The 268,796-nt window shown below is 61.2% G+C and overlaps 16 protein-coding genes, 1 long non-coding RNA gene and 1 pseudogene across 26 annotated transcripts; 10 read left to right on the plus strand and 8 right to left on the minus strand.

Annotated features, from left to right (window-relative positions):
- Positions 1–17,649: 17,649 nt before the first annotated feature.
- Ubl7 (ubiquitin like 7) lies at positions 17,650–31,456 on the minus strand. The gene is made up of 11 exons (XM_048329545.1): positions 31,378–31,456; positions 29,063–29,275; positions 26,757–26,876; positions 25,535–25,617; positions 23,679–23,763; positions 23,299–23,356; positions 22,202–22,335; positions 21,953–22,002; positions 21,560–21,727; positions 21,152–21,274; positions 17,650–17,867 (listed from the first exon to the last, which is right to left on the minus strand). The coding sequence occupies exons 2-11, from the start codon at positions 29,244–29,246 to the stop codon at positions 17,730–17,732; spliced, it is 1,143 nt and encodes a 380-aa protein (XP_048185502.1). The 5' UTR covers positions 29,247–29,275; positions 31,378–31,456; the 3' UTR covers positions 17,650–17,729.
- Positions 31,457–52,960: 21,504 nt separating this feature from the next.
- On the plus strand, positions 52,961–93,455 carry Arid3b (AT-rich interaction domain 3B). Of its 2 annotated transcripts, none has more exons than XM_048369488.1 (9): positions 52,961–53,083; positions 55,524–56,168; positions 75,338–75,409; positions 75,617–75,689; positions 88,505–88,688; positions 89,578–89,834; positions 89,932–90,186; positions 91,935–92,033; positions 92,749–93,455. In XM_048369488.1, the coding sequence occupies exons 2-9, from the start codon at positions 55,620–55,622 to the stop codon at positions 92,919–92,921; spliced, it is 1,662 nt and encodes a 553-aa protein (XP_048225445.1). In that variant the 5' UTR covers positions 52,961–53,083; positions 55,524–55,619; the 3' UTR covers positions 92,922–93,455. The 2 variants fall into 2 exon arrangements, with proteins under 2 accessions (XP_048225445.1, XP_048225444.1); XM_048369487.1 differs by having other exon boundaries at positions 52,980–53,168.
- A 3,691-nt stretch (positions 93,456–97,146) lies between these two features.
- On the plus strand, positions 97,147–108,457 carry Clk3 (CDC like kinase 3). Of its 3 annotated transcripts, none has more exons than XM_048369494.1 (13): positions 97,147–97,155; positions 102,259–102,410; positions 102,663–102,879; positions 104,796–104,892; positions 105,158–105,224; positions 106,444–106,560; positions 106,675–106,841; positions 106,937–107,031; positions 107,099–107,228; positions 107,342–107,424; positions 107,524–107,603; positions 107,677–107,767; positions 108,088–108,457. In XM_048369494.1, exons 2-13 carry the CDS (start codon positions 102,259–102,261, stop codon positions 108,262–108,264), a joined length of 1,473 nt encoding a protein of 490 aa, XP_048225451.1. In that variant the 5' UTR covers positions 97,147–97,155; the 3' UTR covers positions 108,265–108,457. The 3 variants fall into 3 exon arrangements, with proteins under 3 accessions (XP_048225451.1, XP_048225449.1, XP_048225450.1); XM_048369492.1 differs by lacking the exon at positions 97,147–97,155 and adding an exon at positions 98,217–98,397; XM_048369493.1 differs by lacking the exon at positions 97,147–97,155 and adding an exon at positions 98,430–98,445.
- Positions 108,458–108,590: 133 nt separating this feature from the next.
- On the minus strand, positions 108,591–117,877 carry Edc3 (enhancer of mRNA decapping 3). Of its 3 annotated transcripts, none has more exons than XM_048369490.1 (7): positions 117,840–117,877; positions 114,898–115,126; positions 113,245–113,537; positions 111,542–111,874; positions 110,777–110,930; positions 109,799–110,016; positions 108,591–109,636 (listed from the first exon to the last, which is right to left on the minus strand). In XM_048369490.1, the coding sequence occupies exons 2-7, from the start codon at positions 115,122–115,124 to the stop codon at positions 109,302–109,304; spliced, it is 1,560 nt and encodes a 519-aa protein (XP_048225447.1). In that variant the 5' UTR covers positions 115,125–115,126; positions 117,840–117,877; the 3' UTR covers positions 108,591–109,301. The 3 variants fall into 3 exon arrangements, with proteins under 3 accessions (XP_048225447.1, XP_048225448.1, XP_048225446.1); XM_048369491.1 differs by lacking the exon at positions 117,840–117,877 and adding an exon at positions 116,829–116,896 and having other exon boundaries at positions 114,898–115,107; XM_048369489.1 differs by lacking the exon at positions 117,840–117,877 and adding an exon at positions 116,829–116,887.
- Positions 117,412–119,756, plus strand: LOC125368229 (proline-rich protein HaeIII subfamily 1-like). Its single transcript, XM_048369072.1, has 2 exons — positions 117,412–117,903; positions 119,649–119,756. The coding sequence occupies exons 1-2, from the start codon at positions 117,412–117,414 to the stop codon at positions 119,754–119,756; spliced, it is 600 nt and encodes a 199-aa protein (XP_048225029.1).
- Positions 119,757–120,860: 1,104 nt separating this feature from the next.
- On the minus strand, positions 120,861–130,341 carry LOC125368230 (annotated as a pseudogene).
- On the plus strand, positions 130,340–134,800 carry LOC125368231 (cytochrome P450 1A2-like). Its single transcript, XM_048369073.1, has 6 exons — positions 130,340–131,164; positions 131,658–131,778; positions 132,459–132,548; positions 133,255–133,378; positions 134,032–134,118; positions 134,506–134,800. The coding sequence occupies exons 1-6, from the start codon at positions 130,340–130,342 to the stop codon at positions 134,798–134,800; spliced, it is 1,542 nt and encodes a 513-aa protein (XP_048225030.1).
- Positions 134,801–141,996: 7,196 nt separating this feature from the next.
- Positions 141,997–155,205, plus strand: Csk (C-terminal Src kinase). The gene is given in 14 exon segments (XM_048369496.1): positions 141,997–142,052; positions 151,816–151,894; positions 152,613–152,726; positions 152,813–152,925; positions 153,019–153,238; positions 153,594–153,687; positions 153,771–153,836; positions 153,917–154,016; positions 154,095–154,185; positions 154,369–154,442; positions 154,539–154,557; positions 154,559–154,735; positions 154,816–154,902; positions 154,992–155,205. Coding segments are annotated over 13 exon segments (1,353 nt in total). The 5' UTR covers positions 141,997–142,052; positions 151,816–151,879; the 3' UTR covers positions 155,175–155,205.
- A 126-nt stretch (positions 155,206–155,331) lies between these two features.
- On the plus strand, positions 155,332–166,173 carry LOC125368503. Its single transcript, XR_007214240.1, has 3 exons — positions 155,332–155,536; positions 156,619–156,624; positions 166,164–166,173. It is a non-coding gene; the product is annotated as an uncharacterized LOC125368503 (long non-coding RNA).
- A 478-nt stretch (positions 166,174–166,651) lies between these two features.
- On the plus strand, positions 166,652–169,000 carry Cplx3 (complexin 3). The gene is made up of 3 exons (XM_048369509.1): positions 166,652–166,815; positions 168,123–168,210; positions 168,763–169,000. The coding sequence occupies exons 1-3, from the start codon at positions 166,652–166,654 to the stop codon at positions 168,982–168,984; spliced, it is 474 nt and encodes a 157-aa protein (XP_048225466.1). The 3' UTR covers positions 168,985–169,000.
- Positions 169,001–173,397: 4,397 nt separating this feature from the next.
- Ulk3 (unc-51 like kinase 3) lies at positions 173,398–179,437 on the minus strand. Its single transcript, XM_048369511.1, is given in 17 exon segments — positions 173,398–173,551; positions 173,996–174,062; positions 174,209–174,256; positions 174,367–174,407; positions 174,794–174,872; positions 174,965–175,029; positions 175,118–175,216; positions 175,333–175,377; positions 175,785–175,836; positions 175,839–175,888; positions 176,181–176,337; positions 176,609–176,691; positions 177,014–177,157; positions 177,606–177,710; positions 178,245–178,365; positions 178,820–178,960; positions 179,270–179,437. Coding segments are annotated over 17 exon segments (1,416 nt in total). The 5' UTR covers positions 179,372–179,437; the 3' UTR covers positions 173,398–173,534.
- A 633-nt stretch (positions 179,438–180,070) lies between these two features.
- Scamp2 (secretory carrier membrane protein 2) lies at positions 180,071–198,076 on the minus strand. The gene is given in 10 exon segments (XM_048369498.1): positions 180,071–181,272; positions 181,359–181,479; positions 182,656–182,757; positions 184,064–184,232; positions 184,902–184,992; positions 184,994–185,031; positions 186,157–186,274; positions 188,260–188,367; positions 188,506–188,574; positions 197,895–198,076. Coding segments are annotated over 10 exon segments (1,008 nt in total). The 5' UTR covers positions 197,952–198,076; the 3' UTR covers positions 180,071–181,137.
- Positions 198,077–201,670: 3,594 nt separating this feature from the next.
- On the plus strand, positions 201,671–205,654 carry Mpi (mannose phosphate isomerase). Its single transcript, XM_048369497.1, is given in 10 exon segments — positions 201,671–201,707; positions 201,953–202,080; positions 202,616–202,816; positions 203,285–203,426; positions 203,816–203,886; positions 203,888–203,999; positions 204,637–204,810; positions 204,916–205,124; positions 205,386–205,475; positions 205,477–205,654. Coding segments are annotated over 10 exon segments (1,272 nt in total). The 5' UTR covers positions 201,671–201,691; the 3' UTR covers positions 205,606–205,654.
- Positions 205,655–206,213: 559 nt separating this feature from the next.
- Fam219b (family with sequence similarity 219 member B) lies at positions 206,214–208,938 on the minus strand. 3 transcript variants are annotated; one of them, XM_048369508.1, is made up of 6 exons: positions 208,919–208,938; positions 208,773–208,849; positions 208,564–208,651; positions 207,889–207,966; positions 207,597–207,642; positions 206,214–206,850 (listed from the first exon to the last, which is right to left on the minus strand). In XM_048369508.1, exons 1-6 carry the CDS (start codon positions 208,927–208,929, stop codon positions 206,692–206,694), a joined length of 459 nt encoding a protein of 152 aa, XP_048225465.1. In that variant the 5' UTR covers positions 208,930–208,938; the 3' UTR covers positions 206,214–206,691. The 3 variants fall into 3 exon arrangements, with proteins under 3 accessions (XP_048225465.1, XP_048225463.1, XP_048225462.1); XM_048369506.1 differs by having other exon boundaries at positions 206,214–206,847; positions 208,773–208,929; XM_048369505.1 differs by having other exon boundaries at positions 208,773–208,929.
- A 2,536-nt stretch (positions 208,939–211,474) lies between these two features.
- LOC125368501 (cytochrome c oxidase subunit 5A, mitochondrial) lies at positions 211,475–222,830 on the minus strand. The gene is made up of 5 exons (XM_048369510.1): positions 222,637–222,830; positions 216,477–216,593; positions 215,089–215,210; positions 213,257–213,380; positions 211,475–211,641 (listed from the first exon to the last, which is right to left on the minus strand). The coding sequence occupies exons 1-4, from the start codon at positions 222,743–222,745 to the stop codon at positions 213,267–213,269; spliced, it is 462 nt and encodes a 153-aa protein (XP_048225467.1). The 5' UTR covers positions 222,746–222,830; the 3' UTR covers positions 211,475–211,641; positions 213,257–213,266.
- A 3,444-nt stretch (positions 222,831–226,274) lies between these two features.
- Positions 226,275–227,262, minus strand: Rpp25 (ribonuclease P and MRP subunit p25). The gene has a single exon (XM_048369504.1). It carries the CDS (start codon positions 227,139–227,141, stop codon positions 226,530–226,532), a length of 612 nt encoding a protein of 203 aa, XP_048225461.1. The 5' UTR covers positions 227,142–227,262; the 3' UTR covers positions 226,275–226,529.
- A 27,441-nt stretch (positions 227,263–254,703) lies between these two features.
- Positions 254,704–255,766, plus strand: LOC125368494 (deoxyribonuclease TATDN1-like). Of its 2 annotated transcripts, none has more exons than XM_048369500.1 (2): positions 254,704–254,920; positions 254,986–255,766. In XM_048369500.1, the coding sequence occupies exons 1-2, from the start codon at positions 254,719–254,721 to the stop codon at positions 255,678–255,680; spliced, it is 897 nt and encodes a 298-aa protein (XP_048225457.1). In that variant the 5' UTR covers positions 254,704–254,718; the 3' UTR covers positions 255,681–255,766. The 2 variants fall into 2 exon arrangements, with proteins under 2 accessions (XP_048225457.1, XP_048225456.1); XM_048369499.1 differs by having other exon boundaries at positions 254,997–255,766.
- Positions 255,767–257,974: 2,208 nt separating this feature from the next.
- Positions 257,975–263,925, plus strand: Scamp5 (secretory carrier membrane protein 5). Of its 2 annotated transcripts, XM_048369501.1 has the most exons (6): positions 257,975–258,027; positions 258,506–258,634; positions 261,271–261,427; positions 262,550–262,651; positions 263,166–263,283; positions 263,548–263,836. In XM_048369501.1, exons 1-6 carry the CDS (start codon positions 258,021–258,023, stop codon positions 263,740–263,742), a joined length of 708 nt encoding a protein of 235 aa, XP_048225458.1. In that variant the 5' UTR covers positions 257,975–258,020; the 3' UTR covers positions 263,743–263,836. The 2 variants fall into 2 exon arrangements, with proteins under 2 accessions (XP_048225458.1, XP_048225459.1); XM_048369502.1 differs by lacking the exon at positions 261,271–261,427 and having other exon boundaries at positions 263,548–263,925.
- Positions 263,926–268,796: the final 4,871 nt, after the last annotated feature.

A 268,796-nucleotide genomic window follows, 5' to 3' on the forward strand; every position in this document is an offset into this window, starting at 1 on the left:
ATGGGGGGGGGGTGCTGCTCAGGGGAGGGGGGCCCCACACACGGCCCCCCAGCTCCTCCCCTGCTTCCTATCCTGCATATCTAAAAGGAGCACCGTCTGGCACCGGTCCCCCCCCACCCCAGCCTGACACATTAGTGGCTGACTAAGTGGTAGCTAAAAGCTCCCAGAATAACCGGGAGTTTGGGCCGGGGAGGGGGCGCGGGGCAGGGAGGACGAGGCCCCGAGGCAGAGCTCGCTCCACCGGACGGACGGGAAACACAACCAGGCCGCCCCTCGCCACCCCATCTCAACCCGGCGGCCCAAGACCGACCCCAGGGCCCAGCTTTCGCCCCAGCCAGGCCCGAGGTCGGGGAGACAGCGGGCCCAGGACCGCGAGATCGGGTGTGATTGCTTGGGGGTGGGGGGGGGACCGGGGACGGGCCGCCATCGTGCCCTCGGGACCAGGGACAAGTGGGCCCGGCCTCTCTGCGGGGTGGGGGTTCCCCGAAGCAGGCTGGGCAGAGCCTCCCCCCCCCCCCCCGTTGTTCTGCATTCACTTGGGTCTGGGCGTCCCCCGCGATCTGGCGCGGCGGGGCCTCCTTGCTTGCGAGCGAGCGAGGAAGGCGGGGCGATCTCCCCTCTGACCCAGTCACCCCGCAGGCTTCGGGTGCCAACGCGGAGCCCTCGGCGAGTGGGGGCGACAATGGCAGGAATGCGGGCCAGCCTGGCAGCCAAGACTGGGGCGGCCCGGGACGGGGGTGGGGGACCAGCCATGTCGGCAAGGAGCCCTGGCCCACGGTGTGGTGCCACGGGGCCACGCAGCCAGGCCCTGGCGCGACAGGTCACACGCTGGCAGGAAGGGCCAAGAAGGCCCCACGCAATGCCTGCAGACGCCCGCCCGCCCCTCCAGGGGTGAGCAAGGCAGAGGGGAGGAAACCCAAGCAGCCACCAGGCCCACGAGGCCCAGAGAGCAGAGGGGCTGTGACACTGGAGCCAAGACGCACAGCGTCATTCAACTGTGATTCCCCGGGGCCACTCTGTGTGTGTGTGTGTGTGTGTGTACGTGCGTGTGTGCACACAACACCAGTACCGGGGCTTGAACTCAGGGCCTGCAGCTCTTGTTAAGCTTTTTCACACTCAAGACTAGCTCACCCCTGTCATCCTAGCCACTCAGAAGGCTGAGATCGGAGGATCAAGGTTCAAATCCAGCCAAGGCAGGGAAGTCTGTGAGACTCTCATTTCCAACGAGCCAGCAAAAAGCCGGAAGTAGGGGTGTAGCTCAAGTGACAGGGCACCAGTTTCGTTGTTGTCATTGTTGTGCCAGTCCTGGGGCTTGAACTCAGGGCCTTGGCACTGTCCTTTAGCTTGTTTTTGCTCAAGGCTGGCCCGTCTGCCTCATTACGGCTTTCCTGCCCGGGCTGCTTTCACTCGGAAGACCTTCAGCTCTCAGCCTCCCGAGGAGCTGGGACTACAGGTGTGAGCCACTGGCGCCTGACCGGGAATGCCAGCTGGGAAGAGCCGAGCCGAGCAGGCTTCTGGGCCTCAGTGGGAAGACAAGCCTGGCACGGAGCCCGGCGGGAGGGAGGAGGCACCGCGCCAGAGACCAACACCACGACTTTATCTTCCACCACCAAGCGGGGGGGCCAAGGTCAGCAGGCCGGCCCTTCAGACGGCGTGGGCAGAGGGGCCGGGCCCGCTCGGCGGCCCCAGGGCGAGGGTGGGGAGCAGGCAGAGGGAAGGGGGGGCAGGACCCACAGCCCGGGACCCCGCCTGCCAGCCCCGCTGCTCAGGAGGCTGAGATCCGACAACCCCCCCCCCGCCGTAGTGTCGGCCCCCCAAGAGCCCCCACCACCTCCCCAGCCTCCCGGGGCCTGATCGCACGTCCAGGCGCGGGCGGGATGGGGGGGGAGGGTCCCCCGAGAGGCTGGCTCAAAGCCCAAGGCCCAAGGCAGGGTGGTGCGGGAGGCACTGCGGGCTCCGCTTAATCCCAGGCTGCTGTGGTGGTTAAACCCAGATTAGCCTGAGCCATGACACGGATCAGCCTGCCCCGGAGACCCGCAGGCGGCCAACCCGGGGAGGCCCGCGGGGCTGGCTCAGCCCAGCAGCTTTGCAGACGGGACAGAGAGCTCAGGGCAGGGGGAATCGGGGCCTTGCTGGGCGCCGGTGCCTCAGGCCCGTCATCCCAGCTACTCGGGAGGCCGAGGTCTGAGGATCGCAGTTCAAAGCCAGCGCGGGCAGCCGGGTCCATGAGACTCTCATCCCCAACGAGCCACCAGAAAACCAGCAGTGGCGCTGCGGTTCAAAGGGGTGGAGCTGCCAGCCTTGAGCAAAAAGGGGTCGGGGCAGCGCCCAGGCCGGGAGTTCAAGCCCCACCACCAACAAAAAAATAAAATAAAGAACCTGGGGGCTGGGAAGGTGGCTTCGCGGTGGAGCGCTTGCATTGCACGCATGAAGCCCTGGGTTCGATTCCTCAGCACCACACATGTATAGAAAAAGCCAGAAGGGGCGCTGTGGCTCAAGTGGCAGAGCAAAAAGAAGCCAGGGACAGTGCTCAGGCCCTGAGTTCAAGGCCCAGGACTGGCAAAAAAAAAACAACCCACAAAAAAACCTGGGCTTAGCTGAGGGCTGGCTATGAAAAAGGCCTCTAGGAACCCCACTTTTCAGACAGGCCCAAAGGCAGCCAGAGAGCCTCTCCAAGGTCCAAGAGCGGGGCCAGCCGCAGACGCAGGCAGAGGTGCGGGCCTGACTGTAGTCTTCGCCATCTCCAGGCCTCGGTCCCGTCCCCCCCCATCTGGGGACGGTGTGGCTGAACCAGGTGGCGGGTGACATTTCTCTCCTGACGCCACGAGCTCTGCACCCTCAGGCCTGCGGCTTGAGGTCGCCGAGAGACCGCTGGGGGAACTGAGAAAGAACACAGTGCTCCGGCCGGCGGAACGGAGGGGGAGGAGGGGGGTGGATGGGGTGCGCAGGGGGGGCGCCCCAGGCCGTGCTGGGGGCCGGGAAGTCCAGGATGGCTGGGCGCCCCCATCTTCCAGCCCCCCCTTTCTTTCCAGGGTGGGGTACACCTGACAGCCAGCCCCCCACCCCCGTGCCAGGGCCAGAGAAGGGGGCCCTGTGCTCAGCGGGGGGGGGGGGTGCGGGGGAGGCCACGGGCCGCCAGGGACAGCCGGGCCTGGCCAAAAAAGGAAAAGCCGAAGCGGAAGGGGAAGTGGTGTCAGCCGCTAGTGACACACCAGCCACCTGGGGGGGGGGAAGCAGGAGGAGGGGGACGGGGGCCGGGGGCCAGGGGGCCAAACGCTCCCGCTACCCTGCCCCCCCCACAAAGAGGGGCCCAGGGCTGCCCCCACGGGGGTGGGGGGAGGGACCCAGGTTCTAGGATGGGGGAGGTGGGCGTGGCCAAAGCGCCTCCCCCCTCCCCTCCCCCACGTCAGAGGGGAGGGCGGGGGCTAGAGCACCTCTCCAGGGAACGCCCGGGGCTCCCATCAGGAGAGCAGCCCTGGTCCCTGCCACAGGCCCGCCTGTCACCCCAGCTACTCCGGAGGCCGGGACCCAACCCAGGCCAACGAAGCCAGAAGAGTGACTGGGGCGGGGGGGGGGGGGGGAGCTCTAGCCTGGGGTGAAAAGGCTCAGGGCCGCACCTAGACCTGAGTTCAAGTTTCAGTCCAAGAAGAAGAAAACTCGTTTCCAGACCCGAGTTGACGCAACACCTGTGTGTCTGTCCCTCTCTCTGTCTTTCTTTCCAGCCTCTGTCTTTCTGAGACCTCATCTCCTCTCTAGAGTCCTCAACACAAGTTTGTTTGGTTTGGGGGTTTCTGTGTGTTTTTGTCAGTCACGGGGCTTGAACTCGGGGCTGGGCTCTTTCCACTCAAGGCTAGGCCTCGACCCCTTGAAGCCATAGCTGCCCTTCCAGTTCTCTGGTTGTTGACTGGAGGTAAGAGTCTCACGGCCTTTCCTGCCCAGGCTGGCTTTGAACCGAGGTCCTCAGATCTCAGCCCCCTGAGTAGCGAGGATGACGGGCGCTTGGCTTGGCCACAAGTTTTGGGGTCTGAAATCCTGTCCTTCCTCCCATCCCCTCCCTTCCCCCGGCCCATCCATCCCCCTGTCCTCCTAGCTTTTCAGCCCCGCCATACTGTCCAAGTTTATCTGCTCAGCCCCCCCCCGCCCCCCCCCCCGGCACAAGGGGCACCCACGTATCTGGTTTTCCATCCAAGAAAGCCCAGACCCAGAGCACAAACTTGGCCCCAGAAAACACAACGCCTACCCTCAGGCCACAAGCCAATGCACTTCCCCAAGTGACGCCCAGCCATTATGACTCAAAGATTTTCCCTGACCTCCCAGGTGCCAATTACTCAGAAACTGGTGCTGTGTGTGTGTGTGCGCGCGTGCACGCACGCGTGAGTGTGCCCGTGCCCAGGCTCAAACTCAGGGCCTGGACGCTGTTCCGTAGCGCTGTTCCACTCCAGACTGACGCTCTACCCCTCGGTCCCCGGCTCCGCTGCCCGCGCCTGGGCGATTCCTCGTAGCTGAGAGTCTCGCTGACTTGGGAAAGTCCCCCTGCACCGGCTTTGAACCCAGATCCTCAGATCTCGGCCTCCTGACTCACCGGGGTGACGGGCGGGAGCCCCCAGCTCATGAGCTTAGAATCTGCTGAGATCTGAACAGGCCACTGGGTCTCCGGCCCCGCCCGGCTCGCTCCACAGAAGCGGAGATCCTGAGCCTCATCGCGGTCTCTTCAGGCATTTGGGGGAAACTGAGGCTCGGAGTCACACACAGCCCAAGCAGGCCAGAACCCGGTGGTTTCCCATCATCACCCGTTTGTGTCTACCCTCCACCCGGGGTCATCTTAGACCTCTAGGGCAGCACCCGACAGGCCAAACGCAGAGCCGTGGCACCGGTGGTGGAGTGCCAACCTCGAGCAGAAATGATGTGGGGGGGGGGTTAGTGCGCAGGCCCCGAGTTCAAGCCCCACGACTGGCCTCCCCCCCCCCGCCCCCGGGAAAGAAATAACGTTTCTGGGGCCATCACCCAACCTTCCCCAAAGCTTAGGAAATTCCCCCTTTCCTCCTGGGGACCGCCCGCCCCCCCCCCGCCCGCCCGCCCCACTCTTCCAGGGGGAAGTTCACCTTAAAGGTGATAAATACGAAGTCCCCCCACGGGGCCAAGGATTTCCACTGGAAAGGCTGATGCTTGGGGAGCCCAGCGGTGACCTCATCCCCAGGAGGAGGTGACACCCCCCCCCCAGGGAGTGGCCTCCCCAGCAGCGGCCAAAACAATAACATCCTGTTGTTTAATTGGACCAGGGAGGGCAGAACCGGCTGGGCAGGTAAGGGCTGGAGACTGCTTTTCCTCTGAGGGGAGGGGGGAGGGCTGCTTTAGCTTCTGACCTCTGACCTCTGACCTGAGGAGGGGGTCAGGACCTGCCTGTGACCACAGCCATCAGGCTGGGGGACCCCAGACCTCCGGATTCCGGCAAGCTCCGAGAGGCAAAGACGCAGGGCAGAGCTCAAGGACACCGGGCGGCTCTACGCCGACACGACCTTTGTCAGACGGCAGAGAACAGCGATCACCCCAACAAAGACAGGAGGGGACTCCCCCCCCCAGACCCCCAGCTCGAAATCTTCCCCCTAAAGCTCAGGGGTCCAAGTGGCAGAAAATAAAGAACTCTGCCAGGCGCGGGGGGCTCATGTCTGTCACCCCAGGTACTCGGGAGAGGCGGAGATCCAAGGATCAAAGGTTCAAAGCCAGCCGGGGACAGCAAAGTCCTTGAGACTCTTTATCTCCGATAAAAACGACTTGGGAAAAAGCCGGAAGTGGCGCTGCGGCGCAAGCGATAGAGCACTAGCTTTGAGTTAAAAAAAGAGAACACCCCGAAACTCAGGGGCAGCGCCCAGGCCCCAAGTTCGAGTCCCAGGACCACACGCGCACACGCACGCGGGCACACACACACACACACACACAGAACTTTCTATATGTATTCCGTGACGATACTTGTCCTGATTCCCAAGTAAAGTTGCAGCCTCCACCTTGCAGAGAGAGAACCGGCGTGGGAGGCCCGGTGGGGCCCCCGCCCCCCCCCCCCCCCCCCCGCCCAACTCCTGGCTTCACCCTTCCCAAGCTCGGCCCTGCCCCATGCCATGTGCCACCCCGCAGGGGATGGGCGACAGCTGTCAACCGGGCACACGGTCACCAGCTGGGGGGGGGGGCAGGTGCGTGGCGGAGCCTGTCTGGTCGGTGGGGACACCTGGCTCTCCCTCACAGACTATCCTTAACTGGGACCCTCCCCCCCCCCGTGGGGTGGGCGTGGGTCAACAGTCAATACCAGGGTGGGCAGTGCGGGCGGGCGGCCAAGATGGGGGGGCGGAGGGGAGGCGGGGAAAGTGGGCAGGAAGGCTGGGGAGCAGCTGGAAGTGGCCTCAGGGTGGAGACTAAGTGCCCGCGCTGCGGCGGCATGCATTAAACACTCGCCGAGGGTGTGCATTAAGTGTGTGGGAGGGAGGGGTCACGGGGAGGGGTTCAGGGTGAGGTGAGCGCACACCCCAAGGTGGGGGGGGGGAGGTGATTCCAGAGCGCTGATAAGGACCATGTGTTCCCTTCTGGGGCAGCTCGTGTTTGCAATGTGGCGCGGGGATAATAGCCGGGGACTGAGGCAACTTGCGAGGCTCGGGGAGGGGCTGGCACGACTCGGGGCAGTGCGGAGTCCGCGGAGAATCGGGGCTGGGGGGGACCCGGGCCCCCCTGCCCCCCCCCCGCCCCCCCCGCCCCGCCCGCGCGGGGGCGGCCGCTGCCCGGTGACCTTGGGCGAGTGGCGCGGGCTGGCGCTGCGGCAGCCCCGGTGGGGCCGCCCGGTGGCCGGCGCGCGGCTCCCCGCGTCCCCTCGGCTAAGAATACCTGCCCCAGATTCGGCCGCGGGCCCGCGCCGCGGCCCCCGGGCCCCCGCCGCGCCCCGCCGAGGGGACCCCGGGCGCGGGGACGGCGGGCGGGCGGGCGGGCGGGGCGGGGCGGGGCGCCGGGGTGCAATGCAGCTTCCCGTCCCGCGCACCGGCCCCGGCGCGGGGCCCCCGGGCGCCCCGATCCGCCGGGGACGCACGGGCTGCGCGCCCGCCGCGGCCTCGCCCCGCCCGGGGGCTCGGACCCCCCCCCCGCGCCCGCCCGCCCGCCCGCCGCCCGCGCCCACCTCGGGGGCCCGCGCCACGTGCGGGCCGGGGGTGCGGCCGGGCGGCCCGGCCCTGCGGGACGGCGTGTGCCCGGCGCCCGCGCGCCCCCCTCCCGCCCGGCCGCGCTCCGGGCCGGGGCGGGCGGCGGGGTCTTTGTTCCCGCAGCCCCGAGCGCCGCGGCGGCGGCGGGTCCGCCCCGCACCCCCAGCCCGGCCTGGAGCGCGGCCCGCGCCGCGGAGGGCGCGAGCCCGGGTCCCGCGTGGAGGACCCCGCAGGGGAGGCCCGAGGGGGCGGCCCGCGCCCGCCCGCCCGCCCCGCCCGCCCCGCCCGGCCCCGGGCGCTGCGGCTCCGCACTTGGCGCGACTCTGAGCCGGGGGAGGGCGGGGGGGGGGGGCGCGGGCCGCCCCGACCGGCCGCGCGCTGCGGCGCCGCACCCCGCGCCGCACAGGTGCGCGCGCACTCACCCCGCACACGCGCGCGCGCTCCCCGCGCCCACGTGCACACGCACCCCCCGCGCGCGCACACGCGCCGTCCCGCACCCCCCGCGCGCGCACACGCGCACCCACACACACGTGCATACTCACACGCGCGCACCCCGGCCCGGGGCCCGCGACCCCCGCCGCCGCCGCCGCGCCGCGCGCTCCCCGGGCGGCACCGCACACCGCCCGCCCGCCCGCCCCGCCTACCTCTCCAGACCGTGGCGATGCGGGGTCCGCTCCGCGGGTGGCTCCGCGCGGGGGTCCCCCCGAGCAGCAGCAGCAGCAGCAGCGGCGGCAGCAGCGGCCCCGGCCCCGGCCCCGAGCGAGGCACCGGGCTGGGGACGCGGGCGCGCGGCGCGCCGGGGGCGGCTCGTCCCGGAGGCGGCGGCGGCGGCGGCGGCGGCGTCATCCCGCGGCCCCGGAGCCACCGCGGCCGGCGAGCAGCCGAGACTGAGCCGGCGCCCGGCCGCGGGCTGAACCAGGCGCCGGGGGGCGGAGCGAGCGAGGCCTGGCCCCGCCCTCCCGCCCGCCCCGCCCCGCCCCGCCTCCCCAGCTCCGGGGCGCGGGGAGGGGGGAGGGGGGGACCCCGGGGCCGCCCGCCGCCCAGCCCGCCGCCGGCCGCGATCCCGCTCCTCCCCGGGTGCCCCCACCCCAGCTCCCCAGCCCGCTCCCGGCGGGGGGGGGGGGTGGCGATCCTCCACCCGCACCCCGGAGGGCGGCCCGGCCCGCCCGGCCCAACTCCCGCCAAGTGATCTGTGTCTCAGAACTTCCCGGGTGGGGGGGCCACCCCCCCTCCCCACCTGGAGCAGGGGGCGGGCCCGCACAGCACCCCAAGATTGCGTCCCTGTGTGTGTGAGAACACGGGGATTTTCTCTCCCTCCCTCCCCCCCCCCCCATCTTGGCCTGGCTCCTTCCCCTCCCTCTCCTTTCTCCTCCTTCCCCCAGCCAGCAGCCTTCTGGGCCGCCTCCCCAGCCAGCTGGTGTACGCTCGGGAAAAAAAAACCCTAAACTCATTTCCATGTGAGCCCAGGGGGATATAATTAGGAAGGCCCCTTCCCCAAGTGGAGAGGGAAAACATCCTGCACCCCCTCCACCCCCCCCATACCCTCCCTGTCCAGGAGAGCTGGGCCGAGCCCCTGGAGGGCTTGGCTGGTCCTCCCGCAGGGCCTGGTGGAGACCTAGCCCCCGCCAGGCCGCTTGGAGAGGAGGCCGAGCCAAGGGGAGGCAGCAGCTCGCTACCGCTGCCGGGAGGTTTGACCTTCAGAGCCCACAGATCGAGCCTTGATGTGCGCACTGCAGACATCAGCAAAGACGCCGGGCACCGTGCCCTGGCCCCGGCGCAGTGTCTGCCCGGCCCCACAGCCAAGGAAGTGCTGCTTCCAGGAATTTTAGCTTCCTCCCCATTCCACATTTTGCTTCTAACTGTCCTCTCCTGTTTTCCTGAGGGTCCCCCCCCCAGCTCCCCCCCTCCCCACAAGGTACCCTAGAAAGCTGAGAAAGTGGAATTCAATATTCCCAGAATTCCAGAGAGAGAGCGCGAGCGTTCGCCCGCGCCCACAGGGCTTTCCCAGGTTCCTGATGGGGGTGGGCAAAGCGGGCAGCCCCCCCCCCCCCGCTCCAGGCCTGCGCTTGAGTCTGAGGCCTGAAGCCAGCAGCAGCGTAATGGGGCACTAGCACACTCAGACAAGGTTAGCATGGCCTGGCCTCACAATCCCGTTTGGGGTCCGCGAATCCCCCGACTGGACAAGCACAGCCCCCAGTGTCTTCCCTGTGTTTGGAACGTTAAGACGAATTAAGAACTGCTGGCTCAAACCAGTCATCCTAACTACTCAGGAGACCGAGATGTGAGGATCGCAGTTCAAAGCCAGCCTGGGCGGGAGAGTCTGTGAGACTCATCTCCAATGAACCTCCAGAAAACTGCACGTGGCTCTATGGCTTAAATGATAGCCTTGAGAGAAAAAAGAAAAAGCTCAGGGACAGCACCCAGGCCCCCGGTTCAAGCCCTGCGACTGACCCAATAAAAAAAACACACACACAAAACAAAACCAAAACCGAAGAAGCAAACATATTCATAATAAAAATGTTACCCACATGCACAGACTCAGCGCAACCCACACACACACCCGCACACCCTCCCTACATTCCCACATTTTCTTCTCTTCTCCCAGAGAGAAGCAGAGCTCTGGATCAGAGGAGAAACTGAGACACAAGGGGCGAGAGGGATCCCGACCCCCGGGTCAGATGGAAAAGGCTGGAACCCACCTGCCAAGCCTGGCTTTCTGCCTCTGAGCACGGTTGCCAGCCCCGCTCATTGCCACAGGCCACATTTCCTCACCTGACTCCTCCTGCGTTCTCACAACCACCAGGAGAGACGGGCGCTGCACTTGGCTCCCACGTGCAACGCCCTTTGCAAACTGGGAAACTGAGGCACGGAAAGATGGCTGCACCCGCATCACGGGCTGCTCAGAGGCTGTGGGGGACCCTCCCTCGGGGGCGGCCCCTCGACCTGCTGTCCTCCATCTGTGGCTTCAGTCCGGGTCCATTTGACCCTCGGGGGGACGCGGACAGGGCCCAGGCCGCCAGGGCCCAGGCTCAGCCTTCCCAGCAACAGAACAATGAATGCAAAGGAGGAGGGGACAAGGCCAAGGAATGTCGTTTTCTGAGCTTGGTGTTGGGGGGGGGCGGGGAGCACCATCCTTTCCTCAAGCCCGCCAACCTGGGCACAAAGGGCCCGGGGCAGATGGGAGTCTGCTCCCAGATGGCCGTAGGCAGCAGCTCTGTTGGAGAAAGGCAGCTCGACTATCGGGCCAGACAAGGGACCAGGGACGGGCGGCGAATGTCGGGGCGCCAACTTTTCTGCCCTAGGCAGAGACGCTGGTACCTTTCTCTAGGTGAATTTTCATTTGATTGGCCGTGGCCTAAATTGCTAAGAGCTAAGTGCGTGCAACCATGTGAAACTATAACACCACTCCGCTTCCACAGGGCAAGCCGGGCTCTGGTGGCGGCTCCCGCCTATCATCCCAGCTGCTCAGGAGGCTGAGATCTGAGGATCATGGTTCAAAGCCAGCCCAGGCGGGAAAGTCCATGAGACTCTGATCTCCAATGAAGCCCCCCCCCCCCCCCGCAAAAAAAAAGCAAGAAGTGGAGCTATGGCTCAGAAAGTTCCAGGATGGCTGGGTGCCGGTGCTCACGCCTCTCATCCTATTTGCTCAGGAGGCTGAGATCTGAGGATCAAGGTTCGAAGCCAGCCTGGGCAGAGGGAAGAGATTCTTATCCCCAAGTAACTAGTCAGACAAAGCCACAAGTAGCACTGTGGCTCAAGAGTGCTAGCCTTGAGCACAGAAAGCTTAGAGACAGCACCCAGGCCCTGAGTTCAAGCCCCTGGACTAGCAAAAAAAAAAAAATCCACAGGGGATTGACAGAGAGAGAGAGAGAGAGAGAGAGAGAGAGAGAGAGAGAGAGAGAGAGAGAGAGAGGGATAGAGAGAGGCACTGGTGTACTCTCTCGGGGTCCCGGGCTCACCTGGCTTGGGCTTGTGGCGAAAGCGCCACCTAGCGTCCAATCCCGAGCAGCCGAGTCTAACAGACTAGACACTGACGATTCCTAAAGCGTTCTGGAGCTTTAAAACGCCTCCCTCCCCGCCCCCCCGTCCAAGCCCCAGGTCCTTCTCCAAGCTTCCATGCTCAGAGCCCGAGGCCTGGGGCCGAGCCTCTGCATCCCGTGGAAGTCACAAGGAGCCTGCCGTGCTCAGCAAGAGCCTCTGACTAGAGGAGGCTGGTCCCCGGCAGGTCCCGGGTTGGACAGTACGTTCCCTTAGCCAGTGCTGCGCCCCGGGGCCAGGCCTCAGTTCTCCAGATGACAGTGAGAGAGAGAGAGGGGGGGGGAGAGGGAGAGGGAGGAGAGAGAGAGAGAGGAGCCAAAGATCTCCTGGTGCATCTAGAACAAACAGTCCTACCTTCTGCATTTCCTGGGACCTTGAAACGGGGGTGGGGTGGGGTGGGGTTTGTTCTCACCCAGAGCCGGGCCCTGGTGGCTCCCACCTGTCATTCTGCCTACTCAGAAGGCTGAGATCTGAGAATCGTGGCTCAACTCCAAGCCAGCCGTGGCAGAAAAGCCCATGAGACTCCTATCTCCAATTAACCAGCAAAAACAACAACTAAAGCGAAACAGAAAGTGGAGCTGTGGCACAAGCAGTAGAGTACCAAGGGACAGACCTTGAGTTCAAGCCCCAGGCGTTGGTGGCTCAGGCCTGTTGTCCCAGCTACTCTGGAGGCTGAGATCTGAGGGTTGCAGTTTTTTTGTTTTGTTTTGTTTTGCCAGTCCTGGGCCTTGGACTCAGGGCCTGAGCACTGTCCCTGGCTTCTTCTTGCTCAAGGCTTGCACTCTGCCACTTGAGCCACAGCGCCACTTCTGGCCATTTTCTATCTATGTGGTGCTGGGGAATCGAACCCAGGGCTTCATGTATGCGAGGCGAGCACTCTACCCCTAGGCCATATCCCCAGCCCCGAGGGTTGCAGTTTGAAATCAGACCAGACAGGAAAGTCCATGAGACTCTTATCTACAATAAATTATCCAAAAATCCAGAAGAGGAGCTGTGGCTCAAGTGGTAGAGCCCCAGACACACACACACACACACACACACACACACACACACACACACACACAGAGTCCAGCCTGGGAACCAGGGCACACTGCCCACCTTGCTGAGTTCTGACACAGCCTCTTCCCCTAGACAGATGCCCTAATCACTCAGGAATCTCCAAATCGCACCGTGTCTAACTTTTCTTTCATAAATACAACCTGTCATGGACCTAGAGTTCAACTCCTTTTTTTGTTTTGCTTTGCCAGTCCTGGGGTTTGAACTCAGGGCCTGAGCACCGTCACTCTGCCACTTGAGCCACAGCGCCACTTCTGGCCTTTTCTATCTACATATGTGGTGCTGAGGAATCGAACCCAGGGCTTCACATATACGAGGCAAACACTCTACCACCACGCCATATTCCCAGCCCAGTTCAACTCCTTTGAAATCTCGTTTGTCAGGACAAATAGCCCTACTTCTAAATGGGATTCTCCACAGGCTTTCACGGAAGTCTCTCTAATCTCATGTTGACTTCTAAAATATGATCATTCACTCAGTTAACATACGGGTCTGTGTGCACTAGTATGAGAGCGTGAACTCAGGCTGTGGGAACTGTCCCTTAGCTTTTTGACTCTATCACCTGAGCCACAGCTCCACGTCTGGCATCTTGATGGCTGACTGGAGATAAGACTGTCATGGATTTTCCTGCCCTGGCTTTGAACCCTGATACTCAGATCTCAGCCTCAGGTCCTGAGCAGCTAGGATGACAGGCGTGAGCCACCAGTGCCTGGCCTGGGTTCCTGTGTCTCTTGATAGGCTTCATCTAGAATGTTCCCCAGCCCAGCTGCGAGGGCCTGGCATCTGAGGAACACATTGTCAATCCTCACTTATATAAATAGCAAAGTTAAAAAAAAGAAAAAAAAGCCCAAGCAGGACACGTCTGGGGCTCCCTGAAGTTGGGTGGTATGAGGGAAAGTGACGGAAACCTCTAGGCCGACTTCAGGGCCTGCTGACCAAGCTGCCGCTTCCAGAATGAGGACTTAGTGACCTCCACGGCCCAGGTGGCTAGCACAGTGCCCAGGCCCCACGGTGAGAGCATCAGGGGTCTTGTGGCTGGTACCCTCACCGGGCTTGCGAAAGGCTGGATGCTCTGATGGTCTCTACCAGCCGGTCATTCGCCCAGGTTGTCATGAAGAACCCCTGACCACTGACATTGATTTTATATAGTCTTTTTTTTTTCTTTTTTTGCCAGTCCTAGGGCTTGGACTCAGGGCCTGAGTGCTGTCTGTCCCTGGCTTCCCCCCCCCCACCCCGCCCCCTCAAGGCTAGCACAGTCGAGCCACAGTGCCCACGTCTGGCTTCTTCTGCGTATGTGGTGCTGAGGAATCGAACCCAGGGCTTCATGCATGTGAGGCGAGCGCGCGACCGCGAAGCCACACTCCCAGGCCTGAGATGGTTCTTGTGGGTATTGAGTTCATTGCCTGGCGCAGAAGGTACCTGGTAAATGAAAGCCTTGTTGTGATTTTGCCAAGGTGGAGGGGTCGTTGAGGAAGGCATTTCAAGCGTGCAGGGAGTCGAACTCCATCACTAGTGATGGCACAGTCTTCTGGAGAAAGATAAGGCTGGGTCTAAGGAAGCCAGGGCACAGCTGAGCTGACCTGAACCCAGACCGAGCTCTCAGCTGGGGGGGGGGGGGAGGGGGGGACCCCAAACTGTTGGAAACTCCGAAAAAAGCCAGCAGAGAAGAAGCCTTGGATAAAAGCCCCCAACAGCTTTGCCAAACGTCAGGCTCGCCAGACGGGAGCTGCCAAGGCCTGCGGCAGAGGAAACCAAAAGCCACCCGAGGGCAGGCATGGAGGGGCGGAGGGGGCCCGGCCCGCGGGCCCTGCGAGCGGCCCAGCCCAGCCCGGGCAGCCCAGCCAAGTTCCCAGTTATATCAGGAGAGAGGATCTGTGCTGAAAACTCGCCCATCTCGGCATATTTGCATATTCTATTTCGGGGTCTCTCTCCTTTTTTTCTTCTTCTTCCCTTCCTCCCCTTTAGCTTCCTAGGCAAGTTCTCGTGATCCATTCCAAGTTCACCTCTGCTGAACTTGAGAGCTTCTCGCACCCCGTCTCCCCCTCAAACCGCCGCCTTCTGCCCGGCCGGCCGGCGTCTGCAGAGCTCTGCCCTCCCTCCGCCCCCCCCCCCCCCAGGGCAGGCTTTTGACCTCTGCCTCCAAGGTCAAGGAGGCACCCGTCAAGGTCAAGGCAAGCCCTTCCCTTACTAGGTTCACCTGTCCTCGCCACCACTGACCTCGCCCTCCTTTCCAGATCCTTCCATCCCTCCACTTCGGTGACATCTTTTCCAGAAGTAGGCTCCTCATCTCCCCCGCCCCCCCATCTGTCTCTCCCCCGTCATGCCTTCCTGTAGCCTTAACTCCTTGGTGGGTATCCTCTTTCCTCCATTTCCCTGAAAAGCTAGAATTACCTTAGCCAAGGAAACAGGGCGAGCCTTGAGTACAGAACTTCCTGGCGGCGGCGGTCTCTACTGGAGGACCCCAAGTCTCCCCTCCCCCGCCCCCATCGGGTCCATCCTTCTTCACACTTCTCTTCCTCCGCCCCCCCACACCCCCCCTCCAGCTCCGGAGGTCCCCGCCATCTGGAGACGGAGAACCTTCTAAGTGGCGGCCTACGGGCCTCACCTCCCACCGCTCGGCCTCCACACAGCTGCCAGCTCGAATCTCACACGCCCAGCAGGCCCCACCCTGCCCACAGCCATTCCAGGGGTGCTTGGGGTGTGTGTGTGTGTGTGTGTGTGTGTGTGTGTGTGTGTGTGTGTGCACGCACGCATGTGTTGATCCTAGGCCTTGGACTCTGGGCCTGGGCTGGGTGCTGTCCTTAAGTTCCTTTTGCTCAAGGCTAGCGCTCTACCACTGGCGCCACAGCACCACTTTTTTGGGGTGGGGGGGGGAGGAGAGGAGATTCGAAGGACTTTCCTGCCCCAGGGGCTGACTCTGAACCTCAGCCCTTTAGCCTCCTGAGTGGCTGGGATTACGCCTGTGAGCCTCCGGGGCCAGTCCAGTGACCTTCCTAAAACACACTCTCTTCCGTGGGTGAAATTCTGACTCCCTAGCCGCCACCCCTTCCCCCACCCCCCGCGGCCTTTGGGGGGGTGCCCCCTTTTCTTACATGATGCCCGTCAGTGAATGGAACGTCCCTCCCCGACTCCCTCCGCACTCGGGACACCACCCCTGCACCCCATTCTTCTCCACCTTCCACATCGCTCCCTTTCCCAGGAGCCCCCTGGGGGCCCCGCCCCAGCCCAGCCCTGGCCTCGCCTCGCGCCATCCGGGGGCTCTGAGAGCCTGCTGCCATCGCACCCACCTGGCCGAGCCCCGGGGTGCTTGCTGAGAGGCTGGGAGGGGCCCCTCGGCCCCTGGGGGAGCTTGCGTCACGCACGGCCACGGAGCCAGGCGCCGGCGCCTCCCGCAGTCATGCTAGCCCCTCCGGAGGCTGAGATCTCAGGACTGAGGTTCGCAGCCAGACCCGGGCAGGTAAGTCTATGACACGCCTCTCCAATTAAACACCAACAAAGCAAGAAGCAGTTCAAGTAGGAGAGCACTAACCTTGAGCAAAAGAAAGCTCAGCAACAGTGCCCAGGCCCCAAGTTCAAGCCCCGGTACTGGCACAAAAGGAGGTGGGGGAGGGGGGGAGAAGCGACTATGGCCGCAGGAAACAAAGCCAATGTGCCGAACCTCCAGAGAAAGAGCTGACAGAAGAGGGAAACTGGGGGTTCGGCTCGGTTCTGGGAAGCCACGTAACTGGCATCAGAGATTGGCTTCACTGGGAGGCTAAGGGGGGGCACAGAAATGGGGGCGAGCCAATGCCGCCGTGGTGCTCCACGGACACTGTGTGGAAAATGAACCATACATTTTCTCGGTGGGGACGGGAAGACTGGGAGAGGGCAAGGGAAAAGAGAAACGCGCTCGTGACCTGATTTATGTGACTGTCGCCTCTCTGCCCATCACCTTTGTAATTAAAATGCATGCCAGAAAGAAGTTGCTATCAGCAAAAAAGTGAGGCCGATGTTCCAGAGCAGCGGGCGGGGCGGGGGAGGGGGGCAAAGAGCCGTGGCCAGCTCCGGGCGGGCCACGCCACGAGGGGGGGAAAGAGCTGGCCCACGGGGACGCCACGCACGGGCCACCAAAAACCAGGTGGCATCACGTTAGAGGACAGAGCCTCCTGGACTTTGCGATGGGCCATGGAGGCCCCGGGGAGCTGGGAAAGTTCTGGGTCTTCTCTGTCACTGCACACCGCTTTCCATGTGAACCCGAGGACTGTGAAGCAAGTGCAGACTTTGCAGATTCTGCAGAGGGGGTGAAGAACTGAGCTGCTGGGTCCCAGCTGGCTCAGTGCCTTCTTCAAGGTCGCTGAAGGTCACCCACAGGACAGGACAGGAGGCGCTGGGGCCGGCTTCGGCAGGCCAAAAGGCTCAGGAATCAATGCGGACTGAAATCCTGCTGACACTCAAAAAAAAAAAAAAGACCCAGGCCGGTTCTGCGTGGCTCCTCAGAGCAGAAGGATGATCAAGACGTCAGTTAAGGCCTGTGGTCCTGGCTACTCAGGAGGCTGAGATCTGAGGATCACAGTTCAAGGCCAACCCAGGCAGGAAAGTCAGGGAGGAGCTCATCTCCAACAAACCACCAAAAAGCCAGAAGTGGCTCTGTGGCTCAAGTGGTAGGGCATCAGCCTCGAGTGAAAAAGCTCAGGGACAGCTCCCAGGGCCTGAGTTCAAGCCCCGGGATGGGCACGCACGCACGCATGCATGCACGCACACACACGCACACACACACACACACAAATAAGCATCAAAAAACGTTCCACGGGGGCTGGGGATGTGGCCTAGTGGCAAGAGTGCTCGCCTCGTGTACATGAAGCCCTGGGTTCGATTCCTCAGCATCACATATATAGAAAACGGCCAGAGGTGGCGCTGTGGCTCAAGTGGCAGAGTGCTAGCCTTGAGCAAAAAGAAGCCAGGGACAGTGCTCAGGCCCTGAGTCCAAGGCCCACAAATGGCAAAAAAACAAACATTCCACGAGAGATCAGGGCCAAGACCAAGACCCTGGAGGAGGCGTGGAGGAGGGGGGTCACATGCAGGGTTAGCTCCCCTGGCCGCCTCGGGCGGGGGGCATCTCAGAAGCATGAGCCCCTTTTGGCCACAGCTGCGACAGAGCAGACACCCTGCGGAACGGCAGCAGCTGGGCGGGTCCCCCCAAACCGCCAGCATTTGGGGGGTGAGGGGGCTACTGGTAGAACCTGTCCCAAAGGCCCCCATGGCTACCACCCAGCGTGCCACGATCGTGTTGTCTGCCTAGACCCGGGGGTGGGCCCTGCGCCGAGGGCCCACGCCCACCCGCCCGCCCGCCCGCCCGCCCGCCCGCCGGCCCCCCTCTGTCTGCTCGCGCTGGCAGGACGGCCAAGCACTGGACAAAGCGGGAGAGCTGAGCATCAGGTGTATTTTGGGGGGGGGGGGGTTCGGGCCGGGCGCGCGCGGGGTTCACGGGGCTCCTCCCGCGAAGATGAGCTCCAGGGCCGCCTGGATGTCGCCCCCGGTGGCCTGCAGGGCGCGCAGGCTCAGCTCGTCGTCCTGGATGCCCATGTCACGCAGCTGCTGCAGCTGAGGCCGCCACTGGCTCTGTGGGAGGAGCGAGAAGGCAGAGGGGGGTTGGCCGCGACGGGGGTGGGGGGCCCAGGAGCGGGGCAGGCTGAAAAGACAGGCTCGAGGCTTAAGAGAGCACACTCGGTGCTTTTCAGTGAAAGAACTCAAGGGAGGGATGTGGCTCAAGGGGTGGAGTGCCTGCTCAAGGTTCTGAGTTCAAATCCCAGGACTACAAAACAAAAAACAAAGAAGGCGCCTATTACTCTATGTGTGCGCATGTCCGCACGCACACAAACGAGAGGGATCAACTTTAGGACAGGTTTTGGGCCAGCTAAGCCGGTGCCCACCTGTAAGCTCAGCGCGTGGGAAGCTGAGGCAGGGGGATAAAATTAAGGCCAACTCGGCCCACACAGTAAAACACGACAACAAAAACCCCTCAGAGGCTGGAGGCGTGGCTCAGTCGGTAGAGTGCTAGTCAGTGAATCAAGGAGCCCGGTGTTGATTTCAAGTTCTGGTCTCAGACTGAGAAAAAAAAAAAAAAGCCAGGCGTGTGCGGCTTGCGCCCGTCATCCCAGCTGCTCAGGAGGCTGAGATGTGAGGACCGTGGTTCGAAGCCAGCCTGGGCAGGAAAGTCCACAAGACTCTCATCTCCAACTCAGAAAAAGATGGAAGTGGCCCTGTGGCTCAAGTGGTAAGAGTGCGAGCCTTGGGGACAGAGTTCAGGCCCTGAGTTCAAGCCCCACAAATGGCAAAGAAAAAAAGAAAAGAAAGAAGCTGCGGACATGCTCCAAGTGGTAGCGCACCTGCCTAGCAAGCTTAAGACCTAGAGTTCAAACCCCAGTAGGGACAAAAACAAAACCACTCCCCGCACCAAAACCTTGAAGACATAAATAACTAGTTTTTATTTTTTATTTTTATTTTTTGCCAGTCCTGGGCTTGAACTCAGGGCCTGAGCACTGTCCCTGGCTTCTTTTTGCTCAAAACTAGCACTCTGGGGCTGGGGATATGGCCTAGTGGCAAGAGTGCCTGCCTCGGATACACGAGGCCCTAGGTTCGATTCCCCAGCACCACATATACAGAAAACGGCCAGAAGCGGTGCTGTGGCTCAAGCGGCAGAGTGCTAGCCTTGAGCGGGAAGAAGCCAGGGACAGTGCTCAGGCCCTGAGTCCAAGGCCCAGGACTGGCCAAAAAAAAAAAAAAAAAAAAAAAAACTAGCACTCTGCCACTTGAGCCACAGCGCCCCTTCTAGCCATTTTCTATATATGTGGTGCCGGGGAATCGAACCCAGGGCTTCATGTATACAAGGGAGGTAAGCACTCTTGCCACTAGGCCACGTTCCCAGCCCTAGTTTTGATTTTTAACATTATAAAAAGTCTTACCCGCTCCTACCTCAAGACAGCAAATTTTATTTCTTTGGAGAAAATACAAATACTTATTCCTATGTTTATCCATTTCTTATCCTGTTATACGTCCTCCCTTACCCCTTAGGTTTTGTTTTTGCTTTTCCTCTTTCATGTAATCAGTTTATCCCGGAGAACTTCCTAGGTGGGTACAGCCTCGCCCTGGCTAGGCAGGCGTTCTACTGCTGGGCCACGCCTCCAGCCTCGGTTTGCTTCTTGTTATTGTGGGGGGATTCACAGGCACGGACCACCACACACAGCTTCGGTTGACAAGGAGGGTCGGGAGAGCGGAGCCGGGGGTGGAGGGGTGGGGGTGGGGGTCTCCTGAGCTTTTCTCCCAGGCTGCCTGCAACGGAAATTCTCCCAATATCTTAGCCGCCCCAGTACTTGAGGGCTACAGGCATGAGCCAAACATCCGGCCAAAGTTTTGGTTTTCTTTTCTTTTTCTTTTAGACAGGTTCTTACTACGAAGCTCAGATGGGCCTTGAACTTAGCTGACTCAACTTCCCAGGTACTGAGATTAAAGGTACCTATGCCTCCATTCCCAGAACAAGGAACTGTCTTACTAACCACACAATGATCCCACCGGATCTTTTGGCATTATAAGTCATGCCCCAGAGACAGTGCGGCTGCGTTTTTCTGTGCACACACTTCTGGGTCAGCTTCTGAGAACCGGGCCGCCGGGAAGCACCCTGCTGTCTGGGCCGCCGGGACGGCCCTCAGGCAACGGCTGGCTGCCCAGATCCTCTGCTCACTTTTCACTGGCGTTCGTGGGCTGAAATTTCTAGACCTCCACACACCAGGAAGACTGCCCTGGAGCAAGGAAGTGTGAACACGCCTTACTGTTGGCCTCTAGACTTGGCTGGTGGGAGTTGGTTTTGTTTTCTGTCTCTTTTTAGATGTGTGTGTGTGTGTGTGTGTGTGTGTGCATGCACGCACACACATGCGTCAGTCCTGGGCCTGGAACTCAAGGCCTAGGCACTGTCCCTGAGCTCTGCTGCTCAAGGCTAGCGCTCTCACTTCCCGCTTGAGCCTTTTGGTGGTTAAGTGGAGCTAAGAGTCTCGTGGACTGTCCTGGCCGGGGCTAGGATCCTCAGCTCTCAGCCTCCCGAGTTGCTAGGACTACAGGCGGGAGCCACCAGGGCCTGGCGCGGTCTCTGGTGTTGCTCTGTCAGGCAGTTTTCACACCCACAAACTCCAAGTGTATTCACTTTTACTTGCTGGCTCCAGATTCTAGGTTTCAGCCACGAAAGGCCTTCTCTACGGGAAGGATTTCAAGAAGCCCACGTTTCCTTCCCGTGCCTTCCTGGCTTCAGCGACAGCGCCTCATTAGCAGAAGGAGATGCACGCGCGGGGGAGAGAGGAGGCAGGGAGGGGCTGGGGCGCGGCAGGAGAGCAGGCGTCCGGCTCCCTCCGGGCCCCGGAACCCCAATCCAGGCCGGGTGCACGAGTGCAATGCGCACAGTGGGTGCTCGTGGGAGTGAACGAACGCATCAGTGGGTGAGCGCAGGACTCACTGTGACCCCCGTGATCACTCAAGCCAAGGAGTGAAGGGCCGGGGGTGGGGGCTCACACCTGTCACCCAGCTACTCAGGAGATGGAGAGCTGAGGGTCTCGGTTCAAAGCCAGCCCGGGTAGGACACTGTGGAAACGCTTATTCCTCATCAGACAGCAAGAAGATAGAGGTGGAGCGAAGGCTCAGGCAGTAGAGTGCCGGCCAGCCCTGAACAGAAAAGGAACCCCACCACGGCTGAGCTCAACCCCTAAGACTGCACAAGAAACAAAACAGGGAGCGGAGGCGTGGGTCAGATGGTGGAGCGCCAGTGAACGCACAGCGCGCTGAGTTCGAGCCCGGCCTTGGGTGGGGAAACAGAGCCAAAGGGGCTTCCCGGAAGCTGGGAGGGAGGGCGGAGCACTGACCTGGAGGCTGGGCTGCCCCGAGGCCTGCAGGGCATGCTGGAGCGCCTGGCTGAAGAGGTCGTTGGTGATGGGGGTTCCGGACTGGACGCCGGAGGACATCGGGGAGGTCCCCGAGGAATGGCCCTGCGGACAAGCGAGCAGTCGGTGCGGCCCTCGGAGCCAGCCCGGCCCCCCCAGACGCCACTGACGCCACGCTACCCACAATGCCCCTGGGGTACCTCACGCCCGTGGGGCCGTGGCGAGACGGAGGGGCCCGGGACTGGGGGAGACGGCTCTGGCCAGCGACGCCTCAGCTACTGAGGATGACGGAGGGGCTGGCCAGGCTGGGGCTGAACCCTGGGGTTGCCCCGGCTGCGGGGGGGGGTGGGGGGTGGGAGGGAGCCCCGCCAGGCCCGGCCTCTCTCCTACCTGGGTGCCGGGCGTCGGCGTGTGGGAGCTGCTCTCCGGCGTGCTGGCCAGGGCTAGCGCGGTGGCCAGCTCGCTTTGGGTGATGGGCCGGGGCCCGGCTGCCCCGCTGTACCCCAGAGAGGCTGGACGGGAGCTGGGTGTGCTGCTAGAGGGCGTGGATCGGGTGCTCTGCGAAAGACGGGGCCCGGAATCAGGGGAGGCACAGGAAGGTCCCAAGGGAACCGCACGCTGTGCCCACACAGCCTGAGGGGACCCCCCGAGCTCCCAGAGCCATCTCAGAATGGATGAACGCGACCCCCCGGCCCCCCGCCGGAGTGCCAGATCTCAGGGAGGGCCCCGTGCCCGGCCCCTCCCCCCCCCCCGCCCCAAAGGGCCGGCAGCCAGGCCACTCACCGGGTGGAAGTCATCCTCCTCGTCCGAGAGCCCCTCGAACAGGAAGCCACCTGGGGGAGAGGGAGCGGACTCCAGGAGGGAGCACGGAGAGGCCCAGGCGCCGCTCCAGATCGCAGCTCGAGCTCCTCTCCCCCCGTGGAAAATTCCAGGACAGATGCACTTCCTGACTCAAGCCCAGCGCTCCCGGGGAACGCCCTCTGCCAGCGCTATACATAGCCGGCGGGGGGGGGGGGACGCCCGGGGCCTCACCTGGCATCTCCCGGTACGAGCCGGACGGCACGCTCCGGGAGGAGGAGTCCGCGCCCGGCATGGGCGTGCTGCCTGCCACCGAGTGCAGGACCAGGATGATGGCGTTGACCAGCGCCGGGTGAGCGGGCACCAGCCTGGCGAGGGGGCGAGAGGAGGGCGCGGGTCACGGGGTCGCCTGCCACCCCCGCCACGCACTCGGGAGGCTGAGCTCTGAGGATCGTGCCTTAAGACCAGCCCTGGCAGGAAAGCCCCTGAGTCTCGTAGTTTTATAAAGCCGGGAGGGGAGGGGCCGGAGCTCCAGCCTGGAGTGAAAAAGCTGAAGGACGGGGCTGAGGCCGTGAGTTCAAGCCCCAGGGTCAGCACCAAAAAATAAAGAAATAAAAAAAAACAAACAACACCCTCGTCCAGGCTTGTCCGGCTGCACACAGCAAGGACGGGCCTCCCGCTGGCTCCTGAGATCTGCTGTCCACCTGGCACCTTTGTCTCAAGCAAGGTGTGATGGGAAACAGGCCGGCCGGCCCAGGGGGCAGTGCCCAGGCCGGACGCCGGCCCTACTGCACGGGGCGACCTTTCCATCCAGACCGAACGCGGTCGGGACCCAAACACCAATTTCTTTCCCTAGCTTGAAATCCATCAAAGCTGCCTGTTAGTCGGGTGTGGTCGCTCACGCCTCTAATCCTGGCTACTCAAGAGGCTGGGAGAGCCCAGGACACTCTCATCTCCACTGAACCACCGAGAAGCCATGAGGCGGCGCTGTGGCTCAAGGGGGGCAGTGCGAGCCTGGAGCACCAAAGCTCAGCGACAGCGGCCAGGCCGGGTTCAAGCTGCAGGTTCCCATTAGCGCGTACAGAGTGTACAGAGGATGTGGAGACCACAATGCACCGGGTCTCCGAATCCACGGCTAGGCAAGGATGAACTGGGAGCTCCAGAGGGGACTGGCCGCGCCGGGCACAGGGAGCCCTCCCGGGGAACGGGCGTGGCTCTGTCCTGACCCTCCCCAGGGCTCTGCCGCCTCCAGACTCGGAAGGCAGACCCGGCGCGGACCGGTGAGCACTGGCTCCCGGAGCCCGTGAGGAGGAAGGGACGCGGGTACTCACGTGTCTAGCATGCTGGGGTCTGCGAAGACAGAGAAGAGGTCTTTGTCCTGGAGGACTCCTGGAAATGAGCAGAGAGCCCCTCAGACAGGGGAAGGGTCTGGTGCAGGTCCCGGGCTGGCTTTGAACTGCGATCCTCAGGTCTCAGCCTCCTGAGGGGCTGGGATGACGGGCGCGAGCCCCTGGCGCCTGGCTGCGCACTTGGCTTTGTACACCATGTACACTGACTAGAATGACTGCGGCTGCACCCCCTCCTGCCTTCCCCCGTACATGGTGAAGCGCATCTTTCTCTAACACCGCTGAGGTCCCCGGCCCGGCACAGGATCGTCGGGCTCTCTCCGGCTTTCTCCCCTTCTGGTCCTCGGCGCCTCGCCAGCACTTACCCAGAGCGATGGGGTCACTGCTGAGGCCCGGGGTGGCCACGATGATCTGATCCAGCGACTCCTTGTTGCTGAGCATCTTAAAGACCTGCAGGAGAACGGGGGGTGGGGGGGTGGGGGGAGCGGCTTAGGGTGCCAGCCGTTCCCACCCTTCGTCAAGTGCCCACTGCTGCAGAACATCCCCACGCCAGGCACGGGCGCACACCTGCCGTCCTAGCTACTCGCGAGGCTGCGATCGGACAATGGAAGTCTGAAGCCAACGGGGCAAAAAGGTCCATGAGAATTTTTTTTTTTTCCCCAGTCCTGGGCTTGGACTCGGCCTGAGCACTGTCCCTGGCTTCCTTTTGCTCAAGGCTAGCACTCTGCCACTTGAGCCACAGCGCCCCCTCTGGCTTTTTCTATATGTGTGGTGCTGGGGAATCGAACCCAGGGCTTCATGTAGAAGGGGCGAGCGCTCTTGCCACTAGGCCACGTTCCCAGCCCCCTCCACGACACTTTCACTTCCAATTAACTACCCCAAAAGCCAGCTATGGAGCTGCGACTCCGTAAGGTCCACCCCCAGGGAGGCTCCACGCAGACGACCCCGCCTGTCTAAGTCTGGGCCCAGTCCCTGAGTTGCCTGGGTACTGGCACACCTGGAGGCCGTTACCTCCCACTTCTCTGAGGTCACCTCCGATCCACCGGGCCACCCCGCCCGCCTTTCCCTAGATAATCCGGGCTCAGCGCGGTCCCCACGCTCTTTCCTCTTCTCTTTCTCTTGCTTTTCTATCTTTTTCTCTTCTTCCTTCCCCGCTATCGCCTCACGCCTCCATCTTGTGTGGGCTGGAAGTTTGCTTTCCCCCCATAAACTCCTTTCTGTCAGAACCATGTGGTGGGCTTCCTTTCTGGCAAACGTTACAGGCTCAAAATGATAGACCACTAGCCTTGGGCACAAAAGCACAGGGACAGCACCCAGGCCCTGAGTTCAAGCCTCAGAATTGGCACAAAAAGAAAGAAAAAAAGAGGGCTGGGAATGTGGCTCAGTGGTAGAGTGCTCGCCTAGCATGCATAAAGTCCTGGGTTCGATTCCTCAGCACCACATCAACAGAAAAAGCCACAAGTGGCGCTGTGGCTCAAGTGACAGAGTGCTAGCCTTGAGCAAAAGGAAGTCAGAGACAGTGCTCAGGCCCTGAGTTCAAACCCCAGGACTGGCACAAAAGGAAAGGGGGGAGAGAGGAAGGGAGAGGGATAGAGAAAGTAGGAGGGAGAAAGAGGGAAGGAAGGCAAAGGAAGGAAGAGAGAAAGAGGGTGAGAAAGGAGGGAAAGAAGGGCGGGAAAGGAGGAAGGGAGGGAAGAAAAACCCACCATAAACCTCCATACTTTCCTCTTCTTATACTTTCCTCCTGGAATACTTTCGAAATAAAAGCTTGCGTGAGAAGGCCAATAACAAAAGCTCCCCCAAATCCTCCCCAATGTGCACGCAGGTCTATGAGTTGGTGGGAAGTTCCCGCTGCACTAATGCTGGGTTAATTCGGCCTGCCACTTCTCCCACAGAGAGCCGGCGGCCCGTTTCCCCAGGGGGGAATTCCACACGAAGGAGCCACGGGCGGCAGTCACAGAACCCACGGACCCGGGCTTCCAGAAACCATGCAGGACCCTCGGCACCACAGTTGGAGGAGGCGGGGGGGGGGGGGGGGGTGGGGCGGGGTGGGGGGGGACCATTATCATTGGAGAATGAACAGCCACCGCCTGGCTGGGGCGGGCTCTTTTGGGGGAAGGCGGGGTAGACGGGGCTCCAAGGAGGCCCACAGCCCTGGGTTGCCATGGAGACGGGCTGCCGGCACCCCCTCCCACTCCCGGGCCGTCCCGCTCGCACTCACCGCCTCCCGGTAGGAGGAGCTGCTGTGCAGGGCCGTGTGCAGGACCCGGAACTCCCTCTGGGCGGCGACTTTGTCCACGGGCTCTGGAGAAGACGACATTCAGTGACCCCACAGGCCCAGGCCTGGGCCCCCCGGGAATGGAGAAGCACGTCAGCCTAGATCTAGACGCAGCCTGGCCCACACAATCCCTTCCCCCCTCGCAGCGGCTCTGGAGGCCGAGCGCGGAGGATCGTGGTTCAAAGCCAGCTCGGGCGGGAAAGGCCTTGAGACGCTTCTCTGCGGTTACAAAGCCACACGCGGAGCTGTGGCTCAAGTGGTAGAGCATCAGCTTGGAATGAAAAAAGCTCTGGGACCGAGTTCAAGTCCCAGTACCACCTACCAGCACCAAGAAAGAAAAGGAAAAAAAAAAGAAAAAGGAAAAACTTCATTGGTGACAGTGATGTGAAAAATACATTTTTTTTTAGAGGCAGCCAGTAGATAAACAAATGCAAGTTCCAGCAGCGAGGAGTCTTGTCACTCCCGGCTTACACGTGAAGAAAGGAAGAATATATAATCAACTCAGAATACTTTATGCAGAGACTTGAAAAAAAAGTGTACTGCAATCTTGACAACATAGCACTCTGCTGACACAATATGTTAAGAGAAAGAAATAGAAGGCAAAGCGGCGTGCGCATTCTCGGAGCTATAAAATGTCTTAGCGTGCATATGGTCCAGGCGGCTGAGGACAAGGCGCGCGGAGCCGGCAAGCGTGAAGACGGGAAGCCAGGGGCCTGCGGCTCACCCTGTCACCCGCTACTCCGGAGACTGAGATCGGAGGATCAAGGGTCCAAGCCAGCCCGGGCAGGAAAGTCCTCCTGACACTCTTACATCCAATGAAACACTCAAAAAGCTACAAGTGGCGCTGTGGCTCAAGTGGTGGAGCATTAGCCTTGAGCACAAAGAGGTTCAGGGACAGCGCCCAGGCCCTGAGTTCAAGCCCCAGGATTGACAAAAAGAAATAAAATGAGAGAGAGAGAGAGAGAGAGAGAGAGAGAGAGAGAGAGAGAGAGAAGAGTCCAACAACTGCACTGTTGATAATTCAGTAATTTAAGTATCACCCAATACCATCTCAATACATCACCTCTTTGTTTTACCCAGGCTTGAGCTGTAAGAACACACACCCCCTTCCCTTTGGAGATATTCTAGAAGCTCTGCCCTCTGGCTCAGGGCAGCCCCGACTCACCTGGCTTCTGATCGGGCTCTGGCCAGGACTTGCGCAGAACGTGCACAGTGGACCCCGGCTGAATGCCGTAGAAGTCAAGCGTCTGGTCATCTTTCAGCTTCCGGCCACAGTAGATCAGGTCTAAAGGCAAAAAGAGATGTCTGCTTCCCTTTTGCTTCTCAAAATGATCTAGCAGGTGTTTAATCTCCTAGTTCACTGGGCAGACAGGCAGAGAATGTATATGCTTTAAGAGAAGATACTGTGGCTCACTGTGCGTCACGCTAGCTATTCAGGAGGCTGAGATCTGAGGATCACCGCTAGCAGCGGGCCTGGGCAGGCAAGCCCACAACATTTATCTCCGCTTAATCGCCAATAAAAGCCGGAAGTGGGGGTGTGGCTCCAGTGGAGGCTTGATAGCCTCCATAGAAAAAGCCAAGCGAGATCGGGAGGCCCTCTGTGCAAGCCTCGGTACCAGCACACACAAATCAATTTCTAGTTGATAACTATTGTTAATATGCTTATTAATAGAAGCGTGCGTGCGTGTGTGTGTGCGTGTGTGTGCGTGTGCGTGTGCGTGTGTGTGTGTAGGTGGCGCTGGTCCTGGGACTTGAATTCAGAGGCTAGGCGCTGCTGTTCCTTAGCTTTTTGGCTCAGAGCTGGTGCTCTACTATTTGAGTCACAGCTCCACTTCTGGTTTTTGGGGGATTAATTGAAGAATGTCACAGACTTTCCTTCATGGGCTAGCTTCAAATGTTGGAGCTCGGATCTCAGCCTCCTGAGTCACGACAGACGTGAGCCACCAGCACTTGCCTTTCATTTCCTTTTCTCCCACCGTCCTTCTCATCAACCAAACAAAAAATCCATCTAACTCTCCCTCAAGATGTAAGGAACAGGGCTGGGAACGTGGCCTAGTGACAGAGCGCTGGCCTTGTATCCATGAAGCCCTGGGTTCAATTTCTCAGCACCACATATATAGAAAAGGCCAGAAGTGGCGCTGTGGCTCACGTGGCAGAGTGCTAGCCTTGAGCAAAAAGAAGCCAGGGACAGTGCTCAGGGTTGAGTCCAAGCCCCAGGACTGGGCAAAAAAAAGAAAAAGAAAAAATTCTTCCCTTAGGTCCAGCCCAAACTTGGACATTAAAAAAAAGAAAGGGGGGCTGGGAATATGGCCCAGTGGCAAGAGTGCTTGCCTCGTATACATGAAGCCCTGGGTTCAATTCCCACCACCACATATATAGAAAACGGCCAGAAGTGGCGCTGTGGCTCAAGTGGCAGAGTGCTAGCCTTGAGCAAAAAGAAGCCAGGGACAGTGCTCAGGCCCTGAGTCCAAGGCCCCGAACTGGCAAAAAAAAAAAAAAAGAAAGAAAAAAAAAAGAAAGGGGCTGGGGAATATGGCCTAGTGGTAGAGTGCTTGCCTCTCATGCATAAAGCCCTGGGTTCGAATCCTTAGCACCATAAATATAGAAAAGGAGTGTCGCTATGGCTCAAGTGGCAGAGTGCTAGCCTTGAGCACAAAGAAGCCAGGGACAGTGCTCAGGCCCTGAGTTCAAGGCCCAGGACTGGCAAAAAAACAAAAAAAGAAAAACAGAAGTAGAGCTGTGACTCACGTGGTAGAGGGCTAGCACTGAACAAAAGGAACTCATAGACAGCACCCAGGCCCGAATTTCAAATCAAAGGACCAATCACACTCACACACTCACTCACACTCACACTCACACACACACACACACACACACCCCAGCCTGCCAGACACTGGTGGCTCACACTACAATCCTAGCTCCTTGGGAGGCTGAAATCTGAGGATCATGATTCGAAGCCAGCCTGGGCAGGAAAGTCCACAAGACTCTTATCTACAATACATTTTCAAAAAAGCTGGAAGTGGCACTGTGGTTCAAGTGGTAGAGACTGCTGACCTTGAGCAAAAAGGAGCTCTAGGACAGTGCTCTGGCTCAGAGTTCAAGCTGCAAGACCAGCAAAGAAAGAAAAAAAAAAAGAGCTCAACAATATCATGATTAAAGAACTCTGCTACGAAGTAATTCCTAATAGCACATAGCTGAAATAAATGGTGGCCAGCAGTTTAACAACTCTGTCTGGGGTTGTGTCTCTCCTTACACATACTTTGATTTTGAAACAGTGAACCCCAGTCCCTTCATTCACCCCTCTTCCTCAGACAAGGTCTCGATATGTAGCCACTTGGTCTCCAACTTTTGATTCTCCCGCCTCTGTTTCCCCAGGATAACCCCCACACCCAGTCAGTCTTCTAATTCCAGAAGCATCCTCTCTCCCGAGAGATCAGAGCCTCAGCCCAATCCCAGGCCACAGAGACTTACCAATCAGCTCCGGGTCTGGCACAGATTCCTGGAGTTTGCCCGCAATCAGCTGCTTCAGAAACAAAATACTATAGCCACCTAGCGAATATTCGCCCAGTTCTGCCTCTGGCAACTGCAGAATTGACTTTGGAGCAAGTGGCTGGTCAGCCAACTTCACTGCCAGATGCCAGTCTGAGAGAGACATCCTCTCTCTTTCTCTCTCTCTCTTTCTCCCTGTAAAAGAATAAATCTTTAGTGATTGGAGGACGGTCCACTTCCATCCCACTTCCCCTGCAAATAGACTGAGACACGATGTAGGGAGACGCTTCAATTCTCCAGGACTCCATTTCTTCATCTTAAAAGAAGGCATAAAATACCACTCAATTCAAGAAGGGTGCTGTGGCTCACGCCTGTCATCCTAGCTACTCAGGAGGCTGAGATCTGAGGATCACGATTCAAAGCCAGCCAGGGCAGGAAAGTCCTTGAGGCGCTTATCTCCAATGAACCACCAGAAAACCGAAAGTGGTGCTGTGGCTCAAAGTGGTGGAACACTAGTCTAGAAGCAAAAGAACTCAGGGACAGCGCCCAGGCCCTGAGCTCAAGCCCCATGACCAACAATAATAACCATAAAAGGGGGCAGGGGGAAGCTGGGGTGTTGTGAAGGATAAGTGAGATCATTTAAGATATGAGGATGGAGATTTGAAGCCAGCCCAGGCAGGAAAGTCATTGAGACTCTTTATCTCCAATGAACCAGCAAAAAAACCCAAAAAACCAAAAACAAACATCCCTGCAATTGGAGCTGTGGTTTAAGTGGTAGAGTACCAACCAGCCATAAGCACACACACACAAAAAAGCAAGATTGTTAAGACCCTGAGTTCAAGTCCTGGTACCAAATAAATAAAAGGCATCATTGTAACAAGTTCTTGCTTCTCCTTACCAAAGATCTTATATTTTCACCCCAAACATCACTTTATTTTGTGCCAGTATCAGGGCTTGAACTCAGAGCCTCTAGTTCTGGCTCAATTTTCTTGCTCAGCAGCTGGTAATCATTTGAGCCATGCCTACAAGCCTGTTTTTGTGTTTTTGCAGGTTAATTAGTCTCTCTCAACTTTTTCGGCTCAGCTGGCTTTGAATCTCAATCCTTCATGTCTTAGCCTCCCGGAGTAGTTAAGATTTCAGGCATCAGCCACAACACTTGTGTTTTTGTTGGTCGTGGGGCTTGAGCTCTGGGTCCTACCGGAGCTCAAGGCTAGTTAGTGCACCACCACTTAGAGCCACAGTGCCCCCCTGGGGTTTTTGTTTGTTGTTCTAGTTTTGTCAGTCATGGAGCTTTTGTACTCAAGCACTCTGGCCACTTGGAGCCACAGCGCCACTGTGGGCTTCTTGCTGGTTAATTGGGAGTTAAGAGGGAGTCACAAGGCCCTCCCTGCCCAGGCTGGCTTCCAGGAGAGCTCCTCAGACCTCAGCCTCTCGAGTAGCTGGGATGACAGGCGTGGGCCACCGGGGCTCCCCACCACAACACATGGCTTTCAGACGCAGATCTAAGAGTCTTCTCCGCCTAGAACTCGTGAATGGCTCCAAACTCTCTCTACAGGGTGAGTCAGGACTTCAGGTCTCGGCTTCCAAGCCCATCACTGTGTCCACCACCAGGTTTCCTCCCCCAATAAACAGTGTTCAGTTCTCCTCCTCACAACCCTCTATTTCTGCACGGAGATCGTCTTTCCTTTTGGCTTCCTCGCGCAACATCCACACAAACGCACCCCCTTTAAGACATCCTCTCCTCTGACCCACTCCCCCCCAGTCCCACGGATTCACACAGGCCTAGTCACTCTCCAAGTCTCTCTCCCGCGCCGCCCCCCCCCCCCCAATCCCAGCTACTCGGGAGGCTGAGCTCGGAGGACTACGGAAAGGAAGGCCCTGAAGACGCTCCTCCCCGGTGACCCACCCGAAGGGCAGCGACGGGGCTGCGCGGGTGGCCCGGCCCGGGGGGAGGCCGACCAGGCCCGCTGGGTCTCCTTCCCCCAGGCCCGGCCCGGTGAGTGGGGCGGAGGAGGAAGGCAGGCAGGCCGTGGCCCACCCTCGCGTACCGACCTCACTTCGCCCCCACGGTCCTCGCGCGGACGGACACCACCCAGGCCGCGGTCCCCACGGGACAGGTAGGGAGGCCCCCGGGGGAGAGGGGAAGCCGCCGGGCGCCGGGTCCCGAGGCCGCGAGGACCTCGGAGGCGCGGGCCCCGCCGCTCCCCGCAGAGCCAGCCACGGAGCGACCCCACGTCACGTCACGTCACGTCACGTCACGCGCGCGCGGCCCCGGCCCCGACCCCGGACCCTCTCACCCGTCCCGCGGAAGGAACCCGGCCGCAGAGTCGCCGGCGTAAACGCTCGCTCAGACCCCTCCGGCCGGAAACCGGCGGCTCGCGCTGCCTTCTGGGAGTTGTAGTCTCGCCCCCCCCCCCGCCGCGGCCCCGCCCCCGGAGGAGGGCCCGGCCCCCCGGTGGGCGTGGCTTCCGGGCTCGCCGCCAGCGCGGGCTGCTGGACCGCGGCGTGCGCGCGCGGCGGTGAGGACGCGTTCCCCCCTCCGCCGGCTGACCCGGCGCCCGTGCAGGTAGGAGGGTCGTGAGGTGAGGGTTCCTCGGAAGGGGGGCGGACCCGCCTCGGATAGTGCTTTTCCCCAGCGGGCTCTTCCCGCCCCCCCTTCTGTGCGCGCGCGGCCTCAGGGCGCGCCTCCTCCCTGACTTCGTGTTGGGGACCCACCGGGGGGGGGAGGGCTCACCCGCACCCCCAAAGGCGGGAGCCGGTGGAAGGGCTGCGACTTCGTGCAGGGGACCCACCCGGGGGGGGGGAGGGCTCACCCGCACCCCCAAAGGCGGGAGCCGGTGGAAGGGCTGCCGCTTCGTGCAGGGGACCCACCCGGGGGGGGGAGGGCTCACCCGCACCCCCAAAGGCGGGAGCCGGTGGAAGGGCTGCGGCTTCGTGCCGGGGGCCCACCCCTGGTGTACTACGGAGGTCTGATCTGGCCGGGGCCATGTCGGCCACGCACGAGGCCGGCCTGACCCTGTGGTCTTCCAGCCTCTGGTCTTGCTGGGCGCGCCTGGACTCCTCCCGGAAGGCGAGCCCCATCCCCAGGTGATGGGTGTTCCTAAACCCCGCGGAGACGCGCGCCCCCACGTCGGGGTCCCGTCCCCGGCCTCCGGGTCTCGGCTCCCCAGGGCGCCCCAACTCTGCTCTCCGTCGGAGCTGACTTGGTTGGTTTGTGAATCTCCCGGAAGCAACTCTCTGTGTCTCTTGTCCTGGGTTGAGTTCTATGTGTTTCCGAAACCTGGGACCGGTCCATCTGGAACTTCCCCACTAAACCCATCCTTTTACCTGGAGACTGTCTCTTGGAGGGACTGGAAATCCCCTTCCTCGGACCCCACGGCACTTGGGGGCTCGCCCGCACCCCCAAAAGCGGGAGCCGGTGGGAGGTGTAAGGCGAGAAAGGAGCACGCCGAGGGAGGTAAGGGTGGTTAAGAGAGAGTTTATTGGGGTGCGCTCCGGGTCGCGCCTGGGCCGAGTGGGGGCCCGGTTGGCACGGCCCCGGTAAAAGCGGGACACGTCGTCAGCGGGGACTTTCTCAGGGTGGGGGTGGGGGTGGGGGTGGGGGATTTCTTCGCGTTTGTTTCGGGCCAGTGCTTCCCAGGGACCGTGGGGGCAGGGGATGTGTTTTGATAATAAGGATGTGGCTTCTGGCTGGGCCGCCAGTTTTTCCTCCAACGGATGGAAGGGTTGTGGGGGACGATTTCCTGCAGGGGGGCCACCCCTGGGGCTGAGGCTCAGCTGGGGAAGGCACCAACCCGGAAGACCACAGGGACAGGCTGGGGTAGAACAAAAGGAGAGAGGTTCACTGCCCGCCAGGGAGCCCACCTGGAGCACTCCCTGGCCTGCGCTCGCCATCTAGAGGGGCAAAGGGTGGGAATTTGTGTAGACCTGAGGATAGAGGGGGCTAAGATTTGTGGCAGCTGCCCAAACAAGATAAGGGGGGTTACCATTTTTGGCTGCAACTGACCAAACGGAATGCTGTTTCAGGGTGAGAAGGAGGAGGCTGGTTGTTAGCTGCCTACCCTGGAAGGGCACTTTGTGGGCCAGTCGGGGGGGAGGGGGGGAAGCCTGTTAGGCTAATAACCCGCACCCCCAAAAGCAAGCCGGAGCCGGTGGAAGAGTTACTGTCCTTTTTTTTTTTTTTTTCCAAATGTGCCAGTGCTGTCTTGAACTCAGACCCTTACATTCTCATTTCACTTTTGCTGTTTTTTTTCTTCAGTTTAGTTTTCTCACTCAAGGATAGTGCTCTACCACATTGCTTCTTTTGCTGGCTAATTGGAGGTTAAGAATCTTATTCTCCTAGACAAGTGAGGGCTTCAGGTGTCATGCCCAGATTTCGGGTCCCCAAAGACCACCAAGGAGCCGATTCCGATGCAAACGCACGAGAGTCTTTATTGCAAGCTCGAGCCTGGACTCCCAACCCTCACTGACCGCAGCAGATCTGGATTGAGAGCCCGACCCTCAGATAGGCAGGGTTTTTATTACAATTACAACAGGGGCAGGGTATTTCCAACTTGGCAGATACTTGATTGGATGGCATTGAGCAAGCAAGTCACAAATGGGTTAAGCAAGCTGTTTACAGAAGCAGAATTTTGCGGTCAGGCTAACCTAGTACCAACTTTATTTTAACAATCGCGACCATGTTTTCCCATTACCTCTAAGCAAGCATGAGCGGGCCAGAACAATCCAGTACTCAATCCTAAGTAAACCAACCCGACAGTTACCATGGCATTTCTACTACTATTATGGTTATTGCTATAGTTTGTGATTATGATCATTTTTTACTGTCCTTTACCATGGTTGCTACCTAGGTACAGGGGGGAACAAGGGCTCCCTATATTTTTAAATGTCAGACTACAAGAAACTAGTCTCACAGGTGGGGGTGCAGCCCTCTAGCATGGAGTCATCGCCAGGGTTTAGAAGCTGTTATAATTTTAACACTAAAACATATTTAGTCACTCAGGTTAGTCTACACAGGGAAAGAGGTTAATGGAGCGATACTGAGGAGGGAAATTATCCCTAGCAGGCCTAGGAAATGAAAACTACTGGTTGCGCCAGAGATAAGCCGGGATAACCAAGCCATTTCTCCTTTTCTTGTTTTGTTGCCAGTCCTTGGTCTTGTACTCAGGGCTTAGCCTCTGTCCCTGAGCCTCTCTGTGCTCAAGGCTAGCACTCTACCACGTTAGCCACAGCACCACTTCTGGCCTTTTTCTGTTTGTGTGGTGTTGAGGAGGCAAGTACTATCACTAAGCCACATTCCCAGCCTCAGTAATACTGGAAACCAAGTGAAAGGGGTAGGGGAACCTGCTTTTCTGAGTCCCTAGAAACAGCAGGCTTAGAGAAAGTACTGGGCCTGAGGAAGGACAAATAACAGGAGCCCAAAGCAGCTTGACCTAGAGCTGCTTGACCTTGGCAAAAGAAAGGAATGAGGACGACCATTCCGTTTAGGGGAAGTTCCAGGAAGAAAAAAGATTGAAGGCTAATTAAGAGCAGTTGCACCAACACCAAGAATTGTATTGCTTTGATTGCTTTGTTGATGAGAGTCCCTAACCGCAATCCTGCCTCTGTAAGTCTGCTTGCTTGCTTGCTTGGCCTAACTTGCCGGACCACCTTTGGTGGTGCTTTGATGTCTGCCTTTAGAAAAAGCCCAGCCCTGTTTGGCCCCGGTGCTGTTTAAATAAAGACTCCTAGCCCTATTGAGTGAGTGCTGGTGACTATTGTCACCAGGACGTGGCTTCTCGCTGGGCCGTGGCTTCTGGCTGGGCCGCCAGATTTTCCTCCAACGGATGGAAGGGTTGTGGGGGGCGATTTCCTGCAGGGGGGCCACCCCTGGGGCTGAGGCTCAGCTGGGGAAGGCACCAACCCGGAAGACCACAGGGACAGGCTGGGGTAGAACAAAAGGAGAGAGGTTCACTGCCCGCCAGGGAGCCCACCGGGAGCACTCCCTGGCCGGCTCTCGCCATCTAGGGGGTGGGAATTTGTGTAGACCTGAGGATAGAGGGGGCTAAGATTTGTGGCAGCTGCCCAAACAAGATAAGGGGGGTTACCATTTTTGGCTGCAACTGACCAAACGGAATGCTGTTTCGGGGTTCGAGGCCCACCTGGCTATCTGGTATGCAACCAAACAAACCCTGCACTGCACCCACAGATCTTTAGATCCCTTTCCCCAATTTAAACTCAACCCATCTGCAGCCAGCATGGCCCTTAAAAACCTCCTCGGTGCAATTCCAGGAAGGAGGGAGGGCAGGTTTTTGAGTGAGCTTACCCGGGTCCACTGAGTTTTCCTACTTTTCCAAGTGTGTTGGTTTCTTGCCAGTCTGTCCTGCAACCTTTCTGGGGTGTAAGCAGGGTGAGGCAAAACAAAACCTCTGAGACCAGCCTTCAGGAAGGAAGAGACTTTGCACCGGTGGGCTTCAGAGAAGATGACACCATCCTAGCTACTCAGAGGGCTGAGGGCTGCGGTTCAAAGCCAGCCCAGGCAGGAACGTTCCTGAGACTCTCATCTCCAAGGCACTACTTAGAAAATGCCAGGAGTGGTGCTTTTGCTCAAGTGGTATAGAGCACTAGCCTTGAGCACAAAGAAGCTCGGGGACAGTGCCCAGGTCCTGAGTTCGAGACCCAGAATCAGCAAACTAAATAAATAAAAGTAAAAAATGTAGGGAGTCAGGCTTATATACGGGGAAGGTTACAAGTAGGTGGTATGAGAGGCAGAGGGAACTTTCAGAAGACAAAAAAAAAAGGGGGGGCGCTTTTAGCCCATTGGAAAGAAGAACTGAAAAAAAACAAGTACCCTTTATCTCAGAGGAGAGGTGCAAGACCGCTAACCACACACATTTGAATCTACATTTAGTTACTAAACAAAAGAGATGAGGGGAAGTTAAAAATAGACATTGAAGCCTGGCTGTGGTGTCCAGAGGAGGAGATTTGAGGATTATGGTTCAAAGCCAGCCCAAGGGGGCTGGGAATATGGCCTAGTGGCAGAGTGCTTGCCTCCTGTATGTGAAGCCCTGGGTTCAATTCCCCAGCACCACATATATAGAAAAGACCAGAAGTGGCGTTGTGGCTCAAGTGGTAGAGTGCTGGCCTTGAGCAAAAAGGAGGACAGTGCTCAGGCCCCGAGTTCAAGCTCCACAATTGGCAAACAAAACAAAGCCAGCCCAAAGCAGGAGAGACTGCGATGCCCTTATCTCCAATTTCTGGTGCTTTTGTTTGTTTGTTTATTGTTTAGTTTGCCAGTCCCGGGGCTTGAACTCTGGACTGAGTTTCTTTTGCTCAAGACTGCTTATGTGGTGCGAAGAAATTGAACCCAGGGCTTCGTGCATGCTAGGCGAGCACTCTACCCGGTAAGCCACCTTCCCAACCCCCCTTATCTTCAATTAACCACCAGAAAACTGCTAGTGGCGCCGGGACATGAGTGGTAGAGCTTCAGCTTTGAGCTGAAGAACTTAGGGAGAGGGCCCAGGCCCAGAGCCAAGCCCCACGACACCCCACACCTGCCCCCCCAAAGAAAAAATCACCAGGAAACAGGAAGTGGTGCTGTGGCTCCAGGTACAGAGTGCTAGATACTCTCAAGTGAAAGAGCACAGGAACAGTGTCCAGGCCATGAGTTCAAGCCCCACAACAGACACGAAAATGACCTTGCGAAGTTTGTTTTGCAGAATTAGTCTTGACAACACAGGAACTTACTAACACTGTGATAAACCGAAGGCTGCGTGACTGGCCATCTGGCAAGCCTAAAACTACAAAGCTGCACAACTCTAGTTAGCTGGCAACCGATTGAGATATTTCTGCTTTATTTTTTCCTAGAGGGAGACACTGAGGGAAATTCCAGATTCCAACCATTCTGGGCCCATAAGGTCCCGCCCCCCCCCCCCCCCAACTCTGGGCCAACCAACGGCACCAAGGGACTCAGGACTGAACAAGACAGCGCACTACCACCAAGGAGCCGTGGACCAAACTCGTCCAGACTTGGTAAGCCCCTGGCAGAGTCCAGGCCTTCCATCTCATTCTGTGTGGACACAAGGGGTCGCCTGGGGTGTGAGCTTGTGGCTACAGATTCCAACTGGGCTTGACCTGTGTGGGGGCGGGGCCTAAGTGGCATCAGGCCTAGTACCCCGGAGCCCCCTGGGGACAAGGCTAGGTGGGCCTTGGATTGGCCCCTCCTCTGAGGGAAACAGGGAGGAGGAAGCTGAGAGAGTACTTTTGACAGCCTTGGGTGAAAGGTCTTCAAAACCTACCATTCTCGGCTATATGCTTAAAATATTCAAAAAGAGCATGCTCGGGAGATTATGGGATCAAAGTGTTTCCAATACAATCGCGGCTGCTGTGTGAATTGGTATGGCCAGCTTTGGGGGTCAGCGGGAGGCACCTAGTCAAGGTCGTCTATCAGGTTGTAACAGGAACTTCCGGGCACCCAGATCAGTTCCCCAATATTGCCTCCTGGCCCGGGATAGCCCAGACCCTGCGCCTACAGAAAGGGATAAAGCAGAGATTCCAGGGCTCAGACTAGGAAGACCAAAGACCATTAGCCAACCAAGCCTGTGTCCCCAGACGCAGAGGACACACCGCGCCTGCCTCTGTCACAAGCCCCACCCAGCCCCGCCTTCAGTGAGCTCCTCAACCCGCTCAGCAGCCTCTGGGCTCCACTCCTGCCCCGGCCCAGCGCCCAGGTCTGCAGCCCCTGAGCCATTCGCCAGCCTCAGCATCCACAGCCCGCCAGTGCTGACTGTCAGCATGGCCTCCATTTTGACTGGACCAGCACCTCCATCTTAGGTCCTCAGCCCTTTCCCAAAGTCAGGTGGCCAGACCAGGCCTGACCATTGTAGACCGACACCTCCCCCCCCTTCCCAAGGCTAATGCTATCTGACATCCAGCTGTAGCTGCAGAGCACTCCCCACCCCTAGTGGAATTCTCCCCCCTTCCGAAGGCAACCCCCTAGCCATGTAAGATAGTCCCTTTGCTCAAGGACAGTGCTGCTCTTTATTCCTGTCAGGCTGCTGACAGCACTCTGCCACTTGAGCCCCAGCGCCACTTCTGGCCGTTTTCTGTATATGTGGTGCTGAGGAATCGAACCCAGGGCTTCATGTATATGAGTCAAGCACTCTGCCACTAGGCCGTGTTCCCAGCCCTCCTTGTGCTTTCACTGAGGCTGCCCCAGTGATTTATTCCCTGCAGGAATCCGAGCTGCCCCCAGGCCCTGGTTCCTGCCTCCAGCCCACCTGCAGGACTGCTGAGGTCGTTTCCCTTGACCCAGGGGCCGATCTGACCGTCCCGAGAGCCAGGGGCCGCGTCCCTTTGGCCCGGGGCTCATGGTTCCTTTTCCGTTTTTCAGGGAGAAGACTCTTGGCACCAAGTCCTGAGCGACACCCCCCCCCCCCGCCCCCAAGGCACCAGGCTCGCTCAGCCGCGGGACCCACGGGCGTGTGGCCGTCTCCCCCGTGCGAGTGGGCGCTCGTCATGGGCGGGGCCCAGTCCCGAGTGCCCGGGGGCTCCGCTCGGGGTTGCCTGGCGGGCCGCCTGCGCCCCCTGAAGCTGCGGCGCGCGCGCAAACCTCGCAGGCAGACGCGCTGGTGTCACCAAGCCGGGCCCCCGCCGGCGCTGGACGGCGAGTCCGCGTGGCCTGCCCGGGGCGCCTCGGGCCCCGATGTGCTGAGGGACTTGGGCGACTTCGGGGGGCGCTCGGGCGAGCGGACGGAGGGGGGCTACGCGCGCGCCTCGTGCGCGCCTGCGCCGGGCCAGCAGAGGCCGAGGCCCGGGCCGTCGCCGCCGCCTCCGGGCCCCTCGCAGGCCAGGGAGGCCCCGCCCACGCCCGGGGCCACGCCCGGGGCCACGCCCACTTCCGCTCCCGCGGCCCCTCCTCCTCGTAAACCTTCCCAGAAGAGACGGGCTCCTCCTCCTCCAGCCGCTGCTCCTCCTCCGGCCGCTGCTCCTCCTCCTCCGGCCGCTGCTCCTCCTCCCCCCGCTGCTCCTCCTCCGGCCGCTGCTCCTCCTCCCCCCGCTGCTCCTCCTCTCCCCGCTCCTCCTCCCCCCGCTCCTCCTCCGGCCGCTGCTCCTCTGGCCGCTGCTCCTCCTCCTCCGGCCGCTGCTCCTCCTCCCCCCGCTCCTCCTCCCCCCGCTCCTGCTCCTCCTCCGGCCGCTGCTCCTCCTCCGGCTGCTGCTCCTCCAGCCGCTGCTCCTCCTCTCCCCGCTCCTCCTCCGGCCGCTGCTCCTCCTCCCCCCGCTGCTCCTCCTCCCCCCGCTGCTCCTCCTCCTCCGGCCGCTGCTCCTCCTCTCCCCGCTCCTCCTCCGGCAGCTCCCCTCCCGGCAGCTCCCCTCCCGGCGGCCCCATCATCTTCCTATGGTCAGGTGGGAGCAGCTCCTCCTCCTCCTCCTCCCGCGGCCCCCTCCAGCCCCCCGGCGCCTGGCTCGTGCCCTCTCCAGAGCCAGGGCCCCCCTCGGGCGGCCCCCTTCCTTCCCACCACGGCTGCTCCCCTTCCCGCCCCTGCAGCTCAGGGTGCTGCCCTGGTCCCGGCCCGCCCCCTGCGTGTGGTGGAGGGGGCCGAGGGTGCGAGGGGCGTCCTGGAGCCCTCGTCTTTCCCTGACCTATCCCAGGCTGCAACCCGCCCGGGGTCGTTCGCCTCTGATCCCTGTGTCTATGTGGAGGGCTGGAGGGCTTGGGTGGAGGCCTGGGACGTGACCTGGGGGGACGTCCGTCAGATTCTGGCTCCCACGCTGCTGCCGGAGGAGCTGCGGGCGGTGTGGGGTGAGGCTCGCACTTGCGCGGAGGGGGTCCACGGGGTGACCCCCTCCCACCCGCTGGGGATGGTGGCCGTCCCTGACGAGGATCCCCTCTGGGACGGCCATTCCCCGGCCGGCCGCCAGGGTCGGGACCGCTTCAGCACCGGCATCCCTGAGGGTCTCCAGCAGGCAGCCCGCGAAGCCGTCAGCCGTGACCCAATGACCAGAGTGCGCCAGGACGGACATGGACACCCCTCGGACTCTCTGGCCAGACTGAGCCAGGCCCTTCGTCAGTCTAGTGACCCGGCCCCTGAGTCCGTCCCTGGAGGGCGCGTCTCAAGGACACATTTTATTAATCAGGCAGCTCCGGACATTCAGGCCGAGTTAGAACAACTAGACAAGGGAGCACGGACATCCTGTGCTCCCGCCTTGAAGGTCACCCATGAGGTGTCCCATGGCAGGGAGGACAAGGCCAGAAGCCCTGAGTGTCAGGTGCTAGTAGCACCGGTCCGCCAAACTCGGACCCGGCAGCCGGCCCCTTCCCGCCAGGGGCTGCCCGGGTCCTCGTACAGGTGGGGTCGCAAGGGGCAGCGGGAGGGACCCTGCCCCTGGGGGGAGACGGGCGAGGCCTCCAGGCCGTGCTACCGGTGTGGCCGGCGTGGCCACAGAGGCGCAGCCTGCCCACGCCCGCGGGAGCCGCCCGGGCCGTGCCCCAGGTGCCGCGAGTGGGGGCACTGGGCCGTGGACTGTCCGTCGTTCTCTCCGGTGCGGCGACTGTCCACCCAGGCGCCATCGCCCTCCAATCTAACGGGCGTGGCTGCGGAAGACGCAGGAGGCCCGGGACTCCCGGCCCCGAGCCCTGAGATCCGCTCGCGGGAGCCCACGATAACCATCACGGTGGCGGGCCGGCCTGTGTCGTTTGTGGTGGAGACGGACGCCCCGCGTTCCGTGCTCCCCGAGTTCTGGGGCCAGACCTACCCCGCGGAGGCCTCCAGGGTTGAGGTGGCCGGTCAGCGCCACACGCCCCGGCAGACTCCCCCCGTTATTTGTCTTGTTTCCAGGGTGGTCTTTTGTCACTCCTTCCTTGTCAACCCCCGCGTCCCCGTCCCGCTGCTGGGCAGAGACCTTCTGACCGAGTTCGCCGCCTCGGTCACGCAGTGGCCCTCCCCGCCGCCGGGCCGCGGTCACGACGCGGCCTCCCCCGCGGTCTCTTTGCTGCTGGCGTTGGCGGACGCGGACCCCGCAGTGGGGGACGCCTGCCGCCCTCGCAGGGCCCACGGACGGGCTCCCGTGGTGATCTCCCTCAAGGACCCCCAGTACGTTCCCTACAAACCTCAGCCTCCCCTCCCTCCCCGCAGCCTCCGGGGACTGCAGCCGGTGATTGGAGATCTGCTGCGCCGAGGGCGGCTGCGCCGCACCTCCTCCCCCTGCAACAGCCCCATCATGGCAGTGGCCAAGCCCGACGGCTCGTTCCGCCTGGTGCAGGACCTCCGCCTGCTCAACGCCGCCGCGCTGCCCCTGCCCCCCGCGGCCATGCCCCGCCCCGACGCGCTGCTGTTCACGGTCCCGGCCACCGTGGCCTTCTACTCCGTGGTGGACGTGAAGGACGCCTGCTTCACCATCCCCCTGCACCCCTCCTCTCAGGACCTCTTTGCCTTCACGTGGACCGAGCCCGGCACCCGGGCCGAGGAGCGGCTCACGTGGACCGTGCTGCCCCAGGGCTTCCGCGACAGCACGCGACTGTTCACCCAGGCCCTGGCGCGGGACTTGCGGGACCTGGACGTGCGGCCGTCCACGCTCCTGCAGTACGTGGACGACCTTCTCCTCTGCAGCCCTTCCAGGGAGCTGTGCGAGAAGCACACGGCGGAACTGCTTTGTTTTCTTGACGAACGGGGGTATGAGGTCTCGCTCGACAAGCTGCAGGCCGTCCGACAGTCTGTGACCTACCTGGGCGTGCAGCTCACCCCCACGCACAGGGCCATCACCGCCGCCAGGAAGGACTTGGTCGCCAGCTATCCCGTCCCCTCCACCAAATCCGAGCTGCTTGCTTTTCTGGGTCGGGCCGACTTCTTCAGGACCTGGGTCCCTGACTACCCCCTCCTGGCCCGCCCCCTGTATGAGGCGTCCAGGGGGCAGAAGCGGGAGCCCTTTTCGTCCCCGCCCTCCCTGGCCGCTTCCTTCAGGAGGTTCCAGCGGGCCCTCCTTCAGGCCCCTGCCCTTCGATTGGCAGACAGTGCGCGCCCGTTTTTCTTGTACGTGACCGAAAGCCAGGGCTTTGCGCTGGGGGCCTTGGGCCAACAGGTGGAAGGGTCGTTTGCGCCAGTGGCTTACTTGTCGAAGGCTCTGAGCCCCGGCGTGAGGGGCCAGGCCCCCTGCCTCCGCGCCCTGCAGGCGTCCTCCGCCCTCCTCCAGGCGTCTAGGAAGCTCACGGGCGCCGCCGCCCTCTCCGTGCTCTGTCACCACCGCCTTTCCGAGCTGCTGACTCTCGAGGGGCGGCTGCGGCTGTCCGCCGCCCAGCGGTCCCTGGTGGAGGAGGTCATCCCCGTGGCCTGGCCCTGCCGTCCCCTCCGCCCACCCACCCCGTGGCCCGGGTCCGACCCGGGGGCCCTGCCCGAGCACTCCTGCGTGGAGGTGCTGGGCGAGTGGCCGCCCCGGCCGGCCTGCGTCAGGAGAGGGGCGCTGCGGTCCTCGCGGTTCACCTGGTTCGCGGCCGGCAGCTCGTTCGTGCGGGGAGGCGCGCGGCGCGCCGGGTACGCGGTGGTGTCCGCCTCGGGCGTGGTCGAGCGTGGCCCGCTGCCTCTCCACACCACCCCTGAGCAGGCCGAGCTGGTGGCCCTCACGCGGGCCTTCCGCCTGGCCGCGGGCCGCTCCCTGACGGTGTACACGGATTCCAGGCCCGCCGTCCAGACCGTCCTTTCTCACGCAGCCATTTGGAGAGAGCGGGGCTTTTTGACGGCGGAGGGGACCTCGGTGATCAATGGCGCCTACGTCGCCCAGCTTCTGGAGGCCTCGTTTCTCCCCTCGGCCATCGGCATCGTTCTCCTGAAGGCCCATAGGTCGATCATCAAGAAGGGGCATAGCCTGGCCAAAGACACCGCCCGGCAGGCCGCCCTGTCCCCTGCGGAGGCCCCGGGGCCCCCGGGCGCGTCCGCCGCGCCCGCCCCGCCCTGCAGGCGGGAGGTTCTGAAGCACGCGCACGACCTGCTCCACCCCGGCGCGGGCGCGGCGGGCGCGCTCCTGCAGCGAAGCCCTGCTCTCACCCTGGCCGATTCGCGGTACCTGGCGCAGCTCTGTGGGGTGTGCGGGCGGGCCGCCCGCGACCCGGGTGCGGAGCCGCCCCCCGCCCCCGCCCGCCGGGCTCCCGGGGGCCTTCCCGCCCTGCACTGGCAAGTGGAGTTCACCCCCATGCGGACGGCCCGCCGGTACCGGTACCTGCTGGTCTTCGTGGAGGCCTTCAGCGGGTGGGTGGAGGCCTTCCCCACCCCCACCAAGGGCGCGCCCGAGGTGGCCCGGCGCCTGCGGCAGGACATCATCCCCCGCTTCGGCCTGCCGGCCTCCATCCAGACGGACGGCGGCCCGGCGTTTGTCTCCTCGGTCACTCGGCTGCTCGCCGAGTCCGGGAGCCTTCCCCAGGACTTCCATCTTCCCTGCCGCCCCCAGTCCTCGGGAAAGGGGGGGCGCGCCGGCCGCTTGCTCAAGCAGACCCTCGCCGCGCTGTCCCCGGAGCTGCGCCTGGACTGGCTGCAGCTTCTGCCTCTGGCCCTTTCCCGCTGGCGAGCTTCGCCCAGGGAGCCCTTGCGATTCAGCCCTTTCGAGGTTCTGTACGGCTGCCCCCCGCTGCCGCTGTTCCAGGCCTCGGGCTCCCGGGTGCCTCTCCCGGCGCTGGCTTCCTTTCTGGAGCACCTGTGCGCCTTCCTTTGGAAGTATGCCGACCAGCCCTGCGCCCTGCCCGCCCTCAAGGCTGGGGACCTGGTGGACGTCTCCGAGCCTTACCCGCCACGGGCTGCAGCGTGGGAGGGGCCCTATCCCGTCATCCTGTCCACGCCCGCGGCGGTGCTGGTGCAGGGCCGGCCCCACTGGATTCACCTCTGCTACGTCAGACGCCACCTGCCTCGTCAGCCGGCGGGTGCCCCTGCTTAGACGGCCATGGCTTGGGTGGGCCTTAAGCTTAGGACAGCCTGCCTTCTGTGCCCCCCCCCCCATGGTGGGAATGACCTCAGGAGGCCTGACGTTATGACTTCCAACAACCAGGTATGTGGAGCCTTACAGTGCTCAGCCAAAGACACCACAGGGGCCTTACCTTGCTACACAATTCAGCTCAACTGGCTGACCTGTGCCTTCCAAAGCAGAAGAGCCCTGGACCCCCTGACCGAGACGGGAGGGGGGGACTTGCCTTTTCTTAGGAGTGCTGCTACCATGTTCACCTGAGTGGCAGGGAGTTTGTTGTCTTTTACTAATTGTGCCTTGCCTATTCAGGTATTCCAGAACCTTTGTAGAGAGAGGGTGAGGACCTTTATCAATCGGACTCAACCACGTGCTTCTCACAGGGTGCCTGGCCGATTCAGGGGGAGCCCCATGTCGAATGCTTCGCCCCCTCCCAGCAGGAAGTAGCTTCAGAAGGAATGACCTTCGCCCACGGTCCCGGCCTGGTACCCCTACCTGTTAACAAGTGGAGGGGCGTCAGCATGCCCTCCATCTTGGGTCCTCAGCCCTTTCCCTGCAGATCGGGTGGCCTCACTGCAAATGTTAACTCCCACCCAGGTCCTGAAAATGAGACAGACCGCTACCCTGCAGCTGCAGAGTACTCCCAGCCCCGACTGGCATTTTCCACCCCCCAGTCAGGCACGTCAGATGCCCCTTCGGCTCAAGGACAAGTGCTGCTCTCTTCCAGGCAGGGGCGACAGCCTTGTCAGCTCTCTGATAATAAACTGCCGCGTGCAGCTTGGTGTCTGCGTGGTCTTGTGGGCTGGGGCTTTCACTGGCCCCGTGGGCCAGCCTGAACCCTGCCTTATTCAGGGAAAGCCCAGGCTGTCCACTGCACAGAGATCATCCTCGAGACCTACCCGTGGGGTAGGTGCTGCTTGAGTCTGCTGACACTAAGCCCCGGCAAGCTCACCACGGGCTCCTAGGGCAAACCCTGCCAAGAACCCTAAATGCAGAAGCCCCCCAAGAGTCGTCCAGGAACGAGAGGAGGTGCCGCTGGCTTCTACGGTAGGCCCTGGGAGGCCTTCTGACGGTGCAGCTCTCAACAGCCAGGCAGTAGTCAATGTAGCCTTCATCAGTCATCTACCGAGAATTCCAGAAACACCTTTATTGGCTGAGTCATTGTCAGGAACAGTCTTACAGAGCAGCCGGCGAAGAAAGGGGTGCCCCACCGGAAGAGTTGTGTCGTGACACGACCTGGGTGCCTACTGCAGGAGCAAATGCCCCAACCACGAGGGAGCGGCACAGACCCGACGAGATGGCTTCGGGAAGACGACAAAATGGCAGCTTGGACCAGAGGTCTGGAACCTCTGTCCTGCCAGATTTGAGTCAGATCATAGATGATGGGGCTCCATACCCTCTGGGCCCCCGGAGAACCCATGGTAAAGCTGGAAATGGTAGTGGGGAACAAATCAATGAGTTCTGGACTGGGAGTGTGGCCTAGTGGTAGAGCGCTCGCCTGGCATGCATGAAGCCCTAGGTTCAATTCCTCAGCACCACATACACAGAAAAGGCTGGAAGTGGCGCTGTGGCTCAAGTGGCAGAGTGCTAGCCTTGAGCAAAAAGAAGCCAGGGACAGCACTCAGGCCCAAGCCCTAGGACGGGGGGCGGGGGGACACAACAATGAGTTCCCTGGCAGATTTGGGCACTGACTACTCCTTAGTGGGCAGCCCTGTGGCTCCACTCACTGAACACAGGACCTCCAGAGTGAGTGCCACTGGCATCCAATCTTCCTGGCGGTTCTGTCAGTCCTGTCGCACTAGCTAGGAAGACACACGGGTCTTGTGGATTCTTGTCCCTGCCAGAATGCTCCATTCCTCTGCTGGGAAACGACAGTCAAAGCTCAGAGTCCAAATCGCCTCCATGCAGGACGGGGCGCACGCCTCTCCCTGGGAGACTCAGATGCTCGCTGTTGATGGCAGTGATGGTGCCTACAGCGGGTGCGGGCCAGTCTTACTGCCGCAGGGGACGGGGTGAAGCCCACCTGCCTGTTGGAAGTTTCCTGATGTCGGGGCTGGCAAAGGGCCGTTGTGGGTCTTGAACTCAGGGCCTGGGCGCTGTCCGAGCTCTTTGGCTCAAGGCTAGCACTCAACCGATTTCAGCCACGGCTGCACTTTTGGTTTTTGAGTGGTTAATTGGAGAGAAGAGTCATGGGGACTTTCCTGCCCTGGCTGGCTCTGAACTGTGACCTCAGACCTCACCCTCCTGAATAGCTAGGATGACACGTGTGGGCCACCAGTGCGCGGCTCCATGGGACTCTCGGCTCCACTAAAGTACTTCAAAAAGCCAGAAGTGGGACGCAAGCGGCACAGCACTGGCCTTTACCAAAAAAGCTAAAGGACCGCACCTAGCCCTGAGTTCAAGCCCCAGGATTGGCACCACAAAAAAAAGGGGGGGAAAAAAAGAAAGGAAAAAAAGCGGCACTCCCCTTGCGGGCTGGAGCAATGGGCGAGCGAGAGGTGGGGGAGCGGGGCCGGTGGGCGTGGGCTTCGCCCCCACTGCTGAAGCAGTTCCTCGGGTCAGGCAGCGTCACGAGCTAGCTGACCTGGGGAGGACAGCCGGCCAAGTACTCCGTCATCCCCGAACTCCCGGTGTGCCCGTGGAAGTGCTAGTAATGCCACCCAAGGTCCTAGATCAGGCCCCGGGCACAGGGCCTCACAGGACCTGGAGGGGAGCTTCACGGGGTCCTTGTTCACACTCGGGGGGGGGGGGGCGGGGAGGGGAGGGGTTGGAGCCTAACCCCATGTCCCCACACAAGGCACAAGAAGTAGTGAGGGCCTTCTTGAGAGAAGCTATCCCTGGAGACCGCCTTCTTTCCGTCGGGTCAGACTGCGGACGGCCTTTTAGAGCTGAAATGGTCCAGGGCTCCACAGGGCACAGGCCTCGGGGTGCAGGAGAAGTGGGGTGCGCGAATGGGACCCTCAAATCCTTTTACCCTACGCTCTGCCAGGAAGCCCGGTCCCCCCTGGGTGTTCATGGGGTTAGCATTTGCCCTGCTCAAGGCAAGCCCCACCCCAAGACCTTCAGGTTTCCCACCTTTGGAGGTTCTCGGGCAGACCCCTGCCCACGATGGACAGGCTCAGGGGAGCCCTCTGACGGATCGAGGGCTCGGCAAAGTCCCGTCACCCCGGCGCTGTGGGAAAGCCCTGAGCCACATCTCCTGGGAAGCGCTCACCCCAGAAGACAGGGTGGGTAAAGGACTGGGAGGAGGTCGGGTCCCTGCAGCTGGGGTTGCAGGTGTCAGTCCCCAGCTCAGGGCCACAGCAAAGAGTCCAGCCCTGCCCCGCCACGTCACAAGCTTGAGGACTCACCAGCCAAGGTGAGAACGAGCCCCGCCGCCCCTGCCCCTGCCCCGTCCTACTAATCACAGCTATGGCTACAGAGAGACTGGCAGGCACTGCCCCCCAAGATCAGAACATAGGCCAGGGGGGCCCTTAGCTTCCCCGGGTCTCTTCATGGTGGGACATTCCAGGGCTCCTCTGAGTCTTGGGAGGAGACACATGCTGAGGACTCCCGTCTGTCACACGGGGGGGCACTAGGTGCCCACGACCCTCTTGCCCTTCCCCCCTTGGGGCACCGGCTTGATACATATGAAACAGAAGCCCTCTTCCTCTTCCTGACTGAACACAACCACGATGCTGCTGCTGTTCTGCGGCGCCCGTCCTCCCTCCACGGGGGCTCGCTCCCCTTCTCTCCTACCCTGAGTTTAGGTTCCCCCCACCCCGACCTGACATCTTGGTCCCCTCGTGTGTGTGTGTGCAATGCTAGGCGTGGGGCGAGACTCTTCACCGGGACACAGATGGGGGAACGTGCCTGGCTGGAAACACACAAGCTCAATGCTTCCGGTGGGACCCCGACACCGGCTGCCCCAGGGGGACCGGCGGTGCCGGCTGGACCCCCGAGCTCCTGACCGCGTCCACATCCGGGAGCCGGAGGGTTTGTGGGATAGGTGGCCCCTGGGCAAGGTGTTCAGGCCCATTGTGGCTCGGCAGTTCGCAGTCCCGGAGCCCGGGCACTAGCTTTGTATGTGGAGCAGGCTCGCCAGCCGCTTCCACGGGCATTAGCACACCAGCCTTTGTCACCCCTCGGGTAGACATCAGCTAGTGACCAAAGCCTCCCACGCCCTTGATGGCCCATCTGGCTCATTCGGCCACCGGGTGCGCTGGGCCCAGCGGCTGGAGGTGCAGGAGGAGGGACTGCCTCATCGTCTTCCTATCAGCAGTTGTCTGCAGATGTCACCGATGCAGGCCAGGTGGCCGAGTCCGTAAGCATCCTACAAAACCAGACGGACCCCCTAGCAGCAGACCTCCTACAGAATCTGGGGGCCTGGACCTGCTCACTGCTGAGAATCAGGGCCCAATGGCTACAAGATCTGGCTGAGTGCGGGAGACAGGAAACTAGCAAGGTCCTGGAGTCAATGGAGGAACTCCTGAGTGGGGGCCCGGGCTCCTGGCTCTGCCCCTTGGCCCCCTTCTTGTGACTTCCAGCACTGCCCTTTAGTCCTTGCACCCTCAGTGTCGTAGTCAGGCAGGCTACAGTGACCAGTGACTCGTTAGAGGTCTTTGGGCCAGGAGGAACTAATATGAATACGGCTGATGTTTAACCACTGATTGGAAAAGCACCACAAGGGGGAAATGAACAACAACAAAAAACTGCCCATGGCAAGGCTGGTGGGGCCCCCAGAATGAAAATTATTAGCTGCACCAGAGATAAGCTCAGGACCCTTAGTGAAAGCCCTGCCTGTCCACCAGCTGGCCAGCTGTTTCAGCTTCGGTAAACAAGCTTCCTTCACGGCCCTGACACTGGTCCCTCAGACCCCACCCCCAATTCAAACTCACCTATCAGCAGCCAGGACTCCCGGCACTGCCCTATGAACACCCTGTAACCCCACAGCCTGGGGCCCAGAATTTCCAGTATAAGCTCCTCTGGTTCCACCAGTATAAAAATAAGTCTGTGTTCTCAAGACTGCTTCTCCCAGTGAGTCTTCCTGCAACAGTAGAAAGGTCTGGGAGGCAAAGAGGCCAATCAGAATCCACTTACCACCTCCATCACCTGCAAACCTTTTTCCACGAAGTGTGTGTGTGCGCGTGCATGCACACGCACAGCTTTTTTGGTGTTGTTGCTGGTCATGGGGCCTGGGCACTGTCCCTGAGCTCTTTCACTCAAGGCTGGCACTTTACCAATTCGAGAGAGCTCCACTTCTGGTTTTCTGGTGGCTAATTGGACACAGAAGTCTCATGGCCATTCCTGCCCAGGCTGGCTCTGCACCACAATCCTTAGATCCGAACCTTCTGAATAGATGACAGGTGCCAGCCACCAGTGCCTGGTTGGCCTCGTGCTCTTGCCTTACTTGCTTTACTCAAGGTTGGTGCCCTACTGCTTGAGCCACACCCCCACGCCCAGCTTTTTGCTGGTTAATTGGAGCTCAAAGTCAAGGTTTTTCTTCTGCCCAGGCTGGCTTTGAACCTTCATCCTCAAGAGCTCAGCCTCTTGAGTAGCGAGGATTCTGGGCATGAGCCACCAGCACCCAGCACCCACTGCCAGATGGCTTTTCCAATTGGTCAGTCCCAGTTCAGCACAAGGGTCCCGATGGGTACGTGGGTGCTCTCACTCACTTCATTTCCATCGTTCTGGCTGGTATCCAGCAGGCGCCGTCGTTTCCGCCTGCATCTCCGGATGACCACGGAGGTCTAAAGACATCGCTGTGGTGGAGTGGTGGTTGTCTTTTGCCCTTCGCGTAATTGTTCGTTTGTTTTTTTCCACGTGGACTAATGGTATCATAGTGTGGTTGTGTTTCCGAGGGTGACCCTCCACCCCAGGTGGCACAGCTGTCCCCAAACCCACAGACCCTCCTGGGTGTTGCCACAGACTATTCAATGTGTCACATCCCGTGTCCCCCGCAAAAACCTGTGTGCCTTCTTGATAAGGGGCAGTTGGTGGGTGTATGCACTGTAAATATAGTCTCACCTGTGGCTTTGCCTTTTTGCTCAAGCCCCAGGACTGGAAAAAAAAAAAAAAGGATGGCATTTTCCTTCAGGTGTCCGGCAGTTCTGAGTGAATGAAAACAAAAATTCCAGTGAATTAAAAAAAAAAAAATCAATCCTTATATGCCAGTTTTCTTTTATTGTAAAGAAAACCATCATGATTGAAATCTGGTGGGCTGGGAATGTGGCTTAGTGGTAGAGTGCTTGCTTTGCAGGCATGAAGCCCTTGATTCAATTCCTCAGCACCACATAAACAGAAAAGGCCCAAAGTGGTTCTGTGGCTCAAGTAGTAGAGTGCTAGCCTTGAGCAAAAGAAGCTCAGGGACAGTGCGCAGGCCCTGAGTTCAAGCCCCAGGACTGGCAAAAGAAAAACAAAAAAAAAACCTGAATCTGAGTGTAGTATCACACACATGTAATCCTAGTACTCAGAAAGCTGGAAAAGGCAGATAATGAGTTTGCTGCTAACCCGAGCTATCTAGCAAGACTCTGTCTCAACATCAAAGCAGCCTTGTGTGGCAGTTCACACCTGTAATCCTAGCTAGGTTCAGGCGAGAAGTTAATGATACCCTTTTTCAACCACCAAGCCAGGCATGACAGTGCACACTTGTCATTCTAGCTATAAAGGAGGTTTAGGTAAGGGGACTGAAGACTGAGGCTTGCCTCAGAATAAAATGCCAGACCCTGTTTGAAAAATAAAGCAAAAAAAAAAAAAAAGATTTAGAGGAATGGTTCAAGTGGCAGACCATCTGCCTAGCAGAGACAAGGCCACGATCTTAAACCCTACCACCACCCCCCCAAAGGAAAACACAACACACAAACAGCTATAGAACATTTTTCATCATTTTGTGGGTTTTCGGGGGAGCTCTAGTCTCAGCTCAGTAGAGACTGGATATTCTAGAAGGGTCTGATTGATATCTCACGATGGACAGGTTAATTGGTCTAAAAGATCATACTCATATGCCTGGCAATTGGCTAAATATCCAAGTGGGATAATGACAAAGCGTTAAAAAAAAAAAAAAAAGAAAAAAGCTTCCAACATTGGTAGGAAGCATGGCTCAAGCAGTAGGCTAGCGCACCTACCTAGCAAGTACAACATCTTAAGATCAAACCCCAGTATCACCAAGAAAAAGAAAGGGAGCTTTTATACAGTAAGACGGCTGGTATTAGAGCTGATAGCCACAGGCACCCTGCTTCAAAGCTGCTCTTCTCTAGAGTAAATTCTCTAGAGTAAATGGAGGTTTTGGTGGTGATTGGCACAGTTGTTCTCCCAAGGTCTGCAAGGTTGGCCCTGGGATACTGCTCCAGTCTTATCTTCCAGCTGGTATCCCATTCTTTCTGTTAGCCATAAGGGTATCCTTTCTAGAAAGTCCTGCCTCAGGGAATTTAAGTTTAGTCTCCTCGGCTGAGACACTTTATAGAAATCTACCAGTTCCTGCTATCAAGTCAATCCCAACTTCTGCTTAAGAGCTCCTTCCTGAGCACAGACCTTTCTGGCATCTAAACGTGTCTGCTACCCCATACCACAGGTTCAGTCCTCATCCTGCTTCGTTCTTCATGGCAATACCCCTCACATCCATTGGTTTTCCTGTACCCCCAACTAGTAAAGTCCCTTGAGGGCAGGAGGCTTTGTCTACTACTTGCTAGGCATTAAATATTTGGCCTGACCTGGCACACGGGAGGTTCAGTGGATCTTCTCTTCCTCATCCAACACTCTGTACTGGGGCTTGAACTGGTCCTTTAGCTTTTTCATTCAAGACTGGTGCCCTACCATTTGACCCATACCTCCGCTTCCAGCTTTTTGACGGTCATTTGGAGAAATCTCTCCTGCTTGTTAGCTTCAGCTGCCTACAAACCTGTGATGCTCAGATCTCAGCCTCCTGAGTAGTACCCAGCCTGTCCCAGTGAGTGCTGGGATCTCAGGCATGCACTACCATGCTGGACTACAGGGGCAATTTTCCTGAAAAGGCACAGACATGAAGTCTGTCGGTCCTAGTAGGGTGGGGGGCTTAGTTAGGGCCAAAGGGAGTGTTAGGGGGATGAGTACGAAGTGGGACTGTAATTATAATTATGTATCATTGAGAAGGGGAAGTCAACAGACCGAGAAAGTAGGGGTTAAGGGCAGATGAGAGATCCTGATAGGTTGAATCTTTTATGGTCCGGTGCCCGGTGGCTCACGTCAGTAATCCTAGATATTCAGGAGGCTCAGTTCTGAGGATGGAGGTTCGGGGTCAGCCCGGGCAGAAAAGTTCCCGTGGGACTCTTATCTCCAAGGAACCCCCCACTCCCCGCCCCAAGAAAACCTGGAAGTTGAGCTATGGCTCAAATGGTGGAGTTGGGAACAAAGCAGCTCGGGGACAGCGCCCAGGCCTTGAGTTCAAGCCCCACAGCCGACAAAAAAGAGGACTATTTGTGGCAGTGAAGCGAGGAGGATCCGCAGGCAGTGCGTGGTGGTACAGACCGGCTTCCGACGACGAGCCCGCCAGGCTTCAGGTGACGACAAGACAAGGCCCGGGTTTCGCGAGGAGGAGTCAGAGACGAGGCCCGCCGTGGAGGGGCTGCTCCCCGCGGCTCTGAAACGACACCCACCAGGGACCCCCCAGGTCTGCCAGGGGGTGCAGGGGGCCCGAGGACCCGGGCCTCGGGAGGCCAGCCGCCCGAATCCGCAGCCGGACGCGCGACCCGGCGCGGGTGGCGTTCCAACTCCCCGCGGAAGCGCCCCTCCGGAAGTCCTCCGCGCCCCGCTTCCCCATTGGCTGAGCCTTCCGTCCGTCTCAAGCCACTTCCGCCCTCCGCGGCGTGGGCGGGGCCGTCCCCGGGAGGCGCTTCCGCCCCACCCCGCCCTCGCTCCATGTTTAGCGACTTCCGGTGCGGGGCCACGCCCCTTCCTGGAGCCCCGCCCCGGGCCGGCGGCCCCTCAGGCCCCGCGGCGCCGCTTCCGGTGAGGGCCCCGCCCCGGCTGTGGCTCCCGGCCGCGGAGGAGTCGGCGACGTCGCTGAGGCGCCGGGGCCCGAGCGGCCGCCTCCTCCCCGCTAGCGGACCCGGCCCGGGGCGCCCCGCGCAGGTAAGCCGCGCGGAAAGGTCTTGGGCGCCGCCGGCGGGCGCCGAGCCGCGGCAGGTGTCGGGGACCGGGGCGCGCGGGGAGGCAGGTGTGTTCCGGAGACGCGGAGGCGCGGGCGCCGGTACTGCTGGGGGGGAAAGGGGGGCTGGCGGGGGGCCGGGGGCCGGGAGGGTGACGAGAGGAGGGGGTGGGAAGAGTGAGACCCACAGAACCGGGGAGTGGGGTGACTAGAGGAGGGCGTGGGAAGGATGAGGCCCCCCCCCCGAAACCCAGGATAGGGTGGGAATGGGCCCTGAAGAATGGGAAGGGGGCTAGTGGGTGGGAAGGGGAGGCCTGGGGGGGGTGGGAAGGGGGACTAGTGGGCGGGAAAGGGGTCCTGGAGGGCGGGATGGGGGACTAGTAGGTGGGAAGGGGGTCCTGGAGGGTGGGAATGGGGTTGCCCCCCCCCTCCCGGGGACCGAGGCTGGGAGGGGCTCTGGGCCTGAGGAATCTGCCAGGCTGTAGAAAGCTCCGAGTTTAGGGGTACTGGAACTTGGGGAGGAACGAGGGGTGAAGTGGTTTAGATTCCCGTGATGTTCTGCAGAGGGAGTCCGGTGGTATTGTTGCCTGCCCGCTGCCTAGGCACGGAGGGGGGAGGATGTGTGTCCATCGTAGACTGGAGTGGTCAGGGCCTCACTACAGAGGCCCCGACCCATCCTCCCTCTCTCCTCTGCTGGGGACGGGCCTACCCACACGGTGGTGGTGTGTGGTTCCTCAGTTTCTCAGTGTGACTGGCAGGAATTATTCCCATTGTGATTGGTCAGCTGTAATCGTGATAATGGACCGCTGAATCCTTTGAGTTCTAGTTTTGGTGTGTGTGTGTGTGTTTTTTTTTTTTTTTTGACTCATATCTCTTTTTTTCTTGACTCGTCGTTTTTAAATGGCCACGTTCTCCAACTAGATTTAATGTCAGTGTGATTCTTTTTATGCCTTTTTAAGCTCATACTTTTCTAAACGGAGGGGAGTGGAATTTGAATTTTTAGCAGAATACAAAAGACACAACCAGGGCTTCTAAGATAAACAGAAAACGAGAATATTTTTCATTTCTCCTTTCTTTTCGTTGCCTAGTGCTAGAAGTTGAATTTTTTAAACCGATAAGAAATTAATAAATCCAAGCTATTTTTGTTGCTAGGGTTGTGATTACGCCTCCCTCCCCCCATGGAATTTTGAAAGGTGCTACACACACACACACACACACACACACACACACACTTCCAACCCATTCCTAAAACATCGGAATGGTACACTTAATCAAGTCCCAACCTGTGAAATGCAGCTTCATCTTTCGTGTGATGACAAAAATTGCATACCATGTTGCTAGCCTGTTCACCCTAACATTTGCTTTGCACAGTAATCCATTCACTTGTGGAAGCTTGCAGAGAAAACAACCCAAGTTGGGGGGGGGGGTGCTGACTAGAGAGGTGGAAAGAGGTGGAGAGGGTGTGGATGGGTTAGGTGTTTGGAGACTGATTGGAAAGAATGCAGATAAACCTGCCCCCAGAATATTTTTGACCCGAAAAGCCTTTTGTATTCCTGGAAGAATAAAAAGAAGTGAATCCTCAAGAAATGGGATGTGAGGAGATTTACTTAGTCATTTCTGTTTTGAAAAAAGAAGCATTAGCTGTTTAGACATTGTTGATACCTGTTTCAAATTAATTAACTTTAAAATCTCTAGAGGAATTCCCCCCCCCCATTTGTTTTTGAGCAAGGATTGCAATTTGAAACTCTGGCCTCTTTAAGTGTTTCTTTCATGTTGTTGAAATTGGATGCTTTTTTTTTTTTTTTAGGCTATAATGTCCAGTTAGCCTGGTTCAGTCCACTCAGCAAGCAGACTGGCAATTTGATCTGGGAAATTTGCAGAGTTTAAACCCAAGAATGGTTTACTCCATCTTGCTTTTCCTGTAAGAGAAGTCATTTTGGCCTCCAGTGGCTGTAGGTCTAGCTTGGCTGGTAGAATCCTTCTAATGCTCCTGGGAACAGAAGCAGTTTCTCAGGCAGGCCCTTCTTTCCCTTTATTACTGTGCTTTGCATAGTTAAAACCTCTGCTGCAACAAATAGTGCAATCCCCGTTGACTTCAGTAACAAGCAGATGAATGTTTGATCACGTAGGGAGAAAGAGGAATCAGAACATGTGTTAGCAAGCTATCTAGATTTGCTTCTTCAAAAGCCATCCGTCATCCACTGCTACTGAGGGTCTCCCTGTATTCCCCTCTTCAGTGCTGTGCCTCTTGTTTGCATCTTTCCCTACCCACTCCCTACTCCCCTCCCCCCAAGTTCAGGATTAGGAGATGTGTTCCTATCCCTTAACGCTTTACTGGAGAAAAGAAAGCCTTTTGAACCTGTTTTACCTAGTTGTGTTGTGTTTTGTTTTGTTTTTCTTTTAAACTCCTTCCTCCTTTTGTAGGTTGACGGATCACTTCAAGTCAAGACTCAGTGTGCCTGCTGAGCTGTGGCCCAGGTTCAGAGCCATGCCAGTCTGTGGGTGAAGCTTAGGGCAGTGATGGAGCCACTGCCTCAGCAGCAGCAACAGCAGAAGGCACAGAAGCTGCCACACCCGGCTCCTTCGCAGATGGATGCCAGAGAGAAGCAGGGAACACAGATGAGAGAGGCCCCATTCCTCTATGCCCAAAAGCTAGCCACACCGCCGCCTGTCCTTCCCGTCATGCCTGGAAGACCGTCTGGCAGCCCTGCCCTCGGTCCTCTAGCCAGAGTTCCACCAGCCACACCAGCGGCCCGAGGTTTTGAACAGAGCAGTGTGAACTCAGAGCCCGAGGAAGAAGAAGGCGGTGTGGAGGATGAGGATGGGGATGACGATGTGGCAGAAACAGCTGGAAAGGAGGCCCAGGCTGCTGCCACGTATTTTCAGGTTCAGAAAGCAACTCGCCAAGACCCCCGAGCACCCCCCGTGCCCAGTCTGCTTCCAGCCCCAGGGCTCCCACCACCAGTACCCCAGGTTAAAGAAGACCCTACCAAAGATGTGTCCCCGGCACCACCTTCCATCTCCACAGCTGGGCAGCCACGCTGGAGTCTGGATGAGCCGCTGAAGCAGGTCAGTCCCTGTGCTGTGGGAGGCCATACGTCTTCCCGAAGGTTGACCCAAGTGGGCTTGGGATGGCCAGGTCGGGGCTGTGCCTTCCTGGGTCTTCTCACCCTGCTTGACTCACCTATAGCCAGGATTTCTTCCTGAACACTTGTTTGCTTGGGCAAGGGGCGTGTAGCTCAGTGGCAGTGAGGCTCACTTACTAGTGTAGTGAGCTTAGTATGCACAAGGCTCAGGGTTCAATCCTCAGCACCAAAAAAAAAGCTCTTAGCAGTACAGTCTTTTTTTTTTTTTTTTTTTTTTTGGTGCCAATACTAGGGCACTGGCCCTGAGCTTCTTTTGTTAAAGTCTAGTGTTCTACCACTTGAGCCAGACCTTCCCTTCTGGCTTTTTGCTGATTCATTGGAGATAAAGAGTCTCACAGGGACTGGGAATATGGCCTAGTGGTAGAGTGCTTGCTTGCCTCTAGGGTTTGATTCCTCAGCACCACGTATATAGAAAAAGCCAGAAGTGGCGCTTTGGCTTATGTGGTAGAGTGTAGAGTGCTAGCCTTGAGCAAAAAGAAGCCAAGGACAATGCTCAGGCTCTGAGTTTAAGCCCCAGGATGGGCAAAAAAATAAAAAAAGAATCTCACAGATTTTTCTGCCTGGGCTGGCTTCAAACCACAATCCTAAGATCATAGCCTCCTTAGTAGCTAGGATTACAGGCATGAACCACAAGCTCCCAGCTCAAGATCATACTTTTAATGACAATTTGGTGTTTTATAGTTGAGCAAGGTAAAAAATACTTGCATTGTGTGTTGCCAAACAAAGAGCCTCATAGACATAGTTCCATCTCACGCTTCCATGTGCTGCTTAGAAAGAGGGAAGGATGGACCTTAAGATTCCCTTTTTAGCCAAGGAAAACTGAGTGACTTTAAATGTGGCTCAGCATCAGTATCAACATTGGGGTTTTGTTTTGTCTTTCTGTGTCTCATGCATTCTAGAAGGGAGTGCTATGGGGGAGGCACAGGGGCTTGAACTCAGCAGCGCGCCTGGGTGCTGTCTACGAGCTCTATTTGCTCAGTGTTAGCTCTCTATCACTTGAGCCACAGCTCTGCTTCTGGATTTTTGCTGGTGCATTAGAGCTAAGTCTCCCGGATTTTCTTGCCTGGGCTAGCTTCAAACCATCATCCTCACATCTCAGCCTCCTAAACAGCGAGGATGACCAGTGTGAGTAAGCCACTAGTGCCCAGCGAGTAGGGAGCTTTATTATAAAGGCCGACTGTAGCCGGACCTGGTACTATACACCATGGTGCTCAGGAGGCCGGGCCTGAAGGATGAGGCAATCTGCACTGTCTCAGAACAAACAAACAAAAAGATGGGCTGGGATGTAGCTCAGTGCCGAGTGTCTACCTAGCAAGTGCAACATCTTAGGTCCATCCCCAGTACCAAAAAAGAAAAGGCCAAAAAAAAGCAGACTGCAGAGTCCTAAAGAATTATTTGGAGGCTGGAGCCTAGGAATCTCTTCTCAACCAAGCCTTTGACTTTTTCGCTTTCCTTTCCTTTTTTTCTTTGTTTTTTTTGGTCAGTCGTGGGGCTTGAATTCAGGGCCTGGGCACTGTCCCTGAGGTTTTTCACTCAAGGCTAGTGTGCTGCCACTTCAAGCTACAGCGCCACTTCTGGTTTTCTGGTGGTCCCTTGGAGATAAGAGTCTCCTGGCCTTCCCTGCCCTGGCTGGCTTTGAACTGCGATCCTCAGCTCTCAGCCTCCTGAGTAGCTAGGATGACAGGTGTGAGCCACCAGTGCCTGGCTGGACGTCTTCCTTTTTTCTTGGTGACCTACAGTGCAGTTTTTCCTAAGTATGAGAAGGATGGTAAGTTGACTTGCTAGGTGTACGTTGGTGTTTTCAGCAGGGAATTCATGGCAGAGCCATTCGTGTCTGGGTGCTTTGAACACCACACTCCCTGCACGTGGTCCAATGGTATGCAGAAACCATTTGTGATGAGCCGTGGCCTTCATAGGGCAACTGAGAAGTCATGAGATCTGAGGGTCATGGTTCAAAGCGAGCCCGGCTAGGAGAGTCCAGGAGACTATTATGTCCAATAAACTACCAAAAAAAAAAAAAAAAAAGCCTGAAGTGGAGCTGTGGCTCAAGTGGCTATAGTGCTACCCCTAAGCAGAAAAAGCTCAGGGACAGCACCCAGGCCCCAAGTTCAAGTCCCAGGTCTAATACCAAAAGAAAAGCCTTTTGGAACTTGAAAAGTTGAGCCTGTTGCCCCGTGCGGTTGGCCTGGTTTTCAGCGGTGAACAATAGGGTTCACACCGCATTCCTCTGACTCTTCCCCTGTGATCCATGTAGCACTGAATTGCCCTGCCTGCTCCATCGAGAACAGTCTATGAAAGCTCCTCGTGAGACCTGAGGGTTAAGAGCTAGTCCTGGGGCAGGTGCTGCCTGTGCGCATCGTGCCAGCCTTTGCCGCCTCTGCTCCCCCGAAGCAAGGTAGGCACTGAGACCGATGCTCAGAGGGTTCCCTACTGGGAGTCACCCAGGGAGACCTGGAGCAAGGCCCGGAGGAAGAATCCAGCTTTCAGGACCGCAGCTTCCTGGCTGTCAGCCCGAACCCTGCCTCCTGGCTGATTTCTTTGGTTTAGCAAAACATCTGTGAGCTGCTGGCAGCCCCCACCGTGGCTGTGCAGCTGGCACAGTGCCAGGCTGGTGGCTGAGTCAGCGCAGAGCGGGAGCCCGCCCTGCCGCCGCTGGGAAAGTTCAGGCCTGAGGCAGCTGGGCTGCCCCCGCCTTGGCAGTGGGCCAGCCTCTGTGTGTGTGCGCGCGTGTGCACACATGCGGTTGTTCCTAGAAAGTACAGCCGCGCGCCCCAGAGCCCGTCTGTCTTCCGGAAGTGCAGCAGGTGTTGAGGTCAAGCCTTTAGAGATTTGAAAGAAAAGACTTTGCAGAACCGGCATGTGTGCGCAGTGGCGCAGGGCGCCCGGCCCCAACCACCGCCCTGTGCCGTTAGCCCCGTGCTGTTTCTGGGTGCTGTCTGTTGGCACCGAGTTCTTTTGAGTTTCGGAGGCATACTTGCTAATTATAGACTGCCTGGCACAGCACCTGCCAAAATGTGTTCATAAATGTGCGAGTAGCAGAGGCCCTAATCACTCACCCTAAATGCACCTCTCCCCTGGGATTTGGAGATCAAGAACCAGGCCAGGGAGGCATTGGGTAACGAGCTTAAAACCTGGCATTCCCTGTTGCCTTCTGGGTTTACATTTTCAAAATAAATTTGATCTATGTTCTTTCTCCTGCTTTGAAGGAGAAAATAATGTGGAGATTAAGGCTGTTGTATGTTTGTTTGTACTGGTACTGGGGCTCGAACTCAGGGCCTGAGGGTTGTCCCTGAGCTTTTCCACCCAAGGCTGCTGCTCTACCTCTTGAGCCACAGCTCCATCTCCAACCTTTCCGGTGGTTAGTTGGAGATAAAGAGTCTCACAGACTTTCCAGGCTGGATTTGAGCCCCAATTCTCAGATCTCAGCCTTCTGAGTAGCTCGGATTTCAAGTGTGAGCCAACTGGTGCCCAATAAAATGGTTTTTAGCTGTGCTTTGTAGGGAAGACTAAACTTTTCCAGGAGAGCCTAGAACCCATTCAACCCATGAGACTATTCAGTCCTTTGTTTCTTTATGGCACTGCCAGTAGCTGGTAGGAGGAATAGCCCTTGTTCCCTGCATGACTTCAAAGACCTCTACAGTTGACACAGACTCTACTGTTAATAGATTGCTTTTTGTTTTAAACAACAAACTTGGAGGGAGTCCTCTTTGTGCCAGGGTTGTGCTGAGTGGAATGGCTTCTCTCCCTCAAGGAGTATGGGGTCCAGTAGAAGTGCCCCCAAGGTGGGCTGGAGTTGGGGTGTAATAACTAGATCTGCTGAAGCCCAGGTCCCAGTTTGCAGTATGGTGGAGGTGTTTTAAAACCAAAGTTTTATACCAAAGTACAAACATTATTATTATTATTATTCGTAAATACAGTGTAGCTTGGCAAACCAACAAGAATATTCAAAGGTATTTTTCAAGATTTGGTGTGGGGACGGGGAACAGGCAAACATGCAGGTGCACACTGAAAAGCAAAAGTGGGGCGGCCTAAGGGTGGCACAGACTAGACTTTGTGTCTGGAATCCCTTTCTCCAAGCCTGTCATGTTGAAGTTGTCTCATGGGTTCTCTCTGAAGAACTTAGAAAATACTTGCTTCTCAAAGGGGGGACCCTTGGGGTGTTGTGTCCCCTGTCTCTATAGGGAAGGGAGCTAGCCCAGCTCTAACCATGCAGGGGCAGAGTAAATCATGGTGAAGCAGGACAACAAAGTGATCCTTCTCTCAAAGGACATTACACAGCCAGCTTGGGCAGAGGGTTGCTAGCCTTTTAGGGTGGTCTTGGATGGAGGGTTGTTAAGCAATACAGGCTTTGTCTGTCTGGAGCCCATTAGTGAAGCGTGGTTCCCCCCCATAGAAGAGGAAGATGAGCGCTGGCGATGGGCCCTCGGGGCCGGAGCTTGTGTGTCTGGTCTTCTGCATACTTTTCTGATCACTTTGGTTACTGTGTGTGGCTTTGCATAGCCAGCTCCATGCAGAGCACTGGAGCCATTGCTCAGTAAACGTTCCCCCCCTTTCAGCCCCTCCCTTCCCAGCAAGCTCAACGGTTGCCTTCCAGGAGGGAGGAGTCTTATTTCAGAAAACTTGTAATTAAAGAACTCCTAACATTTCCTAGCTAGCCAGCCACACGTGTTAATGAGCACAGGGTGCTGCCAATTGGGAGCAGCTGGAAGCTGTTTGGGAGCGCCCTCAGCTTGTGCCTGCTGTGTGGCCTCTTTCTAAATTTGGGGTTCGGCACCTCTGCAGGATGCACACAGAGACTGCCTAGGCAGATAGGAAGAATCATCAAGTTAGATGTGTGCTGGGAGTCGGGGAACTTGATTTGAGAAGAGGAAAGGTTTGTTTCTCGTCCCAAAATGATTGAAGTGAAGTTTCTGTGACCTGCATACAGAAAGAACAAAAATCCTCCTCCTCTTACAGTGCAAAACGAATTCCCACTGGGCAATTGGCTAACAAAGGGGCTTGAACTCAGGGCCTCTCATTCTCACTGGGCTTTTTCCATCAAGGCTGGTGCTCTACCACTTAAGCCACACCTTGCACTTCTGGCTTTTTTCTGGTCAGTTGAAGATAAGGGTCCCACGGAACCTGTATCCTCCAATCCCAGCCACCTGAGGAGCTGGGCTCACACGTGGGGGCCCCATCACCCTGCTCCCCCACTTTCTTTTTATGGCTGTCTTCCTGCAATCGCAGGGGAGCCTGCCTTGATCAGTGGTTCTCAGTTGGAGGCCACCCTCCTCTCCTTCCTTGCGGGGGTGGGGAGGGGTGGGGGGGTGGGGGGTAGGGGGGGCGGGGGGAACAGTTGCCAATCTGGAGGCATTTTGAGTTGGGCCTGGGGCAGATGTTTCCTTTCCTCCCAGCCCTTTGTGCTTCCCAGTGTCCTCCAGCACACAGGGACACAGGGACAGTCCTCCCCCAACCAGGAATCGTCCACAGTGGAAGGTTGAGAAACCCCCGCTCTAGATGGTGTCTGCAGAAAGAACAAATGCTGTGTTTTGTATAGATTTGCACGTGTTCTAGGCTAAACACTGCCCAGACTGTCCTCTGGGAGTCTGAGTTCTCTTCACTCGGTTTGTTTTGTGTCTTTCTTTGTTACACTTTGTTGTATTGAGATGAGGTTCATTCTATAAAGCGGGTCTCAAATTTGAGATTCTTCTGCCGGAGCCTCCCGAATGCTGGAATTTCAAGCATGCACCTCCAAGCCTGGCTGTCCATTCTCTTTTTAGTGTCCATGTGGAGTTTGTATCCTCCATTTGTAATGGTCTCGCTGGACACTCACCTAGGAGGTGACTGGGACCTAGAACTTTGAGGCATCTTACATGGCCCATTATACAGATAGCTATTTGTGACCAAAGTTGGCCATCCTTCTGGACACTGAACTCCAAAGGATGAAAAGACAGATACTTGGCCCCTTTGTTGCTTAGTAACAGTCTTCATCTGAACCAACCTTGGATTGGGAGGTACCAGATGTGGGATTTCTGTAGCATTTTGATGTGTTCTAACCTCTCAGCCCACACATTCAGTAGTTGCAGAGGATGCAAATTCTCTTCCCCATTCTCAGGAAGCTATTTTATACATAATGCAAAAAAAAAAAAAAAGCAGTGGAAAAACAGGAGGGTGGAAGAGGGAGATCTTTGTAAAATGTATACGCTGTACAAACTTTTCAGGCAAGGTCCAGAGTTCTCTGAAACTTTTCAGGATTTGTGGGAACAAAATCATGGCAATTTTGTGGCTTTCTGCGTTAGCATGAAGTTATAAGTGTTTTCCCTTGGGGTAGAAGTGAGCTTTGCGGTATTCAATCCTTATAGACACGTGATCACTGGCCTAGCTTGGTCTTCTCTCTCTCACCTAAGGCTGATCCCTCCATGAGTGTCATGATCCCCCTCCCCCCCAGACCTTCAGGAGCTTGCCCCACTTGTGAGCCTTTTCCTGATGCTTTGGACTGTACTCTTCTGAAGCCTTCTCTACATTCACTCATCTTCCAGCTCACAAACAAAAACAAAAGACAAACTTTAGTCTTAAAGTCTACCTTATTTGGGGCTGGGAAGGTGGCCTAGTGGTAGAGTGTTCGCCTAGCATGCATGAAGCCCTGGGTTCGATTCTGTATGACACAGAAAAGGCTGGAAGTGGCACTGTGGCTCAAGTGGTAGAGTGCCAGCCTTGAGCAAAGAGAAGCCAGGGACAGTGCTCAGGCCCTGAGTCCAAGCCCTAGGACTGGTGGGAAAAAAAAAAAATTACCTTATTTGCTTGCTCATAAGAAGGAGGAGCTAGGTGCCAGTGACTCATGCCTATAGTCCCAGCTACTCAGGAGCTTGAGATCTGAGAATCTCAATTTGAAGCCTGCTGGGCAGTAAAGTCCATGAGACTCAGATCTACAATTAACCATCAAGCAGCCAGAAGTGGCGAGGGAGCTTAAGTGGAAGGGCCTAGCCTTGTGCACAGAAGTTCAGGGACAGCACCCAGGCCCTAAGTTCAAACTCCAGGATAGGCACGACAACCAAAAGTGGAAGAAGAAAAAGAGAAGTCATTTTAAAGAATTTCTCCTGGGTTATGCATTCCTTCCAGCTTTTCCTGTATTTCTAGCTGCTCCCCTCCCCCTAACAAGTGTCTTAGAATTGTTTATACTCCTTACCTCCATTCTGTCACCTCCTGGGCTCTCCTCTCCATGCTCCAATCTGAACCCTGACCCCTTTATGTTCTTGGTATCGGCTTTTCTCTCTCTCGCTCTCGCTCTCTCTTTGCTGGCTAGAGATAAAAGTCTCACAGACTTTCCTGCCCTGACTAGCTTTAAGCCTTGATTGATCTTGAGTAGCTAGAATGATAAGCATTAGCCGCTGACACTTGGCTTGGTAGGGTTTCTAATGAGCCCAAGGCTGGCTGACCATTCCCTGTTTGAAGCTTGCTCTTTTTTTTGCCAGTCCTGGAGCTTGAACTCAGGGCTTGGGCACCGTCCCTGAGCTTCTTTTGCTCAAGGCTAGCACTCTACCACTTGAGCCACTGAGAGGAATCCAACCTAGGTCTTTGTGCATGCTAGACAACCACTCTACCATTAAGCCACATTCCCAGCCCTCTTCTTACTTTTAAAAAAAAATTTTTTTTGTTGTTTGTTTGTTGTTTTGCCAGTCCTGGGCCTTGGACTCAGGGCCTGAGCACTGTCCCTGGCTTCCTTTTCCTCAAGGCTAGCACTCTGCACTCTGCCACTTGAGCCACAGCACCACTTCTGGCTGTTTTCCATAAATGTGGTACTGGGGAATTGAACCCAGGGCTTCATGTATACAAGGCAGGCTCTCTTGCCACTAGGCCATATTCCCAGCCCTTTTTTAAAATTTTTATTGTCAAACTGATATACAGAGTGGTTACAGTTTCATACGTTAGGTAGGCATTGGATACATTTCTTGCACTGTTTGTTACCTCCTCCCTCATTCCCCCCTCCCCCTCCCCCTTCTTACTTTTTATTTACCTTCAGCTCTGTAACCCTTTCTCTGCCAGCAGCCTCAAATGCTTCTCTAGTGGCAGTCCTGACCCCAGCACTCCTGCAATGCCCTCCCTGCATAATCTCTACTCTCATGTTTTAAATAGTTTCTGCAGGCCAGGGACTCATAGTGTTTGAGCACATTTTTCTAGTCTGATCTCAGGACTTTTATCCTCGACCACCTGCTGAGCATCTCCATTTAGAAATGTCAAGTTTAATACATGCAAAACTGAGCTTTTGATTTCTGTTCAAGTCCTTTTCCTCCGTCACTTCCCTTCTCAGCAAATGGCATTTTCCCTGTCTTATTCACAGTAGAACCTTTGGCCCATTACTACCTATGTCCTTCCCGTGTCCTTCTCTGTCCTCCCTGCTCTTCGGTGTCTGGTCCTCTCTAGGTCTTATCAATCCTTTCCTTTTTAGCCTTCTCTCCTCTTTGCCATCACCCCCCTCCCCCCAGGTCTACACCCAGCAGCTTTCTAGCTCTAACAGGTTTCTGGGCTCCGCCTCTTATAATCTGTTCTGCATAGCAGCTAGAGTGTAAACACAAATCAGATAACATGAAACTCCTGTAATGCCCTCCAAGTGTGATGCCAGTTACTGTAATTATAAAATCCAAATCTGGGTGATTGACACCCCTGCCTGCTTCTCCAGCCTTATCTCTCTAGGGCCTGGACTCAGGGCTGCACAGACACTTGGTTTACTTGCTCATAGTTGGCCCTCTTATCATTGAGCCACACCCCCTGTCTGCCTTTCTGATGGTTAATTAGAGACAAATTCTCCCAGATTTTTCTGCTACTGTTGCCCAGCTTAGCCTTACCTTTGACAGTTTCCTGGCCTTGGCATATTCAGTGCCCAACCATTGTGTTGCCTGGTATCTGGAATACAGGTGCATGCCCATCCATAGATTCAGGTGAAGTCTCACAAATGTTTATTCCTGGTTAACTTTGAACCCCAAGATTACTAACTTGAGCCACTATGCCTGGCTTGACCAGGCTGTGACCTTCACTTTCTTTTTTTTTTTTTTTTCCACCAGTTCTGGACCTTGAACTCAGGGCCTGAGCACTGTCCTGGCTTCCTTTTGCTCAAGGCTAGCACTCTGCCACTTGAGCCACAGCGCCAGTTCTGACCATTTTCTATATATGTGGTGCTGAGGAATTGAACCTAGGGCTTCATGTATACGAGGCAAGCACTTTTGCCACTAGGCCATATTCCCAGCCCCGTGACCTTCACTTTCTGTCTTACCTTAACCATCACTGCCTCAGACCTGGTCTCCATCCTCAGTGTAGATGAAGCTCTGACTTTTCTTCTCCTTCTCCTCCTTCTCTCCTTCTCCTCCTCCTCTTCCTCCTCTTCCTCCTTTTTTTTGGGAGGGGGGGTCTGGTCATGGGACTTGAACTCAGGCCCTGGGCACTGTCCCTGAACTTTTGTGCTCAAGGCTAATGCTCTACCACTTGAGCCACAGCTCCCCATCAGCTTTTTGGTAGTTAAGTGGAGATGAATCTCATAGTCTTTTCCTGCCCGGGTTGTCTTTAAACCTTGATCTTCAGACCTCAGCCTCCTGAGTGGCTGGAATTGATGATTGGTACCAGCCACCAGCACCCGGCCTAATTCTGATTCCTTATGTGCTACCAAGAGTTGTAACTTGCATAGTGGGCCCCCACTGTTTGGCTTGTCCTGTGTGTACTCCAGTCAGCAGTACAGTGTTGTAGGGAAGGCCCTTCTTGTTCTGTTTCCCTCATTGTCTTCTCTTGTGCCCTGCTCCTCCTTGGATGTGATGGCTCCATAGCTGCTGCTTTTTTGTTGTTCCAGACCTGGATGGTGGTAAGAGCCCAATTCCCAGATCCTGGCATGAAGGACAGAAAAACCACTCTGGCTCTTCCCCCTAGTTTTAAGTGATTCTAGGAGGTAATGAGACCATCCGCAAGGCGGACTGGGCAGGATTACCGAGAATCCTACAGGGAGAAGAGAGCCCCAGGAAGTAAAACAGATAATCTTAGGAACCACAGAGTTGGAACTACAAAAATGTCCTGATAAGATCAGGATCACAGCTTTTAACTAAATCACTCAGGCCTCGGATGGATGCACTGGAGTTATAATTATCAGATGCACACCTTCCGCTGTGGGGCCACTTTAGCAAGAACCAGAAAGAGCCTGCCTACCTCCTGCCAGCCACAGAGGTCAATTCAAACTCGCTGGCTTGGAAAAAGAGCTAAGGACACTTTGGTGAGGAAGCAGTAGAAAGGGGTGGGGAGGGGAGGGGAGAGGGAGATCTCCTCCCCACCTGGGCATAGAAGACTCAATGCAATCAAGAAGATAAGCCCAAAATGGGGCGTTCCTGCTGAAGGAGGGAGAAAAACTAAATTGCATTGTGGTGGTGAGGACACCCAAGACGCTGTGGATGAAACAGCAAGCCGGGTCCAGTCAGAGCCGAGGAGGAAAGGCCCCGCTCCTGTTTTCTGTGGAACCAGGATGTGGGGCTTGAACTCAGCGCCCGGGTGCTGTCTCTGAGCTTCTTTTCCTCAAGGCTAACTAGCACTGTACCACTTGAGCCACAGCTCTACTTCTGGCTTTTGGGGATAGTTTTAGTGAAGATGAGAGTCCCACAGACTTTTATGTTTGGGCTGGCTTCAAACTGCAGTCCTCAAAAAGAAACAAACAAACAAAAAAAAACAAACTGCAGTCCTCAGATCTCAGCCTCCTGAGTAGCTAGGATGATAGTCATGAGCCACCAGTACCTGGCTAACTTTATTATTATTTTTTTTATTGTCAGTTGCGGGGCTTGAACTCAGGGCCTGGCCATTGGTTCCTGAGCTCTTGTGCTCAAGGCTACCACTCTACCACTTTGAGACACAGCTCTGCTTCTGATTTTCTGGTGGCTCATTGGGGATAAGAGTCTCAAGGACTTTCCTGCCCAGTGTGGCTTTGAATTGTGATCATCAGATCTCAGCCTCCTGAGTAGCTAGGATTACCGGTGTGAGCCACCAGCGCCCAGCATATATATATATATATATATATATATATATATATATATATATGTAGAATAGTGTAAGGATCCTGGGAATTGGGCTCTTAGCTTTACACTACCACCATCTAGGTCCACTGCTGAACAGCCAAATACATGATACATACAAAAATGGGAAGGTAGGGGCTGGGAATGTGGCCTAGTGGTAGAGTGCTTGCCTATCATGCACAAAGCCCTAGGTTTGATTCCTCAGCACCACATATAAAGGAAAAGCTGGAAGTTGCGCTGTGGCTCAAATGATAGAGTGCTAGCCTTAAGTAAAAAGAAGCCAGGGACAGTACCTAGGCCCTGAGTTCAAGACCCAGGCCTGGCAAAAAAAGCGATGGGAGAGAGAGCCATGGATCTGGCCAAAAATGAGGTAGATTATGTGTTGCTTTTTTTTTTTTTTAAAGACAAAAAGTACTGATAACAGCTGTACTCAGCCTAAATATTTAGTCAGGCTCCACATTTCAGAGCAATAAATTGATATCCAGGAGCTGGGGACCAGCCCCTTTGAAGCCTAGTGATTTGGCTAATGACCACTTTGAGGTTCAGGTCCCAGGAATTTGCCTAGATCCTTGCCCTTGGGGCTTATATCTGTTGTGATTATAGAGAGCAAATGCAGGAAGCACATTACCATCTGTGTCTTTGAGAATACTCCTAGTCCCCAAGAGCTTTCAGTTTCTATAATGGTGTTTTAGGACAAGACCATTTCTCACAGGTGTCAGAGTGTGGGGAACCCCAGTGAAGTTGGTAGCTTCACCCCTAGGAAAGGGTTAACTTGGAGGGGCGGGGGGGGGGGGGGGCGGGGAGTGAGAAATGGGAACCAAAATTGCTTTGGACATCTGAGCTGGGCTTTAATAAGATATTCCAGGTGGTCAAGAAGTAATCCTAAAATAGCCTAGATACTTAATTGCTTTTAAAGTCAGGCTCCCTCTCTGGGGAGGTAGAGCCCTAAGGAATGCAGTGCTGGCTCCTAAGAACTTAGAAGGGTGGTCTGGTCTGGTTGTTTCCCCTCCCCCTCCCCCCCCAACCTCTTGGTAAACAGAAAGGCCCAAGTAGCCTTCTTGGCAAGGTGACGGTTTTCGCCTTCACAATAGAAGGTTGCCCTAAGCCTTTGGCTTCTGCCAGCTGCCATAACCTGGCTGGTTTTCTCCCCGCAGCAGTGGTTTATTTTCCTCAGTGCTCGGAGACTTCCTGCTCTACCCCCTCCCAGCTTCTGTTTGCACAGGAGCAGACACTTCTCACTGTAGGAATTCAGAGCCATTCTTCTTTCTCTTTTATCCCCAGTCCCCATCCAGCTGTCTCTCAATTTGGCTGCCTCTTCCAACAACAATTTCTTCCTAGTTCAGCTCCCCTCGCCCCCCACACCCAGGTTCTCTGCTACACAGCCAGCCATCCTGGCTAGGGCTGCCTTGCCCTGAGAGTCTTCAGAGCTCTGTACAATCGCTGGTGAGAGGTGTCATGAAAGTGTATTGAATGAAGAGTGTGACTACTGTCTTATTTGAAAGACTAAATAAGCTGGGTACCCGTGGCTCGTGCCTGTCATCCTAGCTACTCAGGAGGCTGAGATCTGAGGATCGAGGTTCAAAGCCAGCTCTGGCAGAAAAGTCCCTCTGAGACACTCTATCTCCCTCCAGTTAAGCACTCTAAAACTGGAAGTGGCACTGTGGCTCAAGTGGTAGAGCACGCTAGCCTTGAGCACAAAGAGGCTCAGAGACAGCGCCCAGGCCCTGAGTTCAAGCCCCAGAACTGACCCAAAAAAGCCATAAGTGGAGCCGTGTGTAGTAGAGCACCAGCCTTGAGCGAAAAAGCCAAGGGAGAGCATGAGGTCCTGAGTTCAAGCCCCAGTACTGGCACACACAAAGAAAAAAAATTCATCTACAAAAAAGATTAATGGACTAAACACAATTAATTGTATTGGTGCTTCTCCCCTATGGTACTGGTTTGAACCCGGATCCTTGAGTGTCCTCCACTGAAATTCATCCCCAGCCCCAGTAATTCCATGAGGCCAGAGGCTCCGCTCTGTCCTTTCCCCTCAGAACCTTCAGACCACGCATTGTACACACAAATGAGTAAAGCACTGAACCAGGGAACCCACCCATAGTGCCAACCCTAGTAGGCACCTGTGTGCATTTACATGAGTATGTTACATTTTTTTCCAACAAAAAGTGGGTTGTCAAAACCATCCAGAGTAGTGCTGTAATCATTTGGTTTTTTTTCTGTCCATAAAACATCTGCTTCCCCCCACCCCCCTTCACAGTTCAGAGCTTAAATTTCCTCCTGGCATTCAAGGCATTTCACAGCCTGTTTCCACCTTAGCGTGCTGTCCTTACATCCTCCCTGCCAGACACGCCTTGTTTATCCCCAACTCAGTACTCATTGAAACTGCAAATCTCCCCTTGCCCAGCTCAGCCCCCACCTCTGTGTCTGTGTCCTAGCCTTTGCATGGACCTCCAGGCACTTTTAGTCGTGCACTGTTAAATGCTTAGGTGTGTGCTCCACTTACTTTGCAACTCCAGTGTTGGGAAGCCAGTGCCCTTCCTGGGATGGCTTCTCAAGAAATGTATGCTGGATGAATTTGTCATGAGACCTTTGCTTCTCCAGAAAGAAAGGGCCCTTGGAGACCATGTGGTCCAACCTTTTCTCATGTCCCTTACAGATGGTCTTCCAAAGACAGGAAGCTGCCTACCCGAGAAGGCTCATTCCATTATGAGTGTTAAGACTGGACCTGAAGCCTTCCTTCTGGCCAGTTCTGGCCAGTGTCTTTAGTTTTTTTGCCCACTTTAAAGAGAAGACAGGTGGGGCTGCCTTGCACCTCTTCCATAGGCAGCCGTTTCAGTGTTTGATCATAGTGACTCTTCATTTCCCCTCTGCCTTGTTGGTCTTCCAGGGCTGTTGAGATGTTAGAACTCCATTTATACTTCTTTGGAGGCCTTATGTGTACACAGCACAGTGCTAGATGGTGCATTCCTTTTGTTCCTCAGAAATATAACCTTCTCTTCCTCCATTTCCATCTGGCTCTCCCGGTCCACTGTCCCCTGGGGGAAGATAAGGGCTCATTTAGTGTGAATGCTCTGTTTTAGAGACAGAAATAAAGATTACCCCTTCCAGTACCTCCAGGGCAAGTGTTTTCTTCCTGTGGCTCAAATACCCAAATAAAGTTCATGAGATGAATCAAGGAGTAAAAAGAGGGCTGGGAATGTGGCTTAGTGGCAGAGTGCTTGCTTTCCTAGCATGTACAAAGCCTGTGGTTCAATTCCTCAGTGCCATATAAACAGAAAAAGCCAGAAATGGCACTATAGCACCACAAGTAGGTAGAGTGCTAGCCTTGAGCAAAAGAAGCTCAGGGACAGTGCCCAGGCCCTGAGTTCAAGCCCCAGGACTGGCAAAAAGAATCTGCTTGGCACCGGTGGCTCACACTTGTAATCCTAGCTACTCAGGAGGTTGACTATAAAGCCAGCTCCAGCAAGAAAGCCTAACACTCTCATCTCCAATCAGCCACCAAAAAGCTGGAAAGAGAGTTGTGGCCCAAGTGATAGAATGCTGGGTTTGAGTAAAAACAAAAAGCTAAGGGACAGTGCATGGGCCCGGAGTTCAGTTCTGGTACCTTCTCCCACTAGTGGGAGCTCCCCAAGACCATAATGTGCTTATTCTGTGGACAGGTTTTTCTTGTTCTTTCTTTTTCCCCTTTGCGATCTCCCCCCTCAGAACGCTTTCCGCTGTTCTTTGAGCCCTCAAGGAGGCATGGTGTCACGCGGGGCAGCCCTGAGCTTGCGCTCCCTGAGCCATCCTTTCCCCAACTCGAAACTAACCACTTCTGTGTGCTACAATTAGTTGAGAACGTTCTCTAAGGCTCCTGCCCCAGCCCTTGACATACGGCAAGCGTCAGCTTCCTTTCCTACTCCCCTATTTCCCTGCCTTCTCACTGCCATTTTGGAGGGATTTAAGGGCAAAACACTTAAGCTTCCCCGGGCCCGAGGGGGCGGGGGCGGGGGCAGTGGTGGGGTGGGGAACCACAACAGCCCGGCCTGGGTAGGAGCATAGTTGCCAAAAAGCTCATCTTGGGTGGATATTTGGGAACAAACTGTTTCCTGTGAGCTCCTGGTGAGATCAAAGGTTTGGGGGAGGCTGAGAAGGTGGTAATGGCTATGTGAACCAGCTTCCCACACTTCTCTGGGCTGTTTAATTCTGCTGTTTTGTGCCTAGTAAGTGATCCTTAGGCAGGTGTGTGTGTGTGTGTGTGTGTGTGTGTGTGTGTGTGTGTGTGTGTGTGTCTGGGAATGTGGCTTAGTGGTAGAGCGCTTGCCTAGCACGCATGAAGCCCTGGGTTCAATTCCTCAGCACCACATACACAGAAAAAGCTGGAAGTGGCGCTGTGGCTCAAGTGGTAGAGTGCTAGCCTTCAGCAAAAGATTAGGGACAGTGCCCAGGCCCCGAGTTCAAGCCCCAGGACTGGCAATAAATGAATGAGTGAATGAATGAATGTTAGGAGAAATGTACTGCTGCTCATTGGGTTACAAAGCTGGTCTCCAGCTTACCCACAGCACCCTGTTAGCCGGAACGCTTTGCGCATGGACGTCCCCTCTTGATTCTTTTTGGCTGAGCTGTCTCAGCCCACACCATCTCCACCACTGTAGCCTCTTGTCAGTCATACTCACTATCGTGGGTGTGTGTGTGTGCGCATGCGTGCGCACCACGCTGATACAGGGGCTTGGACTTGGGCTGAGTGCTGTCTTTTACTATTTGCTCGAGCCTGGGGCTCTACTACTTAGGCCCCAGCTCTACTCCTGTCGTTTTGCTGGTTACTTGGAAGTGGGAGCCTCATAGACTTTTCTGCCCCAGCTGGCTTCCAGTCAGATCTTTGGATCTCATTCTCCTATGTAGCTATGATTACAGGCCTGAATCACCAGCACCCAGCTGGGGCTGCTAACTGGTAAGTGTTGATAGGCAAAGAGACCTGCACACGGTCCTGAACCGCATAAGGGAGCTTTGTTTTATAGTATTTAGAGTTGAGAACCGGCAAAATAACTTTTTATTCCTCTGAAAGAGAGAAGAGAAACAGAGGAGTGAGAGGGTCCTGGAGGCCATCCCTGCCTGTCGGCAGGTGTGTCTGAGCTCAGGTATGTCTGTGTAGGGACACAAATCACCCGAATGTGATGAGGAGGCTTCATGAAGGAGCTGGCATGCCAACTCCACTGGGAAGGACTGGTGGGCTTCAGGAATTCTTCCTGCAAAGCTGGAAAGTTTAGCTGCCTCTAGGCAAAGGAATTCGTTTTAGACATTTCCCCATCGTCCCCACTGAATATTTTAAGTTAAATAATGGACAAAACAGCCAGGCACTGGTGGCTCACGCCTGTAATCCCAGCTACTCAGGAGGCTGAGATCGGAGGATTGTGGTTCCAAGCCAGCCCAGGCAGGTGAGTTTGTGACACTCTTATCTCCAATGAACTTTAGAAAAGTTGGAAGTGGAACTGTGGATCAAGTAAGTGGTAAAGTGCCAGCCTTAAGCACAAAAGCTCAGGCACAACGCCCAGGCCCTGAGTCAAGCTCCAGGACTAGCATTAATAAAAGGAGGGGGGGGGGGAGAGAAGGAAAAGGAGGGGGAGGGGGGAGGAGAAACATGCTGGGGCAACTTATTTTCTCTGTTCTTTTCAAATTGCTTCTATGCCAGTACGAGCGCTACGCGCAGAGCCTGGGTGCTGTCCCTGAGCTTTTTCACTCGAGGCTGGTGGTGCTCTACCACTTGAGCCACAGCTTCACTTCCAGCTTTTTGGTGGTTAATTGGATATAAGCGTTTCATAGACATTTCTGCCTAGGCCGGCTTCAAACTCAGAGCTCAGCCTCCTAGCCGCTAGGATTATAGAAAGGAACCGCTGGCACTTGGCTTCCACATTAAAAAAAAAACAACAACAAAAACAAGAGCTTCTTTCTGTGGAATGGCTGGAATGGTGCAGTTAGTAAGAGTTCATTGTCCTGTTTCCATCCTCTCCTAACGGGCATCTTGTCCTGTCCTCTGCGGGAAGCTGAGTCTGAGATGTTGGTGGCTAAAATACTGCCCACAGGCAGATTTCTAAGCCACCACCTGCAGTGCCGAGAGCCTCGTGCAGCCCCCAGGCATTCTTCTCTCCCTGGAGCCCATCTCGCACTTGGGTGTTTATTTTCCCATGTAGTCCCCGTGGCACTGGTGGCTGTTCTCATCCCCTCCCCCTGCTGGGAGAGCCCTGGCCTGGCTGATTGGAGCTTGTGGATTTGTTTTCTCCACCTGAGTGTTGCATAGTTTCCAAGTGAGATTTCGGAATGCCTGCAAACAGCCGTAATTAGTAACACACGCACACACATACACCAACACACACACACACACACACACACTTGTTTTCATCTTTGTGTGACATAGAGAAAGGACCTTCTTGTGACCGGCATTGATAAAGAGCTGACAAAACAGAAGCTGCTGCACTGATCGCCCATTAAATAGGGCTCCAGGGTAATCGACTGTCCAGCAGGAATTACTGGCTCACACAAAAATCACTGGGCATCAGAACCTACTGCAGTCTTTGTTGGGGGGAGGGGAGGGAGAATGGAATTCTGTCTGGTTTTGCTGACCTGACAGACATCATTCATCTTGATTATTCATTGTGATACTTGCTACCAGACGACACTAGATTTCTGGTGACTGTAATTACATTGTAGGGTTGACTTGAACAAAACCCCACGCCCTTCCTCCTGCCTGGTTGTTTATTTCCCTGGGCTGATCAGGCCCTAAGACAGGAGCTAACAAGAGCCTGGTGTAGGCACTGTCAAATGGCATTCACAGAACAGAATGCTTCCTTACACACTCACTTCCTTACACACTTGCCTTGTACTAGATAAGCAGGGAAAACATTTGATGTCACTGTTTGAGTTGACAGGGCGGCGGACACTTGTCCCTCAGCCCTGCCTCGCTGTTCTGAATTGGCGCTGTGAGGAACAGGGTCAGCCTCTCAGAGCCCACTTTGAGTAAAGGAAGTGAAGGGTGGGTCCCAGACGTAGCCCAATAGTGTTGCAGTCGGGTACTGGTGGCTCACGCCTGTCATCCCAGCCAGTCAGGAGGCTGAGATCTGAGAATTGTGGTTCAAAGCCAGCCCAGGCAGAACAGTCTATGAGATTCTTTTTTTTTGCCAGTCCTGGGCCTTGGACTCAGGGCCTGCGCACTGTCCCTGGCTTCTTTTTGCTCAAGGCTAGCACTCTGCCACTTGAGCCACAGCGCCCCTTCTGGCCATTTTCTGTATATGTGGTGCTGGGGAATCGAACCCAGGACTTCAAGTATACGAGGCAAGCCCTCTTGCCACTAGGCCATATCCCCAGCCCCCAGTCTATGAGATTCTTACCTCCGGTGAACCACCAAAATATCAGGAAGTGGAGGTGCAGCTCACGTGGTAGAGTGAGGGACAGCACCCAGGCCCCACTGCAAGCTCAAGGACTGCCGCAGAAGAAAAAAGAACATACGCATAGGTCTGTGTTTGCCCTCTCCTCTTAGCCCACTGAACAGTTTTAATTAGAACTAAGCAAGTACATACAATTTAAAAGATTATTAACTCTTGGCCCAGGGTCCCGACATCTGTACCCCAGAAACAGTCTCGTGCTGTGGCGGCTCTTTCAGCACTGAAATAAGTGTTCCTCACCAGGCCTGGGCTTGTGGTTGAGGCTTGGCTAAGACCGACCATGGCTTTGGGATCTTTGTCCCCTCCCTCTGGGCCTTTGTCCTCACTCAGGGTCGTGTGGGGATCCAGTCTGGCATCTTCACACGTGTCACCTGCTGCTCTTATTTCACGATGGCTCTTGGAAGGCCGGTCAGGATGAAGGTCTCAGATCCCTGGGCTTCGGTGTACTACGGCCGCATGGGAGGGACACCCACCTCCTCAACAAAAGGACCCTCTGTTGCCTTGGAAACATTGCCGCCAGCAGCAGTGTCTCTGCACTTAGAGTTCTTTTCTAGCCAGAGCAGGTGTAGCACGGGCGCTGAGGTTATTGCCTGCCCCCGCACGGAGGCCTGGCCTCACTCGCGCTCTGCCCAGGCCCCTCTCACACTGTGCACTATTCCCTTCAGAACGGAGGCTTGGCCTGGAGTGAGGATGCGGACGGAGGCCGGGGAAGAGAGATCTCGCGAGATTTTGCCAAGGTCTGTAACGAACATCTTGTGGGGGGCAAAGATGGGGGGAGCGTTTGTGCAGTGGATTCTGTGTGGCACCCACAGAGAGGACATGAGTGGCCAGCGGGTCACATCCATAGCTATTTGGATGGTGTACAGTCTCTAGGCTGAGGCTCGGTGCTACAAGATGTAATGTTCACTGTCGTTCTTTCTTCCCCCTTGGGGGCTTGATCGCAGCTGTATGAACTGGACGGTGACCCCGAAAGGAAAGAGTTCCTGGATGACCTCTTCATCTTTATGCAGAAGAGGGGTGAGTGTGCACTTTCCTCGTGGCTCAGTTCCCCAAGGGTGTGAGTGCCTACTGCCTGTGCTTAGTTACCCAACCTCCCCCCCCCCCGCCCCGCCCCGTCCACGATGGCATGCCTGCTGATTATCCAGATACTTGACCACCAGACTAAAGAGGGCACAGAGAACCTGGGCAAAACACAGATCTGGTCTTCCCTTATTTGTGCCTCTCGCCCAATTAATTGGCCTGTGGAGCCCCCTCAGATTCAAATACAACTGCTTTGGGCGTCACTTAAATTAGTGTGCAGTTCTTCTTGCGTATATCTCAGAAGGGGTAAATAACAGGTCACTGGCCCTTCAGGTGGTTTCGGAAAGTCTAAAATCCATGGGAAAGAATGGGCAACTTTCTTTGTCTTCTTCCTCTTCTTTTTTTTAATGCCAGTACTGGGGCTTGAACTCGGGACTTGGGTGGTTGGTATCACTGAGGTTTTGTGCTCAAGGCTGGTGCTTTTCTGACGTTTTGTTAGTTAATTGGAGATGAGAGTCTCACATCCGGGCTGGGGATATGGCCTAGTGGCAAGAGAGCTTGCCTCGTATACATGAGGCCCTGGGTTCGATTCCCCAGCACCACATATACAGAAAACGGCCAGAAGTGGCGCTGTGGCTCAAGTGGCAGAGTGCTAGCCTTGAGCAAAAAGGAAGCCAGGGACAGTGCTCAGGCCCTGAGTCCAAGGCCCAGGACTGGCAAAAAAAAAAGAGTCTCACATCTCTGCCCAGGTTGGCTTCAAACCATGATCCTCAAATCTCAGCCTCCCGAGGAGCTAGGACTGCAGGCGTGACCCAGCGGTGCCGGGCTCCAACTTTGTCTTCTTAGCCATTGGCTCTTTGGCAGGCATTCTTGCAGTTTAACTGTAGGATATTGGACATGTGTTTTATAATGAACCTTTTCAGTTCCCTATCTTCTTCTCTTGCTGCTCACTTGACCCCCAATGGCCATCTCCCCTGTGGACCATGGCATGACCAAAGTGTGAGCGCAGCAGCTCAACTTCCTGGCCTTGGATCCCCATCCCGGCGGGTTCACCAGCTGGGTCAGCCCCCAGGAGGGCTGGCCAGGACCCCAGCTTCCCCAGAAGGTCCAATCCGCATGGCTTACCTTTCAATACCCCAGGACACAGAGAGCGGTTCCCCAGGACGCTGCCAATATGTGATTGAGTTTCAATCATTTGATTGAGAGACCTGGGATTGAAATTTTCCTCTTTCTTTTAGGCTGAGCTATAAGTGGTAGCTAAATATTTGGAGAGCCCTCACTCTCCCACACATTCTCACCCCCCCTTCCCCCCCCCAGTTTCTTCTCCGCCCTCTTCCCCTTCCTCTTCTCCTCCCCCCCTCTACCTTCCAAAAGTCTTACTGCTTTCTTGGTGGTGGAGCTTTCACTGCCAGTTTGTGTACTCCCCTCTACCCTCCCCAACCTCCAAGCCTATCAAAGCAGTTTAACCAGCCCTAATTAGTTTACTCCTCCAATGGCTATCTGGTCCTGCCTGTGTTTGTATAAAAGAAAACAAGAATAGAATCCTGAAAGATAATGTGACTGGAGGCAGAGAAACTCTCTGGTTGCCTGAGAGAGAGAAATCCACTTAATACCTTGGTCTCCCCTTGCAATTACCTTTTAATTATTTACAAGCTCCACCAGCCCAGCTGGTGCAAACCCAGGCGCTGATCTGTCTCAAAGGGGCTGCCATAGCAATATAGATTTTAATCAGCAGTGCAGCTCCATTGCTTTACTTTCTACTTTATTGTTCTCCCTTCCCAAAAGGAGTTTAAAAGGAAAGTGGAAGTTAGCCCAGCCCGGCCAGCAGTGAAGCTCAGTAATTGTTTGCTGCTGCACCCCTGGCCCGGCCCAGGAGCTCCTGGAGGATGGCCAGGTGGTCCCAGGCAGGAGGTGCTCCGGGAGTGGTCTGCTTGGTGTTCCTGACTCTGTTTGCCATGCAAGGTAGCCAAGCTGCTTGGCGCTTTGGGTACATCTGCCTCATTGCTCCAGTTCAAAGAGGTGGCTCCGTGAAAGACAGCCACCCTGGGCTTGCAAGTCAGCAGCCGAGAGCCTTCTTTGCAGCCTGTCCAGCTTCCTGGAACTGTCAGGTTGCCATCTGCCCTGTGGGCATGTGTGTGTGTGTGTGCGCACGCGTGCGTGTGTGTGTGCACACGTGCACGCATGTGAATGCACTCGCATACCAGTGCTGGGGTTTGAACTCAGTGCCTGGCCGCTACTTTCTCTTTTTCCACTCAAGGCTGATGGCTCTACTGCTTGAGCCACACCTCCACTTCCAGAGTTTTGCTGCTTAATTGGAGATAAAGAGTTTCTTGGACTTTCTTGTGGGCACTGGCTTGTAACCATGATCCTCAGATCTCGGTCTCCTTAGTATCTAGGCTTATAGGTGTGAACATGAGCATCTGACTTTCTAGCGTAGTTTTGAGTAAACCCAGAGCAGCAGTAAATGACCCCCTTGGGTAAAGTCAACCGAGAGCACTCACGTCAGGTATTTCACTGTTTGCTGCATCGCCCATGAGAGGGAGAGGTCCTCTGCTGCCTCCTCCCCTGGAAGGGGTCCTGGTCTCAGCACTCCACTACGCCCTCCCCTCGCCCTCCCCCTCCCCCTCCCCCCTCCCCCACGAGGCCTCCGGGTCCCCGCACTGTCCACGGTGGGGCGGGCTGATCCTGTGTTCTTGGTGCACTCCTGTGCAAGGATGTTAGTAGCATCCTTGGCTTTTTCCACTGTCCATACTGGCATTCAGAAATACATATTGTAAATGGCCCCTAAAGGCCAAATTGCTGTCTGGGGGGAAATAAGAAACCAGCTCTTGTCCTGAGGGGGAGAGAAAAGTGAAAATCATTCTACCTCAGTTCAGCGTGAGCCTGTGTAGCAGGTTGTGTAGCAGCGGTCTCGAGGCTCCTTCACTGGGGCTTGGGACTGAGTTCCTGCGTGTCAGAGGCCTGGGATCGCCTTCCTGGAAGACTCTTACCTGCTAGTCGAAATTAGAGTGTGGTTCAGGCCAGCTGGGGGTAGATTGTACTTTTAATTATGGGATGCTGCTGTCTCTGCTCCTCACAGAATGATGAGGCCAAGGGCCCCCAGACAGGTGCAACTTACTTAGCATTCCCACAATAGTGTCTGGACCCCGGAGGCAGATTTGTGTTTATTTTTGTGCCGGTACTGGGAACTGAACTGAGGGCCTCGGCACTGTTCCTTAGCTTGTCCACTCCAGGCTGGCACCTTGACTTCTGGCTTTGGGGCGTAGATGAGAATGTCCTGGACCCAGGCTGGCTTGGGACTGCAATCCTCAGCTCTCAGCCTCCCGAGGAGCCAGGATTGCATGTGTGAGCTTCAGCCAGCGCACTGCTAAGACGGGCGCCCAGCTTGAGGAAAATCTTGTTACCAGAGACCAAGGAACAGCCTCGTAGGATTTGCAGGGTTCACAAGAGTCACTGCCATGCCGCCTCAGCTTGCGAGGCCTGGTGACGCCCGCCCGGCCCCGGGCTGTGACACGGAAGGCAGGAAGGCAGGAAGGCAGCACCCCGCGGGCTGCAGGCGACAGCGGCAAAACGGGGCCGTAACCGCAGCTCCGCGGGGCAGTAACCGCAGCTCCGCGCATGCCTCCGGCTTTTGTTAACACATTGGTGTGACTGGAACAGATGGGCCTCTCAGCCGCTGTCCCTGCTTTCCAGTCTTCCCTGGTGACCCTGCCCAGCCCACAGTGCCACCTGTCAGCAGAGAAGCCTGGGAGGAATGGAGGGGGCGGAGGCGCTGCCCATGTGGCCCGGCCTCCTGCCGCTGGGGGTCTCTGCGGAGGCCTGTGGTGTTAGACAGGCCACTCTGGACAATCTCAAGCAGATCCTCCCCTTCTGATAACTGCTCTTTCCTTGTCTGTAAAAAGAGAAGCTGGGGCTGGGAATGTGGTCGAGGACTCGCCTCACATACATGAAGCCTCACATACATGAAGGGTTCAATTCCTCAGCACCACAAATGTACAAAGTTCAAGTGGCAGAGCAAAAAGAAGCCAGGGACAGTGCTCAGGCCCTGAGTTCAAGCCCCAGAACTGGGGGGAGGGGGGAGAGAGAGAGAGAGAAGCTGGGCACCAGTGGCTCAGGCCTATGTATCCTCTACTCTGGAGGCTAAGATCTGAAGATCACGGTTCAAAGCCAGTGTAGTAAGGAAAGTCCTTGAGACTTTCATCTCCATTTAACTACCAAAAAGCTAGAAATGGATCTGTGACTCAAGTAGTAGCATGCTAAGTGAAAAAGCTAAGGGACATTGTGCCCGGCCCCCAGCTCAACCCCAGTAGCAGAAAAGAGAGAGTGAGAGAGAGAACCAGCCTGGAAGCTGCTGTGTTCTCTCTCACGTGCTCCTGACTGCTCCGCTCACATAATAGCCACCCTTCAGGAACAGGAAACAGAAGAAATGCTCCTCTACCAGTGCTCTGTCAAAATAATCATGTGGAAACGTACCCTAAGACTATGAGGTGAGCACTTTACCACTAGGCCATATTCCCTAAGACTCTAAAAGCAAGTATTTATTGTCTTTCTCTGCCGAGTAATGAATTTCCTCTTGTGCCGACTGAAGCCACATGGAGTCACATGGGGCTCCAGAGTCCCATTTTCCTCAGAACATGGCTCTGGGGGGGGGTCACTGGTAGATCCCAGAGTCCACTTTGTTTACCTTTCAATGCTGTTTATATATGCAGGGGTGTTTGAAACAATACCAAATAAAATTTTATCCCAATTTAACTCACTGTGGGTGGCTCTCCTAAGAGCTCATTCCTTCTTAGATTTCCCATTTAGTTTTCCAGTGCCCAAAGGGGACCAACTACTGTGTAAATCTGATCAGCACAGGCTATGTATAAACAATGGAGAAAACAAAGCATATCGCCTTGATATTTAGGAGGTGGGACAAAAGTGTAATCTCATTAGGATCAGGATAGTGATGATGGTGACTTGGTAGCTGTGTGCTTTTTGGGTGCCCTTCCTGGGGCTTGAAATCAGGGCCTCATGCTCTCACTTGGCCTCTTTGTTCAAGGCTGGTGCTTTGCCACTTGAGCCAAAGCTCCACTTGCAGCTTTTATGCTGGCTAGTTGGAGATAAGAGTCTCCTGGACTTTCCTACTCAGGCTGGCTTCAAAATGTGATTCTCTGTTCTCAGCCACCTGTGCAGTTAGGATGACAGGCAGTGAGCCATCAGCTACTTATGGTTATTTTTATCATTAACCCATACACTTTCCTGGATAGAGCAAAGGTTATCACTGGCCATGAAGAGTCAGCCCTGAGGTTAAGGGACTTCCTAAGACCAGAGATTGGACTTAGCCCGGGGTCTCCTGACTCCGGGCCTGCACTCTGACTTTGAAGAGTCCCTATGAAGCTCCATTGCTTCCTCTTGGGTGGTGCACAAAGCCCCTCCCCTCCTGTCCTGCCGCCCCGCCCCTCCCGCAGCTTCTGCTGAGCCTTGACGATCCAGTTAAACAGCATCAAACTGATGAACTCTGGGTAGATTTCTTGTCTGCAAGAGGAGTCCTCCCTTCCGAATGAGCCTTCTATCGCGTGAAAGGGGAGTTGCAGCAACTCATTGGGACAAGGAGGCTGCCACTTGTCCGGGCAGGGTGGCGAAAGAGACAAATCCAGAATTCCCACAGCAAGGCTATTTTCCTGCCTTTACCTTCACCTTGGACTTAGGAACTAGAGACAGGTTTTGTCGAGATGTGGATGGTAGCTCCCCCCTCCCCTTTCTGGTCAAGGCTGCGCATGACCTTGGATTTCCCCAGGGGGTGGTTGGGTCTGTTTTTGATGTGTATACACAAAGAATTTACTGTGGGAAAAGGGCTTGGCCTGCTCACAGTGCCTTTTGAGTGTTTTTCCTTCTGTTGTGTGCTTATCTGTCCATCTCAGGCAAGGAAGTGTTTGGGACTATGCTGCTTGCCTCTTGGAGTATGGAGGTGGGAGAGGTTTCTTCTATATTCTTTTAATCTTGCAGTAAATGGCCCAGGACCCTGGACACCCTTCTTGGTAGACTAAAATGTGTTGTATTTGCCAGATGAAGTAGACTTAGTGGCTTTATTTTCCAACTTTATCCACAAGCAAAAATCTAAAATGGTGTGTGTGTGTGTGTGTGTGACTTAGTGGCTTTATTTTCCAACTTTATCCACAAGCAAAAATCTAAAATGGGGTGTGTGTGTGTGTGCGCGGCGTGTGCGTGTGCGTGTGTGTGCGCGCGTGTGCGTGTGTGTGTGTGTGTGTGTGTGTTGGCCCTGGGGCTTGAACTCAGGGCCTGGATGCTGCCCCTGAACTTTTTGCTCAAGGTAGCATTCTATCACTTGAGCCACAGTTTTACTTCCAACTTTTTTGTTGCTCACTTGGAGATAGGAGTCTCACAGACTTCCCTGCCCAGGCTGGCTTCTTTGAAACTCCATCCTCAGATCTCAGCCTCCTGACTAGCTAGGATTATAGGCCTTCAGTGCCTTTTGTGCGTGTGTGTGTGTGTGCGTGTGTGTGTGCATGCACAAGCGCATGTGCCAGTGCTAACCCTGAGTTTCTTTTGCTCACGGCTCTACCATTTGACCCACAGCTCCACTTTCCTACCTGGGCTGGCTTCAGACCTTGATCTTCAGATCTCAGCCTCCTGATAGCTAGGATTACATTATTGGGCCACCAATGCCAGGTTTAACATGAAGATTTTAAGACCAGAGATTAGCTCTTGGTCTGAGGCAGAGCCTTTTCTCCAGGTGTCATCAGCTACTGCTAAGTCCATCTTTGGTAATCATTTAATGTCCTGCACATATTCAGTTATCCATAGTACTCCATTGGGAAGGAAGACGGGTTTTTGAAAGATACAGTTAACTTGAGAGACCCACTTGGTCTTCAGTTCAGCCTCTTCCCTTCCAAAACCTGGTGTTGGTTTCCCTAGCATGTGGGAAAAATGATTTGAGAATTTTACCTCTTCTCTTCTCCTTTTTTCCCTTCCTTCTTTTCTGTCCTTTCCTTTCCTTACCTTTCCCTTGCTTTCATCCAAGACGGACTCGAACCCAGTACCTGAAGCTTTCTCTCATGGGCTAGTAGCACTCCACAACCGAACCATGCCTCTATCCCCACATTTCGCCCCTTTCGTCCCAGTGCGAGCCAGTGTCCGGTAAACTCTGGGAGGGCCGAGCTAAGGCGGACTCAGGGAGCGTTTGGGACACTGTGGGCCAGAGTCCACTGGCAGGGGCGACTCCAGCAGAAGCTCAGTTACCCCCGCATGCCCACGCACTGCATGCTTCCTTGCCACGCTGCCCTCCCTCTCCTGTAGATGGCAATGGGTATGGCAAGTCCCCACTGGAGTACGAGAAAAAAGGATTACAACGGGCCATCTGTGGGCTCATGCCTATAATCCTATTCAGGAGGCCGAAGTCTGAGGATTGAGGTTTGAAGCCAGCCTGTGCAGGGAAGCTCATGAGACTCCTAACTCCAGTTAACCACTGGGGGGAAAAAGCCAGAAGATGGTGTGTAGCTCAAATCCTAGTACCAGCACCCAGAAAGATGATTAGTTTAGGGGCTGGGAAGGTGGCCTAGTGGCAAGAGTGCTCACCTCGTATACATGAAGCCCTGGGTTCGATTCCCCAGCACCACATATACCGAAAACGGCCAGAAGTGGCGCTGTGGCTCAAGTGGCAGAGTGCTAGCCTTGAGCAAAAAGAAGCCAGGGACGGTGCTCGGCTCTGAGTCCAAGGCCCAGGATTGGCAAGAAACAAAAAGGTGATTAGTTTAAAACAAGCCTTCTTGGGTGGTCGTAAAGAGTGTGGATGGAATAATAAATTGCAGCCTAGTCCTGTAGAGCAGTTCAAGAACAAACTGTTGCCAGGCACACCTGGGTCAACGTCAGGCAAAAGCCATCAAAAAAAGACTATCCAAGGCGCTGGGAGTGTGGCTTGAGCAGTAGAGCGCTCGCCTCGCGTGCAAGAAGCCCCGGGTTCCATTCCTCAGCGCCACGTAAACAGAAAAAGCCAGAAGAGGCGCTGGGGCTCAAGTGGCAGAGTGCTAGCTTTGAGTACGAAGAAGCCAGGGACAGTGCTCAGGCCCTGAGTCCAAGGCCCAGGACTGGGAAAAAAGAAAAAGATTGTACCAATATGAAGGAATACATGTGGGAATAAAGGTCACCTCCGGGGCTGGTGGACTAGGGGCAGGGGTAGGACTGAGCAGGACCCTGGCGGTGGGCGGGCGCGCGCAGAGCGCTCAGCTCAGTGGGCAGTGGGAGCAGATGCCTCCGCACGCCCGCCACGCCAGTGCGTCTGCCGTGCCCGTGTCTCCACCCTGCCTGCGGAGCGGGACGGCTGCAAACTGTGCTCAGACTGCAGGCCACTGCCACCCAGGTTCCCAGCGGGAGGCGTCTTCTGCGGAGGGGACTCTGGAGGCTGGCCGGGCGTTTCTCTTGTTCCTGGGGAGCAGGAGCAGAGCAGGGTGAGGATCCATGTGTGAGTAGCCAGCAGGCCTGCCCAGCACGTGCTGGACGCTTCCGTGATCCCGCTCGGCTGTCTCGACCGTGGGCTGTGGAAATGATTAATGACCTTTCCCACAGGCAGAAGAAAGGTGAGAGGATCCCCTAGGCAGGGCCAGGCCCTAGGTCCCGGGCCCTCACCCCTGACCGGTAGGCAGCTCCGCCGCCAGCCCCGGCCTGCTGGCGGCTGGTCTCCACTGCCGCGGAAGCAGCTTTTCCTTCAGCAACCCGGCATCTGCTCTCTCTGCTCTCTCTCCCCTTGTCCTCGCCCCCACCCTCGCTGTGTCTGTGTCGTCAGAGTTCAGCCGCCTCTGTCCGCCTCTGCTGTGGACCACGGGTGCCCGCGCCCTGTGGCATTCCCACCAACGAAGGTGAAAGCCTTGGGGTCCGCAGGCTTCCAGAGGCCCCTCCCTGGCGCTCGTAAAAAGCCTTTTACATCCCTCCCTGGGCTGCTGCAGGCTCCCTGGCTGGAATCTGATAAGGGGCCTCTTTGTTGCAACTGTCAGTCTCCTTTATTGAGGAGGGAACTGGAGACCAGTGGCATTTCTTGGGGTGCAGATAAGGCCCTGGATCCCTGTCAGAGAGCATGATTAATTACCCTCAGTCCTCGCTCGGGCTTTGATGGCAGTGATGGACAGTCTGCAGGCTTCCTCCTCGGGGCTCCCGCCCACGCACCGGCCGTGTTGGGGTGGAGAGCCATTGCCTGTTGGCCAGCAGCACCATAGCCCACCGAGAGCTCTCTTGAGTGGGCCATCTGCCGCTTCTGGTGCTCCGCAGGTCGCTCTCACACTGTCGACACAGGCTGGTCCCTGTCAGGAGGAAGCAGAAAGGCGTTGTCGCAGCCTTCTCCAGAAGGCTGGTGAGGAGCCCCTGTGGACTTGAACTTCAGAGGCCCCTTGGGAGAAGATCCAGCTCCTCAGAGTCGCCTGGCCACAGTGCTCCTCGCTCAGGCCGCTTTCTAGAACCAAGCCACCCTCTATCCGTTTATCTGCCTATTTATTTATACTTATTGGTGCTGGTCCTGGGGCTTCAGTTCAAGGCCTGGCCCCTCTGAGCTGCTTTTTGCTCAAAGCTAGTGCTCACTTGCAGCTTTTTGTGATCATTTCTCAACTAGAATGCATTGTCAGGAGGTGTACCGCCATTGAAACGATCCAGGAGAACACAGTGCAGTCGAAAAGCTGTTCCTATGTGGGGCTCCAAGGGGGTCTGAAGCTAGCCCTTCCAGCGCCCAGCCCCGGCTACTCCGGTGCACCACACCTGGCCGCCTCCAGCCCCAGCCCTGCTTCCTTCTCTGCGGTCTGCCGAGTGTTTCTTCACCTTTCCCAAGCCCCACACTGGCCAGAAGCAGTGAGCTTTCGTGCCTGGGAGGGGCTGGGCCTTCCGTTCAGGGCTATCCGCATGAGACCCTCAGACCAGCCTGGTCTCAGCAGCTCTCACAGAAGGGCGCGCACGCGTGTTTTGACTCCCTTAGCTTTTTCACTCAAGGCTGATGCGCTACCACTTGAGCAAGAACTTTACTCTTCGCTGGTTAATTGGAGTCTCATGGACTTTCCTGCCTGGGCTGGTTTTGAACTACAATCCTCGACCTCAGCCTCCTTCGTAGTGAGGATTACAGGTGTGAGGCACCAACACTGAGCCTTAGAGGTAGTACTGTGTGTGTGTGTGCATGCACGCATGCACGCTGGTCCTGGGCCTGAATTCAGAGCCTAGGCGCTGTCCCTGAGCTCTCTTGCTCAAGGCTGGCACTCTTGCCGTTCGAGCCAGAGCTCTACTTCTGGCTTTTTGGTGGTCCACTGGAGATAAGTCTCTTGGACTTTCCCGCTCAGGCTGCCATTGAGCCACAGTCCTCAGTGTATAGCCTCTCCAGTAGCTGGTATCACAGGCATGAACCACAGCTCTGGCTAGAAGCACTCGTTTGGTCAGCACAGTGTTGCTAGTACAGTTGTGGCAAAGAAAAGAACAGACAGCCTCTGCCTTCTCAGAGCTCACTGGCCTCCTGGAATTCCACACGGACAGGCGTGCGACAATTTGAAAATCGTTTGCCAAGTGTGTAGAAACTCTGAGAGGAAAGGAGTCCACGGGGCCTGGGCTAAGTAGGAAGTGTCCCAGGAGGAGAGGTCCTTGAAGGACAGCATGAGGGCGTGAGTGGAAGCCAGTCTCCGGGGCAGTCCTGACTGCGGCCCAGGTGACCAGAGCCAGGGCAGTGCTTTGGGTCTCCTGCAGTGTGGGAGTGTCGGCTGGAGGCGGGCGGATGAAGGCAGCGTGAGCAGTCACTGGTGTGGACACAGGCTGCTGTGGGCCTCTTAACGGGCAGCTGGCGAGGGCCTGGCCCTGGGCAGTGGCTGCGAGCCACAGAGGAAGATGCCCACGAGAGGCGAGGCCCCCAGGAAAATGGAGGAGGGAGGAGCCAGGGCTCACGTCCAACATCTGTGGCCCCAGTAGGGAAAAGGAGAGCGGAGTGGCGCAGAGGGAGCTGGTTAGGGACACAGCGAGGGCACTGAGCACAGTACGCTACCCGGTGGAGCCTGAGGGGTGCCCTGCAGATTCTCCAGGTGGCAGGTACGACCTCATCATGCATGCGCGGCCACCCTGTCCCGCCAGGGAGCAAGGGCCACTGTGCAGAACCGCACAGGAGGACGTGGGCCCAAATGTGAGCTCTGATAGTTTACATTTAGGGGTTCGTTTTGCTTTTGAGGCAGGGTCTCCCCGTGTAGCCCAGGCTGTCCTTGAGCTCAAGGCCTTGCTGCCTGAGCTCCCCAGGTGCTAATGTTACAGGCATTGACCACAACACTCAGCTTACGTTGGGACTTTAGGACTTGACGCCGTTTTTCCAGCCCTGTTGATTGCTGGCAATTTTGGAAATGGAGCCTAGTGATTTTTTTCTGCCTGAGCTGGCCCAGCTTACTTGGGAATTTTATAGTCAAACCGGATGGCCTTTGTATCCTTGACCCTCCAGAGACCAGCTGGTCAGGACAGGGGTCTTTGAAGTCAGCAGGAGCCCTCTTAGAAAAGAGGTGTTGGCCCTGCCACAGCAGTCCTGCTCCCGTCGCTGCTTCTCTAGAAATGTGGGGAGCCCTTTACACCATGCTCCGACTTGAATCACCCTGAAAAGTGGGTGAGCTCACACGTGAGCCCAGCTTGGGAAGATGAGGCCGAGGGGTGCAAGTTGGAGGCCAGCCTAGGCGACATAGCAAGACTGTCTCAGGAAAAAGCCAGCGACAAGGCTGATGTTGAGCTGAGAGCACTGGCATCACCGGGAGAGAAGCGGAAACCAGAGCTCAAGCTGGCCTAAACCCATCAGGCAGCTGAGAGTCCTCAGTGGGGTGGGGGCAGGGAGCGCAAGGGGGAGGGGGAGGGGGAGAGAGGATTGGCAGCCTGCGTACAGTAGGAGTTTCCATTAAAAGGCAACAAGTCTCCAGCCCTGCCCCGGACGGTGACCCTTCCCTGTGGAATTCTCCCCTCTGACCTCCAGATCATTAATCCTGAGGCTGCCAAATGACAGTCATCCATCACGCCTCCTGACGAGCCCTGCCCGCCCTCCCTGCCGTCCCCTGGTGCTCATTAGTAGCCCTTCCTGCCCGGTGCCAGGTTTCCTAATCAAGTCTCTGGCTCCTCTCACTTCCCCTGGGGCTGAGGGGCGGAAGCTACTCTGACCCTCCCTCTTTCAGAGGCCAGTGTGGGGGAGGGGACAGCGATTAGTGGGGAGAGAATTATTGAGTGGCTTTTCATCCCTCTGGGGACCCGCGTGTCCAGCAGCGCCTTTGACATGGCAAGGCACAGGGGAGGGAGAGCAAGAAGCCATCCCGCAGAAAGCAGGCCATACATGGAGGAGCACTCTGCCCACCGGCCCTAGGAGCTGGCCGCAGCCAGGAAGGGGGGGGAGGCGGGGGTGAGGGGTGCTCAGCAGGGCCTCCCCTTCTCCTCGGATGTCAGGGACCTGCAGAGGACCTAGCCACAAGCAGAGTCCACAGATGAGTTGCCAGCACCGCACATCAGGAAGTGACGTGGAATGACACTGCTGGCAAAGCCCACGTCACGGTGTGCCCTGGCGGCTCACACCTGGCGCCCCAGCCTGGGCAGGGGAATCTGTGAGGCGGCTCTCCAGTGAACCACCGGAAAACCGGAAGTGGATCTGTGGCTCGAAGTGGGAGAGCCATCCTTGGGCAGAAAAGCTCAGGGACAGTGCCCAGACCCCGCGTTCAAGCCCTAGAACCGGCGCGCGCGCGTACACACACACGCACGCACACGCACAGAAGCCAGCCTGGGCAGACGCCTTCTTTTTCATCCTGTTGATGACATGGCCCCCTGTCTCTCACCGGACACCCCAGGGACCCCCATCAACCGGATCCCCATCATGGCCAAGCAGATCCTGGACCTGTACACGCTCTACAAGCTGGTGACAGAGAAGGGGGGCCTGGTGGAGGTCATCAACAAGAAGATCTGGAGGGAGATCACCAAGGGCCTGAGCCTGCCCACCTCCATCACCAGCGCCGCCTTCACCCTCAGGACCCAGTGAGTGCCCGGGGGGGGGGGGGTGGCTGAGCGGGGTCCAGGGCCCTGGGACGCTGGAACACGGGGGCCATACGGAGGAGGCCCTCGGCTCTTCCGCTGCTGGTTTCAGACCCCACTCGTGGCACTGGTAGCTCACGCCTGTGATCCTGGCTCCTCGGGAGTCTGAGATCTAAGGAGAGCAGCTCAAAGGCCACCTGTGAGACCCTCGTTTCCAGTTAATTAGCAAAAATCCAGAAGTGGAGCCGAGGCCCAAGCGGTAGCACACCCGCCTGGCCAGGAGGCACCTGTCAGCTGACCCCCAGCTCCAGGGGTGGCCGCCCTATCTTATCACCGTTGCGGCAGGAGGAGGGTGTGGAAATAGTGAAGGCAAGCGTAACTCTGGAGAGCAGGGGCCGTAGGGGCATGTATTCTTTTGGAATGTTCTAGAAGTTGCTCTGTGGAAGCCAGGGGGGTGAACAACTGACCACTCAGGTAGAGTGCCGTGGCCTTGTTGGAAAGGACAAGGGTTGTACCTGTTGGGGCTGCCCTGCAGAAGTTGGGGGCCCAGCCGAGATGGACTGGCACGGTTCTTACAGGGGAGAACGGAAGTCAGCCCCAGAGACGGGCAGAGGCTTCGCCCCACGCCCGACGAGAGCAGCCCGGCCCGGCGGCCAGGTTGAGGAGCCAGGAAAACACGGGGGACACGGGTCCTCTTTCTCTAAGACCACTAAAACACGCAAAAACTGTGTAGCTCTGCGCGTGAGCCACGCTTCCCACCGGAGCCGTGGGAAGAGGTGGCCCAGGGCCCCGGGGGGCTGAGCCCCCAGTCGAGGGCACCAAGCCCCGCAGCGCCTCCCAGCCGCAGCTCCCCGGAAGCTGGAGACGCTTCCCCTGCCCTCCCCCCCTGCAGGTACATGAAGTACCTGTACGCCTACGAATGCGAGAAGAAAGCCCTGAGCTCCCCGGCCGAGCTCCAGGCCGCCATCGACGGCAACCGGCGGGAAGGCCGGCGGCCCAGCTACAGCGCCCCCCTCTTCGGCTACTCCTCCGCCGCCACCGCCGCCCCCAGCACCCCCGCCCTGCTCTCGCCACCCAAGATCCGTTTCCCCCTCCTGGGGCTGGGCTCCAGCAGCCCTCGGATGTCCCCAGCCTCCACTCTCAGGAAAGGTGCGTGCGGGGCTGGGAGGAAGGCCGGCCTGCCGGGGGCCGAGGAGGGGTTTCGGGTCAACCGTGTCTGTGGACTGGTCCAGCGCATGCTTCACAGGTGACGGCGTCCCGGCGACCCCCGTCCCCGTGCCAAATCGCCTGGCCGTCCCCGTGAGCATGACAGGACAGCAGGCTGGCTCCCGCACCGCCACACTGGAGCAGCTGCGGGAGCGGCTGGAGTCGGGGGAGCCCGCCGAGAAGAAGGCCTCCAGGCTGTCGGAGGAGGAGCAGCGGCTGGTCCAGCAGGCCTTCCAGCGCAACTTCCTCAGCGTGGCCCGGCAGCTCCCCATGAAAGTCAGGATCAACGGCAGGGGTGAGCCCCCGCCCCCGCCCCCGCGCCTCCCCCGGCCCCTGCCACCTGGGAGACTTCTGAGGGACCAGGAGTTGCCCCGGGAGCTGGAAGGAAAGCAGTCGTTAGAGAAGGGCCGAGAGAGTCGCCGGGTGTCCCTCCCTCCACCCGCCTTTGATCTGTCTAAATCACAGGGCAGGGCTTGCCTGCGCTCCGCACTCACTACCTTACCAGGGCCCCCCTGTTTGGGAGGAAGGCGTGACATCCTTGTCCTGCTGGAGGCTCCGCAGGGCTGGGGAAATGGCAGGCTGCCCGCGGCTCTCAGGAAGAAGAAGTAGGAAATAGGCTGGATGCCGGTGGCTCACGCCTGTCATCCCGGCTACTCAGGAGGCTGAGACCCGAGGATCTCGGTTCAGAGCCAGCCCGGGCAGGAAAGTCCGTGAGACTCTGATCTACAATTGACCACCAGAAAACTGGGGGTGTCACCCTGGCTCAAAGTGGTAGAGCGCCAGCCTCGAGCTGAGGAGTTCAGAGACGGCGCCAAGGCCCAGAGTTCAAGCCCCATGACCGACAAAAAGAAGAAAAGAAGCCAGAAGTGGAGCTGTAGCTCAAGTGGTAGCGTGCCATCCTTGAGTGAAAAAGATGAAAGGATAGTGCCTGGGCCCTGAGTTCAAGCCCCAGTGCCAACACACACACGCCCACACAACAAGTAGGAAGTAGAGGATTGCCAGTGTAAATGCCGGCAATTTCCCCTCATTTTCCACACCACACGCTCCATTTCCCTTGTCCTCCTCCCTCCCCTCATACAGCTTTTCTGTGCCATTTTGTTTTCTCTTTCTTGGTACTAGGGAGCAAACCCAGGATGGTGCACTAGCTGGAAATGCACTTGCCATGAGTGACATCCCAGTCTTTCTTTGCCATTCTCGCTCAGAGCAGATGTGTCCTAGAAGGGGGGGCAGGAGGGAGCGGAAGAGCAGAGATGCCCACTCTTTTTGGTGAAGGGCAGAAGGAAGTAGAGGGAGAGGAGGGGGTTGCCCCTTTCACGACCAGGTGCCCTGGTGTGTCAGGACAGGACGGGTTCTCTGTGCCATCTGCCCAGATGGCCCTGGGGGGCTGGGGGTTGGAGACATAGCCCCTCTTGGTGGAGGAGGAGGTGCTCGGAGCCCTGGGGGGGGGCTGGGGGCTGGAGACGGAGCCCCTCTTGGTGGAGGAGGGGGTGCTCGGAGCCCTGGGGGGGGAGGGGGCTGGAGACGGAGCCCCTCTTGGTGGAGGAGGGGGTGCTCGGAGCCCTGGGGGGGGGCTGGGGGCTGGAGACAGAGCCCCTCTTGGTGGAGGAGGGGGTGCTCGGAGCCCTGGGGGGGGAGGGGGCTGGAGACGGAGCCCCTCTTGGTGGAGGAGGAGGTGCTTGGAGCCCTGGGGGGGAGGGGGCTGGAGACGGAGCCCCTCTTGGTGGAGGAGGGGGTCCTCGGAGCCCAGGCTGGGTTTCTTGGGCCCGATGCACAGTGGGCTCTCAGAAGGATGAATGCCCGGCCACGCCAGCATGGCCCCCAAGCTGCCGTCCCTGTTCTGAGAGCAGTTGGGGGAGTGAGCTGCTGCCTTCTAGAGAAAGCCAGCAACAGGAAGTTGGCACGCTAGGCCCTCCTGGCAGGCCGTATGCTCAGGAGCTGGCAAGCAGCTGCTTTCCACGGGAGGCCTCCCTCCGGGGTGGCCAAGGCGGCAGCAGGGAGAGCGGCGAGAGCCTGAGCAGCCTGCTTTCCGCCCGTCCCCCGCAGAAGACAGGGCCGAGGCCTCCGCCGCAGCGCTCAGCCTGACCACAGGCAGCATCGGGAGCATCAACATGTCTGTGGACATCGACGGCACCACCTATGCAGGTAGGGGGACCCTGAGCCCCGGGGAGCCCGGGGGGGAGCAGCCGTCCCGGGACCTAGGGCCTTGTGTGGGAGCGTTGTGGCTTGAGACACGCGGAGGTGGGCCTGGGTCTGGCAGAGGGCTGAATCTCAGTGTCCTCTCGTCTTCTACCCAGGAGAAGGGAGGATGGTGGAGAGGATGAGGAATTTAAGGCTCCCCACGACCCTAAAGAGAAGTGAGCTAGGTGCCCATAATCCTAGCTACGCAGGATATTCAGGAGACCGAGATCTGAGGATCATGGTTCAGAGCCAGGCCAGGGAGGCAAGTCCATAAAACGCTTTATGTCCAATTAACCAGCCTCCCCCTCCCCAAGAAGGCCAAATGGGGAGCTGTGGCTCACGTGGTGGAGCACCAGCTTTGGGCCGAAAGGCTGTGAGTTCAAGCCCCAGGACTAGCACAAAAAGAGCGTGCCCAAGAGAGCCGGTTACCTGTTCCACCTGCCTTAACCCTGTTCAGCCCGGCGGCTGGAGGTCACTGTTGAGAGCTTGCTGTCCATCGCATCCTCTCCCTGCTGCTGCCGCTGGCGTAGCCCCCCCCCCCCGCCTCCTGAGGCCGGGGAGCTCCTGGTGTGTATTGTACAAGGTGCCCCGGGCCCCGCCTGGCACAAGGCAGCGTCAGGTGCCCAGGCTGAGACCCCGGCCTTGTTGAACCGCGCGGCACCTGTCCCTTCCCCTCCAGGCGTGCTGTTTGCCCAGAAACCTGTGGTGCACCTCATCGCGGGCGCTGCTCCCCAGAGCCTGGGCAGCAGCGCCAGCAGCAGCAGCAGCAGCGGCAGCTCCCACTGCTCTCCAAGTCCTACCTCATCCAGGGGCACCCCCAGCGCAGAGCCCTCCACCAGCTGGTCCCTCTGACGGGCCGCGCCCAGCGCCACCTCCGCCCCTGCCTAGAGGGGGGGAGCCCACGCACAGAATTTACCTCATCTCATGGAGCCACGGGAGAGTGGATTTGTCCAGGCTCCATTCAGGTCCTGCTGTACTCCGGGGACAGGGAGGGGCCGAAGGGGCGGGGCAGAGCAGCGTTGTCCAATCAGGGATTGCACTGGGGACTGGGCGGGGTCTGGGTGGTCCACCTTCCTCCCGGGCTTCCCCGCCACCTCCCACCCCAGCGCAGTGTATTGACAATCTGTAAGCCGACGCAGGGCTGGACGCCCTCTTGTTTCCCTTCCTCCTTAATTTATTTCCCTCTTCCGGCTCCTGCCCAGACCCCACGCCCACTGGGCTCTGCCTCCGCCCAGCCCCACGACTCGTAAACCCACGCGGGGCTGTAAGCGCCCAGAGCCCGTCTGCTGACGAGGGACGGGGCCCTGCCAGCCCTTCTTGCCTACTGTTTGATTGCTGGGGTGTGGGGCCCTCCTAGCCACGTCTTGAATCAGCACTCGAGGGCAGGTTCCGCCTCCCCCACACCTCAGGTCCCCCGGTGCCCTCCCTGGCCCTCCCTCCAGCCCCCAGTCCCCCCCCCCCAGTCAGGCTCACGGAAATACCTCAGATTGGTCATTGCTGACGCGCGGCCCGTCCGGCGGCCTCTGCGGCTCTGGAAAGCCTTTTTATAAGTGTTCTCGGTGACTTTTGTTTCTTTTATTTTTTTAATTGTTGTTATTGCTGTTGTTGTAGCACCAAAGAATTAAGAGCAGCTCGCTCACTGGGCGGGGTTCACAGCCAGGCTGCCTCGCCCCGCCGGCCGGCCGGGCCACTCAGGGATGGATGTGGTGGGGAGGGCAGGGTGGAGAGGGCCCCCTCCCCTCCCCAGCGCCCCCCCTCAGGACACTGGAGGGCCTGCACCCCGCCTGAGGCCACGCTCTCCTGTGTGGCCGAGAAAGCGTGGTGCGGAACCAGACTCAGCCTGCACCCACCTGTAGACCACCCCCCCATCCCCCCTCACCCCCCACCCCTGTCACTCCTGGTCGCAGTGGCCGAAGCCCCGGCCCAGCCCGTTTGGTCCCAGGTGGGACAAAGAAAAGGAAAGGGAAACCGCGCGCACAGACTTACCTCAGCTCTGGGAACGGCACCTCCGCCCGCCCGCCCGCCCGCCGTGGCCTCCCTCCCCGCCCCATCCCCGCCGCACACACTCCCTCCCGGGCCGGCATGGGCCAGAGAGCTGCAAGGAGCCCAGGGGACCCCCCCCCCCCCGGCCTGCCTGAGCCTCAGCCATTCCGCCAATGCCTTCCTCAGGGGTTGTCACGAAGGATGGTCTCTTCCCACCCAGAGGACACGGGACGGTGCACTGTGCTCCTCCCCCCCCCTCCCCCCCCGGGCAGCTTGCCCGCCTCTCCCTGGGTGCCCCTCGCTGCAGCCCCTCCAGGGCAGCGCGGCCCCTCCTCCCTCCCCCTCTTGTTTGTATTCTAACCAGGAAAAATGTGATAGCACATGGTAGCCTAGGCCGAGAATAAACAAATACCTCAGACATCCCCTCGCGGCAAGCGTCTCTATATGTTGTGATTTTCTATCTTACATGTTCTCGAATGTTTGTATTCGAATAAACCTCTACCTCTTCACACGAGCAGGCCTCTGATTGCTTTGAGCGACTTCCGCCGGCCAAGTCCTCCAGAGGGGGCGGGACCCTCGGGAGCCGCCCCCCTAAGGCCCCCGCCCGGCCGCTGTGGTGACTGGTGCTGTGGCACCGCCCGGCCACCCTACTGACTCCTCGTGGGGCCGCCGCTGCGTCCGGGCAGGCCAGGGACCCCGGGAGTGTCCCCTCGGCTGGGGGAGCCGGGGCCAGTCCCGCCGGGGACACAGGCGTGACCTCGTGGATGGGGGAGCCGGGGCTCGCAGGTGGAGGCTGGGCGGCTCCCCAGAGGTGCTGAGCGCGCCGAGAGCCTGTCCAGCAGCGGCACCGGTCCGTGTGGACACGCATGGACATCCAGGGCCTGCTAGGAGGGGCTGCGCCCAGCCCTAAGGTGGGGTGGGGCGGGCCGGCCACTGGGGCCAGGGTGGACCCTGAGCCATCAGGATGGTCCGAACCAGGACGGGCTTCCCCCAGGACATTACCAGTGGGTCGCAGGGACAGGCGACCAGGATGCTCTCAGGCCATAACCTAAAGACGCACGTGGGCCCAAGGCCTGTGGGCTGCAGGTAAGCTACCAGAGACCCCCCCAAAACGAGCGTGACGTTGGGACACCCTGAGCCCCTTCTCCTTCATCTTTAAAACCTTTGGAAAAAGCCAGGTGCCATTGGCTCGTGCCTGTCACCTTATTAGCTACTGAGGAGTCACAGCCAGCCCGGAGGGGACTCTTCCAACTAACCACCCAGAGGCCAGAGGTAGAGGGGCGTGGCTCACCCGACAGACCGCCCGCCTTGAGCTAGACAGGCAAGAGAGAAGACCCAGGCCCCGAGTTCAAGCACCAGTGCGGACACACGTCTTTGGAAAGAAATGGAACACAAAAAGAACCCACTGGCCATGCGTCCTGACTGCAGCTCCTGACTTCCTTGGGGCTTGGGGAGGGCTGAGAGCTGAGCAGCAGTAGGTCTGGGGACGTTTCAAATGCTTCTCGTAGTGGCTGCAGGACTAGGTCAGCTGAGTAAGGGTCCCTGGCTCCAGGCTGTGACTTCCCAGGACTTGGGGCCACACCTCCTAGCTCCCAGCCTGCCCAGTGCTCCTTCCCAGTGCTCCTCTCCGCACTCACAGGTACCTGAGAGTGGCCATCCTATCCTTCAGTGCTCCTAGGAGACCCCCAAGGGCAGATGCAGCCTCCAGATAGTCCTCGTGTCTCCCCATCCCGTTTCCCTGCCTGGGGACCCGGGCTGGGTCCACGCGGACGAGTCCCTATGCGTTTCATTCATGGGCAAGGCAGTCTGCAGCCTCTGATAAAGCAACTTCCCAGCCAGGGGCCCAGCTGACTCCAGCCTTGGCTCGTACACAGGGGCTGGGGCCTGGCGCTGCGGCGGGAGACATTGCTGTTATCTATTACTGCGGGCTCCAGCTGAGCAGATCCCCACCCCCAGCAGGCCTGAGCCACTGCTTCATGCTAAGGCTGCTTTGGGGCGTGCAGGGGGCAGAAAGGCACAAGGAGATGGTTGTCCACAGGGCCCTAAGGAGTTTCTCCAGGCCAGGCGGGGAGTGGTACATCCCAGAAGGCTGGCTAGAGGCTGAGACACTGGGTCATGCCTGTCATCCTAGCTACTCAGGAAGCTGAGATCTGAGGATCAGGGTTCAAAGCCAGCCCTGGGCAGGAAAGGCTGGGAGACTCTTATCCCCAATAAACTACTCAGAAAAAAACAGAAGTGGCTCTGTGGTTCAGGCGTTGAGAGTGCTAGCCTTGAGCAAAAGCAGCCCAGGGACAGCGCCCAGATCCCGAGTTCAAGGAAAAACAACAAAGCTGGTGTGACAATGCCAGTGGGGGGGGGGGGGTGGGCAGGACTGGCAGGTGGCATCTGGAGTCTGGAGGAGAGATTGGGGGGGTCCGAGGGGGTAACAGGAGGGGTGGGGTAAGAGGGGCTTTGGGGGGTCACATGGATGTAGGGCCGGCTTCTCGAAGTCTTTGTATCACCTGCATTGACTGGTTGAGCAGGGGTGGGGACCGGGGTCCTGGGGGGACTGTGGGTAGAGAACAAGCTGGGGTGGCCCAGTGGGATCTCCTCAGCCCTGGAGGATTGAGGTGGGGGTGGGAAGAGTTACCCCAACTTTTACCAAGATCCTTTCCCAAGGGCTAGCTAGACAGGTATGTTTTTCTGGAAGACACCAGGGAGGTGAGGTCCCAGGGCAGAGGTGAGAGGGAGAGGGGGTGGCAAGGGGAGCCTCCACCCCAGGTGAAGGCTGCGTGTGCGTGCGTGTGAGCGCGCGTGCCAGACCTAAGCCTTGAACTCGGGGCCTGGGTGCTGCCCCTGAGCCTCGCTGGACCCCAGCTCCACTTCCGGCGTCGGGGCGGATCCTCAGAGATCGTCTCCCACGTTTCTTCCCGCGCTGGTTTCAAAGTTGGAAGCTCCGATCTGGGCCTGCGGCTTCAGGTGCGCGCCCGGCGCCTCGCTGGGAGGACACCCGGGGCCTCCGGGGTGGGAAGCCGCCCGCCTCCCCCACCCAGGCCTGGCGCCCGGCCACCTGGCACCCAGCTGCCCACAGGCCTGCGCCGCCGGGACGGGGTTCGAGCTGCAGGTGCGTCGGGTTTCCCCGCAGCCATGGAGATGAGGGGCCGGGCCCCACTCCGGGGCGCGGGGCGCAGCCCGGATGACTGGGGCGAGGATGCGCCTGACCCGCCGGGGGGCGGGGGGGAGGCGGGGAGCATGAACTCACGCCATCGCCCCAACTTCAGGGGGCGGAGGTAGGGGCAAAATGGGCCCGGTCACGGGGTTGGGGGGCGGGAGGCCCTGGCCGGGCCCCCGCGGGGTGGGGGAAGCCCGAGTCCGCCAAGCGCCAGGCGGCGTGGGGTAATTAGAGGCCACGCGGCGGCCCGCCGCCCGCCGCCCGCGGGGGAAGCTGCTGCCCGCACGGGGCGTCCCTGGGAGGGGGACCCCAGCCCGGGAGCGGGGGACGCGAGTGGGGATTGGCCGCCAGAGCGGGGCGCCCCTCCCCGGACCCCACAGAAACGGGGCGCCCCTCCCCGGACCCCACAGAAACGGGGCGCCCCTCCCAGGACCCCACAGAAACGGGGCGCCCCTCCCCGGACCCCACAGAAACGGGGCGCCCCTCCCAGGACCCCACAGAAACGGGGCGCCCCTCCCAGGACCCCATAGAAACGGGGCGCCCCTCCCAGGACCCCATAGAAACGGGGCGCCCCTCCTAGGACCCCACAGAAGCGGGGCGCCCCCTCCCCGACCCTCCCCGGACCCCACAGAAACGGGGCGCCCCTCCTAGGACCCCACAGAAGCGGGGCGCTCCCTCCCCGGGTCCCACAGAAGCGGGGCGCCCCTCCCCGGGCCCCAGCTCTCCCGCGGCTCCAGACCCGGCACTGGCCGGGGAGGGTCGAGTCGTCCGCCCCCTCCGCGCGGCCCGGACGCCCCGCGGGGCTGCAAGGCCGGGGCTCCGCGGGGCGGCGCGTGCGAGCACGGCTGGATCCCGGCGGCCGAGCCCCGCGGCCGGGCGGGCACTCCCCCTCGGGCTCCGGCGCCCCGCGGCCGGGGACGGGGCCCCGACCCGGCCGCCGAACCCTGGGGCGCTGGCGGGCGGGGGCCGCGGACGACCGCCCGGACCGCGGCGGGCCCCGGGGGCTCCGGCTCGGCCCGGTCCTCCAGAGCCTTCGAGTCGCGGCCTAGAGCGGCCGGGCCTCGGGGCCGGGCGAGCCGCGGCCGCCGGCCCTACGTCACGCGGGGGGCGGGGCCGCCGCGGGCGGAGGCCGGAAGCGGAAGCGGCGCTCGGAGCGGGGAGCGGGGCCTAGCCGCAGCCGGAGCCTGGGCGACGGTGAGTGAGGCCGGGGCCCGCGGCGGCGGCGGCGGCGCGGCGGCTGAGGTGAGTGGACGGGGCGGCCCGGCGGGCGCGGGAGCCCCGGTGTGCGTCCGGCTCTCGGGTTAGCCCGTCTCTTTCGCTTTGCCGAGGCCGCGGCCCCGACCTCTCACCCCTGACCCGCCGCTCGCCTCCCCGAGGGCGGTGGCTGCAGCCCCCGGGCCCGCGTCCCTCCCGCGGGGGTCGGAGGCGGAGCCCGCGCGGCTCCGGAGGCGGCGGGGCTCGGCCTCGGGCCCGGCCGGTAGGGCGGGACGGGACCGGGAGCCGGGAGCCGGGGCCGGCCGGCCCGACCGCCGGAAAGGCGTCTCCAGACCCGGCTTCCCCGCGCGCGGCCCCGAGTTCGATTCCAGCCCGGGCCGGCCTCCGCCCGCCGGGTCCGCCCTGGGCGCCGCGGGCGGCGGTTACGGGGAGCGGGGCGCTCACGGGGGAGGCGGCGCCGGCGAGGGCCGCGGGCCCCCTCGGGGGTCTCCGTTCCGCGGATGGAGCCGCCCGGGCCGCGGCCGGCCCCGGCCGGCCCCGACGCCGCGCGCCCGGGCTGCCCCGCGGTCCGGCCGGGCGTCTCGGCGCGGTAGTGCCGGGGACCCCGACGTGGAGCCGGGGTGGGCAGCGCGGGAGCCAAGCCCCCGAGGGGGCGGCGTCGGCCGCTCCCGCCCGCCCGCCCCCCCCCCGGTGCCCTTGAGGAGGAGGAGCCGGGGCGCCGGGCCCCGCGGCGGCGGCGGCGGCCTGCGAGGTGGCAGGTCTGCGGTGGCAGCGGTTGGGGCTCTGCTAGCCAAAAATAACCGTGGGGCGCTGGGGTGGCAGGAATCTGGGCGGGCGGCCGCCGGCCCGGCTGGCTGCTGGCTCGGGTTGCCAGCCCAGTTCTGTAGCCAGAAAACAGCGGAGAAGCCGGCTCGGCCGGTGCTCGGAGAAGAGCTGGCATCCGTGGCTGGCTGGCTTTCCCTTCGCATTCATTGCCTTTTCTTCTTTTTCTTTTTTTTTTTTTCCTTTTCCGTTTGTTTCGTGTGTGTGTGTGTGTGTGTGTGTGCGCGCGCGCCTGCCTATACCGGGTCTTGAACTCAGTGCCTTTGGCACTGTCCTTGAGCTTCCCCCCCCCCCCCAAGACTGGCACTCCACCACCACACAGCTCCACTTCCAGCTTTTTGTGGGTTAATCAGAAGTAAGTCTCATGGACTTCTCTTCCCAGGCTGGCTTTGGATGTCACTCTTGGGGTCTCGGCCTCCTCAGTAGGATGACAGTGAGCCAAGCAAGGGCGGGGGCGGCAGGTGCCTTCTTCTTCATTGTTTAGAGGAGAGCCTCCTCCCGAAACATAATTGTGACCCTTAGCTTTAAACTCTCTGTTGGGGTCTCAGGCAGCTAGAAACCATTTGTGAGACATACAGAAAGCCCTTTAGCCCTGGCTAGGAGGATTTCCTAGAGTCTACCCACCCGGCACAGGTTCTAGGGCAGTGATCCTAATTGCTGTGTGGGAAGGGGGGTTGGGAGGACACTTGATGGGTTTTATTCTTACCATCATCTCTTTTGCCGAGCTGGTTTTCCAAACATGGTAGCTAGGGCCTAGAGTGACTTGTATAAAAATCGGTGGCAGGGGCTGGGGATGTAGCTTAGTGGTAGAATGTTTGCCTCGCATGCATGAGGCCCTGGCTTCAATTCCTTGATGCCAGGTAAATTTAAAAAAATAATAAAAACAGGGCTGGGGATATGGCCTAGTGGCAAGAGTGCTTGCCTCCTATACATGAGGCCCTGAGTTCAATTCCCCAGCACCACATATACAGAAAATGGCCAGAAGTGGCGCTGTGGCTCAAGTTGTAGAGTGCTAGCCTTGAGCAAAAAGAAGCCAGGGACAGTGCTCAGGCCCTGAGTCCAAGCCCAGGACTGGCCAAAAAAAAAAAAAAAAAAAAAAGGAAAAACAGTGGTAGCACTGGGATTGGGTTGAGTTTGAGTTTGCTACCTTTACTAACCCATATGCACCCAGACCTGTGCTAGGCATGACTTAAGCAGCCGGCAGACCTGTTTAAATTTCACAGAACCTTACAAGAGACTTTCCTTATTGCAGGGGGTTATGTTGAACATCAGAGTAGTTCAATAACTTTCCCAGACACAAACAGCTGGAGGTGGCCTTGCCACGGCTCAGATTGAAACCTGACTCTGACTGTGTCTCTCCGCCCATGTAAACATGTGGACGTAAGAATTGAGGTGTGTGTGGGGGGGGTGTCTTTAGCCTGGCATCCACTAGACTGTGCTCTCCAGATCTGGTACTTAAGTTTGCACAGGGAGGAGGGGCAGGACCACACTTGGATTGTGGGAAGGCGTGTGCCCCGGCCAGGAGGATGCTTCTGAGGCCAATTAGTGAGTGGTGAGGTACAGCTTTCAGGCCATAGTAATTGCAGGGAAGCAGTGAAACATTAGTCAGCTGATGATCAAAACAAACTGAAGTTCTTGAGGAAGCTGTCACTGATTTTATTTAGTGTTTATTTATCTCCAGTGACCTCTGGCACAGACTTCCCAGTGGGGGCTACTGGTGAGAGATGGGGGCTCCCCAGGGCATGGGCAGCTCAGCCTCCCTAGCCTGCTCTTCCTAGGGGCCACCTCTTCCTGCTGCGCTGGACTGATGATCTGAGGGGACAGTCTCAGTGGATTTGTCTGAAATGTGCTTGGTCAGGCTAAGCCCAGGACTGCCCGCCGCGGAAGGTTCTCTGAACAAGTGAAGGGTTGGGGAGACTAGCCGGGGTACCTGGCCTGGCCATCTGTGGGAGCACCGTCGGGGGTTCTGATGTGGGAGGAAGAGGGAACAGGCCCTAATGTTGTTTTCGTTTTCCTTCAATCCTGAGGCTTGAACTTGGCCTGCCGCTGTTCCTGAGCTTTTCTGCTCAAGGCTAGCGCTCTACTATGGGAGCCACAGCGCCGCTTCCAGCTTTTTGGTGGTTTGTTTCAAAGATTCCCCTCCCCAGGCTGGCTTCAAACCCCAGTCCTCAGCTCTCAGCCTCCTGAGTAGCAAGGATGATGGGCCTTCACCCCTCTTTCAGGGGATGGCTGATCCGGCCCGGCAGTCTCCTGGGGTGACCTCAGGCCTCCGGGCAGCTAGGGAGGGGGTGTTTTGTGCTGCCTCCCTGTGCGGTCAGTGACCTGGCTACCTGAGACGGGAACGAGAGGGCGCACAGAGGGCACCTGGAGGAGGGCGGAGGCGGTGCTGCGGCGGAGAGCAAGGCACCTGGTGGGCACCTGAGATGGTCTGCGCCGTGCCAGAGGCGAGGCACTTGGCTGCCCCGAGGACGCCGGCATCCTCCCGACGGGCCCCGGGGAGCCAGGGAGTGTGCACCCCCTCCCGGGCTCGGCCTTCTCGTGTCTGCTGAGCTCCACACGTGACTCAGCGGGCCTGCCTGCTTTTCCTGAGTGGGCCCAGCTCAAGGCTTTGCCAGGCAGCACTCGGCCTCTCCACCCCCCTCTTCCTCCTGTGGCTTGGCTCCGGGCTTCCCAGGGCTCCGAGGGTCCTGGGACTCTGCAGGCAGAAGGGAATGAGGCAGGAGGCCCCGTCCTCTGTCCTGAGCCTCCCTAGGACAGGGCTCGCCCCACCCTGCCTTCCCGAGGTCCCCGCCTGTGGCCGTGCGGGGAAGCAGCTGGGTGTTCCCTGGAGAAAAGGGGGTTACCATTGTCTGCTGTGGGGCCAGTATGACCTCAGAGTTCTTCTCCACTTCACAAACCCCTGGGAGGGGCCACCCCCAAACAGAACAATGGGCCTCTTTTCTGGGGGTCCTGGCTGCCCCACGCAGCCCCAAGGCCGAGGGCAGGCCGTGTTAAGTGGGGCTGTCTCTGGCGTTGCAGATGCATCACTGTAAGCGATACCGGTCCCCCGAGCCGGACCCGTACCTGAGCTACCGCTGGAAGCGGCGGCGCTCCTCCAGCCGGGAGCACGAGGGCCGCCTGCGGTACCCGGCGCGACGGGAGCCTCCGCCCCGGAGGTCGCGGTCCAGGAGGTGAGTGGGCGCTTCCCCCCCCACCGTCCCACACGCCCCTCCTTCCCCCCTTCCAGGGGGCTGCATCTCTGGGCCAGGGAGAAGTGGAAAGCGAGCCCCGCTCGGCACGCTGGGTCGGGCCGGGCAGAGGTGCAGTCGCCGCTGGCCCCTCGGAGGCCCCCCCGCCCGTGCTGTGCCCGGCCCGCTCTCCCCGGCCTCGCGCCCCTGGGACCAGGCTGGGTCCCCTGACCAGTGTCCTCTTCCTCTTGGCAGCCATGACCGCCTGCCCTACCAGAGGAGGTACCGGGAGCACCGGGACAGCACCACGTACCGGTGTGAGGAGCGGAGCCCGTCCTTCGGGGAGGACTACTACGGGACGCCCCGATCTCGACATCGCCGGCGGTCTCGGGAGCGGGTCCCGTACCGCACGCGCAAGCACGCGCACCACTGCCACAAACGGCGCACCAGGTCTTGTAGCAGCGCCTCCTCGGTGAGTGGCAGCCGGCGTGCGCTGGCCGGGGCCCGAAGGCCTCACCTCTCTCTCTGATCTCAGGCTGGCCGGTCCGGGTGAGTGTGCCGGTCCTGTCCACGCTGGGCACACGCACTGGCGTGAGTGCATGCGCGTGAGTGTGTGTGCGCGCGCGCACGTGCAGTCCGAACAGAGGCCCTGGCCCCCTGGCTTCTGGCCTCTGCCTGCGGCAGGCACAGGAGTTTTGGCGCCGGCGCTGGCTGGTCCCCAGCCTGTCTATGTCTAACCCTTGCTCCACACACGGGCCACGGGCCCCACGCAGCTGGGAAGGCCCCTCGCGTCCTGTGGGGTCGGCTCTGTGGCCTGGTCCATCCACGTGAGGTCACCCCACGCTCACACCGAGCTCAGAGCTTCCGGTGTGGACTGGGCTCACCCCTCCCAGAGGCCGGGGGTGCCATTTCCCTGCCAGTCAGCTTAGGTTCTTGTCTTTTCAAAGCTTATTTTCTTTTGCATTGCCTGGGGAAACAACCCAGGGCCACCTGCACACCTGGCAAGCAAGAACTGCGCCCCTGCACTGTATCTCCAAGACCCAGGCTGGCCTTGAACGCAGGATCCTCCTTCCTCAGCCTCCTAAGTGCTGGGTAGCACCACTGGATTTTCCGGTCCTTCCCTTGTTTTTGGCACGAGGTTTCACTGTATTGTCCAGGCTGGTCTTGAACTCCTGGGCTCTCATCCTTGCAAGCATCTGGGGCTATGGATGTGTGTCACCAGGCCCAGTCACTCAGCGCAGGTCGGAGCTTGTCTTGTGACTCCTCAGTATTGCTTCTTCATGGAAGGGGACACCTGCTTGTGTGCAGGTCACAGAGGTGACGAGGGGCCTTTGTCCTCTTGCGGGTCGTGTGCGAAGCCAGGCCTGGCCAGTGTTGTGGCACGGAGAGCCCCGGGAGGAGAGCTGGGGGGGTGTCCGAGGTTCCATGCCGCGTTCTCTTCTCCCGGCTCGGCCGGTCCCCCTGGAGCCCTCGTCCCTGCCCGGCTCTGTCTGACTTCCTTGTCCACGGGCGGCGGCTTGACTGCGGGACTACAGCGTGGGCCGCAGCTTGCAGTGCCGCACTCGGCCAGGGGGTGGCAGCGCCGCTCGCGGCTCGGGCTGCTCTTGGCGGTGCCCTGTGCGATCTGGGATGGGCCTGGCCCAGAGGAGCGCGGGCAGGAGCGGGCCCGGGGCCTGCGTGGGCCGTCGCGGTCAGAGGCCTGGAAGGAGCCCGGCCGGGCTGGTGGCAGGCGAGGCTGGTGGCAGGAGGGCCACTGCTGGATGGCCGTTGGTGGAAGTTGGCTGGAAGTCTGGCCGAGGCTGCCGTGGCGGGCAGGTGGCAGCTTGGCAGCTAGCAGGCAAGTGCCAGGCCGCGTGGGCACGCGGACGCGGGCCGGGGCTGCCCGGGCCGGGCTGCGGCAGCTGGGAGGCCCGGGCCGGCGGAGTGGGCCGCCTTCTTGCGCCGTGTCTTCGGTCGCTGTGCCGTCAGCGCTGGCCCCGGGCTCCGGGCCAGGCCTAGGGAAAGGACACGAGCGAGCGCAGAGCAGAGCAGAGAGGCAGGGCTGCGCGCTTCCCAGGACCCGGCCCCTTGGCGGCCGCGGCCGGCCATCTTTCTGAGCACTTGCGCCGGTCCTCTTAGAGCTAATGTCCGAGTTTTCTTTACATACCTGTAGCTGTTTTTACTTTTCTGTTTTGAAGTCGGTGTGTGTCTTGACGTGTCCCTTGCAATATCCCTATCGTTATATATGCTGTGTGCCTTATGAAATGCTGGGATCTGGAAAATCCAACCAACCAACCCACCGGCTCCTCACCGTCTCCACCTCTGCCTTTGACTGACACCTCACTCTGTCAATCGGAACCGCCCACCATGCGATTGGTCGGATGGCGTTTCGGGGGGCGGTGCATGCAGAGAAGCCAACAGAGCAGTAAGCGCAGCAGCCGGAGTGTGGAAGATGACAAGGAGGGCCACCTGGTGTGCCGGATCGGCGATTGGCTCCAAGAGCGATGTACAGCCACCTTTCGTAAACTTTACCTCTACTTCCTCCCCCCCGTTAGACGAGGCCGCTCCTGCGTGGAGGGCCCAGTGCGCGTGGCGCCCTAGCGGGGCCACCGGTAACGGCCGGCACGGCCCCGGCGCTAGCAACTTCTGGTTACGAGAGTAGCAGGGAGAGAAAGCTTAATTGGCGTTTGAGCGCTTGAATGCTGTGCGCTTGCAGGAGCCGCCAGCCTCCGCCCTCCGGCCTCTCACGCGCGGCCTCTTCTCTCTCGTAGATGAGATCGTGGGCAACCTGGGTGAAGGCACCTTCGGCAAGGTGGTGGAGTGCCTGGACCACGCCAGGTAAGCGGCGCCCGGGCAGCGCCGGGCTCCTCCGCCGGCTCCGCGGCTGGGAGAGGAAGCGCTGGGCTTCCGCGGGCCTGGGGCCGGGGCGGCTCCTGGGAGCTCCTTCAGGGGCTGGGCGGAGTTGGTTGGGCGTGCGGCCAGCCCCAGCCGAGGAGCCCCACGCCTCCTCCCCGCCTCCTCCCGGTCCCGGGGCTTGAACTCGCGGCGGCAGTCCTGAGCTTTTTTGCCCCGGGCGGGTGTTGTGTGCTGGAGCCGCAGCTGCTCCTCCGCCTTGCTGCGGTTCACTGAGCTGAGCCTCTGGCACATTGCTGCCAGGCCTGGCTGGGCGCCCCGGCCTCCTGAGTTGCTGGGACTACAGGGGTGAGCCACCACGCCCGGCTTCACGCGAGGGGCGTGCCAGCGTGCACTGGGCCAGGTCCCTGGCTCCCCCGGCAGCTCGGTGGGGCGCCTCTCCCTCTGTGGCTCCTCGTGCTGGGCATCATGGGCGACCCTGCCTGCCCTCGCCCTTTCGAGGCTCCGGCTTGGCCTGGCGCACCTTCCCTCTCCTGGCTCCCCCCCCCCCCCCCCGCCCCGATTCCTCAGGCCCAGGTGACCCAGTGGGCAGGGAGGCCGGAAGGCGGGTCCCACAGCGCGGCACCAAGGACAGCCACGCCGTCCCGCTCAGACCCGGGAGCCGCAGGGGGCCGTGGCGGCCCTGGGGACGGGGTGCAGGGCTGGGCACGGGCAGTGCCATCTCCCCGGCTCCCGCTGGCATCTGGGCACACACGGCCGGAGGGCCTTTGCTAGCATGGCCCGGCAGTGCCGTGGGGGGCTGGAGGCGGCGGTGTGGGGAGTCGGTAGCCTGGCCCCCGTGAGGCCCCTGCGCGCTGAGCCCTCGCACCCGAGCCGGCAAGCCGCCAGGAACACAGAAAGCCCAGGCCCGTGGGGGGGCGTCGGGGGGCCGCCTGCAGGCGGGCGGCTGCTGAGGGGCGCTGTGCCGCAGGGGGAAGTCCCAGGCCCGTGGGGGGGCGTCGGGGGGCCGCCTGCAGGCGGGCGGCTGCTGAGGGGCGCTGTGCCGCAGGGGGAAGTCCCAGGCCCGTGGGGGGGCGTCGGGGGGCCGCCTGCAGGCGGGCGGCTGCTGAGGGGCACTGTGCCGCAGGGGGAAGTCCCAGGCCCGTGGGGGGGCGTCGGGGGGCCGCCTGCAGGCGGGCGGCTGCTGAGGGGCGCTGTGCCGCAGGGGGAAGTCCCAGGTGGCTCTGAAGATCATCCGCAACGTGGGCAAGTACCGCGAGGCGGCGCGCCTGGAGATCAATGTGCTCAAGAAGATCAAGGAGAAGGACAAGGAGAACAAGTTGTGAGTGTGGCCTCCGCCCGGGCCAAGCAGCCCGCTCCCCGCTCGCCCTCCCCGGAGCCCGGTCGGGACGGCCGCGGGCGCCGCGCCCAGCCTGAGCGCCCGCTGCTCTCCTAGCCTGTGCGTGCTCATGTCGGACTGGTTCAACTTCCACGGCCACATGTGCATCGCCTTCGAGCTGCTGGGCAAGAACACCTTCGAGTTCCTCAAGGAGAACAACTTCCAGCCCTACCCGCTGCCGCACGTGCGCCACATGGCCTACCAGCTGTGCCACGCGCTGCGCTGTGAGTGCGGGGGGGGGGGGGCGGGACCCGCGGCCTCGAGGGCGGGCCGGGGGCGGGCGGGCGGGAGGCCCCGGCTCAGTGCCCGCCCTCCGCAGTCCTGCACGAGAACCAGCTGACGCACACGGACCTGAAGCCCGAGAACATCCTGTTCGTCAACTCGGAGTTCGAGACGCTCTACAACGAGCACAAGGTGTGTCCGGCGCCGGGGGTGGCGGGGCCCGCGGGGGGCGGGCGGCACTGACGGGCCGTCCCCGCAGAGCTGCGAGGAGAAGGCGGTGAAGAACACCAGCATCCGCGTGGCCGACTTCGGCAGCGCCACCTTTGACCACGAGCACCACACCACCATCGTGGCCACGCGCCACTACCGGCCGCCCGAGGTGATCCTTGGTGAGTGACAGGACGGCGCGCCCGGCCGCCCACCCGCCGCGGGCAGCACCGTGTCCAGGCACGGCCGCGCCCGGGCCCGGGGCCCGCTAGCCACGCCCCGTGTCCACTTGCAGAGCTGGGGTGGTCGCAGCCCTGTGACGTGTGGAGCATCGGCTGCATCCTCTTCGAGTACTACCGCGGCTTCACGCTCTTCCAGGTGCGCCGGCCGCCCAGGGCACGGCGGGAAGGCCGGGGTGCGGGGCCGAGGGCGGGCGGGCGACCCTCACCCCGCGCTGTCCCCCCCAACCCCCCGCAGACCCACGAGAACCGGGAGCACTTGGTGATGATGGAGAAGATCCTCGGGCCCATCCCCTCGCACATGATCCACCGCACCAGGTACGGCGCGCGGGGCGGGGCGGGGCGGGGGCCTCGGGGCCGGGGTCCCCCTGACCCCGCCGTGCTCACGCAGGAAGCAGAAGTACTTCTACAAGGGCGGCCTGGTGTGGGACGAGGACAGCTCGGACGGCCGCTACGTGAAGGAGAACTGCAAGCCCCTCAAGGTGAGTGCGGGCTCTGCCCCCCCCACCCAGCGCGGGGGACGGGGCCACGCCGCCCACCGAGGGGCCAGCGCGGGGGGACAGGGCCACGCCGCCCACCGAGGGGCCAGCGCGGGGGGACAGGGCCACGCCGCCCACCGAGGGGCCGGCGCGGGGGGGACAGGGCCACGCCGCCCACCGAGGGGCCAGCGTGGGGGGACAGGGCCACGCCGCCCACCGAGGGGCCAGCGCGGGGGGACAGGGCCACGCCGCCCACCGAGGGGCCGGCGCGGGGGGGTGGGGGGCAGGGCCGGCCGTGTGCTGAGGGGCCCCCGTGCCCGCAGAGCTACATGCTGCAGGACTCGCCAGAGCATGTGCTGCTCTTCGACCTCATGCGGCGCATGCTCGAGTTCGACCCTGCGCAGCGGATCACCCTGGCTGAGGCCCTGCTGCACCCCTTCTTCGCCGGCCTGACCCCCGAGGAGCGATCCCTACACAGCAGCCGCAACCCCAGCAGATGACAGGCAGGGCGGCGCCGACACGGAGCGGGACTGCGGCCTCCTCCACCCTCCCCGGCCTCGGGCCGCCGCGCGGCAGACTCTGCGGGACACCATGGCGGGCACGGCGGGCGGAGCCAGCGGCCGGAAAGCACAGATTTGACCCCAGCTATTTATATGTTGTAAAGTTATAATAAAGTGTTTCTTACTGTTTGTAGCCCTGGCGCCACCGTGAATAAAGCCGCTAGCAGCTCAGCCTGTGGAGAGCACGTGCGGGCCGCTACTCGAGGAGGGCGTGGGGCCCACGGAGCGCACACACACGGGGGTCCAGTCACAGCTTTATTGGGGTGCTAGTTCTGTCTCCCCGAGCGAGCTGCACGGGGCAGGCCTCGGCCGCCAGAGCTGGGCCTTGGGTCAGTGCAGGCACAGATCCCCGCCGTCGGGGGCTGGCGGGGGCGGGGGTTCCAGTCCCGGCTGGTGGCCCCCGAGAGGCCAAGACCACAGAGGCCGACAGGCGCAGAGGAGGGTGCGGCCAGCCCAGCCCTCAGCCAGTTCCCGGAGGGAAGGCGGGCGGCGCCCGGCTGCCCAGTGCCCACGCCCGAGTCCTGAGTAAGGCAGGGAGCGCGCTCCTCGGCCAGGCTTGGCCGCCCGGACCCTCACCCCACCAGCCGGAGTTCACGTCCTAAGGAGAGGGGCGTCCGTGGGCAGAAGCACCAGGCCCCTCAAGTTCCCCCAGTCCTGCCATGAACGCTGCGCCCCACGTGGAGGCCCAGCCAGCAGAAGCTGCCCACTGCCCTCGCGGGCGAGGGGCTCAGGCCCGGGCCCAGTCTAGCCGGTGGCGGGGAGCGAGCGCCCTCTGGTGGGCCAGTTGGGCGTCCATGGTTCTAGAAGGGGGTGGGGGGTGCAGTGCCACAGCTGAGGCCCCGAGGGTGCGCACCAGCGAGCTTGGCAGGGGCGCCAGGGGCTGTAAACCTGAAACACAGTCTGAGAGCTGCCTGGTGTGTAAACGAAGCCCCGCGTGGGGGGCGGGGCCGGGGGCGAGGCCTACGCCGGGGCGGGGCCTAGGCCGAGTGCAGGGGGATGACGAACTTGCAGCCGAAGGGCGAGTGGTAGCTGATGCCGGCCTCCTGGAAGACCTGCTGCGGGATGCCGATGTCGCACAGGTAGACGCGGCCGGCGTGCTCGCCCAGGGGCAGCGGCAGCCCCAGCGCCAGCGACCACTTGGCGTCGATGCCCGGCTCCAGCTCGCGCGCCGGCGGGTCGATGCTCAGCACCGGCGCGCGGTTCTGGTTGGCCCAGGCCACGGCCGCCTTGTACCAGGGCTGGTCCCGCAGGAAGGCGTTCTCGGGGCAGTCCAGGCAGTTGATGACCAGGTCCACGGGGCTGGTGGGCAGATCTGGGGGCGCGGAGAGGGCGTGGCAGACGGGCCGGGCGGAGGGGGGCCCTTCCCTGCCCCTCCAGCCCCGACCCGGGGCCCTCCCCCGCACCCCATCAGAGAGCGAGCCCCGCGAAGCCGGCCCCCCCGCTCCCCGGGGTCCGGGCCTCGCGCGCGGCTCACCCTTGAGGCTGGACACCTGCTGGCCCTGGGTCTTGCTGAAGAGGGACAGCTCGTTGGTGATGGGCTCCAGCATCTTGACGAAGTTGGGCAGGAAGAGGACGACCTGCACGTCGTGGTTGGCGAGGTGCCGCCCGCAGCTGATGCCCTGCGCGCCCTTCACGTGGGGCCCGCACAGGACCGCCACCGCCGGCCGCTGGTGCACGTTCTTAGGCGTCAGCCTGCAGCGGGGAGGGGGGCGGCGGGGTGAGTGCTCGGGGGGCTGAGGCTGGAGGATCCCGGGTCCAAGCCAGCCTGGGCAGAAACGTGTGCGTGCGTGTGCATGTGCGTGCCAATCCTAGGACTTGAACTCTCGGCCCGGGCGCTGTCCCTGAGCCGCTGCTGCTCCAGGCAAACGCTCTACCATCAGACCACAGGAGTAGCTTAGCGGAGATGAGAGTCTCACGGAGGGGGCTGGGAATGTGGCCTAGTGGCAAGAGTGCTCGCCCCATATACGTGAAGGCCTGGGTTCGATTCCCCAGCACCACATAGATAGAAAAGGCCAGAGTGGCGCTGTGGCTCAGGTGGCAGAGTGCTAGCCTTGAGCAGAAAGAAGCCAGGGATGGTGCTCAGGCCGAGTCCAAGGCCCAGGAAGAGTCTCATGGCGTTTCTTGTCCTGGCTGGCTCCGATGTCGGCCTCCCGAGCAGCTGGAGCAGAGGCGGAGCCGTGGCTCGGGGGAAGCGCGCCGACCCGGAGCCACAGAGCTCGAGGACGGCGCCGGGCCGGGCTCAAGCGCCGGGACTGGCACTGAAAACCGAGAGCCTGCGGTCCTCCCAGGACGCGCGGTGCTTGCTGGGGCCCCGTCCTCCGTCCTCCCCGGTCCTCCCCTCCCCCTACCCCCCCCCACGGGAACCGCAGCGGGTTGCGCTGGAAGGCCTCGCTCGCGCGCTCCGCCTCCCACGCCTGCCGGGCTCCGGGGCCCCGCGGGGCGCCCGGCTCACCTGTTGGGGCCCCCCAGGAGGGTGAGCGCCATCTGGCTGGCGCACACGCCCGTCATCTCCAGCCGCCGCTCCAGCGTCAGCCCGTGCTTCTCCGCCACCGACAGCAGCTTCTTGTGCAGCTCGTACGACACGCTGGGCACCACCAGCCCCGAGTCTGCGCGCGAGCGTGCCAGGCGTGAGGGCACGCGCGGACAGCCCCGCGGGCACAGGACAGGCCACGCCGCCGCCCCCCGCGCCACTCCACGGCTCAGCCCACCGCGCCGGGCACCCGGCCTGGTACGGGCAGCGGCCACGGGCACCGGGCTCCGGCCCCGGCCGCCATGGGCTCCCCTCAGCCCCCCGCGGCCCCCACCGGCCCAGAACCCACCACGCGACCCACGCACACCCCAGCAGCTATGCCCACTGGCCGGCAGGGCAGGGCAGGGCGTGGCAGGCGAGGCGTGGCAGGTGTGGTGTGGCGTGGCAGGCGTGGCGGGGCGGGGCGGGGCAGGCGGGGCGGGGCAGGCGGGGCGGGGCAGGCGGGGCGGGGCAGGCGAGGCGTGGCAGGCGGGGCGTGGCAGGCGGGGCGGGGCAGGCGGGGCGGGGCAGGCGTGGCGGGGCGGGGCAGGCGTGGCGGGGCGGGGCGGGGCAGGCGGGGCGGGGCAGGCGTGGCGGGGCGGGGCGTGGCAGGCGTGGCGGGGCGGGGCGGGGCAGGCGGGGCGGGGCAGGCGGGGCGGGGCAGGCGGGGCGGGGCAGGCGGGGCGGGGCGCGGCGCGGCGCGCTCACCGGTGCAGAACTCCTTGCTGCCGGTGTGCGGCACGCTGATGCGGCGGTACACGATGGGCTCGGCCTCCAGGATGTTCTCGTCGTGCCGGTAGCGGGCGGGCCGCTCGCTGGGGACGCCCCGGGCCCGCGCGCCCCGCCGCTCGTACGTGTCGATCTCCTCGAACACGGCCGCCTTGTCGAAGAGCGCCAGGTTGCCCTCGAAGTCGAAGTCGGTGTCGGGGATGGCGCCCGCGTCCTCGCCGAAGCACTCCTCGTCCTTGCTCTTCGCCTGCCCGTTCCTCAGCCCGCTCTTCTTCGGGGTGGCCTGGCCCGGGTGCCGGCTGCTGGACGACCCTGGAGGGGGCGGGCGGGGCGGTCGGCCTCCGCGGGGGGGGGGGGGCAGAGCCTCCCCAGGCCCCCACCCAGCGAGCAGAGCCCGGGAGCCCCCGCCGCCCACCGGGAAGGGGGGACCGGGAGGAGCGACCCCCGTCCAGACAGCGCCCGCTCTCCTGCCCGCGGGCCAGGGGCCGTCCACACCCCGCGGCAGGGCCCGCGCCCGCGGCGCCCCCCACACCCCCGGCGCCCCCACGACCCCGGCCCCCCCACGCCATCGGCCCCCCACGCCCTCAGCCCTCGGGCTGGCGGCTCGGCTGTCTCGTCCACACCGCAAGCCCTGGGCGAGCAGGCTGCGGGTCGACACGGAGCCGGCGCCATCTTCCCGCCAGCCCTGCTCACGGCCCGCCGCGTCCCCGCACGCGCTCGCCCGTCGGATTTTGTCGCGCGTGTTGCAAGAGAAACCTCCGTCCTGCACTTTGCACGCGCGCTGCACACGCGTCCCACGCAGCCCGGGAAGGCGCCCCCACCCGCCCCGCGCGCGCGGACAGCGGAGAAGCCGGATCGGGAGGCCGCGGGGAGCAGCCGGGCGCGCGCATGGCCCGGCCGCCGGGAAGGCCGTGGGGGGGGGGGGGTCAGGGCGCCCGCGGGGGGGGGGTCAGGGCGGGAGCGGGGGGGGGGTCAGGGCGGGAGCGGGGGGGGGGGGTCAGGGAGGCCGCGGGGGGGGGGGTCAGGGCGGCCCCCCAGGCGGAAGCACCTCGCCATCCCGGAGGCTCCGCCTCTCAGCGGCCGAAGCCTGAGCGGCGCCACCGCTGGCCACACGGGGGAGGCAGCCCAGCGCCCTCGCGCGAAGCTCCCCACAGCTCCCCACTCCTCCCCGGCGCGGGCCCCACCCCTCCCCCGCGCGGGCCCCGCCCTCCCCTGCCCCGGGCGTTCCCGCGTCTGCACCTGCGCAACCACCCCGCGTGCCCTCAGGCTGCGGCTGCAGGGCAAGGCCCGCACCGCCACCACGCGTGGCCTCCGCCACCGACAGGGGGTCTCAAGCCCGGCCTGGCCGAGAACCGCAGCCCCCCGACCTCGGCCGCCCGCCCGTGGGCTGGGCATGGGTGCGAGCCGCGGGGCCCGGCCACAGGCCTCGCTCTTTATTGGGGGGGGGGGCTCCCAGTACCTAAGCTTTCCCACCCAGGGCTGGCGCTCCGCCCCTTGAGCCACAGCGCCGCCTCCGGCTCCCCGGGGGCTCACTGGGGGCGAGGGGCTCCCGCCTCCCCTGCCCGGCCGGCCCGGGGCCGCGAGCCTCCCCCCTCAGCCTCCCGTGGGGAAGGGCGTGGCCTCGGGGAAGGGCGGGGCCCGCAGGGGGAAGGGCGGGGCCCGCGGGGGAGGGCGGGGCTCACACGAGTTGTGCCGCCGGCGGAAGCCCTTGGCCTGGCTCAGCGGCTCGGCGTGCCGGTCCACGTAGCTCCGCGAGCACTGCTGCTGCGGGGAGACGGCCACGTCCTGGCCGCGGGCGTCCGTCCTGCGCGGGATGCTCTGCGGGGCGCTGCTGCAGGCGGCCGCCTTCTTGGCCGCCTTGCCGGGGCCGTGGGGGCCGGCGGGGCCCGGCTCGGCCGGGGGAGGGTCCCCCAACGGCTGGCCGTCCCCCGGCCCCGGGATCTCCAGGATTTTCAGTTCCGTGATGTCCCCCGCCCTGAAACGCACCCGAGTCCCCGTCTCAGAGCGCTGCGGAGGAGGAGGAGGAGGACGCGGGGCCCGCGGCCCGCAGTGCCCCAGCGGGAAGGCGCCGGACGGCAGGCAGGACCCAGGGCCGGAGCGGCGGACGCGGCGCGGGAACCGCCGGTCCTCCCGGCGCGCCGTCCGCGGCTGGTTCTCTCCCTCATCCCCTCACTCCATCAGTCGACTGGGAACGGACTCACGGCGCGCTCCGGGCCGGGGCAGCGGCAGCCGGGCGGCCGCGCGGGCCCACAGGCACGCAGACCCGCAGGCCCGCAGACCCGCAGGCCCGCAGACCCGCAGGCCCGCAGGCCCAAGCACGCCATGGCCCCGGCGGCTAGGACTCTCACAGCACGGGGGCGCCGGCCGCGCGGGGAGCCGCGATCTGAGGACCGCGGTTCGAAGCCAGCCCAGGCAGCAAAGTCCAGGGGACTTTTGTTTTTTCAGTCAGTCATGGGGTTTGAACTCGGGGTCTGGGCGCTCTACCCCCTTGAGCCACAGCTCCACTTCCGGTTTCTGATTAACTGGAGATGACAGGTCTCAGGGACTTTCCTGCCTGGGCTGGCTTTGAACCGGGGTCCTCAGATCTCAGCCTCCCGAGTAGCTAGGAGGACGGGCGCCAGCCACTGGTACCCGACTCATGAGACTCCGCTCTCTCAGTTACCCACCAAAAATGCGAACGTGCAGCTGTGGCCCAAGCGACGGGGGGCTTAGCCTTGAGCTTTTAAAAAAGCTCAGGGATGGCTGGGCAGCGCGGCGCACACCCATCGTCCCCGCGACCCCGGAGGCGGAGCTCTGAGGAGCACAGTTTGACGCCAGCAGGGACAGGAAATTCTTACGAGACTTTTATCTTCAATAAATTTCCAAAAAAGCCAGAACTCAACCTGGGACTCAACTCAAGCGGCAGAGCGCTCGAGCCGAAGCCCTGAGTTCAAACTCCAGGACCAGCAAAAAAAAAAAGAGGCTTGGGGAAGGTGTCCAAGCCCCGACTTTAAGCCCCATACTGGCGCTCGTGTATGTGTACACATATGCACGCACACGCACACACACGCACACACACACACACACACGCAGCGCGCCATCAACCGTTCTACAGACACCTTTATGCTGGGGAAAAAAACTGATAAGGATGTTTGGTGTTAAAAAAAAAAAGGGGGGAAACTTAGACCAAAGAACAAAAATCTGAAAGCATAAAGCAAAGGGTATGCTGAGCGGAAGCCACACTGGCTGTGTGCCAGTCGGAGCCGAGAGCGAGGGACCCCTGCCCCCTTGGCTGGGGGGGGGGGGCGGTGCCCGCGTCTCCGGCCAGGGTGGGGGCTCCGCCGGGACTCGCTCACCTGAAGGTGACCTCTGGCACCAGGCACTTCACCCCGTTGTGGAAAGGCCTGGTGAGGGAAATGGTCTGGCTGGCCTGATCCACGGCCGACACTCTGCCCTGGTAGACGCCCAAGCTGTCCCCGCAGTTGATGGACACGATGCTGCCCAGCCAGTCCGTAGCCATGGTTCCCATGGGACCGCGGGGAGGACCAGGCGCTGCTCCCAACACCCTGGGGGACAGGCACATCCCTGGTTAAATGAGCAAATACTACCGCCGGGCTCCGGACCGGCCCCTGCACGCCGCTCGGTTACGAGGCTCAAGAACCACAGAGAGCCTTCCGCGGGAACGTGTGCGTCAACATTTAACGTGTCCTAAGATGCAATGATGGCGTCAGTGAGTGCACGGAAGGGAGCATCGGCCAGACAGCACTCAGCGACTGAGATGATATGACTTATTGGTATTTCAATAGGCCTGGGATCAAAATGCTTTCAAAGCGCCAGTGGCTCTATCCTAGCTCCTCAAAAGGCTGAAATCGGGCTGAGAGTGTGGCTCAGTGGTAGCACGCTCGCCTCGTATACAGGAAGCCCTGGGTTCCATTCCCCAGCACCACATAGATAGAAAAAGCCAGAAGCGGCGCTGTGGCTTAAGTGGCAGAGTGCTAGCCTTGAGCGGAAAGAAGCCAGGGACAGTGCTCAGGCCCTGAGTCCAAGGCCCAGGACTAGCAAAAAAGAAAAAAAAAAAAAAAAAGGCTGAAATCTGTAGTGTGAAGCCAGCTGGGCAGATTTAAAACAACAGGACTCAGCTGCCGGGCGCTGGTGGCTCCCGGCTGTCATCCCAGCTCCTCAGGAGGCTGAGATCTGAGGACCACAATTGAAAGCCAGCCCAGCATCAAAGTCCACGAGACTCTCATCTCCAATTAACCACCAAAAAAGTTGGCCGTGGAGCTGTGGTTCCAGTGGTAGAGCACTAGCCTTGAGCAACAAAACTCAGCGACGGCACTCTGGTCCTAAGTTCATGCCCCAAGATCAGCACCCCCCCCCCAAAAAAATACTAAAAAACCAAAACCACACAGTATATTTTGTCTACAACACAAATTGAACTGACAACAATAAGACGTTTATAGAGTACTCTCAAATACTTGGATATAATTAAGCAAGATATTTCTATTAACCATGCCACCCGAGTGACTGGGATTTAAATCAAGGACCTTGTGCAAGCTAGAGATGCACTCTACCAGTAAGCTAAAACCCCACAGTAAGCAAGACATTTCTAAATAAACGGGTCAAAGAACAAACCAATATTTACCAATTTATCAGTATTTGTGAGATGTGCTTAAAATAGTGATGGGGGGAAATTTATAGTCTCAAATGTGTCCATTAAAAGTACTTTTGTGTGTCAATACTAGGGCTTGAACTTAGGGCCTGGGCACTGTCCCTTAGCTTTTTTACTCAAGGCTGGCATTTTACTACTTGACTAAGGGCTTTTTGGTGGTTAATGGGAGGTAAGAATCTCACAGAGGGCTGGGAATGTGGCTTAGCGGTAGAGCGCTCGCCTAGCATGCACGAAGCCCTGGGTTCGAGTCCTCAGTAACACATAACCAGAAAAGGCTGGAAGTGGCGCTGTGGCTCAAGTGGCAGAGTGCTAGCCTTGAGCAAAAAGAAGCCAGGGAGGGTGCTCAGGCCCTGAGTTCAAGCCCCAGGACCGGGGGAAAAAAAAAAAAAAAACCTCACAGACATTTCCTGCTCAGGCTGGCTTCAACTGCAATGCTCAGACCTCAGCCTCCTGAGTAGCTAGGATTGCCTGCACCTGGTACGTAATCGCCACTCCAACTGGCCTACCCACGCCACGGGAGAAAAAGGTGCAGAGACCTTCCGCTGATCAGATCGTGTGTAATGGCATTTGTGTAACTTTCCTGTGATTTCTTAAAACTGCAAGTGATCTAACACTAACCTTAGCGAAAAGTTTACTTAAAGGAAGTACGCCAAGCCAGGTGTTGGTGGCTCACGCTTATAATCCTAGCAACTCGTGAAGCTGAGACCCGAAGATTGCGGTTCGAAGCCAGCCTCCGCAGGAAACCATCAAACAGCTGGAAGTTCAGTGTGGGTCAAGTGGCAGATCACTAGAGTTGAGGGGGGGAAAAGAAAGCTCAGAGATGGCACCTAGGCCAGGAATTCCCGCCCAGGCTCGTTACCAAGAAAGAAAGAAAGGAACGTGGAAAGCATTCGAAGGCTTCATTTGCAGACAGGATCTACTGTCCACAAGCCACGGTGTGCGCCACCCATGCCCAGGTGTGCGCGTGTGTGCACACGCGCGCGTGCCACTTCTGGAGCCGCAGCTCGAGGCGCAGCTCCACTTCCTCCAATTCTAACAAGGGACCGTCCAGGGCGCCCCAAAGCTCCCGACAGCCAGAACTCGTGCGCCCGCTCCCACGAGGGCCCAGGACGGACGGAGGGGAGGTCCCGGGGGTCGGCAGCCGCGCCCCCGCCCCGCCCCCCGCCCCGCACCCCTCCCCTCCAGCTACTCACCGGAGAGGATGCGGACCGCCCAGCCGGGGCTGGAGAGCCCGGCGCTCACCTCCGACCACCGCCAGGAAGACGGGAAAAGGCCGGCGACGGAGCTGGGGCCCCAGGGGCAGGGCCGGAACCCCACGGGAAAACCCCAGCCAGAGCGCCGCGCCCGGGAAGAGGCCCCAAGCGCGGGGAAACTGAGGCACGGAACTGCGCCCACGGCCCCACGGGCCCCCCCCACCACGGGGGCCACAGTCCCTGGGCGCCGCGCGCCGCCCCCGCTAGCGGGGCCCCAGCCCCGGGACCACGGCCCCGTGCGCGCCCAGGCCCGCAGCCCCCGTCAGGCCCGCCGGGCCCGGAACCCGCGGCGGGCGCCCGCGACCCCGCCGCCGCCGAGGGCTCCGCCGCGCAGCCCGCGAGAACCCCCCGCCGGCCAGGGGCTCCCCGCACCTACCCTGCGCACGCCGCCGCCGGAAGCGCCCCCGAGCCGCGCGCCGCCGCCGCGCTCGCCGTCTGAGGTCACTTCCGCATCCAGGCCGACGAGATGGGGGCGTGGCTACGCTGGAGGGCGCCGGGCTCCAGGGCGATGGGGGCGGGGAGAGGGCGGGGCGCGCGCTGATGGGCGGGGCTCTGATGGAGTGGGGCACGCTGTCGGGGTGGGGCTCTGCCGGGGGGTGGGGCACGCTGTCGGGGCGGGGCTCTGCCGGGGGTGGGGCACGCTGTCGGGGCGGGGCTCTGCCGGGGGTGGGGCACGCTGTCGGGGCGGGGCTCTGCCGGGGGTGGGGCACGCTGTCGGGGCGGGGCTCTGCCGGGGGTGGGGCACGCTGTCGGGGCGGGGCTCTGCCGGGGGTGGGGCACGCTGTCGGGGCGGGGCTCTGCCGGGGGTGGGGCACACTGTCTCGGGCTGGCGTGCTGTTGGGGACGGGGCGCGCGGTTGAGTGGAGGTGGGCGGGGCTCTGCCGGGGGCGGGGCGCGCGGTTGGGTGGTGGTGGGCGGGGCTCTGCCGGGGGCGGGGCGCGCGTTTGGGCGGAGGTGGGCGGGGCTCTGCCGGGGGCGGGGCGCGCGTTTGGGCGGAGGTGGGCGGGGCTCTGCCGGGGGCGGGGCGCGCGTTTGGGCGGAGGTGGGCGGGGCTCTGCCGGGGGCGGGGCGCGCGTTTGGGCGGAGGTGGGCGGGGCTCTGCCGGGGGCGGGGCGCGCGTTTGGGCGGAGGTGGGCGGGGCTCTGCCGGGGGCGGGGCGCGCGGTTGGTGGAGGTGGGCGGGGCTCTGCCGGGGGCTGGGCTCGTGGTTGGTGGAGGTGGGCGGGACTCTGCCGGGGGCGGGGCGCGCGGTTGGGTGGAGGTGGGCGGGGCTCTTCCGGGGGCGGGGCGCGCGTTTGGGCGGAGGTGGGCGGGGCTCTTCCGGGGGCGGGGCGCGCGGTTGGTGGAGGTGGGCGGGGCTCTGCCGGGGGCGGGGCGTGCGGTGGGGCAGAGGGGGGCGGGGCTCTGCCGGGGCGGGGCGTGCGGTTGGGCGAAGGTGGGCGGGGCTCTGTCGGGGGCGGGGCTCTGCCGGGGGCGGGGCGCTCGGTTGGGTGGAGCTGGGCGGGGCACGCGGGAAGTTTGAGCCTCGGGCAGAAGGCGGCGAGGGCGGGGCCCGCGTCCCGCGGCGGGAAGCCCTCCGAGGCCCCGGAGGTCGCTGGCCCCGCGGGGCTCCGTGGAGTCTGCGCAGTCGGTCGCCTCCCGCCCGGCGTTCTCCACCCCATGGAGAGCCGCGTTCCGAGCCCGGGCCGGGCGGCCCTGCCCGCGATCCCCGCTGCTCCGGAGGCTGGGATCGGAGGACCGCGAGCCCGGCAGCCACGTCCGGGAGACGCTCACCTCCCGTGAACCGGCACAAAGTAAAACCAAAGCCAGAGGGGGGCTGGGGGGGGGGGCTGGGGGGGCGGGGTGTGGAGCGCCGAGCCTGGACCGGAAAAGGCGCGGGGGCAGCGCCCGGCCCCAGGGCCGCCTGCCCGGCCCCCCCGGCCCCCCGGAGTCGGAGTCCGCGCGCCGTTGTGCCTCGGGTCGCTGGTCGCTTGCTCGTCCCCCGTGCTGCGCCCGCGCGTGGCCCCCCCCCAGCCGCAGGTGGGGTGCGCGGCCAGCCGCTCCGGGCAGCTAAAGAGGAGGAAGTTGGTGCGCCCGCGGGCGGGCAGAGGGCGCGGGTCCTCAGCCCTGACTGCATCCTGGAAGCCGTGGGGACGCCGAGGCCGGGGACCGGTGCGCCGACGGGAGGGGGGGCTGTGATGTCCTAGCTCCGCCCTGACAGCAGCAGCGAGGTGACACGCCCGTCCTGGACGCGCAGTGCCTGCCAGCGTGGACGTTCCCGCCTCCTCCCCCATGGGAACGTGGATGAGCTGTAGAGCGCTCACCTGGCACGCTTGAAGCCCCGGGTTCGAGTCCCCAGCACCACATACACAGAAGCCGGGAGTGGCGCTGTGGCTCAGGTGGCAGAGCGCTAGCCTGGAGCAAAAAGAAGCCAGGGACAGTGCTCAGGCCCCGAGTTCAAGGCCCAGGACTGGCCAAATAAATAAATAAACTCAGGTTTTTGTACAGTTCCCAGATAATGCTTTTATTTCACTCATGTAAATGTTTCCTGCACATTTCTTCGTGTGTATGTGTGTGTGTGTGTGTGTGTGTGTGTGCGCGCACGCGCACCAGTCCTGGGGCTTGAACTCAGGGCCGAGACACTGTCCCTGAGCTTTCCTACCCATGTCCTGGTGATTCTCTACTGCACTAAGGAAGCGGTTTCAAAGCACTTAGGCAGGATATAGACAAACACGCAAACACACCACAGGACAGAATTTTAAAAACAGTCCTGTGTACATTTTTTAAGGCAGTATAGCTGGGCGCCAGTGGCTCACACCTATAATTCTAGTTACTTAGGAGGCTGAGATCTGAGGATCACAGTTCAAAGCCAGCCCAGGCAAGAAAGCCCATCAGACCCTTCTCTCTAATGAACCACGAGAAAACCACAAGTGGCGCCGTGGCCCAAAGTGGTAGAGCGCTAGCCTTGAGCAAACAAAGCTCGGAGACAGCGCCCAGGCCCTGAGTTCAAGCCCCAAGCCACCCGCACGCACACACACACACACACACACACACACACACACACACCGCCAAAGAAAGCCACCCACGAGTGCAGAAGCTAAGGGGAAACACCCAGGCCCGGTGCCCAGGGCCCAGGACAGGCACACAAAATGAAACGAAGGCATTTGATGCGGACCCCTGCTTCCTTCCCACCGCAGGCCTAGTGCCTCGAGTCTCTCTGGTCCTCGCCCCGTCCTGAGCGGGAACCGGGGGCCTGGGGGGGGGGGGGCGCTGTCTGGAATGAGGGCAGGCAGAAGCTAGCCCCCCCCCCAAGCGTGGCCCCCCAGACCCGTGTGGCCAGGGCACCCGTGTGGCGAGCCCCTCCCCCCCCCCCCCCCGCAGGCTCCCGGGCTGCCCAGGCCAGCCGGGCGGAGCGGAGTCTATGCGTCGGGCCCAGGCCCCGAGGGGCGCGGCCGCGTTTGGAAACACGCGCAGCGAGGGGGCTTCATGGTCAGCCCGTAGAGGGGGGTCGCGTCCACCGCCGCGCCGGGGGCCACGCTGAGCTCCGCCCGCTGGAGCAGGGTGGCCAGGAAGAGGAAGACCTCCCGGCGGCCGACGGACTCCCCGAGGCACCTGCGCCTGCCCAGGCCCAACAGGAGCACCCGGTCGCCCAGGACCCTGTCCACCGCGCCGTCAGGGGTCAGGAACCCCGAGGGGTCACCCACAGCTTCCTGCGACCAGAGGGAGGGGGCGGGGGGAAGACTGCGGCGTTGGGCGCTACCCAGGAGGCTGAGCGCTGAGGATCACGGTTCAAAGCCGGCCCGGGCAGCAAAGCCCAGGAAGCCCTGTAGCTCTGGTGGAAACGTAGTAGTCCTGAGCGGAAAAGCTTCGGGATGGTGTGGAGGCCCTAGGACTAGTGCATCCCCCCCCCCAAAATTAAGTTGACCCGCCCCCCCCAAGAACAGGAAGGTCTGGAAGTTTCTGTCGCCCCTTTCAACTTACGGGTCGTGGTTGACCTGCCATTGGTTCACGAAGATGCATCGCCCGTTGGGGATGTAGAAGCCGTTCACACTTGCGTTCTCGGTGGTGCTGGAAGGAAGGAAGCTGGGTGAGGCTGCGGGGCCCGGGGGCCCCCCCCACACGTGACAGCGGGCGAGGTGCCTGCGGGAGGCGCCCCTGTGCGGGATGGTGGAGGGGAGGAAGGAGCTGTGCCGGAACGTCTCCAGGGCGAAGGCCTCCAGGTAGGGCAGCCGGGGCCGGTCGGAGAGCCGGGGGACCCGCACCCCGCCCACCACCGCGTCTGCGGGTCACAGAGGCCCACGCGCACTGAGGGGCTGCCCGACCTCGTGGGGACCCCTGCCCAGAGCACTGAGGACAGCCACCGCCTACCCAGCTCCTTCTGGATCTTTCTCTGTACCCCAGGATTTGTCACCAAGTACAGGAGGCACCAGGAGAGGGCAGTGGTGACGGTGTCAAACCCTGGACGGGGAGGGGGGGGGGGAGAAAGGTCGTGGGTGGGCTGGGGTCAGGGGGCGGGCCAGGGTCAGGGGGAGGGCCGGGGTCAGGGGGCGGGCCGGGGTCAGGGGGAGGGCCGGGGTCAGGGGGAGGGCCGGGGTCAGGGGCGGGCCGGGGGCTGGGGCTCCGGAAGTGACCGGGAGGCCGCGCACACCTGCTCCAAAGAGGTGGGCGACGGTAGGGACGACCTTCTCCTCCAGCAGCCGGCCCAGGGCCTGCTCGCCCGGCTCCCCGTCCCGACAGCGCTCCATGAGGCTGTCCGTGATGTCCCGGATGCCGCCCTGGGGGACAGACGGGGCACTGAGCCACACCCCGGCCACGCTCGCCGCTGCTCCCCTGACCCGCCCAGCCCCCGCGGGGCTCCCGTCCTCCCAGCTGCTCAGGAGCCTGAGACCTGAGGGTCGTGGTTCAAAGCCAGCCGGGGAAGGGAAGGACACCCCCCCCATCTCCCACTAGCACCAGAAAACTGCACCAGCCTGGAGCAAAAGGGCTTAGGGACCGCAACCAGGCCCCGAGTTCAAAGCCCACGACTGACCGCAGCGTCCGGGCCCCGAGTCCAAACCCCACGACTGACCGCAGCGTCCGGGCCCCGAGTCCAAACCCCACGACTGACCGCAGCGTCCGGGCCCCGAGTCCAAACCCCACGACTGACCGCAGCGTCCGGGCCCCGAGTCCAAACCCCACGACTGACCGCAGCGTCCGGGCCCCGAGTCCGAACCCCACGACTGAGCTGTCACCCCACTGCCGACCCCGAGCGCGTCCTGGGTCCCCGGGTCCCGCCACCGTCCTCTACCTTCTGGAAGGTTCCATAGCGCTCCCGGCACAGGGTGTGCGTGAAGCCGTCGAACCTCGCGTCTGCTCCCTGCAGACCCGCGGGGCGCGGCCGGGCAGCCAGCGCAGCACGGGCGCGACGTCGGCGGGGCGCCCGGCGGCCGTAGGGGTCGAAGCGGCCGGCGCGGGCCGTGAGGCCGCGGAAGGCGTCGGCCAGGCGCCCGGCCTCGCGGCGCGCGTGCTCCTCCAGGTGGCAGGAGGCGGCGGAGCCCGGGTGCGAGGCGATGGAGAAGCTCTTGAGCGCGTCCTGCCCAGGCGCCGGCGGGCCGCCCACACGGGCCCCGAGTCGGGGTGGAAGGTCATGCTCCGCCCGTCGGCGACGAGGGTGAAGCTGTGCGGGGCCGGGCGGCCCTTGAAGGCGTCGCCCTGCCTCACCGGGGCCTGGCGGATGGCGTCCAGGGCCCCGGGGGGCTCTTCAGCCCTCTGGGGACCCGGGACGTCGAGGATCTGAGCACCCAGAAGACCAGGACGAGGGCAGTGGCCGCCCGGAGCAGCCCCGAGGCCGAGGGGGGGAGCGGGGCGTCACGCGGAGGGAGCGTGGGCTGCTGAGGAACGGCAAGAAGGAAACAGGGAACGTCAGCCGAGGCCGGGAAGGTGGGGGCTCAGCGGCCGAGCGCTCGCCCAGCACGCACGGAGCCCTGGGTTCGAGTCCTCAGCCCCACGTACGCAGAAGAAGCCGGAAGTGGCGCTGTGGCTCAGGTGGCAGAGCGCCAGCCTTGAGCAAGAAGAAGCTCAGGGACGGCGCTCAGGCCCCGAGTTCAAGGCCCAGGATCCACCCCACCCCAAAGAAAAGAAAAAGAAAGCAATGTAGCCTAGACTTTTTGCTGATCTCAGTTTTTAATGAATGAAAAGCTAGGGCCTCCTTTCCCTTTCACCGGTTTCCAGAAAGCAGAGAATAAATGAAAGATTTCATACACACACACACACACACACGCGCGCGTGCACGCACACACACAGGTCAGGATTGTAAGGAAACTCCCATGTGGAATCAGGGAAATTAGGAGCGGATCTGAATTGAGTCTTTCTAGGCTTGGTCAAAAAACTACATAAAATGCAGACTCGTGAGCCGTGTCCGGAGTATCTGCCGAATGCGCTCGCCTACGTCAAAGTCGAGAGAGCCCGGTTCTCATCCAAGTGGCCTGGGCCTGCTTATCTTCGCCCCGGCTCCAGTGACATGACCTAAGAAGGGGTAGGCGCGGGACGCGGTCACCCGACGCTTCCCGCAGCGGAGCCGCTCGGGACCAGACACAGGGTTCTTTTGTTTCTTTGTTTAGTCAGTGGTGGGGCTTGAACTCTGGACCTGAGCGCGCTCCCTGAGCTCCTCAGCTCAAGGCTTGCAGCTCTACCGCTTGAGCCACAGCGCCACTCCTGGCTTTTTGGTGAACCATGAGAGATAAGAGTCTCACGGCCTTTCCTGCCCGGCTGGGCTTCCCCAGCGGAGGCCGGGGTAGAAGAGCAGGGGCGCCGGGCGCTTGGGGGGGGCGGGGGGGCTCACGCCCGTCATCCCAGCCACTCAGGAGGCTGAGATCGGAGGATCGCGGTTCTAAGCCAGCCTGGGCCGAAAGTCCCCACGAGATTCTTATCTCCAATGAACCACTGCAAAACGGGGGGCGGCGGAGCCCCAGCCTTGAGCACAAAGAACCCAGGGACAGCGCCCGGGTTCCGAGGTCAAGCCTCGGGACCGAGAAAAAGGAAAGAAAAGTCAAGACTCCGGAGAGAGTTGAAGCTCCGGCCCAGATTGCCCCTTGGCTGATGCCCACCGAACCCCACCTCCAGCCTCCCGGATGAACCCCCGTTACCCAGCCGGGACCTCTCAGCTCTGACAAGCCACCCTTTGGGAAGGCAGAGGCCACCAGGAGCAGCTTTGATTCGGTGTGTGTGTGTGTGTGCGCGTGTGTGTGCACGCCAGGACTGGGGCTTGAACTCAGGATCTGAGCACTTCCTGGAGCTCTCTCACGCAAGGCTGGCCGGTCCACCACTCGAGCCCTGGCTCCATGTTCAACTTCTCGGTGAGGAGCTGGAGAGAAGTCCCGTGGCCGGGTGCCGGTGGCGTGAGCCCGTCACCCCAGCCACTCACGAGGCGGAGATCTGAGGAGCGCGGTTCCAAGCCCGGGCAGCAAAGTCCCCTTGAGCCCCTCCTCTCCAGTGAACCCCTCAAAAACCGGAAGTGGCGCCGTGACTCACGTGGAGTTGCTAGCCTCGAGCACACAGAGAGGCTCGGGGATGGCACTCAGGCCCTGAGTTCAAGCCCCACGATGGGGGGGGTGGGGGTGGGGGGAAGGTGGCATCTCATGGATTTCTCCTGCCCAGGGCTGCCTTCGAGCCTGGGTCCTCAGATCTCAGCCTCCTGAGAAGCTGGGGTGACCGGCGCGAGCCCCCAGCGCCGGCTCAGGAGCAGCCTTTAGACTGAAAAGAGCGCAGCTCCTTCCAGAACCATCCTCCACCTCCCTGGTCCGCCCGGGGTTAGCCCCCCACCCCCCCATCCGCCTGGGGGAGCGGCCGCGCCCCTTTCCCGGCCTCCCGGGCGGCTCAGATTGGGAACCCCGAGCGCCTGGGGGTTGGAGTGGGAGCCGAGCCCCGACAGCGTGGTGATGGGGGGCTTCTGTATCTAGAGCTGTGTGCAGTGCTGGGCAAACTCTGTTCTTCCTCTGGCCTCAGTTTCCCCGCTCGGGCTGAGGTCACTAAAGATGTGCTCCCAGGCTTTTCCTGTTCTCTTCCTTTCTTCTTCTGTTCTTTATGAGTTGGCCTTTCAGTGAGGGGCTGCCCTAAGCAACCCTAGAGGCACCCACAATTCCGGGGAGGGGGGGGAGGGGCACCAGGGAGCCCTCCCCCCCCCCCCAGCACTTACCCGTGGCTGTGTGGCGGCTCTGAGCGGTGGACAGCGGTCTTCGGGGTCTTCGGGGCCGGGAATCCCCCTGGAGTGGCCAAGGAAGGTCCTGGGGAGCCTTCACCTTCCCAGGGAGGGCGGCCACCTTTATACAGCCCAGCGTGCGGCCCCGCCCCCTTCCCTGGCCGGCAGGGGAGGCCCCCACCCCCCCCCCTGCCCGACAGCCTCTCCAGGAAGGGGAAGAACCCACCCTGGGGTCGCCTGGCCTAGGGGCTGGCTTGTGAAAGGGTGGGGCTAGAGACACTGGGAGGCCCCCCCACTTCAGAGGAAAGTCCCCAGACAGCCAGGAGAGAGGATATGGGACCCCCCCATCCCCAGCACAAGGACCCTCCCATTCCTGTGCCCCCCAGAACTCCACAGGACCTGCACCCCCCCAGGACAAGGTCTGGGTCCAGGCCACCGCCACAGGCTGGCCTTGTGACCCCCACCCTGTCCCCCCCCACTCCCCACCCCATCCGGCCTCGCGTGCGAAGCCAGCGGACCCTGGTCTCAGGGTCACAACCAGTCCGGAAGGTGCCGCCTGGTGCCGCCTGGCCCTGTGTTCCCTGGGCGGGCGGGTGGAACCGGAGGGGGGGTGCTGGCGACCCTCCAGAGACCCCCCCACCCCCCGCCCCCCACCCCCGTTCCCTCGGGATGGCCTGCCGGGCAGGATGGGCAAGGCGCTCACATCTGTAATCTCAGCCACCCAGGAGGCTGAGCAGCAAAGTGTGAGACTCCTCTCCAATGGACGCCAAATGGGGGGGGGGGAGCTGTGGCTCAAGTGGTGGAGCCCCAGCCTCGAGCACCGAAGCTTTGAGCCCCAGGACCGGACCCCCCAAGCCCCCCCCCAAATCGGGCCGGGGACAGGGCTGGGGGGTGGGGGAGGGGCGAGTGTCTCCGTCCCCGCTGGCAGGGGCAGAGGTCAGCGCCCATCCCTGCCCTGCCTGGCCCGGGGCGCGGTGCCCAGGGTTGCGTGAGAACCGACCCGGAGCCCCAGCACAGCCCAGGGCGGTGGGGCAGACTCAGTCACGCAAGGGGTGGGGGGGAGGGAGAGGGAGGGAGAGAGGGAGAGGGAGGGCAGGGCCAGGCTCCCCAGGCCAGGACATTTCCTGTGCCCACGGTCCTGACCCTCGCCAGACCCCGGGCTGGCTCCGCCCCCGCCTGGCTCCGCCCCCAGGCTGGCCCCGCCCCAGGCTGGCCCCGCCCCCAGTCCGGCCCCGCCCCGGGCTTGCCCAGGTCCAGAGAGACAAGGTGAATCGGTGTCAAGCTCAACCGGGCTCCCCTCACCGGCTCCTCCCCTTCCGCTCCCGAGCTCAGCAAACAGCACTTGGCAAGGCCATGGGGGGGCGCGGGGGGCAGCCAGAAAACAACTCTGCCCCCAGGGCAAGCCGGGGCACGGCACTGCTGCCCCGGGCACTCTGGACTCCCCGGAACACATGGCTAGTTAAAACAATCCTGCCCCTCAGCTAGAGATGGGGGTCAGAGAGGAAATGCAACCCCCCCATCACCCGTCACAAGTGAAGGCAGATCCCGGCTGCTCCTAGCGACTCAGGAGGCTGAGAGCTGAGGATCGCGGTCCGAAGCCAGCCTGGTCAGGGAAGCCCGTGAGACTCTCATCTCCAACGAACCAGCAAAAAGCTGGACGTGGAGGCGCGACTCAACTGGTAGAGCGCCGGCCTGAAGCACAAAAGCCAAGCGAGAACGCAAGGCCAAGCGGGGCACCAGCGGTTCACACCCGTCATCCTAGCTACTCAGGAGGCTGAGCTCTGAGGATCCAGGTTCAAAGCCAGTCCAGACAGGAAAGGCCATGAGACTCTCATCTCCAATGAATCACCAGAAAACCAGAAGTGGAGCTGTGGCTCAAAATGGTAGCTCACTAGCCTTGAGCAAAAGAGCTCAGGGACAGTGTCCATGTCCTGAGTTTAAGCTCCAAGATCTGCGCACACACACACACACACACACACACACACACACACGAGCATGAAGGGCCCTGAGTTCACGTTCTAGCACACCCACACGCATATACACATACATGCACACGTGTACACACACACACACAGCAGAAGTCAAACATCTTGTCTCCAGGCCAAGGTTCTTGTGGCTCTGGTTTGCCATCCACAGAGGAAGGAAAGCTCCAGAAGGCAGACCAGGGCTTGGGCCTCCATCTCCCAGTCTCCAGGACAGGAGGCTGGTATCCTGGGGTTACTCATTACCAACTGTGTCTCGGCTGATAGCCACGGTGACAGGAAAGATGGAGGGGCTCCCTAATCTCGGGGCACGGAAGGAGGCGGCCGGGCTGCCTGAGGCCTGAGGACCTTGGCCGAGCCCTGGATCCTCCTCAATCCGGGGTCAAAGTTTGCATGCCTTTCCGTGAGAAGCGCTCTGGCGGAGCTTCCTCCGTGATCAATCAATCAATACCACCGGAGCAGCTCAAGGACACGGGACGCGGGGCGGAGGGGAAGGCGGGGGGGGGGGGGGGCTGGGGGCCGGGCACGGGGAGGAGGGGGAGCTTCTCGGCCGGGCTCGGCTGGCTGCTCAGGAGGCCGAGATGGGAGGCTGGCAGCTCGGGGCCAGCCGGGCAGGACAGTCGGTGAGACTCTTTCTCTCCACACAAAGCAAGTGGGGCTCCGGTGGTAGAGCCCTGCAGGGACGGTGTTCAGGCCCTGAGTTCAAACCCCAGGACCGGCACAAGGCAAAAAGAAAAGGAAAACAGAAGTGGAGCTGTAGATCAAGTGGTAGAGCGCCAGCCTTGAGTGGAAAAGCGAAGGGACAGAGCCCAGTCCCCGAGTTCAAGCCCCAAGACCTGCTCACAGTCACACACATACACACACACACACGCACACACACACATTTTATTTTTTACCTGGATTATCCTCCAAACACAGTCCCCCAATCTCCACCAATCAAACAGCTGGGATTCTGGGCTTCGGCTGCCACGCCCACCTCCCAGGCCACTTTTACTTTATTTTTTTAGTAGAACGCTGTGGCCTCGTAAGTGAAACTTCATCCCTAAATAACAGCATTAACCTCCTAAGAACAAAAACGTACCTCCACGTAAACACGATATGGAGAAGGTCACTAATCCCCAGGACCCAGTCACGCCCTCCACTTTCCGACCCAGATGCCTCTTCTAGGTGAAAAAAGATGTTTTTGTTGTTGCCGTTAAATCCGGGATCATCTCAGATTCTCACATGGCATTTCCCTTTTCGGGGGTGGGGTTTCTAAGGCTTGAACTCGGGGTCCTGGGCGCTTGCTTGGCTTGTTCCATGCAGGGCCAATGCTCTGCCACGTGAGCCACACCTCCGCTTCCCGCTTCTTGGGGGTTCGTTGGAGAAAAGAGTCTCACGGACTTTCCCGGCTCTGACCCTCAATCCTCGCTCACACCCTCAGCCCCCCGGCTGCCCGCCCCCAGGGACCGGCGGTACCCTCCGGGCCTCCCAAGGAGACACCCCTAGAGAGCGCTGAAGGTCGATGGCACAAAGCCAAGGATTGATCCTTCCGACCTGGATGTCAGTTGACACCAGAAAGCTGGGCTGATCCAGAAGGGGGTGGAATTTATAAAAGGTCGGGGAGCCAGAAGCCCTAGACAGACAACCCCGCCGCCCTGCTGGTCTCTGCACCTACCTGCCTCCCACAGGTACCTTCCTGGGCCTGCTCTCCAGTGCTGGGACTTGCTGCTCATTCCCCGGGAGCTGAGGAGGACACCAGGATTGGGGGGGGTGCGGGGGGGGAAGGGCGGACTTCTCCTCCTTTACTCAGCATCTCTCGCTTTCCTTGAGCAGATTCGACTAGGGAGGGTTTTATTTTTTCCTCTCTCTCTCATCTTCCTTTTTTATTTTGTGCTGGGATTGAACCCAGGATGTTGAACTTGCCCGGGAAAGCACTTTGCCGCTGGGCTACATCCCAAGCCCCCTCTCTTTCTTTTTTTGTGCCAGTCCTGGGGCTTGAACTCAGGGCCTGGGTGCTGTCCCTGACCCTCTTGGCGTTCAAGGCTGGCGCTCTTCCACTTTGGGCCACAGCGCCACTTTGGGTTTCCTGGTGGTTCGTTGGAGGTGAGAGTCTCACGGACTTCCCTGCCTGGCCGGGCTTTGAACCGCGATCCTCAGATCTCAGCCTCCCGAGTAGCCGGGGTGACAGGCGTGAGCCCCCAGGCACCCGGCTCCGGCAGGTGGGTTTCTAAGGCCCAGCGTGGAGAGAGGGGGCGAAAGTCCTACCTGGCACTGGAAAATCCCTGGCCCTGGGCGCATCCAACTTCAGCTCCCGAGACCCAAAGACGCCGGTGCCCCCCGCCCCCTGCTCAGGAGGCTGAGATCTGAGGGTCGCAGTTCAAAGCAAGTCGGTGAAACTGTCATCTCTGATGAACCATCCAGAAGCCAGCAGTAGAGCTGTGGCTCTCGTGGTAGAGCGCCAGCATCCAGGCCCCGAGTTCAAGACTCAGTATTGGCACCCCCCCCCAAAAAAAAAGCCATCGCTTGCTTCCACACCAGCTTTGCAATTAGAAACGGGGGGGGGAGGTCTGGGAAGGACAGCTGGGGGGGGGGGGCTCAGAGGCCCAAGCTTCCAGCCCGGGGATCCGGTGGGTTCTTGGACAGGGCCTGCCAGCGCTGGGTGCCTGGGGAATGAGTGAATGAATGAATGAAGGCGTGAAGGAGTGAAGGATGACCGGCCTCCGTCTCTGCCTCTCTCCCGGTCCCCGCCCCCAGCGCCATGGCGCCGGTGCCAAGCTTCTCCTCCGCCGCCGAGCTGCTCCTGGCCGCCGCCATCTTCTGCCTGGTCTTCTGGGTGATCAGAACCTCGACGTCCCGGGTCCCCAAAGGGCTGAAGAGCCCCCCGGGGCCCTGGGGGTGGCCCCTGGTCGGGCACGCGCTGTCGCTGGGGCGGAGCCCGCACCTGGCGCTGGCGGGGCTGAGCCGGCGCTACGGGGACGTGATGCAGATCCGCCTGGGCTCCACGCCCGTGGTGGTGCTGGGCAGCCTGGACGCCATCCGCCAGGCCCTGGTGAGGCAGGGCGACGCCTTCAAGGGCCGCCCGGCCCTGCACAGCTTCACCCTCGTCACCAACGGCCAGAGCATGACCTTCCACCCCGACTCGGGGCCCGTGTGGGCGGCCCGCCGGCGCCTGGCGCAGGACGCGCTCAAGAGCTTCTCCATCGCCTCGCACCCGGGCTCCGCCGCCTCCTGCCACCTGGAGGAGCACGCGCGCCGCGAGGCCGGGCGCCTGGCCGACGCCTTCCGCGGCCTCACGGCCCGCGCCGGCCGCTTCGACCCCTACGAGCCGCTGGTGCTGGCGGTGGCCCGCGTCATCGGCGCCATGTGCTTCGGGGGGAACTTCCCGCAGGACGGCGAGATGGCCGCCGTGGTGACCAGCAGCCAGGACTTCGTGGAGGGCGTCTCGGCGGGCAACGCCGCGGACTTCTTCCCCCTCCTCCGCTACCTGCCCAACCCCGTGCTGCGCCGGTTCAAGGCCTTCAACCAGAAGTTCGTGGCGTTTCTGGAGAAGACCGTCCGGGAGCATTACCAGGACTTTGACAAGGTGCGTGGGGGGGGGAGGGGGAAGGGGGAGGGGGAGGGGGAGGGGGGAGGGGAAGGAGGCCTTTCTCCCACAAGTCCACACGGCTCCCGTTGCACGCCGGTCACCCCAGTGACCCAGGAGGCTGAGGTCTGAGGGTCCGGGTTCAAAGCCAGCCCGGGCAGGAAAGTCCGTGCCGTTCCCGTCTCCCACGATCCACCAGAAGACTGGAAGTGGGGTCGTTTGTGGCTCACAGTGGAGGAGCCCGCCTGGAGCGGGACGGGCTCCGGGGCAGCGCTCGGGCCCCGAGTTCAAGCCCCGCAGCGGAACGGAAGCAGAAAGGCCCGTCAGCGAGGCCCTGGAGGGGGCGGGCTTGACCGCGACCGGAAGCCCGGGCCCCGAAGGCCATGGTGCCGGCCGGCTGGGGGCCGGTCTGCTGCCCGTGGCGGGGGGAGGGAGGGTGCCGGGGGGGGGGGAGGGGGGCCGGCGCGGGTGTCCTGAAGCGCGTCCCCCTCAGGACAACGTGCGGGACATCACGAGCGCGCTGTTCGTGCACGCGGAGAAGGAGGCCTCGGCCCAGGGCGTCCCCATCCCCCGCGAGAAGATCGTCAACATCGTCAACGACATCTTCGGAGCCGGTAGGGGCCCGTGCCCCCCTCCCCCGGTGCCCCCTCGACCCCCCCCCAGCCCCGGATCCCCCCGCCCCCCGCCACCCCGCGGTGGCCGGCCCTCGGGCCCGTCCGTCTCGGAGCCAGGGCGAGGGAGACACGGGCGCCCCGGCCCGGCCCGGCCCGGCGGCTCGGGAGGCCGAGGCCTGAGGATCGCGGTTCAAAGCCCGCGCCGGCGGGAGAGGCCGTGAGACGCTCATCTCCGACGATCCGCCCGACGTGCCACGGGTGGCGGAGCACCGGCCTGGAGAAAGACAAGCTCGGGCACGGCGCCCGCCCGGGCTCTGGGTTCAAGGCCCAGGACTGGCAAGGGCACCTCGCCCAGCGGCCCGTGTCATCCGAGGCTGCTCAGGAGGCTGAGACCCGAGGATCGCGGTTCAAAGCCGGCCCCGGCTGCCACGCTGCAAACCCATCTCTCTGATTAGCCAGCAAAAAGCTGGAAGGAGAGGAGTGGCTTAGGGAGAAGAGCGCCGGCCTTGAGTAGAAAATGCTAGAAGAGAATGTGAAGCCCTGCGTTCAAGCTCCAGTACTGGCACCGAGAGAGAGAGAGAGAGAGAGAGAGAGATTGGGAGAGAGCTTGCTCCATTCCCGGCTCATGATGGCTTCCTTGCTCCTGTCTGTTTCTCCCCCACCCCGCCCACGCCGACCAGGGTTCGACACCATCACCACGGCGGTTTCCTGGGCCCTCATGTACCTGGTGACCAGGCCTCATGTCCAGAGGAAGATCCACAAGGAGCTGGGTGCGTGCGGCCTCTGCTTCCCAGGCCGGGAGACCAGGGACCCGGAGCCCCGGGTCGAGGGCTCAGTCCACCCCCGCCCGTCCTATGCACCCGGGACGCAGCCCCCCCAGGCGCCTGGTGCCCCCACTTACCCAGCAGAGGGAGGGGAAAGGCTGCTACTGGTCTTGTCTTGGTGCCGGTTCTGGGCTCGAACGCGGGGCCTGGGGCTGCTGTCCCTGAGCTCTTTCACTCCAGGGGGCCCGGCCACTGTTTTCTGGTGGCTCATTGGAGGTGACGGTCAGGACGCCAGCCGGTGGCACGCGCCCGTCATCCCAGCTACTCGGGAGGCCGGGATCTGAGGACCGCGGTTCAAAGCCAGCCCGGGAGGAACGTCCATGAGACTCAGCTCCCACGAACCGCTCAAAACCCGCCGGGGGGGCTGAGGCTCAACGCGGCAGAGCCTCGAGTCACGGTGACTCGGGGACAGTGCCCGGACCCTGAGTTCAAATCCCACCACTGAAAGAGAAAAAAAAAAAAACGGAGTCTCACGGACTCTGCTGCCCAACCAAGCTGGCTTTCCACCTCCACCCCGGGGTCTCCGCCTCCGGAGGCGCAGCGCCCGGCCTCCCTTCTCCTTCCGGGGTGTGGCTCCCGGGAGGCCCCCAGAGGGAGGCGCGGGAAGGGGGGGTGCACCGGGCGAGGTCCCCCCCATCCTGTGCCCTCGCAGACGCGGTGGTCGGCAGGGCGCGGGCCCCCCGGCTCTCCGACCGGCCCCAGCTGCCCTACCTGGAAGCCTTCACCCTGGAGTTGTTCCGGCACAGCTCCTTCGTCCCCTTCACCATCCCGCACAGGTGCGCCCCGCGCCGCCCTCCTGGTGTTCTTGGGGGGGGGACACACACGCGCGCGTGTGCACACACACCTGTTCTGGGCCTTGCACTCGGGGCCTGAGCGCCGTCCCTGGCTTCTCTTTGCTCAAGGCTAGCACTCTGCCACTTGAGCCACAGCGCCGCTTCTGGCCATTTTCTGTATATGTGGTGCTGGGGAATCGAACCCAGGGCTTCACGGATACGAGTCGAGCGCTCTACCACGAGGCCACGCTCCCCCCCGCCCCCCCATGAGACTCTCGTCTCCAGTGAGTCACTCAAAAGCCAGAAGTGGCGCTGTGTGCGGCTCGAGTGGCAGAGCGCCAGCCTTGAGCACAACGAGGCCCAGGCCCCGAGTTCAAGCCCCACCACCCACACAATAACTAAGTGAATGACTGGAAGACTGCAGGGCGGGGCCGCCCCCCCCCCGCCCCCCGACCCCCGCCCCTCCCCCGCAGAGCGGGGCCCAGAGCCCGGCTGGGCACCGGGTCTCCTGGCACGCGCGGACCTGGAGGACCAGGGGCTGAGGCACGGGCCCCACCCCGCCCTCCCCACTGGGTGGGGGGGACCGGCGGGGAGGTGGGGGGGGCGGGCGCCCCCGGCTTCCCCGCCCCCGAGCCTGATGGCTGCTCTCCCCTCAGCACCACGAGGGACACGGTGCTGAACGGGTTCTTCATCCCCAAGGGGCGCTGCGTCTTCATCAACCAGTGGCAGGTCAACCACGACCCGTGAGTCCGCAGCGCGCACGCGCCCAGCTCAGGACGCCCCCCACCCCCCGCCCCCTGCGCCAGCCCCGGGGGGGGGAGGGGGCGGGAAGGACCAGGAGACGCTCACCCCCCCACCAAGCCGCAGGAAGAGCTGGAAGGGGCGCTGTGGCTCACGTGGTAGAGCACTGGCCTTGAGCAAAAGGAGCTCAGGGGCAGCGTCCTGGGCCAGAGTTCAAGACCCAGGCCCAACACACGCACACACACGCACACACACACACACACGCACGCACACACGAGTAGGTGGTGTAACAGCTGTGCACCCCCACTTCGGTGCTCTGACCCTCGGGTTCTCAGCAGAAACCTGTCCGTATCTCCCCCCCCCGCCCCCCTCCTGTTGTCCTCCGGCAGGGAGACGTGGGGGGACCCCTCGGAGTTCCGCCCGGAGCGCTTCCTCACGGACGGGGAGACGGCCCTGAACAAGGCGCTGAGCGAGAAGGTGCTGCTGTTCGGCCTGGGCAAGCGGCGGTGCCTGGGCGAGACCCCCGCCAAGTGGGAGCTGTTCCTCTTCCTGGCCACGCTGCTGCACCGGCTGGAGTTCAGCCTGGCGCCGGGCGCGGAGCCCGACCTCACGCCCACCTACGGCCTCACCATGAAGTACGCCCGCTGCCCGCACTTCCGGGCCCAGCCCCGCCCCGTCCAGTGAGCGGGAGAGGCCGGGAGAGGGCGGATCCCCCGCCCGCCCGCCCGCCCGCCCGCCCGCCCGGCTCGGTTTATCGAGATAGCGCGCCGTGCCGGCCGCCCTCGTCTCCCGGGACGTTCGCGGGGGTGCAGCCGGCTCCCCGGACCCCCGAGCCCCCCCCCCCCCGCCCCGGGCTCGACAGCATTCCACAGCCGTCCCCACCCCCACCCCGCGCCCCCCTCTTATCAACACGGTCTGTGCCCGGCTTGCCACCCGCGTCCTCCTTTCAACGCGCGTTCGTTCCCCTGCCCGCGGGCGGCACAGAGGCCTGATCTGGGGATCTGAACTCGGGGTTCAGACCCGCAGTCCTAGCTACTCGGGAGGCCGCGATCTGAGGATGAAAGCCGGGTTCGAAGCCGGCCCGGGCGGGCACGTCGGTGAGGCGCTGGTCTCCAGGGAGTCACCCGAAAACCCGAAGGGGCGGCGCTCTGCCAGGGCCCGGAGGATGACAGCTCGGGGACGGCGCCCGGGCCCCGAGTTCAAGCCTCAGGCCTGGCATCTCCCGTTCTCTCTCTGTAGCGCGCACGCGCACACGCACACACACGTACGCACACGCGCACGCACGGGATTCTGGGGAAGGCGCTGCCCGGGTCTCAGGGCCGGGACGAAGCCACCGCGGGCGCAGCTGTATACACACATACCAGGCCGAGCCGGCACCCACTTCCTCCCACCCCACCCCCCCCCCCGGGCTGGCCAGGGTGGGGTCCTCGCCGGCCGGGGAACAATGAGAAGCTCGGAAGGAAACTCTCCCGACGGGCCACCAGGCACTGGATTTAAACCCCAGTACAGACACACACACACACACACACACACACACGCACACGCACACGCGCACACGCACACACACACGTGGCTGAGGATGTGGCTCAGTGGTAGAGTCCTTATCCAGTAATGCGCGAGGCCCGAGGTTCAATCCCCAGCCCTGCAAAAATAAATAAACAATAAGTGTGTAATGGCTGAGGCACCGGGTGCCGTTGGAAGAAGCAAGGCTGGTGTAAGCGAAGGCGCTGGGCCGGCCCCCGGCCCCCGGCCCCCCAGGAGAGGGGTGCCAGCCCCCGGAAAGAAGCAGGAGACTATCCGAAAAATACCGAAAGCAGGCCCCGGGCCGGCGGCTCGCGCCCGTCCTCCCAACGCTCAGGACGCTCAGAACCGAGGATGGCGGTTCAAAGCCAGCCCCAGCAGGGGAGTCGGAGAGACGCTCATCTCCAGGGAACCGCCGGGGCGAACCGCGGGCGGCGCCGTGGCTCAACGTGTAGAGCGCCGGCCTTGAGCCGAAGGGCTCGGCCAGGGACGGCGCCCAGGCCCCGAGTTCAAGTCCCAGGACCAGCGCAACAACGAGGAAAAGCTGGGAGTGGAGGCGTGGATCGCGCGGCAGAGCTCCGGCCTCGCGCACGAAAGCTCGGGGACAGCGCTCAGGCCTCTGAGTTCCAGCCCCGTGACTGACCCCACCCCACCCCCCCAAAAAATCACCCCAAACTAAAGCTAAACCGGGGCTGTACGCACAGCTCAAGCCGTAGGGAGGCGGTGGGGGGAGGGTCAGCTGTGGCCTACTGGGGGAGAAGCCCTCCCTGCCCCCCTCCCAGCTGCCGTTTTGCCCCTGCTTCCAGTCCCAGCCCCTTTCTCCGGCCCAGACCTGCCCTCACCGTCCGGGGCTGGGAGCGAGCCCTCGCCGCCCCTTGCGGTCGTTTGGAGAAGTGGAGGCCCCGGCCCCAATAGAGGAAGGCGAGACATTCATCTATTTATCTATTTATTCATCCATTTATTTTTTAAAATTTTTTTGCCAGTCTTGGGCCTTGAACTCGGGCCCTGAGCGCTGTCCCTGGCTTCTTTGCACTTGAGCCACAGCGCCACTTCTGGCCGTTTTCTATCTATGTGGTACTGGGGAATCGAACCCAGGGCTTCATGGATACGAGGCGAGCGCTCTACCACTAGGCCATATTCCCAGCCCACCATTCATTTATTTTTCTTGTCTTTTTTTTTTTTTTTGGTGCTGGGGATCGAACCCAGGACGCGGCACTTGCTAGGCAAGCGCTTTGCCACGGAGCTACATCCCAGCCCGCGTTCATTTATGTTGTGGGTTGGGTTTGGTTTTTTTTTGCCAGTCCTGGGGCTTGAACTCGGGGCCTGGGCTCTATCCCTGAGCCTCTCTGTGCTCCGGGCTAGCGCTCTGCCACTTGAGCCACAGCGCCACTTCAGGCCTTTTCCGTGTATGTGGTGCTGAGGACTCGAACCCAGGGCCTCACGCGTGCTAGGCCGGCGCGAAGCCACCTTCCCAGCCCTTGAGTTTGCGTTTGAGTTTTGCTTCCTCGTTGTAGAGGGAGAAGGGGGGGAGGAAGGGAGAGGGAGCGCAGGCCGTCCTGCTGGAAAATGAACCCTGTGACTGGTGGGGAAAGATGGGGGGATCTGGAGGGAGGCGGGGGAAGGGCGTGGGGGAACCTGGGATGGGGGGAGCTCTGACCTCAGGCCTGCGTGGGCCGGTTCGGTGCTCCACCTCCAGCCTGAGCGCCGGCTCCGAGCTCTTTCCGTTCCCGGCTGGGCTCTGCCGTCATTGGGGAGACCCCCCCGCTCCCGGTGGTCGCGTCTGCTTGCGTCTGCTTAGGGAGAGACTTGACTCTCTCCCACGTGCCGCCCGGCCTGGCTTTGAACCGCCGAGGGCTGGGACGGCAGGCGGCCGGAGCCGGGAGCTGTGCTTTGCGTTCCCTCCTGGCCTCTCCTCCATCTCCTCCCCATCCCACGGGACCCCACCGCCCCGGGGCAGCGAGGCAGCCCTGCGCCCAGGCCCAGGGACCCCCCCCGCCCCCCCTTCTCCGCCGGGGCCCCGGCTGCCACCCCGGCACCCGCACGCGATCGATCGGGCGAGAGCGCGGGCTGTGGGGATGTCTCCACAGATCAGCCTCCCCAAGCACATGAGATCTGGAAGCTTCCGTGTGCTCTGAAGGGTAGCGGGCAAAGGAGAGCGGGCTAGCCCCCCAGACCCTTCCGGAAAAGTCCTTCCCGAAGCAGACCTGGGCCCCGGGTGATTTCCCCCAGGGCTGGTTTCGGCCGCGCTGTAGACGGGCGACCCACCGGGCAGAGCTTTCTGGAAGCGGCCTCGCCCCGAACACCCACCCAGGCCCGCCCTGGCCCGCGCTGGCCCCGGGGGCTCTCGGATGGGAACTGGTCCCCCGGGGGCCTGGGCCTGGGCCTGGGCGGCGTTGGGGTCCCCCGGGGGCCTGGGCCTGGGCCCCAGGCTTCGCTCAGGCCCAGGTGGTCTGGGATGCGCCCACTAGGGGGCGCCGCTGCCCCTCAGATCCGACCCCACCAGCCGGGCGACGCCAGTCAAGGCCAAACCAGTGCTGTGTGCGTGTGCGTGTGTGTGCGCGTGTGTGTGTGTGTGTGCGCGCGCGTGCACACCTCAGTCCTGGGGCTTGAACTCAGTGCTCAGGGGCAACGCCCAAGCCCCGAGTTCGAGTTCAAGCCCCAGACGGGCACAACCACCACCCCCACCACCACCACCACCACCACCACGGCCCCCCTGCGGCCCGGTGCCGCCCCCCCCCCGGGGAGCCAGGACCCCACGGCAGCCCCTGGCCCAGGAGGCTGGGAACCGAGGATCTGGGGTTCAAAGCCGGCCCCCTCTGCAGTGAGCCCCCCGGGAAGCCGGAGGGGGTGCTGCGGTCACGTGGGGGGGCCGGGGGGGGGCCCAGCCTGAGCCCAGGCAGCCGGGGACGGGACGGCACAAAAGGAGGAGAAATGCTGAGTCCCGGGCCCGGGCCTGGCTCCTCCCCAGGGCCCTTTCCACCACCCCACGGCAGGGAGGCGGGGTGCACAACCCCCCGTCCCCCCAGGCCCCTGGGGGCTCCTCGCGGGGTCCCCTCGGGCCCATGTGCCTGGGGGGAGCTGGCCAGGCCCCCCCTCCCCACCTGCTGCAGGGATGGCTCGAAACCAGTGCTGATCTCGGCTTCCTGTTTTCCGCCCGGAGGGGGGGGGGGGCGGGCGTCAAACTGCAGCTTCTCCACCTTGTCATCTCACGCCCAAGTGGGGGGGAAGGGGGAGGGCGGGGACCCCCACACACACCAGGAACCTCAGGGGCCCACAGCTCCCCCTGGCTCCGCAGGCGACTCCCCTGCGCGCTGCACCCCGCACCCCACTTCCTCTTCGCTCACCCTGGGAAAGCCCGGGCCCCTTATTGTTAGTCAGTGCGGGTCCTGGGGCTTGAACTCGGGGCCCCCGCGCGGTCCCTGAGCTTCCCCCCACTCCTGCCCGAGCCACAGCGCCACTTCCGGCTTTTTGGTGCTCCATCAGACATGAGAATCTCTGGGATTTATCTGCCCGGGGCCGGCCGGCTTTGAACCGCCATCCTCAGATCTCGGCCTCCCGAGTGGCTGGGATGACGTCGAGGCCCTGAGGGCTACCCCAGCCGGTGACCCTCCCCAGCCTCCGCCCCCCCCCCCAAGAGCCCCCACCGCCCGGGAGCCGACCCCACAGAGGGGCTGTGGCCCGGGCCCCGCCCAGGCCCAAACCTGCAATCCCAGCTGCTCTGAAGACAGGGAGCGGGGGGGCCCGAGTTCAAGACTGCATCTGACCCACAAAGCAGAGGGGCTGGGAACGGGGCTTCGCGGTAGAGCGCTCGCCTGGCACGCACGGAGCCCTGGGTTCGAGTTCCTCAGCACCACATGCACAGAAAAAGCCGGAAGTGGCGCTGTGGCTCAGGCGGCGGTACCCATGAGCCAGAAGCCGAGGCCAAGTTCAAGGCCCGGGACTGGCACCGAAAGCAAAACAAAGATTGCGTTATTCTCAGTCTGAGAAGAGGTGGAGCCTGGATTCAAATTCGGGTTTATTTGACTCCAAAGTTCACAGCTGGGCGCCCAGCACCCCCGGGGAAAACGAGGTAAAGGTTGAAGAAAACACTGGCAAGAGACGCGGTTTTCACCAAACCCCCGCGCTGCCCGCGGACAGCCGGGGCAGGGAAGAGAATGCCAGCTCCTCCCTTCCAGAAGCTTCTGCGGGGGCTGGGGAGTGCCTCCGTGGCAGGGCGCTGGCCGAGCACCCACGAAGCCCTGGGTTCGATTCCCCAGCACCACATATACGGAAAACGGCCAGAGGGGGCGCCGTGGCTCACGTGGCAGAGTGCTAGCCTTGAGCACAAGGAAGCCAGGGACAGTGCTCAGGCCCCGAGTTCAAGGCCCAGGACTGGAAACAAAAACAGAAGCAAACCAAACCAGCAGGAGCTTGTGCAGGTTGCTGGAAGGTGTGTGCGCGTGCAAGCGTGTGTGTGCTCGTGCAAGCGTGTGTGTGTGTGGCTGGGGTTTGCACGGAGGGCTCTCCGCGTGCTGGCTGAGCAGGCAGCGTGTGTGCGCGTTATTTCAAGGCCTCCCCGGGTTGCCTGGGTTCCTCTTGGCCTCCGGCTCCCAGGACGCTGGGGTTGCAGGCATGCGCCGTGGCACTAGGCCCAATTGTTTTTTATTTTTGTGCCCCTGCTGGGGTTTGAACCGGGGTTGGCTCAAGGCAGGCGCCTGCCGCTCCTATCACCCAGAGCCTGTGACCCAGGCAGGAGGCGGGGTCCTCGTGAACAGCGAGGTAGATGGAGGGCGCGCGGGGCGCGGGAGGCCACGGGAGGCCTCTGCCTCATCTCCTCCACGCGCCACGCAGAGATGAGCCCGCCCCACCCTTCCCCCATTTCACCAGGAGGAGGCCAGGCCGCCCAGAGAGGCCAGGACAGCGGCCGGGGGCCACACAGCAGCCGCGAGGCCAGGGCAGCCCGGAGGCCTCCCGCCCCCCCCCCCGTGCCAGGGGCCCCCCCCACTCACGGCCCCTGAGCCCCCCCGGCCCCCCCACCCTGGCCCTCCCACCCCGGCCCCCGCACCCCGGCCCCCCCACCCCGGCCCCCCCCACTCACGGCCCCTGAGCCACCCCGGCTCCCCCACCCCAGCCCTCCCACCCAGCCTCCCCCACCCCGGCTCCCCCACTCACAGCCCCTGAGCCACCCCGGCCCCCCCACCCCGGCTCCCCCACCCCAGCCCTCCCACCCAGCCTCCCCCACCCCGGCTCCCCCACCCCGGCCCTCCCACCCCAGCTCCCCTACCCCAGCCCCCCACCCCGGCCCCCCCACCCCGGCCCCCCCACCCCGGCCCTCCCACCCCGGCTCCCCCACCCCGGCCCCCCACCTCGGCCCCCCCCACCCCGGCCCTCCCACCCCAACTCCCCCACCCCGGCCCCCCCCACTCACAGCCCCTGAGCCACCCCGGCCCCCCCCACCCCGACTCCCCCACCCCGGCCCTCCCACCCCGGCTCCCCCACCCCGGCTCCCCGCCTGGCCCTCGGGGCCGTCTCCACCTCCATTGTCAGGTCTGCATTGACTCAGCAGGCGCCCCGGCCCCCCCCTCGGGTCCACGGTGACCCAGGGCCGGGCAGTGGGGAAGGCCTCCCCAGGGGGGCTGGGGTGAGGCCTGGGGGCAGAGCGAGCGAATGAGTGAATGAATGAATGAGTGAATGGGTGAGCGAGTGAATGAATGAATGAGTGAATGAATGGGTGGGCGAGCTCGCGGCAGCGCTCGGCTCGGGCCCAGGCCTCGGGGCTCCCCGGGGGGCCCGACGGCGGCGCCCCGCGGCCGGGCCCGGCCACGCCCCCTGCGGTCCCGCGGGCGGCCGGCAGGCGGCGCGGCCCCGCCCCCTCCCCGCGCAGGCGCAGTGCGGCGGGCGGAGGATCCGGGCCGCGCTTCCTCCCCGCCGGGCCTGCGAGTTTCCTCCCCGCCGAGCCCGGGCGAGCGGCGCCGACGCCGGGGAGGTGCGGCCGCCGAGCCCCGCGCCCCGCGCCCCGCGCGCCCCCCGCGCCCCGCGCGCCCCGCGCCGCCCGCGCCCCGCGCCGCCCGATCGATCCCCGCCGGGGCGGGGTCCCCGCGCGGCGCCGCCGTCGGGCCGTGCGCGCCCGCGGGGCGGGGACCTCGGGGCCCCCGGCGCCCCCCGGGGCCGCTCCCCGCGCCCGGGACCCGCGGCCGCCCGCCCGGGGCCCCGCCAGCCCGGCCCGCCGCCCGGGGCGCGGACGCGGAGCCCGCCGGGCCGCGCGGCGACATTGTTCCCGCCTCCCGCCCCCTTCGCGCGGCCGGGCCGGGCCGGGCAGGCCGCGCCGCCGCCTCCGGGCGCCTCCCGGGCTCCTCCCGGGCCCCGAGCCCAGCCCCGCCGCGCCGCCCGCCCTGCAGGCCGCCGATGCCGCCCGGACCGCGGCGCCCGGACCGAGGTGAGCGCGGGCCGCCCCCGGGGGGGGGGTCGGGGGGGTCGGGGTGGGGGGGGCGGGCGGGGGTCCCCGCCGGAGGGAGGCCCGGAGGCCGCCGCTCCCGCCCCGCCCCGCGCCGCCCCGCCGCGGGTTCGAATCCTCCCGGGACCCCGGCGGGCCGGGCCGGGAGGGGGAGGGGCGGAGGGCGGGAGGAAGAGGGAGGGCCCCCCCTCCGCGGAGGACACCGACCCCCGAGCCCCCCGAGACACAGACCCCCCCCCCCCGCACACGCAGATACACACACGTGCAAGCAGAGAGGCGCGCAAGCGGATCCACGCACACACATGCACACAGGTACACATGTGCAAGCAGACACATGCTTACACACAGATACACACACCCACGTGCACACTAATGCAAACAGGTACACACACATGCAGATACACACACTCACAGACGCATGCACATATACAAGTGCACGCACACAGACACAGACAGCTACACATACACATACGTACAAATACTTAACACACAGATACGTGCACACACAGACACACATGCACAAATACTTAACACACACAGATACGTGCACACACATACACACAGCTACACAATCATGCATACGTACAAATAGTTACCACATACAGATACACGCACCCACATACACAGAGACCCATGCTGATGTGCACACGCATACAGATACACACTTTTGCATGCACACATACAGAAGCACACACGGACACGCACAACTCCCGAGTGGCGTGGTGCTCCTGTGGGAGGTGCTGGAGCCGGGAGCCCCTGGCCGCCCCCCAGGAGCTGTGCCCCTCGGGCCGGGCATCCCCGCCCCGTCCTGGGCCTGGACTCTGACCCCTGGGCGGGGACGCCGGGCGGGGCTGCGGCCCGGGTGTGACTGAGAAGCAGGTCCTCAGCCTGGCACCTGAGCAGCCCCTTCTGCCCGGGCTTCTCCGCGAGCCAGGCCAGGGGCTGGGGAGGGAGGTGCCGGGCGGGGAATCCGCCAGTTAAAGTAGGAGCTCCTGTCCTGCCCAGGTTGTGTGTGTGTGTGTGGGGGTGCCCACTCCAGGCCTGGGGTGATCTCGGTCCCCGCTCGGCATGAGGAGAAGCAGGGGCTGTCCCCCCCCCCCAAGCTGGCGGGGAGCACGTGGCCCTGCCCAGCGTTGGAGAGGAGGGAGAGGACTTGGGGGGCCCGGCTCTTGGGGAGCAGTGCTCCCGGGGGTCCTGGTCCTAGCCCCAGCTCGGCAGGCCAGCCGGGCTGGGCCCCCCCTGGGACCCCCTGGGACCCCCTTGAACCCACCGCCTTTGATTTCAGGTTTTCTACTGTGGCCTTGGCATGGGAAAAGCCCAGAAAGAAAAGGGAAAGAGAGAAGTGTTCCATGCACTTGTTTGCCAGCACTGGGACTCGAACTCGGGTCCTGGCTGTTATCCCCGCGTGGTTTTTGCTGTTGTTTTTAGCTTGAGCCCTATCACCGTACCCCATACCCGGTCTCGACTTCCTCTCCAGCCCGACGAGGTGGGGCGCGGCGTGACGGGCTCCGAGCTGCCGGGGTGCCGCCCGCCCGGGTCCCCCGCCCCCGTGGGAAGATGCCTGGCCAACGGCGGCCGTGTGTTTCACGCGGTGAGCTTGGTGCCTTCCTCTCGCGCCCGCCCGGAAGTGGCGGCTCCTTCTGTCTTGTGTTGGTTGGGTTGGGGGTTCAGAAAGACCAGGACACGGTTGTTTTCCCCTACTCCCCGGGCCCCAAAAGGCTGAGCCCACAAGTGTTGGAGAGGAAATGGGGTCCAGCTGCTCCTGAATGGGGTTGAGGGGCCGAGGCCCGGGGCACCCTGCGTGCCCTGATGGGACTCGTGCGGCTCGGGGCCTTTGTATTTCCTCTTCACGCTGGTGGTAGAATTTGAACTCAGGGCCTGGACGCTCACCGCCGCGTCACTTTCTTGCTCCAGGTTGGTGCTCTACCACTTGCGCCACACCTCCACTTCCAGATTTTTTTTTTTAATTTGGTAGTTCGTTGGAGATCAGCGTCTCACGGGCTTTTCCGCCCTTGGCTGGTCTTGAACTCAGAGCTCAGCCTCCTGAGCAGCTAGGACGGCGGCCTGAGCCACCGGCGTCGGGCTCTGGTCGTTATCTTTAGAGCTCTGGACGGCAGAGCCCACAAAGAGCAGGGGTGCTGAGTCACAGGAAGAAAGGAAAACGTGTGTGTGTGTACACACGCGCACGCACGCGCACGCACGCACACGCCACCCGCTAGGAGGCTCGCCCCCGCAGCCCCACCGTGGGCACGGGCCAGGCCGGCCAAGCTCAGGGTGCGTGAGCTGGGGAGCTGTGTTCTCTGGGCCGGGCACTGGGTCCGATTCCCAGCACCCCCAAAACAGAGAGAGAGAATAAGAGATAGAAAGGAAAGGCGAGGAGGAAATCGCACTTGTGCCGTGCCGGTGCAGGGGCTCGAACTCGGGCCCTCAAGCTGGTGCTCCGCCACTCGAGCCACAGCTCCACTTCTGAGACGCTGTCCTAATTCAGAGGGTCACGCCCCGAGCCCCCCTCCTTCCCGCCCTCTCCCCCGCCGCCCTTCCCAGCCCCAAAGCCCGGTGGGGGTGGGGCACCCCTCCGCCCCGGCTCCTGGGCGTGCGGCCCTGGGGTGGCTTCAGGAACCCCGTGAACCAGCCCTCCCCCCTCCAGGTGGCCCGGGCGGGCGGCCGGGGCGGGCTGCCTGGGCTTGTGGGGAGCGGGGACACCCCAGGACCAGTGCTCACCCCACCCCAGCCCCTCGCCGCCCTCCCCTCCTGGGGCACTGGGCTCCCCCCCGCCCGCCCGCCCTCCTCCTCTGCCCCCTCCATCACCGTGCGATACCCAGGCCCTGGCTCCGCCCGTCCTCCCTGGCAGAAGGGCCCCCCGAGTTCTCATCGCGGGTGTCTGTGCTACGCAAGGCCGGCGCACGACCACTCGAGCCACGGCTCCGCTCCAGCTTTGGTTTGGGGGGGTTTGTGTTGTGCTGGCTAATTGAGATCAGGGGCCGACCTCCCCCCAGAGGGGGGCCTTCGCGTCCCTGTGCCTCGCGCCGCCGCCCTCTGCCCCCCCCCCCCAGCACCCTGGAGTGACCACCGGGCCACCCCGAGGGCAGCGGGAGGAGCCGGGCCCCTGGCTCCCCAGACGCCAGCCTCTGGTCCCCGGGCCGGGTCTGGGGAGACTTGCGTCCATCACTGCGCCCGCCCGCCCTGCCGCCCGGCCGTGATGAGGTCACAGGGCGGGGCCGTCCCCGGGGTGCAGGCCTGGCCGGGGCAGGATGGGTGGAGGAGGAGGAGGAGGAGGAGGAGGACAACCAGGACGGCCTCCCTCCTCCCTCCCTCCTTCCACTCTGGGTCCCTTCATCCAGGGGCTGGAAATAGAATCCACTAAGTAATGATTAAAGTCAAACTCAGACCTAAAAATAAAGAAGCACTGCGGGTCCCCCGCTGGCTGAGCCCCGGCCCCCCGCGATCTCGGGGAGCCCTGGGAGTCGGGGTCCCCTGCTGGCTGAGCCCCGGCCCCCCGCGATCTCGGGGAGCCCTGGGAGTCGGGGTGCCCCGCTGGCTGAGCCCCTGCCCCCCACGATCTGGGGGAGCCCTGGGAGTCGGGATGCCCCTGCCCCCGTGATCTGGGGGAGCCCTGGGAGTCGGGGTGCCCCGCTGGCTGAGCCCCTGCCCCCCCGTGATCTGGGGGAGCCCTGGGAGTCGGGGTCCCCCGCCGGCTGAGCCCCTGCCCCCGCGATCTCGGGGAGCCCTGGGAGTCGGGGTGCCCCGCCGGCTGAGCCCCTGCCCCCCGTGATCTCGGGGAGCCCTGGGAGTCGGGGTCCCCCGCTGGCTGAGCCCCTGCCCCCCGCGATCTCGGGGAGCCCTGGGAGTCGGGGTGCCCCGCCGGCTGAGCCCCTGCCCCCCGTGATCTCGGGGAGCCCTGGGAGTCGGGGCGCCCATGGCAGCACAGAAGGCCCTGAAGATCTCCTTTCCAAGGGGAAACTGAGGCTGGGAGCGGTCGCACAGCCCCTTCTGCAGGCCCCCCGGGGTGTAGGGCCCCGGCACCCCCCCTTCTCAGGCTCAGTTTCTCTTCCTGGTTCTGGGGCGCTGTGCCAAGGCTGCCGCCCTGCCCTCCGACCGCAGCTTCCTCTGCCTCCCCTCCCCTCTGTGGTCTAGAACCAGCGGGGGGGCCCTCCCCCCCCCCCCGCCGTGCCCCGTGCCCTGTGCCCCGCCGGGGGGCCTGTGGGGCCTGTGGCTCACGTGACCCTCCACAACCTGCCCTGCCTTCTCCACTCCCGGCCCCCGGTCAGCCAGGAGTGTCTGTGCGTGTGTGCGCACACGCGTGTGTGCAAGGAGAGGCCCGGCTGGCCACGGAGGCCAGCAGCAGAGCGCCGTGGGCCGGGAGGGCCTGTGGGTCCCTCTCCCGCCAGCTGCTGGGGGGCTGGAGCTCTGCACGGCCCGGCCCAGGCTTGGGGGGGCTTCCTGGAAGAAGTGGAGGCGCAGAGCCTTCGAGGAGGGGCCGGGTGAGCAGAGCGCCGCGGGCGGGGCTGCCACCTTGAGGCCCTTGGGGAGCTCTGCTTTGGTGCCGGTCCTGGGGCTCGAACTCGGGCCCCGTGGCCGTCCCTGCGCTGTCTTGTGCTCCAGGCCGGCGCTCCACTCCTGGAGCCACGGCTCCTCTTCTGGCTTTTCTGGTGGAGCTCCCAGGGCTCACGGAGGTGCCCGCCCGGGCTGGCCTTGAACTCTGGTCCTCAGAGCTCAGCCTCCTGAGTCGCGGGGCTGGCGGGCGGGAGCCCTGGACGGGGCCGGGGGAAGGAAGGGCCCCGCAGAGCCCAGGGGCTCCGGCCGCCCCGGTTCGCCTCCTTCCTCCCGTCCGGGTACTCGGCGTTTCTTCAGGGTTGCCAGGCCCCGACTAGAGTCCGTTGGTCTGCCTCTGGCTTTGAACCCAGATCCTCGGAGCCAGGCCCGCCCCCCCCCCCCCCCCCCCCCGTAGCCGGGCTGGGGTCCTGGCTGTGTTTCACCGTTGGCCCCGTAGGGGGCGGCACCGGCCGCTGGCCTGTGTCCTCCATGCGGCCCTGGGCGCCTGACCTCGGTCCCCAGGGAGCAGGTGCCCTGCCCCCCCCCCACCCCCGCTTCTGAAATGAAAGTTCCCCGCATCCGCCCCAGGGCCTGGGGCCCGGCTCCCCTCGGGTCTCAGGGCTGGAGGCCGTGTCGGCTCATGCAAATGAGATGCAAATCCAGTGGGTGTGGCATGAGATGCAAATCCAGTGGGGACCCCCGCCCCCCCAGGCCGTGTCCCTGGGCCCCCGGGGCCGGTGCCCGCGCGTGGCGGTAATTAGGCTCGTGAGCGAGCGGTAATTAGAAGCCTTTCTGGGCCAGGAGCGGCTGCCGGCGGCGGCGGTGCACCCCGGGGAGGGGGGTGGAGGGGGCCCCCCCAGCCCCCACCTCCCAAACCGCCAGACAGGATTTCCGGTCCCCTGCGTGGGGGCGGGGAGAGTGACGGCCCCGCTGCTCCTTAGCCCCCCATGTAGCGTGTGGCGGGGTGGGGGGGGCAGAATGCTCTGGAACCTGAGCCCCGGATACCCGGGTATTTCCAGCGCCCCCCCCCTGTGTCCCCAGGACCCCAGTGGGGGGCTGGCGTGGGGGGGGGGCCCTCGGCCTGGTCCGCTCCCTACAGCCAGGATGGGGCGGGGATTTTTGCTGCCAAACCAGCCCAACTGCCGCGGCCTCGCCCTCCTCAGGTGTTGGGGTGGGGGGGTGCCCCGTCTGAAACCCGATTCTGCCTCTGCGCCCCGGGAGCCGAGCGAGGCCTTCGCTCCACCCGAGCTGCTCCCACCATGGGGACGTGAACCTGAGCCTCCTAGGGCGCACCCCCCCCCGCCCGCCCCACCCCCGCGGCCCCAGTCTTCTCTGCTGGCTTGCAGTTCTGGGGCGTGCAGCCTGTTAAGCAGGTCCCCCGTGTGCTAAGCTGCACCCCAAACCCGTCCCGGGAGGCAGCGGGTGTGACCGACCCGACCGCAGTCAGGAGGACCGGAGTCCGCCCGGCCTGCGCTCGGCGTCGGGGTCCTCACCGCCCCAGGAAGAGGCGGGCTAAGGGGGGTCCTCGGGACCCCAAAGGCAGCGCCTCCAGCTGGCCGGCCTGGCTCTGCCCCGGGGGCCCGCGGCCCGCGCCTGCCATCCCAGCCGCTCGGTGGGAAGCCGGCCGGCTGGGGCGGCACAGCCAGTCGGACCCTTCCACCCTCCGCTCAGCCAGCAAAAAGCCAGGGCCGGAAGCGTAACTCAAGCGGCAGAGCACCGGCTCCGAGAGCCACGCAGGAGGCCCCGGGTGCCGACGAGAAGCGAGCAGTCAGGAGGCTGACGTCAGAGGACAGAGGTTCGAAGCCAGCCCGGGCAGGGAAGTCTGTGAGACTCTGATCTCCAATGAACCACACAGAAAGGTGGGAGCAGAGTTGTGGGGCGCCCCCCGGGCCCTGAGTTCAAGGCCCAGGGCTGGCACAAAACAAGAAGAACGAGAAAGCTGAGGGCCCTTCCTGCTTCCTTGTTGCCCCTCCCCCTGGGTGCCGGGCCCTGGGGGGGACTGGGGGGGGGCTGGCCCCCACGCCCCCCGCCTCTGCCCCGCTTCCCCTTTCGGGGGTATTTTTAGCTGGGTGTAAACAGCTCCGGGAGGCTCCCACGCCCCGCCAGCCAGCCGCCCGCCCGCCGGGGTGGTGGAGTTTGGGGCCCGCCGGCCTTTGACCTCCCCTTCCCCCCCCCGCAAGTGTGTGCCCCCAGCCCCCCTCCCCGGCCGGCCGCCTGCCCGGGCTCCGGGAAAGGCCAGCCTGTGGCCTCGGCCGCTGACCTCCACGCCCGGGCACTCCGCCCGCCCCACCGCAGGGGCTGCCGGGAGCACGGCGTGGGCAGGAAGTCAGGGTGGGGATGAACGTCGGTGCTGTGGGGACCGGGCGACAGCTGGGGTCCCCTGGGGGTGCCGTGCAGCCCCGCCTGCCTGCCCCCCCTCGTCCGGGTTGCTTCATTCATTCATCTCTTCGTTCATTCCTTCGCTCGTGCGGCGTGGGGTGCTGTGGGCTCTTGGTGGGGGTGGGGTTGGGCTTCAGGTGCGGCTGTCCCCCACCCTCTGCTGCGGGGGGGCGGGGAGGGGAAGGGGGGACAGGGCACGGCGGAAATCAGTTGTGGGCTTCAAAGAAACGCGCCTGCTTTTCAGCTTTCCCGCCACGCGCGAGGCAGCAGACGCACGTGGCTCTCAGAAGGAAAGGGGGCTCGAGCCCCGCGTAGCCAGCAGGGAGCCCAAGGGGAGCTGGGGCCCCCGGGGGGCGGGGGTTCCAGCCCTACTCCTGGCCCCAGAACGGGGAGGGAGCGCGGCAAAGGAGGTGACGTAGGGAGCACGCTTTCCTGGGCCGGGCCTTGCTGGAGATAGTGAGGCGGGTGCTGGGGTTGTGTGACACACTTAAAACACAACTTGCGGGCTGGGCTTGGGTGTGCCCGCCGGTAATTCCCGCTCCGGGCTGAGGCTCCGGACCAAAGTTGGGCTACATAGCAAAACCCCGTCTTCAAAGCTAAATTCTCCTTCTCTCTCCTCTCTCTCTCCCTCTCTCTCTCCCTCTCTCTCTCTCTCCCTCTCTCTCTCTCCCCTCTCTCTCTCATACACACACACACACACACTTGTAGATGTCTTCACACGCCACGTCTTTCCCCCCTTTCCTGTAACCTATGGGTTTGTGTTTCAAATCCACCCAAAAGGTTGAAATAAGCCTTTTTTTTTTCCCTTTGGTACGAGTGGGGCTTGAACTCCCGACCTTGTGTTCTTGCTCTGCTTGCTTGCTGTTGGCTGCCGTTCTACCCCTTGAGCCACATGTCCGCCTCTGGCTTTCTGGTAACTTGGAGATGAGAGTCTCACGGACTTTCCTGCCTGGGCTGGCTTTGAACCGTCACCCTGGCTGGGCTGACAGGCGTGCGCCCCGGGCCCGGTTCCTAGCGTGTTTGAAGTGTTTCCTGACATTGGTGTTTGGGGCTGGGCTGGCTCCCGGTGGGAGTCGGGTCCCCCCGAGCCCCGCCCTCAGCCCCGGTGGGGTCTCAGCTGCCCGTTGCTTCTCGCCTCTCCAGCAGCTGGGTGGGGGGGGGCGGAGACCGAGAACTGAGATTCAAGCTGCGCCTCCACGAACCCAGCTGGTACCCCACCTCCAGCCCCGTTCTTCACTGGTTATTTTTGGTCCTCTTGGGCTTCTGGTAGTGGCCGGGACCCCAGTCACCCACGACGGCATGCGGCCGCCCTGTGGAGATGAGTCTCCCAGACAGACGTCCCGCCGGGCTAGCCTGGAGGGGGTCCTCGGAGCTCCGCCTCCGGCAGGACAGGTCCGGGACCCTGCCCCCCAGGTGTGGGCTGGGAAGAGGGCCAGGCCGGGCTCGAACTCGGCCTCCCCAGTCGCTGGGATGGCAGGCGTGAGCCGCCGGGAGAAATGGACGGTTGTGGCGCCGGACTCGAGGTTCTCTGGAAAGCAGGTCACCCCCGTGGCTCACGCCTGTCACCCCACTACTCAGGACGCCGAGATCTCAAGATCACGGAGCAAAGCCAGCCGGCCTGGGTAGGAAAATCCAGGAGATCCGTATGTCCAGCTAACCACCGAAAAGCCAGCCGTGGCGCCGTGGTTCCAGGGGTAGAGCACCACCCTCGAGTGAAGGAAGCTCAGAGACGGCGCCCAGGCCCTGAGTTCAAGCCCCAGGCCTGGCACAAATAACAAAAAGGCTCCTTTGCGGTGTGGCCAGGCCTCGGCCCCCGGGGGTCTCCGCCCGCCCTGCGCCTTGGGCTGCCCGGCACCCCACGAGGGCCGGGGAGTCGGCCCTGTGATTCTTCTCATTACTGCCGTCAAGGTGGAGGCGGCGGCGGCGGCAGCTGCGGGCCGCGAAGTGTTTGCAAACTGACAGCTGGAAGGATGACTAACAGGAGGACTGCCTCCTCCTCCCAGCCCCGGAGGCCTGGGGGGGGGGGGGCGGGCAGAGCCTCTGCCACAGAGGCCTGGAAGTTGGGGGTCCAGCTAACCACATAGGACCCCCAGCTCAGACGCAGGCGGCGTGACCCAAGTCGGGCCTCCGTCTCCACGTCTGTGAAATGGGGGTAGCGCTGGGGGCTGGCGCGGTCACCCCAGCCAGCCCGGGCAGGGAAGGCCAGGAGACTGCGGAGCTGTGTGGTTCAGGTGGTAGAGCACCAGCCTCGAGTGGAAAAGCTCAAGGACAGCGCGTAGGCCCCGAGTTCAAGCCCCACGACTGGCACACAAAGTGAAGGGGTACGGGGAACTCCGGGCTCACTTGCCCAGTGTGCCGGCTCTGGCCGTGGGGGGAGCACGCTCCTGGGCTGGCCCGGCGCCCGGCAGTTCTAGAACCGGGGTCTCGGTCTCCCCACAGCCGGCCTGCAGGTCAGGGTGCTCTGTGCCCCCCTCCAGAACGGGCAGCGTGGGGCCGGGAAGCTTCCGTCCTTGACTCGGGGTTGCAGGTTCAAAGCCCCGGTCTGCCGGAGGTAGCAGCCGTTGACACCCCCCCCCCCGCCAGGCCCCCAGGCCCTGCTGACTCAGTGGCCAGGCCTGGGTCCCCGCCGGGGGCAGCGCGTGTCCTGGGTCACAGGGCGCGTGGGGGGGGGGCTAGGCCCTGCGATCGTCACCTCTGTAGGGACCCCGGATGTCCTCAGCCCTCTAGACCTCGCCTGACACCCGGGGGGGGGGTGAGGACGACCCCGATCACCCCAGGCCCCCCCTCGGCAGCCCGGCCCCTCTCACCTCAGCCTGCCTTCTCCCTGCCGCAGCTCTGATGGTACCGAGCGGCCGGTGGGCCTTCCTCTGAGCGGGGACCCCACATCTCCTCCGAGGATGTCGGCCATCCAGGTACCACCACGGGGAGGGAGGGAGGGCGGGCGCCTGGGGGCCTCCTGGGCCGGCTTGTTGCGGGTTGGTGGGAGGTGGTCCGCAGCCCCGCCCTGGGGGGCCCGGGGTGGGCGGGGCCAACTCGAGGCCCCGCCCCCAGGCCGTGTGGCCGTCCTGTACTGAGTGTATCGACAAGGGTTGGTGGGAGGTGGTCCGCAGCCCCTCCCTGCGGGGGTCCGGGTGGGCGGGGCGGTGGGCGGGTCCAACTTGAGGCCCCGCCCCCAGGCCGTGTGGCCGTCCTGTACAAGGGTTGGTGGGAGGTGGTCCGCAGCCCCTCCCTGTGGGGCCTTGGTGGGCGGGGCCCGCTCGAGGCCCCGCCCCCAGGCCGTGTGGCCGTCCTGTACAAGGGTTGGTGGGAGGTGGGCCGCAGCCCCTCCCTGTGGGGCCTGGGTGGGCGGGGCCCGCTCAAGGCTCCGCCCCCAGGCCGTGTGGCCGTCCCGTATTGAGTGCATCGACAAGGGTTGGTGGGAGGTGGGCCGCGGCCCCGCCTTGCGGGGTCCGGGGGCTGGGTGGGCGTGGCCAACTCGAGGCCCCGCCCCCAGGCCGTGTGGCCGTCCAGTACGGAGTGCGTCGCCAAGGGTTGGTGGGAGGTGGGCCGCAGCCCCGCCTTGCGGGGGTCCGGGGCTGGGTGGGCGTGGCCCGCCCACGGCCCCGCCCACAGCGCGCGCCCCGCCCCCAGGCCGTGTGGCCGTCCGGTACGGAGTGCATCGCCAAGTACAACTTCCACGGCACTGCGGAGCAGGACCTGCCCTTCTGCAAGGGGGACGTGCTCACCATCGTGGCCGTCACCAAGGTGGGCGTGGGGGCGGGGCGTGGGGGCCCCCCCATCCCCGATCCCGCGCCCCACGGAGCGCCCACCCCCGCCTCCCCTCCCCGCAGGACCCCAACTGGTACAAAGCCAAGAACAAGGTGGGCCGCGAGGGCATCATCCCGGCCAACTACGTGCAGAAGCGCGAGGGCGTGAAGGCGGGCACCAAGCTCAGCCTCATGCCGTGAGTGCGGGGTGCGGGGGGCAAGGAGAGGGGGCCCCCGGGCGCGGCGCCCCGCCTCACCCGGCCCCCCTCCCCCTCCCTCCCCACGCGCAGGTGGTTCCACGGCAAGATCACGCGGGAGCAGGCGGAGCGGCTGCTGTACCCCCCCGAGACGGGGCTGTTCCTGGTGCGGGAGAGCACCAACTACCCCGGGGACTACACGCTGTGCGTGAGCTGCGAGGGCAAGGTGGAGCACTACCGCATCATGTACCACGCCAGCAAGCTCAGCATCGACGAGGAGGTCTACTTCGAGAACCTCATGCAGCTGGTGGAGGTGCGGGGGGCCCGGGGGCCCGGGGGGGGGGGCAGAGGGCTACAATCAATCAATAAAACCAAACCAGTTACGGCCTGGGGTCGGGGGGCTCGCGCCCCTCCTCCCCGCTGCCCGGGAGGGAGGGTGAGGTCTGAGGACCCTGGTTCAAAGCCAGGCCCGCCGGTGCCCTCAGCCCCCGGATGCCGGCGGGGGGCGGGGGGGTGAGGGGGGACCGCCCTCCCCGCCCGGCGGCTCCGCAGGCCTGGCCTCTGCCGCCCTCTGGTGGCGGGCCGTGCGGGGTGCAAGGGAAGTCGCTGGGGTCACGGGGCGGGTGGGGCGGCTCTGACCTCCCCTGCCCTGCCCCCCTCCCCCCCAGCACTACACCACGGATGCCGACGGGCTCTGCACGCGCCTCATCAAGCCAAAGGTCATGGAGGGCACCGTGGCCGCCCAGGACGAGTTCTACCGCAGTGAGTGTGCCCGCCACCCCAAACCCGGCCCTCCCCCTCCTCCCGCCCCCCCTCCCCTCACCGCCCTCCCCCCCTCCCCGCAGGCGGCTGGGCCTTGAACATGAAGGAGCTCAAGCTGCTGCAGACCATCGGGAAGGGGGAGTTTGGAGGTGAGCCGGGCGAGGGGACCCCGAGGGGCGGAGGGGGCCGGGCGGGGCGCGGAGAGCACAGCCCCCCCGTGTCCCCACAGACGTGATGCTGGGTGACTACCGGGGGAACAAGGTCGCCGTCAAGTGCATCAAGAACGACGCCACGGCGCAGGCCTTCCTGGCCGAGGCCTCCGTCATGACGTGAGTTCAGGGCCGGGCCGGGGGGGCGGGCTGGGCCGGGGGGCGGGGCTGGTCCTGACCCCCCGCGTCCTGCCCCAGGCAACTTCGGCACAGCAACCTGGTGCAGCTCCTGGGCGTGATCGTGGAGGAGAAGGGCGGGCTGTACATCGTCACGGAGTACATGGCCAAGGTGCCCGTCCCGCCCCGTCCCCCCCCCACCCCATCCCACCCCCGCACCACCCCCGCACCACCAGCCCTGCCTTAGTTACTGACAGCCTGCAGGGATCAGCCCCCCCTCCCGTCCCAGCCCCCCCCCATGCGGCCGAGAGGGCGCCCCCGAGGGCCCGGGGCTGACGCGCCCTGTGCTTCCCAGGGGAGCCTGGTGGACTACCTGCGGTCCCGGGGCCGCTCGGTGCTGGGCGGGGACTGCCTCCTCAAGTTCTCGCTGTGAGTCTCTCGGGGGGCCCAGCGGGATGGGGGGGGGCTCGGGGGGTCGCCCCCACGTCCGAGGGCGCGCGCGGCTGACCCCCTCCCCTGCCCCAGAGACGTGTGCGAGGCCATGGGAGTACCTGGAGGGCAACAACTTCGTGCACCGCGACCTGGCGGCCCGCAACGTGCTGGTGTCGGAGGACAACGTGGCCAAGGTCAGCGACTTCGGCCTCACCAAGGAGGCGTCCAGCACGCAGGACACGGGCAAGCTGCCCGTCAAGTGGACGGCCCCCGAGGCCCTCAGAGAGAAGGTGAGGCGCCTCCCCGCCCCGCCGGGCCCCCCCCCCGCCCCCACCCCCCACCTGACGCCCTCTGTGCTCGCCCGCGGCAGAAATTCTCCACCAAGTCCGACGTGTGGAGCTTCGGGATCCTCCTCTGGGAAATCTACTCCTTCGGGCGAGTGCCTTACCCACGGATCGTGAGTCCCCACGGGCGGGGTGGGGGCGGAGGGGAGGGCGGCCCCTCCTCTATCCGGCCCTAACCCCCCCCCTCGCCTCCCGCGCCCAGCCCCTGAAGGACGTCATCCCTCGGGTGGAAAAGGGCTACAAGATGGACGCCCCCGACGGCTGCCCAGCCGCCGTCTACGACGTCATGAAGAACTGCTGGCACCTGGACGCGGCCGCCCGGCCCTCGTTCCTGCAGCTGCGAGAACAGCTGGAGCACATCAAGACCCACGAGCTGCACCTGTGACGGGCGGGGCGGACGGACGGACGGACGCCCGGCCCGGCCTGCGCGCGTGCGCGGGGCCTGGCGTGGACTCAGCCCCCCGTCGGGGCCGGCACCTTCTCTCATGGACCCACTTCTGCAGGGCTTGGGGTCGGGGGGCCCCGCCCCCCCGCCCGCCGCGCGCCTTCCGTCGAGGTTCTCCTCCTTTTCCTTTTTTCGAGGTTTCTTTTGCGGTGTGTTGATTTTTTATTATTTTTTCAAGAGCAGGAGAAAGAGAAGCACCCGCCAGGGGCGTTTTACAAGAAGTACGAATCCTCCTCTTTCCTTGCCCGGCCCCGGGCGTGGGGGGGCCGGGCCCCTCTCCGCAGGGTCCCCCCGCCCGCCCCGTGCCCTGTCCCGTGTCGCCCCCCCCCCCCCCGTGTCTGCGCTTCACCGTGTCGCCGTCTGCATGCGCCCGCCCGCCCGCGGCGGGCGTCTGTCCTGTGCTGTCCCCTCCCCCCGCCCTCCCCCCCTCGTGAGATGGAGCTCAATAAACCGCCCCCCGCGGCACGGCGGCGCCCGGCCGCGGCCTGCCCCGTCCCCGCGCGCGCCATCTTGTCCGTCCGTCCGTCCGTCCGTCCCTCTGTCACTCGTGAGGGGGGCTGGGGCAGCATGGCCGCTTTGTGTCAGCTGCACGAGCCAGTGTCCTGTGTCTGACCGCCCGCCCCTCCCCACCAGCTGCCGTCCGGACTGGCATGGGGGGGCCCTCGGGATGGGGGGGTGGGGGGGTACTGGGTCCTGTCAGCCTGGGGGGGGCCACCGGGGCCCCTGGGGCTGGGGGAGGGGCATCTGGGGCCCCTGGGGCTGGGGGAGGGGCATCTGGGCCTGGGGGAGGGGCATCGGGGGCCCGCCCACTCGCGGGCGGCTGCCTGGGGTTCTGCCCGCCCCTCCCGCTGTCACTCAAGACCACGGCACGGGGCGAGCCGGCACCGCTCTTGGCTGCTGGGTGTCAGGAGGTGGCCCGGGAGCTGGTGCCTCAGGCCCCTCCTCCCAGCCACTCAGGAGGCTGAGACCCGAGGATCGCGGTTCAAAGCCAGCCCGGGCAGGAGAGCCCTTGGGACCCTCACCTCCAGTGGCGCTCCAGTGGCCTGTCCTCGGTGGGCCCATCACAGTGGGCGGGGTGGCTCGCGTCTGTAATCCCAGATACTCGAAGCCATAGTAGGGGCAGGAAAGGCCGTGATGGAGCCGTGGCCCACGAGGTAGAGCACCAGCCCTGAGAGGAAAGGCTACGGGCAGCGCCCGGGCCCGGAGTTCAAGCTCCAAGACCAGCATACGCTGTGTAGGCGGCAGGACCTTGGGGGGGACGGGGGGGGTGTCGGTTCCTTCTCTGAGGAGCAGGGAGTGGGGCCCCCTCTCCTGAGTCAGGGCCCCTCCTATCCTTCAGGACCCCAAAGCTAGAACCTAAAGAAGTGAGCCCCATCCTCCAGAGCCCTCTGTGACCAGCCCGGCTCATTCCATCTCCCGGGCCCCACCCCCCGGGGCGCCGCCCTCATTCCCCCCCCCATGCGGGGCTCCCTGCCGGAAGTGCATCCATCAGTCCATCAGGGCTGGGAAGCTGGCTCAGCGGTACAGTGCTTGCCTAGCATGCACGAAGCCCTGGGTTCGATTCCCCAGCACCACATACACAGAAAAAGCCGGAAGTGGCGCTGTGGCTCAGGTGGCAGAGTGCTAGCCTGGAGCAAAAAGAAGCCAGGGACAGTGCTCAGGCCCCGAGTTCAGGCCCCGGGACTGGCAAAAAAAAAAAAAAATCAACAGCAAGGACCAGACCCCTGCTGCATGCCCGGTGGGGGTGGTGTTTGGAAGCCCCCCCTCCCCCGCCCAGCTCCGGGAGGTGGGCAGACGCCATTCCAGAGCTGGGAGATGGCTGCAGAGCCAGGAGCCCGGGTTCTGAGGGTGGTGCTGGATCCTGGAGCGGCTCCGAACCTGCCGCGCGGTGCTGGGTCGCGTGTTGGTGCCCAGGAGGCTGAGCCCTGAGGATGACGGTTCAGAGCCAGCCTGAGCAGGAGAGTCAGTGAGACCAGTGAGCTCCAGCGAACAAGCAAAAAGAAAGCTGGAAATGGAGCTGGGCTCAAGTGGCAGAGCGCCAGCCTGGAGCGAAAAGCTCAGGGACAACGCTCGGGTCCTGAGTTCAAGCCCCAGGACTGGCTCCAAAAACTTCTATTTAGTGTGTCCTAAAAATGGCCCATTTCCAACCTTCCCGAGTCACCCGCGGCAGCTCGGACTGGGGTCTCCCCGAAACGGAAGGCGCCCCCCTCTGGCTCTCCAGGTTTCTCCCCAAGGTCAGCCTTTAGTTAAAGATTGGAAACAGGGGTTCATACCTTTCACAAATGTGGGGTGGAACGCAGAAGTTCACCCCTGTCATCCAGCTGTGAGGGAGGGAGGGGTGGGGGGGACCTCCGCCGGAGGCAGGTCTGAGCAAAAACACGAGACTTTACCTGAAAAACAACCAGGGCAAAGCACCAGCCTGGGGTGGAAAAAAGCTCGGGCACAGCGCCTGGGCCGAGTTCAATCCCCAGTGCACACGTGCGTGCGTGTGTGTGTGCGTGCACACACGCCAAAAGCAGAACAAAAGCCTACTCTGAAGTGGGAAGCCTCAAACACGAGTGGGAGCCCGGCACCGGCGGCTCCTGTCATCCCAGCCGCTCAGGAGACCGAGGTCTGAGGATCACGGTTCAAAGCCAGCCCGGGCAGGAACGTCCATGAGCCTCCCATCTCCAGTGAACCACCAGAGAACCAGAAGGGGCGCTGTGGCTCAAGTGGTAGAGCGCCAGCTAGTGTTAAGTGAAAAAGCTCAGATAGCACCCAGGCCCTGAGTTCAAGCCCACGACAGACAGGGGAAAAAAAAATCCCAGGCTTTATGTGAATGCCCCTGTAAAGTTTAGCATAGTTCGTAAAGAGGCTCTGAAAGCGACCGTAATGACGGTGCTATGTGACTCCTAGCCTTTATAATGTTTATTGCTCCTATAAAGGTGATGTGCACAGGTTACAGTTTCCTAAGCCAGGTCAGGAGGATATTCCTTGGGGCTGGGAACGTGGCCTAGTGGTAGAGCGCTCGCCTCATATACATGAAGTCCTGGGTTCGATTCCCCAGCACCACAGATATAGAAAACAGCCAGAAGTGGCGCTGTGGCTCAAGTGGCAGAGTGCTAGCCTTGAGCAAAAAGAAGCCAGGGACGGTGCTCAGGCCCTGAGTTCGAGTCCCAGGGCTGGAAATAAGAAAAGGCCATTTCTTATTGAGCAATGTCTCCTCTTCCCTCGTGCTTCCCCAGTGTTTCCCTGCTAGGAAGCAGCGCTCGGGGCTTGTCCTCGGGCCTCACCCCTGCTTTGGCTTATTTTTCTCTCTCAGCTGGTGCTCTGCCTCGTGAGCCACACCTCCACTTGGGGCTTTTTGCTGCCTAATTGAATCCAGGAGCCTCTCGGGTTTGTATTCCCAAGATGGCTTCCGGCCCAGCTCCTCAGACCTCAGCCTCCTGAGTAGCGAGGGTGACAGGCGGAGCCGCCGGGGCCCTGCTACTCCTGGACATGTTCACGACAGCTCTCAGTGGACGGGACATCCGCCGGTCACGCGTCCCCCATGGTCCCGGGCTCCCCGCGAGTGGCGGCTTCCCGTCACCCCCGCAAGCACGGTCTCAGCCTTGCCCTCACCCGCCCTGGGTTCCGGCTGCTCCGGACGCTGAGCGCTGAGGACCCAAGTTCGGAGCCACGCGAGGCAGGGGCGTCCGTGACGCCGACCTCACGTCCGGCTGACGTCCGCACGCAGGCCCGGGACGCGGGGCCGGGGAGCGAGGCCGGGGAGCGAGGCCGCGGCACGGCCCGTCACCCCGGAGACTGGGCGGCTGAGCTCTGAGGACCGCTGTTCAAAGCCAGCCCGGGCAGCAAGGTGCCGGGGACGAGCGGAGCCGCGGCTTGAGCAGCGGAGCGCCGGCCTGGAGCGGAGGAGACACAGGGCGGCGCCACGAAGAAAGCTAAGCGAGGGCAGGGCCCTGAGCGCAGGACCCCACGCGCGGACACACGCACACGCACACACATGCACGCACACACGTGCACACGCACGCACACACGCACCACTAAAAGAGAGGCAGGAAGCAGAGACCTTCCACGCCCAGCTGCTGCCCCGTGGGGCCAAACTCGGGGGAGGGGGCCCGGGTCCAGAACGTTCCAGGCTTCTCTCTCGTGCTCCAGTCACCAAAATTCCTTCCCAGGCACCAGCCCCAGCTTTTTTTCTTTCAGCCCCCGCCCCCCCCCCCGTGTGGGGTGCGTGTGTGTGCGTGTGTGAGAGAGAGAGAGAGAGAGAGCGCACGCACCAATCCCGGGGCTCGAACTCAGGGCCTGGGGCTCGAACTCAGGGCCCGGGCGCCGTCCCTGGGCTTTTCCCTGGAGGCTGGCGCTCCGCCCTTCGATTCGCAGCTCCGCTTGCAGCTTTGTCCGGTCAGTTGCAGATGAGACTCACAGACTTGGCAGCCCGGGCTGGCTTCGAACCCCATGCTCAGATCTCAGCCTCCTGAGTAGCCGGGGTGCCGGGCAGGCCCCCACCCACCCCGGCACCCCCCTCCCTGGCACCCCCCCACCCGGTACCCCCCCACACCCCGGCACCCCCCGCACCCCGGCATCCCCCGCACCCCGGCACCCCCCGCACCCCGGCACCCCCCCACCCCGGCACCCCCCCACCCCGGTACCCCCCACACCCCGGCAACCCCCACACCCCGGCACCACCACACCCCGGCACCCCCACACCCCGGCACCCCCCGCACCACGGCAGCACCCCCACCCCGGCTCCCCCCCCCACCCCGGCACCCCCCCCCACCCCGGCTCCCCCCACACCCCGGCAACCCCCACACCCCGGCACCGCCACACCCCGGCACCCCCCCGCACCCCGGCACCCCCCGCACCCCGGCACCCCCACCCCGGCAGCACCCCCCACCCCGGCAGCACCCCCCACCCCGGCAGCACCCCCCCACACCCCGGCACCCCCACACCCCGGCACCCCCCACACCCCGGCACCCCCCCCACACCTCGGCACCCAGTTCTCAGTGCTCTCCCATGCCCAGCCCAGAGCCGCAGGCTGAGCCGACTCCCCTGCTCGGGTTGGGGTGACCGCCACAGACGCCCCGCTGTCAGCCGACACCCCTCACCTCCGCCCGGCCCTGGGGAGCAAGCGGGACAGCTTGGGCCTGGAACCCCAGTGCTCAGGAGGCCGAGGGAGGAGAGGAGAGAGGTTGGGCCCGCCTGGGTCGGCTGAGACAGGACTGTGTCTCAACACGCGAGGCACACACGCGCACCACGCACACACACGCGTGCGCACACGCGCGCACGCGCACACACGCACACGCACTCACAGGCAGTGTTGGCTGCCCAGGGCCTCCGCAGAGCCAGCGGCGCGGAGTAGCAGCCTCCGGAAGGTTCTGGCGGGGTCTGAGCCCCGGGCTGGCTTCCAGGTTGCAGCCGAGGATGGGGGTGAAGAGCAAACTGGGGTGCGGCCTGGGATCCCCTTTCTCCCCCTCCTGCCAGGCGGCCTCAGCGTCTCCCCCTCCCCGCCCCTGCCTCGCGCCTGTTGCCCGGGCCTCGGAGGCCCGCGGTGGAAGCAGGGGGGGGGGGCAGGAAAGACGGGGAGACCCTGTGCCCACTGGTTGATTGATTGGTGGCGGGGTGCGGGCGCCCCCGTGTCCGGTGCTCCAGGCCGGCGCTCCGCCCCCGCGGTCCTGGCGGCTCGGTGCGGACCGTTCCCGCCTGGGCTGGCTTTGAACTGCGACCCTCAGCTCCCGGCCTCCGGAGGAGCTGGGGCGACCGGCGGGGGGGCAGCCCCCCCCCCCCGCTCCTGCCTCCCCGGGGGTCTCAGCCCAGCCTCTGGGTCCCCAAGACCAGAGCTGCCTTGCTCTCCAGGCCGAGCCGTCAGGCGGGTGGTTGGCCGTCAGCGGGGGGGGGGGGGGGGGGGAAGCCACACAGCCGAGCCGGCGCGGAGCGGGGACCCCCCCCCCCCCGGGAAGAGGACGGGGCCTCCTGCCCTCCGGGCCGGGCTGGTGGGTCCGTCTCTCTGAGCAAACATCCCTGAGCTGCTAACACTGACAAGACTTGCTCGCGTGGAGGGAGGGAGGGAGGGAGGGAGGGAGGGAGGGAGGGAGGGAGGGAGGCCACTGGAGCTCATGAGCGAGCCCCCCCAACCCCTGGCGGGGCGCCGGCAGCGACTACCATGGAGGCGAGCCCCCCAACCGCCCCTGACGCACTGGCAATTATCCTCGCCTCTTTTTTCTTTTTTCCCCCAGTACCAGTAGTGGGGCTTGAACTCAGGGACTCCTGTTCTTACTTAGTTTTTGGCTCAAGACTGGCACTCTGGGGCTGGGAAGGTGGCCTAGTGGCAGAGCGCTCGCCTCACATACACGAAGCCCTGGGTTCGATTCCTCAGCACCACATAGACAGAAAATGCCAGAAGTGGTGCTGTGGCTCCAGTGGCAGAGTGCTAGCCTTGAGCAAAAAGAAGCCAGGGACAGTGCTCAGGCCCTGAGTTCAAGGCCCAGGACTGGTAACAAAAAAGACTGGCACCCTGTCTCTTGCGGGCCACCTCCGCTGACAGCTTTTGGAAGGCTCATTGGAGATAGGGAATCTGGATTTTTTCTCTTCCCTGGACCCACAGGCTTTGAACTGGCTCGGGGCTGGCTTTGAACTGGGGCCCTCGGCGCTCGGCCCCCCGGGGAGCTGGGCTGACCGGCGCGAGCCCGCCGTGCCTGGTGACTTTGCTTTCTTACCTCAAGCTACAGCAAGGGAGACTCAAGGTAGACAACGGGAGCCCGTCCCCTCGTGCACCTGCGCGGGGCCGGAGCGCGGGGCCTGGACACGGTCCGGGTGTCAGGATGGCCGGCGGCAGCCCCGGGCCCCGGCCAGGCTCTCCTGCCCCCCCGCCGGTCCACGCCCCCCGCGTGGCCGGGTGGCGCGTCCCCCGCCGGCCCCGCTGCCCGCCAGGCCTCTCTCCTCAGCACGCTGCCCGCCTGGCCTCGGGTCTCCAAGCTTTGCCTCTCCCGCCCTCCACGCCCGTCCTCCCAGCGACTCGGGAGGCGAGAGCTGAGGATCACGGTTCAAAGCCAGCCCGGGCAGGAACGGTGGGGAGACGCGCGCCTGCGACGAACCACCAGAGAACCGCGGGGGGAGCCGTGGCTCGGGCGGCAGAGCGCCAGTCCCGGGCGAAGACGCTCGGGGACGGCACCCAGGCCCCGGGTTCAAGCCCCGGGACTGGCAAACACACACGTGCGCGCTAAGTTAATTGATGACAATAAACTCCGCACACCCAGGACGGAAATAGACGGGGTGCAGATTTGCATGGGATTTGCATGGGATTTGCATGGGATTTGCATGGTGTTTGCGTAATGCTCACTTTTCGCCCGGTTCTCCATTTCCTTTTCTGCTACCATCCTGGCTCCTCCCCCCCCCCCCGGGGGGACCAGCCCCCCCTTCCCCCCCCACCCCGCCCGGCCCGGGGCCCTGAGAGCCAAACCCAGCCGCCGCTGGCCGGCTTTGCGGGGGGGGGGGGGGGGGGGGGGGAGGGGGGGAGGGGGAGGGGGGCTGACAGCTGGAGCTTTGCCTTCGGTGGACGCGGTGGGTGGAACAGCTTAGCCCGGGCTGCCGCCTGGGGCGGGGGGGGGGGGGGAGGGGGGGAGGGCGGGGGGCCGTGGGGGGTGGGGGAGAGGGGGAGGAGGCTGGGCCTCTCGTTTGTTTTGTGGCTGGCTCTGGGACTTGAACCCGGGTCCTGGGTCCCGTCCCTGAGCTCTGTGCTCCAGGTGGCCGCTTGGAGCCCCGCACAGCGCCCCCCTCTGGCCTCCTCTGGGTTCCCGCCCTCCGCGGGCTTCGAACCTCCGTCCTGGGCGCCGGGCCTCCCGGCTAGCGGCGTGGCGGGGGCGCGTCTGCAGGGGCGCGGGCCGGGCGTGGACTCGGCCCCCGGTGCCGTCCCTCAGCAGCTCTGCTCGAGGTGGGGGCCCCCCTCCCGTGTGAGGGGGTTTGCAGAAAGGGGAGGGGGGGCTCTGGGGAACCCCAGGAGCCGCCTGGGGAGGGGGGGACAGGGACCTCGGGAGGGGGGTGGGGGAGGCCGCCGGGGAGCCCCCCCCGTCTGTGAGGGAGGCCCGGGGGTCACCACGCGGGGCCCTGCGGGAGGCTGGGTCCCCGCCGGAAGGTCAAAACCTCTCGGGCTGGGAACACGGCCTCGCGGTGGAGCGCTCGCCTCGTCTACACGAAGCCCTGGGTTCGAGTCCCCACAGGAGACGGCCAGAGGGGGGCGCTGTGGCTCAGGTGGCAGGGTGCTAGCCTTGAGCGGGAAGAAAGCCAGGGACGGCGCTCAGGCCCTGAGTTCGAGGCCAGGACTGGCAAAAGGAAACCCCAAACACCTCTCCGTTTGGTGTGTCCAGGCGGGCTCGAGCACACAGCCTCCCGCGCAGCTGGGATGACAGTGCGCAGCGGCCCCCGGCTGGGACAGACACTTGGATGGACCCCTCTGGAGGGAGCACAGCCAGGACCAGAGCTTCTTTAGTGCCTCTTCAGCTTCCACCCCCCCCACGTCCTCCCCCCTCCCCCCCCGCACTCAGGTCACTGGGACCCCCCCCATCCAAGAGCCCTGGGGTGTGACCTCTGAGCTGTGAATGCCCCCTCCCACCCCCCGCCCCATCTAGTTGCCCAGGCGGAGCCCCGCCCCCCCCAAGGGGCCCAGAGTGGTACCAGCTTCTAGAAGATTCCTGGATGGTCCTGGTAACCAGCCAGGATGGGATGGGATGGGTCGGGTGATTTGGGTGACGGCTCACCTGCCTTGGGTGGACCGGGTTGTGAGCATTGGGGGAAGGGGGGAAGGGGGGAGGCGTGGGGGGCGGGGCGGTCCTTGAGGCCTGGGTGCCCTCACCCTTCTTCTAGCACCTTGCCATTGTTCCAGGGACCCCTCAGCAACGCAGCTTCTCCTCGCCTGCCTGCCACGGGGCCGGGAACTGGGGGCCCAGCCCCCCCATGCCCCAGGGGTCAGCTCTTCTCTGTGACCCTGCTCTTCCCGCTCTCCTTTCCTTCCTCCCTCCCTCCCTCCCTCTCCTCCCTCCCTTCCTCCCTCCTCCCTTCCTCCTTCCCTCCTTCCTCTTTCCTTCCTTCCTTCCCCCTTCCTTCCTCCCTCCCTCCTTCCTCCTTCCATCCTTTCTTCTTCCTTCCTCCCTCCCTCCCTTCCTCCTTTTTCCTCTACTTCCCTCTTTCTCTTGGTCGTGTGTGTGCGCGTGTGCATGCGTGTGTGGTGTGCGTGTGCGTGTGTGTGTTGCGGGCTTGGACTCGGGCCTGGGCGCTGTCCCCGAGTCTCCTTGTGCTCTGCCACTGGAGCCGCAGCCAGCAGCACGTCCGGTATTTGAGTGGTTAATTAGAGTCTCACATGGGGCCCTGCCCGGGCTGGCTTCGAACCACGATCCTCAGCTCTCAGCCTCCTGAGTGGCTGGGACCACGGCCCTGAGCCACAGCGCCCGGCCGCAGAAGCGGATTCGGGGGGCAACGTCCCGGTTGACCAGGGGAGTAAATGGAGCCCGCGAAATCAAACAGGGCAAAGCCGCGGGTGTGGCAGGGCGTGCCTGTAATCCCGGCGCCGGAGGCAGGGGCAGATCCGGGGGTGGGGGGGGGGTCTGGGATGTGGGGGCAGCCCGATCCACAGAGAGGAAACCTAAAGAGGGAAAGGAGGGAGCCTGTGGCTCGCGCGGCCCCCCAGCTCCTCAGGGGCCGGAAGCGGAGGACCGGGGAGGACCGGGGAGGACCGCGGAGGACCGGGGAGGGTCGCGGAGGGTCTCGGAGGGTCTCGGAGGGTCGTGGAGGACCGGGGAGGACCGGGGAGGGTCTCGGAGGGTCGCGGAGGTCGCGGAGGACCGGGGGAGGGACCGGGGAGGGTCGCGGAGGACCGGGGAGGACCGGGGAGGACCGCGGAGGGTCTCGGAGGGTCGCGGAGGTCGCGGAGGACCGGGGAGGACCGGGGAGGGTCGCGGAGGGTCTCGGAGGGTCGCGGAGGTCGCGGAGGACCGGGGAGGACCGCGGAGGTCGCGGAGGAGGGAGGATCTCGGGGAGGATCGCGGGGAGGACCGCGGTTCTGAGTCGGCCCAGGCCAGGTTCTTCATCTGGAACTCACCAGCAAAAAGCCAGACGCGGAGGCGCGGCCCGAGCACAGAGCGCCAGCCTTGGCCACAAGGCTCAGGGACAGCACCCGGGCCCCAAGTTCAAGCTCCAAGCACGCGTGCGCGTGCACACACACTCACACGCACACACACGTGCGCACACACGCGCGCAGAGACCCATGTAATCCTCTCTCTGGCAGCAGGCGGGAGCTGGACGGGAGCCGTGGGGAGCAGCTGGCCATGGCCCGCGCGCCTCTGAACCCCGCACCCCCATCACTGGGCGCCGCCTCCCCCAGCACAGATGCCTGCGCGCCCTGGCCGGGATCCGCGCCCCCAGCCCCGCGCCCCAGCCCCCGCGCCCTGGCCGGGACCCGCGCCCCCAGCCCCGCGCCCCCAGCCCCGCGCCCTGGCCGGGACCCCGCGCCCCCAGCCCCGCGCCCCCAGCCCCGCGCCCTGGCCGGGACCCGCGCCCCCAGCCCCGCGCCCCCAGCCCCGCGCCCTGGCCCGGACCCGCGCCCCCAGCCCCGCGCCCCCAGCCCCGCGCCCCCAGCCCCGCGCCCTGGCCCGGACCCGCGCCCCCCAGCCCCGCCGCCCCAGCCCCGCGCCCCCAGCCCCGCGCCCTGGCCCGGACCCGCGCCCCAGCCCCGCGCCCGTGCATCTCCCTCCCTGAGCTTCCCAGCCCCCCTCCCCTCTCCCCTTTCCCGCCCCCCCAGCCTCCCCCATGGCTGCTGCCTCTTCTGGGTGAAGTGGGGGGAGGGGGGCTTCTCTCCACGGAACCCCACTTCCCTGGACCCCTCCCCTCTGCGCTGCTGGGGGAAGGGGAGCCCCATCTGGGTGGGGTTCTGTCACGGAGCCCCGGGGGCCGGCAGTGCAGGGGTGTCCCCCTCCCCGTCTCTAGGCCCCTGCACCCCGCGGGGCCGGCAGGGCGGGCGCGGGCACGTGACGGTGACCCCAACCCCGCCGGGCCAATCTGGGGGTGCGCGGCTGTCTCTCCTGCCCCTGCCCCCCCCCTCCCCTGTGGGGCGGGGTAGCTGGTGGGGTGGGCGGGGGGGGTGCGCTCTGAGCACCTGTCTGCTCTCCGCCCGGGGGGACGCTGGGGCTGTGGAGGGGGCGCCCCCTCTTCCCGGAGGGAGGCACGTGGGAGCGGCGGGGGGGGGGGGCCGGGCACGTGGTGGGGCCTCGTCGGCCCCGTGCGCCCCCGCCGCCCGCCCGCCCGTGGGGAGGCGGAGCAGGGCGGCCGGGCGCGCAGCGGCGAGCGCGGGCTGCGGGCGGCCAGGCGGGCGCGGGCTGCGGGGCTGCGGGGGCTGCGGGGCTGCGGGGCTGCGGGGCTGCGGGGCTGCGGGGCTCCGAGGCGGCGGCGCCATGGCGTTCGTGGTGAAGAGCGTGGTGGGCGGGCAGCTGCGGAGCCTGGCGGGCGGCCTGGGCGGCGGCGAGGGCGGCGGGGACGGGGAGAAGGCGGCGGACGGGGCGCAGGGCCTGAGCCGCGAGGAGTACGAGGAGCTGCAGAAGCAACTGGTGGAGGAGAAGTGAGTGGGGCCCCGCGCCCCGCGCCCCGCGCCCCGAGACCCCGGCGCCCCGCGACCCCAGCGCCCCGCGACCCCAGCGCCCCGCGACCACCCAGCGCCCCGCGCCCCCGGCACCCCCGCGCCCCCGCGACCCCCGGCGCCCCCGCGACCCCGCGCCCCCGGCGCCCCGCGACCCCGCGCCCCCCGGCACCTCGCGCCCCCGCGACCCCGGCGCCCCGCGACCCCCGCGACCCCCGGCGCCCCGCGACCACCCAGCGCCCCGCGCCCCGCGACCCCGCGACCCCAGCGCCCCGCGCCCCGCGACCCCGCGACCCCCAGCGCCCCGCGCCCCCGGCACCCCGCGACCCCAGCGCCCCGCCCCTCGAGCCCCCGGCGCCCCGCGACCACCCAGCGCCCCGCGACCCCCCGGCGCCCCGCGACCACTCAGCGACCCGCGCCCCCCAGCGCCCCGAGACCCCGCGACCCCCGCACCCTGTGCCCCGCGACCCCAGCGCCCCACGATCACAGCGTCTCGCAACCACCCAGCTCCCCGCGACCCCAGCGCCCCGCGACCCCGCGCCTTGCACCCCCCCCAGCGCCCCGCGCCGACCCCAGCGTCCTACACCCCAGCGCCCCGCGCCCCGTGCCCGCCCGCTCTCCTTCCTCCCCGAGCGGGGAGGGGGGACCCCCACATCACGCCGGGGCTCGCCCTGGGTGCCCAGCGGGCGCAGGACGCGGGGGCGCGGGGCGCTGGGGGCGCGGGACGGGGGGGAGGCGCTGGGGGCGCGGGGTGTCGGGGAGCGCGGGGCGCAGGGCCGGGGGGCGAGGGGGCCGACCGCGAGCGGATGATCGGATCACCCAGGGCGGGTGCGCCCCGCGTCCCGCGCCCCCCAACACCCCCCGCGCCCCCCAGCGCCCCGCGCCCCAGCCTCTCACGCCCCGCGCCCCCCTCAGCCTCCGGGGTTCGGACACAGACACACCGCCAACCCCTGAGCGGGAGAGGGGCCCGGCCGGCCCCTGGGGCGCGGCGACCCCGCCCTCTCCCGCAGACTAACTTTGGGGAGCCCCCCCCCGCCTCCTCCGGGACCTGGGGTGCGGAGCCCCGCCGAGTCAGCGCCCGCGTCGCCCTTGGCGCTCGCTCTCAACGCGGGGCCGGCGCCGCCCTGCAGCCCTGCGCGGGCCCGCGGGGGCGCACCGCACCCCCCACCCCGCGCCGCCCTCCACCGGAAGGGCCTGGGGGGGGTGACGAGTGCCCAGCGCCCTCCCGGCCCCCCGCCCCCCGCCCCCCCCACCCGGGCGGTGACCCCCCCACCCCCCACCCCACGCAGGATGGAGCGGGACGCGCAGTTCACGCAGAGGAAGGCCGAGCGGGCCACGCTGCGGAGCCACTTCCGGGACAAGTACCGGCTCCCCAAGGTAGGGCGGCCGGGGGGGGGGGGGGACCCCGGAGCTCGGGACCCGGCGCCGGCCCGCCGTGTGTGAACGCCCATCCCGGGTCTTGAACTCGGGGCCTGAGCACTGTCCCTGGCTTCTTCCCGCTCAAGGCTAGCACTCTACCACTTGAGTCACAGCGCCACCTCCGGCCTTTTCTATATATGTGGTGCTGGGGACTCGAACCCAGGGCTTCACGAGCGCTCCGCCGCTCAGCCCCGTTCCCAGCCCCAAGCCTCGCCCGCGGCGGCTCCCGGGCTGCCTTTGCCTGAGCCGGCCCCGAGCCTCAGCCTTCTGATCCCCACTGGGAGATGCGTGTCTCTGCAGCAGCCCGGGGACGCGGGTTCGAATCCCGATCCTCGGCTTCCCGGTTGTAGCCTCCACATCCTCCGTGCGGGAAGGGGGGGCACCGGGGCTCACGCCTGTCATCCCGGCTACCGGGGTGGGGGGGGGGAGGCTGAGACCCGAGGAGCCAGGCGGGAAACCGGCAGGGAAGCCTCCCCCCCTCACAGCCCCCCCACCGCCCCCGCCCCGCAGAACGAGACCGACGAGAGCCAGATCCAGCTGGCGGGGGGGGACGTGGAGCTGCCGCGGGAGCTGGCGCGGATGATCGAGGAGGACACGGAGGAGGAGGACAGGGCGTCGGTGCTCGGGCAGCTGGCCAGCCTCCCGGGCCTGGACCTGGGCGCCCTCAAGGACAAGGCCCAGAGCACGCTGGGAGACCTGAAGCAGTCGGCTGACAAATGCCTGGTCATGTGACCGCCCCCCCACCCCCCACCCGCGCGGGCCCAGCCAGTCAGGGGACCAGGGCTGGGGAGGGCGGGGGGGTCTCAGCTGCCCAGGCCCCAGGACCCCCATTTGGGCTTTGTTTCCCCTCCCTCCCTCCCTCCCTCCCTCCCTCTCACCCTGAGCCCCTTCATCCGTGCCCCGGCTCGCCGGCCTCCTGATCCTCCCTCCCCAGGGGGAGCACAGTTGCCAGTGCTCCCCCCCACCGAACCCCACTTGTTAGCCCGGGGGCTCTGAGGGTCACAGGCCCAGCCCCCCGTGAGTACAGACCCGCCTTCCCGCACGCAGGGGCGCTCCCCGAGGCGAGCCCCCCACCATGGCCCATAGATGCGTCCCGGGGTGCCCACCTCCCCCGGGCCCCAACACTCAGACACCCCGAGGTGAGGAGGCTTCAGGAAGACCAGAGGCCCAAGTGCCAGTCCCTGCTGCTGAGCTGGGAATGGGGGTAGAGCTCGCCTCGTATCCATGAGGCCCTGGGTTCGATTCCCCACCACCACACAGACAGAAAAGGCCGGAAGTGGCGCTGTGGCTCAGGTGGCAGAGTGCTAGCCTTGAGCGGGGAAGAAGCCAGGGACAGTGCTCAGGCCCCGAGTTCAAGGCCCAGGACTGGCGAAAACCAGAAAAATACCAGTCCCTACTGCTATGGCCCCCGCCGGCCTGGTGTTACCACCCGGTGAACGGAGCCGAGGAGCCGCGAGGATGGAGGTTCAGAGCCAGCCCGGCCCCGGTGCCCAGCGAGGCGGCCGGCTGTGTGACACCAGCGTGCAGAGGGGGCTGTGGCTCAGTCGGTAGAGCGCCACTGAGAGAGCGGGGCGGACGGGCGAGCCCAGGCCCCGAGGTCAAGCTAGGCCCGACACGCACACACGCACGCACGCACGCACGCACGCACACACGCACACACACGCACACGCAGGCAGGAATGAACTGCGGTCTGGACTTGTACCCCTGTGGCATCCGGGAGACGCCGCGTCTGTTCCTCCTGGAGTCGGTGGCGTGGCGCGGGTGAGGAAGCTGCCACAGCGCCGGCCCCCGAGTTCAAGCCCCGGGTCCGCACGTTCCGCCCCCCCCCCCCCCGCCCCAGCGTGGAAGTAAACGCCCCGGTGCAGAGCGCGGTCCTGTCGTCTTCTTCCTCGCCGGCCGCCCCGTCCACGGCGGGCTCCGAGGGCCCTGGGTCACCGACGCCCCCTCCGTGAGGGTCAGGGGTCGCGCGCCCCGGCGAGGGGCTGGGGGGGGGGGGGGAGGGCCTCGTCCCCCGCGGAGCTCGAGCCGCAGGGCGGCGTTTTCCTTCCCACCTTGAGTTCTCTTTTTGGGCGGCGGGGTTTGAACTCGGGGCCCGCTCAGGGACGGCGCTCCGCCACTCGGGCCACGGCGCTACTCGTGGGTTTTGAGTGGGTCGCTGGAGGCGCGCGTCTCCCGGGGGCCGTTCCTGTGCGGGCTGGCTTCGAACCGCGATCCTCGGGTCTCAGCGTCCCGAGCCGCCGGGATGACGGGCGGGCACCGTGCGGCTCCACGCAGCGCCTGAGATCGAGCGACACCGCGGGGCCCGCGCCCCGGGTCCTCGCCCAGCGTCGGGGGCCGCGGCCGCGAAGGGCGGGTGGCTCCAGGGGTAGAGCGCCAGCCTTGAGTGGAGGAGCCGGGGGCAGCACCCAGGCCCTGAGTTCAAGTCCCCGCCCGCCTGTGCTGGCTCGCGTGAGCGTACACGTGTGCCCCCCACACACACTCAGGCCAAAGCCCTGTGTGCAGCCAGCCGGCTTCCGGGGCAGATGGCGGCCAGCGCCGGGCGGGGCGGGGCGGGCGGGGCCTCTGGGGGCCATGGCCGGGGGCCTCTCCCGACCTTCCCGGAGCCCAGCTGGCGCGGGGGGGGGGGGGGGGGAGGTGTGGACGGGCGGCGGCGGGGGGCTGACGTGGGCCCGCCGCCCTCCGGCAGCCTTCTGCCTAATGGGACTGGACAGCGCTTCCCCCTCGGTGCCTCTCAGCGAGGGGGGGGGGGGCGCGGGGGGCCCAGGGAACCCCGCCCACCCCGGGCCGCCGGGCACCAGGAGGGGGAGGGGGCCGGGCCTCCGCACTGGGAGCCCCAAGAGGCCCTGGCTGCCCGCAGGAGCCCGGGAGTCGTCGGTGTTTCGGGTTGTGTTCGGTGCCCAGGCCGGGCTTGAACTCGAGGCCTGGGCTCTGCCCCTGCGCCTTGCCAGCGGTCCTGGCGCTCTGCCACTCGAGCCACGGCTCCGCTGCCGGCTTCCCGGGGGTTCGGGGGAGATGGGCGCCTCACAGCCCAGGGCCCGCGGCTCCCGCCTGCCGTCCCGGCGGCTCAGGAGGCTGAGACCTGAGCACCGGGTTCAAAGCCAGCCCGGGCAGGACCGTCGGTGACACCGGAAAACTGCAGTCGGCGCTGTGGCTCCAGTGGCAGAGCCTCTAGCTGAAGAGCTCAGGGACCGCGCCCAGGCCCAGGGTTCAAGTCCCTGAACTGGCACACACACACACACACACACACACGCGCGTGCACACAGTAGTGAGAATTCCTCCTAGGCTTGCTCGTCCATGGAGATCACCAACATGGCGGCCTGTTTCTCCACCTCCGCCCTGACACCCCCACCGGCAGGGCTGCCGGGAGCTCGGCCCCGGTGGACCCCCTTGGAGGCCCCTCCAGCCCCTGCGCCCCTCCAGCCCCTGCGCTCCCCCCGCCCCGCCCAGACAGCACAGCCCTGGGTCCACCCCCCCCCCCCGGAAGAGGGCAGGGAGGGCAAGTGGCTTCCCGCGGCAGCCATCTGGCGTGGGGGGCGGCCCTGGGGCGGGTGGCCTTGCTGGCGTCACCGCGCCCGCCTCTCCCGCAGCCAGATGGCCCGGGCGCGGACACTGGAGGCCCGGGCGGCCCCGGGACATCTGGTCGCGTTCACCGGCGCAGCCCAGCCGCGGGCTGAGCCTCCCGCCGCAGCTGAGCCCCGGCCTGGGCCTCCCGCCCGCCCCGCCCGGCCGCCCCGCCCGGCCCCTGCCGACACCGGGGGCTTGCGCGCGGCTGTGCCAGTGGATCGCAGGAGTTGGAAGCTGCGGGCACGTGGGGGGGAAGCCACGGTGGAGAAATGAAGTTGGTGTTCTGTGCCGGTCCTGGGGCTCGAACTCGGGGCCTGCGCGCTGGCTGCCCTGTGCCTGCTCTACCCAGCGCCGCGTCCAGTTTCCCGGTGGTTCATGGGCTTCCCCGCCCTTCCCGGCCCGGGCTGGCTCTGAACCGTGATCCTCAGATCGCAGCCTCCTGGGCGGCTGGAATGGCAGGCGCGCGCCAGGGCCCGGCCTCCCCGGGATTCCTACGCCGGCGCCCCGCCCGCCCCAGCAGCAGCGCAAGGAGAGATGCACAAGTACCAAAAATAATTTAATAGGCAACAAGCTCATCCCCCAGCCCGCCTCCCGCAGAGGGCTTGGGCTGCCAGAAATGGCCGTGGAGGACCCGAGAAACCACCCACACTGGCGGGGTTTTGTGGGCTTTGTTTTTGCGAGTCCCGGGTCTCGAACTCGGGGCCTGCTGCTATCCCCGAGCGTTTTTGCTCAGGGCCAGTGCTCTACCACGTGAGCCCCAACTTCGTGAGCCCCGGGTTTTTGTTGGTTTATTGCCGCTAACGTCTCTCCTGCCCGGGATGGCTTCAAACTGCGGTCATCAGATCTCAGCCTCCGGGGTGACAGGCAGGAGGCACCGACGTCCAGCCGGCGTCCTGAGGCTTCCGTGGGTACCGGGTGCCGGGGCCGTGTCTGTCAGCTCAGCAGGCTGGGAGCCAATCCAGACACGCGCATCTGAGGTGACCTCCGGTGAATCAGAGAAACCACAACTGGAGGTGCGGGTGGGGCTCAAGGGGTGAGCACAGGTATAAGGCTTTGAGTTCAAGTCCTCCGGGAAGGTAAAACCCAAACTGTCAGCTGACTGAAGCTGGGTTCACTCTCCTCTGGGTAGAGTCCGGTCTGTGTGTGGTGTGGGCTCCAGGAACCGTGTCCCCACTGGGGGGAGGGGAGTAGGAGGGGGGGACCCAGGCCTGGGCAGGCCCCCCCCCAGGGAGGGGAATGAAGATCGAGGCCCTCCCCCCATGCCCGACGGGCTGTCCTGCGCTCTCCAAGGCGCCACCAAGGAGCAGAGGGCGGCTCAAGGGGTAGAGCGCCGGCCTGACAACTGAGGCCTGAGTTCAAGCCCCAGGACCAGCGTGCAGGCACGCACGCGTGCACACGCACGCGTGCACACACGCACACAGGCTCCTCCCACAGTGTGGACAGCAGCGCTCCCGACATGCAGACCCGAGTGCGGGGCCATTGGGAGGGGGCGGGGCGCTGGCTCTCCACAGGGGCGGGGCCGCCGGGAGGGGGCGGGGCGCTGGCTCTCCACTGGGAGGGGCGAGGCATGGAGAGGGGCGGGGCCATCGAGGAGGGGGACGGGCTCCCCACGGTGGGGCCTGGGGTGTCCGTCCAGGAGGCTCCTCGGGACGCAGGCCCTCGTGGGCGTCGGCCTGGCTCCTCCTGCCCCTCTGCTCGGCCCAACGCCCGCTCCGGGGTCACTGCAGGGTGCACACTGCGAGGAGGGGGACGGGGGGACTCAGGCAGTGTGGCCGAGCTCCCCCCTCCTGTCGTGGCTGAGGGCCACCCCCCAGCCCGAGGGCCCCCCCGCCCTCCCCTCCCGTCGTGGCTGAGCCCCCCCCCCGCCCTCCCCTCCCGTCGTGGCTGAGGGCCCCCCCCCCGCCCGAGGGCACCCCCGCCCTCCCCTCCCGTCGTGGCTGAGGGCCCCCCCCGCCCGAGGGCCCCCCCCCCGCCCTCCCCTCCCATCGTGGCTGAGGCCCCCCCCCCACCCTCCCCTCCCGTCGTGGCTGAGGGCCCCCCCCCTGCCCGAGGGCACCCCGCCCTCCCCTCCCGTCGTGGCTGAGGGCCCCCCCCCGCCCGAGGGCCCCCCCCGCCCTCCCCTCCCGTCGTGGCTGAGGCCCCCCCCCCCCCGCCCTCCCCTCGGCCGGGCAGCACTCACTGGTGCGCACGGACTCGGCCAGGCCCTCTCTGTCCAGGCTGTCAGATCCCCACGGAGACTCCTTCATCTGCAGGACGGGCGGGCGAGACAGCGGCTCAGCCCCCCCCGCCCCCCCACCGCGCAGGGGAGCCCCGCCCCGCCCCCCACCCGCGCAGGGGGAGCCCCACCCCGCCCCCCCACCGCGCAGGGGGAGCCCCGCCCCACCCCACCCACCTTGGTGCGCTCCTTCAGGTACTCGGCGCGGGCCATGAGGCTCTGCACCTGCGGGGGGGGGGGGGGGGACGGGGGGTGGAGGGGGACCAGGGTGAGGGGAGACCGCGGCTGCCTCCTCCGCGAGGCCCCGGCCCCCCAGATCCCAGCCCGGGCCGCACCTCGGCGTGGAGCAGCTCCCGCCTGCGGCCCGCGGGCTCCGCTGCGGAGAGAGAGGAGAGGCAGTGAGGGCAGGGCGGGCAGGGCCGGGGCGCCGGGGGCTCGGGGCGCCGGGGGCTCGGGGCGCCGGGGGCGTGGGGCGCCGGGGGCGTGGGGGGGCTCGGGGGCGTGGGGCGCCGGGGGCTCGGGGCGCCGGGGGCGTGGGGCACCGGGGGCGTGGGGCATCGGGGGCTCAGGGTGCCAGGGCTCGGGGTGCCGGGGGCTCGGGGGCGCCGGGGGCGTGGGGCGCCGGGGGGCGTGGGGGGCTCGGGGGCGTGGGGCGCCGGGGGCTCGGGGCGCCGGGGGCTCGGGGCGCCGGGGGCTCGGGGTGCGGGGGGCTCGGGGTGCCGGGGGCTCGGGGCATCGGGGGCTCGGGGTGCCGGGCCTCACCAGCCAGCAGCAGCAGCAGCTCCCCCAGGCTCTGCTGGTAGAGATCCAGGGCGTCCTGCTCCCCGCCGGCGTCCTCCTCCTCCTGCGGCCCGGGTGGTCAGGGTCACGCACGCCGGTCCCCCCGCCGGTGCCCCCCCGCCGGTCCCCCCCGGTCCCCCCACGGGGACACACCTTGGCCATGGCGGCTGAGGCGACGTCCAGGGCAGCCAGGAGGCGCGGCTTGTCGCGGGCCATCTCTAGGGTGAGGGCAGAGGTGCGGGGTGAGGGGAGGGACCCCCTCGGGCGGGCGGGGGGGTCAGCCAGGAGTGGGGGGGGGGGGCCTACCTCTGAGCAGGTCTCGGCCCGTGGCCGCCTGGCCCAGCAGGGCCTGGTTGGAGGAGGCGACCACAGCCTTGAGCTCCTCGGCGCGCGACACGTACTGTCCCCACCTGCGGGGTGCAGAGGGGGCCCCAGCTGCCCCGCCACGCCCGCCCCCCCTCCCGGGCTGGCTGAGGGACCCCTGTGTCTGCCCCCCCCCAACTTCCTCCCAAGGACCACACCCACCTTTGCCTTGATCACTTCCTTCCTCTGAGCATCCACTTCATCTGCAGGAGGGGTTCGTGTAAGGAGTCTGGGGGACCCCGCCTCACACCAGCCCCTCCAGAATCTCCCCCACACACCCAAGTTCCGGCCGGAGCCTCTGCCTCGTGCCCCGTGGGTTTTTTTTGTTTTGGCTGCTGGTCTCGGGGCTTGAACTCGGGGGACTGGGCGCTGTCCCCCATCAGCGGGGCTGTGACCCCGCTTCCGGCGTGTGGGTGTTGGGCTGGGCCGAAGGGCCTGGTTTACAATGGCGATCCTCGGGTCTCAGTCCCCCAAGGGGCCGGGATGACAGGCGTGAGCTACGCGTCCCGGCCCGCCTAGGGGATTCTGGCTGGGGACGGCGGGGCCCCGAAGCCAGAGCCGCCCCCCCAACTCCGCCCCCGGGGCCGCGGGCCGGGCTGGGGGCACTCACAGTGCAGGGCGGGCACGAAGAAGTCCAGAGCCCTGCAGTAGAGGGACAGGGCGGGCCCGCCGCGTCCCCCTCCTGGTCCTTCTGCACCGCCTGCACCACCAGCGCTGTCTGGGGAAGGCCGGCGGTCAGGGCCCGGGGCGGTGCCCCCCCCCCAGCCCGCCCTGGGCCCGCGCCCCCCCCCACGCCCGCTCACCGCCCCGGGCCAGGCTCTCCCCGCTGGGCCCCCCCCACGCCCGCTCACCGCCCGGGCCAGGCTCTCCCCGCCCCCCCCCGCCCTCCCCCCCCCGCCCTCCCCCCCCCCCGCCCGCTCACCGCCCGGGCCATGCTCTCCCCGCCCCCCCCCCACCCCCCCCCCAGCCCGCCCTGGGCCCGCGCCCCCCCCCCCCGCCCGCTCACCGCCCGGGCCCAGGCTCTCCCCGCTGGGCATGTGCTCCAGGTCCACCCAGGGGTGCGCGAAGAAGTCCCGGAAGGAGATGCGGCGGGCGGGGTCGCGCGCCAGCAGCCGCGTCAGCAGGTCTCGGCAGTCTGGGGAGAGCGGGGGCCGCAGGGGGAGCTGCAGGAGGGGCGAGGCGGGGGTGGGTGGGTGGGTCACGCGGTCACGGGCAGGCCCCAGAGCCCGGCTCGGCCGCCGCCTTCCTCTCGGGGTGTGCTGGTTCCGGGACTTGAACTCGGGGCCGGGCGCTGTCCCTGAACTTGGTGCTCAGGGCTGGCGCTCTGCCACGTCAACCGCGGCGCCATCAGCAGGCGGGGAGCCGCCGGAGTCCCCGGAAAGAACCAGAACCTTCCCGGCGTGGGCTCGGGAGGGCGGCCCCTCAGCCGCTCACCTCGATGACCCGGTCACTGCGGATCTTGTCTTCCAGCTCCGAGAAGGACCTGGAGGCGAACGGGGGCTGCCCGAAGAGGGCTTCTGCGGAGGGAGGAGGGGGGGAGGCTGGACGGGGCGGGCAGGGACCCAGAGCGCCCAGGCGGCCCCCCCCCCAGGCCTGAGGGTCCGGGGGGGGAGGGCGTGGCCTGAGGGTGCAGGGAAGGGCGGGGCCTGAGGGTCCCGGGGGGAGGGCGTGGCCTGACCGTCCCGGGGAAGGGCGTGGCCTGAGGGTGCGGGGGGGGGGGGAAAGGGCGTGGCCTGAGGGTGCGGGGAAGGGCGTGGCCTGAGGGTCCCGGGGAAGGCGTGGCCTGAGGGTCCCGGGGAAGGCGTGGCCTGAGGGTGGGGGGGGGGACAGAGTTCTCACCGTACAGGATGACCCCCACAGACCAGAGGTCCACGCGGGCGTCGTAGTGCCGCCGACACACCATCTCGGGGGCCATGTAGAGCGGGGAGCCGCGGAGCACGTGCTTCTCGTCCCACGGGGACATGTGTTGTGCAAAGCCGAAGTCTGTGGACAGCAGGCCAGGGAGCAGGGCTGGGGCCCCGGCGGCACGGTGGCCGCCATTGCATTGCATTGCATTGCCTGGCATACACGCACCTGCCTGCCTGCACCCTCCTCTGCGCGTGCGTGAGCACTGGGGTTGAACTTGAACTCAGGGCCTGGGCGCTGTCCCTGAGCCTCTCTATGCTCAAGGCTAGCCCTCTACCACTTGAGCCACAGCACCACTTCTGCTTTTTCTGTGTATGTGGTGCTGAGGACTCGAACCCGGGGCTTCACGCGTGCTAGGCGAGCACCCTACCGCTAAGCCACCTTCCCAGCCCCTGCTTGTTGCTTTCTGACGTTGCACCTAGGGGCCTTCCTGAGAGCCCAGCGGAGGGCAACGGCCGCTCCGCCACCTGGAGCCCCCCTCCCCCCCCCCCCACCTCGCCCGCGGGGCCGGCTCCAGACCGCACACCTGCCAGCTTCAGGTGGGGCTTCTCCAGGGAGCTCAGCAGAATGTTCTGTGGCTTCAGGTCCAGGTGAGAGATGTTCCGCTCATGCAGGAACTGCAGGGCGCTGGCTGGGGGGGGGGGGGGAAGAGCCGCACAGGGGGGGTCAGAGGGGCCCCCCCTTCCTCCTCTATCAACTCGGCAATCCACTGCGGGCCTAGCTCATCTACCACGTGCGTGGCTTTTTGGTGGTTCACTGGAGATAAAAGTTTCATGGGCTTTCCTGCCCCAGGCTGGCTTTGAACCTTGATCCTCAGATCTCAGCCTTCTGGGGAGATAGAACAACAGGCGTGAGCCTGTTACACTCTAGGGGTTTGCTGCCTCCACATGCTCGCTGCCCCGGCTCCTCCCAGATGCCTGGACCGCCGAGCACCCTAGAAGCATATACTTCCCCTAGCTCACACACCTGGGTTCCACCAACCCCACCCCGGAAGGTCCCACCCTAAGACGGACGCTCTCACAGTCTCCCACGTCGAGGAAGACGGGAAGAGGGGAAAGAAGGCTTTCAGAATGAAGCGTGGCAGCGGATAACTGCAACGCATGGCGGCCTGGGCACAGAGCAGGGAGGCGGGAAGGACCTCAGCCTGGGGTCGGGGGCTTTTTACCCAACTGCTGCATGAAGACTCGCGCCACCTTCTCAGGCAGAATCCTGCGAGCGTGGATGAAGCGGGACAGGTCACCCCCGGCACAGAACTCCATGATGAGGTAGATGTTGTCACTGTCCCACTGGGGTCGGAGGGAGCGAGGCGGTCAGAGGACCGCGTCTCCTCCTCCCCCAGCCGCTGCACCGCGGCTTGAACTCAGGGCCTGCGCGGTCCCTGAGCGTTTCCACTCAAGGCGACCGCTTGAGCCACAGCTAATTGCAGCTAAGAGCTAATTGTAGAGAGGAGCTCTCACAAGCGCTGGCTTCAAATCGCGATCCTCAGATGTCAGCCTCCTGAGTAGCTAGGATGACAGGTGTAGGCCACTGCGTCCCCTTGGGGAGCCCCGGCCAGGCTGCACCTGCTAGCCTTGCTGTGTCCCCCCCCCAGGCCCCTTGGGGAGTCCCGGCCAGGCTGCACCTGCTAGCCTTGCTGTGTCCCCCCCCCCAGGACCCTTGGGGAGTCCCGGCCAGGCTGCACCTGTTAGCCTTGCTGTGTCCCCCCCCCAGCCCCCGTGGGGAGTCCCGGCCAGGCTGCACCTGGAAGTCTCTCAGCTCCACGATGTGGGGGTGTCGGATGTCCTTAAGGATCCGGATCTCGGTCAGGAGGTTTTCCACCGAGGCCTTGTTTAGACTTTTCTTCGCCACACACTTAATGGCTACCACTTCGCGCGTGTCCTTCTGTGGGGCAGAGATTCGGGGGGCTGCCTTGAGGGGGAAGGGCCAGGGCTGTTGGAGGGGCCCTGGGTTCCTCCCGGCCTCCACCGGCCAGGTCAGCCTCCGGGATCCCGAGCGAGCGTGGGTCCGGCCTCCCGGCCCCGCGTCCCGGAGCGGCCGGGCCGTGGCCGCCAACCCCGCCCCCCCCCCGCCCCGCCGCCCCGGGGGCCCCCGCCCCCCGGCTCCGCCCCCGGCGCCCCGGCCCCCGCCCCCGCCCCTGGCGGCGCTCGTGCGCGTGCGCGCCCGCAGGCCCGCCCGGCCCGCCGGCCTCACCTTGGCGTAGGCCTTGTACACCGTGGCGTACGTGCCGCTGCCCAGGCGCTCCGTGAGGATGAAGCCGTCCAGCCGCGGGGGACCCCAGCCGGGCCCCGCCATCACTCGCCAGCCCGCGCGAGGCCTTCCGGGTACCCGGCTCCGGTTCCGGCCCGGCGCGACCTGCCCGGCGCGCGCCTGGGGGCGGGGCTCCAGGCGCCGGCCCCGCCCCCGGAAGCGGCGCGGGCCCCGCCCCTAGCCCTTCGAGTCCCGCCCCTGTTCCCTCTTAGGCCCCAGGCCCTCCCCTAACCCTCCAGTCCGGCCCGGCTCCACAAGGCCCGCCCCTCGCTCCCACATCAAGTCCCGCCCCGGAACCCTCCTCACGCCACGGAGCGCCGCCCCGCCCCTGTCCCCCCGCAGGCCGCGAGGCCCCGCCCCTCACCATCAAGTCCCGCCCCTGGCCCCGCCGCAGGCCTCAGGCCCCGCCCCTCACCATCAAGTCCCGTCCCTGGCCCCGCCGCAGGCCTCAGGCCCCGCCCCTCACCATCAAGTCCCGCCCCTGGCCCCGCCCCTCACCATCAAGTTGGTTCTCCGGGTCTCCGCAGGCCCCGCCTCAGCCCACCAAGCCCCGCCCCCCGCGCAGGACCGCTAGGGGCCCCAGGGTCCCCCACCTGAGATGAGGGTGCTGGTGCAGGGGTCTGGGTGCAGCCCCAGGCCCCCGGGGGCTGGGGTGGCCTGGACCACGGAGAGGGCCTGGCTGTCCCCCCCCGCCCCCCTCCCCCCCCCCCCGTCGGCGCAGCCTCACCAGGCAGCAGGCCGGGGCTCTCTGAAAATGTCTTTTTATTTAAGCACAAAAAATGGAGTCTGAACATATACATTTGTACACGGAGGACGAGCGGCCCGCCCGCTTACAGAGCCCTGGCGCTGTCCTTCCGGGGGCCGCCGGCCACGGCGGGCGCAGGCTCCGGCGGGCCCCGCGGGGCAGGGCGCAGGCTTCCCGGGGGCTTCCCGGGCCCTCGAGGGAGGAGAAGGGCGCCGAGCCTCCACTGGGACGCGGGAGCCCTCCCGGAGAGGTGGCGGGCAGTCCTGCCTGCAGGACCCGGCTCTGGGGGACCCCCGCCCTCCCTGGGAGCCACCCAGGCTGGGTACTGCTGAGGGCGAGGCCGGGGGTCGGGCTAAGGCACGGGCGGGGCGGCGGGCCGGGGCACAGGAGCGCGGGGAGGGAGTGGGGCGCAGAGCCGGGCAGGTCGCACCTGGAAGCGGGACTTCCCCAACCCCGCCATAGGCTGTAAACCACCGCGGGCCCCTCCCCGCCCCCGGCGCCCCCAGCCCGCCGTACATTCACAAAGTCTGGGGGGCTCGGGGGCACCAGCGCGCCCACACGGGGCTGCACGGGGCCGGCGGGCAGCTGGGGCGTCCATGGAGGAGGACGCAGGGGGAGTCGGGGCCGCCGGTCCGGAGGCCCTGGAGCCCAGCGCGCAGTGACCCGGGGAAGGCGCGCGGCCCGCGCGCCCACACTGCAGCCTCCTCCCCCACCCACCGGGGAGACCCCGCCCGAGCAGGCGCAGGCCCCGGGCTCCACGCATGGAGTGGAATGGAAGCCGCAGCGCGGCCTTCCTAGAGGAGGGGGCCTGGCCGGGCAGGGGTCTCCCGTGAGCGCGCGTGTGTGCGCACGCGCGTGTGTGCACGCAAGTGTGTCCTCCGGTGTGTTGCAGGAGGAAAGACAGCTTCCAGACAAACACCCTACCGACCACTCCCAGAGAAGGAAAGACAGCGTTGTTATTTTTGCTTTTCTCTTGTGTAAAAAAGAAAAATAAAATAAAATCCCTGTCCCTGGCCCGTCCCGGGGTGGAGGCGGCTCGGAGGCCCGCGGGCGCGGCGCGGGCGGCCTAGTTGCCCTGGAAGGCCCCCTGGGCGGCGGAGGCGGCGGCGCTGCGGAAGGTGCGGTTGCTGAAGATGCCCTGGGAGAACTCCTCCTGCGCCTGCTGGAAGCTGGCCCCCGTGCGCCGGTAGAAGGAGTGCACCTGGGTGGAGGCTGGGGTGAGGCCCGCCCGCCGCCCGCCCGCCGCCCGCCCGCCGGGGCACCCGCGCCCGAGGCCCGTCCACCTACCCGCTGCAGGAGGAAGAGTGAGAGGCCGGCGCAGAGGGTGAAGAAGCCGGCCACCACCATCATGATGATGGACACAGCCAGGGGTCCTTGGTGGATGGAAGACAGCGCGGCGAGCCAACCACTAGAGGGGAGAGGGAGGTGGGAGGAGTCAACCCTGGCCCCGCCCACCACTGGACAGGGGCGCGGCGAGCCAACCACTAGAGGGAAGCAGGGCGGTGGGAGGAGTCAACCCTGGTCCCGCCCACCACTGGACGGTGAGGAGAGCCAACCACTAGAGGGAAGCAGGGCAGTGGGAGGAGTCAACCCTGGTCCCGCCATCACGGAGTCAACCCTGGTCCCGCCCACCAATGGATGCGGCTGCGCTGGAAGTCTGGGAGGCCCAGCCCCACCGTCCTGTCCCCTCGGCTCCTCCCACCAGGACTTCCGGAACTGACTGTCTTTCCTGGATCGCGTCACGCTGAGCCCCAGTATCCTCACCAATACAAGGACATTCCATGCCTTTTCTTTTTCTGTGCCAGTCCTGGGGCTTGAACTCGGGGCCTGGGCACTGTCCCTGAGCTTCTTTTGCTCGAGGCTAGCCTCCACCACTAAGCCACAACCCAGCCCTCCTCACACTTCTTGATTTCAAAGCTCACTACAGGGCCAGGAGCTTGGCCTAATGGTAGAGTGCTTGCCTAGCATGCATGAAGGCCTGGGTTCGATTCCTTGGTACCACATACCGAGGCTAGTGCTGTGGCTCACGTGGTAGCGCACTAGCCTTGAGCAAAATGTTCAAGGATAGTGCCCAGGCCCTGAGTTCAAGCCCCAGGACTGGCAAAAAAACAACCCACAACAAAGCAAAAGTTTCTTCCACCAGGAAGGTGCCTGTGGGTCACGCCTGTAGCCCCTGCCCCTCAGGAAGCTGAGATCTAAGGACCAAGGTTGAGAGCCAGCTCAGACAGGAAAGCCTATGACACTCTATCTCCAATTAGCCAGCAATTAACAAGAGCACTAGCCTTGAGCTGAAGAGCTCAGAGACAGCACCCAGGTCCCGCGTTCAAGCCCCATCATGACCGACCAAAAAAAAGGAAGTAGAAAGGGGCACTTTACAGCTCAGTATTACAGGACTCACCTACCTAGCGTGTGTATAGGCCCCGGGTTCCATCCCCAACAGGACAGAAATAAAAAGAAGAAAACACTGGGGAGAGGGGCCTAAGATGGACTGCAGCATTTCCCCTTTCGTAGCAAAAAGTGGGGTCACCTGTGGGGCCTCTACAGCATCCGAAACTAATTCCCTCTGTGACGCCCCAAGTCTCACCTGGTCCCCAGGTTAGGCAAGCCAATCAGCTGGATGAAGTAGATCCCAATTTGACAAAAAAACACGAAGAAGAACACGAAGAAGCTGAAAGAGTTGTCGGACCTGCAGGGGGAGAGAGAGGGAAACAGGAAGTCAGGAGGGCTGGGCTGGGCTGCCGTGGAAAGGGGCTGGGCGCTGGTGACCACACCGTCAGCCCAGCTATGGGGAGGGGGCTGAGCTCTGAGGCCCACAGGCGCATCACAGTCAGTCTGGGCAGGGAAAGTTGGTGGACTCTCTTCTCCAAAGAACCACCAAAAACCAAAGTGGAGTTGTAGCTCAGAAAGCTCAGGGACGGCGCCCGGACCCTGAATGTAAGCCCCAGGACTGGGGAGAAAAAGTGCACAACATGAAGAGCCCAACGCCATGTCCTGCAGTACCAGCAGGACAAGCAAGCCAAGGCCAGAGGCACACTCTAATAAAAGCACCGCACACCAAGGGCTGGAGGTGTACGCAAGGCCCTCAGTTTGATCCCCAGACCCGAACGGTCCTGCAGTTGAGAAGCGCGGGGGGCCGGGAGCCGGTGGCTCACGCCTGTCATCCTGGCTACTCAGGAGGCTGAGACCTGAAGACTGAGGGTCAAAGCCAGCCCAGAGAAGAGAGCACGAGTCCATCACTGCCAACCAGCCAGCAAAAAGCCAGAGGTGGAGGTGCCATCACTCAGGAGGCAGAACACCAGCCTCGCGTGAGGAAGCTACGCGAGGAGCACAGGAAGCGGAGTGCGGCCCCGGCCCCAGCACACGAAGAAGAAGAAGCAGCAGCAGCAACTGTGAGTGCCAACACCGAGTGAACCCCTCGAGGGCTGAGCGGTGCGGGGGGCCCCTCCCCCCCGTGTGTCCCCGAGGACTGGGGCATGGTGGGGGCTCAGGACCCCCGGGCCCGCCCCTCCCAGGCCCGCGGGGACCCAGCTCTCCCCAGGGGCACGGGGCGGCACAGTCCTAGGCTCGCAGGGTCTAGTCCAGGCACGGGCCCTCGGGTGCTCGCCTAGCCCTGGAAAGACACTGACCCAGGGCCCTGGAGAGGAGGGCCTGGGCCTTGAACTCGGGGCCTGGGTGCTGTCCCTGGCTTCTTTGTGCTTGAGGCTGGCGCTCTGCCACTTGAGCCACAGCGCCAAATTTCAGATCTTTGCAGGTTCACTGGGATGAAGAGTCACATGGACCTTGCTGCCCAGGCTGGCTTTGAACCTCGATCCTCAGACCTCAGGCTCCTGGGTAGCTACGGGCTCTGGAGAGGAGCTCTCTCTTTTCAGTGACTATCCGTGAGCCAGACCAAATTCCCGGAGCAGGCCTCGATGCGCCCGAGGGAAGTGCTCCCGGGCCCTCTGCGCCGAGCCCAGCCCTGCCCGCACCCCGGCACACCCCCCCCCACTCACCTAAAAGCCTTGTAGATGGGGCGGTACCAACAGAGGAAGGCACAGGGCGTGAAGATCAGAAACCACAGGATGGAGAGCCCGAAGGCCGTGCCCCCGCCGCCGTTGGACATGTCGCTGGTGAACCAGGCCAGGCACGCAAGCAGGTTCAGAAACAGAGTCAGTGAGTGCACTGCAGGGGGGTGGGGGGGGGAGGCGGGCTTAAGCCAGTGTGGAGGGAGGGCTCCCCCTCCCCACTCCGGCCACCCCCAGGGACAGGAAGTGAGGTCCATGCTGGGGGACACAGCAGGGCGGCTTCTGGTCCTCAGTCCTGGCTGCCCAGGACCCCACCACCCCAAGGGGCCCCAGGCTGCCCTGTCTCCAGGGGCAGGTGGGGGGCAGTGGGGACCAGGGCTGGTCCCCGGGGAAATGAACTAGCGCCCCTCCTCATCCCCGGGAGTCTGGAGGCTTTTCACTCCTGCCCGACGTCTGTCTTTGGGGCCGGTGCTGGGAGTTGAACTCAGGCACGAGGCGGATCTCTGCCCTTTGCGGCTCAAGGCTAGCACTCTACTGCTTTGAGCCACAGCTCCAATTCCAGCATTTTTGGTGGTGAGCTGGAGACAAAGAGTCCCACGGGTTTTCCCGCTTGGGTGACTGGCTTTGAACCGTGATCCTCAGATCTCAGTGGGGAGACGCAGGCCATTTGGCGCAAGGAACTTTCCAGGGACTTGAAGTCTCCCTGCATAGCTGGGATGACAGGCCTGCTTGAGGTGGCTCCCAGACGGGGAGCGGCCTGGGGGGGGTCCTGGGAGGGGACCGCAGAAGCCCTCCGCGGCAGGGGCGCGGGTGGAGGGGGACTCACGCATCCAGAGGTAGTAGAGCATCTTGCAGATGCGCTGGTAGTCGGCGGGGATCTCGGTGGAGAAGTCCTGGTGGAAGCAAGGCTTGACGGGGGCACCATGACGGCAGCGGCGGCCAGTTGTTCTCCCTGACTGCAGGACACGGGAAGGGGGGGTCCGGCCTCAGGACACGGGAAGGGGGGAGGGTCCGGCCTCAGGACACGGGAAGGGGGGAGGGTCCGGCCTCAGGACATGGGAAGGGGGGGGTCCGGCCTCAGGACATGGGAAGGGGGGAGGGTCCGGCCTCAGGACACAGGAAGGGGGGAGGGTCCGGCCTCAGGCACGGGAAGGGGGGGGGTCCGGCCTCAGGACACGGGAAGGGGGGAGGGTCCGGCCTCAGGACACGGGAAGGGGGGAGGGTCCGGCCTCAGGACACGGGGAAGGGGGGAGGGTCCGGCCTCAGGACACGGGAAGGAGGGGGGGTCCGGCCTCAGGACACGGGAAGGGGGGAGGGTCTGGCCTCAGGACACGGGAAGGGGGGAGGGTCCGGCCTCAGGACACGGGAAGGGGGGAGGGTCTGGCCTCAGGACACGGGAAGGGGGAGGGTCAGGCCTCAGGCGCAGCAGCAAGCAAGTAGGCGCTGGTGGCTGACGCCTTTCAGCCGAGCCAGGCAGGAGGCTGAGCTCTGAGGATGGCGGGGACGCGAGCTCGGGGGCAGACAACTTGGAAAGGCCCTCTCTCTCCCATTGCAGTTAACAAGCAAGAAGCTGGGAGTGCAGGCGTGGTCAGGTGGCAGGGCCGCCCTTCGGTGGAAAAGCCAAGGGCAGGAGCCCCAGGACGGGCGTGGACACACGGAGCAAAGGACTGCAGAGCTGGGGGGGAGTGCCGAGATCTTCTACATCGGCTAGGGTTGCATGGCAGGTATCTTGACTCCCCCCCCCCCATCCTGAAGCTTGAACTCAGGGCCTGGGCGCTGTCCCTGAGCTTTTGTGCTCAAGGCTGGTGCTCTACCACTTGAGCCACAGCGCCACTGCTGGCGTTTTGGTGGCTCCTTGGAGATCAGAGTCTCCTGGACTTTCCTGCCCAGGCTGGCTTTGAACCTCGATCCTCAGATCTCAGCCTCCTGAGCTCCTGGGATTAAGGCATGAGCCCCCAGTGCCCAGTGTGTCTTGACTTTTCCCCCAGCTCTCCGAGGACTGACGAGCTCTGAGAACATCAAGAGCTCTGGCAGCGCTGCAGGTGCCGGGCGGGGGGCGCGGCCGCTCCGCCTCCCCTTACCGTGCAGGTTGGCCGCGGTGTTCTGCAGCTCCCGCTCCTTGCGCTCGAGCTCGGCGGCTTTCCTGTCCAGCTCTTCCTGCTGCCGGAGCAGGCCTGCCTGGGCTGCAGCCACCACAGCCTGGAGAGAAGGGGCCAGAGGCAGCGGACACCAGGACAGAAGGACAGTGTCACCCTCGGCGGGGGGGAGCCCAAGACAGTGCCCACCCAGCGTGCCTGAGGGACTAAGGAGCTCCACAGCCATGTGCCAAGGGGCCCCATCTCCCTGCACCCCACACCAGCTCTGCCGGGCCACCTCAGGGCTCTCCTGTCCCTCAGTCCTGAAATGTCCCCTTGACCCTAGCTGGAATCAGGTCAGGGTCACCTACAGAGACTTCCGAAGGTAAGGGAAAGGGGGAAAGACCCAGGCTGAGGTCAGAACCCAGAGATCCAGACCCCTGTGCAGGGCCTGGGGCGGGGGGACAGAGCAGGGAGAGCGAGAAGCTGGCAGTGAGGCACACGCGCAGGGCAGGCCGGGCAGGCCGTGTGCGTGGAGGGCCATGGGGGAGGGGGGGACAGCGAGAAGCTGGCAGCGGGGCACACGCGCAGGGCAGGCCGTGTGCGTGGAGGGCCATGGGGGAGGGGGGGACAGCGAGAAGCTGGCAGCGGGGCACACGCGCAGGGCAGGCCGTGTGCACCGGAGCCAGGGGTCTGCTGGCTCTGCAGCCGCCTGCCGAGACCCATGGGAACCTCTCAGGATCGGTCGCCATCTGCGAGCAGCCCTGCTCTGCCTGGCTTCCGCGCGTGCGGAGGCCGAGCCCCGTCTCCTGGGCCTGGGCTCTGCTCCCGATGGCCACCCCAATTCCTGCCAGCTTCCGCCCGGGGAGCAGACAGCGCAGACCGGGGCTCCCGGGCTCTCAAAGCCACGGGCGTCCCTCGCGCGGGAGGCGGCGAGGTCGGGAGAGGCGGGCACGCAGTCCCTCGGGGAGGGAGGGTGTCGAGCCCCGCCTCCCCGCGTCGGGCCTCCGGGGGCGCAGGGCCGGGTGCCTGCAGACCCCCCTGGGCTGCACCCCGCGGGCCCCTAGGCTGGGCCTACCTTGGGCAGCTTTCGCAGGTAGCTGTCTCTGAGGATATTATCTCCTCCTAGCAGCATCTGCCTCTCTGAGAGCTCGCCCGCCGCCAGCAGTCGGGCGGGCAGGAACTTGCTGGCCTGCCTAAGCTGCAACACACAACTCCACTGGGGGCCGCGCTCGGGCGGCGGGGGCCCAGAGGAGGGCGGGGAGGGGCACGGGGGGGCGGGCACAGAGCGACCGGGCCGCGAGGGAGGGGGGGAAGCACGCGGGAACACCGGGCGGGGGACCGGCTCCGTGACAGTCTGTGCCTGGCACGCGCTGGGTGAGCCCCAGCCACGCGCGCACACACGCGCATGCGCAGGCCCACAGCCTCCGCACCTACGCATGCGCAGCCGCACAGCCTCCGCACCCACGCACGCGCATGTGCAGCCTTACAGCCTCCGCACCCATGCATATGCATGCGCATGCGCAGCCACACAGCCTCCACACACACGAAGCCAGTCTCCTCCGCACCTATGCACGCGCATGCACAGCCACACAGCTTCACAGCCCCCGCACCGACGCACGCGCAGCCTCATAGCCTCCGCACCCACGCACGCACATGCGCAGCCACACAGCCTCCGCACCCAGGCACGCGCATGCACAGCCTCCGCACCCAGGCACGCGCATGCACAGCCTCCGCACCCACACACGCGCAGCCACGCAGCCTCCGCACTCACGCACGCGCATGCGCAGCCACACAGCCTCTGCACCCATGCACGCGCATGCGCAGCCTGCCTCCGTACCCACGCAGCCCCCTTCGCGCATGCGCATACCGATCCCGAGCCCAGGGAAGAGCGGAGCGGAGCGGAGGAGCGGAGCAGAGCAGAGCCCGCGAGGCCGCAGGTGCGGGGAGCGGGCGCCGGGGAGCGGGCGCCAGGCAGCGGGCATCGTGGGGCGGGGTGGCGGCGCGCGGCAGGCGGGCGGCCTCTCGGCCAGCTTGCGGGTGACCAGGCCTAAGGGGCCGAGCCGCAGGGCGCTCTCCGGCCCGCAGCCCGGGTGTCCCCCGCCATACCTGGGGGTGCGGCTCCGCGGGCTCCACCGAGGGCTGGAGGACGGCGGGCTGCGAGGGCCCCGCGGGCCCGGGGCGCGGCGCGGCGGGCACGGTGGTGGCCGCATTTGCCTGTGGGGCGGGGCGGGGGGCGTGAGGGGCGCGGCCGGGCGCCCCAGGCCAGGGGCTTCCCGGGCAGCTCCCGGCCGGGCCGCAGCCCTAACCCAGACCCCCAGACCCCCGAGGGCACCGCCAGCGCGCGTCACCCACCTCCGAGAAAGGGTTGAATTCAGCCAGGCCACCCTGGGGGGCGCTGGTCAGCTGGGTCACCGACGGATCCTGAGCGGGAGAGGAAGCAGCATTAGAGACTGACTGCAGGGGCTGGGACGCGGGCCGAGCGGTGCAGCGCTCGCCTCGCACGCACCAAGCCCTGGGTTCGACTCCTCGGCACCACATAGGCAGCCAAAGCCGGAAGGGGTGCTGTGGCTCAAGTGGCAGAGTGCTGGCCTTGAGCAAAAAGAAGCCAGGGACAGTGCTCAGGCCCTGAGTTCGAGGCCCAGGACTGGAAAAGAAAAGAAAGAAACAGGGGAGAGAGAACCCTGGGCAGTGGCCAGCAGGACCCCGAGTCGCAGGGCTGCAGCCCGGAGCACAACTTGAATGGCTTCTCCCTGAACATGGAAAGCAGGCTGCCACCAAGGGCCCCAGCACCCTGCACTCACAGGGGTGTGTACATGTATGTACCCCGGTATCAGCCCCCCCCCCCCCCCCGTGTGTGGACTGGGTCTCACTAGGTATGTAGCCCAGGTTGGTCTCAAACTGACAGTCGTGCCTTTACCCCCACAGCCAGAGGGACTGGCCCGAGCTGATTGCAGGAAATAGTGGTGCGGTCTCCCCCCCCTCTTTCTTTTTCCCCCTCCTTCCTTTCTTTTCTCTCTCCTTCCTTTTTTATCTCTTCACTTCCTGCTTCCTTTCTTCTCCTTCCCCACCCCCCTTTCTGCCCTGAGGCTTGAACTCAGGGCCTGGGCACTTTATGGTCAAGGCAAATGCTCTACTGTTTGAGCCATAGCTTCACTTCTGGTTTTCTGGTGGTTATTTGGAGATAAGGGTCTCATGGGCTTTCCTGCCCCGGCTGGCTTTGAACCCAATCCTCAGATCTCAGCCTCCCGAGTTGTTAGGTTATGGGCATGGACCATTAGCAATCTGGCTTTTATTTTTCTTTATTTGTAGTCCTAGGGATTGAACTCAGAGCCTCATAATTGCCAGGCAGGCACTTTACCTCTTGAGCTACATCCTCAGCCCTCTTTGCTTTAATTTTTTTTGGTCAGTAATGGGGCTTGAACTCGTGGCCTGGGTGCTGTCCGTGAGCGCCTTTGCTCAAGGCTGGCGCTCTACCACTTGGAGCCACAGCTTCTTGCTTTATTTTTCACATTGAGTCTTTTAACTTTTCTTTGCCTGAGCTGGCTTCAAACCACTACTCTCCTCTCTGCCTTCCTAATAGCTGAGATTACAAGCTTGAGTCACTGTGCCCGACCTTAACTAGCAGTCTCCTCCCAGAGTCACGTGGCTCCCAGCGAGGAAGACCTGGGCTCCAGATCTAGTGTTCTCCTTTGAGTCAGCACACGCTCACCTGGAGTCGGGCGGGGGTGCTTGTCACTGAAGCCACACCCAGTAGTCCGAGTCACCATGGGACAGAGGACTAGAGGGACAACTGAGGATCTGTTTCGGTGCTGGCACAGATACGTACCTAGCCAAGGTGCCCATTGGCAAGGAAGCCCAAGGCTCATGTGAGATGCCCTTTCCAGTCGGGGGGGGGGGGGGGAACCACCCCATACCCACAGATGGTCTTTCAAGCAAAAGCTGCCAGCACCAGCCCCCCTTCTCCTCACCGCCGCCGCCGACTGCTCTGAAGTGGGTCAAGGAGTTAGGAAGGACGGTGGAGACTGAATTTCACCCCCTAAGAGTAACCTGAGCCCCAGCCACTCAGCCTGGTCACGCCCATGGCCGAGTGAACAGCCTGGAAGGAACTCTGAACACAGTGGCTGTCGCTCAGCTGCAGGGCGCGGCCCAGGCCACGCTGCCGGCCACGGTCGCTCACTGCCCCGGCTTCTCCGGCCAGCAAGCTCCCAGTGCGAGACTGAGTTCCGCTTCCTGTCACACAAGAAATACCCACAGCTGGACCCCACTGTCCAAAAACAAATGTACTCTTTACCTGATTTAGGTAACTGGAACGTGTGTATATTCCTTTTTTTTTTTTGCCAGTCCTGGGCCTTGGACTCAGGGCCTGAGCGCCATCCCTGAGCTTCTTGGTGTTCAAGGCTAGCACTCTACCACTTGAGCCACAGCGCCACTTTCAGTTTTTGGGGTTTCATGCATACAAGGGAAGCACTGTACCACTAAGCCACATTCCCAGACCTAGAATACCTTTATAATAACAATGAAAAAAATTAAAAGAAATACCCCATAAGACACACGTCCAGTGGCTTAAGCCTGTAATCCCAGCTACTCAGGAAGCTGAGAGTTGAGGATCCAAGTTCAAAGCCAGCTCAGTCAGGAAAGTCCATGCCATTCTTATCTCCAGTTAACCACCAGAAAACTGGAATTGGTGCTGTGGCTCAAGTGGTAGAGCGCCGGCCTTGAGCTGAAGAGCTCAGGGGCAGCACCCAGGTCCTGTGTTCAAGCCCCAGTATCAGCACAAAAACAGACACTTCATGAGCGTTTCTCTGTGGGAGGCAGAGTCAGCGTGAAGCCCCGTTTGCTGGGGACCAGGCCGAGTGTGACAGGCCGTGAAAAGCTCTCCCCTGAGGCCGTCAGGGCCCTGGCACACCCGCCACCGTGACCTTGAAGCTCCCTGACCTGGAAGGCGGGAATCCGTCCGCAGGAAACGTGACACACCGAGAGCGACCGTCCCCGGGGGTCCATCGGGGCGCCAAGGCAGGCTTCTGCGCATGTCCCCGGGGAGGGCGCAGACCCGCCGGGCCCAGCTGCCAGGCGGCAGGCGGGCAGGACGCTCTGTTATGTAAGTGCCACATTAGTGTTGTCAAAAGGAATCACAGGAACACAGTCAGGCAGGAAAACACATCACCGCAACAATGGTCACCGCAGGCCGCGTCCGGGCCGTCCTCCCCAGCTCCACGCTTTCTAGCAGCCCATTGGTATTTTTGCTTTTTTTTTGGGGGGGGGCAGTAATGGGGTTTGTGCTTAGGGCCGTGCTTGCTAGGAAGGCATCCTGTGAACCCCTAGATCTCTTTTTACTTTAAAAACACAGTCACGGGCTGGGAATGTGGCTTAGTGGTACAGCGCTCGCCTAGCGTGCACTGGGTTCGATTCCCCAGCACCGCATACACAGAAAAGGCCAGAAGTGGCGCTGCGGCTCAAGTGGCAGAGTGCTAGCCTTGAGCAAAAAGAAGCCAGGGACAGTGCTCAGGCCCTGAGTTCAAGCCCCAGGACTGGGGGAAAAAACTCACTTGCCAGGTGCCACTGGCTGACACCCATAATCCTAGCTACTCAGGAAGCTGAGCTCTGAAGACCATCGTTCAAAGCCGGCCCAGGCAAGAAAGTCTTAGAGACTATCATCTCTAGGGAACCACAAAAGGCCAGACGTGGTGCTGAGGCTCAAGTGGCAGTCTTAGCTTTGAGCACAGAGTATCAGGGACAGCACCCAGGCCTCGAGTTCAAGCCCCGGGACCTGCACAAAACAAACATGCAAACACATGCACACACAACCACTAAGGCTGGAAGGGAGAGTGATGGATGGAGTGAAACTGATCCGAATACGGTGTAAATGTGTTAAAAGGTAATAATGAGGGCTGGGAAGGTGGCTTACTGGTAAAATGCTTGCCTTGCATGCATGAAGCCCTGGGTTCGATTCCTTAGTAGCACATACACAGAAAAGCCAGAAGAGGTGTTGTAGCTCAAGTGGTAGAGTGCTAACCTTGAGCTCTGAAGCCCAGGTACAGTGCCCAAGACCTGAGTTCAAAGGACTAGCAAAAAGAAAAAAAAGGAATACTGGGATCCTCTCTGTTCAAAACACAGCCACTGAGATTTGTGTAAAGAGCTTCAGGTGGGAGCACACATGGCTCGAGCCTGTCATCCCACCTCCAGGAGGCTGAGTTCTGAGGACTGCAGTTCAAAGCCAGCCGGGGCAGAGAAGTCTGAAAGACTCTCCAATGAACCAGCGAAATGCCAGACTGAAGGAGTGGCTCAGGTGGTAGAGCACCAGCCTTGAGTGCAGAAGGTTAAGGGAGAGCATGTGGACCTGAGTTCAAGCCCCAGTACTCAGTACTGGCATTTTAAATTTACAAAAAGCGGGGGGGGGGGGGGGTGTTCCAGAATGGGGAACAGTTCGGGCTGAGTGAGCTGGGGTGAGCTGGGTGTGCACCCTGACTCCAGGAGTGGGGGCAGTGGGGAGCAATGGACGGGGAGGGAGGGGAAGGGGTGATCAGGAATGGAGGGGAAGGAAAGAGGCCGGGGCGGGTGACGGGTGACGGGTTGAGGGCACCTCTGCCAGGCTGGTGGAACAGGTTTTGCAGGCTGGGTGTGGAGGGCGGGGAGGAGGGAGGTGGTGGCGTGGGGGGGCTGGGACCTGGGACAGTGTCCTCACTGATGGACCATGGGGATGGGGTCATGTGGACACAGGCTGAGCCGGCCACGGCATCAGCCGGAACAAGCGAGCTGGGCCTCAGCCCTGGGGTCTCCGGGGCCTTAGAGCAGCCCAGGCTGCACACATGACCAAATAGGGGTTTGGTTTGTTGCCAGTCCTGGGCTTAAACTCAGGGCCTGAGCGCTGTCCCTGGCTTCTACTGCTCAAGGCTAACACTCTGCCACCTGAGCCACAGCGCCACTTCAGCTCTTTCCATATATGTGGTGCTGAGGACTCGAACCCAGGGCCTCATGTATACAAGGCAAGCACTCTTGCCACTAGGCCACCTTCCCAGCCCATAGTCTCACTTTTTTCCCAGGCCACCTTGGACCCGTGATGCCATTTATGCTTCCCGCCTTAGGAGGGGATGACCAGCGTGCATTATCACACTCAGACTTTTCTGCTGAGATGGGGTCTCACCAAGCTTCTGCCCAGACTGGAGGCCAATCCCCATCTCTACCCTTGAGTCGCTAGGATCACAGGCACGAGCCACGGGCAGCTGACAAAATCTCTCTCTTCCTCTCTCCCTCTCTCTCTCTCCTCTCTCTCTCTCTCTCTCTCTCTCTCTCTCTCTCTCTCTCTCTCTCTCTCTCTGCCCCGCACTTACTAGCCAGCACACCCTGGATTGGGCCATGGTCTCCTAATGTTTTATTTTTCAGACAAGGTCTCCAGTTTTTGGAGGGCCGGCCGGTGTGGTGCGATCACAGGGCTGCACCGCCATGCCTGGCCGGGTCCAAGCTGGCCTCTAGCCTCGCTGCTCCTCGCACTTTGCCTCCTGACCGCAGCCATGTGCCCCCCCCATTAAGATCGCCGTGCGTTTCTGAAGACAAATGCTCCTGTCCGTGGGGGTTCCCCAGGAGGCCCTCGGGAGGGGCCGTTCGCGTCCACACCCACGCCACGCGGGGCCTCGGCTGCCTTCGCAGAGGTTTGAGGCACAGCACTGAGACTGGCAAGCGCAAGGAGGCAATGTGTGAGCCACTGGCGCTGAAGGAACTCTGTCACCCCGACCTCCTTCACCCCCCTCCCAAGATCCTGATCATGTACGAAGCAGCGCTGGCGTGCGCCTGGGGGGTCTGACTTCCAGTGGACTGCCAAGACTCGAACCCGCGCAACGCCTCCTTCAGCTTTCCCCGCACCACCACCTGACAAGCAGACACCGGGATGGGGTCCCAGGCAGGGCGGCTCGAGCCGCAGCCCAGGGCCCAGGGGCTAGAATTAGCAGAGGCGCTGGGGTGCTGGGCGGGGCGGGGGAGGGGAGCCGTGCTTGGCCTGCCCGTCCAGCTTCCTCCTCGAGCTCCAGGACTTCACTTTCCACTCCCAGCTCTTCCTGGGCAGGAAGTCCTCCAACAGTCCAGCCCCCTGCGGGGCGGGGACAGAGACGACTCCCAGCCTACTGGCAGTCAGGAGATCCGAGGCCCATCCCAGGCTTAAGGGAGTTTGAGAGGTGTCGGGCTTCTGAGGGCTTTTAATAAGTAACAAGTTGGGGGGGGGGGGGTCAGGGGAGGGCTTGAACTTCTCCGCCCCCCAACCCTTAAGTCTTTCACTCAAGGCTAGCCCTCCACCACTTGAGCCACAGCTCCGGTTCCAGTTTTTGCTGGTTAATTGGAGATAAGGGTCTCAGGGACTTTCCTGCCAGGAGCTGGCTTTGAACTGTGGTCCTCAGATCACTTAGCAAGTGTGGGCTCCCATTTCAAACACACTGCCTGCCCCCAGAATCAACAGCAGAGGGGCGCGTGGCTCCACCGTGGAGCAAATGCTTAGCAGGCTCGAATCTCAGGGTTCAATCCTCAGCACCAAAATGAATTCCCAAAAACAATGAGCACTGCTCTACCCGTGGGGGCGGGGAGGGTCGGTGGAATGGGGGGGTTCATGGCGGTGTGCTGGGCACCGGTGTCTCAGGTCCCTTGTCCCAGCTACTCAGGAGGCTGAGGTCTGAGGAACGCAGTTCGAAGCCAGCCTGGGCAGAAAAACTTGTGAGACTCTTACCTCCAATTAACCACCGGGAAAGCCAGAAGTGGGTGTGTGGCTTATGCAGTAAAGCACCCCGAGTTCAAGCCTCAGCACCCCTCCACCTTTCAAACAGCAGGGGCTCGGGCCTGAGCCCCAGGCTTGGCCCCTTCCGGCTGCAAAAGCTGACAAGCGGCTGACGGGCGCGCCCCACCCACTGGAGAGCTGGGAGTCGATTTCTAAGAAAGCTCTCGGTTCCTACCATCAAACCACAGGCTCTGAATGCTAAGGTTATTTTTGCAATCCAGCATTATATGGTGTGACAAAAAAAAAACACCCCACCGTCGGCTCTGGAGCCTGATGAGGTGCGACGTTTGCGTCTGCCACTTCCCACCTGCTCCTTCCGGATCTCTGTGCCAACGCCCTGAGTCCAGAAAGCTGGGTCCCACCCAGTCACCCCAGGGCTGCTCAGAAGGAGCTGCTCCCCCACTGTGCGGGCCAACAGGGAAAACTGAATTCAAGCAGGGCTCCCGCCGCTCCGGGGGCTGAGACTTGAGGATCGAAGTCCGAGGCCAGCCAGAGCAGGAAAGTCCGGGAGGACTCTTATCTCCAGTTACCAGCAAAGGCTGGGAGTGAAGATGTGGCTCAAGCAGTAGAGCATTCACCTTGAGCGGAAAAGCTAAGGGACAGCCCTGAGTTCAAGTCTCAGTGCATGCAATGTAAAACAATCAACTTAGCTTTTTAAAACAAGAACAGAAGGGACACTGAGCCCAGCACAGGATGAGGGGTGCAGTACTGCAGCGGGCCAGCCCTCGGCCGCCACCCCCACCCCCCACCAGCTGCTTCCTGTCCTGCCATACCCTGCGGCCACGCAGAAGTTGCTTCTCTCCGTTTGCATAATCATTGCTGAGGCCACGGATGTGGGTGAAGACACTCACGGAGCTGTTAGTACAAGGCAGAGCAACTCTGCCCGCCGCCACCACGGACCAAAGCTCTCTAGCAGTCCTGGACAGCTGACGGCTTCTGCAGTCAGCAGAAACTATTTGATTCTGAGGGGAAAACGAGGGGGGGCAGGACGCGGCGCTCACACCTGTGATCCCAGCGACTCAGGTTTGAAGCCGGCCAGGGTAACAGTCCTGGAGACTTTTATCTGTTGACCATCAAAAAGTCAGAAGTGGCGCTGTGGCTCAAGTGGCAGGGAGCTAGCCTTGAGCCAAAAAGCTCAGGGACAGCACCCAGGCCCTGAGATCAGCAGGCCCCAGAATCAGCGCGCACACACACACACACACACACACACACACACACACACACACGACAAAATAGGGACCATCATCACACACTAAACCCCAGATCCCAGTAATTAAAGAGAGAGACAGCAGAAGACAATAATGGGACCGACGCAAATGCTCTCTCCCGACCCAGTTAACGGGGTGACTGCTCATTTGTGTTATGTAAGGCATGAGGTCCTTGCAATGGCTGTCAGAAAGCATCAAGCCCAAAAGGAATGCTCAGAATCCTCCAGCGTAGCAAGGAGCCAGCCACCACACTTTGCCTTCAGGGCTCCTACTGGCTAAGTCACCTTGAGACTAGGCAGCTTGAGGTCCCCACTCTGTGACTGTGGAAATGATTTTTGTGTGTGCACTGGTGCAAGGGCTCTGAACCCTTGTTTGGCTTTTTCTGCTCAAGGCTGGTTCTCTATCACTTGATCCACACCTCCACTTCAGGCTTTCTGCTGGCTACTTGGAGGTAAGACTCTCCGCGATTCGCCTGCCCGAGCTGCTGGCTTCAAATCTCAATCCTCAGATCTGTCTCCTGTGCAGCACGGACTACATGTGAGAACACTGGTGCCTGGCCGACTGTGGGATTCTTTAGCTGAAGTCTCCCTTCCCTCGCTCTGACCCTTGGAAGGACCCACGGTGCCAGTGAGAGGAAGGGCTCCCCTAACACTGCAGGAAACTTGGGAACGGCCAGTGACCAAACTCAAGTGTGAGTCGGATGGGTTCATGTCCCCGCTGACGACCTGACCGAGCAGAAACATCAGGGTTCACCCAGCGGCTCCCCCAGAAACGGTTCCCAGCAGGCCCCGCGCCTTACAAGACGAACCCCTCCGGGCTCTCTGCTCAAGGGGAGGAAGCTGTGGCGCTAAGTCAGAAGGCCATTTCTTGCTCGGTTGTTCCAAAGGTCAGGCGAGCTCATAGGTCAGTGCGTCTTCAAGCGCTCTTGGGTGGCTCCGGTGATCCAAGTCTCTTTCGGTGCCGCCCCTTTCGCGGCTCCTCCGCAGCTGTCGGTCCACAGGACAACCATGGCCAGGGTGTGGAGGTGTGTGTGTGTGTGTGTGTGTGTGTGTGTGTGTGTGTGCGCGCGCGCGCGTGCCAGTGCCGGGGCTTGAACTCGGGGCCTGGGCGCGGTCCCTGAGTTTCAGTGCTCGAGGCCGGCGCTCTGCAGGTGCACCTGAGCCCCACGTCCAGCTTCCCCGGAGTGGCCCCGGCGTCGGGAGTGGCGGGGCTGACGGCTGCGGGATTCTCCTCGGGTCTTCCAGCCTGGGCGGTCTGGCCGGACGGCCGCCTCCTCCCCCTACTTTCGGTGCCAGCCTCGCGGCGGGCCTGTCCTGGGCTTTCCACATTTCTCCATCCCACGAGGCGACTTCCCCGTCGTGCTTCCCGTCGGGCCGCCCCCCCCCCCCCGCCCCGCGCCCAGGTGACCCGACACAGGTGTGTCCCCACGACCGCAGGAAGGCGACCGCCACGCGGGGCTCGCTCCCCGTGCTAGAGGACCCCACGGGGGCCCGGTCGCGGCGGGCCCGGGACACGAGGGGCCCGAGCCCCCCCCCCCCCCCCCCGCCAGGCGCCGGCAGATCCCACTTCCCCCGACGCCGCGGCGCCCCGCCCCCTCGCGGAGCCACCTGCCGCTAGGCCCGCCCCCCGCGCGCTCCCATAGGCCAGCCCTCCACGGCCCGCTCTCCCATTGGGCAGAGGGCCCGTCCCTCCCGCGCCACGTCCCCCGGCCCCGGCGACCGAGGCCCGGGCGGCGGCCCTGGCCCCGGAAAGTTGTTGCGGGACGAGGGGAGTCCTACCTGGAAGGGGTTCACGTCCACCGGGTCGGCGAAGGGGTTGCTGTCGAAGGCCGACATGGCGGTCGGAGGCCACAGCGAGGGGACGTCGAGAGCGCTGCCGCCTCCGGGCACCCAGACCCAGCGGCGAGCCGTGTAAACCCTCCACTTCCGGGAGCGGGGCGGCCGTTCGGGCGCACGCGCAGTCCCCGCCCCCGGGGGCGTGGCCTGGCTGCGTCACAGAGGCCGGGCCCGCCCTTCTGCCCAGCCCTCTGCTGAGTGATGGGTGGACTCTGGGTTCCTTTCCGCTTCCTCTCCCCCACTCCCGCCCCGGGGGGTCCCAGGGGCGCAGGGGGGGGGGCGCGCAGACGGGACCCGACGCCTCCCCAGCTGCCTCTCAGCCGCCTGCCAACTCCCCAAAGTGGGACTGGGTGACCAGGCCCAGCAGAGGGCCGAGCAAAAATGCCCCACCCTGGCCGACCCCCCTCCTTCTTTCGGGGCCTGGCAGGAAAGTCTTCTTGTGCCCAGGGGTGTGTCCAGCTTGAGGGTGGAGATTTGAACCTGGACATCAGCATTTATAAGTGGAGTCCTTTATGAAGTCGGCAGTGGCTGTCCCCTCCCTACAAACTCCTGGCTTGATTTCTCTTGAGTTATTATGATTATGATTATGACACAGGAGCTCAGCCTTAGCCCCAGGCCAGCCTCAAACTCACCCTGTAGCCCAGGCTGTCATCAAACTCTTGATCCTCCTACCTCCGCCATCTTTGTGTTGAGATTACAGGTGTGCCTCGCCGTGCCCAATTCAGGTTTTGTCATTTCTGCTGTGGAATTCAGCCGCCATCATTTCTCTCTCTCTCTCTCTCTTTGTCTCTCTCTGTCTCTGTCTCTCTGTCTCTGTCTCCCTCTCTCTCTTTTGCCAGTCCTAGGGCTTGAACTCAGGGCCTGAGCACTGTCCCTGGCTTCTTTCTGCTCAAGGCTAGCACTCTGCCACCTGAGCCACAGCACCACGTCCAGCTTTTTCTATCTATGTGGTGCTGGGGAATTGAACCCAGGGCTTCATGTATACAAGGCAAGCTCTCTTGCCACTAGGCCATATTCCCAGCCCCAATTCTGGTTTCTTAGTGGTTAGTTGGAGATAAGATTATCACACTTTTCTTTTTTTTTTTGGCCAGTCCTGGGCCTTGGACTCAGGGCCTGAGCACTGTCCCTGGCTTCTGTTTTGCTCAAGGCTAGCACTCTGCCACTTGAGCCACAGCGCCACTTCTGGCCATTTTCTGTATATGTGGTGCTGGGGAATTGAACCCAGGGCCTCATGTATACGAGGCAAGCACTCTTGCCACTAGGCCATATCTCCAGCCTAGATTATCACACTTTTCTGCCCAGGCTGGCTTCAAATTGCACTACTCAGATCTCAGCCTCCGGATTAGTTAGGATTACAGATGTGAGCCACTGGCACCCAATGTTTTTGTTTTTTGAGATAAGAGTCTTGCTATGTATTCCAGACTGGTCTTGAACTCAAGGATCCTCCTGCCTTAGCCTCCCAAGTTGCTGTGACTGTAGGCCTGCGTTAGTTACCTCCAGAGTTCTGTTAGGAGGGAATAAAACTGTCATGAAACTTGCTATTTAATATCTGTTCATTGCTTTTGAGGACTAACTTCATAGGTTAGCCTCAAGTTTCTTCAGGATCTGCCTTCATCTAACCATCATCCCCGCCCCTTATGTGCCCACCCATCCTGTAGGTCAGCCTTCCTAGCAGCACAATTCCTTCCACCCTTCTAGATCCCTCCAGTCTCAGGAAGCGTGCACATGCTTTCATTTGCCACTGGCATTTCCCCATTCCTATCCCCCATCTTCAACTTACTCCTGGAATGCAAGCTCAGAAATGGCTTTCCTTGCCTCAGTACCACATAAACAAAAAGCCAGAAGTGGCGCTGTGGCTCTAGTGGTAGAGAGCCTGGAGCAAAAGAAGCTCAGGGACAGCGTCCAGGCTGTGAGTTCAAGCCCCAGGGCTGGCAAAAAAAAAAAAAATGGCTTTCCTTTGCTAGTTCAGCCCATGATCCCATCATAAATTCTCATGTCACCCTGTAATTTTCCTTCATAAAGCTTATTAACAGATTGTAATTGCAGACCTGTATAGGTAGTTATTTGTTTATGCCTGTCTCTTCCACTAGACAGGAAGCTCCACAAGGGTGTGCTTGCCTCATTCTGTGTGTGTGTGTGTGTGTGTGTGTGTGTGTGTGTATCAGCACTGGGGCTTGAACACAGGCCTGAGTGCCATCTCTAAGCCTTTGTGCTCAGGGCAATTCGTCTGCCACCGAAGCCAGTCTTTTGCTGGCTAATTGGAGATAAGAAAATCATGAGTCAGGCACTGGTGGCATTATTAGCTACTCAGGAGGCTGAGATCTGAGTTTAAAGACAGTCTATGGAGGAGAATCTGTGAAACTCATCTCCAATGAAACACCAGAAAATCGGAAATGGTGCTGTGACTCAAAGTGGTAGAGCAGGGCTGGGGATGTGGCCTAGTGGCAAGAGTGCTTGCTTCGTAGACATGAGGCCCTGGGTTCCATTCCCCAGCACCACATATACAGAAAATGGCCAGAAGTGGCGCTGTGGCTCAAGTGGCAGAGTGCTAGCCTTGAGCAAAAAGAAGCCAGGGACAGCGCTCAGGCCCTGAGTCCAAGGCCCAGGACTGGCCAAAACAAAACAAAACAAAACAAAAACTAAGTGGTAGAGCGCTAGCCTTGAGCAAAAGAGCTCAAGCCATACAACAAAATCAAAACAAAACGATTCAACTTTGTTTTCACCAGGTACTATCCTCAGGATATGGGGTGAGGGGGTAGGAAGGGATCTATTTGAGGATCAATCTTCCATCTCCCAGCCCTTAAGGGCATTCCTCCAAAACCTTGGCTTTCTACCTCCTGAGAGAAGCCCCTCCCCCCCCAGGCCGTCTACCCTCCTCCCTCCGTAGCAACTCCAGCTCTGGGCTGATGAAGAAGGACCCACACCGTGATCAGTGTGGAGTTGCCCCCCCCAATCTCTGGACATGTCTAGGATGTGCCCATTGCCCTGGGAAAGACACCATTTGCCCATCCATCCACCCATCCACCCATCCATTCAATGAGGAAGGATAGCCGCACGCCTCACCATCTCTGAGTTTTCAAGGGCTGAGCACTGGGGGCTGCAGCTCCGTAGCAGAGCACGTATCTAACACGTGCAGGAGCCTGGGTTTGATTCCCAGCACCAAAAGGAGAAATGGTAAGTTAAACGGAAAAGCTGGTGGGAGCCAGTGGCTCACGCCCGGGCCCAGGCCCAGATCCCAAGCACGGGGACACACACACACACACACACCTGGCTCACACCTGTCATCCTGGCTGTTCAAGAGGCTGAGGTCTGAGGACCATGGTTCAAAGCCAGACCAGGCAGAAAAGCTGGGGAGGCCGCTGTGGCTCTGAGCGGTAGAGCGCCAGCCTGGAGCCGGCGCCCCGGCCCCGAGTTCGAGCCTCACCAGGGACAGACCGGACCACGCCTCTCCTCCTCCTCCTCCCTCTGGAGGTGGAGAAGGTTCTCCCCGGGTCGCCCCAGCGGGCCCCGCACCCCCAGCCTTCGGCCTCCAGCTCCGCCCCCCCCGACCCCGCCCCGCAGGCCGGCAGGAGCCACGCCCAGCCGAGGCGGAGCGGCGGTGCCTCGCGGCAGGACTACATTTCCCGTGGGGCGCTGCGCGCAGGGCCGCGGGAACTCCGCTTCCCGTGAAGCCCTGCGCGCGGGGCCGCGGGGGCCGCCGGGAAGGCCTGCGTGCCGGTGGCCGGCCCGCGGCCGCCGGGATGGCGACTCCGAGAGGTGAGGCGTCGGTTGCCCCGCGGGCGAGGCGGGGGGCGGAGGGTCGGGGGCGGGGGGGGGGGTCGGGTCGCGGCCCCGGCTCCCCGGGGCTGGGTCGGCTGGCGGCGGGAGGGCGGGGCGCCCGCCCCTCGAGCGAGCATCCTGCGGGGCCGCGGGGCTCCCACCCCGCCCGCCGGCCCTCCGCGGGGGCCCGGGCTGACCCTCCGCCCCGTCCGCCCCGTCCGGTCCGCCCCGTCGGGCCGCAGTGTTCCCGCTCTCCTGCGTCGCGCAGCAGTACGCCTGGGGCAAGAAGGGCTCGGCCAGCGCGGTGGCCCGCCTGCTGGCCGGCAATGACCCGCTGGCCCGGATCGCCGAGGACCAGCCCTACGCCGAGGTGAGCCCCGGGCGGCCTGGGGGGGGGGGCGGGGGCTGGGGGCAGGCTCGCCCTCCCGGCGGGCACGGTCACCAGCCAGAGGACGGCACCGGGAAGAAGCCTCCGACCTGTGACATGTACCGCGGGGTGGGGGGGGGGGCCCGGGGTTTGAACTCAGGGCCCGGCACGGCCCCTGAGCCGCTTTTGCGCAGTGCGAGCGCCCTCCCCCTCGAGCCCTCCCCCACTTGGGGCTTCTTGCTGGTTCACTGGAGATGGAGTCAGCATCACACAGAGGTGTTTTGAGACCCACGGCGCAGGGGTCACCCCCTCACTGGACGAGCCCCACCACCGACCCAGAAAACTGACCCTGCAGGAGGGAAAAACGTGCCCCAGCCTCCAGGCCGCTTCGAGGCGGGGCCCACGGTCCCCGGGTCTGCGGCCTGAGCCTCCACGCCCAAGCCCGGAGCCCGGAGCCTGTTTTAGGGGACCCCGTGCCCTGCACCCATACCCTGCAGACCACAACGGGTGGTGCCAGGGCTGCTTCCTGTCCTCGTAGCTGTGGATGGGGACGCACCCCCGGGGCGATGCCAAGGTCCTGGACAACCGCGTCCCGCAGCAAACCCTGGGCCAGTGGATCGCCGAGAACCCGGACGGCCTGGGCTCCAAGGTCAAAGACGCCTTCCGCGGCCAGCTTCCCTTCCTCTTCAAGGTGCTCTCGGTGGAGACGGCGCTGTCCATCCAGGCCCACCCCAACAAGGTGCGGGGCCGCGGGGGAGGGGGGGGGGGCGGAGAGGGGCCTGCCAGGGCCCGCCCCGGCTTCTGCCCCACCCAGGCCGAGGTCCAGCCAGAGCTCCAGGCGGGCGGTAGCGGCATCCTGAGCTCGCCTGGGTGGACAGCTGGCGAGCCTGCGCCGGGAGCGGGTCCAGCTCTCTCCCCCCCCCCCCCCCCCCCGCGCGCTCCAGCCGGCTCCTCCCGCCCAGGGCTCCACGCCCCTGCCTTCCACTCGTCACCCGTGAGCCGATCGGAGAGAAGCAGGGAGTGCCGGCGCGGCGGGCTTGAACTCGGGGCCCGGGCGCGCCCCTCTGTGTTGGTGGCTCACTGGCGAGGACGCCGACGGGGCTGGCTTTGAACCGTGGTCCTGGGATCGCAGCCACCAGGGCACCGCAGGACGGGGCTCTTGCTGAGTGAGTCCGGTGCCCTGACAGCGCCCCCCCCCGCCCCCCAGGACCTGGCAGAGAAGCTGCACCGCCAGGCTCCGCAGCACTACCCCGACGCCAACCACAAGCCCGAGATGGCCATTGCCCTCACCCCCTTCCAGGGCCTGTGCGGCTTCCGGCCGGCGGAGGAGATCGCGGCCTTTCTGCAGAGTACGGGTGGGCCGCGCGCCACGCCGGGGAGACGCGGGGGGCCCTGGCCCGAGCGGAAACGGAGAGGGGGCGCGGCGCTGGAGGCCACTGGGACCAGGCTGGGGGGGGGGGGGGTCGCGGGCCGGCGCCCAGCGGCTGCTTTGCAGCGCAGCGGTGCCCGGCTCTGTGGCTGGGGGGGGGGGTGGGGGGGGGGCCCGAGGGCGCCCCCTCAGGAGCCCGGCTTCCCGCACTGGTGCCCGGCTCTGTGGCTGGGGGGGGGGGGTGGGGGGGGGGGCCCGAGGGCGCCCCCTCAGGAGCCCGGCTTCCCGCACTGGTGCCCGGCTCTGTGGCTGGGGGGGGGGTGGGGGGGGGGCCCGAGGGCGCCCCCTCAGGAGCCCGGCCTCCCGCAGCGGTGCCCGAGCTCCGGGTCCTGGTCGGAGAGGAGGCGGCGGCGCAGCTGAGGCGGAGCGCGGGCGGCGACCCCCCCGGCGGCGGCCTCGGCCCTGCGCGGCTGCTTCTCCAACCTCATGCGGAGCGAGAGGGCGGCGGTGGCGGAGCAGCTGCGGCGGCTGGTGGAGAGGCTCTCCGGGGAGGGTGAGTGCGGGGGCCGCGCCCCGTGACGCCGACGGGGGCTGCGTGCGCCCCGGGCTCCCTCGCTGCAGCGTCTCCCCGGCTTTCCTGCCCCGGCTGGCCCCGAACCTCCGCCCTCAGCGCGGACCCTGGCGCGGCGGGGCCGCCGGCGGAGCCCGTTCTGGGGCTCGCGGTGTCTTCCCGGCCCCGCAGCCGCTTCCCGCGTCGGGACTGGCGGGCAGAGGGGACGGGAGGCCCCAGCGGAGGGGGCCCCCCTCCGCTGCCGGGGCCGTGCGGGCAGCGGGCCCAGGCCTGTCCCCGCAGCCCGCGGGGGGCGCCGGTGGGGGTCCCGGCGCAAAGCCCGGGAGGGGAGAAGCTGTCAGGCTCCGGTGGAATCGGAGCCGCCGGCCTCGCGGGCGAGGGGGGGGGGCGCCCCGGCCCCGAGGTCAGGCCCCGCGGGGCGCAGGGGTCAGCGTCGCCCTCGTGACCCGCGGCGGGGGGGGGGGGGGGAGGCGCCCCGAGGTCGAGCCCCGTGGGGGCGCCGGGGTCAGCGGCGCCCTGTGACCCGCAGCGGCGGCGGGCGGGGGGGGGGAGGGGCGCCCCGGCCCCGAGGTCAGGCCCCGTGGGGGCGCCGGGGTCAGCGGCGCCCTGTGACCCGCAGCGGCGGCGGGCGGCGGCGCGGAGGACGCGTGCGCGGAGCTGCTGCTGCGGCTGCACGGCCAGCACCCCGGCGACATCGGCTGCTTCGCCGTCTACTTCCTGAACCTGCTCACGCTGCAGCCCGGCCAGGCCATGTTCCTCGACGCCAACGTGCCGCACGCCTACCTGCGGGGCGGTGAGCGGGGGGGGGGGGGGGGGGGGGGGGGACGGGGGGGAGTGGGGGGAGCTCCCCCCCCCCGGGGAGCCCGCTGACCGCCCCCCGCCCCCCCCCCGCCCCCAGACTGCGTGGAGTGCATGGCGTGCTCCGACAACACGGTGCGCGCCGGCCTGACGCCCAAGTTCCTGGACGTGCCCACGCTGTGCGAGATGCTCGACTACGCGCCCGGCCCCGCCCGCGCCCGGCTCTTCCCGCCCGCGCCCAGCCCCGACGACCCCTACCTGGCCGTCTACGACCCGCCCGTGCCCGACTTCACCGTCCTGAAGGCCGAGGTGTGTGCGGGGCGGGGCGGGGCGGAGCCTGGGGGGGCGGGCGGCCTGGGGCGCGGAGGCCGCACTGCCCCCCTCCCCGTCCCCCCCAGGTCCCCGGCTCGGTGCCCCGGTACGAGCTCCCCCCGGCCCCTCCCCCTCCCCCCCAGGTCCCCGGCTCGGTGCCCCGTACGAGCTCCCCACCGCCCCCTCCCCCTCCCCCCCAGGTCCCCGGCTCGGTGCCCCGGTACGAGCTCCCCACCGCCCCCTCCCCCTCCCCCCCAGGTCCCCGGCTCGGTGCCCCGGTACGAGCTCCCCGCGGTGGACTCGGCCAGCATCGTCCTGGTGGTGCGCGGCGCGGCGGCCGCCCGCTCCCCCCGCCGCCCCGGCCGCGCTGCCCCTGCAGCCGGGCTCCGTGCTCTTCGTGGCCGCCCGCGAGCGCGTCTCCCTGGAGCTCGCGGACGCCCAGGACCTGCTGCTGTTCCGGGCCTGCTGCCTGCTGTAGCGGCCGCGCCCGCCGGACCCCCGCGCGCGCCCCGCCCGGGGGGACTGGGGGGGGCTCGCGGGGCACCTCGCCTGCGCAATTAAAGATGGCGCGGGGCGCGCGCGGCCCTCGGCGGAAGCGGCTGCCGGACGTCACGGTCTCGGTTCTTCTTCCCCGCGTCCTGGGGTGGGGCGGGCCTTGCTCGCCCTTCACGGGGAACCCGGCCCGGCCCAGGGGCTCCCCCACCACCCCTGATAGCCCAGGACCCCGGCCTGGGAGGGGAGGGGCGTGCCCGTGGAGTCCCCCCCCTGCAGCGGGGGGCCAATGCGTGGCCAGAGAGGCCATCACGGGGGCTGGGAAGGTGGCCCAGTGGAGGAGCGCTCGCCTGGCCTGCAACGAAGCCCTGGGTTCGAGTCCCCAGCACCACATATACAAAAAAGCCAGAGGTGGCGCTGTGGCTCGGGTGGCAGAGCGCTGGCCTTGAGCAAAGAGAAGCCGGGGACAGCGCTCAGGCCCTGAGTTCAAGTCCCATAACCAGAAAACAGGGAAGAAAAAGGAAAGGGGGGGGGAGGCCTGGCCCGGGCGCCCTGCCTTCCCGCAGCCCATGGAGCCCATCTCCACAGACGCCGTGCGGCTGGAAGGATCGCATTTATTTTCACGAGTGCAGATCTGTGAGGGGGGGCTCCCCTCCGGCCTCCCTGCGCAGCCGAGCCCCCTCCCGGGCGGCCACACAGCGATGGCCGCCCCGCCCCAGCCGTCCAACCATGCGGGCGGTGCTCCCCAGCTTCCAGGGCTCCGCTCCCTGCCGGCGGCCACGGCTGCTCCCCGAGAGGAGCGGGTCCCGCGGGGAAGGCGCGCGGACCGCCTCGCCGCGCACACAGGCGGAGCGACAGACACCCGAGAGGGAAGAGGAGCACGCCGCGCCGGGCCGCCCCGGCCCGGGACTCCCCGCGAGGTCGAGCCGCACGCGCTAGGTGCTGCTGTCTGCCCCGCGCAGCTCTTCCCCGGCCGTCCCCGGGTCCGCGCGGATCCCCGGGCCCCCTCGGTCCCCACGCGTGGGGACGGCAGCCGGCAGGTCCCCGGCGGGGGCCCAGGTCGGGGCCGCGCCTACTGCAGGGTGCAGGACGAGTCCCCCAGACAGCAGGTGCAGGAGCAGGCGGACGCCATGGGCTTGGGCGGGATGAGGTCCAGGGCCTCGTCGTCCGGGATCTCGTCCAGGTGGTAGCCGTCCTCCAGCAGCTGCCGGCTCACGTCCTGGTTCACCTGCTAGGAGGTGGAGACCCCGAGCTAGAGGGCGGGGTGCCACCTCCCCGCCCCCCCCCCCGGGCTCCGGGAGCCCCGGCCAGCACTGCCCGGGCTCAGCCGCCCCGGGGGGCTGACCCCACAGGAAGTCCCCGGACGTGGGACGCCAAGGCCCCAGCTTAGACGGCCTGCGCGTGCTGAGCGGCCCCTTCCCACGGGAGCCAGGCTGCTCAGGGCCCCCGGCGGTGGGGCGGACGGCAGGCTCCCACCGGCCCACTGAGCAGACAGAGCTCACCCCGCTGGGAAAAGCCATGCGGCTCGGTTTCCTTCCTCCCAGGCTTTGCGTGTGCTAGTCCTAGGGCTTGAACTCGGGACCTATGTGTTTCCGCTCAAGGCTGGTGCTCTACCACTTGAGCCACAGCTCTGGTTCCGGCTTTTTGGCGGTTAATTGCAGATAAGAGTGTCAAGTTTGTCCACTCTGGCTTCCGAGCAGAATCCCCAGATGGGGAACCACAATCCTCCCGCTTTCAGCCCCCGGAACAGCTGGGGTTAGAGGCGTGGGTCGCCAGCCCCCGTCTCCGATAAGACTTAAGATGACGGAGGTCGTTTACTGCCCTGGATTTTCCTACGACACCTACACCTCTGCTAGAGGAAGAGGCTAGAGCAGGAAGCCGGAGAGCAGACCAGAAGTGCGGCCAAGTGCCCCGCACAGCGCAGCCGCCACGCACCGCCCGCAGCGGGGTGCGGCCTGCGCGGCGCCCGGGACTTGCCTCTGCGGAGGAGTAGCCGGAGGACCTGGATCCCAGCTCCCCGTCGCTGGAAGAGGAACACGGTCAGTGGCAGGAGGCCCGCGGGCCACGGCGGCCGAGAGCAGGCGAGCATGCAACGGGGTCTGCGGGGCTGGTGAAGCCCGGCACCTGCGGGGGGCACGGACGGCTCCCTCAGCGGGCCCCGCCCGGCGGGACTGGGGGTGGCTAGGCTAGCAGCGCGGACGGCGGTCGGGACGGGTCCCGGGTCACCTAGGAGCCCGCGCCCCGGGGAGCTGGCCCGGGGAGCACTCACCTGTCAGAGTCGAGCGACACCAGGTTCTCGTCGGGACTCTGGCTAAGAGGAGTGTAGCCCTTGTTAAACTTCACTGACCTGAGGGGAGAGGGGACCCGACACCGGGCGTCATCCCACCCTGGTGGAGGGCGAGCCGCCCTTCTCGGGACCTGCCTTCCACTGGGGTGCTCAGCCACCGAGACCGCAGCTCCCAGCGCCCGCACGCAGCCCTCCCTTCCGAAGCAATCCTCGAACGGACGCGCCCGACAGCAAGGCCAAAGCCCGAACCCCAAACAAGAGGGCGGCGCGAGGCCGGGGTGGGTGCGCGGCACGAGCCCGTCAGCCCAGCTGCCGCCGGCGGGACCCGAGCGTCCGCCAGCCTGGGCGGGAAAGCCCGACGTGGGGCTGCAGCTCAGGTGGGAGACTGCCAGCCCGGAGTGAAAGTGCGAAGGAGCCGGGCCCGGCCAGCCCCGGGTTCAAGCCCCAATACAGGCACAGAAAAAGAAAGACTGAAAACGGAAACCCCGGCACAGCCGTCCCCGCAGACCCCCGACCCCCAACTCCGGCATCCTGAGACGGAGCCGCCCCGCGTCCCTCGCGCCCTTCCCCACGCTGCACGGCCTCCGCCGCCCCGGGGAGCTCGGCCTCGCGGGGAGGAGGCCCGGGCCCCGGGGGCAGCCGCCGGAGGGGGGAGACCTTTTCCCTGAAGAGTCGGGGCGGCCCGGCCAGGCCCCCAGCACGCCTTTCCTCCGCAGCACGGCCCTGGCCAGGTCCCGGTGCTTCTCTGCAAGCCGAAGGGCCCGGGTCAGCCCCGCTCCCAGCGGCCCCGAGCCCGCCCGGCCCCGGCCCCGGCCCTCCCCGCGCTCCCTCCCCGCTCCCCCGGGCCCCGCCCCGGCCCCACTCACGCAGCTTGGCCTGAAGGGAAGGCGCGCGCGTCAGCATGTAGGGCCCCCGCTTCTCCACCGCCCCGGGGCTGCGCTCCCCCGGCCGCGGGGTCCCGCCAGGCCGCGGCCCCGGGGTGGAGCCCCGCACGGGGAGCCCGCCGAGCTCGGCGGTCGCCATGGCCGGGCCCCGCCCCGCCCCCCGCACGCGGCGGCGCGCGGGCGCAGGCGCAGAGGCGGCCCGGCGGTGCCCCCGCCCCAGCCTTCCGGCCGCCGGCCGCCGGGAGAGCCGGCACGGGGTTCCGCCCGGAGGACCTGATGGGGCGTGGGCGCTGGGCGCTCCCGCAGCCCCCGGCCGGGTCCGGGCGCGGGACTCCCCAGCCCCTCCGGGGAGGCCCGTGGCCGGCGGGAAGCAAGCTCCGCTCCCCGCGGTGGCTGGGGCCGCAGAGCTCGGGAGCGCGGCCGGGGGACCGGTCCGCGCACGCGCACTCCGCGGCTCGGCCGTGGGCCGCATCGCCAAGCCCCGAACCCCGAGCCACTCGGGGAGCCAAGCCGGCCCGGCCCGGCCCCGGCGGACGAACCCGAGACCGCTTCTTGTCGGTCATGGGTTCGAGCTCAGGGCCCCGACGCCGTCCCCAGGTCTTGGGCTCAAGGCTAGCGCACAGCACCCCTTCCGGCTTTCTGGTGGTGGGTCGGGGATAGGAATCCCGCAGACTTTCCTGCCCAGGCTGGCTCCGAACCCCGATCCTTAGGTCTCACCTCCCGCGGAGTTGGGATTACAGGCGCGAGCCACCGCACCCGGCTCTTGGGGTTTTTTTGTAACTGAAGTGAAAGGAGAACCAACTGTCCACCACCTTAAGGCCAAGAGATAATGATCACCAGGTTGCAATTAATGTACTTAAACTACTCTGTAAATCTGTTTTATGATTCTAAGTTAACAAAATGAAGAAGGAAATGGCATTTATTCAACACGTATCACTGTAACTTTACGCTTAAGTTTGGCTTTGGGGAATGTAAAATGAAACTTCAACCTACTATGAAGTGTAATAGCATACACTTTTGCCTGGGCCTCTACTTGGCTTTTTCACTTACGGCTGGAGCACTACCACTTGAGCCACAGCTCTGCGTGCGTATGCTTTTTGCTGGCTCATTGCTGAAGATAAGAGTCTCACACTTACCAGGCAGGGATGGCTCCACGCCTGTCATCCTAGCTACTTGGTAAGCTGAGATCTGGGCATCACAGGCAGGAACGTCTGTGAGACTCAACTCCAGTGAACCACCAGAAAACCAGAAGTGGTGCTGGGGCTCAAAGTGGTACAGCACTAGCCTTTAGCTGATGAGCTTCGGGACAGCACCCAGGCCAGTTCAAGCCCCACAACCCCCCCCCCCCCCAAAAAAAGAGGGTTGATCTGTGGCTCAAATGGTAGAGCACTAGCTTTGAGGGCAAAAGCTCGGCAACAGCACCCAGGCCCTGAGTTCAAGCCCCAGAAATGTCATGTGTGGACACATACATGCGTGTGCACGTGCACACACACAAATTTAACTTAAGAAAAATGAAGTAACCCCCCAAAATAAGCGCCAAATCTAGGTTATCAGAGTGAGGCTCCAGGACAAGCACAGAGCCCCCCCTTTCCAGAAAGACACAGCCCACACACCTGGCTCCCGGCTACATCTTGTTCTTCCCCTCAGCCGAGTCGCAAACCTCCCCCCACCCCATGTGGCTGCTCCGGCAGCAGGCCCTACACCTAACCATGCCAGTGAGTTTCCTTTCTTCTGCTTGTTGGGAACAGGCTCCTAGGGAAGAAATTGAGGACTGCAGAACAAAGACTTTGGCTGGGCCCTGGTGTCTCAGGCTACCCCGGAGGCTCAGAGCTGAGGATCACGATTCAAAGTCAGCCCAGGGAGGAAAGTCCGTGAGACTCATCTCCAATGAACCACCAGAAACCAAAGTAGAGCTGTGCTCAAGTGGCAGAGCACTAACCTTGAGAAGAAAAGCTAAGGGACAGCGCCTAAGCCCTGAATAAAGCCCAAGTAATAGCATTTAAAAATAGAAAAGCAGGCAGGGAAGGACACTGAAGCACAGGTATGCCAGGGGCTGACTGCCACAGAGCACCTTTTCCAGACTCAGGTGGGAGAAATCTTAACTACAGGCCTTGTGCTTGTTAGGCCTGTGCTCTACCACTTGAGCCACATCACAACCTGAAAGAACGTTATTATTATTATTATTATTTTGCCAGTTCTAGTGCTTGAACTCGGGCCCTGGGCACTGCCCTTGAGCTCTTTTTGTTCAAGGCCAGCACTCTACCACTTGAGCCACAGCGCCACTTCTGGCCTTTTCTGAAGAATCGAACCTAGGGCTTTGTGCAAGCTAGTGAGCACTCTACCATTAGGCCAATCCATCCAGAACATCATATTTTTTCCTGTAGTACTGGGATTTAAATGCAGAACTTCTTGTGTACTAAGTGGGTGCTCTACCACTGGAGCCATTCCTCAATGACCACTTTGAAACTCGTTTTGCCTGCTTTGGGAATTACGTACTCTGTTCCTACAGCAGGAGCTTGATGGCCCTGCCATCAAGCACTAGAAAAGCTGAAGTGACATGTCAGCCTTAGCCACGCTGGGGCTCTCCAGCATTACAGCAGCTCTCAGAGCAGTTTGGGAACGCGCGGAAGGAAGACCCAGCGCACCACATCTTCTGCTTCTCAACGCAGACAGCCCACAGCTTGTTTCAGTTCAAACTCATTTCCCTTTTATTAAAGTCCAAGTTACCATTACAGGGTTTGATACTCAATAAAGGAAAATTTGTTCAAATAAGGTAATATGTTATCATCAGCATTTCCAGGTGACTGTTGACAATCAAGTAGCAGTGGCAATAAGTCTGTGGGAAGCCCATCTGTAAGAGAAAAGAATCACCACAGAAAGGATGAATAATAGGTAGCAATGCTATTTAAAATGAGCACTAAGGAGGGTGGGCGTCAGTGGCTCTCTCCTGTAATCCGAGCCACTCAGGAGGCTGAGATCTGAGAATCACAGCCACAGTCCATGAGACTCTTATCTCCAGTGATCACCAGAAAACCAGAAATGGAGCTGTGTCTCAAAGTGGTGGAATGCTAGCTTTGAGGGAAAAGGCTCAAGGATAGTGCCAAAGCCCTGAGTTCAAGCCCTAGGACCACCAACCACTACCACCACCAACAAAACATGAAGAGCTGGCAGGCAGCATCCAAACTCTGAATTCAAGCCCCACAACGGACAAAAATTAAAACTAAAATTAAAAATTATTTTAAAATTATTTTATTTGCATTATTTCTGGAGGGAACCAAACACAGGGCTTCATATATGCTAAATATATGCCCCATTAATAAAGTGCCTTTTCTTTTTTAAATTCCAGTATTAGGGCTTGAACTCAGGACCTTACTCTCGCTTTTCACTCACCAATGGCATTGGCATTCTAGCACTTGAGCTGTACCTCCAGTTTTGACTTTTTACTGGTTAGCTGGAGATAATCTCTCAGATTTTTTTTTTTGCCTTTTATTTTTTTGGAACTGGGGATCGAACCCAGGACGTTGCACTTGCTAGGCAAGCGCTTTGCCACTGAGCTACATCCCAGCCCATGTCTCAGATTTTATCTGCACACACTGGCTTTGAACCATAATTTTCAGATCTCAGCTTTTCTTTCTTTTTTTGCCAGTCCTGGGTCTTGAACTCAGGGCCTGAGCACTGTCCCTGACTTCTTTTTGCTCAAGGCTAGCACTCGACCACTTGAGCCACAGCGCCACTTCTGGCTTTTTCTATATATGTGGTGCTGAGGAAACGAACTGAACCCAGAGTTTCATGTATGCTAGGCAAGCACTCTAGCACTAAGCCACATTCCCAGCCTCAGCTTTTCTGAATAGCTAGAATTATAGATTTGAGCCACTGGCACCTGGCCTAACGTTTTGGGTCTTTTGTTTAAAAAAACAAAAAAGCATTTTTCTGTACCCTGCCTAGTGTCTAGACAATCCTGTGGCAGTATTAGTCTGTCTTTCCACAGAGAACGAGTTAGCCAAGAAGCTTTCTCACTGAATGGTGGCTATGGATCTGTCTATTTAGTTCTACTGGACACACAATGGTGTCACATGAATTCTGCTACTCAAAGGGGACACAGAGGCTTCTAATGTAACTCTATGCTACAGTATTGTTTTCTTGGGGAAGAAAACCACCAACCCACAAATGAAACATGTCAAAGGACCTTGTCTGAAAATGAACACACTGTACTCTATCATCTGTGCTACTTTATGCTCGAAGGAGTTCTCACGGACACTTTTAAGTTACCGTATCATCATGGCACCATTACACCATGGAAAGAGGTATACACAGCAACAGCCAGAAACCGTGATCTCAGTCCCTACCACTTGTCACTGTCATTCTAAATGTCCTTGCTCATAGCTACTACTGTGGCCAGACTGGCCTCTGCAGGTGCTGAGCGTTAACCCCCAGTCTCCTCATCCAGGAAGTGGCGCGCTCCTTACCTGCGGAGGTTTACACCTTGTCGAGGCCCAGTTCCTCGGGCGTGGAGATTCCCAGTTCATCTAAAGTTGGTCTAAGTTCCTGGATGACATAGGGGTAGATGTCCTTATGAGGTCCGGCTTTGTCCTGTTGGCAAAGAGAAGAGCCAGTTAACTTTCTTGAAAAGCTGTCTCTGTTAACAAAAGAAATTTGAAAAAGCTTTTAATCATAAATACAGGCTAGTAGCAAATTTAACACGGGTTCTGTGCTAGATATGTTTTAAAGATAATTTGAGCTGGGTGAAGTTAATGAGACCCTGTCTCGAAAATGAATACAAAATGAGGGAGGAAGTTAACAAATTGTACAAGAAACGTACCCCTTGCCTTACGTATGAAACCGTAACCCCTCTGTACATCATTTTGACAATAAATAAGTAATTATTCAGGAAAAAAAAAGAATACAGACAATAGAGTTGGGGCGGGCATGGCCCAAGTGTGAAAGTGCTTGCCTAGCGTGCTTGAGGCCTTGAGTTCAATCTCCAATACCACAAAAAATAAAAATAAATAAACACAAGTAACAAAGACAAGTCTGGAACAACTGGAAAAGAAAGTGGGTGATGACAGAATTTTGTAAAGATAATTAAATGTGCCCAGCAGGCAACAAGAAAAATTAAATTAACACAGGGAAAGTTTTTTAATTTGCTTCCAATTTAAGACCCTAACTGAATTAACTAACAGTGCTGAATGGACTGATCGCCTACAGAGCCCTTAATTATCTTACCCGTTATAGATAAAAAATGTCACTCCTCCCAGGGACTTCTCTGTTACAGACTGAGAGAACATGCATATATTCAGGACGGGAGACTTCTGACAAGTGCACAATGTAACACTCATTTCCACAGTACTGAGTTGATATAATAACCTGTTCTGAAACCACTAACATCGTCTCGTGACACAAACAGCAAAAAGAGAAATATCCTTTGCAGTTAAGCTTTCCCATAGCTGTATCTCCTTCAAATAAATTCTCAAATAGAATTGCTGAACAACTACATTTAATTAAAAGGTATCATGTACATTTTTTTTAACGTCTGTATTGGAGCTTGAACACCCAAGCCTCTACCGCTTCAGCTATGCCTCCCTTCCCAGCTTTTTGCTACTTAATTGGAGGGAAGAGTCAGGAGGATTTGTCTGCCTGGGCTGGCTCTCAAACAGGCTCCTGAGATCTCAGCCTCCTGAGTAGTTTGGATTACACACTCAAGTACACATTTTTCTGAGTGTATGCCGGTTCTAGGGCACTGACCCTGAGCTTTGTTTTGCTCGAGCAGTGTTTTACCACTTGAACCACAGCTCCACTTTCAGCTTTTTGGTTAACTGGAGGTAAGAGTCTCACGGACTTTCCTGCCAGGGCTGGTTTTAAACCTCGATCCTCAGATCTCAGCCTCCTGAGTAGTTTGTGCAACTGTTTTTTTATCTTATTTCATTTGTCTGTCTATTTATTTATTTATGCATGCCAGTCCTGGGGCTTGGACTCAGGGCCTGCTGGGCTTGGACTCAGGGCCTGAGCACTGCCCCTGGCTTCTTTCTGCTCAAGGCTAACAACACTCTACCACTTGAGCTACTGAGCAACTTCTGCCACTTCCGGCCTTTACTGTTTATGTGGTGCTGAGGAATTGAACCCAGGGCTTCATGCCTGCTAGGCAAGCACTCTACCGCTAAGTCACAGTCCCAGCCCAAAGTCTGTTATTTTAAACCCCAAATTTTAGATTATTTTAACAAATTCAAGCATACAATACACGGATGCCTTATCAACAGGGTACCCAGTTCTAGAACAACCTCACCGCTGTCATTTCACTCACCTTAACCACCTCTAGGATGCGAACAGCACTAGCAAAATCATTTAACCGTCTGCACGCCCGCAAAGCAGCATCAATGATTTTGGGTTCTGGAACCAGATCATAGCCAACAAGGGTGTTCATCCCTGTCAATTAAAAAGAAAGGCCAGGTCAACCTGAAATATCCTCACCTGAACTGTTCCTACTGAATTATGGGCATGTACCTTTTATATGTTTGGGTCTCTATTCTTTCTGAAATCTATGAAATGAGAAACCAGTGTTAACACATTCTAGATGGTAAGAGCATAGGGATTGTCCACAGTACATTAGTAGTAGAATTATATATAATAAATAACTCACAGGCAAAAGGAAAAGCTCTATTTTCATAATAATGAGTGAATTTCTCTTCAAACAAGAAACTAACTTGCAACTCCAATCTTTAACTCTTAACATGAAGTATATATTCTGAATGCTTCAAAACAGAGCCTACAGAAAAGCAATCAAAAGGCAGACAAAGAAATGCTTAAGGAGAGAGAGCTAATGAAACCCAAATGAGCATATTAAGGAGACGTTAGAAAAATGCCAGTGTAGAGGCTCATCAACATTCAACCAGAAAATGACAGGGCATGATTACTGTCGTATCTGCACAAATGACACATCCACCAGACTCTTTTACTAATGGGAATGCAGAATTGCTGTTATTTCATTACTTCTTCTAAAGATTACTGAGTAACAAGTTCCCTGGCTACAGCACAATGAAGTCATTACGCACCAGCAGAAAAGCCTTAAAGCACTTAGGTCTATTGCTTTCATTGTGATACAAGTGAACATAGTCATGGATAAGCCACAGAGCCACGAGTTGAATTCTTGGTCTGAGACAACAATTAATGCCACTTGTTCATGTTAAAAAGGAAGGTGCAAGTGTAGAGCAAAGCAATTCATGATTAGGAATAAAAATACAACCCTAAAAACCATTACCCAGACTGGAAGACAATCAAATGACAGCTTGTATAAAATACCTAAAAGGAATAAAACTCTTACCTCCACTCAGCTAGCCCTATTTCTACAGCAATGGTTTTCAATTAGGGGATTTTTGACACCCAAGGGACACTGGGTAATGTGTGGAGACATTTTTCCTCTCTACAATTATTGTGTCTGTCTGTCTAGTGGCCAAAGATACTGCTGCTTAAATATTCTACAGTGCAAAGGACACCGCCCGCCCGCAACAAAGAATTGTCTGGCTCAAAATGTCAACAGTAATTTCAAATTCCTTGCTTACAATTCCAGGCTTAAAAATCCTAGTCTACTGAAACAGGAACAAAGCTGTTTACACCGAGCATGTTTTCAACCAAGCAGTGGAAACAATTCATAGTTACCTATCACGACAGACAAGGACGGCCATGTCCACGTACCTTTACGCAGTTCCCAGGCATCTATGTCTGGCTTGTTGAAGTAGGTCACCCAGCGGGCATCGAACTCCTCGTCTGTCTCATGGGACCCGTGGGAATAGCAGCGAGCTGACTGGACAGCTGCATGGAAAGCAAGTGATTTCAATGCATGAAATAGTCCTCAGGGGCTGGTGGGGTGATTCAAGTGGTAGAGCACCTAGTGAGGAAGCCCAGGGCTGGGTTCAAACCTCAGGAAGGACAAGAAAAGTTAAAAAACACAAAATAACAAGCTAGTCCTTGACATATATTGCCTCGTGTATTTAGTTATTTTTTGACATAGGGCCTCATGGAGCCCAAGCTGTCCCAAACACACACTCTTCCTGCTATAACCACTAGAATACTGACTGGGATTACAGCAGCCCTATTTTTATTTTATTTTTTTATTTTTATTTTTGGGGGGCCAGTCCTGGGCCTTGGACTCAGGGCCTGAGCACCGTCCCTGGCTTCTTCCCGCTCAAGACCAGCACTCTGCCACCTGAGCCACAGCGCCCCTTCTGGCCGTTTTCCATATATGTGGTGCTGGGGAATCGAACCGAGAGCTTCATGTGTAGGAGGCAAGCACTCTTGCCACTAGGCCATATTCCCAGCCCCCCTATTTTTATTTTTGATGGGTTGTGGGACTTGAACTCAGGGCCTGGGCGCTGACCCTGAGCTCTCATGGGGCCTTTTCTGCCCAGGTTGGCTTCAAACAGCTTCAGCCCCCCGAGTAGCTGGGATTACAGGCGTGAGCCAAAAGCACCTGGCTAGCAGCTCTATTTTTTTAAGGAGTGTGAGTGTGTGTGTGTGTGTGTGTATGTATCTTACCAGAAACCTCTTAAATACTATAATTCTAAGAACACTCAAAAACCTAAATGCTAAGGTGATCTTCTCTATCTCTAGTGTAATAGTGGGCAGGAAGAAGAATGGAGAAGGAGAGAAGATAATAGGACCCCGTTCAGTAGATGGATTGTCACTATAGAGCAAATGAAAGGACTCTCATCTAAACTGTTCTTTGAGCTTATAGCAAAATACCTGCCCCTATCTTCCCAGAGACATAACTCATCTCCACAACAGAGGCCCAGAATGAAGTAAAATGTGCATAAATGTGCTGAAGTAGCAGGGAGCTGGTGGCTCATACCTGTAATCCTACCACCTGGGAGGCTGAAATCTGAGGATTGAGGTTTGAAGGCAGCCTGGGTAGGAAAGTCCAAGAAACTCTTATCTCCAATAAACCCCTCTGAAAAAGCCAGAAGTGGCACTGTGGCTCAAGTTGGTTCAGTGCCAGCCTTGAGCAAAAGAAGTTCAAGGAGGTACATCAGTTTGATAATAAAAATTTGAAGAAAAAAAAAAAAAAAAAGAAGTTCAAGGACAGCACCTAGACCCTGAGTTCAAGTTCCAGGACTGGCAAAAAAAAAAAAAAATAGTGGGAGGGGGCTGGGAGGGCTGAAGTGGACATGTTTCCACTTTGATATATCCAAATAATCATGACTATGTAGATACTTAATAAGCTTACAAGACTAACACATTGATATATCAGAAAGCATAGGTTGTCATAATCCTCTATTGCACCGATATCAAGAACATGTCATCTTTTTCGTGAACTCATCTTTAACCTAATCAGATAAAATGATACAACTGCACTGGAAGACAGTTTAAACAGTTTCTTACTAAGGTAAACACAGAGCTACCATATATAACCCAGTAATTCCAAGAAAAAGGAAAAGGAAAAGAAAAATGGAAGGATGCTTACTTCCTTCTCAAAGTCCCTTCCACAGGGCCTTAGGGAAGCTAGTCAAGTACTCGGCCTCCAAGCTTTACCCTAGCCCCAGTGTTACCTAGGAAGTTTACTCTTCTCTACGAAGCTTGCAAACTGCTGGGCATGGGAGTTCATGCACTGGGAATACACATACATCAATTCCACGAATAAAACTATATTCCTAAACCAGGCACCAGTGACTCACCTCATAATCCTATTCAGAAGGCTGAGACCTGAGGATCACACTTTGAAGCCAGGCCAGGGGGGAAAGTCCATAATATTCTTATCCCCACCAAACTACCAAAAAAGGCAAAAGTAGAACTTTGGCTCAAGTGGAGAACACTAGCCTTGAGCAAAAGCAGCTCAGGGACACTGCCCAGGCCCTGCGTTCAAACCCCAGGACTGGTACAAAAAGAAAAAAAGAAAATTCCCTAACGGCAGTAATTGTTACACCAAGATGTATTCTTAGTACTTTTCTCCCGTATACTTAATGTGCACATTAAACAAATTCACGCTCTCAACATGGTGGGGTTTTTTTGTTTGTTGTGATTTTTTGCCAATCCTGTGGCTTGAACTCAGGGCCTGGGCACTGTCCTAGTGCTCTACCACTTGAGCTACAATGCTACTTCTGGGTTTTTCTGTTTATGTGGTACTGAGGAATGGAACCCAGGGCTTCACGTATGATAGGCAAACACCCTACATTCCCAGCCCTCAACATGTTTTTTAGAGGAAATGATACTGGTATCTCCATCATCTTTCTCACCTAGTTGTGATACTCAAAAGGCAAAATATGGAGAATTACCACATGCTTTGATGCAACCTGAAGTAACCAGAGGTGAAAAAGAGAGGTTGAGAAGCTGGCTATGTTGCACAGGGGAGAAAAGCCACCCCCACCCCAGGTGGGAGAAACATTCTATCTACTCAGCATGTAACTGGGAAACCATTATGTCACTATGTTCCACTCTGGAGACTTTTCCATGGACTATTACTTCAGACTCCTCCCATAAACCCCCTAAATCCTCTAAATACCAAATGAAATTTTCAGGAGGCCGAGATCAGAGGATTGCTGTTCCAAGCCAGCCTGGGTGGAAAAAAGACCCTGTGGACCCCGTGGGACTCTTGTCTCTAATTAACCACTCAAAAAAAAAACAAAAAAAAAACAGAACTGGTGCCTGTGGCTCAAGTAGTAGAACACTAGCTTTGAGCACAAAGAGGCTCAGGGACAGCACCCAGGAGCTGAGTTCAAACCCCACAACTAAGGAAAAGAAAAAAGAAGAGAAGAGAAAAAAAGAAGAGAAAGAGAAAGGAAATTCATGCTGGATACTGGTGGCTCACACCTGTAATTCTAGCTACTCGGGAGGCTGAGATCTGATAGCTGTTTGAAGCCAGTCAGGGAAACAGAGCCCATGAGACTCTTCTAATTAACCACCAGAAAACCAGAAGTGGAGCTGTGGCTCAAAGTGGTAGAGTGCTAGCCTTGAGAGAAAATTGGCTCAGGGACAGCACCCAGGCTCCAGGCCCTACGTTCAAGCCCCAGGACGGACCAGACAAAAAGAAATGAAATTCACTTTGATGTTTGTTTCTTGAGACAGGAGCCCACTAACTCAGAGTGGCTTACAAGGAAGCAGCCTTCCTAACATTGAGCTGATAGATGCTGGCTACTATGCCTAGCTTTTTTGACTTTCTTTTGTGGTACTGGGAAATGAACCCAGGGCCTCCAACAAACCAAAACACTCTGAACTTGAGGCACACTCCCTGTCTTTTTGTTCTGTACTTTGCGTATTTGTTTTGGAGACAGGGTCATGGCTAACTGCCTCCACCTTGCCTTGCAATAGCTGGTCTTACAGACGTGTAACACCATACTGGCTCTCTTCTCTGACTTTCAATGGAGTAAAACCTCTAGTCTCATACTGGTCCTTATGAGGCACAAATCTCCACTAGTGGTATCAAAAAAACGAATGGGCTAGGGAGGTGGTTCGGTGGTACAGTGCCCCGGGGTTCCATCCATAGCAATGGGGGTGGAGGGATCCAAAATGAAATGCACTGAAAAAGCAAATGCATGCAGTGCAGACACCACACTGCAGAGGGTGGACTAGGCGCAAGTAGGCTTTATGATGTTCTGGCCACAAAGTCCCTTAACCCTTAAGAGGTAACCAGACTCAATTTCATCCTTTACCAAGGCACAGTTGTGTTGTGCATTTCTTCCAGGCAAAATGTTAAGAGTTACATTACCTCACTTAGCTTCACAACGACCCAAAATTATTCTGACTTTACACAAGAGGCAGCTGAGACTTTAGGTCAAGTAACATGCCAAGAGTAACACATATAAAAAGCAGCTGACACTGCCCATGACCAACACTGCCTCCTAGCGGCAAACACTAAGGACAAACACCTAAAATAAAGCCATTGGTTTAAGAATTACACTCAGGAGGGTGAGCAGAATACCTGGAAGATAAGCCACCAAGGAAATAATCTAGTGTATGTTAGTGTATCGTTTGCCAAAAACCTCTGTCGTTTCCCATATGTGCTTTAAAAATGTAGAAGGGCTGGGAATATGGCCTAGTGGCAGAGTGCTTGCCTCATATACATGAAACCCTGGGTTTGATTCCTCAGCACCACATATACAGAAAAAGCCGGAAGTGGCACTGTGGCTCAAGTGGCAGAGTGCTAGCCTTAAGCAAAAAGAAGCCAGGGACAGTGCTCAGGCCCTGAGTCCAAGGCCCAGGACTGGCCAAAAAAAAAAAAAAAAGGGGGGGGGGCACAGCTAAAAACAAAAAAAAAAAATATAGGGGAAGTGAAACTGTGGCTCAAAGTGGCAGTGCTGGCCTTGAACACAAAAGCTAAGGGACAGCGCCCAGATCCTGAGTTCAAGCCCCACAAAACAACAAAAAAACTAAAAAAGGTAGAAATGTGTGTGTATGTATGTGTAGGAAATTTATAAAAGGTAAAAAAGTCATGTAAAAAAATTTAACAAGGTATCTGCTACTTTAACAATTAAAAAAAAAAAAAACAAACAAAAACCGCTGACTCCACCAAATCTGAACAACAGCAGAGTGAATGTAGGCTAACGACTAAAGCTAAGAAACAGAAAACAGTTCCACCGCTAACTCAAGAGGTGGCCTCAAAGTGGGCCTCCATTTCTTCTAAAACAAGAATTTCCACCATCTCTATGTGTACGCCGGCTCTTTGTTCTAGGACCCTGAAGTCCAAACTGAAGGAAGCAAAAAAGCGTCCTTTAGGTTCAGAGGGTCAAATGGATAACGTCAGGTGTTCGAGTGTCTTGAGTTATTTTAACGTTTCGGTGGGCCTAAGTCTAAACCCTAAGACCCACATTTCACGTTTTACACCATAGCCGTGGGGCTGGCATTCTAGGGCGAGTATTGTAGTTAAACGTACAGTCCTAGCTAGGCGCCGGTGGCGCAAGGCCAGGAGGCTGAGATCTTACTTCAAAGCCAGCATGGGGCAGGAAAAAGTCCGGGGACTCTAGACTCCCACGAACGACCGAAAAGACGGAAGTGGAAGTAGGGGGCAGGAGGCGTGTGTCTCCGGGGGTAAAGCACTACCCTTGAGGGGAAGAGAAAACAAAGGGACCTCGCCGGGGCCCAGAGTTCAAGTCTAGGACCAGGAAAAAAAAAAAGGGGGTGGGGGGTCGGAAGGAAAAAGAATCTGCCAGGTAAGGCGGTGGATCCCCAGCCTAGGGGGAGAGCGGTGGATAAGCCGGGGCCCAGAAGCCGAGTTCGAGCTCAAAAAAAGAAAGAAAAGAAAAAAAAGAAGCAAAAAGGAAGGGCAGCACTGGGGTGGCTGGGTGCACGAGACCCTAGGCCTGACCCCCTTCCCCAGCACCGGACGAATACGCAAGACGGGGCTGCGGTGTTGGGTGAGTGGCAAAGCGCCTGCCTTAGCAAGTGCAACGTCCTGGGTTCGAGCCCCAGGACCGGAAAGAAAAAGAAAAGAATAAATACACAGCTTGGGGCGCGAAGGCTCCGCGCGCTGACGGACGGGCGCCAGGGCCGCACTCGTCCCGTGCCACGATGGGGCGGGCGGGCGGGCGGGGGGGGGGGGGCAAGGGCTGGATGACCTTCGGGGCGGACGAGACCCAGGCGGCGCTCCGGGCGTCGGTGTCCCCGGGGCGGGGAGGGCGCCGCGCGCGCCCCGGGCTCAATGTCACCTTCGCCGGGGCCGCGCCGGGTCGCGGCCGCCGAGGACCCCCGGGACCCCCCCCCCCGGGGGCCCGCCGCACCCCGTCGCTCCCCGCGCCCGCGGCCGGGAGGGAGGGAGGGAGGGGCCGGCCTAGGCCGCGGGGGGAGCCCGCCCTCGCGTGGCGGCGGGGGCCCAGGTCACCGCAAGGACGCGCGGGCGCGGGCGGGCGGCGGCGGCCGTTGGGCTTACCGGCGGCGGGGCTGAGGGCCGGGGCCGGGCGCGGCGGGCCCCGGGGAGCCGCCCGGACGGCGGCGGCGGCGGCGGCGGCGGCGCCACGGCGGAGAGCGGCGCCCAGCATCGCGGCGGCGGCGGCGGCGCTGGCGGACGAGGCTGAGGAGACGCCGGGGCGAGCTCGCGGGCCGCTCCGGATCCGGCGCGCGGGGGCCGGACGCACGCACGCACGCACGCACGCCGGGGGCGGGGCCTCCGGGCGACGCGCCACGCTCCGGGGGGCGGGGCCTCCGCGGCGACGAGGGCGGCGCGTGGAGGACAAACTTAGTCGGCTCCGCGTCCCGTGCGTCCGCGGGCCCCGCCAGCTGCACGGCCGCCGTGAGTCGAGGCCGGGGGCGGGGGGGGGGGGGGGGAACGCGAGGGACGGACAGTGGAGCGCGTCGGGGCTCGAGTCCCGCCGTCGGGGAGACCTCGCCCTCTCCGGAGGGCGACGGCAAGGGCAGAGTTACAGGAGCAATCACTTGGGGCCCAGCCGCGCGGGAGGCGGGGATCGCAGAACCCCGGTTCCAAGCCCGGGCGCAGACTCCAGGCGACTTCCTTCCTCCCTTCCTTCCTGCCTGACTTCCTTCCTTCCTTCCTTCCTTCCTTCCTTCCTCCCTCCCTCCCTCCCTCCCTCCCTCCCTCCCTTCTGCCTTTCCTTCCTTCCTTTCTTTCCTTCTTTCCTTCCTTCCTTCCCTCCTTCCTTCCCTCCCTTCCATCTCTGTTTTTGGTGCCAGTCCTGAGGCTTGAACCCAGGGCCTTGGCACTGCCCCCGGGCTGTGTTTCTGCCCCACACTAGCGCTCCACCACTTGAGCCTCAGCCCCACGTCTGGCTTTTTGCTGGATCGTTGGAGATAGGAGTCTCACAGACTTCCCTGCCCAGGCTGGCTTTGAACCTGGGTCTTCAGGGCTGGGAATGTGGCCTAGTGGTAGAGTGCCCGTCTCCTATACTTTATGAAGCCCTGGGTTTGATTCCTCAGCACCACATATATAGAAAAAGCCAGAAGTGGTGCTGGGGCTCAAGTGGCAGAGCACTAGCCTTGAGCAAAAAGAAGCCAGGGACAGTGCTCAGGCCTTGAGTTCAAGCCCCAGGACTGGCAACAAAAACAAAACAAAACAAGCCAGAAGTGGAGGGCTGGGAATGTGGCTCAGTGGTAGAGTGCTTGCATAGCATGCACGAAGCCCTGGGTTCGATTCCCCAGCACCACATATATAGAAAATGGCCAGAAGTGGTGCTGTGGCTCAAGTGGCAGAGTGCTGGCCTTAAGCAAAAGAAACTCAGGGACAGTGCTCAGGCCCTGAGTTCAAGCCCCAGGACTGGGGAAAAAAATAAATTGCCCAATTAATGAATGGGGTTGGAAGATGGAGGGCCAGGTTGATAGGACAATGTGTATCTCACCCCACAAAGGGACTCACCTCCCCCTAACTGGGCCGAGAGTGCATGCAACTGATTGACAGCTGGAATGATGGCCATGGCAGATTTGTGGCCAACAAAGGACAGCTTCTGCAGCTCTTACTGTGCTGAATCTGGAAGCCTCCCCTCTCCTCTGCTGCAGAACCTCCGTTCACTGTGCGGTCCTCACTCAGCCTGTCTCCCAGAACGCCAGGAGAACTCATGCTAGAACAGATGCCCTTTGGTTCCCAGCCGGGTCGCTTTCCAGACTGCCCCATTTCCATCTTCATGACGTGTGTGCGCGTGCGCGCTTTGGAACTGGGCTTGAACTCAGGGCCTCGTGCTCTTGTTTTGTTTGTGGGGCTTGAACTCTGGGCCTGGGCTCTTCAGCTGAAGGCTAGCACTCTAGCACTTTGAGCCACAGCTCCACTCCCGGTTTTCTGGTTGTTAATTGGAGGTCAGTCTCATGGACTTTCCTGCCCAGACTGACTTTGAACCATGATCCTTGGATCTCAGCCTCCTAAGTAGCTAGAATTACAGGGGTGAACCACTTGTGTCTGGCCTATTCCATGCTTCTTGGGCCATCGTGAGAGGGTCAGCCAAGAACACCTAAATCCGTGGACTTTCCTTAGAGACTCATCAAGAACAGGAAGTCAATCTCGAGGTGGCTAATAGTAGTAATCCCAGCACCCTGAGGCTGAGGCAAGAGGATCTCCAGCTCAACAGCAGACTGGGCTACACTAACTCCTGTCTAAAAATTTAAATAAAAGTTTTTTTAAAAAAGGACACCCAGGAGCCAGTGGCTCAGACCTGTCAGCTACTCCGGGGGTTGAGATCTGAGGACCACCATCGGAAGCCAGCCCAGGCAGAAGGTCGATGAGACTCTTACCCCCAATGAACCACCAAAAAGCTGGAAGTAGAGCTAGCTTGTGGCTCAAGTGGTAGAGCACTAACTAGCCTTGAACACAAACGCTCAGGGACAGCACCCAGGCCGAGTTCAAGCTCCAGGGCTGGCACCCACACACAAATCCAGAAATGGACAAGGCTCAAAGTACAAGCAGAGATTTGGGGGGGCAACGTCGACCCTCCCTGGAACCCTCCCCCGCCCCCCCCCCGTCACCGGCAGAGGTTTTCTTTTAGGGAGTCTGCCAATAAAAATGACTTGCCGGTGCTTTGTCTCCCATCTCCCCCTTTCCAGGGGCTCTGCTGAGTTGCAGGGGTGGGGTCTGCTCCTGAGATTCTGGGGTTACAGACCCCCCCCTCCAGTTCTTCCTGCTTATGGCATGTGACACTCCCCCCCCCCCCCAAGCTGATTTCGAGCGGCTTGAGAAGACGGGCAGGTCTCCCAGGCCGTTATCTCTCCGCACAGCTGTTCGGGAGCTGGGAGCAGCAGCTTATCAGGGAGCCCGCAGCGATTCAGAGCCGAGTCCCAGCTTCTCTGCTGAATAGTAATTTCCAGCCGTGCATCTGTGCTCAGTCTCTCCACCCCCCCCTCCCAAGGGTGTGCTGTCCTTTTGCAGAGAAAGGGCAGTGAAGGGGAGACCCTGCTCCCCGGGCGCGCTGAGGCTTGGTGCCAGCCTGCCAGCCTTCTGGGCAAGGCTGTGCCCTGCAAGACTGCACGCTTAGGGACCGTGGCGCCCTTCACGGTGACCCTCAGGAGAGCTCCACCATGCTCCTCCTCCTCCCCTTCCCCCCAAAGCAGGAGCTGCTCCTTTTCCCCTTGGTAGGGAGACACAAGGGGGACACAGATCCCCTTCCAGACACAGGTCGCTGACTCCCAGAGTCTGCCAAGTAGGGCAGGAGGGCCGGGGTCGGGGCCCTGTGCCCCCTTACAACCATTCTGAAGTTCTGCCCTGACCCTGAATATGCCAAGGCTAAGATGGAGACAGAAGGCGGGGAAGGGGAGCGGGCAGGCGGGTAGGAAAAAACCTGGGCACAAAGCTGTTCTTGTGTTTGTTTTATTGGAATCAAGACTCCAGCTGTAGGGCTCAAGGGAGGAAAGCTCGAAAGTCACGTCCAGGTTTCTCCCTCTGGGCCAGCCACGGGGTTATATGGGGGGGGGCGGGGAACACGATGATGACACAGAATGGGGCTCCCCCACACCTCAGACTCCTCTCCAGGTCCAGGGCCCTCCCCAGCTACAGTCCCCGCCCCCTTTCATCGAGGTTGACAGCCCCAGTGCCCCCCCAACCTCGCGCCCAACCCCGCATTCCTGAAGCGGCCCAGGAGGAGTGACAAGCTTGTCTCTTCGGCCAGCACAGCCCTGGAAGTTTCTCTGGGTTGTCATCCTGCTTCTCCTGGGGCCCCTCTCTCGTGGCCTTGGTGGGGGGGGGGAGAGGTCCACACCCCCAGTCCGAGAAGTTTGTGTCCAGGCTGCGGGCCCCTGGGGGAGCCCGGGTATGAGAGGCGGAAGGTGCGTGCGTGGGGCGGGGGGGGGGGGGATCGGTGGGTCGAAGGCCCGGGACGGGGAGTACTCATCTCAGGCAGTCCGGCCCGCGTGGCCCGCGTCCCCCGCCCCGGGCCCGGGCTGCGAGCGCTTGGCGGCGCCGCCCCCGGCGGCGGGGTCCCCGAGGCTCCTTTTGGAGGTCGTCTGCGCGGCGGCGGGCGCGGCCGAAGGTGCGGGGTCGGGGCCGGGGGGCTGGTAGCCCGGCTGCCGCGGGTCCAGCGCGTCCTTGGAAAGTAGGATGGCGAGGCTGGGCACGTTCTTGAGCACGCTGAGGCTGGCGGCGGGCGCGGCGGCCGGGGCCCGCGCGGGCCCGGGCGGGAGGCTCTGCCACACCTCGCGCACGCTCCGGTAGCGCAGCCGCGTGACCTGGTGCAGGCCGGCCTGGCGGCGCTTGAGGATCTCGGCGCACGTGACGGTCTTGGTGGTCGCCCGGCCGCAGCCGCTGAAGACGATGGCGCGCGTGGCCGGCTGCGCCATGCTGGCGGTGGCGAAGGCCAGCAGGTTGCGGATCTTGCTCCCCTCCTTGACCCGCATGTGCACGGCGCCCGGCGCCAGGTCGGCGAAGGGCCCCGGGGCCGCGCCGCCCCCCTCGGCCCCGCTCCCCGCCGGCGCCTCCTCCGAGCGCACCTTACGGAAGTTCTCCATGCGCCCGGCTCGTTCTCCAGGCGCCCGGCTCGGCCATGGGGACGCCTCAGCCCCCCCGGGGCGGCATGGCCGCGGCGCGGCGCGGTGCGGGCCGCCCGGCACGCGGGGCGCTGGCGGGACCCCTCGCCGCCCTCGCTCGGGCGGGCGCAGCTCGGCTCCGCGCCTTGGGCTCCGCGCCTTCGGCGAGGCCCCGCCCGGGGGAGGAGGCCCCGCCCCTTTCTATAAAACACGCCCCCAGCCGGGCCTCCCTGGAGTCCGGGCGGCCACGCCCCCGCTTGAAGTCACGCCCCCTCCGTTGGCCACGCCCCCGCAGGCCACGCCCTCCGCCTCGAGGACCCAGCCCGCGCCCTCCTCGGCTGCCGGGCGTCCGGCCGCGGGGTCCCGGGTGAGTCGGGCCGCGAAGCCCCCACCCTCACGATCGCCCTCGGGTCCCCCCCCCCCCCGAGTCCACCTCGACCTGGACGAAGAGCGCGGCCGAGCGCCGGGCCCGGGCCCCGCCCGCGCGTGCCCCGTTCCCCTCGCTCTCCTCGGCGGCCCGGCGGCCGGCGGGGGGCTCCGGCCCGGACCCTCGGGGGCCTCCCGCCCGCCCCGCCCGCTCTCTCGCCCCGAGGGCCGCTCTGCGCTCGGCGGGACGACTGGTGACCGAGGCTCCCGCCGCGCCCCGCGGAGCCCTGGGGGGGGCGACCCCGCCCCGGGACGCGGCCCCGCGTCCGCACGCCCCCTTCCTCCCCCCGCGTGGCGGCCCGGGCCGGCGGGGGCCCCGGAGGCCCCTGGAGTTCCTCGGGAACGAGTCTCCCTTCCGTCGTCCCTGGGGCCTGACGCGGGGCCCGCCGCTCGGGGCCGCGGCTCCGTCCCGGCCTTCGGGCGGCTGACCGGGCAGCCGTTTCCCGGCCCCGATCGGCTCTGCGGGCGCCAGGTCTCAGCCTCCGGGGGGGGCTCGGCGGGGCCCCGGGCGCCGGCCCGGGGAGACCGCGTGGCGGAGCGGCACCGCCGAACCCCCACCTCGGAAGAGCGGGGAGGGCGCGGGGAACGGCGAGGGGCGGGGCCGAAGCTGCGGGGTGCCCTTGGGGACCCCGGGAGAGCCGGGCGGGGGGCTGGCGAGGGGCGCCCGGGCCCCACCCTGCGCCCACGGAGAACGCAGGGGGCCGCGCAGACTCGATCGGGTGCGGGTCACCCCCAGGCACGGGGCGGGTCGCACCCGGGGAGGGGGGGCCCCGAGCGATGCGGGGGCGCTGAGTGCCCGGGGTGGCGCGCCCTCCCCTCCCGCTCTCCACGACCGTCCGCTCGCGGGTGACAGCTGTCCGCCCCCGTGGCCCAGGCTCGCGCTCCCCGCGGCCCTCACCAGACGCGGGGGGGGGGGACGAGCCAGACCGCTCGGGGGTGGGGACGGGAGGAGGGAGAAGCGGGGGGGGGGGAGGGCGAGGGAAGGGGTGACACTGCCCCAGAAGCGGTGTGCTAGCGACCCGCGTGCAGCCCGTCGCCGGGCACCGGTGGCCGCGCCCGGGACCCGCCGAGGCCCAGGGCCCGCTGGTCTCCAGGGGCAGAGCGCCGGCCTCGGGCACGAGGGCTCGGGGGCCGGGCTCTGCGTTCGAGCCCCGGGCCCGCGCGAGGGAGAGGCGCGGCGGCGGGCTCTCCGCCCCGGGGAGCGTGCGAGGCCGGGCTGGGTCCTGCGACGAGGAGCCGGGGCCCCGGGGCCGCGCGTGCCGGGAGTGCGCGCCCGCCCGCCGGGGCCGCCCCTCCTCTCCTCCCCCGTGCGCCCCGCCGAAGCGGCCCTCGCCCTCCCCCCGCTGCACTTAACATGGAAATGTGCGTGGTGATTAGCCGCGGGGTCGCTAATTGCCGAGGAAGCTATTCATTGCGCAGTGGGGGGGCGGGGGGAGGGGGAGGGAGGAGGGGAAGGAGAGGGAAACTGGGAGAAAGAACCTGAGGCTCACACCAGGAACCCCAGCTGCTCAGCAGGCTGAGACCTGAGGACCGGGGTGAGAAGCCCGACTGCAGTACCGGCGAGGCTCCAGGGGTGGACGGCCAGCCGTGGGGGGAAAGCTAAGGGACGGCATCCAGGTCGCGAGTTCAAGCCGCAGGACCAGCGAAAGCAGAAGGGAGCAACAGGGCATTGTTCCCAAAGATCAAGGTGTTGGTCAGATACACAGGGCCCTAACTTTAAGATGAGCCGCCCTGCCCGTGTGTATTTAAGTGTAAATGTATTTTATTTTGTCAGCTTGACCTCAGGGCCTGGGTCTGTCAGTAGACTTTGTTGCTCGAGGCTAGTGCTCTATCACTTGAGCCACTTCTGGCGCGTGTGTGTGTGTGTGTGTGTGTGTTTAAATGTAGATAAGAGTCTCACAGGGGGCTGGGAATGTGGCCTAGTGGTAGAGTGGGTTCGATTCCCCAGCACCACATATATAGAAAATGGCTAGAAGTGGCGCTGTGGCTCAAGTGGCAGAGTGCTAGCCTTGAGCAAAAAGAAGCCAGGGACAGTGCTCAGGCCCTGAGTCCAAGGCCCAGGACTGGGACCCCCCCCCCAAAAAAAAAAAAAAAGTCTCACAGATTTTCCTGCCTGGGCTGGCTTTGAATCATGATCTGCAGATCCCAGATTCTGGGCTTGCCTGGGCAGACAAATCTAAGAAATTCTTATCTCCATTTAACCAGCAAAAAGCATGAAGTGGAGGAATGGTTCAAGTGGTAGAATACCAGCCTTGAGAAGGAAAAAAAAAAAAAAGCAAAGCAAGAGCAATGAGCCAGTACCAGCACCAAAACCAAATAAAGAACCACAAAATGTGGAGGTTAAGCACAGTCCTGGGAAGAGTCTGGACGAATGAGACCCAGAGCCTGCAGTGAAGGCTCATTAGCTTCTGCCTGCGCCGCTGTGACCTTGGAAGATTTACTTCATCTCTGAGCCGGGGCTTTGCTTGTCATCTTCAAAATGAGGGTCAGGGTGGTCACTTGCCACAAAGAATGGCCAGAGTTAGGTGACACTCTTCCAGCCCTGGGGACCACACGCTCAAGACATGTTGGCTGTTGATCACTTCGCACCAGCATTCATGCTTAATAGGAAATTTAAAAGTAGTTTATTGGAGGTAAGAATCTCACAGACCTTTCTACCTGGACTGGCTTCCACTGCGATCCTGGAGGCCCAGACTGGAGGGGGGGGGTCTCCCCCACCCCCCAGCACTCAACTCCTCCTCCTCTGTCCCCAGTTGCAGGGAGGTAAGAAGGGAATTGTCACCAGCCCCCCACTGCTGTCAGGATCTGGCTGGGTTTATTCCCGGTGTGGGTCAGGGGTTTCCAGCATCTCCACTGCTCACCCCAAGACAGAGCAGCTGCCCCCCTCCTCCGGAGTGAGCGACGGGAGGGTGTGCAAGCCGGGGCTCAGCGCCTCTCGACAGCCCAGCCCCCTCTGAATTTGCTCACGCTCATTTCCACATCATTTCTGCTTCATTCTATCTGTTGGAAGACAGCCCAGCTCACATTCAAAGCAGAGAAATTAGCTCCCAGCTCTTTTTTTTTTTTTAAAGACAAGGTCTCCCACAGAAATAGAGGGATAAAGAGTGAACAAAGGAAGCAGTGGAATCACTGGACAGTATGTGGAAAATTATACAAGTTGTGGATGGGAATGAGAGGGAAAAACAGAGAGAGTAAGGGAAAGGATGACATTGTCCAAAAAGAAATGTACTCATTACCTGACTATGTAACCCCTCTGTACATGGCCTGTGTAATAACAATAAAGAATTAAACTAGGGCTGGGAATATGGCCTAGTGGCAAGAGTGCTCACCTTGTATTCTTGAAGCCGTGGGTTCCATTCCCCAGCACCACATATATAGAAAAAGCCAGAAGTGGCGCTGTGGTTCAAGTGGCAGAGTGCTAGCCTTGAGCAAAAAGAAGCCAGGGACAGTGCTCAGGCTCTGAGTTCAAGTCCCAGGACTGGCAAAAAAAAAACAAAAAACAAAAAACCAGTGGCTCATGCTTGTAATAGTAGCAACTTAGGAGGCTAACATCTGAGAATCATGCTTGGAAGTCAAGTCCCTGTGAGACTCTTATCTCCAATTCATAATTCAAAAACCTCAAAGTGGTAGAGCACTAGCCTTGAGCAAAAGAGCTCAGGACAGCACCCAGGCCTTGAGTTCAATGAAGTTTAAAAAGGACGGTCTCTGGCTGGGTGCTGGTGGCCCACACCCATCAGCCTAGCCACTCAGGAGGCTGAGATCAAAGGATCACAGCTTGATACCACCTGGGGTAGACAAGCCCTTGAGACATCTCCAATTACCCAGCAAAAAGCTGGAAATGGAGCTGTGGTTCAAGTGGTAGAGTGCCAGCCTTGTGTGAAAAGGCCTTGAGTTTAAGTCCCAGTACACACACACACAAACACACACATCTGGAGAGGATACTTGGTTGGCTAATGTGAGGCCGTGAGTTCAAACCCTAGTATTGCCAAAACACCAAGCTTGAGATAACCAGAAGAACCACTGAGTTGTGCAAAGCTCATGTCTCCTGAAAGACTTCCCCAAAGCCAGCTATTGCTACCATCCCTGAAATCCCTTGTTACTGCTGAAAGCTCGTTCGTTGTTTATTTCTTGGTTATCGTTGAGCTTTAACTCAGGACCTTGTTCTCAGTGGACCTGCACACTTAGCTGGTCTACTATTTATTCAGTGGAGAGCAGGGATTTAAATCTGATCTCTATCCCTGGCAAGCTCTGCCCTTGGACAAGCTAGGTACCATCTTCTCTGTGCCTCAGTTTCCTTCCCTGCAAAATGGAAATGAAAGCCAGGATGTGCTAATGACTTGTGCCTGGACTCCTAGCGACTCAGGAGGCTGAGATCTGAGGCTCAAGATTCAAAGCCAGCCTGGGGCAGGAAAGTCTGTGAGCAGCACAAGGGTAGCGCGACGCAGTGGTTACAGCGCTGGCTGCTGGCTGCTGGCTGACGGGCCCCACTCAGGCCCCGAGTCCCAGCCCTAGTACTGGTACCAAAATAAAATGAAACGGAAATGATGGCAGCAGGCCTTCCTTCCTGGGGTGGTGTCATGTCGTCCCTGCCCCCAGCATGTACAGGACATTGTCACCCCAGTTTTGAGAGCTAGACTGGATCCCTGACCCACTCAGCTACAGAGCAGCAAAGCTTCGGGGCCTGCCGGGAGGGAGAGGCAGAGAGGTCAGCTTTGGGCTCCCGGGGCATCCACGGCTGCTTGCCCGGCCCCAGCTGCTCCTGTTGACAGGCAAGCATTCAGGCCCAGTGGTTTTATTGTGAGCGCGTGTGATTGAACATTTTCTGCTTCATTTCAGTGGGGGAGTGGCTGAATCAGCTGCTCTGAAAGCTCTATGCAGGGCGCCTGCAGCGTCAGCTCTTTGAGAGCACAGTCGTGGCGTTGCTGTCCCCAACGCCGGGAGTGTGGAGGACCAGGAAGACCGCTGGAGATGGGCCCTCTTCCCGGGTCACCTCTCCCTGTCCACTTCCCCTTCCCCTCTCTCCAAAATGATCAGAATACGCCAGGAAAGTCCGTGTGAATCTTATCACCAATTAACCAGCAAAAGGCTGCAAGAGGGGCTATGGCTCAAGTGGTAGCGTGCTAGCTTTGAACAAAACAGCTCAGAGACAGCATCCAGGCCCTGAATTCCTCAAGACCTGGGCACTGTCTCTGCGCTCTTTCGCTCAAGGCCATCCCTCCACCACTTTGAGCCACGAGCAGCTCCACTTCCAGTTTTCTGGTGGTTAATTGTAGACAAGCGAAAGACTAGGACGACTCCATCTTGAAACTGCAACCATCTTGTTGTTTGTGTTAAGCTAAGAATAAACCAACCGGCCATAAAAACCCATTTCCCAAAACCAACTGGCCATAAAAACCCATTTCCCGGATGGCCCAACCAGTTTGGGAACGTTCCAGATACTTTGACCACCCTGGAATGTCGTCAGACCAATTTTAGAGAACCCCTAGCCCCGAGTCAATCAGATTTGTCCTTGTCGTGCCAAGTCGCAAGACCACCACCAAGAAGACCACCGAGACTCAGACGTTCCGAAATGCAAAAGCAAGGCAAGGCTTTATTTAAGCGAGCTGCAACTCGGGCCTCGTCCTAGCGGGGGTTAGGAGGGAGCCCTCAGCTGCGATTACACAGGGCTTATAAAGGCAAAAGACAAAGTTACAGCAACCAGGTGTTCAAGCAAGCAAGATTACGGGTGCAAATCTGATTGGCTCAGGGCTCGAGGCATTCTGGGGGTGGTCAGAGTTAAGCATTCCCAGCGGTTAGAGTTCTAGACTGACCGGGCCCCAATGGGCTTGTCCTGGGTCTGCTCACAGGGCCTGCTTATCTCAGGTTCGCGTGGTAAAGCGGGGCCTGACTTCAAAGTCTGGCACTTCATCCTCACACCCCAACCCTGCCTGCACCTGGTTTATGTAACTTTGTGTTTTTTTCCTTTAAATACCCATGCAAAACGCTGCTTGGGGCTCCCTCCTAACCTCCGCTGTGTCGGTGGGTAGGACGAGGCCCGAGTTGCAGCTCGCCTGAATAAAGCCTTGCTTTTGCATTTCGGAACGTCTGGTTCTCAATGGTCTTCTTGGTGGTCTCCTCGCGACATGGGCATAACAACAAGAATCTCAAGGACTTTCCTGCCCGGGCTGGCTTTGAACCACAACTCTCAGATCTTAGCCTCCTGTTTAGCTGACAGGCGGGAGCCGTGACTGCCTGCCTAGCCTCCCTAGGTTTTTTTTTTTTTGCCAGTCCTGGGGCTTGAACTCAGGGCCTGAGCACTGTCCCTGGCTTCCTTTTGCTCAAGGCTAGCACTCTGCCACTTGAGCCACGGCACCACTTCTGGCCTTTTCTATGTATGTGGTGCTGGAGAATCGAACCCAGGGCCTAATGTATGCAAGGCAAACACTTTTGCCACTAGGCCATATCCCCAGCCCCTCTCCCTATCCCTAGGCCTTTTTTTTTTTTTTTTTTTCAGGCAGGAGAGAAAGTTTATTACCCAACTGCTGGCTGGTGGCCGAGGTGATCCGTGGCCTGAGAGAAGGGAGAGAAAGGCAACTCCACCCAGCCCTGCCTTATCTAGGGCAGGGGCGAGGGGTGTGGCCGGGTGGATTGGGCTGTGACCTCAGGGAAAGGGGAGGTCACTGCCTCCAGGTGTGCAGGTTACCCAGGTAACTGGGTGGAGACTTAATGAGGTGGGGGCCTCTGCTTGGAACCTTCCAGGGATGGACCTAACATTCCAGCCTTTTGGTAGTTATGAAAAAGGATGTAGACTCTCTGGCTGCTTCCTGCGGGCTTGGGGCGTCGGCATTAGGGGTGAAAGCCGGAAATGCGGCCCCTCCTGGAGAAGGCGAGCAGCAGGTCCCTTGGTGGTAGATGCCAGTCCTCGAATGAAGCCTGGAAGAAGTCTCGTGAGGCAGGGGCTGGACAAAAAAAAATATTAAGGCAAAAGGAAGGGTTTAGGGCACAAAATTAAAAATTGGATGACTTGGACAGTTCTTATACTCAGGCATGGACATTAGATGGACAAGCTACTATCTCTTGATCTCCCGGCTCTGATTAATTTTGGAAGGGTGAGACAAAGTGACTCCATTTAGGATGTGACATAATTCTCCTCTTACTCCTCTCCATGATCCTTGTTCCCTGAACTGGCTGAGTCCCAGGAGTCTAGGTGCTTGTTGCTGGGATGGCTTGCCCCCATTGGCATTCACGGGGTTTGAACTCAGGGCCTGGGCACTGTCCCTGAGCACTTCTGCTCGAGGCTAGCACTCTACCCCTTGAGCCACAGCTCCACTTCCAGCATTTGGCTGGTTAGAGATCAGTCTCTTCAGCCATGCTTCCAGCCTGGCACTTCGCTGGTTAGTTGGGAGATGGAGTTTGAGAGAGATTTTCTGCCTGGGCTGGCTTTGAACTGCAATTCAAGGTGTCTTTGCCACAAAAGCCCCCTTTGTTTTTTTTTGTTTTGTTTTTTTTTGTTTTTTTTTTGGCCAGTCCTGGGGCTTGGACTCAGGGCCTGAGCACTGTCCCTGGCTTCTTTTTGCTCAAGGCTAGCACTCTACCACTTGAGCCACAGCGCTGCTTCTGGCTGTTTTCTGTATATATGTGGTGCTGAGGAATTGAACCCAGGGCCTCATGTATATGAGGCAAACACTCTTGCCACTAGGCCATATCCCTAGCCCCCCAAAAGCCCTTTTTTATTTCCAATTAAAACAACAAGGAGACCAACCTTACCTGTACCTTGTCAAGAATTGACCAAATACTTGCCAGAATTCTGCAATGACAAAACTCAGTAGATGTGATGAGTTTTAGCACAGATATATAGCTAGATGGACATATAAAGAATGGCATACTGGTTTTACATCAGTGTTTAAGTCACAGCCAACAGTTGTACACCAATTTAACAATCTTTGTCTTGTATGAATTTAAGAGATACCCATACCATCTTCTTACACTGTTTCTTCAATTCCCTTTCCTGAGACTTCACTAACAAAAGACGTTTACACAGACATACACACATGGAACACACATACACACCCTGCACATAGGTTTTACAGCATGCAAAAATGAATTTTAGCAGTAGACTCTTTCAGAATTCCAATAGTAAATGACATTTCCCCCCAATATTTTAGAACTACATGGTCAGTTAGAAAATCAGTTTTGCTAGCAAACAACAATTTTCAGATTATAAAATGGAGAAACCATATTTTGATAAACTCCAGTGGGATGCCATGTTGCGGGGGGGGGGGATGTCAGGAGGCCACAAACACACTGACAGAGAACACGTGGCATGGCATAATGGCGCCTGAGCTGGTGCCTGTTAAACCCAATATCCACCCCGTGGTCAATGCTAGAGAAAATAACTTTTAGATATCTTTGCTGACAAAGCACATTGGTGGTCAAGCCTCAGTTTCGGAGGACTGTGAAAAGAGGCAGCTTTGTGAGCAAGGCACATTATCAGGATGGTACGACTTGGAGTTTTATAAAGTAAGCAAGTAATCAGGCAGATGAGAGAGGGAGAAAAAGGAAGAGAAAGAGGGAAAGAGAGAGAGAGAGAGAGCCTGAATATAAGTGACTTCCGGCCATTTACCACTGCCGTGGCAAAAACTGTATCTGAGCGAGTATTTCGAGCAGGCCCCATTGCACTGTCAAGGGGCGTGCTAGCAGTGTCCCGGCTCAGGTGTGACTGTGACGCAAAACCCAAAAAGCACGGGAGGGAGGCGCCTGGTGAGTGATGAGAGCTTAGAACCGGAGCAGCAGCAGTTTCACTCACCGGGGTAGACAGTGGGGTGGAGGTGGAGGTGGAGGTGGAGGTGGAGGCCAGCAATGGTATTAGTGAAAAGTGCCCCGTGGCGACTCGCAGCAGCTTGGCTCACAGAAAAAGGGCCATCAGGACTGGGGATGCTCCCAGAAAAAGGAGGAAAATAGAGGGGAATTCCGCCTGTCCTGACTCTTAAGCCCCATCCGAGTCACGGCACCATATATGTTAGGTTTTAAAGTAGGTAGCCGGTAAAGGAGAACACCACGCAGTATTCAGGCAGGAGAGAAAGTTTATTACTGAATTGCTGGTCTGTGGCCAAGGTGATCCATGGCCGGAGAGACGGGAGAGAAGGGAGAAAGCCTAGGCTTCTTATATGAGAAAAAGGTTCTATCCAGATGCCTGTAACTCGTGCCTATAATCGCAGCTATGCAGGAGGCTGAGATCTGAGGATTGAGATTCAATGCCAGCCTGAGCAGGAAAGTCTATGAGACTTTTTTTTTGGGGGGGGGGGTAGTCCTGGTGCTTGACCCATTGCCCAGGGTCTGGGCACTGTTCCTGAGTTTCTTTTGCTCAGGGCTAGCACTCTACCACTTGAGCCACAGCGCCACTTCTGGCTTTTTCTGTTTATGCGGTACTGCAGAATCGAACCCAGGGCTTCTTGCATACTAGTCTAGCACTCTACCACTGAGTCACATTCTTAGCCCTCTATGAGACTCTGATCTCTAGTTGACTACCCAAAAGCTAGAAGTAAAGCTGTGGCTCAAGGGGTAGAGCCACAGATAGCCTTGAGGAAAAACAGCTCAGGAACAACACCCTGGCCCTGAATTCAAGGCCCAGAATGGCGCGCGCGCGCACACACACACACACACACACACACACACACACACACACACACACCCCTGTGTTGTGAAAGCACCATTAGTTTTGTAGTCTAGGTAGCCAGGCTAAACGCACAGGGAGTGCACTGAGGATTAGCTGTGTTTGCTGCCTGCGGTGCCTACAAGAATGGCTCTTTCAAACGTGTCCGCGGGGAGTGTGATTAACCTCAAGGGCGACCCAGACGCGTCACTGCCTTTGTGCCACTGCTGATTTCCAGGGACTGTTGTAGCTAAGGACAGCGCAGCGGGCCGCTGAGACAGGCCCGCTCCTGAGATGGCGCGTGGACGGCCATGGCGCCAGCTAGCAGACACCCGGCGGACTTGTGACCGTCCCTCAGAGCCAGGCGCCGGGGCGCACGCGCCTGTGACCCCGCTACTCAGGAGGCCGAGAGCTGAGAATTGAGATTTGAAGCCGACCCTGGCAGGAAAGTCCTTGAGACTTTCTTTGGGGGGTGGGGGCTTTCTCTGTTTATACGATGCTGAGGAATCAAACCCAGGGCTTCATGCGTGCTAGGCCAGCGCGCTACCACACTCCCAGCCAGAGGCTCTTCATCTCCAGTGATGCACAGAACAAAACCACAAGTGGCGCCGTGGCTCAAGGGGTGGAGTGCTAGCCTTGAGTAAAAGGAGCTCAGGGCCCCTAGTACAGGCGCACTCACACAAAGCAAGGACCTAGCTCAAAACCACCAGCATGAAAAGAGCGGAGGCCTGGCTCAGTGGTACAGCGCTTGCCTAGCCATGGGGTGAGGCCCTGAGTTCTAAACCCTCAAACAGCCAGAAGAGAAAGTGTGAAGGAATTTTTTGGTGGTTGTTGTTTTTGGCCAGTTCTGGGGCTTGGACTCAGGGTCTGAGCACTGTCCCTGGCTTCCTTTTTGCTCAAGGCTAGCACTCTGCCACTTGAGCCACAGCGCCACTTCTGACCTTTTCTATATAGGTGGTGCTGAGGAATCGAACCCAGGGCTTCATGCATGGTAGGCAAGCTCCCTACCACTAGGCCACACTCCCAGCCCCTAAATACCTTTTTTTTTTTTTTTTTTTTTGCCAGTCCTGGGGCTTGAACTCAAGGCCTGAGCACAGTCCCGGAGCTTTTTCACTCAAGGTTGGCGCTCTACTCCTTGAGCCACGGCTCCACTTCTGGCTTTTTGCCGGTTAATGAGAGCTACGCGTCTCACAGCCTTTCCTGGCCGGGCCGGCTGGGCGCTGCAGTCTTCAGATCTCAGCCTGCGGGGTCGCTGGGATTGCAGGCCTGAGCCACTCACCCCGGCTACCGTTCCTGCTGTAAACGAACAAATGAGCAGGTCAGAGTCCTTCGTTCCATGTTCAGAGCTGCGGGCGAGGCCGGGGGGGGGACCAGGAGGCTGGGGGGGGGTGACCAGGAGGCTGGGGGGGTGACCAGGAGGCTGGGGGGGTGATCAGGAGGCTGGGGGGTGATCAGGAGGCTGGGGGGGGGGTGATCAGAAGGCTGGGGGGTGATCAGGAGGCTGGGGGGGGTGATCAGGCGGCTGGGGGGGTTGATCAGGAGGCTGGAGGGGTGATGAGGAGGCTGGGGAGTGATAGGGAGGCTGGGGGGGGTGACCAGGAGGCCGGGGGGGTGACCAGGAGGCGGGAGGGGGTGACCAGGAGGCCGGGGGGGGGGGGTGACCAGGAGGCCGGGGGGGGGGTGACCAGGAGGCCGGGGGGGGGTGACCAGGAGGCCGGGGGGGGGTGACCAGGAGGCCGGGGGGGTAACCAGGAGGCCGGGGGGGGGGTGACCAGGAGGCTGGGTTGTGCCCACAGGCTGCTCCGCACCAGCACTTCCTGTGGTGGGGGGGAACGGGCCTGGGCTGTGCGAATGTGGGTGCAGGCAGGCACGCGCGCCCCCGCGTGGCCTTCTGGAGTCACTGCTGGTGAAGGGGAAATGGGGGTCATTGAAAGGCAGGACAGGGGAGGTCAGGAGTTGTCTTTGTTCTGGAGACTGGAACGGCTTCAGAAGCCTTCTTCTTAGGATATAACGCGGTGAAATATGGCTTAGGTATCACAAGACATTGAACTCAGGGCCTAGGCTCTGTTCCCGGCCCCAAGATGTATATTTTTTGTGTGTATTTGTGCCACTCCTGCGGTTTGAATTCAGGGCCTGGGCGCTGTCCCTGAGCTCTTCTGCTCAAGGCTAGCACTCTGCCACTTGAGCCACACCACCACTTGTTTTTTCTGGTGATTAACTGGAGATAAGAGGGCTGGGAATGTGGCTTAGTGCTCGCCTAGCCTGCATGATGTCCTGGGTTCAATTCCTCAGTACCACATAAACAGAAAAATCCAGAAGTGGTACTGTGGTTCCAGTGGCAGAGTGCTAGCCTTGAGCACAAGAAGCTCAGGGACAGTGCCCAGGCCCTGAGTTCAAGCCCCAGGACTGGCAAAAATTGAAGAAGGAGAAAGAAAAGAGTCTCATGGACTTTCCTGCCCTGGCTGGCTTACTGCAATCCTCAGATCTCAACTGTCTGAGAAGCTAGGATCACAGGTATGAGCCATCAGCCCTGGCTTAGCTACTATTGATGAAGTTGCAATGTATATTCTTTGTCTTTTTTTTTTTTTTTTTTTTTTTTTTTTTGCCAGTCCTGGGCCTTGGACTCAGGGCCTGAGCACTGTCCCTGGCTTCTTTCTGCTCAAGGCTAGCACTCTGCCACTTGAGCCACAGCGCCACTTCTGGCCGTTTTCTGTCTATGTGGTGCTGGGGAATTGAACCCAGGGCCTCATGTATACGAGGCAAGCTCTTTTGCCACTAAGCCATATCCCCAGCCCCTATTCTTTGTCTTTTTATGAATAGCTCTTCATTTCTGGGCCCAATGGTAACTCAGCACTTACATTTCTGAGCTGGGCGGGTGACTCAGAGGTTCTGGATGCCAGGCCCTGAATTCGATTCCCAACCCTGAACAAAAGAGCAAAATGCTGGGAGCCACTGGCTCACGCCTGTAGTCCTAGCTACTCAGGAGGCTGAGATCTGAGGATCATGGTTCAAAGCCAGCCTGAGCAGGAAAGTCCCTGTGAGACTCTTTTATCCAATGAACCACTGGAAAACCAGAAGTGGCGCTGTGGTTCAAGTGGTAGAGCGCCAGCCTTGAGCACAAAGAGGCTCAGAGACAGACGGTGCCCAGGTCCAAGTTCAAGCCCCCACAGCCACCACCACTACCAAATAGAATAAATAGAAACTGGAGAAACTGTCAAACTGTTTCTTTTCTTTTCCTTTTGTATGCCCGTCCTGTGGCTTGAACTCGGGGGCCTGGCCGTTGTCCCGAAGCTCCATTTACTCAAGGCTAAGAGGCTCTACCACTCGAGACGCAGCTCTACTCTACTTCTGACTTTTTTTTTTTTTTGGTCCTTTATGGGAGATAAGAATCTCATGGCCCCTGTTGGCTTTGAACCCCGATCCTCAGATCTCAGCCTCCTGAGTAGCTGGGGTGACAGGTGTGAGCCCCCTACGCCTGTAACACTTCCCGTCCCCCGGGGCAGATGGCTGGCGAGGCCTCCTGTCCGCTTCGGTGGGCGTGAGCCTCGGTCTTCTGGAGCATAGCCGTCCTCCTGGCTGCGACGTGGTTTCCCACTGCAGTTTAGATTTGCACTTTCCTGCTAACTAGTTATGTTAAGCCTCTAGTCACGTTTATTGGCTAGTTGTGAGTATCCTTTGAAGACTTTTTTCCCCTTTCTTTTTAGTACTGGGGCTTGAACTTGGGGTCTTTCTCACACACACACACACACACACACACACACACGGCTTTTTCACTCAAGGATAGCACTCTATTACTTGTGCCATGGCTCCACTTCCTGTTTTTTTAATTATTATTATTATTATTGTTCATGGGGCTTGAACTCAGGGCCTGGGCGCTGTTCCTGAGCTCTTTTGCTCAAGGCTAGTGCTCTACCATTTTGAGCCACAGCGCCACTTCCAGTTTTCTAGTGGTTAATTGGAGACAAGAGTCTCAAGAGCTTATCCTGCCCAGGCTGGTTTCGAACCAAGATCTCAGCCTCCCTAGCCCTATAGGTACGAACCACCTGTATCCAACTTATGGCCCACAATCTTTTTTTTTTTTGTCAGTCGTGGGGCTTGAACTCAGTGCCTGGGCACTGGCCCTGAGCTCTTTTGCTCATGGTTAACACTCTACCACTTTGAGCCACAGTGGCATTTCTGGTTTTCTGGTAGTTAATTGGAGATAAGAGGCTCGAGGACTTTCATGCCTGCGCTGGCTTTGAACCTGGATCCTCAGATCTCAGCCTCCGGAGTAACTAGGGCATGAGCCATTGGCGCCTGGCTTAAGAGCACATTTCTTTTTGGACAGTGTCTTCCCTTCCCTTGCCATCTCCCAAGGTCAATATCCCCTCTCCACCCCCCTTTTTTGCCAGTCCTAGGCTTGAACTCGGGGCCTGAGCACTGTCCCTGAGCTTCTTTTTGCTCAAGGCCAGCACTCTCCTACTTGAGCCACAGCGCCACTTCTGGCCTTTCCTGTGTACATGGTACTGAGGAATGGAACCCAGGGCTTCATGTGTGCCACAGGAGCACTCTACCACTGAGCCACATTCCTAGGCCTCCATGGTCCATCCCTAACCACTGCCCTAGACTGTTTCTCATAGTAGTATTCAACACATACCTGTGAAATAAAAGCTGTTTAAATGGTTATCACTATATTTCTTATTTTTGTTATTGTTGTTGTGGTTATTTTGGAGGTATTGGGATTTGAACTCAGGTCTTCATACTTGCTAGGCAAGTGCTCTTTGGTTTCAGCCACATCCCCTCCATAAATAACAATCTGGAGTATGCTACCAATTGTGGCAGAAGTACATTTCTGACTTCGGACCTGGCCTGTAACTTTAGGGATGGTGTCCTCTGGGCTTTCCTGCCTAGGCTAGCTTCAAACTTTGATCCTCAAAGTCTGTCTCCTGAGTAGCTGGGATTCTAGATGTGAGCCATGTCAGCCATGGGGCCTGGCATAGACCCTGTCATTCTTCCTACCTCAATCCTCTTCTTCTTCCTCCTCCTCTTTGTCCTCTCTCCCTATCAGATGGGAACCCCACCATTTCCCCTGTGAGAACCACATGATTCACACGCTACCTCTTATCCAATTCTATGTGGACTCCGCTGTTCCGCCTTTGGGCCTCATGAGGACCCCAGACCCTTCTCCTTCAGACACATGTAGGTCCTCCAGCTCTCCTAAGGAGCCCGGCCTTACGATCTCTGCTGGTTCTGCTCTGTCTCTCGTGGCTCCTCTCTACAGCTCTGCTCTGAGCCTCCGCTTCCACTATTACCAGGGCACAGACCAGCGACCAGGCCAGTGAATCACGATGGACTGACAGCCCAGGTGTCCTGCTTATCACCCAAGATTCTTTTTTTTTTTTTGCCAGTCCTGGGCCTTGGACTCAGGGTCTGAGCACTGTCCCTGGCTTCTTTTTGCTCAAGGCTAGCACTCTGCCACTTGAGTCACAGCACCACTTCTGGCCACTTTCTGTATATGTGGTGCTGGGGAATCGAACCCAGGGCTTCAAGTATACGAGGCAAGCGTTCTTGCCACTAGGCCATATCCCCAGCCCCCAAGATTCTTTTTTGTTTTCTTTCTTTCTTTCTTTTTGTCAGTCCCGGGGCTTGAACTCATGGCCTGGGTGGCTGGCTGTTCCTGAGCTTTTTTGCTCAAGGCTGGTGCTCTACCACTTGAGCCATAGCTCCACTTCCCCTTGTGTTTTGGTTGGTTAACTGTATTTAAGAGTCTCACAGGGACTTTCCTGCTAGGCTGGCTTGGAACCATGATCTTCAGATCTCAGCCTCCTGAGTAGCTGGGATGACAGGCGTGAGCCACTGGTGCCCAGCTATAACCCAGGATTCCTTCCTCCCTCAGTGTTCCCTCCTTCTCAGCCTCTCCCAGCCCTGACTCCTGCTCCCTTCTTTCCTGCATTAGTTCTTGCTAGCCTGTTCTTTGTCTCTGCCCTTCCCACCCCAGCTGGGGGAGTGAGGCCCTATTCCCGGCAGGCTGGAGCCAGAACAATGGGCCCTTCTTCCGCCAATGAATCTCTTCAGTGTCTCAGGCACTGAGGCGCTCTTCCAGGCCTGGGATGGGTGTGTGTGTGTGTGTGTGTGTGTGTGGCAGGGCACCATGGGGTGAGGGACAGAGAATGGTCCTGGTGATGTATGAGATCCCGCAGGAGGATCACTGTGTAAACAGCACTCACAGTAAAAGCCTGTTTTGCATCCCCCGCCCCACTTGTCACAACTCTCCACAGCGCTGTGGGAAAGGGTTTCTCCCGGTTTCTTCCCTGAGTGTCATCACCGCGGCTGCCTTTCTTCTCTCCCCCTCTTCTCCCCCTCCTTCTCCTTTCTGACCGTGTCACGCAATGCAGCACAGGATGGTCTGAACTCAGGATACTTCGGCCTCCGCCTCCTCTCCTGTCTGCCGGGGTTACAGGTGTGCAGTACCACACCCGGCTCCTTCATTCCCTGTGTACCCCCCTTCCCCCCCATACCTTTCCCTAGTCCTGTCCTGCAGAAAGCTTTCTGTTCCCTTTCCTGGTCACTTCCTTGCGTTTTCCCCTTGGCTCTTTTTCTTTTCCGTGTGTCTTTATTTTTCCTGCGACATAGGACTTTGCCCTGTAATAGTGAGGTCAGATCTGCCCAGTGCCATCATTAGCTGTGGAGGAACTTCGGGTTGACTCCAGCTCAGATTAGAGCAGAAGCCAACTCCATCTTCACTAAGATCTCCCCCACCCTAGGAAGCTGTGATAAGATTGTGTAAACTAGGCTGGGAATATGGCCTAGTGGTAGAGTGCTTGCCTTGCATACATGAAGCCCTGGGTTCAATTCCCCAGCACCACATATATAGAAAAGGCCAGAAGTGGCGCTGTGGCTCAGGTGGCAGAGTGCTAGTCTTGACCAAAAAGAAGCCAAGGACAGTGCTCAGGCCCTGAGTTCAAGCCCCAGGACTGGCAAAAAAAAAAAATGATTGTGTAAACTTCTTGACCACCTGAAGCATGGAAAGTTCAAGGAACATTCAAGGTTAAACCCGTGCCCTCCTGAGTAGGCGAATCCACCTGCATCATGTGAGCCCCTCCAAATCCATGCGCCAATTCTAACTAGGATAATAGGGTGGTTCCAATAGGTACTATGAGACAGACTGTAACTCCATTGGCCACCCGCGTGCGGCCTGGCATGCTCTGTAAGTGTTGTATCCTCATTGACCACCTGCGTGTGGCAAGTTTGACTGTGACCTTCGCCTTATAACCAGGCGGGAAGGCCACACACGGATGTGGACCTGGCTCCCGAGCCCTGACCCTGCACACGTGGTCGGCAGCTCTGGCTCCCGAGTCTGGGCTGCGACCGAGGCCGGTCGGTTCACTTTCTGTTCACTTTTTACTTCCCCAATAAATCATAAATCTGTCTTTTTGTCATCTTGTAGCTGGAGACTGTGTGGTGGACTCTTTTTTTTTTTTTTTTTTTTTTGCCAGTCCTGGGCCTTGAACTCAGGGCCTGAGCACCGTCCCTGGCTTCTTTTTGCTCAAGGCTAGCACTCTGCCACCTGAGCCACAGCGCCACTTCTGGCCATTTTCTGTCTATGTGGTGCTGGGGAATCGAACCCAGGGCCTCATGTATATGAGGCAAGCTCTCTTGCCACTAGGCCATATCCCCAGCCCTTGTGGTGGACTCTTGGGGGAACCAGGAATCCCCTCCCTTGGGGGGGGGGGCGTTTCATTGTAGTGAACCCCCACTCTACTGCAGCCCCATAGTCTAGACTGGTCTAGAACTCTCCATCCTCACCCTGTCTCAGGAGCCCGTCCAGCCCCCACGCCGCTCTAAGTCTTGAGGTTTTCAGCGTGTGTGTGCGCATGCGTGTGTATGTGCGCGCGCATGCGCACGTGTGTGCCCTAGGACCCGAACCGAACCCGGAGCCCGGGCGCCGTGCCTCGGCTGTGGGCTCCAGGCCGGTGCCCCGGCCCGGCTTTTCGAGGCCGGCTGGGGCGGGAGGGCGCCGGCCTTCTGTCCGCGTGCTCTGTGGGTCCGTCCGTCTCACCTCGGCCTCACCTCGGTCCCCGGGCTCGGGGCCCGCGCCGTCCTCGCGCTCGCCCGCCCCGGACGCTCTGGAAGGTTCTCCCTCCCCGGCCCGGGCCGCCCTCGAACCCCGTGCGCCGGGCGGGCCCGCGGACTAGCACCGCGGACAGCTCCCGCCAGGTGCGGGGCGGCGGGAAAGCCGGAGGCGTGGAGCCAAGTCTCGCGAGAGCGGGGGCGGCCGGCGCTGGCGGCTCCGGGGCGCGGGCGCGGGGACGCACGGGCGCGCAGGCGCCGAGCCGCAGGGCCCGCGCCCGGCTCGGCACGCGCGCTCCCGCCGCCGGGCCGCGCTCGGCGCGCGCGCCCCCGCCCCCCGGCCGCGCTCGGCGCGCGCGCCCCCGCTCCCAGGCCCCCGGGCGGCTGGCGGCGGGCTCCGCGCCGCAGCGCTCGGTGCGTCCGTCTCCGCGCAGCCTCGCCGCGCCGCGCCCGCGCCCGCGCCCGCGCCGCACCCGCCCAGCGGCCCCGAGCGGTGAGTCCGAGGGTCCCGAGGCCGGGCGAGGGCTCGGGGCGGCGGCGCGGGGCCGCTCGCCTCTGCACCCCCGGGCACGGACGGGTGACCTTCCCCGGCCCGGGCCCCCGCCCGCACGCCCGCCCGCACGCCCGCATTCCCGCACTGCGAGACCGAGATTTGGTGACGTCAGATCCCGGTTCGCCACCCCCAACCCCACCGACCTCTCCCGGGAACCGGCGAGCTGCCGCCCGCGCCGGGGGGGGGCGGGGGGCGGGGGGGGGGCCGGGGGGGGGGCGGGGGGCGGGGGGGGGGGCCGGGGGTCCCCGGGGCCGGGCGGAGCGCGGGGGCCGCCCGCGGACCCGGGTCCTCCCCGCCCGGCCTCCCCCCCCCCGCCTCCCTCCCCCCCGTCCCTCCCCCTCTCCTCCCTCCTCCCCCTCCCTCCTCCCCGGGGCGATCGCCCTTCGGACCGCGGACCCGAGCCGTCCCGGGGGTGGGGAGAGGCGGGCCGGGGTGCCCTGGATTCGGGCCTGGGCTCCGGGGGTTTGGGGGGAGGGGGGGTCGTGATCTGGGGGCGCCGGACGTCGCTCACCCCAGCGCTGCGGCGCGGCGTCGGGGACCCTCACGCCATCCCCCGGGGCGTGGGGAGCTCGGGGCCCGGGCGTGGGGGCGGCGGGGCGGGGAGCGCGCGTGACTGCGCCCGGGCCGGGCCGGGCCGGGCTGTGCGGCGGGGCCCGCGGGGCCGGGGCCGGGGCCCGGGTCGCGCCCTCGGGACGGACGGGCCGGGAAGCCCCCGGGCACCGCCATCTTCCCCGAAGGGGCTGCAGAAAGCGCGCCTAGGCCCAGCAAGACCTCCAGGAGAGAGAGAGCTGCCTTCCCTGTTCTCCCGGGTGCCAGCGTCGGGGCTGGAACTCAGGGCCCACATTCTGCCCCTAGGGTTTTGAGTAAGAAGAGTCTCCCAGACGTTTTTCCCTTGCCCCAGGCTGGTTTCGAACCTCTTGTCTTCAGATCTCAGCCTCCAGAGTAGCTCCTGGGTTGGTGGCCTGAGCCACTGGTGCCCAACTCCAGCCCTGGGGCAGCATCTTTCCCCTCCAGGCTGGTGTTCTGCCACCAGAGCCACAGCGCCTCTTCTGGCCTTTTCTGTGTAGAGGAATCGAACCCAGGGCTTCACACGCATGCTAGGCAAGCGCTCTACCGCTCAGCCACCTTCCCAGCCCTGAAGCTGTTATTTCTGTTTGTTTTCGTCCCTTCTCTGGCTGGTGCCCCCTGAGCAATGGCCCTCGTGCTCCAGCATCTTTCTACTAGACCCGTACCCATCGCTGTGGATGAAATAATAGCCCCGTGGCCTCTCTGGGAGGGAGGGAGGGGGGGGTATGCTTGCCATGGATGTTCCCTTTTGCAGCGGCCCTCGGGGTTCTTCTCCCCCTGCCTTTCCCCTCTTCCTGTCCTCCCCACTGAGTTTCCTCTGTAGGCTTCACTTCCTGCCTTCCTGCCAACTTGGAGATTCTGAAGGTTTTCTGGAGGAAGTGTGGCTGTCAGAGTTGATAAAAGTTATGTTGTGGGATTTTTGTGCCAGTACTGGGGTTCGAACTCAGGGCCTGGGCGCTGTTCCTGAGATTTTTCAAGGCTAGAACTCCATCACTTGTCACAGCCCCATTTCTGGCTTTTTGGTGGTTAATCAGAGATAAGAGTGTCACAGACGCCCCTGTACAGATTGGCTTGGAACTGCAGCCCTCAGATCTCAGCCTCCTGACTAGCTGGGGTGACAAATATGAGCCACTGGAGCCCTGCTGTGGTCTTCTTTTTATTATGTTGTGTTTTTTGTTTTTTTTTTGAGACTTTCTACCCCTCTAGGGGGCTATCTAAGTGGTAAGCAAATACTGGATATGGACTGTCTTCTGGGAGAATCACTGTGGAAACTCCTTCTAAGAGGAACCAAGGGGCTGGGCCTGGACCTGGAACCCTGGCTCACGCCTGTAATCCTAGCTACTCAGGAAGCTGAGATCTGAACCCTGAAGTTCCAAGCCAGTCTGCACAGAATAGTTTGTGAGACTTTGTACGTGTGTGTATGTGTGTGTGCACCCCGCACTGGTCATGGGGCGCCAACCCTGAGCTTTTATGCTTAAGGCAACGCTACCCTCTTGACCACACCTTCAGGTGGTTAATGGGAGCTTGCGTCTCACAAACTGCCCCAGGCTGGCTTTGAATGGAGATTCTCCGGTCTCAGCCTCCTAAGCAGCTGGGATGGCAAGCCTGAGTCACCAGTGCCCAGCTGGTGCCTTCATTTCATTATATTTTTGCCTGTTGTGGGGCTTGACCTCAGGGTCTGACAGCCTTTACTTATAGGCCTGTGTTAAACACCGAAGGGCATCTACCATCATCTCATGTTCTTCACCAGTTCCCCGAGTTATTTTGATGTGTTTGTCTTTAAATGGAGGGACCTTTTTTGGTATCTTTCATAATGCTCATTGGTTTTTATTGTCCTAATGTCCGGACCAATGTAGGGTTCCTCTTCTCTTACATGTGAAATGGCTGTTCATAGAGATTTCATCAGCACATTTTCAAGATTACATCAAAATTCCAGCCCTAGGAAAGCATTTCAAGGAAATGGCATGCCTTACATATTTGCAGAATTTAAATATTACTGTAGGTACTAAAAACTGAGTACTCAATTTCAGAGGTGTATTCTTACATTGGATATTATCTGTAATGAGTGATCTAGTTCATTGCAGCGGTACTGATTTCAGATACGCAGTGTTCTATTTTTCTCAATCCAGTATGACGGCTTCATGTTGAATTCTTCAGTGGCAATGACATAATGTATATCAAAACTGAAGGGTGGGGCTGGGAATGTGGCTTAGTGGTAGAGTACTTGCTTATCTAGCATGCATGAAGCCCTGGGTTCCATTCTTCAGCACCACATAACAGAAAAAGCCGGGAAGTGGCGCTGTGGCTCAAGTGGCAGAGTGCTAGCCTTGAGCAAAAAGAAGCCAGGGACAGTGCTCAGGCCCTGAGTCCAAGACCCAGGACTGGTTAAAAAAAACCCACAAAAAACAAAACTCAAGGGTGGACTTGAAAATAGAATTTTCAAAAGTAGCAAATAGCAGCAGGAGGAAGTCTTTGACTTTCTAAAAGTGATACAGAATACAAGTGAGTACAAAGTACACAACTGTATCTATTAGAAACGTCCACTGTGCCACTGAGATAAGAATTGCTCTCACTAAGTTAGGGTTCACAGTCATACTCATATTTCTTTGTAACTACCTTTGTCTTATCAACCACACATCTTTTTTTATGACCTACCACCACTAGGTAAATTCTGACCAGAGGTTTTTTTCCTTTTTGGCGATATGCTTTTTTTTTTTCTTTCTTTCTTTCTTTTTGTCAGTCCTGGGTCATGAACTCATGGCCTGAGCACTGTCCCAGGCTTCTTTTTGCTCAAGGCTAGCACTCTGCCACTTGAGCTACAGAGCCACTTCCGGCTTTTTCTGTGTATGTAGTGCTGAGGAATCAAACTGAGGGCTTCATGCATGCTAGGCGAGCACTAGGCCACATGCCCAGCCCTGGCAGTATGCTTTGTTCACCATAAAACAAATGCTGGAAAAGCATTATCCTTAATGTCTGACTGTTGAATGGCGGCAAGTCGTTCTGAAACATGTGTAATCTTTAACATTTTTCTTCTTTCCTTCATGAATCAGCAGTTCTCCATCCTCAAATCACAGTCTTAATTCGTATGCTCCTGTGTTCTCTTCATCCAAAGGGCATACAAGTTTGTTTGTTTTTTGTAGGTATAATTTTTTTTTAATTTTTATTGACAAACTGATGTACAGAGAGGTTACAGTTTCATACGTTAGGCATTGGATACATTTCTTGTTCATACAAGTTTTTGTGAGTGAGGTTTGAGTTTTTCAATGGGTTACACAAGGCAGCCGAAGCATCACAGTCTGGAAAACCATCAAACACGTTTTTCTCTCATCCATGTGACTTGGTGAGGTGACATTGAATGGTCTGGTGTAGCAGCTCCAGGTATTCATTCAGCAGCTGGGACAACACCTTACAATCAAAGGTGTGATCTACCTGGTGGAAACTGACCAGGCTCATAGCAAGCTGATGAACGTTCTTCTTACATTTCTCCATCAGTGCCAGCTCATCTTGAGTGAACTGATTATTCCTGTAAAGAGCAGCCATTGATGAGGTTCTTTTTTTTTTTTTTTGGCCAGTCCTGAGCCTTGGACTCAGGGCCTGAGCACTGTCCCTGGCTTCTTTTTGCTCAAGGCTAGCACTCTACCTCTTGAGCCACAGTGCCACTTCTGGCCATTTTCTGTATATATGGTGCTGGGGAATTGAACCCAGGGCTTCATGTATATGAGGCAAGCTCTCTTGCCACTAGGCTATATCCCCAGCCCTGATGAGGTTCTTGATGACCCTGACTCCTCCTTGTTCTGGGTCTGTCCCTTGGTCACTCTGTACAGCTCGCCCAACACCTCGCTGTTGCTGTCGTCGATCAAGGTGGTAGCCATAGATTTGGATCTTCTGAGTCTGGAATTAAATACATCTGTGACCATCTGTAGGGGCACGGTGTTGCCACGCAGGGGACTGAGCTGGGCTGTTAGGCAGCACAGCCTCCCCTTGTTTCTTTCTTTTTTTTTTTTTGGCCAGTCCTGGGCCTTGGACTCAGGGCCTAAGCACTGTCCCTGGCTTCTTCCCACTCAAGGCTAGCACTCTGCCACTTGAGCCACAGCGCTGCTTCTGGCCGTTTTCTGTATATGTGGTGCTGGGGAATCGAACCTAGGGCCTCGGGTATACCGAGGCAGGCACTCTTGCCACTAGGCTATATCCCCAGCCCCCTCCCCTTGTTTCTTGAGGGCTTGCAGTGCCTGACGACATCAGCAACTTTTTTTTTTTTCTCAAGGCTAGTGCTCTACCACTTGAGCCATATCTCCACTTCCGGTTTTTGGTGGTTCATTGGAGCTAAGAGTCTCACAGATTTCTCTGCCAAGTCTGGGTTTGAACCACCTTCCTCAGATCTCAGCCTCCTGAGTAGCTAGGATTACAGGCATGAGTCACTGGCACCTGGCTAGTGGAATGAATTTTTTTTTTTTTTTTTTAGTGTGAACCTTTTATTTTGACAAAAGGTAACTTCACAATCAGATTCTACATGCTCAAACATTGAAGCTTTCACTTACAAAAGTGAAAGAAAAGGCAACTGAGACTTCAGTATTTCAGACATAAATAAACTAATACCAGACCAGGCTCTTTGCATTTGACAAACCATAAAAATCGTGACATTCATCAGTTCCAACTGTATGTATATGAAACACATGGAAATAATTGTGTTTCTAATTAGTCTCATGCCCATTAACATCTAGGTATTTGACATATGTATTTTCATTACTAGTAGGCACAGCTTTATGAATATCAAATTACTCACATCACATTTTTATAATCTTGATTTGGAAAAACAAATGTTGAAAATGTTACACTTACTGCACATAGCAAGTTATGACCAGGAATGCCAGGAGTTATCCTTAGGAATGACTTGAACATTTAATATCTTATTGGAAAAGTTGAGCCTAGTGCTAGGCATGGTTATGCGCAGTTGAAATCTCAGTTACTGTAGAAGTGGAGGCAAGAAGGTCTCAAGTTTGAGGCCAACACAAACAAAGGTCATGGTTCAAAATCAGAAAAGGGCAGGGAATGGCTGGAGTGGTAGAGAGCTTGCCACGCATACTTAAGGCAGAGATGGAACCAACATTTTTAATCTCTACTGTATTGCCTTAATTCCAAAAGGGATGTATGGCCATTGTAGGAACTTTATAAAGACAGGCGTCAATGGCTCACACCTGTAATCCCGGTTATTCAGGAGTCTGAGACCTGAGGATCACAGTTTGAAGCCAGCCTGAGAAGACAAATCCAAGAGACTGTTATATAACCAACAATAAGCTGACTGATGAAACTCTAACCCCCTCTCTGTACATCACCTATAATAACAGTTAAAAAACACAACTTATTACCTTACAATCAAAACAGCTTAAAAAAAAAAAAGCCCGAAGTGGAAGTGTGGCTCAAGTGGTAGAGCACCAGCCTTGAGTGGGAAGCAAGAGTGATTTTCAAGAGTGAATTCAAGCCCCAGGACTGACACGAGAAAACAGATGAACAGAAAAAGAAATAAATATCTTGTAGTTGTTAGGAAATACTTTCAGTCCTGGATCTCAGCACCAAATGTAAGGAAATACTTTGAGTACCAGGAGTGTGAATAAATGATCAGAAAGACAGACTCACAGGTCAACAGATTTAAGGTCTGAGAAAAGTGTTCAAGTGTTCTTTCGCCTGATGGAGAAGAAATGGCTCTATTCCCTTACGACTGAGGCCTCTTTATAGTAGGTAGAGAGTGTGGAGTCGGCCAGGGCAGGGGTCTGGGTAGTTTGTCATGGGAGGAGGGTTGCGTGGTGGGAACCAGGGCTCTTTGTGCAGAGATGGACTTTTTTGTTTGGTCATGGGGCTTGAACTCAGGGCCTGGGCGCTGTCCCTGAGCTTTTCTGCTCAAGGCTAGCACTCTACCACTTTGAGCCACAACTCTACTTCTGGTTTCCTGGTGGTTCATTGGAGATAAGAGTCTCATGAACTTTCCTGCCCTGGCTGGCTTTGAACTGTGATCCTCAGAGCTCAGCTTCCTGAGTGGCTGGGATTGCAGGCATGGACCGCCACAGGGGCTCAGAGATGGAAGAGACTTGGTACGCCATCTCCCTAGCAGACTTGTCAACACAAGGTAGGCCCTCAGTTTCCAGGCTACCTCTTTTTTTTTAATTAATTTAATTTATTTATTAATTGAACACAAATTTTTTGACAAGGTGTTGTGCAAAAAGGGTACAGTTACATAGCAGGGCAGTGTGTACATTTCTTGTGATGTCTTGCCCCCTGTTTTTCTTTCCCTTCTCTAGGTCAGGTAGACATATACAATATACAATGTATCAAGAACATATACAGTAGCCACGTGGCCAAGCCCAAGAAAATTCACCTAGGGCTTTAAATGTAATGTCAATATTAGACAATATGTCGACAGTAGTCTTATATGAACGTACATACATAGCTTTTGAGCTATTGCATTCCCCTGAGAGGTCGATTTTTGACCTTTATATGTTGAGTAATTGTTTGGTTTTAGTTATATACTGTTGGGTCGCTGCCCCAATCCTGTGGGAAATACCATTTGACAAGCAGTTTTTGGTTTCACAGACCTGGTCTCTACTGTCTCTCCGTCTCCCTTTGTCAACAGTCATCTATCAGGGAGATCATGCCCCTTTGTTTTCTGTGTTGTAGGCTTGTCTCGCTCAACATTATTTGTTCAAGTTCTGACCATTTCCCTGCGAATAACAATATTTCACCATTCCTAATCGCTATGTAGTATTCTATTGTGTATAGGTACCATATTTTTTGGATCCATTTGTCTGTGGAGGGGCATCTGGGTTGTTTCCATATTTTGGCTATTGTGAATTGTGCCGCGATAAACATGGAAGTACAAATGTCTTTTTGATATCTTGGGTTTTGCTGTTTAGGATAGATGCCTAGGAGTGGTATGGCTGGGTCATAGGGTAGGTCTATATTGAGCTTTTTGAGAAACCTCCATACTGTTCTCCAAAGTGGTTGTACTAATTTGCACTCCCACCAACAATGGAGAAGGGTTCCTCTTTCCCCGCACCCCCTCACACCCCCTCCAGCATTTGTTGTTGCCTGAGTTCAGAGCATAGGCCATTCTAACTGGGGTGAGGTGGTATCTCAGGGTTGTTTTTATTTGCATTTCCAGGCTACCTCTTTTTTTTTTTTTTTTTTTTTTTTTTTTTGGCCAGTCCTGGGCCTTGGACTCAGGGCCTGAGCACTGTCCCTGGCTTCTTCCCGCTCAAGGCTAGCACTCTGCCACTTGAGCCACAGCGCCGCTTCTGGCCGTTTTCTGTATATGTGGTGCTGGGGAATCGAACCTAGGGCCTCGTGTATCCGAGGCAGGCGCTCTTGCCACTAGGCTATATCCCCAGCCCAGGCTACCTCTTTTTGATGGCCTGGGAGGAGTGGGTTAGGGGAGGAGGCTCAGGGAGAGTGGTTAACTCCCCGGGGTCTGCGGCCTGGGCAGGTCTAAGATACGGCCGTGGCGGGAACGCGAGGGCTTGCGGTTGAAGTGATTTTCCCATCCGTTGTCATCGTCGGGTGCCGGTTGTTTCCGTGTCCTTTCTGATTGGGTGTGGGGGTTCGCGTTCCCGCGAGGCTTTTGGAAAGCGAGGAGGACCTGTCGTGTTTCGTGTCCCGTTTCTCCTTGTCCACCACTTCCCGGAAGCCCTCCCCCCCCCCCCTGGCCACGGCGTCAGCTCGAGCCACGCCCGCCCTCTCCCTGGCAGTGGCCGTTGTTGACCCAGCCGAGCAGTCACTGAAAAGATAAAGCTAGATCTGTATTCATTGACAGGAAAACTTCCATAAGATACGGAGTGGAGGGTTCGAGGTATGACTCAAGTGACTGAGCTCCTGCCTAGCAAGCCCAGAGTTCAAACCCAGTGCCACCCCTCCTGCCCGCCCCCCCCAAAGGGAACATGTGGCGTGGAAAAAAAACAGATCATGAGTGGGCATGGTGATGATGCATCCTATAATCCCAGCCTTGGGGGGTGAAGGAAGAGGATCAGAAGTTCTAGGCCATAGATGGCTCACACCAGGCATCCCAGCTACTCAGGAGGCTGAGATCCAAGGATCCTGGTTCAAAGCCAGCCCAGGCAGGAAACGCTATAAGACTCTGATCTCCAGTGAACCGGCAAAAAGCTGGGAGTGGAGGTGTGGCTCAAGGGGTAGAGCAACTACCTTGAGAGAAAAATGTGAGGAAATAGAGCCCAGGCCCTGATCAAGCCTTAGTACTGGCACAAAAGGAGAACTTTAATGTCTGTGTCTTAAAAGTTCTGATAATAGGCCACTTCCGCTTCCGCCGGGGCGGAGCCTGCGCCGTGGTCATGAGTTGCTTCAGGTTTATCGATACTGGTATCAACCTAACAGATCCTATGTTCAGAGGAATTTATAGGGGGGCTCAGAAGCACCAAGATGATTTGCAGGATGTAATAGAGACAGCTGTCCAGATTGGTGTTGAAAAGTTTATGATTACAGGTGGAAATCTACAAGACAGTAAAGATGCGCTTCAGTTGGCACAAACAAATGGTATCCTCAAAAACAAAACAAAACAAAAAAAATGAATTAAATAATTTCGAAGAAGTCTTTCTGAGAACTGCTTCAGATATGTTTTTCAGTAGTTGGATGTCATCCTACAAGATGTAGTGAATTTGAAAAGGACAACCCTGATCTTTACCTAATGGAGTTGCTCAGTCTTGCTGAAAACAATAAGGGGAAGGTTGTAGCAATAGGGGAATGTGGACTTGATTTTGATCGACTTCAGTTTTGTCCCAAAGATACTCAGCTCAGATATTTTGAAAAACAATTTGAACTGTCAGAGAAAACAAAATTACCAGTGTTTCTTCATTGTCGAAATTCACATGCTGAATTTTTGGACATAATGAAAAGAAACAGAGACCGGCATGTGGGCGGCGTGGTGCATTCCTTTGATGGTACCAAGGAAGCAGTAGCTGCTTTGATTGACTTGGACCATTATGTTGGTTTTAATGGTTGCTCACTGAAAACTGAAGCTAATTTGGAAGTTCTGAAGTCAATACCTAGTGAAAAGTTAATGATTGAGACCAGTGCACCTTGGTGTGGAGTCAAAAGTACACATGCTGGATCAAAATATATAGAAACTTCATTTCCTACCAAAAAGAAGTGGGAAAATGGGAATTGTTTAAAAGACAGAAATGAGCCCTGCCATATAATTCAAATACTGGAGATAATGCCAGCAGTACGAGATGAGGATCCGCTGGAATTAGCCAATACGCTATACAACAACACCACTAAAGTATTTTTTTCTTGATATTAATTTTATGTCTTCCATTTTCCATCACATATGTGAAATTTCATGGTGAAAAAGCCCAGTGCATGTTCAATAAAGAAAATTCTCTGGGGGAAAAAAAAAAGTTCTGATAATAACCAGTTGGCAGTGATTTTTTTCCTCTTAACAAATACAACAAAATCAGTGGTGTAATGGGGTCCCCCCAAGGGAGGGGACCACAATGTTTTGGGATGTGAGGGGGGCATCCCCCCAAGAGTCCACTACTCAGAGACAGTCTCAAGTAAAAAGCCAACTGACTGGCCAGGGCCGCAGCCCAGACTCGGGAGCTGGGACCCCACGCCCTGGGCCCCGCTCGGGGTCGGGTTATAAAGACAAACACGACATGGTCGAGCCTGCCACACGCAGGTGGCCGATGAGGTTACAGCACTTACAGAGCACGCCAGGTCACACGCAGGTGGCCAGTGGAGTTACAGTCTGCTTCATAGCAACTGCTTGAGCCAACCTATCATTCTAGTTAGAGTTGGCGCACGGATTTGGCGGGGCTCACAGGCTGCAGGCGGATTCGCCTACTCACGGGAGGGCACGGGTTTCACCTGGAACTTTCCACAACTCAGGTGGTCAAGCCGTTTACACAGTCTTATCACGCAGGGAACTTCCCTGGACAGGGCGGGGAGATCTTAGTGGAGATGGAGTCGGCTTCTGCTCTCGTTAACTCATCGGAGATGGAGTCAACCTGACGCCCCTCAGCAGCCAGTGATGGCGCTGGCCAGAGCTGACCTCCGTATTCCAAGCAGTATCTTAGACTGGATAAAAACGTTACAAAGTGCATTGGAAGTTGCTTTTCTCACTTACTCCACACCCATTCAGTTCTTGTCCCCCAGGGAGCAATCATTACCGGACACACGCATGCACGTATGCCCACGCACACACACACCACGCTAGCTTCGCACTTGCCCAGCACTTCACCCGTGCCCTTTTTGCTTTCGTGTCTTCTCTTGGACAGAGTCTCATGCTTTCTCTCGTCTCACACGGTTGCCTTCCTGCTGACACCTCCCAGGTGGCTGGGGGTCCAGGCTCTATCCCCACACTGGCTTGTTGGTTGAGATTGGGTCTCGCTAACTTTTTTTTCCCCAAGCTGTGACCTCAAAACAGCATCTTCTTGGGGTCACCTCTGGTGCAGCTGGGATTACAGCAGTACACCACAGTACCCACCCCTGCGTGGACATGCATATCAGCTATTCATGAGTCTTTTGTCTGGAGAGCCTTAAATGCTCCCAAACCCCCAATTCCAAGTGCTGCACGATGTCATCACAGGTAGGAATTACTGCCCCTGACCTCGTAGGCTGAGCTGCGGTCAGCACGCAGGGAACGCTAGAAATGTGGAAAACTCCCTTCGGGTTCTGGGTATAAGGTGTATGTGAGGGGCTGGGAATGTGGCCTAATGGTAGAGCGCTCACCTCGTATACATGAAGCCCTGCGTTCGATTCCCCAGCACCACATATACAGAAAATGCCCAGAGGGGGCACTGTGGTTCAAATGGCAGAGTGCTAGCCTTGAGCAAAGAAGCCAGGGACAGTGCTCAGGCCCCGAGTTCAAGCCCCAGGACTGGCCAAAAACAAAACAAAACAAAAACAGGCTATCTCAGGATGAATTCAAGTTCCAAAACTAGGAAGGAAAAAAACTCTGAAGCTTATAATCATTTCTAGTGCACAACATTTGAAATAGCGGGCACTCAACTTGTGTGTGTACGTGTGTGCACACGCATAGGCATACATGCACACCAGTGCTGGGACTTGCACTCAGAGCTGGGCACTGTCCCTGAGCTTTTTCTTTGTGCAAGGCTGGTATTCTACCACTGAGCAGCTCCTCTGCTTCCAGCTTTTTCCTGGTTAATTGGACATAAGAGTCTCATGCCCTGGCTGGCTTTGAACCACAGTCCTCATAGCTCAGTTTCCTGAGTAGGTAGGACAACAGACTGGGCCACCAAGGGCCTGTCCTAGCGGGAACTGGGTTGTCTGGTCCTCTGATCCTCATCTTTTTTGTTTTTGCTGGTCCTGAGGCATGGACTCAGGGCCTGGGTGCTCTCTCCAAGTTTCTTTTGCTCAAGGCTAGTGTTCTACCCCATGAGCCACAGCGCCACTTCTGGCTTTTTCTAAGTAATTTATTGGAGATGAAGAGTTGCACAGACTTTGTCCAGGCTGGTTTCGAACCGTGATCCTCAGGTCTCAGCCTCCTGAATAGCTAGGATTTGCAGACATGAGCCACCAGCGTCCCACCTGGTGCTCATCTTGACCGGCTTTTCTTCCCTCCCCCAGTTCAAGACAGAGAGGCCTGGGCAGCCCGTAGCTCACTGGACTCACCATGGCAGGTAAGGAGAGGAGCCCGGTGCTCTGCCGCTTGAGCCATGCGCTGCTTTTGTTTGTTTGTGGTCGTGGGGCTTGAACTCAGAGCCTGAACACTCTCCCTGACTGCTTGTGCTCAATGCACAGCGTCGCTTCTGTTATCTGGTGGTTGACTGGAGATGAGAGTCTCCCAGACTTTCCTGCTCTGGCTGGCTTTGAACCTCAGTGCTCAGATTTCAGCTTCCCGAGTAACTAGGATGTCAGGGCTGAGCCGACAGCGCCTGGCTATTCTTTTCAATACAGTTTTGCATTTATAATGGCAGTCCTCCTAGTTATGCTTCCGGTGTAGCTAGGATGACAGGTGCAGGCCACGGTGCTGGCTTTTTGGGGACCTGGGCGAGGAGGGATGGCCCAGTGGGGATCAGCCAGGGAGGGGAGGGGTCTATTGGACCGTGGGGAAGAGGAACATTCTAGATGATGCTGTGCTTGGTGCTTTGCTCCCAGAGAAGGCCAACAACTTCCCGCCGTTGCCCAAGTTCATTCCACTGAAGCCATGTTTCTACCAAGACTTCGAAGCCGACATTCCTCCGCAGCACCTGACCATGACCAAACGCCTCTACTACCTCTGGATGCGTGAGTGCGGGAGGGGGGGCGGGGGGGCCGGGGAGGGGGCGCCGGGGGCCCGGGAGGGGGCGCCGGGGTCTGGGGTCTGCTGGCCCAGCTCTCGCCAGCCTTCCATTGCATCTGAGTGAACTGAGGCGTCTTCCTGGGTCAGCGTCTCTGCGGGGCCTCCGCCTCGGTTTCCGCTCCACCCGGTGAGCCCCAGCCCCACTGCCCACGTTGTGCTGGCTCATCGGAGAGACGTGATCCTCAGATCTTGGCCTTCTGAGTGGCTGGGATTGCAGGCGTGTCTCACGGCGCCCGTCCTGCCTTACCCGGGGTCCTTCTGAGGTTGCAGGCAGGAGCTGGCAGTCCAGCCGGCCTCCCTTCTGCTCTGTTTTTGTTGGGGACACTTGGCTTCGGTAGGGCGGGGGGGGGGGGATGGGAAGATGGGTGTAATGAGGAGTGTAAACTCTAGACTGGGCAAGGACGATGGGGGGGGCCAGGGACCGCCCTTCCCAGGGAGGCAGCGGGAGGGGGGCGGGGCTGGGATGAGAGGCGTTGAGCAAGGTGATAACCGGTTATCGGCTCTTCTATGTAAAGAGCAAGTGAGAGCAACAAGAACAGCAGGGCTCCGAGCAACTTTGGTGCTAAGTGAACAGGGATAGAAAAAAACACAGCTGGAATGCACCGGAAGCACTGTCCATGGTGGTCCCTCCCCTCCCCCCCCCCCCCCCCCCCCCAGTGGCCACACCTCACAGGTGCCAGAGCTGCCGGCCGGCCCCCTGCCCCCATCATCACCAGGGGGAGCGCATCTAAACGCTGGATTTAAAGTCTATAAATACCTCCCTAAGCTCTTCCTAGGCGCCTGGCAGGAGCTCGGGTCTCTAGGAAATAGATCTAAGCCTGGGGATTCCAGAGAAAGGCCACAGGTGCCAGGCCCGCACAGCTCACGGGGGAGGCTGCCTGCCCGCGGCCACGCAGGGTCTCTGTGGACTGGGCGCGTGTCCTCGGGAGCCGCTGCCCTCACGTCCGATGACCTAGTGTGTGTTGCTGTCAGCATTAGCGTCTTTTTTTTTTTTTCTCTTCCCTGGTCTTGGGGCTTGAATTCAGGGCCTGGGTGCTATCCCTGAGCTTTTATGCTCAAGGCTGGTGGTGCTCTACCCCTTGAGCCACCTCTCTGTTTTTGGCTTTTTTGCTTGTTAACTGTTTTGGACTGTGGATCTTCCGATCTCAGCCTCCCGAGCAGCGAGGTTGACAGGTGTGAGCACATCTGTGAGATGACTGTCAGCCCTTGCCTGGTGATGAGCTGGTGACCCTCTCCTTTCTAGAATCATCTAGGTGTGGTGAGGAAGGGGCATCTGGATCTGGGAGCCTGGGGTGTGGCTGGTGGACTGGAACTTGTGTTTCAGGAACCAGGAGCACGTCAGGTGTGCCTGGTGATGAGCTGGTGACCCTCTCCTTTCTAGAATCATCTAGGTGTGGTGAGGAAGGGGCATCTGGATCTGGGAGCCTGGGGTGTGGCTGGTGGACTGGAACTTGTGTTTCAGGAACCAGGAGCACGTCAGGTGTACCGGAATGGCGAGGGAAGGCTTCCCGGGGGGGCAGGAGGACCAGGACTGAGCCAGCCACCACTGCCTGCCCACTGAAGAAGGGGCACATGGAATAGGGGCTTACAAAGATGCTTCCATGGGCCTTTCTTTGGCTAGTGGTGGGGCTTGAACTCAGGGCCTGGGCGCTGTCCCCGAACTCTTCAGCTCAAGCCTGGCTCTCTACCACTTTGAGCCACAGCGCCACTTCCAGTTTTCGGGTAGCTCATTGGAGATAAGAGTCTCATGGACTCTCCTGCCCAGGCCCAGGCTGGCTTTGAACCTCGATCCTCAGATCTCAGCATGCTGAGTAGCTGGGTAGGATTACAGGTGGGAGCCACCGGTGCCCTTTTGGTGCCCTCCCTTGCAGGAGGAAGTGTAAGGTGGGTTTCTTGTCTTGGACTTGATGATTGCCAGAGTCCTAGAGGCACAAAGGAACTGTCTGTTTTGCGGGGCCAGGGTTAGAATTAGGGCGCTGGGCCATTCCCTCACCCCACCCTGGAGGCCTTTCTTACAAGTAGAACATTTCTCTTCTGAGGCGTTGGACCTCTTTTTTTCCCCTTGTGCCAGTACTGGACTTGAACTCAGGTCATACATAGCACAAGGCCTTGTGCTTTTAGCTTTTTTTGTGTGTGTGCTCAAGGGTAGTTCTCTACCACTTAAGCCACACCTCTCCCTCCAGCTTCTTTTTTCCTGGTTCATTGGAGCGTAGGGTCTGAAGGACTTTCCTGCCCAGGCTGGCTTTGAACAGTGCTCCTCAGATCTCAGCCTCCTGAGCAGCTGGGGTGACAGGTGGTCTGGGTTCCCGCTGTGGAGACCCTGTCCTCCGGCTTTCTCAGAGCCCCAGGAGCGGGGGATGGGGGGGTCCGAGCCACCAGCCTGCTTTCTCACAGTGTGTACTCCCTCTGTGTGTGTTTGTGTGTCTGCATGTCACCGTGGTTTGCCTTCGTGTCCCTGTGTGTGTCTGCATCTCTACTTTGTGTGTGTGCGTGCGCGCTCACACGTGCGCATGCGTGTCTGGGTGCCGGCGTGTCTCTGCATGTGTCTGTCTCTCTGTGTACACCTGCTCCTGGCCTGCAGTGAACAGCGTCACGCTGGCCGTGAACCTGGTGGGCTGTCTCGCGTGGCTGATCGGAGGCGGGGGAGCCACCAACTTTGGCCTGGCCTTTCTCTGGCTCATTCTCTTCACACCTTGCTCCTACGTCTGCTGGTTTCGGCCCATTTACAAGGCCTTCAAGTAAGTGGCGGCCCGGAGCCCAGCCCCTAGCCCTCTCCCTCCTCTTTCCTCTCCATTCTCGCTCTGTCTCTCTCTCTGAATGCTGGTACCGGGGCTTGAGCTCAGCCTGGGCGCTGTCATGGGCTGTTTCGTTCATGGCAGGTGCTCCACACTGGAGCCACAGCGCCACTTCTGGCTGTTTGTTGGTTCAGTGGTGATAGGAACCCCGTGGACGGTCCTGCCCGGCTGGCTTCAAGTTGCGATCCTCAGCTCTCAGCCTCCCGAGTAGCCGGGGTGACAGGCGTGGCCCCCCGTGCCCGGCTCCTGTGACTCCTTTCCTCCTTTTCTCATCCTCACAGTCCTAGCCCCTTGTGGGCTTTTGGCTCAGACCGCCAGGTGGGGTTTGGGCATCCTGGGAGCGGGACCAAGGGCTTCCCCTCTCCCCCTCCCGCTGGGTGGGGTGGGAGAGCCCTCGCTGTCTTCCCTTGGTCAGACGGGCTGCGGGTTTGGCCTGGCAGTCCACACAGGCCGCCCCTGCCAGCCGCGAGCCCGTGCCCGAGCCCCCCAGGACACCCCTCTCCGCGCCATGGGGCGCGCCTCGCTGGTGGCCCTCTTTCCGGCTGCCCGTGGGGTTCTTTTACTTTTGTTTTTCGGTGCATTTGTCTTGTGTGCCTGACAGTCCTGGGGCTTGAGTTCAGGGCCGGGGTGCGTGTTCCTGAGCGTTTCTCCCCCGGGCTAAGTAAGGCTCTGCCGCTTGAGCCACGGCTCCAGCCAGCTTTTTTGACGGCTGGAGATAAGAGTCTCGTGGGGACTCCCACGCCTGGGTTGATTTTGAACCTTGATTCTCAGATCTCAGCCTCCTGGGGAGCTGGGACTCGAAGGCCGGAGCCACCAGCGCCAGGCCTGGCCTGCTCTTGCTTTTCTTTTTTGTTCTTTTTTTTGTCATGGTGGGGCGGGAACTCAGGGCTGGCTATGGCCTCTCCACTAAGGCCTTACCATGTCTTCTGTTCATCACACCCTCATTTAAACTTGGGTGTGCTTGGTATTCTTGAGGGCAGGGAAGACAGTCCTCTAGGGGCGACTTCCGGTGGGCCCCGGCCCTCTCGGGGCGACTTCCGGTGACAGGCATCTCCTCCGCTGCAGGACCGACAGCTCCTTCAGTTTCATGGCGTTCTTCTTCACTTTCATGGCTCAGCTGGTCATCAGCATCATTCAGGCCGTGGGCATCCCGGGCTGGGGCGTTTGGTAAGCGGCAGGGAGGGGACCGGGGTCGGGCGGTAGGGTGGCCCGTGGGTGTGTCCTGTAGCAGCAGAGGAGGGGGGTCTGGGCGGTGTGTTCCGGGAGTCCAAGGTAGGCCGTTGAAGGGCAAGGCCCGCGTCTGGAAGCGTTCCCGCTCCTGAGCCCCGAGGAAGCGCTCTTTATTTTCAGTCAGTCCCGGGGCCTTGAACTCGGGGCCTGGGCGCTGGCTGTCCCTGAGCTCTTCAGCTCAAGGCCGGCGCTCTGCCACTTGAGCCGCAGCGCCACTTGCGGCCTTCTGGTGGTTCGTGGGAGATGAGCGTCTCACGGACTTTCCTGCCCCGGCTGGCTTTGAACCGGGGTCCTCGGATCTCAGAGTGGCTGGGCTGTCAGGTGTGAGCCGCCACACCCGGCTGGGGACAGACGGTCTTCCTGTGCCTGCGGCCCTGGCGGGAGTGCCTCAGGGAAGGGGGTCCCCGCCCCGGCTCCGCCCGCACCGCTCACCTGGGCTTTGTCTCTGCAGCGGCTGGATCGCCACCATCTCCTTCTTCGGGACCAACGTGGGCTCCGCGGTGGTGATGCTCATCCCCACCGTCATGTTCACCGTGGTGGCCGTGTTCTCCTTCATCGCGCTCAGCATGGTACGGGGCCGCGCGGGGGGGGACGCTGCCGTGTGCGCGTTGCTTTCGTTCGGCGGTCGTGGGGCTTGAACTCGAGGCCCAGGCTTGGCTTTGAAGCGTGGTCCTCAGATCTCAGCCTCCCGAGTAGCTGGGACTAAAGGCGCGGTTGCTGGTGCTCGCTTCCGAGCGGGGGTCTCGCCCCGAGCGCCCCGTCCTCCCGCCTGGCGGGCGTGGCGGGCCCGGGCCGCCCCGGCTCAGCCCTTCCTTCCGCTGCTCTGCCTGCAGGTCCATAAGTTCTACCGGGGGAGCGGAGGGAGCTTCAGCAAAGCCCAGGAGGAGTGGACCACGGGCGCGTGGAAGAACCCGCACGTGCAGCAGGCCGCGCAGAACGCGGCCCGGGGCGCCGCCCAGGGCGCCATGAGCACCCCCCAGACTCAGTATTCCGCCACCCCCAACTACACCTACTCCAATGACATGTGATCCGGGGCAGCCCACGGGGAGGCCCGGTGGGGGGGGGGGGGGCCGGTGGGGCGGGCGGGCTCGAGCCACGCCGTCCACGCGGGTCACCCACCGCGCGGGGTCCCCCTCCCTCCTCCCCTCCCTCTTTGTACAAGGAGAGCGCTACCGATCTATCCATCTGTGTGTGTGTCCATGTGTAGCCCCTGTCCCCCCCCCACCTTGTCCTTGTGGGTCTCGCTCCGTGGCTGGGCGTGTCCCGTGTCCGTGTCCCCTCGTGAACTTGTGTGCAGTGGAGGTCTCTCGTCCTGGTGCTACATGTATGTTTAGAACTCAGCCAGCCCCCCCCGTCCCCCCTCCCGCCAGGTTGCCCCCCTGACTCTGCTTACGGGGTGGGGGTGGGGGGGCAGGGGGCCTGGCGCTCTCCACAGGGTTACCGAAGCTCTCTCTGCTTCGGGACCCCTAAGAGGGGGCAGGGGTGACAGTCTGCAGCTCCTGGTGATGACAAGGGGGTGGGATCGTCAGGGGGACTTCCGTCGCCCAGCCAGGCCTCCGCCCCGCTGTCAGCTGCCCCCGAGGATTGCTTTCTTTTCCCCCACGTGGCTTTTCTTGGCTTTCCCGAAGCCTGAGGATTCCCCCCGCTCCCCAAATCTGATCTGAGCCCCAATTTAAGGAAGCAGGAAGGATGGCCTGTGGGAGGGGCAGGGCCCCCCCGACTCCCAGAGACTGGAAAGGCAGGGCCCGTCTCCTTAGCTTCGAGCGTCTGGCCTACAGAGATCGCTTTCCTTTGCTTTGTGTCCTGTGTGTGCTGGTCCTGGGGCTTGAACCCAGGGCCCGGACGCCGCCCCCGAGCTGGCGCACCGCCGTGCTGAGCGGTGGCTCCACTTCTGGCTGTTTGCTGGTTCATTGGCGCAATTGGCTTTCAACCGCCGCCCTCCGATCTCGGCCTCCCGAGGGGCGGGGATGACCCGGGCGCCCAGCAAGACAAGTTCCCCTTTTTCCTTCTCTCCTCCCCTAACCCGGACCCCTCTAGCTCTTTCTCCCCCCCCCCCCCCCCCCGACTGTGGCTTCCCCCTCCTGTTCCCACCCTGCGGCCTTGGAAACGTCTGCGCGTCCCCAGTGTCCCGCCGCTCCTGGCCCTCTGCTGCGCTCTGGTCCTCTCCGAGCGACACTGGAGCCCGCCCAGGGACGAGCCTCCGGGACCGGGCTTAGAGAGGGGTCCGAGAAGGCGAGCGGCGTAGCTGGGGGGCGGGGGGGGGGGCGCAGCTCCGCCCTGTGGCCCTGGGCATTTCTGGAGGGAGGCAGCCAGACCTACCCTGAGCTTCCCGCGCTCGGCTGGAAGGGGGCTTCGGGGGAGGGAGGAAGGGAAGGGCTCTCTGATCACAGTTTCCAGTGCTGTCTGGTGTGGGGGTGGTCAGACGCAGATAACGCGCTCCTGTTTCGCTCTCCGACTTCGCTCTCCCCCCGTGAGCTGAGGAAGGAGAAGGAGCCGAGGTCTGGCAGGGAGAGGGGAGCTCGGAGCAGTGAGTTACAGTGACTGGCAGGCCCGGGCACCCAGGGGCTCGCGCCTGTCATCCTCACTACTCGGGAGGCTGAGATCTGAGGATCGTGGTTCAAAGCCGGCCCCAGCTGGAAAGCCCAGGGGGCTTTTTATCTCCCAACTAACCAGCACAAAGCTAGAAGTTGAAAAAAGAAAAGCTGGAAGTGTCACTGTGCCTCAGGCGGTAGAACACCAGCTTGATCAAGAAAGCTAAGGGGCAGCACCTAGGTCTCGAGTTCAAGCCCCAGTACTGGTACAAAAAAATAAAAACGTGCTGCTAGAGGCGGCCCCAGCTCCGTGGAGGCCGGGAGAGGGGGGGTCTCGCCTCAGCAGTTGCTGCCCCTTTTCTCCCTCCTTCCAGCTAAACAAAAGCTCAGTGGGCTACTCCAGAACCGTCACAGCAGGGCTTCATGCCACCTGGAACGTCTCCACTCTCCCCCATCCCAGACCTCTGCCTTCCCTTCCTCGAATCCCCGGATCGTGCCCGAGCACTGTGGCCCCGCTGCTGGCCCGGCCCCTGTGACTCGTGACACCCCGAATCAGCTCCCCGTCCAGCCCGCCCCCCCCCCCCCCCCGTCCTCGCCTGCACGGTGGTCTGTTCTCGGGGAAGTCTGTTCCCTGGTCTGGCCCGGCTTGTCCGTGCTCCGGGATGCTTTGTCTCCGGGCAGCTCTGCACTTACCTGGGAAGGGAACGGGGGTGGAAGGGGGTGGACACAGACTGATCTCCGCTGGATGGTTTGGCTGGGGATTGGGAGGGAAGACCCAGTCAGTTTGGGGGTGTCTTGGGGGTCCGTGGCCAGCCAGTGTGACCTCGTTTTGCAAGCTCCCAGTGCTTCCGGAGACACGTACCACCCCCCGCCGGCAGTTGATCTGCCTGAGCCAATGTGTCTGTCTGTGGTGATTCCGTGAACTGTAATAAAAGGGGACGTTCACCCTGTCTGCTCCGTGTCCCGTGTCTTCATGGCGCCTTCCTGGGGGGGTGGGCTGAGGGGGTGCGCCTGGGAGCTGTCCTTCGCATCCGGCATCAGTAGCGGTGCCCTCTTGCTGGGCGCTGGTGGCTCACGCCTATCCCCTTAGCCACTGGGGAGGCTGAGCTCTGAGGATTGAGGGGTGAAGCCAGCTGGGTAGGGAAGCCTGGGAGGCCGTTGACTTCAGGTGTTAGGCCTAGATTTCCGGTCCCCAAAGACCACCAAGGAGCCGATTCCGATGCAAACGCACGAGAGTCTTTATTGCAAGCTCGAGCCTGGACTCCCAACCGTCACCCACACAGCGGATCTGGATTGAGAGCCCGACCCTCAGATAAGCAGGGTTTTTATTGCAATTACAACAGGAGCAGGGTATTTCCAACTTGGCAGATACTTGATCGGATGGCATTGAGCAAGCAAGTCTTGTTCTATTTCTATTGGCTATCTACCCTTTCAGTTATCTATTTTGGCTTTGATATCAGGAACTGGCCACGATATCAGGAATTGACAACAGGTGGTCACGTAGCACTGATGCAGGGGGGTTAGTGCAGGGGGTAGAGCAAGTCACAAATGGGTTAAGCAAGCCGTTTACAGAAGCAGAATATGCGGTCAGGCTGACCTAGTACCAACTTCATTTTGACAATTGTGACCATGTTTTCCCATTACCACTAAGCAAGCATGAGCGGGCCAGAACAATCCAGTATTCAATCCTAAGTAAACCAACCTGACAGTTACCTATGATCATTTTTTACTGTCCGTTACCATGGTTGCTACCCAGGTACAGAGGTAAACAAGGGCTCCCTACATTTTTACATGTCAAACTATAAGAAACTAGTCTCACGGGTGGGGGTGCAGCCCTCTCGCATGGAGTCATCGCCAGGGTTTAGAAGCTGTTACGATTTTAACACTAAAACTTATATTTAGTTACTCCAGTTTTCAGGTCAGCCCTAACACAGCGAACCACCCAAAAAGCCAGAGTGGCGCTGCGGCTCGAGAGGTGGAGCGCCGGCCTGGCGTGGAAAGGCCCCGCGTCTAGGCCCCAGCGTCCACACAGACGGGAAGGCGCAGGGTCTTCCTGCCTGCAGCGGCCCAAGCCCCTGCCCTCGCCCTCACCCCGGGCACCAGAGGCAGAAGAGGCCGGCGGATTCGTGGCATGGAGTGCCAGGCTTCGGGTGGGTTGGGGTGGGAGAAAGGAGGTCATGGGGGGGAGAAAGGAGGTCATGGGGGGGGGGAGGAGGTCATGGGGGGGGAAAGGAGGTCATGGGGGGGCAGGGGAGAAAGGAGGTCATGGGGGGGAGGAAGGAGGACATGGGGGGAGAAAGGTCATGGGGGGGAGGAAGGAGGTCATGGGGGGGCGGGGAAGAAAGGAGATCATGGGGGGAGAAAGGTCATGGGGGGGAGGAAGGAGGTCATGGGGGGGGCGGGGAAGAAAGGAGATCATGGGGGGAGAAAGGAGGTCATGGGGGGGAGAAAGGAGGTCATGGGGGTCGTGGGGGGGTGGGAGGTCAGATGAGCCTAGGCACTGGCGAGACCCAAAGGCCGAGGGAGACAAGTTATATGTCAGGTTTCCCCGCCAAAGACTACTCCCCAGCAAAAGGGGTGGAGGGAGGGAGAAGGAGAGGAGGGACTACAATTCCCAGAAGGCTGCGCGCGCGGCGTGAGCCCTGCGGGCGGCGTCTCGACGCCGCCGTGGGGAAGGCGGCCGAGGTATCGCGATATTTGAGGGCCGTCGCGAGACGCGCCCGGCGCGGGTGAGCGGCGGTCGGGCCGGGGGCGCGGGGCTCCGTGTGGGGCGGAGGGCGGAGGGCGGAGGGCGGAGGGGGGGCGCGCGCGCGGCCTCGGTTTACCCCCGGGGGGAGCGCGTGCTGCCCTCGCGGCCGTGGATTCCTGACACACACCCCCCCGGGCCGGTGCCGGGGCGCGAACTCGGGGCCGAGCGCTGCCCGCGGCCGCCGCCGCTCGCCCGCCCTCGGCTCTCGGGGGCTTCGCCGGGGAGCCCCGCGGGCTGGGCCTCGGCCTCGGCGGGAGCCCCCAGCGCCCGGCCCGCCCGGCGCCCCGGGACCCCACGGCCGCGGTGGAGCCCGGGCGCGGGGCGCGCCTGCCCTCGGGACCACAGCCCAGCCAGGGAAAGGGGACCCCCCCCCAAAAGACAACAACCAGCCCAGGAAGAGGGGCGGGGGTGGGTGACTGGGCGCAGACCCCTGGGCTAACAAGGTCCAGACAGACCCTGAGTTCAAGTCCCGGGACCGCCAAGCGCGCCCGAGCCCGGCCACGCGAGGAGCTGCAACCCAGAGCAAACCAAGCGGCCGCAGCCACGCGCCTTGGGACTCGGGTTCAACTGATTTGACCCTGGCTGCAGGTGTTGGCTAAACCACCCAATGTCTGTTCTTCAGGCTTAACGGACACACGCGCACACACACACACGCACACACGCACCCTTTGTGTTATGTTAGAAAGGTACGTGGGCTTGGTTTTTAGCAAAGCCTGCTCAGCACTACGTAGTGCTTGTGTGTGTGTGTGTGTGCACACGCATGTGCACATTGCGTGTGTGCCAGTACTGATGCTCCAACTTG

This window comes from Perognathus longimembris, chromosome 20, assembly GCF_023159225.1.
Source record: "Perognathus longimembris pacificus isolate PPM17 chromosome 20, ASM2315922v1, whole genome shotgun sequence".
Classification (NCBI taxonomy): Eukaryota; Metazoa; Chordata; class Mammalia; order Rodentia; family Heteromyidae; genus Perognathus; species Perognathus longimembris.

What these genes read in the sequence shown, in the direction of transcription:
- Ubl7 (XM_048329545.1), bottom strand. Translation starts at nt 29,246, where the DNA reads ATGTCTCTCTCAGACTGGCATCTGGCAGTGAAGTTGGCTGACCAGCCA. An exon ending in GCCAGACCCGGAGCTGATTG is followed by an intron (nt 26,877 to 29,062) that starts GTAAGTCTCTGT and finishes TTTTGCCTTTAG; the next exon opens with ACCTGATCTACTGTGGCCGG. An exon ending in AGAGCCCGATCAGAAGCCAG is followed by an intron (nt 25,618 to 26,756) that starts GTGAGTCGGGGC and finishes CGTCTTCTCCAG; the next exon opens with AGCCCGTGGACAAAGTCGCC.
- Arid3b (XM_048369488.1), top strand. Translation starts at nt 55,620, where the DNA reads ATGGAGCCACTGCCTCAGCAGCAGCAACAGCAGAAGGCACAGAAGCTG. An exon ending in TGGATGAGCCGCTGAAGCAG is followed by an intron (nt 56,169 to 75,337) that starts GTCAGTCCCTGT and finishes TATTCCCTTCAG; the next exon opens with AACGGAGGCTTGGCCTGGAG. An exon ending in GCCTTCACCCTCAGGACCCA is followed by an intron (nt 88,689 to 89,577) that starts GTGAGTGCCCGG and finishes CCCCCCCTGCAG; the next exon opens with GTACATGAAGTACCTGTACG.
- Clk3 (XM_048369494.1), top strand. Translation starts at nt 102,259, where the DNA reads ATGCATCACTGTAAGCGATACCGGTCCCCCGAGCCGGACCCGTACCTG. An exon ending in GCTGTGCCACGCGCTGCGCT is followed by an intron (nt 106,842 to 106,936) that starts GTGAGTGCGGGG and finishes CGCCCTCCGCAG; the next exon opens with TCCTGCACGAGAACCAGCTG. An exon ending in CACATGATCCACCGCACCAG is followed by an intron (nt 107,604 to 107,676) that starts GTACGGCGCGCG and finishes GTGCTCACGCAG; the next exon opens with GAAGCAGAAGTACTTCTACA.
- Edc3 (XM_048369490.1), bottom strand. Translation starts at nt 115,124, where the DNA reads ATGTGCCTGTCCCCCAGGGTGTTGGGAGCAGCGCCTGGTCCTCCCCGC. An exon ending in GTGCCAGAGGTCACCTTCAG is followed by an intron (nt 113,538 to 114,897) that starts GTGAGCGAGTCC and finishes GGTGCGTTTCAG; the next exon opens with GGCGGGGGACATCACGGAAC. An exon ending in GCAGGTGTCCAGCCTCAAGG is followed by an intron (nt 109,637 to 109,798) that starts GTGAGCCGCGCG and finishes CCGCGCCCCCAG; the next exon opens with ATCTGCCCACCAGCCCCGTG.
- LOC125368229 (XM_048369072.1), top strand. Translation starts at nt 117,412, where the DNA reads ATGCGGACCGCCCAGCCGGGGCTGGAGAGCCCGGCGCTCACCTCCGAC. An exon ending in CGCCGCGCTCGCCGTCTGAG is followed by an intron (nt 117,904 to 119,648) that starts GTCACTTCCGCA and finishes GTGATGTCCTAG; the next exon opens with CTCCGCCCTGACAGCAGCAG.
- LOC125368231 (XM_048369073.1), top strand. Translation starts at nt 130,340, where the DNA reads ATGGCGCCGGTGCCAAGCTTCTCCTCCGCCGCCGAGCTGCTCCTGGCC. An exon ending in CAACGACATCTTCGGAGCCG is followed by an intron (nt 131,779 to 132,458) that starts GTAGGGGCCCGT and finishes CACGCCGACCAG; the next exon opens with GGTTCGACACCATCACCACG. An exon ending in TGGCAGGTCAACCACGACCC is followed by an intron (nt 134,119 to 134,505) that starts GTGAGTCCGCAG and finishes GTCCTCCGGCAG; the next exon opens with GGAGACGTGGGGGGACCCCT.
- Cplx3 (XM_048369509.1), top strand. Translation starts at nt 166,652, where the DNA reads ATGGCGTTCGTGGTGAAGAGCGTGGTGGGCGGGCAGCTGCGGAGCCTG. An exon ending in AAGCAACTGGTGGAGGAGAA is followed by an intron (nt 166,816 to 168,122) that starts GTGAGTGGGGCC and finishes CACCCCACGCAG; the next exon opens with GATGGAGCGGGACGCGCAGT. An exon ending in ACAAGTACCGGCTCCCCAAG is followed by an intron (nt 168,211 to 168,762) that starts GTAGGGCGGCCG and finishes CCCGCCCCGCAG; the next exon opens with AACGAGACCGACGAGAGCCA.
- Fam219b (XM_048369505.1), bottom strand. Translation starts at nt 208,929, where the DNA reads ATGGCGACCGCCGAGCTCGGCGGGCTCCCCGTGCGGGGCTCCACCCCG. An exon ending in TTCCCTTCAGGCCAAGCTGC is followed by an intron (nt 208,652 to 208,772) that starts GTGAGTGGGGCC and finishes TTCGGCTTGCAG; the next exon opens with AGAAGCACCGGGACCTGGCC. An exon ending in GTGTCGCTCGACTCTGACAG is followed by an intron (nt 207,643 to 207,888) that starts GTGAGTGCTCCC and finishes TTCCTCTTCCAG; the next exon opens with CGACGGGGAGCTGGGATCCA.
- LOC125368501 (XM_048369510.1), bottom strand. Translation starts at nt 222,745, where the DNA reads ATGCTGGGCGCCGCTCTCCGCCGTGGCGCCGCCGCCGCCGCCGCCGCC. An exon ending in GGCCCTCAGCCCCGCCGCCG is followed by an intron (nt 216,594 to 222,636) that starts GTAAGCCCAACG and finishes CTTTCCATGCAG; the next exon opens with CTGTCCAGTCAGCTCGCTGC. An exon ending in GCATCCTAGAGGTGGTTAAG is followed by an intron (nt 213,381 to 215,088) that starts GTGAGTGAAATG and finishes CTTTGCCAACAG; the next exon opens with GACAAAGCCGGACCTCATAA.
- Rpp25 (XM_048369504.1), bottom strand. Translation starts at nt 227,141, where the DNA reads ATGGAGAACTTCCGTAAGGTGCGCTCGGAGGAGGCGCCGGCGGGGAGC.
- LOC125368494 (XM_048369500.1), top strand. Translation starts at nt 254,719, where the DNA reads ATGAGTTGCTTCAGGTTTATCGATACTGGTATCAACCTAACAGATCCT. An exon ending in TCAGTTGGCACAAACAAATG is followed by an intron (nt 254,921 to 254,985) that starts GTATCCTCAAAA and finishes AGTCTTTCTGAG; the next exon opens with AACTGCTTCAGATATGTTTT.
- Scamp5 (XM_048369501.1), top strand. An exon ending in CCTCTACTACCTCTGGATGC is followed by an intron (nt 258,635 to 261,270) that starts GTGAGTGCGGGA and finishes CCTGGCCTGCAG; the next exon opens with TGAACAGCGTCACGCTGGCC. An exon ending in CCTTCATCGCGCTCAGCATG is followed by an intron (nt 263,284 to 263,547) that starts GTACGGGGCCGC and finishes CTCTGCCTGCAG; the next exon opens with GTCCATAAGTTCTACCGGGG.